Source organism: Stegodyphus dumicola, chromosome 2, assembly GCF_044657685.1.
Source record: "Stegodyphus dumicola isolate Sdum_Otavi_A_Nest chromosome 2, ASM4465768v1".
Classification (NCBI taxonomy): domain Eukaryota; kingdom Metazoa; phylum Arthropoda; class Arachnida; order Araneae; family Eresidae; genus Stegodyphus; species Stegodyphus dumicola.
In genome coordinates this window covers 83947985-84236342 of record NC_140769.1, presented here as the reverse complement: position 1 = coordinate 84236342, position 288358 = coordinate 83947985, and the positions used below count along the sequence as shown (strand labels likewise).

The following is a 288358-nucleotide window of genomic DNA, read 5'->3' as shown; positions in this document are numbered from 1 at the left end:
CATTTGTGTTTTTATGTTATCTTACAATTACTTCATTTTCATTCCTACGACTGAAACGCTGCTCTTTTATAGAGATGGATAGCAAATTTAAACAGTATTTGCTTGAGTTAGTGAAGAAAACTCTCGAATGAAAACGGCAGTATTCTGAGTATTTGAATAAAGATAAATCCATTCATTGATCAGTACATATTTCTTTTACCTTTACCATTCGTAATTTCGTAAATGCTTCTAGAATTCTTTTGAGAAGATTAGACGAAGTACTATATGTGAATTTCTTCATATTGAAAACGTTTCATGAAATCTTTCAACATATGTAGAAAGAAAGCAATTTTCAGTTACAAACTGATATAGTTCTAATTGGATATAGTACACTCAACATCCGACAGTCTGACATACAATGGATCGGAACAGTTGATAACACATTTTTTAGCGGCTTTCCAGTTGTAATATAGGAGGACTCATTAGCCCAGTGGTTGGGCTTCCTGAAGCTTGGTCTCTCCATCACGAGAGCAAACCCAGGCGAACTGTCTGACTGCACGGATGTATCTGGTTGTAAACAAAAGTTTTCCGCCAAAACATTCTTTTATAAAGCTAGGAAAAAAACATGAAAGGAATACCTTTAGTGAGAGTAGTAATCACCACCCAAATCTATGATGTTTTTGCCAACGTATTGATAGTTTTTCAAAGCCTTCAAATCAGAAACTTGGTGGCCCAGAGTCCAAAAGCAGATCAACCTCATTTCGGACGTCCTGTGGAGAATGGAAGATAGCACCAGAAAGATGTAGCTACAGGTGCGAAAAAAGCCAGAAATATGAAGGGGCTATGTTGGGTCTATATGGTGGATTTGGCAAAAGGTCCCCTTCGAGTCAGTACAAGTCCAGCCGGTGAATGCACACGCATGTGGTCTCGCATTATCTTGATGGAACATTCCTTTCTGCACCGGAACTTAGTTTGACGTTTTACCTTAATAGCAACGTCAACACGGACTAGCATCTCGCTGTACAACTTACTGTCGAGGGTTTTACCTCTTTCTGGATACTCTTTGTGGATAATACCACAACAATCTCACCAGATACAAAACATTGTCTTTTGTTAGTCAAATTGCGCTTTGCGACGCTGCCGATGGGCTCATCGGGAGCAGATCAACCCCCTTTTCGGCCTGTATTGTTGAAATAAATCCACTTTTTATCACAAGTGAGGATCTGATCCAGAGTGTTTTCCTTGTATTGATATTCGAGCGCATAGTGCAGGCCGGAACACGCCTGTCCTTATCTGCTTGAGTCAGCACATGCGGCCCCCAGAGATTGAATTTTTACGTCAAGTTTATGCGATATATAGTGCGACTACATGGGTGTATGTAACTACTACTGTTCCATAAAACTTGTTCCCTGGGACTACTGTGTAACTAACTTGTGTATGTAAATAGGAAAGAAATTATTTTAGAATATCCTTCAAGAAGATATTCTTGTTGTTAGGTAGAGCCGTCGTGTGCTTTGATACAATCAATGAAACTAAAATAAGCAGTTTCCTCTATTAGTGAAACAGCAGAGAGAAAAACACTCATTATACCTAAAATTATTGGCTAAACCGGAGGATAGAGAATAATCATAAAAATTTAATGTTAGCATTATAGCATCTTTCATTCTGTAAAAATGTTCTTATCACTATTTATTATAGTATTTATACATCATAAAACATTGTAAAGAACTGGGTAGAACTAGGTTAGGATCTACATAAATAGGAATCAAATATCTTACTACTGATGATGGCGCAATGTTTGTGGTTTCCTTTAATTGATTCAAACAAAAGCAGGGGAGAATATTTGTGTAACTACAATATAGGTATTTATCAGGACTTCAATAACTAGCTGAATTTAATTCAAGTTATATGATAATTTTTAAAAAAGTGATTTGAAACTACTAATTTAAAAAGAAACTTTGAAACAACTGATTTGAAACTACTAACACTATTTAAAAAGTGATTTGAAACGGTTTTCGAAGAAGTGTGGAAAGAAGTAAAGAGCGTAGAACTATCACAAATATAACTGATGATCTTCTGAAGTCAGACAAAGGCATCAGATTTTGTATAACTTTATCGTTTTTGCATTCACACCTAGATATCTGATTTAATTTCGGAGAAGAGAGTGATAAGGATGAAAAACGTTTTCCTCCGGACATTTCTGACATTAACGTAGGCCCGTAGAGTCACAGTATGGTTATTGATATCTTGAAATTATTTCCTAAAGCCACTTACAATGGAAAATCGATTATCGTTCACTTTTTTAACTGCCAGTTTCTATTACCTCGCAACCATTTTTTAGTTTTGTTTTCTGAAAGATTTAGATTTTAGTCGCACTATAGGGATTTCAATATCTCTGGTGCGAGTTCCATATGCATATATGTAATGAAGCAATAAATTTAGAAGTATAGCATAGAAAGTAGAATGTTAAATCCGTAATGAACTGCAATCCTGACAGCCGATATATTCATCTTTAACTGCCATTTGCTACCTCAATTCACTTTCCACCCTAATCGTGCCTATTCAATAGCATTTACATTATTGATACTGTTGCGATAATAAGAGAGCAGCGTCATAACGAGGCACCGTTAAGCGAGGCATCGTCTTAACGAGAACAGAGGTAGAAGCAAAATGCACAGTTACCCAGTATGGAAGCACACCAAGTAATAGGCTTCAGTTCTTGAAATTTTTTAGTTCAATTTCCGAATTAGCTATCCGAATTTCCATCAACGTTATGCAAGTCATATGATATGTCCTGATCTAAAAATAGCGCAGTTCAGAAATAGTTATTGCTGTTTTTAGAATAGAGAGAGGGGAAAATAATCTATAATAAAAATAAGTAATAAAGGGTCTATTGCTAATTTAAATTCTAATTTTTAATTTACATATTATCTTACATATATGTATCTTATACAAATTATATATTACACATAAGCCGCATTTACTTTAGAAGTATAATATTAAAAGTTATAAAAGAAAGGATTAATTATAAGCGATATATGTTATCGTCCTAAAAGCAAGCATTCAACAACGTGGCATTTTTAAACGTTCCAAGCAACCATTCATTATTTGAAAGATCAAAAGGGGAATAAGAGAGAATAAGTTATAAAGTACAGGGTGATTAAAATTAAAGTTGCGATCTCAAACCTCTCTAACTTTAAAACTACAGGTCAGAATAACTCGATATTTTACCAGAGCAATCCTGAGATAATGGAAGCTTCCTTGGCTGGAGAAATACCGTATATACTCCCACTTTTATAGAGCGACTGGGCATTAGGGGAACCAGTCTCCAAATCATGGTGGTGGAGAATCATCATCCACCACCTTTTTTAGTTCGGGCGCCATTATAGAGACATTAGGCCATTTCGAAGCAGGAAACATAAAAAACAAATGATCAATTCCATCGCAGGGACTCGAACCACGGACCTATCGAATATGCGCCGAGTGTGCTGACCATTACACCACGAAGGCATGCTAAGAAGGCAGGAGAAATACCTTATAAGCTTAATCTGGAAATTTCGAACTATATATTCGAACTATATATTCGAAGTCAGGTTAAAAATTTCGGTAATTGTCGGTTTAAATTGTTTTGATTTGAATGCCATGAAAAAATGTCTCAGTGTATTCTTCTGAACTGTAGAACACAGGTTACTTTTTGTATAACTGATTAGACATTGTAGAAATATAGTGTGCTTTGCTCACAATGCATTTAACTGTATGTTTAAACTAAATGATGTTTAGTCTCATTTTTTAATGATAAAATGTTAGTTTCCAAATAATGAGCTAACTTGCTAAAACAATATTTTTCTCTCGTCTGAACTGAGTTTCTGTGTTTACTTGGAATTCAAGAAATTTTCTTCTTTTTGAAGCTTCTTTTTTGATATATAAAGAAAACATCACCAAATTATAAGCTTCCATTTTGTAAGCTGAAACTTTATGCTCTCCTCGACTTGGCCGGTTTTTAAAGCAACCATAACGTTGCCGAAATGATCCATCTTCGTCAAAGGTGTAACTGCTGACTTTCGCAAATTCGATCCAGACAGAAATAACCTAGAATTAAATCACTTCTTCAAACAATCTTTTTTTTTTCTAAATCTTTGTACTTTAGCAATTAAAACCAAGAATCAATTCAAGTCAAAACCTGCGACATTTTTTACATGCATGGCAAATCTTGTTTATAAAACTCGCATGAAGTTTTGTTTGAAACCATGACATTTTATTTCAACTTAATGAAAGAAATACTGTATTATTAAGTTAAATTAGTCTAAATGTTATTCACAGGTAATGTAAATAAGAAAAAGAGACTAAAGGCAAATTGAACAAAATGCGCTTTTAGTTATTTTTCAATTAACAACATCCTCGTTTGAAATTAAATAAAGCTTCTTAACATTACAGTGAAATGTGTTGTGAAAAATGTTGTTAAAATAAAGAAAAATATTTTATCAGATTACAATTTCAAGCCCGTGTGTATATGCCTATTGCGTACGTAGCATAAGATAATAAACTATCAAAAGTTATTGCTTCAACTGAGAATTTCAAGTACATATTTGAAGTAAGTTCTAGATATACTGTCAGATTTACGTATTTTAATTTAGGCGACAGGGAAAAAAAATGTATTAGTGTGTTGTTTGCCGCACTCTAGCTCAAATGACTTTTTGTCTAATTGAGTAAGCTTTGTGGAGAAATATGAAGTAAAAAATCTGCTTCATTCGCAGTATGCTTTAACAGTACCTTAGGATTTTATGAGGTTTTATGGAATGCTTTTTAGCCTTTTCTTTCGAAGATAAAATGGTAGCTTATGAAATACTTTTAAGTTACTTTGCTAGAACTTTTTTTTTTTTCATCTGAGCTGAGCTTTTGTCTTTACTTGTACTTCAAGAAATTTCAGTGTCTTTCTAAGCTGATAACTAAAAATAAAACTTCACGAAATAATAAGCTGCCATTACATTAAGCGGAAACTTTGTGTTTTCTCCACGTCTGGAAGGTAGAGACCTGTTATTTAAGCAACTATAACGTGCCTAAGTGATCCATCTTCGTCAAAGGCGTAACTCGCCGGCTTTTATGAATTCGATCCAGACAGAAGTAACCTAGAATTTAATCACTCCTTCACATAAATTTTTTATTCCCATTCTCTAAATCCTTCCCCTTTTATAGCTCTGAATCTACTCAAGTTAAAATATGAGACATTTTAAAAGCATGGTAATTCTTATTTTTAAAACTAGTAATAAAGTTTTGTTTGAAACTACGACGTTTCCTTTCAACTTACCCTTTTTCCGTGGGCTACACAGAATAATATTTTATGCATTGGAGCCGTTTAGTTAAATACTTATTAAGGAACAGGAAAACAAATCGAGAGGGTTTGACATTTCCTTCTGCACATTAAGTGCTAATTTTTAATTCACCACAGTAGACCAAATACGAGACGTATGTATCCGAGGCCCTAGAAAAATGTTTGACTTATCTCACTTTTATGACAGTAACATCAGAACAAGCCTACGGATTTTATCGTAGCAAGGAGCACAAGATTGCGCTTGTTGTTGGCAAGACCCTTGACTACCATACAGGGGACAGTACGACTTTACTCAGTTCCGCCTCCAGTTTTGAAAGAGAGTACCCGGGGGGGGGCGTGTCTGAGAGTTTCCCACCCCTCCTCCCCTACCACCGAACCCTCGAGAAGACTTTCAGCTAGCTGAATATTTAAAATGGACCCATGATACAAAGCCACTATACATTTACAAGCACTGATGCCTTCCCGGAATTCAATTCCGGGCCGTTCTGTGAGGCCAACCAATTTCCCGATTCGGTGGCTATGAAATGTTATTCCATAGATAAATTAATTTAAACATTATTCATAGTTTAAAGGTAAGTTATTTATTTTATTTTACAAATGTCAAACATTAGCGCTTAAGCCATAAGTTCACAGGCTCTCCAGTAACATTTTAACAATGACCTCATACCGAGAAAGTGCAATACAATCATTTAAATGTTCCAAAATCATAGGCTGATTGGTGTGACACAAAATACCAGTTTGGGGAATCCACCACTCCAGTTCTGTAGAGGTGGTCTAGCAAACAGTCATGTCCGATCAGACGTCTGAATAGCTGTCTTTCTTGGAAAACTTGGAATGAAAGTTGTCTCGTCCACCAGAATCCTCCAAGTCTTATCCATAGCACGTTGAATCACATCCTGCTTAAGAATTTTCACAAGAGTCAGGTTAACAAACAATTTAATCGTACGAAATGAAATCGTTCGATTAATGTCTTGCATTATGAATGTTCCTTTTTTAGCCAAAGTATCAGCTTTTTCATTTCCCAAAATTTCACAGTGGACTGGAATCTATTAGACAGAAACTCTGTGTGACACTGCCTTAAGCAAAGGCCTACAGTCTAAGATTCTTTGGGAATTATTTTGATTATTCAGAAGAGCTTGAAGCGCACTTTTTGAATCTGACAATTTGACTGCCTTTAGAAAAGAGTGGCTACGAGTCGACAGTTGTTGAATAGCCACAGAAATAGCTCTGATTTCACCATCAAAAGGTAAGAGGCCCCATTGGTGAGTAGAAACTGAAAATTACCTATTCCAGCACCGCGCGTTTTTTCTAACATAGAGCCGTTAGTGTAGACATGAAACCACCCATTTGCATGTCTACACTGACGACTCTATGTTAGAAAGAGTGTAAAATGTAATGTTTAAATGTAAGTAAGTAAAAACACATTAGATAAAATGTTTTTTTTAATTATATTTTCCTGAACGCTATTTTTGTGTGAAAATAAAGATATTTAATTTAAAGTCAAACGTTTTATGAAACCAAAGCAAGTAGAAAATTTAACGTTTCAATCCGAAACATTCTTGCTTGAGAGTATTCTTGCTTGTTATTTGCAGAAAAGATTAATCTGAGAAAATCTGAACGTTGTTCCTAACCAGCGTGGTTTCAGAATTTTATCTTCCCAGGTAAAAAGCAATATTATCTAATGCGGATATTAGAAGGTATACTTAAAAATAATAAAATTTCGAAACATTTTGGAAAGTTAGAGCACTGGTATAATATTTTTCTCTTTAATTGTAGTTTCTATGCACTGATTCTACGCCACTTGCAAAGAGATGTAATGATTTTGTAATTTTGTTATAAATCTCAAAACACATTTTTAACACCTCTATTACAAGCTATCACTCTAGAATTTTACAAAATGTTCCCTGCTCTCTACAGACATCTACAAAATTTAATATTAAATAAGGTTTTATAACAAATATATATATATATATATATTGGTAATATATTTTTCATGTACTTTTAATTTTGTTAATTTCCAGATGATATAATATATAATAATATATTCAATACATTAAATAATAATAGTCGTCATAATTATGTCTAAAAATGTAAATGAAACAACTTCTTGATTTTCTGATGTTTCGTGATTCAGTAAATCTAGAGAATTTTATCGCGGAAAGCATAACAAATATCTTAATATAGTAGTTTGATTAGGATACAAACAAATTATTTCAAACGCAATACTTACCATTTCTTTAACAAATAAATGACGATATTATAAAAATATCATTACCCCCCCCATAATACCGTATTTCTACACTCATATTTTAGCGCAATGTTCTGAAAATTTTCACATAATTTTCTCATTTCTTTATTGTACATAGTTTTTTCTGTGGAGGCTAGTTTATTGGCAAATTGTTTTCTCTAGATTTTTTTATTTAGTGTATTCAATTTGTATTTGCAATTTTGTATTATAATTTTCACCCATTTTATTTTTCATTTCGTTTATTATTTGAAATTTGTGCAGATTCTTCGTTAAGCTACCCGAACGTCGAAGGTTTCCTGAAGAAATTTTCCAAACATATAATTTCACCTTACTTCTGTTATTTACATTGCAGCTCACTGCAGCCTTATCACAACTCATGTGTTCGATCTTTCGAAATTTGTGTCTTTTGCTAGCCTCTTTCTTCTTTCTTAATACGATTTCCGTCTTGGGAACTTCGGTCAAGACGTAATCATTTAAGGTGCCCCTGCTAATTTACGAGATAATTGAGCTGGAGAGCTTAAGTACATCAGATATCGTCTGTATGTCCTCAGATATTGTAATGTTAATATTACTATGTCTTCTTATTTGAATGTAGGTTTCTTTTACAGAAATAACATTGTGATGGTTGACAGGAGTTTATCCAAGACTATTTTTCATTTGTTATGAACTTACTGCACAGGCGTTTTTCGAAAATTAAATTACTCGCATAATTTTTAGCAGTGAGAATCAAAAATGGGTTTTGTGATTCGAATGGTTTAGTTCTTTTAATAATTAAACGTTTTTTACTCTGACTTAAGATCACACACAAGAGCAGAGAAATCTAAACCTGAAATGCTCTAAAATCGACGTACGATGCCAACTAACAGCAATTCGACGAAGAAAGTGTGTACGCTAATGGACAGATACACAAATAAATCTACTTCAACGGATTCGAGTACGAGCGAACAGTCTATTTTACAGCGTTTTATTTTTTCGTTCGTTTTCTTTATGGATACTATGAATACCCACCTATTTCGTTTTGAAAGTCTTTCATAAAGGCATCTTTCGTTAGTTATACAACCATCACGTACTCTGCCACAGCTATTTATATGGTTATTTAACTCATTAATCATTTTGATTTTTCAGTTTCAACCTTAATTACAGAACATACTGTTTATAAGGTAATAGCGTTCACTTTTCTGCATGTTTCAAGGTTGATCTCCTGAATATAAATTTTAAACCAGACTTTTCCTTTAATAAAATTATCGTGATATTAAAAAATTTGGTTAAGTTATTTTACAGAGTAATATAATAGCTGCAAAAGCCGCTATTACGTATTTAATAAATAGCTACTAGAGACATTAGGATTTTTTGGAACGAGTGATTGAAAAATAAGCAATGCCTTCGCCGGGAATCGAACCACGGACCACTGAAATACCGGCTCAGTGTGCTGACCATTACACCACGAAGTCACGCTAGGAAAGCGGGAGAAGTACCTTATAAGCTATTCACTATTTTTGCGTTCTACGGGTTCGTGGATTTGGAGTGATAGATGGCAACACTTGGTGAAGAATCAAAACACAATTTATTCGTCAGTATTTCGCAGGATAGTTCCTAAGATGCCTTACAGCCTTCGAAAAAGTACGACAAACACGCTGAAACAATCGGCAACACAGCCTTCAGGCTATCAGGGCGAAGACAGCTTCTCGGCAAAGCACTCAAGTGCAGCCCTTGACTCGGTCGATCATTCTCAAGTTAATCTCTGAACTCAAAGCACTACGACTGAAATGAACACACTCAAGATTACTCTTTACGATAAATTGCTACTCCGCGTACCGGTAAGAATTTATTCTAGAATGTTCTCGCTCCGTCTATGTAATAGCGCCGATTTTGTTGCCGAATGGGCGATTTCGCGCTAAATCCGGCAACCTTGCCTTTCCTTCGTATTTCCTGGCAACCCTACAGCCGCTTTGCGGGAAAGCTACCTTACCGCGGCTGGGCTTTTCGCAGCAATAGAACAATGTGTATACAGTTTACGTCATGTGTTGGGATACGTGATACTTCCGCCTTTGAATTCAGTTTTCCGCATGCGCGCGCATAACGAAGTGAACTGATAAGAAAAGATTACGTAAGTTTCCAAGCCGCGCTCGACGAGTTATGATGATGTAATCTACGCTATTTTTGTTAGTTTTGTTTAGAGCAGGGTTTCTTAAATTTTTTTCAGTTGCGACTCCCTTTGTCATTGAGATTTTTTTCGCGACCTTCTCCCAGGACCCCATAATATTTACAAAAATTTTGTTGGACCCCGTAAGTACTGCGCAAATCCGACACACGCGTGAGTGAAACTGTCAATTTTTTCTCTTGTATTGTAATATACTATTGCATTTTTAGATCATTAACTTTAAATTATAATTTTAAGACACAGAACAATGTGAAAATTTTAAATAAGCAATAGACGAAATGACAGTGTCACGCGCAAAGCAAAGAAAATGAACGTTTATACTTGTATTATAAAATATGCGTCGAAACGTTTTCGTTTTTTTCTTAGTCTGTATTGTCTTATCTTTATCTATTTTAGATACATTGTGTAAAAATATTTGGTAATTGTAAAATTATTATAATACGTTAAAGAAATATCAAAACTGCTAAAAGTTTTGGCGACCCCCTCGGGGGGGATCGCGACCCACAGTTTAAGAAACCTTGGTTTAGAGAATGGGTGTCTAGTTTTGATATTTGTTATAACGTTTAGTAAAACTTGTGCACAGATTAAATATAATTTGAAAAGCTGATCCTGTAGTCCTGATTGATGTTTCACGTTGTATGAATAATTTCAGGAATATTTTGCATAATCCGGACATAAACAACTGAAGGATCCCGATGATTCAGATGAGTGCTGTTTTTCTTACTTCCTATTTGAATGCTTTCATCACAGAGAGAGTATATTAATATTGTCTTGGGACACTATATCGTCATTACTCGCTGAAGGATCAGCGTATAAACCAACTATCGCTTTTGTAAAGTACCTTCAGACTGTATGAAAATCTAAGATATATATTTCAAACTTATGATAAGCAGAAGTTATTCGATTTTTTGTGAATATTGTGATATTAACGTATTGCATTTTAATTATAAATGTGCATCAACGTTGATAAAACTAATTTTTAATGAACATATTTTGCAATTTTTAGAATGAAAGAATTTTCTCATTTATTAACATAATGGTTTATTGAAGATTTCATTTGTCATTTAATATATTGCACAAGATTAAACAAGAGCTTATATTCTTAAGAATGTTATTATTGGGGACTTTCTAACGAAAACTGGCTCGTATTTACATTCAACTAGGGATAGAGAAACAGTCAGTTTTAAAAGAGTGCGAGAGTTCACATAATATTACGGAAAATGCACGTTGGAATTAATTTGAATAAAATGCAAACTGTCTCGTATTCATGCTGTACATTACGAAACGAACTTACCTGTTTTTTCGGATACAAATCCGGGTCTAACTACTATTATTTGTTTAACGAACGGTCCACTCGGCCATTGGCAAGTTTACATAAACAGAAACATATGTAGAAGGATTTAATTAAATCTTCACAAACAATCAAATCGATTTTTATAGAAATAATTGTTCCCGATAAAAGAAAACTTTAAATATTCTTAATTTGCGACCAATTTCATTGAGACTTCAAAGAAATGTATATATCGTAAACAATTGCATTTTTCTTTGAATAAGATAAGTCCCTTCCTTATCTTCCAGTCGCCACGTTTTATAAATAAATTATGTTACGTAATAAGAATCGGTAATAGGCGCATTTATCACCAAAGATGTCCAAACGCTTGATTAAAATAACAAAAGAGATATTTATGAGAATTTAGGAAGGGGAAATTTATGGCACGGAAAGTACGTCAGGGAAAAGTGCCAAATGCTTTTCTTTTTTGTTACGATGGAGACCGGACTGCTTTTGTGACAGATAAGGACAAACTAGGAATTTATACGTGATTACGCAGTTTGCCTGATTTTCCTAACAAGGCAACGAACAGCTTTAATTTCGCAACTTAAATATAAATTCTGTTCCTTAACTTTTGTGTTATGAAAAGTATTATTTCCTAGCAAATACTACTGAATTGTGAATGAAGTGATGTTGATATGCAATTACAAATTTCCAAGCACTTCATTAGTTCTCAAGGAAAGCCTAGTGCAAGTATGAAATTTCCAAATAAAATATACTAAGGTAAAGCCTTTGACCTAGGAAAGAAAAAGATTGGCAATTACGTAAATGTTTTATCAGAATAATGAGGAGGAATTTTTTACTATAAATTGATAATTTCATAGTAAAAATTATTAATTGCCCCTTTTTTCGCAGATTATTTTTCCCCAATGGAAAAAAAAGCAGGAAAGCTGGAAAAAATTGAAGTTACGTAAGCAATTTTGAAAGGGATTGATTCATTTCACGATCTGATGTACACAATGGCAACGTGTGCCCGGCCCTACAATTTCAGGAGGATCTATGAATTCTGTTAATATATACGAATTATAAAAAACTTCAGATATTTTATATTCAATTTTAGTTTTTAAAAATATCTAAAACATAACGTGGTGAGGACAGTGTATAATCGGAAAAACTTTTGTGCTGTCACTCTGCAAAAAGTAAGAAATTTACGTTTTAAATTTAATCAGAAATCTTGACGATATAAAAGAAGAAGTGTTGTCGCTCGCAATATATTTGTTTTTCGAATTTAATAAATAAACTCAACGATTTAAAAGAAATGTGTTGCCACTGCCCAAATTAAAACTTCATCATCTATGCGGCAGTGTTTTGTTCTTCACCCTGCCTGAGAATTTAATTTTCCTTCCAAATTCATTCTGTTATTAATTAAGCGATTTAAAAACAGTCATTCCATTTGTCACTCTGCAGCCTGTTACGTCGTTCTTTCATTGCCATCTCTCTGCACTGCAAAATCTCGAGTCCATTTGTTGCTCAGGGTTAACACTTTCCGGCTATAAATATGACCACTGTTAGTACGCATGACTCTTCCTCGTCTGTCGCTGTTTGAGTAAACCACGTCTCTCGCTTCGCTTTCCTTTTCTATTTTTAAAAATGTTAACTGCGTATATATAGAAAATCTGGGGCGCTGTTTCGTATTAGCAGAAAATATTGTCGCCAGTCTGTCTCGGACAGAGGAGAATATTTACAAGCAGCGGATGCACGATAGGTAAGCGGCCCTGAATCGTTTCTGAGAAACTGTTTCTTTTTTTATTTGTTTAATTTCTTTTAGATTTATTATGATATTTGAATAGAACATGTGGGAACAATTAAATAATTCTTCAAATGATATAATAATTTTTGTGCATTCTGAGTTATAAAATGAATGAGATGTAACGCTGTTATATGCATGGACCTTATAAGAAATAGACTAACCCAGTGGGCGGGGCGTGTCGGTCACACACATGTCGGGAAGAGAAAGTAAGGACGATTTAGTTTATCGTAACATTGAAACATATGGCGTTTGTATCACATAACTCTTTTTAATTATTAAATGTGATACGTTGTATAAATGATGAGATAATAAAAATCACAGTTTTTGCTAATAAGATTTTATATATCTCATGAAACTACTTTTTAGTGCATTTTGAGTATTTTTTTACTGTATTTTGAGCATAAGCGTAATTCTTGTCTAAACATCATTACTTTGATAAAACGGTAAAAGCTGTAAACAAAAAATTTATGAATTTACTTTTGCCTACAAATAAAGTAAAATGAAGTAAGATTGATAGTACCTGACGCTATGAAACAAATAAGGTAAAATTAAACAAGATTTGGTAATTTTTTTAAATTTTATGAACATTTTCAGGCAGTAGTAGCAAATATTTATCATTTCAAAGGTTTATAGAAACCAAGGATTGTTTTATTCATTTTTTCTGTTTTCAAAATTATTATGGTATTAAAAGATGAGAGTGTAATGAAAAATTAAAAAAAAATTCGCAGTAAATAAAAAAATCTTATGCGGAACTAGAAATAAATTAAAAAAAAATAATTACTATAAAATACAAGATATTATATGTCTAATCTTAAATTTTTATTAATGCGCCTAAAGTAACCTTGTAATTTTATATACCTGTAAATACTTTAAGCAGAATGACTATACATCCATAAATACATATGTATGAAAGTAAACAATTTAGGATATTTGTTGCATTGAAAAATTCGCTTACTTCACTTTTTATTTCAAATATTTGTAAAAACAAGATTATATCTATTTATCTATTAATGTAAATACACACACCTATATTTAGAGAGAGAGAGGAAGAGAAACAGATAATATGGTTTATTGACGCTTAAATAAAATTAATTTAGTAAATCTGCTTCGAATATTTTCTCTCGTTTTAGATTCATTGTAACATGCAACTGCATGATGCATTCTGATTTTTAAATATTGAAATATCGCTGCTTTAATTAATTTAATCAGGTGGTTTTTATCTGGCTCATCATCATAAATATGGTTTTGAAGAGAAGGAAATATATGTGTTCCTACGCTTTTTAAGACTTTTAGAGTCATGAAATTTATAGTTATTTTTTTTATTCAATTTAAACTCCTTTTCAGTCTGCCTAAAAATTATTTCTGCATTTTTGCAGATCATTCGGACGTCACTGGAACGAGAACTCAAACCTTTACATCCAGATTTATAATATTTGAAACCTAGCAAACCATCATATGGTTCTGTTGAAACTAAAGCTGAGAAACAGATATTACATTTTACTTTATAATCTAAGCTTTTAACAACAAAACCAGCTATATAAGATGTATACTTTTCGTTCTTAAATATTCTTATTTTTGATTAGTTATAATGCTAGGAATTAAAATTTACCTATAATTTAAAAAAGCAGCAAAAAATTATAAATTTTAAAGAAAAACTTTCAAAAATTCATTTTTAGGCATTTTAGTATTTAGCTATAGTTTAGTATTAGTTATAGTTTTAGTAATTGTAAGAGAAAATTACTTGGTTGAATTTTTCTGTTAGTTCAGATTTAAAATATTATTTTCTAAAAGAAGAAGTTACAAATTCGCTTACATCGTAGGAAAAGCTAAAAATATTGTTACGAATTTGGTATTTAAAAAGCTAATGTTAGTTCAATTATAAATTAAATGGTTTTATTTCTCGCGCAGTGCAGCGCGTGACGAATATTAAAAGAAAGCTAATCCGGAAAATTGAAAATACAAGAGCGCGTGCATTAAATAAATAAATATCTCTTTTTGATTTCGAGAAAGTACTGGAAAGTTCTAGCGCTTGATTTTAAAATCTTATAAAAGGAGGAAAACATCTCAGTTTGTTGTAGTTGCTTAGTTTGTTGTTGTTTAGAAAACTACTGTTGTTGATTGTAGCGAATTCGCGGATTAGCGTTCTTTAGCTGTTTTGAATTACGTTCTATTGGACATTTGAGTAGTTAAAAGAAAACTACTGTGAGATATTGTAATACTGCGTGATAATTTGAGAAAATTTAAGCATTTTTGTTGTAATAATAATAAATTTTTGTTCATTTTTTTATCGGACTTGTGCATTCATTTCATAACGAACCCGTACGCACGCAACAATTTTTGGTGTCAGAAGTGGGATTTGAATGCCAATAACAAGAGCGATGGAAGAGCAATTAAGGCAGTTAATATCAGCCTTTGCCTCATTTAAAGAAGAAATTAAAGAGGAAATGAAATTGGGCCAGGAATCCGTTAAGGACGAAATGAAAGCCGTTCAAGCTGGTCAAGAAGAAATGAAAAGAGAAATTACTTGCATAAAAGAAATAAAATTTGAAGCTATGGAGGGCAGAATTGACGCAGTTGAAAATAAAGTTGGACATATTGAAGAAAACGTTTCTTCCGTAAAAGAACATATAGAAGGGAGAGTTTCTGCTGTGGAGGAACGAATTGAAGGAAGCGTTTGTGCCGTCCAACACCAAATCGAACAACAAATTGATGAGAGAGTTTCTGCAGTTGCCAAAGAAATGGATACTTTAAAGAAATTCGTAGCGTCGGCAGGGAGCAGGAGTGATGATTTTAAATTCTTACCAATGCCTGCTCGTCCACCTCTGAAGCTATCCACATATGATGGGAAGACCTCCTGGAAGGTGTATAAGACACACGTTTCTATCGTTTCGGATGCGAATGGATGGGATTCCCAAACTAAGGCCTGTCATCTCGCCGCTTCTCTGAGAGCAGACGCAGCGGATATCCTGCAGACACTTCCAGAAAACCAAAGACTTGACTTCGAAGCTCTATCCGGCGCATTGGAGCTGCGCTTTGGCGAGAAATGTTTAAAGGACTACAGCAGGCTTCAATTAAAATCCCGTCAACAGAAGCCCAACGAATCACTCCAGGAACTCGCCACGGATGTTGAAAGGCTGTCCCACCTCGCATTTACGGAGTGCCCGAGAGAAACGAGGGAAATTCTGTCGCTGCAATATTTCATCGATGGCATCCGGGACCTGAAATACAGAAAGCTCTGCGAATGGCAGATGTAAAGGATGTAAAAAGCGCTCTGTTGTACGCCGTGAAATTGGAGGCAGCCCAGCAAGCAACTCTTAGGGATCGCTATCCAGTCAAAGCTGTGCGAGTCCACGACCCAGGGGACCAATTGATGGCTCGTTTAGATGATTTATCCAGACAAGTCGATGCTTTGATACGGAGTAGCAGTGAGAACAAAGTGGCTGTAAGATGTTGGAGATGTGGTTCTGAAGGTCACCTACGACGGCATTGCAGAACACCCCAGGGCAAGGATAATGAAACGGATGAGTCGACAAGACCAGTGAATGCTTTAAGACGGAATAGTGGTGAAACAAAACCGACCCTAAAGTGCTGGAATTGCGGTGTTGAAGGCCACCTACGAAGGAACAGCAGAACTCCCCAGAGCACGGAAAATAAGGCATACAATTTAAACAGACAATTAAATGCCACGGGAAGGAAAAGGACTGACAAGAAACCAAAGTGCTGGAACTGTGGAGCTGAAGGCCACGTACGAAAGAATTGCAGAACACCCCAGGGTACGAAAATTGAGACAATTTCTGAGCAACCACGCAGGAAACAAATTAATGACCATATCAAGGAACGGAGTTTGCCAGATAATGAAAAACCCTGTTTTAAAGCGCTTAAGATCTCTATAGTGAGTGGCAGCAATAACGGACTGTCCATCAATGGGAATATCGATGGAGTTCCTTGCAATATGATCATTGACACAGGAGCTAATGTTACCATCATTAGGAAAAATTTAGCTGAACAGTTTAAAGATAAACTTATTTGGACGCCATCCTGTGTTACCCTTCAGACTGCGCCTGGTGACAAGATCGACATAACTGGGAAGTTAAACGTAAACATCACGTTTGGAAGTGCCGCCTACCATCACACGGCATATGTGGCGGATATTACAGATCCATGCATACTCGGATTGGACTTTTTAAGGAAATACAATTTTTCCTTAAATTTCAAAAACAATAAGCTGCTTCCAGCATCTGATGGCATGACTATCCATCCTCAAAAGGGATCCTCGCCTGGAAATGCCGACGCCTTGTCCGAAAGATCGAGCTCGGGAAGCTGCCGAAATCATACCAGGGTCGAAAGGAAACTCAAGACTAATAGCTATTCTCCATCCCAGAAGCTCTTCGGTCGAGACCTTCGTCTGCCTTGTGATCTATTGTTTGGCCGCCCTCCGGATGCTCCTTCATCGTCTGAGGAATATATTCAAGATCTCCAGGCCCGGTTTGAAGTTATGCACAATTTTGCACGAGAGCGAGTCAACTTGGCGACGGAGAAGATGAAGACCCGATACGACACAAGAGCTACTGAACATCAATTCCACGAAGGATACAAGGTGTGGTTGTGGAATCCGACTCGACGGAAAGGACTTTGTCCAAAATTACAGTCACCTTGGCATCCCAAGGTACACAGTCCTAAACAGGCTGAACGACGTCGTGGTTCGGATTCGTAAGTCTTCGAACTCTAAACCTAAAGTCGTTCATTACGACAGGTTAGCTCATTACTATGGCCATAGTACATAATATAAATAATTGTAAATAGTATAAGACCATGGTCCATTTTGTTTTTAAATGTGTATTTGATTTGTATTTGATAGCATTTGATTTGTTTTATGTATTGCATTTATTGTTCATGTTGTTTATTATTGTAATGTAATGCTTATTAATGCATTTATGCCACAGTTGTAAGTTTAGCTTCCTGTCCAGGCATTGTACTGCCCGGGACGTGCAGTCCTTGGGAAGGGGGCAGTGTTACGAATTTGGTATTTAAAAAGCTAATGTTAGTTCAATTATAAATTAAATGGTTTTATTTCTCGCGCAGTGCAGCGCGTGACGAATATTAAAAAAAGCTAAGCCGGAAAATTGAAAATACAAGAGCGCGTGCATTAAATAAATAAATATCTCTTTTTGATTTCGAGAAAGTACTGGAAAATTCTAGCGCGTTATTTTAAAATCTTATAAAAGGAGGAAAACATCTCAGTTTGTTGTAGTTGCTTAGTTTGTTGTTGTTTAGAAAACTACTGTTGTTGATTGTAGCGAATTCGCGGATTAGCGTTCTTTAGCTGTTTTGAATTACGTTCTATTGGACATTTGAGTAGTTAAAAGAAAACTACTGTGAAATATTGTAATACTGCGTGATAATTTGAGAAAATTTAAGCATTTTTGTTGTAATAATAATAAATTTTTGTTCATTTTTTTATCGGACTTGTGCATTCATTTCATACCGAACCCGTACGCACGCTACAGTATATACAAGCCTGAAAGCATGCAACAGCTTTATAATTATTTAGAACGTTAATTATGCTTGAAAAACATGCTAAGTATTTAAAAAGCAATCTCAGTGTCAAAAATAAAAATATTTAAAAATTATTTTTTGTGAAATGAGGCACTACCACCAGCTTTTTCGTGACAATTGTACGCGCTGCAATAGCCAACCATTGCTAATTTCTGGAAGTCGTCCCTACTCCTCCGGATGTGATCAAGGTGACAGCCGGGAACGCGCCAGACAAGGGAGAAAACGCAATTGGGTTAGTCTATTTCTTATAAGGTCCATGGTTAAATGAGCCTAGCCAGAGTGCCGCTATGTATAAATAAACATAAAGAATTTTAAAGAGTGCATTTATTCTATTGTGGATTCATGCGCTATCGACGAGAAATATTTTCAATCAGGCTCTTTTAGTATCCCTAATGTGGTTCCAATTTAAAAAAATGTATTTCTCAAGAATATTTTCCTGTTCAAAATAAATATGGTATTATAACTATCAAGCCAGTTGCGATTTTCTTTCCAGTCATCTGCGCAACAGTTCTTCTCGACCATGAATCAAGTTTGAACTGGTTTCATCTTCTGCAAAAACCGCAACATCACTCATATGTGTGTATCAAGAAGAGTGTCTGTCTGTCTGTTTGTGCGAGTGTATGCTACAAATGTGCAATCTTATTCCGATCTTGGTGAAAGTTTGCTAAACTTGATCTTCAAGGCAAGAGGAAGGTCACTTTCTACGTAATATTTCGAAAGTCCGCCCCATGGTGTCCACACGAACGGCGTTTATACTAGAAGTATTAATTTAAGTCATACACACTAAGCAAAAAATTTATAATTGTTTTTCGACCAAAAAAATATGAATATTTCTATAGAGTTTCAGCTTTGAAATCACGTCATCCATCATCAGCTCACGTCGCCGTTGGTCTGGTTTGTATTGTAAGTTCTTATTGAAACTGCTAAATGGCGCGGTGTATTTTTTTTTCTTTAGAACAGTGCAGACTTTTCCAGAAATGTGTATAACATTTAAATGAGAATTTAACGCACGTTCTTTCTGTTTTTCACGATATTTCGAAAACGGTGAAGAAATCGGCCGGTGATTTCGCCGCTGTTGTTCCAGCAAATATCTTATTTTCACTTTAACTAGTGCCTAGTCGGTAATGTGCAGATCATCTAGGTTAGTTTTTCTCAACCGCCGGTTCGCAAAATATACAGCTATCTGTCCAAAATCCAAAGTGCCATCGGCCGACAACCGATATTACAACAGCACCTACATTACAATAACAATAGTTTACTAGTTTAGTATTTATTTATGTGGAAACATTGTGCCAATGGATCGAATTATTAAACTTACCGGTCCGCGAGAACGTACTGAAATATTTTACTAGTCCTTGGAGTAAATCCAGTTGAGAAACATTGATCTAGGTAATTTGTAGATTACCTAGGTAACTTGAGGAATGAAACAATTGCCGCACTTTAACCGATCACCCTAGTTAACCTGAAGCTTAGCTAGATAATCTGCAGAATAACTGATTTCCTCACATTAGCGGTAACATATATACATATTTTAGTAGCATATTTCTTCTGTATGCATACGAAGAGTAAAATTGAAATGGGAAACCCTCATTTTTAACGCATTGTTTTCATATGGCAACGATTTAAATTGCACACAAATAAGAAAATACATTAGAGTCCGATTATCTAATCAAAACGGCTCATGTCCTGACCGGATAATCGGGAAGGCCAGATGACGCAGAAAATAAAAAATAAGACATTTGAAACTGACAAAATACATTTTTTTCAAAACTTGCATACTAGCAACTTAACTATTAGTTTATACTTTATGTAACACAAAGAGCAATCTACAAAGAATTACATAGAACAATTAAGCCCAATGACAAAATGTAATAACTGGCTTTTATTTGCCCTCTGTTTGACGTTTTTTTGCAGCTAAATCTTACAATCTCTGCAGAAGTAAAACCTCCATTGATGAAGTTAATTTCAACTGCTCCATGTGCTTCATCGCTATCTTCAAGGTTTTCTTTGGTGGGAGAAATTCTGTCCCTATTTTCTGCCATCTTATGTCATCTTCATTCCTTCTATTTCTTTAGCGTTCAGCACCATATTGAACAATTTCTCCATCTGTCACTTTGTATTCCTTATCTTCAGAAAACCATTCAATCAAGTCCCGCACTAATGTTTCATCAAATCCAGGCACTTTTCTTTAACGTAGGCAAGATGTCTTACTGATTAGGCTTTCGAATTCAACTCTTTCTGGAAACTCTTTTTCCTGTTCTTCACCTTCACTTAACAAGACTTTCCGAGGATTTACAATAGTTATTGAACTGATATTTTCCCAGAACTGTGCTACTTAACAGGCCAGCCTTTAATTCAAAATTTGCAAACTCTCTATAGTAACTTCTCCTCGGTTTACAGAAATATTAAAGTTTACTATTCTTGCGATAATTTCTTTTCAAAGTTTCCAGAACCCTTTTCCTATGGGTTGACAGTCTGCCTAGACATTTAGATATAAAACCATGGCCTTTATTTTTCCGTCTTGAAGTTCTTCATTATGGTGAGAAATAACATTATCCAAAAGCAATAATGTTTTTATAGGCAAAAGTATTTATTTTCAAAAACTTATCAATCTGTCGCACAAATATTTTAATATACTATTTCTTAAAAATATTTGCACTTATCCAATAAGCACTTTTCTGGTTAAAATATTTGGCTGAGTGCCCTTTGCTGAGAGCTTTGGGATATTTTTGCTTTCCTGTTATAATAAATTTCATTTTAATATTTGGTGCAGCATCACTAAAAGCAACGATCTTTACTCGTTCTTACTTCACTTGTATCTAGGTGCTGAAGCTGCAGACTAAGTTGCGAGTGTTTTAGCAGTAGCATTTTATAATTTAGTCTCTTCTCACTGCATTTAAATATCTGATCCCAAACAAACTTTTCTTGTCCAACAACTTAAAAACTTATCTCTGAAGCTTTGCGCCTATCATTGTTTACTAAAGGTTTTTTTCCACAGTTAGTTGACGTATACAATTCCCTTTCTTCCACTTATTGAGCCACACTAGCTGTAAAGTTAAGGTTACCCTCATAGCATTCCTTTCAGAATTTAAAGCTTTTTCTTGTAAGAATGATCCATATATTGGGACGCCTTTATCTCTGTGTTTAGTAAAACAAAGCTTCGCGAACTTTTTCATATTCAAAATTTTTCATTAATGTTCTTTGTTCTTTAAGGTTAGCTATCACTCGTTCGGAGCATTACTTTTCTACCTCCTTTCGGTTCCTTTAACAGACTGCTGCGGCAGTTTTTCTTATGTTGTAATTCTGTGACACTTTTAGTAATGCTGACCTATTGTACAGTATTTTGAAATTTCAGTTTTTTGTTTGCAATGGAAATAGACACATTTTTTCCTTTCAGAAATTACGACAAAGCACTACAAAATTCATTACTTAAATACAAAGTAAAAATACTGTATTGTAAGTTGAATATTTTTACAGGAACAGAGAACAAACAAAACATCAACTTATTGGCAAATACAACTTAATACTGAAGTCAGTGAACTGAGCAGGTAACACTGCTAAATGCAGAGTAGTTACTCATGATAAAAAATCTAGGTCCACAATGAAGACCGAATGCTGCTTACTTATGTACGCTCAACAGTTTGCGATTTTTTACAGAATTTTATTTTCGGAAGGTCGGATTAACAGATTAGCGAAAGTCAGATGGCCGGGATTGTATTGTATTTATGTATCAAAAGTATTTTAACACATAGCATGCACTCTTTTTTCCGTACATGTGTTGAAATTTTACATAATTTATTAAATATGATAAGCTAAAAATTTGTTGCGTTATTATTAAGCAACATTTTCTTCGCAATTACGCTATCTACAATTCAACAACAAACTCACAAAAATTTTTACAGCAGCGTACGGTTAGAACTCCCAATGCAGCGCTTAGTGTTAAGAATTTTCTGTTCTTTTTGTTCCAGTCTTTTCTCTGTTCATCATATTGTTACGAATTTGGTATTTAAAAGCTAATGTTAGTTCAATTATAAATTAAATGGTTTTATTTCTCGCGCAATTCAGCGCGTGACGAATATTAAAAGAAAGCTAAGCCGGAAAATTGAAAATACAAGAGCGCGTGCATTAAATAAATAAATAATTATTATTTTTCATTTCGAGAAAGTACTGGAAAATTCTAGCGCGTGATTTTAAAATGTTATAAAAGGAGGAAAACATCTCAGTTTGTAGTTGTTACTTAGTTTGTTGTTGTTTAGAAAACTGCTCTTCTTTATTGTAGCGAATTCGCGAATTACCTTTCTTTAGCTGTTTTGAATTACGTTCTATTGGACATTTGAGTAGTTAAAAGATAACTACTGTAAGATATTGTAATACTGCATGATAATTTGAGAAAAATTTAAGCATTTTTGTTGTGATAATAATAAATTTTTGTTCATTTTTAATCGGACTTGTGTATTCATTTCGTAACGAACCCGTACGCACGCAACAATTTTTTGTGTCAGAAGTGGGATTTGAATGCCATTTATAAGAGCGATGGAAGAGCAGTTAAGACAGCTGATATCAGCCTTTGCTGCATTTAAAGAAGAAATGAAAGATGAGATGAAATCTGGTCAGGAAAAGATGGAAGCCGGTCAGGAAAAGATGGAAGCTGGTCAGAAAAAGTTCGAAGCTTGTCTATTAACGTTTAAAAACGAAATAAAAGTTGTTAAGGAATCTGTTAAAGAAGAAATAAAATCCGTACAAGTAAAGATTGAAGAAAGTCAATACGAAATGAAAAGAGAAATTGGCGGCAAAATAGAAACCAAATTCGATGCTATGGAAGGCAGAATAGATGTGGTTGAAAATAAAGTTGGGCATATTGAAGAAAAAGTTTCTTCCGTAAATGTTCAAACTGAAGAAAGAGTTTCTTTGGTGAAAGAAGAAATAGATGAAAGAGTTTCTTCTGTAAAAGAACATATAGAAGAGCGAGTTTCTGCCGTCGAGCAACAAATTGATGATAGGGTTTCAGCCGTTGCGAAAGAAGTCGATACTTTAATGAAATTCGTAGTGGATTCGTAGTGCAGGAGTGATGATTTTAAATTGTTACCGATGCCTGCTCGTCCACCTCTCAAGCTATCCACATATGATGGGAAGACATCTTGGCAAATGTATAAGACCCAATTTTCTATAGTTGCGGATGCGAATGGATGGGATTCCCAAGCTAAGGCCTGTCATCTCGCCGCTTCTCTGCGAGCAGACGCAGCGGATATACTGCAGACACTTCCCGAAAACCAGACTTGACTTCGAAGCTCTATCCGGCGCATTGGAGCTGCGCTTTGGCGAGAAATGTTTAAAAGACTACAGCAGGCTTCAATTAAAATCCCGTCAACAGAAGCCCACCGAATCACTCCAGGAACTTGCCACGGATGTTGAAAGGCTGTCCCACCTCGCATTTACGGAGTGCCCGAGAGAAACGAGGGAAATTCTGTCGCTGCAATATTTCATCGATGGCGTCCGGGACCCTGAAATACAGAAAGCACTGTGAATGGCGGATGTTAAAAATTTGAAAAACGCTTTAGTGTACGCCATGAAATTCGAGGCAGCCCAGCAAGCCACTCGTCGAGACCGCCACCCAGTCAGAGCTGCTCAAGTCCAAGAGCCAGGGGATCAAGTCACCGCTCGTCTAGACGATTTAACAAGACAACTGAACCCCTTGAGACGGAATATTGGTGAGAAGAAACCGACCGTTAAGTGCTGGAACTGCGGTGCTGAAGGTCACATACGACGAAACTGCAGAACACCCCAGGGTACGGATGTTAAGACTGCTCCTAACAAACAGCAGGGAAACTAATTAGTGGCCATCTCGCGGGGCTGAGGTTGCCAGATAATGAAAAGCCCCAGTTTAAAGCGCTTCAGATTTCTGCAGTGAGAGGTGGTAGTAATGGACTTTTCATAATAGGACATATTAATAGAGTTCTCTGCAATATGACGATAGATACAGGAGCGAACGTTACCATCTACCGAAAAGATTTGGCTGAACAACTGGGAAGCAAACTTATCTGGACGCCGCCCTGCGTTACCCTACAGACTGTGTCCGGTGAGAAGATCGACATCGATGGAAAAGTAAATGTTAACATCACGTTTGGAAGTTCCGCTTACCATCACACGACATATGTAGCAGAGATCACTGATTCTTGCATACTCGGATTGGACTTTCTAAGGAAATACAATTTTTCCTTGGACTTTAAAAATAACGAATTGCATTCTACATCTGAGGACATAGCGTTATTTGGAGTTAATGATGAAGAAGTTAAATCTGATCATAAAATCATAGCACAAGACAATATCACAATACCGGCAAGAACAGAAATTTTACTTCCTGGATCCATAGCCGAAAACAGAAATTTCCGCTACGGCATCATAGAATATCCCAATAACTGTAATAGCCCAAAAGGAGTACTAGTAGCCTCAACACTCGTCGACCTATCCAAAACGGTTATCCCGGTGAGAGTCGCCAATGTAACTGAGAAGGGGAGAATTATTAAGAAAGGTGAAGTGGTTGCAGCATGTACTCCAGTAACCAGCGTTGAAAGAAAGAGCAATATCCAAGAATCCGTGTCCTCAGAGAGCATTACATCGGAGTTATTGCAGAATACGCAATTGAACGATAAAGAGAGGAATGCTGCCGATCGCGTCATTAAAGATCTTCAAGTTGTTTTCTCCCGCTCGTCTTCTGACGTGGGTCGAACTAGTTTGACACAACATAGAATAAATACCGGCGATCATCCCCCGATCAACCAAGACGTCTACCGTTTGCTAAACAGGAAGAGGTGCGAACACTGTTAAAAGATATGGAAGAAGGCGATGTCATCGAGCCTTCAGTAAGTCCATGGGCATCTCCCATCGTCCTAGTCAGAAAGAAAGAGGGCTCAACGCAAGATTTTGCGTCGACTATCGCCGGTTGAATGAGGTTACGAAGAAAGACAGTTACCCTCTTCCTAGAATTGACGACATTCTAGACACTCTTTCTGGAAGCAAGTGGTTCTCAACACTTGATTTAAAGAGTGGGTATTGGCAGGTAGAAATACACCCTGAAGACCGAGAAAAGACGGCATTTACTACGGGACAAGGGCTTTGTCCGTTTACGGGACAAGGTGATGCCGTTTGGACTGTGTAATGCGCCGGCAACATTCGAACGTCTTATGGAGACTGTTTTGAAAGGCCTTTCCTACGAAGCCTGCCTGATATACCTGGACGACATCATCATCATCGGAAAGAGTTTTGAAGAACATTTAGAAAATCTTAGGAAGGTGCTTCAGGAACTGAAAGAAGCCAATCTGAAGCTGAGTCCCGCTAAATGCAAATTGTTCCGAAAGGAAGTGACTTACCTGGGATATATCATCTCTGCAGAAGGTGTGCGCATGGATCCTGAAAAGGTATCAGCGGTTAAATCCTGGAAACGTCCCGAAAATGTCCATCAGCTGAGAAGCTTCCTAGGGCTTTGCACCTACTATAGGAAGGACATTTCTTCCATCGCAAGACCCCTTCACAAGCTGACAGAGAGCAACCAAAAGTTCTTGTGGACCAAAGAATGCGACGATGCATTTAACAACTTAAAGGAGGCCTTTAACATCTGCTCCAATCCTGATGTATCCTCAGCACGACCGAGCATTTATTCTCGACACCGACGCGAGCAATGAAAGTGTCGGTGCTGTTTTGTCCCAAGAAGTAGACGGCCAAGAACGTGTAGTGGCGTACTGGAGCAAGTGCCTGTCTAAACCGGAGAGGAATTATTCTTTCACCAGGAAAGAGTTGATCGCCATAGTCAAAGCTGTAGAACAGTTTCAACACTATCTATACGGCAGAAAATTCTTGCTCCGCACCGATCATGCATCATTGACCTGGCTTTTAAATTTCAAGAATCCTGAGGGTCAAATAGCCAGGTGGATACAGAGACTCCAAGAATATGACATCCCTATCCGTCATCGTAAGGGATCATCACACGGAAACGCCGACGCCCTGTCTAGAAGACCTTGCCAAGAAAGCTGCCGATATTGTTCCAGGGAGGAAGCGAAATACGAGCTGCTGACTCCGGTCGCAAGACAAATTACAACATCAACATCGGCTGATCGAGAACCGTGGAGTGATGATGAAGTCAGGAAAGACCAGCTGGAAGACCGCGATATTAAACCCATAATTGATTTAATGGAGTCGCCAAACAGAAAACCTACCTGGCAGGACATTTCTATCTGTAGTCCTACAACCAAACAATATTGGGCACTCTGATATTCACTTCACTTTCGAAACGGCGTCTTATACCGGAAATTTGAATCGGATGATGGGAAGACGTTTCGATGGCAGCTAATACTTCCAAGATCCCGGATTCCTGATGTCCTTAAAGAACTACATAACAGCCCAACAGGAGGTCGCTTTGGAATAATGAAGACCTTGCAGAGAGTTCGTGAGCCCTTTTACTGAAATAATGCGAAGGATGACGTGCAAAAGTGGTGCCGATCTTGCGATGCCTGTGCAGGTCGGAAAGGACCGAAGAGACGCAGCCGAGGCAAACTGCAACGTTACAACGTAGGCGCGCGTTTTGAACGTATCGCCTTTGACATCCTGGGACCTCTGCCACGAACTGCTGATGGCAACAAATACATACTCGTTGTCATTTATTACTTCACCAAGTTGCCTGAAGCGTATTCTATTCCTGATCACGAGGCTGTCACAGTAGCTGAGGTGATGATACAGCACTGGATTTCCAGGTTCGGAGTGCCTCTTCAGTTACATTCAGATCAGGGAAGGAATTTTACCTCGGCAGTAATTAAAGAACTATGTAAACTACTCTGCATTGACAAAACCCAAACGACGCCATTACATCCCCAGTCGGACGGCATGGTAGAGAGGTTCAATCGAATCATCCTTAACCCACCGGGCGGCTCGAATTCAAATCTATTTACGTCTCGAAAACTGCAGTAAAAATTAACCATGTTTACAATTTTTTTTTCATTTAGAGTGAACCAAAATTGTCCTGAAAACGGCCTTTGTTAGATTTTCTTCCCCCCTCCTTGTAGGGCAATCAACAAGTCGTTTCACTTAAGTAATGGTTTCCTACTGTCCTTTGATTACCGCCTAAAGGCGATTAAGCAGATGGGCTGCTTTTGCCCTTACGGAGGAAAGAACACGTTTTGTGTCCATGCTTTGGTTAGACGAAAAAAGATATTTTTTTCTGGAAATCCAAATTTTTGATAAATAAGAAATAACATTGAAATGCATATTGCATTAATTTACAGGTTTTCTTGAAATTTTTTTGCTTTGTTTTATTGATTTAAGTTTGACGAAGCCTATTTCCCCTAATAATTAAAGTAATTTTCGAATTCGTATAGCCAGTTTGGCGCCTCTAGTGATTCACATGAGCCCGGCTTTGTTGCTTTTTAAGTATAAATGTTATTGATTTTTATTGCGTTTCGGTATTTTAATGTACGTTTATAGAATGTTAATTTGCTTTTATATGCATATTTCAGTAATATAATCTTACAACTAGTGAGACAGTGTAGTTTAACTAATTTTCTGCTTTTGATTCATGTTATCGAGCTTTAACGCTAAGAAAAAATTTATAAGAGGCTTAAAATACCCAATTCCTATTGAAAGCTATATGTAATTGACAATTAAATTACTATTAAAATAACAAACACATGCTCAGTGTCAGTCATTTCGACATAATGTTTGTAATTCATTTTACCACAAATTTATTTCGTTTATCTTGTTTCATATTTATAAAAGGGGAGTTTACCTTTATCGCATTTATTGGTTGATAGAAGTTATGAAATATTGAATATTTTGAAACAAATTTCAGTCATAATAACCTTATTAAAATTTTTCTACATATAGACAAAATGTCACAGATACCTCTCAGTTTCCGAATTAAATTACATGGTACTGAAATTCGGTGCATTTTCATATGATTATTTTTGACAGAAAAAGTTACCTTATGTTAATCAAAAAAAGAACATTGTTTTAATTCTTAATTAAATATAGCACTTGTATTAAATTGCTAAAATTAATTGTTAGGAAAATCTCGCTCTAAAAAATTAGACACTTTTATCTTTCAAAGTGGAATTTTTGTGGTTTTCTCTGTGCATAATGTGGACGCGAGTAAGTTTTTCTTAGAATGTCCTCCACGGAGGCATTCCTCCCTTTAGGCAGATAGCTCTCGCGTGCTTTGAAGGAAAAATAAAGCAAAACAAAACAAAAACTTCAAAATTAGTGTTTAACATTTTTTTTGGTTCAAATACGCAAATTACTTAGAGATCTCAATTCACATTATCAAATGTTATTATTTAAATAAATAAAAGCAAGCTGAGGATTTCCATTTAAATTGTTTGTTTTAAAATAAAAAATAAGAACAGTAAGTTTTGAATAAACCTTGTCAACATCAAGCAGGGACAGGAACATGCCAATGTAAAATTTAATATTAGGCCAAAATGAAACGCTTTGACGTAGATTTTGGATAAAACTTAATCAAATTCGCAGGTAGTCAGAGACAGGCCTTTCTTCAGTAGAGAGAAAAAAATGTTTCTGAAGTATTTGTGTATTTATTACATAAATGTTTTAATGCTTTCACAGCACTCATAATCGATAAAATTTATTTGATGAAAAGTAGGAAGTTTGATTTTAAAATTCCGATTTTTCAACCTTTTTCAGTGACATATGTGGCATCGAAAAACACGTCTGGCCAGGAGGCAGATTAATGGCTGAAAAATTCTTAGAATTTAAAGAGGCATCGAACAAGAAAATTCAGGGATGGCGAAATTCTAAGAATTTGGCACTTGACAACGGCAAAAGTTTTAGAATGTAGAGAGCTACAGAATTTAGGCAGGGCAAAATATTTTAAATTTATAGAACATCGGTCAGTAGAATTAAGATCCCACAGCGATTGCACTGAGAAACAAATCGACCTGCTTCTCGATTATGCGGATGGAGGCAGATTAACTTCCGAAAGCTCAGTGAAGCAAGAGCTATAAATAATGCAGCTATTTACGATTTCTGCTATAATAAACTGAAATTTAATATAATAATTTAACACTATATATCAGTTTACGAAAACATGATGATACTTTTGAGAAATTTTCTTTAATTCCCCAGTACACTAAAAAAAAGTACAATAGATTATATAATGATATTACTAACAAAATGATGCCGATGACGCATTTAATTTTTATCTTTTTATTAATCTAAATAAATATGTCATTGAGTTTTCCATAACTTATAGTTTTGCAAATTAAAAATGTTCAATAATATAATATGTGATTATGGTATTATTGGTATGGTACTATTCAAGGCAAAGCACACGAGGGTTATCTGCCTAAATGGAAGGATGCTTTCGTGGAGGACTTTCTAAGGGAAACTGGCTCGTATACACGTTACACATGGAGAAAACCACGAAAACGACCATGCAGCCAGCCCGTTCGTGGGATTCCAACCTCGGACCGAACTACCAGTGTTCAGCGTCTTTACCGCTCGGCCGCTGGTGGGTAATATGTGATTATGAAAGCTGTGTAAAAGAAGAAAAATTCTTGCACATTCGTCAGGCAGCATACGATGGGCACCTGCTTGAGGAAAAGGATGCGTTTGTAGATGACTTTTTCAGGGAAACTGGTTTGGTATATTCAACCTAAAATTCACCAAAATACCAAGCAACAAACGCATTCGCTGGAATTCAAACTTAGGCAGAACTACCAGTGTTCAGTTGCAAAAGAGAGTTAACGACATAAACAGGCAACATGTCTGAAATTAGTATTTATTGCATCCAACAGTGATATGATTTTCTGATATAATTTAATGGAATATCACTGTAAAAGAATGGGAATCTTTTTTTTTTTCCCTTTTGTAAGGAGATTTTTTTCCACTTTGTTTTCAACATTTGGTTGAAATGCAAATTAAACAAATTTTTACAAATGCAGAATATTGGATAGTTATTGATGATTTCGAGATTCAGTTTCTGAAATCCATTTCATGTACCATTTCCTTAAAAAGGTGATACTGAAACCAACTTTCGAGGAGTAAGATGATTACTAGAAAAGAGTTTCCGATTTCTTTCATTCTTTTATTCCCATTATAAATTTATCCCGTAGTTCTTAGAACATTCTTCCATCCGTGAGTGATGATTTGCTTTCCGAGAAAATTTTCTGAAAGGAATAAATTACTTAGTCTTCAAACCATGGGAAAATCTTGCCATCGCCGGTACTTAATTCCCTTCATTTATTGAGATAACCTGCTTTGTTATAAGTATGGTACTGGTTTTCTGATTTTTACTGAATTTGCATGCTCAAAGCTATCTAAATAAAGAAACGCTATTGTGAATATCAGGGTTTGAGTACATATATGAAAGGGTTATATATTTTTCAGAATTCTCCTATGAGCTGTTTATTCTTAGGGCAGAAAGAGGAAAAAGCTTGCAAGCTTGCATACATCGCCATTCCCGGAAACTAGACAGTACCGAAAACATTACTAGACAGTCCGGTTTACCAAACAATAGAGTTTATCTGATTCCTAGTTGTAAAAGCTGACAGTTATAAATTGTTATGTTCATGGCGACTTTCAAAACGCATCAAATTACTTCAAAAGTTCCGCTGCTATAAATTTTCAGACTGCAATTTTGTTCCTTTAAATTTTCGAAAATACCTATTTTTTAAGTATTTTTCGGTACTTATATTAATATTGATACAAATAATATAGAAAGCACCAAACGTAGCTATGATGTATTTCAATTTGTCCTTAGTATTTTCTCACATATAGTATTAACACTTTGTTTACACGTTTCTAATGTTTCACCATAGTAAGCCTTCTCTTTCCGAATGTATTCAGTTCCTTTTCGCTTTCGTTTTCTGCTTCTTCTTTTTTTTTTTAAATTTTATTTATTTATTTATTTAATGTTACCATATCCTGAGTTTTAATCTAGCTATTAGCTAGAGTAGCTACTAGGTAGCTTCATTATAGTACATTCATTATATTCATATAGCTACTAGCTAGCATTCATTATAGTACAAAAACTAATATAGCTTGTCAATATCAACACATTTTTATCTTCAATAAACTCCACGAATTCGATTGATGCTGTAAAAATTACAATTTAATACTTTAGCCAATTATTCTGATTATAGTGATTTAAATTCGATTTTAGGCAACATATGCATTCTTTCAGAAAACGCGATATATTGAGCACCGCTGTTACAAGTAAATACTGTACATTCAACCATTTCATAATATGTAAATGTAGCATAACTTCTTTTCGAGTGCTTGCACTGAGAATCTGCTTCAAGTAAACCTTAATGGAACTTTATTTCATGAAAATTTAGAAGTAATATAAAAGCCTCAGAATTATTTCCATTGCAAACATTTATGAATTATGCAGAAAAATATATAAGAAAAACATCAATGAGAAACTATTATCGAATATACATTTCATGACACTAGTAAAACATTTTTTCAGTACCGACGGTATTAAAAAGCTCAATATTGTGATAAGCTAAATAAAATAAAACGGTATTAAAAGTTTAATATTGTGATAAGTAAAAGTATACTAATCTATAACACTCATTTGATATTTTTGCCATTAGAACTATAATGTAATTCTAACCGTTAAAGTAACATTGTATTTGTATTAACTAGAATTATAATTGTAATTTCAATTAAATTTATCAGTACTCGTTGTTTCCTGCACCTTGAGGGAGACGCATTATTATTATTATTATTTATTTTTTTTTTCTATTATATAAAATACTGTCCTCAGAAAAAAATGTCTCTAGACATGATTCTGTCTCCAAAATTAATGGATGAGGTGAACAGAAATAATCTTGGAACAGCCTTTGGGCAAGTGCTGCGAGTATGCGAAATGTAAGACTGTAATTAAACTTCGACCATCCTGGAGACTGCACTTTCTTAGAATATTGCCATTCGACAAATTATAAGACCTTCCATTTATCTTTAAAGTTTAAGCTATCTGTTATTGACTGAGAAAAGCTGGTAATTCATTGTAGTTACTTTGTAGTTAAAACTACAACTAACGCAGTTATATTTGTAATTATGCCGCCCAGATGGTATAGTGGTTAGGGAAGCCTGACTGCGATACCGAAGGGCCTGGGTTCGAATCCCGGAGAAGGCATGGCTTTAACTGTTCGTCCTTCCATAGGAGGCGATAGTGGCCCACATATTAGATGCCTCCATAATAAAGTGACTGCAACTTCTGGCCTTGTATAGACTAATGGACTGTGTTGCACTGTAACTGTTCCCAATCTGCCATTGGGGAAAAACAATAATAATAATTGTAATACAATGATTGTTCGAATTACAATATAACTTCAAAAGCAATGAGATTTTTCGCTCAGCAGAGTAATAAGTCGTCTTTTGAATACTACTAGTTCAAATCGGGTGCCCATTTTGGCAAACAATCTAAATGTCTAGATAGCTCCGTGGATTTCCTTATGTGTAACATGAATACAAATCATTTTATTTTAGAAAGTTCTCTATGAGTACAGCATTTTTCTTAAACGTTTCGTTGCATTCAATTAAATAAAGATCTTTTCCTGCTTTTATTAACGGGTGATATGAACATGAGCCAGTTTCCCTTAGAAAGTCCTCCACAGAAGCATCTTTGCAGTCTTTACCGTAATCCAAATAATATGACAATCACAGGTGCATAAGAAAATTGTACTTTTATTTGTTCTTACATGAAACAATGATGGAAAATAGTTCATGCAAGTACTTTCACTTGTAACTGAATAATGCATTTTAACTATTTATGAAAAATGTGTGTTATGTTGAATAAAAGACCAATTCGTAATTTTTTTTTTTCCAGTGGCAGGTAGTAGCCATTTACAGACATTGATCACTACTAAGGCCGGTCATGTTATTAAGGAGGGAACTAATACGTGGGCCACCGTTGCCACCTATGAAGAGGACGAACAAAGTACATTCATGCCCTATCCGGGATTCGAACCCAGGCTCTTCGGTACGGCAACCAGAGTCACGAACCGCTTTACTGTCTGGGCGGTAATCCATAATAAATGGATTTAGTAAAATGTCTAATACACACAGCAATTAAGCATACTGATTGCTGATCAGAATCCTTTTTTACCAGCTAAAGCAATAGGTTGGATAAAATTATGAGACTTAGTTTAGTCCTTGATGATCTCCTTTCTGAAAAGAAAAGGATAAATGTAATTTTTATGATTTATTTCTTGTGTAATGTAAACAAGACAAGCGTCCCGTAACAAATCCTTTGCGAAAACATCCCTTTGCACTGGCATAAACTCTTTGCTTGCTTTCCCTTAATCATGTAATTTAAGTTCACATGTATATCGAAGATCATAAACATACATATTTGCTTACTAACGTTATGTGCATTTCGGTCTATATAAAATATTTCCTTTAAATAAACTCCTATTTATGCTGGTACCATAAACTACAATATATGTAAGATGATTCAGAAGACATGACAGAAAATATTAATATTTTTCTTATAGGTGATTATCCGGTTGTATTATTTAAAAACTCATTATCCAAAATGCAGAAACATTTCGAATATAATATTATTGACTGTAATTTTCAAATATTATCACGATTTCCTTAGCCTATGTCACTGAAATTATAAGATGCAGTTGTTTTTCTGATTAAATAGTTAATCATCTGCTGCGCAATTTTAATTAAGAGGTCATTACAATTGCATTGTAATTTTTATTAGATTATATAATTACAGTTATACTGTTTATTCAATTAGATTTCACAATTAAAATGCAATTCTAATTAAAATGCATTTGAGTAAATTGTATATGTAATTAAAAATTGTTACATTGTAATTACAAGATAATTGCATAATATTATTCCAATTACTATGTGTTTTCAATTGCATTCTGCAATTACATTTGCAATTAAGATCATGATTTTCCTGGGCTACGTAATTGCTTTTATCAGAAACAATTGCTATCCTAATTACATTATTATAATTACTTACTGGAGTTACAATGACAGTGTAATTGTAATTAGATTATATGATTGCAGTTGCATTGAATATGAAATTGGATTTCACAAATGTAGAGTAATTGTAATTTAAATGAAATTACGTAAATTGTAATTGTAATTAAAAAACAGCTACTTTTTAACTATAACTACTTAGTAATTGCATAATTTTATTACAATTGCATACTACACTTAGAATTACAATTATGATCATAATTTCACTATGTTAAGTAATTCTAATTATCAGAGACAATTACTTCCCTAATTACTTAGTTATAGTTACCTACTGCAATTGCAGTTAAAATTACGTTGTAATTAGCTAATATTACCGTAGTTGTGATTAGATGCAATAAAATTTGTAATTGTAATTAGATTATATAATTATAATGTTTGTGATTATCATTGCATTGTAATTGTAAGACTTAAGAATTAAAATGCAATTACATGCATTATTGTTGCATTTAAAAAGTACTTACTTTCTAATTGTAATTGCGAAGCTAATTACAATTGCAATATAATTGAAATCACATATTTCAAAATATTATTGCAGTTTCTTGCAATTTTAATTTAAATTCCAATTACATTTTGCCAAACTGCATCTAAAATTTGGAGAATAATTAGGCTGGAAAATGAAAATTCTCTTTACGAGCATAAACATTTAAGTTTACTATAGCTGGTATAAGCACAGAACAGCTGGAAGTTTTGAACGAGCTATTTATTCCGAGCTGTTATTGAAAACCTAACGATAAAACCCATTTGCCCCCTAGCGAATAGATAGTTTCCTCTCCTCAATTATCTCCCGCAGAGAAAAATTATCACCTGTCAGTTTACATTAAGAGCAGAGAGGGAAGGGCACTCTGAGACAGGCCGTATATATGCTGCTTTGCCGTTTCGTGCCAAAATTTAAGTTTACGTATATATGCTGCCTTGCCGCCATGAGGACCAAAATATTTGGACGCATATATGCTGCCTTGCCGCTATGAGAGCCATTATTTTCGAACGCATATATACGGCCTTGCCGCCTGGAGGGTTAATAACCTCTCATTAGTGGTTTCCAGAAACCAACAGGATTGGGACAAGAAATTACCACTGATTTTAATGGCTTACCGCAGTGCTGTCCTCGAGACTACCGGCTATTCCCCATCACAGATACTCTTCGGTCGTGACCTTCGTCTGCCTTATGATCTCTTGTTTGGTCGCCCTCCGGATGCTCCTTCATAGCCGGAAGAATATATTCAAGATCTCAAGGCCCGGTTTGAAGTGATGCACAACTTTGCACGAGAGCGAGTCAACTTGGCGACGGAGAAGATGAAGACCCGATACGACACAAGAGCTACTGAACATCAATTCCACGAAGGAGACAAAGTGTGGTTGTGGAATCCGACTCGACGGAAAGGACTTTGTCGGAAATTACAGTCACCTTGGGATGGCCCGTACACAGTCCTAAAAAGGCTGAATGACGTCGTGGTTCGGATTCGTAAGTCTTCGAAATCTAAACCTAAAGTCGTTCATTACGACAGGTTAGCTCATTACTATGGCCATAGTACGTAATGTAAATAATTGTAAATAGTTTAAGACCATGGTCCTTTTTGTTTTAAAGTGTGTATTTGATTTGATTTGTTTAAGTTAGTTATTGCATTCATTGTTCATGTTGTTTGATATTGTAATGTAATGTTTATGCCTCAGTTGCATTTATGCCTCAGTTGTAAGGTTGGCTTCCTGTCCAGGGATTAAACTGCCCGGGACGTGCAGTCCTTGGGAAGGGGGCAGTGTTACGAATTTGGTATTTAAAAAGCTAATGTTAGTTCAATTATAAATTAAATGGTTTTATTTCTCGCGCAGTGCAGCGCGTGACGAATATTAAAAGAAAGCTAAGCCGGAAAATTGAAAATACAAGAGCGCGTGCATTAAATAAATAAATAACTATTTTTCATTTCGAGAAAGTACTGGAAAATTCTAGCGCGTGATTTTAAAATGTTATAAAAGGAGGAAAACATCTCAGTTTGTAGTTGTTGCTTAGTTTGTTGTTGTTTAGAAAACTGCTCTTGTTGATTGTAGCGAATTCGCGAATTAGCTTTTTTTAGCTGTTTTGAATTACGTTCTATTGGACATTTGAGTAGTTAAAAGATAACTACTGTGAGATATTGTAATAATGCATGATAATTTGAGAAAAATTTAAGCATTTTTGTTGTGATAATAATAAATTTTTGTTCATTTTTAATCGGACTTGTGCATTCATTTCATAACGAAAAAATTTCATTTACAAAGCACGTTTCTTTGTCTTTTTATTCTTGACGTTTTGTATGCTTACTGTATGTATTAAATATTATCACGTTCTTGGTGCTTACGTCACATAAAATTCGATTCAACAGCAAAATCGTAAAATATTTAAAAAGAGCATATCTTTAGAATTTCCGATAGACAGTCTCGTGCGCTGGAGATAAATTTTTTTTTTTCGCACACTGTAGCCACTGGTAGCCCTTAAAATCGTTGAGTTAACTAATTAAAAATTCTTTAAAGTTTTAAAGTGTTAAATAGGTTATAGTCGAAATTCAAAATTCGAGCTTCTTTCTGTTGGAGGATTATGTTATTCAAAACTTGATGGCTCTATGTACCGTCGTTTGTTCATAATGCGAGAAACATGCGTATATTCATGAAGATGCATCTTTATATAATTCCTTTATAATATAGGGCGATAATATTTGGTAGCAACAATCTGAGAAGTTGTGTGCCGTTTATATTTATTCAGCTCAAAATGCCGTTTCAAAACAAATATCCCATTCGAGACTAAAGTCCCTTTTAGGGTAATAAATAAAAAATAAAATAAAATAAAAATCATAGTGGATATTGATTGGTTTATATTCTTTACAGTGGAGATAAAATATGAGAAAGGAATAATTTTTCTCCCTTGCAACGAATTTGCAAAACGAGAAAAAGATAGCTGTATATTACTTAAACGCTGGAACTGCGTTTGTTCTAAATTAATGTTAAATAGCAATCTAGAAACTCAAAATTTAATTAAAATATTTTGCTACATAAAATAAACATTTCTAATGTATAATCGTGCTTATATTGCTTCTGAATAGACAGTGTAATGACATAGTGCTTTCTCGGCGGAATATATATTTTTCGAATAGACATCAAGTGCAGCGAAACATCTTCAAAAGATGATACATCGTTTTATTTCTATTAAGACGTAATTTCTCTCTTGGTTTATGCTATTTTGATATTTTTAAAAAACCGTAGAAATTATGCTTTGGAATCCATCTGTTATTTAAAACGGAAGAATAGATGAGTTTATAAGCACGATTCTATTTTTATCCATCTTTCTAGTATACATGTGTAAGTAAACGTGGGTATTATATTCACATCCGCTTATTTTGTATAACAACTTTGCTATTCCTAAAAATAGCACTTATATTTACAGAGAAAAACAGTCTAAAAAGAACCCCTGTTACGTTTCAAAGCCTTCCCTACAAAATCTGAAGCTTTCAGTTTACATTTTATTCTTTCTTTCTAAAGATATGAGCAAAGCGTGGAATTTCATTTTACATCGATAAGACTGTTTGTTGATATTACACTTCAGCTTTTGGGAAAAAAGAACCAAAGATCGGATGTTTGCAAAGAATATTTTACGAAATCTCAGCTTTCTGGTATTTTAAGCTCGAATAAAGAAACAACTTACCTTCGAAAGATTTCGAAAGAGTCGAAAGATTTTGCATCTATTCTATGTTTGATATCAGTTTCTAAACTGTCAGTAAATGTTTATCTTATTAATGCTACCTAAAACTTTCGTTTCAAGCCACCCAGTCGGTATATTGGTCAGGGAAGCTGATTGCGATGCCAAAGGGCCTGGGTTCGTATCCCGGAGAAGACATGATTGTAACTGTCCGTCCCTTCATAGGACAGGCGATGGTGGCTCACCTGTTTGGTGCCTCCATAATAAAGAGACCACCCCATCTGGCCTTGTATAAATTAATGGACTGTGTTACATTTGTAACTGTTTACAATCTGCCATTGGGAAAAAAAAACTTTCGTTTCAAAGTGACCAGAATTAAATTATTTAAAATAAGAAACGGGGCAATTAGGGGGAAATAATCACTAAACTCTTGCCTATATTGTTTAATTTATTCGTTACCTCGTTTGATAAAAAAGGCTTTAGGATTTTTACAACTGCTAATAATTATTTAACGTATTGTTACGGATTTTGCATTTATTTAGCTATTTTTAGTAGAATTGTAATTAAAATTGTTTTATTTCCCCATGCAATGCAGCACGTGAAGAGTTTCAAGAGAAAGCTACGCCAAAACAGTAAAAATACAGGAGCACGCGCATTTAATAAAGAGATATCTCGTAATTTATATTTATATTGAATAAGTGCAATTGTAGGTTAGCTGTAACTATAATTCTTCTCTTTTGATTTCCAGAAACCTCGATAAAATAAAAATTACAAGAATTTCCCCGTGAATGATTAAAAAGCTTTAAAAAGTCGGAGAAAAACATTTCAGTCCAGTTGTTTAGATAACTGTTGTTCTTTACTGTAGCGAATTCTCGGTGAGATCGGGTTAGCTTTCTCTGCACTTTGAATTATGTTCTGTTTAACGTTTAATAGTTTTGTGATATTGCACGAATATCTGTGAGCAAAAATTTCAGCATTCTGTTTAATCTCTTGTGATAAGAATAAATTTTATTAACTTTTCATCAGACTTGGGCCTTCAATCTATTACGAACCCCGTACGCACGCAACAGTATTTTTTACGACGTATATTGCTATAGGGAAGAAGTTTTAGATTAGAGGAGTACGGAAAGAAGTAATTTATATGCAGCTCCCTAAAAGCTACACATTACATTTTACAAAAGGAAACTGTCTGTTTTACACTCATGTCCATAAATTAAGGATAATGCAAAATCAGGCAAAGGAAGAGTTAGAAGCAAAACAAATTTCACCTATTTGTAAAGCTTATTTATTAAACAAAAGGTAAAGAGCAAAAAAAATGCTATATGTTTGATATTATTAAAAAAATTAGCGATTTTTTCTCCCTGGAGCAAATGCCAAAAAAAAAAAAACTATTTACAAAAAACCAATATTACATGGTGGGTATGATTGTTAATACATTGTATGTCTCCCAGACGATGCAATACAGTCCGTACAACGCCTAGGCATGCTGAGTATCAAATTATAGATCTGATCTTGGTGGATATTACACCACTCAAAAAGCAATGCTCTCCGAAGTTCCGGTAGACATGTAGGAGGAGGTTGACGGGCTACAACTCGTCGGCCAAGCATATCCCACTCGTGCTCTACTGGATTCAAGTCCGGTGACAATGCTGGCCAGTCCATACGGGTGATATCCTCCGACTGAAGGCATTCGCTTACGATGTTTGCACGGTGAGGAGGGGCGTTGTTATCCATAAACACAAATTGTGCGCCCATGGCGCCCCGAAACAAACGTACATGTTGTTCCATAATGACGTGCCGATAGATTTGGCTTGTCATGGTTCCAATTTGAACATGTAGGTCAGGTTCTGGAACCCAGAATAATTCCACCCCAAACGAGCCTTCCTGCACCATCGTAACGGTGTCGTTCAATGATGTTTTCTTGGTGGTAACGGGGACAAGGAACTCTATATATGAAAGTCCGGCGAGAATCAGACTGAACGCTAAACCTGGACTCGTCGGAAAACATCACACAAACCCACTGTTGCGGTGTCCACAATGCATGCTCTCTACTCCAGGCTAACCGCAGGCGACAGTGAGTTGCAGTAAGTGAAACGCATCTGACAGGCCTACGAGCATATAGACCAATCTGCCCTAAACCTCTGTACACGGTCTGCCTTGAAACTGTCGCACCAGTGGCTGAAGAGAGCTGACGAGACAGGTCTGAGGCTGTGCTCCGCCTGTTTCTTTTGGCAGTAACTGCCAAATACCGGTCCTCATTCGGCGTTGTAACTCTGGGGCGACCTGTGCTGTAACGTCTACTCACATTACCATCATCTTGGAATCGTTGCCAAAGCCTGCAGATGACACTCTGGACGATTCCAAGTTCGTCTGATACTTCCAGTTGGGTACGCCCACATTCCAGACGGCCGATAATTGTACCACGTAAAAAATCATCCAAATGCGTCCTTTGTGTCATAACTATTCAAATATTGCACTGAAATGCTTATAAAGCGCCTGCGAACAATTTTACTTCTTTGCCTGTATTCCTTATATATCACTCTCTTACACTCTCGTCATTGTGACGTACCAGCGGTGTCATCTGGTTACTTCCTGAAATTTGCATATGATTCTTGAAGATGTGTGTAGTGATTTTACAGTTGATATATTTATTTTAGAGTTCGATTTCCGCGTGACTCCGAAGTATCCTTAATTTATGGACATGAGTGTAGATACTGTTGCATATCGATTTACGCAAACAAAATATTTATGATGCACGATTATAATTAAACATTTTAAAAGTTATATATAGTCTTGTGTTGTCATACGACTAGTCTAGATACGATAATATAAACGATCCACTAAACACGCCTTGTAACATGCATCACCTCGTAGCGAACTAAATCAAACGAGGATGACTATGTGGTTATGTAATTAAAATTCTCAGGAAGACGATTTTTGATTGCAATGTTACACTAATGCGAAGGACACTCATAATGAAATATCCTAATCTTAAGTTATAAATTAACACTTTTGTTTGACTGAAATTTCAAAAGGCTAATTTTCCTTCCCTTCGAAAATGCTTCTCTTGTTAATAGATGTACTTTTTAAACTGATTTACAGAATTTCGAAATTCCATTGTTAAATATTAGTCATGGAGACCTTCTTTCTGGTAATCGGTATGGTTTTACACCTCAAAAAAGTTCTGAAGACGCTCTTTTACGCTTGAATGAAATTGTTCAGAGAGGAAAAAAGAAAAACTTGCACACTATTTTGGTCTTTTTGGATATTAAGGGCGCCTTCGACTATGCGTGGTGGCCTTGTATTCTCGTTCTGCTAAAAAAAGTAGAACTTCCAATGAATATTTTTTTACTTGCTGCTGATTTTTTAAATGATCGGGCGGCCAAATTGCAATTGGGCTCGGCTTCTGCAATCCGTCACCTTGAAAATGGTTGCCCTCAAGGTTCTGTTTCAGGACCTACGTTTTCGAATATTACTATTAATGATCTCCTATTAAAACTGGAAAATCTTGCTTGTTGTGATACTATAGCCTTTGCAGATGATGTTTTGTTTTGCTTCCAGAGTAGGGACCTTTCTGCTACTTTTTTACAGGCACAAGAGACTTTAAATTTCGCCTCCAACTGGTCAAAATGTTTTAAATTAGATTTTAATCCTGATAAAACCAGGGTTATGATTATTGAAAAGCGAAACATCTGTTATGATGCATTTCAGTTATCTCTCGATGGCACCCCTTTGACTGTGGTAAAGCAAATGAAATATCTTGGGGTTTTTCTTGACTGTAAATTTTCTTGGAAACAACACTTAACTTATGTATCAGAGAAATGTGATAGATTACAGCGTGGATTAAGTCGTATTGCACGTAACACATACGGTATTAATTACAACGTTCATTCGCTCATCTATAAACAAGGAATTGCACCCTTCATTATGTATGGCTCTAGAGCCTGGGGTATATCGCTCAAGAAGAAGATAAATTATAGATATTTACGACGCGTTCAAAGACGGATACTTCTGCGGGTCATATGTGGATATCGTACCGAAAGCTATGAGTCTGTTTATGCAATTTCTGGCTTTCCTCCAATTGACATTGCCATTCTTCATTCTATTGCTTATAAGGAAAATATTTCTGCTTCTACTGTCTCTCAGCATGATTGTATTTTACCTCTATCTGATCTCCCTCATCCTTCAGAAAGAAATGCTATTAATTTTATTCAGTTTAGCAATAAAATTGTGGGTGATTCGCCTGTAACTTGCTATACTGATGGCAGCAAAATTGATGGCAAGATTGGTCTCGCATTTGTTGTCTTCAAAAATGGTCTTGAATTTGAGCACTTTCAATTTAGAATCAGAAATGAATAAACCGTTTTCATAGCTGAACTTTTGTGCATAAACTTCGCCGTCAAATGGATCTCTAAAAAAAATAGTGCTGTTTCAGACTATCTCATTTGTACTGATTCCCTTTCATCCTTGGAGATCTAAAAATGTATTTCTGTATCTAATAATATCATTATCGAGATTCAAAAAGAACTGAAGAATCTAAAGGATAAAAATATTTCGGTTTCATTTTCATTTGTTCGTGGTCATACAAGTGTTGTTGGGAACGAACGAGCCGATTTCCTTGCTAAGACTACGACTAAGCGGGAAACTGACACTTTTGTCAATATCCCTAATTCCTTCTATAAGAAGGTCATGTATGAAAGCATTGTGGAGTCGTGGAATCACGAATTCATTAATTCAAATAAAGGGAGTTTAACTAGGAGATATTTCCCTTCTATTAAAATGAGATTTTCGTGTCATCATTTCTTTACAAATTACAAATTAACCCAGTTTCTTACTGGACATGGGAATTTTAAAAGTTATTTGAACAGATTTAAGTTGAGTCCTGAGTCTGTCTGTGACTGTGGCTTCGGCGGCGAGGAGAATGTAGAACATGTGCTTCTTCTATGTCCTAAATATGAGAGCGAAAGAAAAGTCTTGAAACTGGGACTGGAAGATTTTAATATTAACTGGCCTCCAGAGTTTTACCAATTTATTTCCGAGAGAAGTGCTTTTAACATTTTTTGTCAATTCATTGTAAAACATCCTTGATTTTATTTCAATTTTCTCTTGTTTATTTTGTATTGTGTTTCATACTTACTTCTGTAAGCCCCATGTGATACTATGTGGTACATGGGGAACTTGTTGAGTGTCTTTAAAAAAAAAATATTAGTCTGTGGTTATTAAAAGAACATTTTATAATCTACGGCAAAATAAGGATTTGCTTAGCTTTCAGATAAGCTTTTAATCAGCTCAGAAGTTCTCAATTATTTTACCCTCCTCAGTACACAGAAGTGATTCTTTTTTAACATTTTATAAGGAAAAAAATCTACTTAATACATTTGTTGTCAGTTTAGGTACGAAACTCACCAAAATACACTCTAATTCAAATAAAGAGTTTTATAGTCGGTACCTTTCCTTCCAAAATTACATATCCTAGCAGATTCTTGTTGTATCGAAATTTCAGTATTTTTGTCTCCTTATATGCAATTTTTTAAACATTCGGAATCATCTGTATGAAGAATATGTTTTTTGTTCAGAGGTTCAATTTGCCCAGAAACTCTATTAATTTCGTTTTGGCTTTTTGCGTTGATTCACTACAAGCGTTGTTTCACTTTTCAAATTGTTGCCACGAAATATTATCGCCCTGTATTATATTAAAAAAATTGATAATGAAGAATGTATATTTCTCGCATTGTGATAAAACAACGGTACCTAGAGCCATCCAATTTTGAATAACGTAATCCTCCTGTGAATTTGGGCATCTGGAAGCCCAAATTTGAAATGTGCAATTTGTTTTATTATCGATTTCATATTTTGTAAAACTTTAACGAATTTTTGGTTAACAAACTCAACGATTTCAAAGCGAGCAATGGAACACTGTACGAAAAAGAAACATTTTAATCTCCAGCGCGCGAGATTGTGTATCGGAAATTCTAAAAATATGCTCATTTTAAAATCATATTGCGATATTGCTCTTGAACTGAATTTTATGGTTTATGTGCGAAGAACATGATATTTAATAAATAAAGATAACACACAAAATGTTTAAAAAAAGGTCCCTTTGGACATAATTTAAAATCTGAAACCTTTCAGATTTTTTCCCTCCACCGCGAGTGATACACGCATCTGATAAATTATCTTGAAAATATTTTGCAAATTCTTTATCTATGAACGGTGTTCGGTAGTTAGATCTTGCAAAAAACGAAATTAAGACAAGAAGGCTCTGATAAGTAGTTATTTGTTTCGCTCACATAACAAAAAGAAATTTACTTAAAAAAATAAAATCCAAACAAAAAAGGTAAATTTACTGCATTTACCACAGGACTTATTCAACTACATACACCTTAGAACATAATTCCGACTGACGTGAAGAAAAGGTGTTGACAAATACCACGTCACGCGCCACTGCGTGATCAACAGTATATGTGTTAACGTAAAAAATGTAAATTTAGAAATTTTAAATATTCTAATTTTTTTAAACACATGCCGGAAGGAAACCTTTACAATTTATTGTTTTCAAATCTCTGATTGCATGTAATGGCAAAATTAAAAATATGATTAGGAAAATATGAACTATATTTGCTGCAAGTCTCAGATGCAAATACAGTAGTTCAGTGAAATGCATGCACAGATTTGTCTTAAGTAATTAAGTCTTGCCTTTATCAAATAACTACAGAAAGTTCTTCGTGGCGTTAATTTATAATAGTAATTTTTTTCTACCATTTAACTTTGCCATTTTGAATAGCTTAATTTCTATGTTAAGTATCTGGGATAAGTTTTAATCTGTTAGGCCTACCGTAAAAATTCCGATTACAAATGTTACAGGTGTTAAATAAAAATCTGCGTATACATATCAACTAGTGGCTTCGTTTTAGTTTTATGCTGTTTTATAATTTATAATTTTTAAATACTTTTTAAAAATGTTTCGAAATTTAAATAATAAAATAAGCAGAATAACATAAGAAAGAGCACTTTTCTTTTAAGCTTTTTTTCTTTTTGTGAACTACTTTCTGAGGTGTGGTGTAGTGGCCGAAACCACTTGCAAACCCTGGGTTGTGACATCAGGTTGAAAACAAAACACAGCATAAAAATTTTATTGAACGCAAAAAAATGGCTACATACAATCTTACAAGAGAGAAACTATCTTTCTTTAAAAATCAAATTCTATATATCAATCGTGCGAGAGCCATACGTGGCTCTCGAGCCTGCGTTTTTAACATTGCCAGCAATTTAATATCATTTTAATAACAACTATTTTTTACAACTTAATATTATTTTAATAACAATTAAATAATTATGTTTAGTCCCGTGATTTCATCACGTATATTGCACTCTGAATTTGCAATTTGAAATCATTCGTCTCGTAGATTTATGCGACCTTATCACAACTCCTCCCCTCATAAAGAAATTTTTCTTGACTATGGAAGGAAAAATTCTGAATACTTTTCACTGCTTTCAAAACACAAGTGGTAACCATTTAAGTGATAATAGAGAAGCCAGTTACATTACACTGCACTTATTTCTAGATTACATAACCTCACAAATACAACAAAAATAAATTAAACTACTCCTAAATGTGTGCCTTATACAAAGCATATTCCTCAAATTTTACACAATGCTAATACTTAAGATAAAACATTTAATTCTAACCATTTTGAAAATGAAACACACTATGCAAACAAATTTAAATCTACAAAAATATAATTCCAAAACGCTACAAAAATCATTTTTCAAACAACAGTTTACAGAACAAAAAGGATTGGCTCCTCCATATACTTCACATGCTAAAGTTCCTGCTGTCCGTAGAACTGATCTCGAATAATCAATCACTGAGATAGGACACTCTTCAACATTTACAACTATATTTGGTTGAGGCCCCAATTTCTTTTTCCTGACTTTATGATTTGTCAGTTCATCCAAAGAAAACTCGCCAATGGCTGGTAATGTCTCCTTATACATTGCACGCCATATAGCATATGCATTTGATTCAGCATTATTATTGAACATCATTTTTACAGCAAGCTCATTTGGAAGGAATTTCTCAGAAGAAAACGTCTTGATAGAAGTGGGTTTTTCGAATATCGAATTCTGCAGATCTTGTGTTCCTTCAGTATGCGATATAATAAATTTTGTTTGGTGTTGAACATTATCATGAGTTTCTGTTGCTTGTGCTTCCGAGAATTCTGCTGGCGAAACATCCGCAAGGATAGCCCTTTCCTCTAAACTGATGTCTGGAATTTTAATGTTCTCCTCGGTATTACTGGTTAACTTCCTCTCTTCCCAATGCTCATCATTGATGGCCCTTTCACTTTCTATCTCTTTCCTTTCTTCCGATCTGGAGTCTAAGTCTTTTGCACTCGCTCTCTCTAAACTCATGCGCGCATGCGCCTGACTACGAGTCTCCACAGCATTCCAGAGAACCGGTCGTTCCCTAATTTCTCAATCAACTGTGCAGTTTTATTCCCTAACAAATAGTACTTTTTATCTAACTCTACCGGAGTAACCGCTGCCTTTGTGGTGACCACACCAAAATCACCTTCAATGGTGACTTTCGCCAAAGGTAAGCATTTACATTCTATGTCCAAAGGCTGTTTCACCCATACAGTTTCCCCTAATAAGTCAATAGTATTAATCCAAGTACTATTACACAGATCTATACCAGCTCCAGTATCTCTCAGATATTCTCTCTCTATCCCATTAATTACTGCTTTCTTGAAATACGGCTCAAAACATTTTCCTAAACTCTTCGTTCCTAGATTATTCACCAGATTAGCCTTATTCTTTTCCAGCGATGGACAGTTAGGTCGGATATGTCCGTCCTTTCCACATTGGTAACACCTTATTTTCCGCTGTTTCTCGAAACCTGCTTCATTGAGAACTTGCTTTTTTTTAGGAGCCTTCACTTTTCTATACTCCTCTGATTTAATTCTTTGATGACCACTACTTTTCTGATTATAACTACAGTTAGAATTTATATACCGCTCTCTATCTTTCTCAAATGGTTTCTTTAACCCCGCTCTCTGTTTTAACTTCCTCGTTTCTCTCCGCAAAGCCTCATACTTGTCGCCTTTCTCTGCTAAAATGGAAGCTGTTTTAAATTCTTCCCAATTGTCTAAGTAGTGCTCTCTTATTTCTAGAGGGACTCGCCGCTTAATTTGCTCAGTGAGCATAAGTTCCTTAAGACTTTCAAAATCTTGAACTTCTACTGAATCCAACCAATTCTCTAAATACACTCTTAATTCATTCACTAAATCCACCCATAACAATCCGTTTTTTCTAGAATGTTCTTCAAATTTTGTTTTTAGTGCCCAAGAACTAAGCTTGAATCTCTGCATGAGTAATTTCTTAACATGCTGATAATCATCCCCTTTATCCGCTGGTTCTTTCACTATTAACTGGGCTACATCGTAAGGTAATAAAGGAATTAATTGCGAGACCCAATCAATCTCATTAACTTTTTCTTTTTGAGCTTGTTTCTGAAATAGCATAAAGAATAATGAAATATCTATATTATTCGGTTCAAAGCGCGGTACTAGATCTTTCAAATTAACCTTTTTTTCTCTAGATTGTTCAACTTTCGAAACCGTGGAAGCTAGGCTATTAGTCTGAACCACATTCATCAGTTTTAACCTTTCCAATTCAAAAACTCGCTCCCACTCCCGTTCCCGTTCCGCTCTCTCTTGTTCACGTTCCCGCTCTGCTCTCTCTTGTTTGGCTATTTCTTCTGCTTTTCTCTGCTCAGCCGCAGCCCAAATTCTTGCCGCGTATTTTTTCGCAGCTTCTTCTTCATAGTCCTCGGCATTTAGTATAGCCTGCCTAATTTCTCTTACTCTATTTGCCTGAGACACATTTGTTTCAAACTCCTCCGCTAACTCCAATAGCAGAGCTTTAGTAAATTTCCTCATAAACTCACCCATTATGGAAAATTTAAAGAAAAATAACATACCCCGAAAAACAATAACACAAAAACAACAACAGGTCTATCTCTCCAAAACTGAATAATTCCCTAACAATTCTGAACACAAATTGCCTTACAACACTTAATGATAATACCTATGCCTACAAACAAAGCGTATATAAAAAAATGCTAATTAAGAGGTAACCTTTTCCTGCTCTATATCCAAAATAAGCCTAGTCTCGAATAACTGGCATAACTTCTCCAAAATCACAAAAATGGTACTCACCAATTTTGAAGACGCCTTCGAGTGACTCTCCTGGCACTACTTGGATATTTCTTCCGGGAAATTTCACTATTTTGCGGCACTAGATCACGCTTCCTCCGGCGTTCCCTTCTGACACACTGTCACTTGTCACTGAAGAGCCTTCACCACGCGAACTGCCCTTGCACGCAAAATTAGATCGTTATTGAAGAGCAGAAAGTCTTGACTGTTCACATAAAACTCAATGTTCACAGGCGAAAAAGTCCGTTCCTAAATTTACTCTCAGGAACAATCCCTAAAAGCTGCCACCAACTTTTAATATTTACTGATGTGGTGTAGTGGCCGAAACCACTATGCAAACCCTGGGTTGTGACATCAGGTTGAAAACAAAACACAGCATAAAAATTTTATTGAACGCAAAAAAATGGCTACATACAATCTTACAAGAGAGAAACTATCTTTCTTTAAAAATCAAATTCTATATATCAATCGTGCGAGAGCCATACGTGGCTCTCGAGCCTGCGTTTTTAACATTGCCAGCAATTTAATATCATTTTAATAACAACTATTTTTTACAACTTAATATTATTTTAATAACAATTAAATAATTATATTTTGTCCCGTGATTTCATCACGTATATTCCACTCTGAATTTGCTATTTGAAATCACTCGTCGTAGATTTATGCGACCTTATCACAGAAGAAAACTGATACCTTTCCATATTAAAACTTGGGGAAATTTTCCACTCAATGAACCCATTAATCAGGATTTGAACCCAGATTAAGCTATTAGTTTTCAGCAGTCAACCGCTGATCCGCAGTGAATGGCTCATTAATTTTTTGATGAGAGAGAGAGAGAAGACAAAGTATCAAATTCCTGCGACTAAAAAACCAATGTGATAATACAATCATGCAAATGTTTTGTATTTGTTGAATATGAGATATAATTTTTTTCATTACTTTGCAAAATGATTTAAAATAGAAGGTTTTGCGTTGAATAATTCTTTCAAATATCAAATTGTTTTAGAATTCTATAAAATTATTACTTATTCTTCTTCATTGCCCCATGGGATGTTAGTGGGTACTCTCTTCCTTGTAAAGTTTGTCAAGGGTAAATGGCACACTAAAGTGGCAAAATATGGAATTGTAATCACGATAGTAGCTGGTAAGTCCTAAAATGCCGCGTTCTTCCTTTTTTTTTTTTTTTTTTTTTGTAGTCGGTTTAGGCATCTACTTCATAGACTCCATTTTATCTGGATCTGGCGAGTATTTCCCAGAACCTATAATATGACCAAGGAATTTAACTTCCCTTTTCCCCAAATCACATTTTTCTAAATTTACAATAACACCTACTCTTAGTAAGGTTTTAAATAACTCTTTTTCGTGCTTTAAATGCTCCTTCCAGTCTTCGTAAAAAAATGCCAAATCGTCGATATATGAACGACAGTACTTTTTTTGTGGGCTTAAAACTTGGTCCATTACTTTTTGAAATGTGCTTCCTGCATTTTTCAATCCAAATGGTAATACGTTTCATTGCAAATGTCCCGAGTGCGTCACAAATGCTTGTCTTCTTCTCTCATCGAGGGATCTGTCAATATCCCTTCGTCAAGTCCAGCACGGTGATGTATTGCGCTTTTCCGATCTCGTAGAGGAGTTCCGTCGCGTGTTTCATTGTCTATACGTCTGGAACAGTAAATTTATTTAACAATCTAAACTCAACGCACAAACGTACATTCCAATTATTTTTTGCTACGCATGCAATAGAATGAGTCCAGTCGCTATCGCTAGACTCTATCAATTCAAGCTTGAGCAACTGATCAATTTGGCGATCAACTTCTTCTAACCGGGATTCTATATGGGTATAATTTTTTGGGAGGGCATCCGGGAATAATTCTGACAGAATGCCCATCAACTTTCGCACTACCAGGATTGCTACTAAAATCATCTGCGAACTTACATAATATGTTGCCGAGTTCGTGACACTGCTCTTCATACAGTTGTCCATGACAATTTTGAATATACCTTATAATATCTTCTTATGTCCTTTTATTTTTATTTTATTTATTCAACGCACAAACGTACATTCCAATTCTTTTTTGCTACGCATGCAATAGAATGAGTCCAGTCGCTATCGCTAGACTCTATCAATTCAAGCTTGAGCAACTGATCAATTTGGCGATCAACTTCTTCTAACCGGGATTCTATATGGGTATAATTTTTTGGGAGGGCATCCGGGAATAATTCTGACAGAATGCCCATCAACTTTCGCACTACCAGGATTGCTACTAAAATCATCTGCGAACTTACATAATATGTTGCCGAGTTCGTGACACTGCTCTTCATACAGTTGTCCATGACAATTTTGAATATACCTTATAATATCTTCTTATGTCCTTTTATTTTCGTCAGTGGGAGCAAAGTGTAGATTTTCAAATTTGATTATTTTTAAAAATAAAATATTGTTAATTTTGAAATTTTAGTCTGATGTTCGGAAAAAAAGTTTATAAATTACTCCCAAAGGGACTTATTTAACGTTGTGTTGCATTTGTTTATTACATATCATGTTCTTCGCACTTAAGCCCCATAAAATTCAATTAAACGGCAGTATCACAAAATATTTAAAAACATCATATCCTTTGAAGTTCCCATAGACAGTCTCGAGCTCTAAGGATAAGTACGTTTTTCTTTCGTACAGTGTTGCCAAATGCTCGTTCTGAAATCGTTGAATTTGTTAAAGCCCGAATTCTGATTTTCAAATTTGTTTTATTGCCCATGCAGATTCTTCATGATTTAATTTCTTTAAATAAAATACAGAGCGATAAGATTTGATGGCAACAATGTAAAATGTGATTGGCCACTCATAGTGAAACGCCACAAAATGTCGTTTTATGATTAATAATCCTTCTGGGCCCCTTTGGTCCCCTTTGGGCTAGTAAGATATAAATTCTTTTTGTTCAAAAGATATTTTATATGTATTTAATAGACACCCCATTCATATCCATACTACCTGAAATATAAAAATAAAGTTGGTATGAATATTGACAAAAACGTTCAGTTCTCTAGAAAATTATTCATAATTTCTAGATTTCCTTCAATTGTAACTACTTGTGGAAAAAAGAGCGAAAAGAATTGTGCCCTTAAGTAATCGGCATTGCGTAGGTTATGAAAAAGGAAGTGGTGGAATTTTTATCACCAACGGCCATCATTATTCTCCCAACACGAATCACTTGAGCTCCCTTTTACGGTTCGCCTCTGACAAGTTATGGTTCTATCTTCATCATTTATCTGCTTTTCTTTGTTTCTCGCATGTTCCTATAGATTTATTTTTCTGGTTGAGAAGAAGCTTATCTTGCTTTTGAGTAAGTGTTCTGTAACGTGAACGCTGAATTAGGTGACTTAATTACTGCGAAGCGAGCAGCTAATGCCTTGAAATCACGTTGTAAGTTTTTAATGATCCATATTTTGCATGTCTTGTAACGCTTGTAAAGTATGAGATATAAGTAGAGATGACAAGAATTTATAGAGCTATAATCTTTTACCACTTTTACGGCCTTCCGTATCGAATTTACGATCAAAAGAAGATTGTAATGTCTGAAACGTAAAGTTGATGACCGCCCACATGGAAAATAGGATTTTAAACATGCAAAGAAAGGTAACACCTGTGTCGGTGCGACTAAGCATACCTGAAAATCATTTTTGGGATGATTCAAAATATACAAAATCAAAAGAAAATAGTACATTTCAGAAATAATCTAAAGCGTTATCCAGCTAATCATAATGACTATTCGGTATTATGCTTCCAACAGGTGTAACTCTGCCAGCTAAATTTTACAGTTTTTGTTCGCATATCAATAATAATTTCGAAATAAATTGCTATGATTAATACCCTATTTAATGTATTGTTTTGAAGCTAATTATTTGAACTATGACATAAGAAAATGTTGACTTTGTAATGTTTCTTTTTATACAGATAATACATGTAACTAAAAAGCAGATAGTTAATTGTTACGGGATTATTTTACATGTGAATTGTTACACGCAAGGGCGGTCTACCTAATGGAAGGAATGGCTTTGAGGAAGAATTTGTAAATAGTGTTTGCTGGTATTTATGAAGGTTACACATGGAGATACATTACAACGATATCATGCTGGCAAAATTACAAAGATATCATGCAGGTAATTACGTTTACAAACAAGTAATATAAAAAATTAAGTCAATTCCTACTTAGGTCAACAAAAACTTTTTTTTTATTTTAGTTAGTTTTTATATTAACATTTTTTCGTTTCTAATTTATGAAGCTGATGGTGATATATAATTTCTCATTCTATCCGTCTCTTGTATTGCTTCATTATTGCAAGGAACCTTTCTAGTGAGTTTTGAGCGGTCTAGTTCTTCAATTAATATTCCTTCTAATGATTTCACATGACTGAAGGCGACGTTTGTTTGACCTGCTGCGAAGAGTTTTCGTCCAAGATATATATATTACTTCATAATGTACAGTGCTACCTTGCATCTCATGTACTGTTGTTGCCCATGATAGTATTAATGGTAGCATTCTTCGTTCAGCAGTACTATAGCTGTGTTTTAAGGGAAATTGCACTGATATTGGCTTGATTATGTGAACACCATTATTGCCAAATCCAATTATTATTATTACGTTAACACAGAAATATGGGAAGAATTGTCGCTACATAGTGGGACATTACATCCGCTTCATCCAACTCTATAAAACTACAATTCTTTAATTCCATACACTTTAAAAATATTTAAAACTCTATCTTACCACTGCCACTTATTTTTGTTAAATATTGCAAACTCATTTAACACAGTCGTGTACTATTATAACCATACATTAATATGCTTAATTCTACTCGCTTGTTAATAGCAATTACATTATGCTTTAAAATTTATTGTGCGTTTGTAATTACGCCACTAATTTGTCTACAACGACCTTATCTGATCAAGCATTTTTGCATTTCAAATCAACGTTAATCATTTGAATTACCGAGGTTTCTCTTGCGGTAGTTACGCAAAATTTGCATACTAGGTACATATTAAAATAATAGGTTAATGGGAAGAGTTTTGAATCCCACCAGTCACAGCCTTTTCCGTAGATCTAAAGGTACTAAGTTAATTTTGTAACCAAATAAAGATATTTATTTATATGCACACAATAACAAGAGGATATCCGGGCCTCGAATACTAAACAGCTTAATTTGAGTTCTCAGATTTTGAAAACAGTAGTTCTGTGATTAATCTGTCTTGCAGTTGAAATTTGAAAAGTCACAGTCATTAAGAGCTGTTAACTGTTTAGAAATTGCAATGTATCAAAACTGAAAACTGAGTTCTTCTAATTAGCATTTTATTATTTTACTCGACCAAGTCTATTTCAATATTTTTGCGATTTAAATGTTTCTCATCAATTTTTTGGCATGAAGAGCAAAATTAGCATGCAACAGGTGTTCCAAAATTACAAAATTATGTACAGTGTTTTATGTAGAGCAATGTCCTTTTAAAGACAAGCACAAAAATTCGGTTTGCAAGTTCTTTGGTTTTTAACTCATGGAGAACAATGGAAATTTTATTATTCATAAGCGATGCATAGAAGAGTCTCCAGATACATTTCATTAATTAAGACAATAGACTTAAAAGACGTGACATGTTGAAAGGTCTTGTCTGAAAAGTGGAAGATCGTCAAAATGACACTCATTTAACAAAATGTTGATGATGGTTTCAGATAACAAAGATGATTCAGTTAAAGGAAGTATTTTAAAAGTCCTTCCTAATAACATTTCAGGGCAGTAATTGTGGCTCTTTAGTTTCCCTAATTGGCTAAGCATCTTTAATTAAGTCTAGGGATTCAGACAATTACTACAATTAGTGATCGAAGTTTTAAAAACATTAAAATATCGCAAATCTTTATCGCAAAATGTCTAGTACTTTTTCTCTTTACTGACACACATATCTGCGTCTCGAAAGTTAAAATACACCTTATATTTTTCAATAAAGTAATATGGGGTACTAGTTTCACACGTATTCAAGGAAAGATATTGGCTTTTATTTGCACTCTTTACACAAATTCATAAAAATATTAATTAAATTACGCAATATGTTTACTGCAGAATTTTAACAAGAACATGTATCCAAATTACCGTCATTCATAGCAGTTTTGAGGGTTTGGGTCACGTCGGATTCTATGTCGATTACTGTTATTGGTAAATTTTTTCTTCCTAATGTGAATAGGTAGGTAGATAAATATATAGGATGCTAACATGCCATTAATGATTTGACATGCGCCTGTTTTATGTTGTATTTAATAATATACCTCAAAACTCATTCCTGTACCGCGAACGATCACTTTGTTAGTTAATGTATTATTTTTAAGCCACAGCTGTATATCACTCTTAAATGTCATCCTTCTGCTTTAATAATAATGAATTATTCGGGTATTTATCTCATCTGTTGAGAAATAATTATTCATTAACTTGATTCATATATAAAAGTTTTAATGAACTTCGTTTTAACTTTTCAGTAGTTTGATAACTATTCATTAGCTTGATTAATATATAAAAGTTTTAATGGTCTTTATTTTTTAATTCTGTAGTAATTTGAATATGCCTGCTTCATTCTGCCAAAATTATTAATTCCTAAAAATTTAATTAAAAAATGAACGTTATTTAAATTTTAGAGTAGAATTAAATTCTTATAAATTTCATGTTGCAAGTTCCTCAGAAACTTTTACTAAGCTTGTTGGTTTTCACCTTATTTTTATGAACGACAAGAAGTCATCCGCATAGAGTCAAACCGTTGAATGATTTCATCTAAAGTAAACATCTTAACGGATAGTCTTAACGAATAGTCTTCTACAGAGATTCATCGACTATCTCATTTCTAGTATGAAGTCATGTTGAGAGAGCTGTAAGACTGTTAAGAGGGGCCTTTTTTGTTCAATCTTGCAACCCCTTTTTTAGACTTTCCTTTTTTTAATGAACCTTACATAAGATAATGCATATGTATTATGACTATAGTATGGTGTTTTCTGTATTATGTCAACCTATGTCCATGTCAAATTTCATTAAAATCTGTCCTTAAGTTTTAGAGAAAATCGACCAAATGTGAAAATTCTATTATAATCGAACACTATTATATTTATTATTTTTACCTCGCACATTACCTTATGATGTAATTACATAATTTACTTCATCGACTGTCCCTGCGCGTGTCTAACGGCTTAGTTATTCATTACAATCAGCCCCTTTATTTGAAATAAAAAACTCAAAAGATACTATTCATTTTTAAATAAATCGCTGGAAAATTAAGGGATGTTTTAATTATTTGTAATAATAAATAATGTTTTAATTATTAACTGGAAAATTAAGGAAGTTTCATTGCACAGAAATAACAATAATTTATTTAACGAACGTTATTTAATGCAGACCCATCAGTTTCAGAAATTTATTGTCACTAAAACCTAAACATGAAATGCTGAAGTTTAAGGAAAAGTTAAGAATAAATATTTATTCTGTTAAATATGAATGCCAGAATTTAGATTTGATAACGCAGAAATTAAGATTTAGGAATTTAAATGTATCTTTGACCACACTTCCGGCACAGGTCACTTGCGAAATAGAATGTTTTATGAAAAATTCACACATTTAATTTGTTATAAAATAAATTCATGTTTAAAGGATAGTAATAATTAACGAGGAATATCATTGTGTTCTTTTGGATATTCATAATGTTAAATAAATTTGCTATAAATGAAATAAGAGTGTGATAAGTTACAGCTACATAGAAAGTTTCAAAGGAATGGCCTTACTGAACGGCGTTTAAACAGGCGATTGTCATCCTATGAATTGAAGTGCTTTAATTCACCTCCATGAAGTGAATTAAAGCACGTGGGTTTTATTCAACTGAAACCTTCGTTTTTTTTAACGGCCTTGTTCGTCCTAATCTACCACTAGACTTACTAAACCTTATCAGATCTGACTTACTGAATCTTACCACTAGAAGATTCAGTATTACCATTCTTATTTACCAGTTGCCGTTTCAATACACGTCTTCTTGACGTCTTCTATTTATTTAATTTATCAATTAATATATATATATGCATAGATTAGCCATATGCATTATGTAAAAATTAAAAAAAAACATAATGGCACAGATCTTGGATTGCAGGGAAATACATTTTCGTATTCCTAAAATCTGTAGATGTCTCTCAAGGTGAAATTTTGTCGCAGTCGCAGAATGTACCCCTACTACTCAAAGATTATTATTTTGGCAATGACATGTTTTGCAAGACCTAATTAATGTAATATTTGGTGATAGCTTGACGCTTTTATTACAAGAATCCTCCTCTGGTAATATTTCATATACCTGCAATGGGTTATTTATTACCATTTGGGATTAATAGCGTTTGATTGGATGTTGCGTGGAGAAAAAAATTCACCCCAGGCAACGTACGAGTTTTATTCTAATGCCGCTGAAATATTGCAATTAAATTGATAGCCAGACAGCAGCTTAGCTTCCACGAAAGCTGTCAGCTAATTAAATGGCCACTCGTCATTTTTTATGAATACCATGTAATGATGCTTAAACGTCTTTTAGACATTCAGTTCTGCTTTTCTTTACTATCCAAGACTTTTATAATTTCCAGTATGGGCTAATGAAGTGCTTAATTCTTGCTTGATCTGCATATTATAGTGAGAAATCTAATGATCATGAGTAATATCGGGTGCACGTTATTGGCGAAAATATAAGATGGGACCTCCTATAACTATCTATTGGCCATTTCTGGAATGATCTTTCATTGCCCTGTAACAGCTTATCCTAATAGTACGGGGAATAAACAAGTAACACATAGTATGTATTTAATTGAATAAATGCATAAACTCTGCATGTGGCTCTTATTGTTGTAGCTTGATGTTATGTGAAAGAGATTGATACAATTTTTGCCTTTCAATTTATTAAAGCTAAATTTAAACAAATACGTACATACTTTCCCCCTCCTCCTGATGTGTATGTTAGCGTAAAGTCGATTTTTTTAAATTCTGATTTATTTGAATTCTTTTCAATAACAAAGAAAAAATTATCAAACTGATGAAAACGGCTTGTAATTATAAAATTATTCCTAGTTAAGTTTGGTTTAAAGAGCAAAGATATTTAATTTCAGTATAAGTAAAAACTCTAAAGCACACAATGACAGTTCAAGGTAATGTTCGTGAAGAATATTTATAAATACATGTAATATATATACATGTACTAAATGTATATATATATATGTGTGTGTGTGTGTGTGTGTGTTACATATACTATGCATTTACTCTCATGCTTAAAAAATTTTACACAGTTATCCTGTAATCCATCGTTACAGTGGATTATTAACATAAACATTGCAGTTCTTTCTTCACTTAAAAACTATTGAAGTAAAAGAGATTAATTGCTACAATTTTGGAAATAACCAGTAACTAATATATACAATAGCATTTTTTACAGTAAATACAGAACACTGTTGGATAATTCACCTCAACGGTGCAATTTTTCATAACTACATTCAGTTTTTGAGATTCAATTTTTCAACATATAAAAGGAATTCCTATAGGTTCGAGCCTTTCAACACAAATTTGCAACCTTTTCACAAAGAATTTCATTCATAAAAAGTCTCTAAATCAATGTAATAAAATTACTTTGCCAATATTTTTAATGTTATTTATGATATAATTGTTATAAGTAAATTTTATAAAAATAGAAGCACACTATAATTACCCTTCTAGCTTGATTCTTAATAAAAATAATTCCACTCAGAGAAAAATTCACATATCTTTTATTACAATAAACTTTATAACAAAAGAAGAGTTTTTAATTGTAACACGATTAATTTAATTCACTGGGATTCTAATATTTCGAAAAAAAGTATTAAATAATACAGTTCATAAGCGACATTTTAGCATTTTATAATAAAAAATATTTGTAGAGAAGTTACATAAACTCAAACGAGTTTCACGTTCTTGTCCGTCTGAATGATTTAACAAGTTCTTCACCATGTTCTTGGTTACAATGCGCTCTTTCGCTTGCAATTGTTCGAAGTTTCTGACCATTTTTAATAACCTGTGAATTTTTCTGTATTTATCATGCAGCGTGGAACCATTGGAAGAAAATATCTCTCAGAAAAAGAAATGGTAAAAGTTTTACAAGAACTTTCCAATGAAAACTCTGTTCTCACGAAATATCTAATATAGAAATTTATTATATTTCAGAGGCTGAAATTTGGATTATTCAAACTAGAAGAAATTAATCTCATTCATCAAATTACGATTCTATTATTCCTTCAGAATGAAAGTGCTATAACATTTCACCATCTGGTTTTCGAGGAAGAATAAGGCATTCCTCCTTCATTTGCGTATTGTATGGATTCCAAAAAATAACAGTCTAACCAAAGGAAATTGTAGAGGTCAGGGATTTATTCTTGAACGAGTATTTAGTTGAAGACGAGAGAGTTGTCGTAGTATAAAATGATGTCCAAAACGTCAAACAAGCCATAGTCCAATAAGAACTCGAAGTCAAATTAAATGTTTTAAAAATAAAGAAATCTGTCAAAAGATGATGAAATAGTAAATGATGCTGCAGTCTGGAAAAACAAAATATTTTAGTATTTTCACTTAAGGTTTCCTCTTCAAAATATTTTCGGAGAATCAGGTGGGTCAACAACTTTTGCTTAGGAAAAAAAATTAATTGTTGTGAACACAAGCTAACGGATAGAGACTTTCCGCCATAGATTAATATTGAGACATATAACAGCAATGCACAGTTGCCAAGGCACCTCGAAAGTCCGAAAACCTTTCTTAAGCCAACGTTGGCAAGTATATGCCTTATTTAATGTCATTGATTTATCTGTGATAAATGCATAGATCATATATAAGGAGACAACTGGCTATGGAAACCTTAAACGTCATGATTTTGTCAAAGATTTTTTCGAACAGGTACAAAAAAATTACATTTCATCAAAGAAGAATCTTATTGTTCCCGTTAAAGCCTAAAAAATGTTCCTTCTGAAAATAAGGGTAAAAAATGTCAAAGAACAAATATAAGAAACATTAAACTCTAAAGCGAACCGCAGTAAATATGTGTGTAAGCCTTGCATAGGGAGAATTACTAAATTAATCATTTTTGTAAATTGAAAAGAGGAATGAAGTAACTATTTTATTTAATTTTCATTCTTTACATTGTAGCGTCGTACTCTCTTTGGTGACATAAACTCTGCTAGCTTCTACTAAGGAGCCTGGTGACTTCTACTAAGGAGACAGATGTAAAGAAAACCAACGCAGAAGAAGAGTAAAAATAACCCTTTATTATTTGTCAATCTCTGAACAGAAAAGACACGTACATCGTGCTTAAAATAACACCGACAACTTGCGGTTGAACTTAAGAATCGTTATACTATCAATTCAAAAGATAAAGAGAATTGCTGGATTAATAATTTAAGGCTAACTAGATTGCCTCAACAACCTACCCGGCGTTATATTTATTAAATATACAAAAAGACGTATCAGCAACTCCTAGTAAGAGCAAGGACAGACTCGTAACGTGCACGTTTAAATACTCACTTAACTTTTAAATTTACATCTTGGTGATGAAATGCGAAGGGAAAGTGAGCGTTCAGGAAAGATGAAAATCTTAAAATACTTTGTTAAGCAAAATAGGCGAAACCCTACAACATACTTGTATTTTATTTTTTAAAAAAAGAAACAATATGTTCTTCTACAAATATCTAGACTGAAAAAATTTAGTTATAGCGTATGAGATTAATATTCATGATTCATATCGGAAAAGCCAAACTATTTCCATACGATTCTTTAAAATAAAAAAAAAATCTGATGTGTACACCACATGATTTCTTTGTACGGAATATTAAATTATACTCATTTTTTCTTGCATTTTATTTAAACTTATTGGATTGAATTAAATCTACTACACTGATAGCTCATAAACCACAATAGAATAAATGCACTCTTTAAAATTCACTATATTTCTTTACCATACCACTTAACAGCGTTATATTTCGTTCATATTATAAATGTGAATGCACAAAATTTATATCACCTGAAGAATTATCTAATCGTTGCCACATGTTCTATTCAAATACTATAACAAATCTAGAATCATGTATAAAACAAATTAAGCAAACAAAACAAAAGAGAAAGATTTCACAGGGCGATTCAGTTTTTCTCATTCAGTTAATTCAGTTTTCACTGCGCGACAAGGCAAAAATACATAAAAATATATTAAAAATTGTGAAGTAAATCTTATTTCCTCGAAAAAATTCCAGAAAGGATTAAGCATGATTTAATATGCAATAATAAATGAAGGCATTATCTTTGTTGTTGCGATGCTTAGTCTCTCTAGATTGGCAACAAATCCGCTATCCTGCTGTTTCAAATATAAACAAACATCTCCGCCATGTTATTTAAAAATTAGGCTTAACCGCACTTAAAAATTTTTTAAATTGTTAATAATTCTACAAATAATGCTTGCAGATTACCTAAAGGCATAAAAACCTTAACCGCAAGATTAGAATAACATAATTCAATCATTTTTAAATAAAACAAATGTAGAATTTACAAACATATAAGAGTAAAGAAACTGAGATCACTGAGCCGGGTAACAGAGTGGATATATTATCAGGTTCAATGTTCCGTCTTACTTTCTTTGGGAACATGCAAGGACCTGACTCGGAACAGAGAGCTTACTAAAGCTATGTTCAATAACTGTGGGAAGTAGACAGGATACACAAGAAGGGTATACAAAACCCTTTATTTTTCTCTCTTTACAATAATTTCCGTACTTCGGAATACAAAGACCCACTACTTGTGGTCTAAACGTAAGAATATAAAAATATAACTAAACTCTTAACTTTGAAATAAAAAACGTGGAAGATTGGCCTTATATTAACAGGAAGCCGTATGTAGTACAGAGAACTGTTAACACTACAATACGTTTAAAATTATCAAGAGGATTAAACCTCTGGCCTGGAAGGCAACCAGCAACTGAGTAAAACTTCTAAGGTAAGCGGCCTGCTTCGACTAACTCCTTCCTCTCTCTCGCTTGGCAAAAAGCCACAACTTAAGAACTTGGCTTTCGCCAGACAAATTTTACATAAATTAGTTAACTCTTTTAATTCTGGCCGGAAGTAGAAAATAAGAAGTGAAAGTAAAGATTTAAAATAAAATAAACGTTAGTAAAACTTAAGATCCTTACATACTTCCCGCCAGAGTTAATTAGTTTGAAACTGAGGTCTAAAACGACCTTGTTGAAAACTTTTAGCTCTAGAATCTAACGCGAGGCCAATCTTTTACAAACATTTCTCACTAGAAACTAGAAATTTAAAAAAAAAGAAATTTGTTTTTACAATAGCAGCTCCAAGGACACGCAATTTTTCATCTGTACTGCATCTAAACAGGAGCTTTTATTCAAATCTGGTTCCTTCCAGAGATATGGAATCTAGTTCCAGAGATCTAGTTTAATGAAATGTTATACAATGAAATGGCAAGTAACATGCATATTTATATTTCTCTTAACATTCTTATTTCATTCATGACTATTTTAATTATCTCTCCCCGTGCTCTCTGACATGTGTTGTAAAAGAGCACCAAACACGAATGTGTTTATGTATACGTGTTCAACACTTCCTCCTACAATCAAAACACTAACATGTTAAAATTCAACATACCAAGACCTCGTAACACACCCTAACTTCAACTCTAAACCCTGAGGTACTATTCTGAAAGTGGCTAACTCTGAAGTGTAGCGTCAGAGAGCCTAACTACATTCATTCAACCTTTAATACATATTCACCAAGATTTGGTCTTTTTACAGTCACACGAATAAAAAAAAGAATTAACATTACTTTCACTTTTACCATATCACGGTATTTCTTAACATTTAAAATAACAGTTCACATTGTATATAAGAACATATTAACATGCCGTTAATTTTACGCATTTGAAAACATACATTAGTAGTACATTGTTAACTTCTATTCTTTTCAAAGCAAGTGCCAATTCTTCTACATTGAAATACTACATTTCAAAAAGTCTTTCAGACCAAAACTTCTTTCTTGCCAGAATGTTTTAAATAAAATTTATACAATAACTTTTACAATATTTAAGTCTTTACATATTCCTATTATACATCAACTTTTGTTTTACGCGCGAGTAATTGAAAAACATAATACCAAAATCGGTAACAACTCATTTCTCGGCCTTTTGGCGATAAAGGTAGACCTCGCATGAGGTAAAACTTCTTAAAATCTGCCACTTGCAGTAAGAATGAAAGATTAACTTAAGTTTGCAAAGTAACATAAAATTTTACTTATCTTTGTGATATTCGGACATTCTTTTCTGAGCCCAGTCGTGGAAGGTAGCGTAGATTATCGTTTGATTTATCCTCCTTCGTGTGCGGGCTCGCCCTTCAGTGCCTTCCTCTAGAAGCTTTCTTTTTCTCCAGTTCGGTCACCCTTGAATACCTTCTTTTTCGCCTCTGCCTGTGGTCTTGGCCGATTGATGGCAGCTGGTCTTGGCGGAACCGGGAAACTTCTTTCGCGTTCCTGCTTGGACCTCGTTGCTGGCCGTTCAAATTGTCCTTGTAACTTTTCATCCGCCGCTGGTGGCCCTTCCGCAGTTCGGCGACATTTGCTGCGGAGAGTCCTGTCGGATGAGTAGATCTTCCGTTTTAGAGCCGGGTTATAGTTGACGTCATTTCTCCTGGCTCTCTTTGCATACGTCGTCCTTCTCCCTTCTTCGTTCTGGGGGTGTTCATGAGCTCTCTTTTCTGGACGGTGGAACGGCTTCTTTTTCTTGTTACCTTCAATTTTCCCGCGGGGAAACTTTCTTTTCACTTGCTCCTGCCTCTTAATGGCTGGCCCTTGTACTTGTCGTCGTTCCACCTCTGGAGCATTTGCCTGCCGTGTCTGCCGTGCCGGATGATGCAAAAGATCTGTAAATATTTGCATTTTATTACGATCATAGTAGGGTTTGATTTGATCAATGTTTGCGGAGCAGGTTTCACCATTCCTGGCTTTTAACACTACTACAGCGTGAGTTATTTTTTCTATGACATATGGTCCTTCAAATCGTGGAAAAAATTTGGCAGTTTTATCTTCTGGTGCTGAAGAAAGTGAATGCTTAATTTTTAATACTTCATCCCCTACTTTATAAATTACTCCCCGTCGTTTCAAGTCATAATACAGCTTTTGTTTTCTCTGTGCTACTACAGTATTCTTTTTTGCTTCTTTAATTAGTTTTCTATATCACCCATTTTAAATTCTGGGGCTCTTTGTTGCACATAAAATAATTTATCTAACGGCGTTATAATCTTTCTGCCTAAAAATAACTCAGCTGGAGTTTTGCCCGTTGTATCATGTTTTGCGGTCCTAAGGGCGAAAGCAAATTCATTGACATAGTTATCCCAGCTTTTATGAAAATTTTTAACATAACTACGGATAATTTTCACTATATTTCTATTGACCCGTTCCGCTATATTTGATTGCGGCGGATACGGGACCATTTTTAAATGAGTATGCCCAGTTTTTGGCATATGTTTTCAAATACATTACTTACAAATTGAGGACCATTATCCGATATACCTTTTAGGGCCGCCCCGTATTTTAAAATATATTTATTTAAAATAGAATCAGTAACTAATTTCGCGGAGGCTCGTTTTAAGGGAACAATTTCGGTCCACTTACTAAAATGATCAACCATAACAAGGAGATAGCGACTTTTATTTAACTGACTTTTTGGGAAAGGGCCCAATAAATCGATGCGAATTATTTCATTTGGAAATTCGGATTTAATACTATTTAGAAACCCGGCCGGGCGGAAATTAATATAATTAACTGCTTGACATGTTGGGCAGGACTGGACATACGCCCTTGTTAACTTTTGCAGTTTAGGAAAATAGACTGCCTCGCGTACGCGTTGGATAGTTTTTCGAATACCAGCATGAGAAGCTAAAGGGCTGTCATGCAGCTCCTGCAGGATATTTAATCTAAGACTAGCTGGGATAGCAGGTCGAAATTCGTTGTTCGAATTCGTAGTTTTTGTATAGAATAATAGACCATCTATTAGTTCGTAATGGGCCGCCCTATTTCTTATCGCCACAATATCTTGGTGGCTAAAATTTTCAGGATCCTTTAAATACTCATAAATGCTTCCAAAGTCAGGATCCTTACCCAGTTCGGTTATTACAGTTTCTCGGGAATTTATTGTACATGCTGTGAGCATTGCCACCTTTACAGTATTACCTTCTTCATCTATTTTAATTCTGGATAGGGCATCTGCTACGATATTTTCCTTTCCGAGGGTATGCTTGATTACCAGATTATATTCTTGCAGCTTGAGTGCCCATCTTATTAACCTTGGGCATAAGTTTTTCCCTGAGTTCAATCTAGTTACCGCCGCATGATCAGAGTACACTGTTATTGGCGCCTTTCCAAAATAGACTCGGAACTTTTGCACTGCTAACAGAACTGCAAGTGCCTCTCTCTCGGTCGCGGAATAGTTTCTTTGTGTTTGATTTAAAGTTCGGCTAAAAAATGCCACGGGCTGCTGATTTTGCGAAAGTACCGCTCCTACCGCATAATCCGAAGCATCCGCTGAAATTTCTAAATTCTCATCCTTTTCAGGAAATTTCAACACAGGGGCTTGCGTTAATGCTTGTTTTAATTTTTCGAAAGCACTATTGGCTTCGGCCGTCCACGAGAATCTTGCCTTTTTCCTTTTTAATTTTAACAATGGTTCAGCAATAGCTGCAAAATCTTTTATAAAGGACCTATAATATAAACAAAGTCCTAGAAAAGAAGAGAGCTTCTTCGCCGTGTTTGGAGTCGGACACTTTTGTACAGCGATTATTTTTGATTCGTCTCTCTCGATTCCTTTCTGAGATATTTTGTAACCTAAATATTTTAATTCAGGGGCTGCAAATTTGCACTTTTCGACATTAACTTTTAGACCGGCCTCATTTAATAAAGAAACACCTGTCTTAAATCCTGTACATGTTGGTCGAGATTATCACTAGTAATAATGATATCGTCTAAATAGATAAATGTGGACTTTCCAAGAACAGGCCTTAACACAATGTCCATACATTGCTGAAATGTTGCCGGTGCCCCTGAAAGGGCAAACGGAATACGCAGAAATGCATAAGTGCCAGAGTTGGTTATAAAAGCAGTCTTAGGCACGTCCTCAGGCCTAACCCCTATTTGAAAATAACCAGTCGTTAAGTCTAAAGTCGTCATATATTTGGTGGAAGTTATGTTCCTTAGAATTTCTTCAATAATAGGTAACGGATATACCGGATATTTAGTTATGGAGTTTAATTTACGGTAGTCAATTGCGAATCTCCACCTTTTTGGATGTGTCAAAGGATAGTCATTATTTTTCTTACATAAAACAACTGGGCTAGCATAACTACTTGAGATGGGCGTTATGATCTTTTTACGAAGCATATCGGTGATATGCCATTCTATAATTTTTTCCTTATTCTTATCATACCGTTATGCTTTGTGGTGAACTGGCATTGAATCTCCGGTGTCAATACTATGGTTAGTAACCTGAGTAAATCCTGGACTATCACTAAATAACGAAGCAAATTCACTTACCACTTGTCGGATTCTTCGTTGCTCTTCATTAGGCAGGTGGTCAAGGTTTAACATCGGCGGTTCAGCCTTTTCTCCACGAACTGGTTTCATCGTCAGCTTAAGGGACGCTTCATTAAAATCCAGCGTTGCTTGTGCCTCTGAAAGAAAGTCTATTCCTAATATAATATGTGCTTGCAGATTCTTTACTATGAAAAACATAACCTTTACTTCTTCGTACTTGATACGGACATACAGCGGTAATTTACCTATACACTTACATCTTTCTCCTTGCGCAGCTAACACTGTCGTATTATCTGAATTATATATACGATATTTACGAAAATACTTCCTAAAAAAATTTTCTGCCACACAGGAACACTGCGCGCCTGTATCCAGGAGTGCGGTGGCTGGGATATTATTCACCAACACTTCAATCTTCGGAAGAGTCAAATTTTTCACCATTACTGTATTTAACTTGAAGGAAGAGGGGTTTTCGTGGCCTTCGGATTTCCGCTCCCTCCCGTCAGCAGAAATCCGTTTTAGTTTAAATTATTTTTCATTTCCGTGCTTTCCTTCTTTTTCTACTGGCCTTGAGACTTTTTTTCCTGGATTGCTATTGAACTGTCGACGTTCGCCGGCTGTTTTTGAATGTTCGGGTTTCCTTGCCCACTGATTCGCTTTGCTTCCGTAGCCGTGTGCTTGAGTTTGCTGTAGTCTTGGCGCACCAAATTAGTTTCGCTGTTGATATTGGCGTCTTCTTTCAATGTCCGCCGTTCTTCTACTTTCAAACTGGATTGCTAGCTCAAATAACTTTTCCAGTGTAGTCGGATTTCTTAATTCAATAAAGTCTTACACTTGGGGCAGTAACCTCGGCAAAATCACTTGAATTATCACAGGATCCGGACGGTTTCCATACAAGAGTTTGAAGACGTGAATTTTTCTTAAAATAAAGCTTGAGAGATTTTCGATTCTTTGCTGATATATACTGAAAAGTTCCGTTTCTAATTTCGCACGATCCCTTACAACAGGGAAAGCTTTTACTAGGGCAGTCTTGAAATTTTCGTAAGTATAGGTGGGACTTCCTGCTTGACCCAAGAGACTTCTGCCTATCCATTTGAACCAGTTAAGCGCTTGGCCCCTCAAAGCGCTGGTAGCTAAGGTAACTTTTTGAAATTCGTGCACGGGGTAAAGCATGAAGTGGTCATCCAATTTTTCCAAAAAACTGGTTACCGATGAGTTTCCATTAAATGTTGCTTCTGGTTTCATTGAAGCGCGCATGGTCTGGACGATGTAACCAAATCCTTCCAGGGCGGCAGCTGGCATTTCTGGATTCTGAGCCGCTTCTGCAGGCAGCACAGGTTCTTCTTGAAACTCGGCCATGGTTATTCTTCTTCGTTGGGCGCCACTATCAGGTTCAATGTTCCGTCTTACTTTCTTTGGGAACATGCTCTGACTTTGGGAACTGACTCGGAACAGAGAGCTTACTAAAGCTATGTTCAATAACTGTGGGAAGTAGACAGGATACACAAGAAGGGTATACAAAACCCTTTATTTTTCTCTCTTTACAATAATTTCCGTACTTCGGAATACAAAGACCCACTACTTGTGGTCTAAACGTAAGAATATAAAAATATAACTAAACTCTTAACTTTGAAATAATAAACGTGGAAGATTGGACTTATATTAACATGAAGCCGTATGTAGTACAGAGAACTGTTAACACTACAATACGTTTAAAAATTATCAAGAGGATTAAACCTCTGGCCTGGAAGGCAACCACCAACTGAGTAAAACTTCTAAGGTAAGCGGCCTGCTTCGACTAACTCCTTCCTCTCTCTCGCTTGGCAAAAAGCCACAACTTAAGTACTTGGCGTTCGCCAGACAAATTTTACATAAATAAGTTAACGCTTTTAATTCTGGCCGGAAGTAGAAAATAAGAAGTGATAGTAAAGATTTAAAATAAAATAAACGTTAGTAAAACTTAAGATCTTTACAATATATATAAATATATTTATATACGTTTGGTGCGGCCGATTGCAACCAAAATACGAGGTGCACATCTACATGTTATAGCAGTCCTATATACAAAATTTCAACGTTCTGAGGCCTACTTGTTTTTGACTTATGCGAGATACGTACGTACGTACATAGGTTCGTACAGATGGCACGAAAAATTTTCTTCAGAATTAATTTTAATGCAGTTTTATAATTTTTTGGGGGAAAGAGTCTTTTATTCTTTCCTTACGTACAGATATCACGCAAAAACATCGTTAAATTGCATTCGAAAGCGGTCAAAATGGATATTTTCGTTGAAATATGCTGCCTGAAGCTTTTCGCGAGTACAGTACTTCCTTTTTACTTCGTACAAGGAAGTAAAAAGGACTCTAAATATCACACGTTTGTCGTTATGTAACCCTGCGAGTTTTGATACCTGCGAGTTCCGTACAAGGACATCTTTTGAAGAATTTTAAGAAATTTAATAAACTAATTTATAACAGATTTCTTTTGTGATACTTTTATTATACTTTCAAGTAATACTTTTATCAAGTAATATTATTATCAAGTAATAATTTTATCAAGTAAAACTTTTATCAAGAAATACTATTATTAAGTAATACTTTTATTTAAAAAAAATTAAATCCTGTATTTTTTCCTTTGTGTAAGTTGAGGTTTGAATGACAGCACTCCGTAGTTAGTGATAAATTGAAAATGTCGTAATACCAGTGTTAAGCAATCAAATTATCACCGCCGTTTTCTACGGAATAGGTTCATGTGAGCAAGTAGTATGGTAATTAAGATTCTTGAGATTCTTATCGTTAGAGATGAGCATCTTGCTGAGATTATTAAGTCGGTAATATTAATATTGCTGGGTCTCATGCTTTTTGCCAAGATTTCCTCAGATTGTTCTTATGTTTGATGAAGTCTCGTGGTTCTTATGAAAGACTGATAAATTTGTATTTTTGTAATAACAGCGTTTGTAGCGTTGTCATATATTTGTAGTGATATATTTGATAGTACAGTCGATCTGCTCTGGGTTACTGAGTTACTGAACACTTGGGGAGGAGGAGGATCAAGAGCAAGTTGTGGAAAATGTTTCAGTCTATAAGAAAGAAAGGTGTATAAGAAAGTGTTTCTTGCAGATTGCGGAACTCCGAATGTGCGGAGCACCGGGATATAGTGTAAGAAATAAATCCACTATTACGGGTGAGATGAAAAGGTCTAGAATATCAAGGCGTTTTCTGAGGATATTTGGTCTGTAGGTGTTTCTGACTCCTACTGTAGGTACTTGGTCTGTTGGTGTTCAATGTGAGGAAAACTATTTGACTCCAGTGCATAGAGAGCGACAGGATAGATTTAGATAAACACATTCAGAACGTTTTTGTTGTGGTTTGTGCTTGTGCAGCCTTAGCTGGTGTTTTAAGTACTGAGGTATCCGGATAGGGTAAGAGAATTGTCTGAGATACACAACAGTAGGATTTCCTCAAAGGCATTGCGATATATTGCCAGCACTATAAAAAGAGTAACACTTTCAAAACCCTCGTTATTGTTACTTGAAGGTGTAGGATTTTATTTTAATTAACCAGTTATTATAATTTGAATCTTAGCTATAACTTCTTCTTTTCATAGGTCTCATTGCAAATTATTGAATGTGAATTTAAGATTGCAAATAAAATTAGTTGTTAGGAATTCACAATGCAAATACGTTATTGTGAATTTAAACTGAAGGTTTGAAAGTGTAGAGACATTAGGTTAATTGGAAGCACGAGAGATGAAAAAGGAGCAACGCCCTTGCTGGGAATCGAACCACGGACCTCTGGAATACGCGCCCAGCGTGCAGACCACTACATTAGGAAGGCATGCTAAGAAGGCGGGAGAAATACCTTATATACTCCCCCTTTTAAAGCGCAGCTGGGGTTTTTAGGGAAACTAATCGCCAAATTCTGGGTGTGGAGAATCATTATCCACCACCCCTTTTTAGTTCGGGTACCACTGTAGAGACATTAGGTTAATTGGAAGCAGAAGAGATGAAAAAGGAGCAACGCCCTCGCCGGGAATCGAACTACGGAACTCTGGAATACGCTCTCGGAGTGCAGACCACTACATACGAAGGCATGCTAAGAAGGCGGGATAAATACCTTATACCTCGTCAACAGGGCAGATTAATTTTTACATAAAGTTGTTGCCCAAACATATGATTATTATTCAATTAACATAAAAACTTTGGATCGTAGTAAAACTTATGTTGAGGCTTTATTCAGCTTTTTTTATTTCGGTTACGATATGAATATTATGCTTAAAGCCATACAGGTAATTTTGCACTTATTTTACAAAATAAATGAAAACACGATTTATTTTACAGAATTTTTCTTTAAATAATGATTACTTTTTCACTGGTCTAGAGGCGTTATTTTTAAGTGTACATGTATGGGTATGTGTGTATTTGAGGACTAGTATTTAATCGGATGCTTTTGTTGTGCTTATGTGAACAGAAAAGTAAATAGAATGCATAGTAAGTAAAATTATTTCAGATTCCCTTTTTACGATCGCTGTCTCAACTAAATGTTCATTACACATGATTTCAGGAAAAAAAAATGAAATGTTTTGTTTTAAACTAATCTGGTTATACTGAATTTAGTAAGTAACTGCAAGTAAAACTGTAAACAAATATCAAAATTTTCTCCGTTTTTGAAATATTAATGAAAAAAGAATTTGTTTTCGAAATATTATCTTCTTTACCTCCTCAATTTACATAATTTTTACAGTTTATAATAATTTATCTCTAAAACAAGCAGTACTTTAAAAAGAATTAATAAATATTTGTATTTTCATGAAAAATATGGTAGACGTGGGTTTTAGAGATTTGTTGTAAGTCTACAAAGATTGTACATGTTTATAATTATTTCCTAATTCAAATTCAGTGCATCAATAGAAAAGGCGTAGCCAGTGGGGGGGTGAAGAGGGAGATATGTGGGTTGTATTACTTTTGGTGGAGGCATTTTTCTTATGAAGGATTATTTTATAGGGTTTAGTTTTATGAATCGTAGAAGCAGGTGAAGAATAACGAGATTATGAATTGCCATATTAAATTAAATACAGAATAAAATGGGTTTTGCGTTAGATAAAATAGCCAAATTAATCACTTCTAGATTTCAACAGCTTTTGTTATCCCTTCTAGTCTTTTGAATGAAAAACACAATTATTAGCTACATTATGAACCCGATAGCATTGATAAGAATGATGAATTCTTCGTTTAGAGAGAAATATTTCAGTTATTTCTGTTAATGATAGGAAAACCCAAACAGGGACTTTGAAGACTGTCGGTCCATTTGTACTTTTGCGGCCGTTTTCTAAAGTACCAATCTCCAGAACAAAGTTGCAAATATTGTCATACTACTATGGACGTTTTTCAAAATTTCTGCAAGTGCTGCCAATTGTGAGAAAATGTTTCTTAAGAGTTGTAAGAAAAGGTTTTCTGAAACCAAATATCACTTAAGAATTATTTAAGACTTACAAAAGTAGTTTCTGCATTCAAGAAATTTTTCTGTAGTTTCTGCATAACAGCATCGAAATAACGCAGACATCTGGAATGTTGCAAAGTCAAGCAAAATAATAGTAATAATTTTTAAACGTTTAACTAAGGTTTTAAATAAAAAATATATACAGAGTTTTAATTTTTTTACCTGCAAGTCATTTTGATATTTTTCAGCTATTTGCTTGCGTATTAAGAGGAGCGGCAAATTCAGACATTCAGACATAAATTTATTGACCTTCGATTTGAAGTAACAAATTATCAACGCCGGCTTCAATAAATGAATATGTACTTTTGTGCAGGTAATTAAGACATTTTGTTTCTTAACACATCTGCAACTAATACGTCAAAATACATCTTTATTAGTGCAGGTGAAAAAGCAGACACTGGATGTATAGCCTTAGGTGAATCGCACTTTTAAGTTCTGACCTTGACCACTCAGACCGACCTTGACCAAAAGGCGGAGAAGGAAAATGAACAGAAGGCTCTGCAGTTAAACTCATTTCCATTAAGTAATATTTTCTAGTTTCTGTTTTTGGTTCAATTTTTGTTTTCAGACCGAAATAATTCATTTTATCTTATTTGTATTCCAATTCACTTATAAGATTATTTGTATTTGAAAGAAGCAGCATTTTTCTGAATGAATGCTATATGCATCATATTAAAACTAAGTTTTATAAATTTAAGTATAACGCTGGAAATTTAATATTTCGTTTGAATGTAGTTTTACAGAATTCTTATAAGACAAGACTTTTTTAATATCCAGCTGTGTATAACATAAGCTATGATCATCTGGTGAGATATTTTTATTTTTTATAACATTTATGTACAAAGAATAGCTCACTACGTGTCCTGCGGATATATGTATCATGTTTTAGCTAATGATTTTTCCATTTATATCAACGGAATGCCATGAAATTGCATTTATAATAATAACTTATGTCATTATTTCTTTATATAATACTAGAAGGTATTTTCTCTTCTCCTTTCCGCATGCCTTTGTGGTGTAATTGCAAGCAAACTCGGCGCGTGTTCGAGAGATCCACGGTTCGAATCCCGGCTAGGGCAATGCACATTTTTCACGTTTCCTTCTGCCGAATAACATAACGTCCTTACAAGTGGCGCCCGAAACAAAAGTTGGTGGTCGATAATTCGTATCTACCAGTATTTGTCGATTGGGTCCTCTCCTCTCCAGTTGACCTTTAAAAGGGGGAGTATTTAACGTATTTTATTTTTTATTTTCACATGCCTTGAAATGTAATGGTGTAATTGAAAGCTTGGTGTAATTGAAAGCACTCTCGACGCACATTCAAGAGGTCCCGGCAAGGAAATTGCACATTTTTTACATATCCTGCTTAAAAAAAAAGAAAAAAAACAAGACTCTACACTGCATTTATAATAGTTATATAATCAATTATTATAATAATAATAAAATTATTAAACTATTTTGTTTAAAATTTCCACTATTAATCTTTCTCTGAATATGACTTGTTATAGAGTAAAATAATTTTGGCCTAATGTAGTCTTATTTATGGGTCCATGTGTTCGGATCACATTTTTATATATTATTATCACATATTAAGTGCTTAATTGCTTTAGTGTTCTATAGTATTCGTACTTCTGTATAAATAGTAAAAATGTGTAAATAAGTTTCAGAGAAACGGATATGTTTGCTATTAAGATTTACTAGACCAAAGCGACAATGGTTTGTGGCTTGATTTGGACTACAGATAAATCTTGTCGCAGAAAGTGTTGTCTTTAATTAAATTTAATATTTTTAGCCCAGTTAGTGAACGTTTTGAGGTTTTAGAAGGCACATTTCCGACACTCCGTCTCCCCAAAATTTTCTGATAGTTAATTTAGCTTCCTTTTCCATTAGAGAAACTAAAACGCATAATTTGTGTCGTAATGCAAACTGAAATAAAGCATCTTTCGACGGTTAATCAAATGTCGTATTTGAACAAAGAAGCGTGTGATTTGCTGATCAGAAACATTTCCATATCATGCCGCAAGCACACTATTTTGGCACATTCGTAGACCTCTGACACCGCTGTTCACTCTCTCACGGTACAGAGGAGCGCAAAAGTACCTTCACAATTTTAAATTAAGAAAAGTGGATGAAAAGTTAAGCAAATTTAGAGCTCCTTTTAGCATATATTCCATCTTCGCGGTCTTCCTTAGGTCTTCTACTGATCCTATCTCTTCAGATTTGGAAATAAGTGGCAATAGCGTGGTTAGAAGGAGCATATCTGCCATTAAATTATCGCCGAAAGATTCTCTGAGTAGAAATAATGCTTTGAAAGTTGAAATAATTCATTTTCCAAATAAAAAAAAGTTACGATCTTTATCCTTCCCGCAGTCGTGTATCGCCCCATATCCAAACTTCCAAGTATTTATTTTAACCTAGAAAAACGAAACTCGATAAATATGAATTCCAGGAAGAATTACTGAAATTAAAATCGTGAAGGCACTTTTGCTCTACCCTGTAGTAGGTATTATACCTTCTTCGTTTTCAGATTATTTTCAGATTATCGAAACAATACTACAGCTAGTCTATGACAAAGAAAGAGGCATTTTGTCAATACTGTTATGAGTTTAGAAGGACCATTTAATTAGATATTTTTAATATAATTATAATTAAAACTGTTTTATTTCCCCGTACAATGCAGCTCATGACAAACTTTAAGAGAAAGCTACGCCGGTAAAGTAAAAATAAAAAAGCACGTGCATTTACCATTGAATAAAAGTTTATCTCGGCAATTTATATTTAATTTGAATAAATGTAATTGACCACTATGTTAACTGTAACCATAATTCTACTCTTTCTCCTATTCAGAAATTGTAGAATTGTCTAGACTCCACTTGATTAACTCCTGTGGGAGAACCTTAAGAATAGTAACTGCACAGAAGAAGGTTTAAAAGTACCTTTTATTAAATCTTTAAAATTTACAATGCGTCAACTCGACGCTAACAAACTACGGCCTGCTTGGGCGGTAAGTGAAATAAAAGTTCTAACTAAAGATTTGAAGATATGTACAAGTCGTCGAGCTAAACAACAGGGCTCAGAATAATTCCTGTTTCTTAAACTCCTGTCGAAAACTAGTGGCAGCAAGTAAATGCAATTAAGCCACGCGAACCAGCAATAACTCTGGGAGCAGACGCTTAAGCAACAGAGGTGACGGCAATAGCTTATCTCTTCCTCTTTCTTACTGAACCCCGGTTTTTAACCCCTTTCTTTAAGGTAGAATTTGCATTCCTTCACGAGTGCTACCATATTTAAATATTCTGGAATTGGCAATTAGAGGAATGAAGACTTATAGGGAAGAACAGCAAATTAAACAAAATTGGTTATTTAAAATAAATATAAATCCCTATAACTGTTTCGCGCCGCTGTTTTTAAAAAAATATATAAAAGCTGGAGAGAAACCTCTCAGCTCAGTTGTTTAGATAGTTGTTGTTGGTTGTAGCGAATTCGCGGTGAGATCGGATTAGCTTTCTCTGCTCTTTGGATTGCGTTCTACTCCACGTTTTAGTAGTTAAAGATATAGCTACCGAGTATATTACGTGATATTGTGATATTGCACGAATAAAAGTGCAGTGTTTTATTATGTTTCTCGTGATAAGGGATTGGATTGGGGTTATTCAATTATGGCAAATCACACGAGGGCTATCTGCCTAAAGGGAGGGGTGCGTTCATGGGGGACTTTACAAGAGAAACTGCCTCGTATACACGTTACACATGGGGAAAACCACGAAAAGGCCAATGCAGCCAGTCCGTTCGCGGGATTCGAATCTCGGACCGAACTACCAGTGTCGGCCGCTTTTCTCGTGATAAGAATAAATGTTATTAGCTTTGTATCTGACTTGTGCATTCAGTCTATTAAGAACCCGTACGCACTCGACAATGCTTCTAGAAAAGAGAAAAACACTGGCTGTATCCTATGTGCTCTAATGGATGTTAGTTCTGAGTTAACTAGGTAGTGATTTCTTATGTTTGAAATAGGACTTCCACACAAAAATGTTCTGCGTATTGCTTCGACGTATAGTATGAATATTTTGAAACTTATCCCAGACAGAAGTCACCCTCTACAGATGCCAAATAGCGATTACAAAAGACCGAAATGTGATGAGCATGAGTACACAGACATTAGGAATGAGTTATGCTGGATTATCGAGATACTCTCTGTTTCGCGATTGAATATGTGTTACAAAAGATATCTGTACGAATGATCTGAAATTAGCATACTACGTAATCTGGTAATGCCATAGAATTCAGTCGCACGCGATTAAATCAGTATAATCCCGTGATGCTAGGTGAATCGATTTTCAATACAGCAAGGTCAGGAATGAAGAAATAATGGCTCTGAAATGTGAAATTTTCTCAAAATTAATATCATGCTATTAGCTTATTTAAACACATACTTACTTTAACTTAATACCGGACTGAAGTCGATCAGGATATCAATATCAATTAAACATTAAAAAATTATATATTACACATATATAGGATAAATATTTTTAACTGAAACGGTGAACCGTCGTAGAATGCTAAAATGGAAATTCAAATTAGGAAATACTATGAGGAAAACAGTTACAAGGATAAAAGGTGAAGTTTGCGGGGCGGCATTAGGATAAATTGTAAAACATAGATGCTTAGGATATACATTAACAATTTTGATAATATTCGCGGATGAAGATTTGAAATAATGCTTTAAATAAAGAAAATTATGTCTGCGATATCCAAAGCAGTAATGCAAATAAACAGTGCAGTTTAAATAAGCTTTGTATTACATACTTTAAAATTCACACATTTATAAGCCTGTCAGATTTTTGTAATGAGATTTGCTAAAATTTGTTACATAAGATCAAGACTTCCAATTACTCGAGAATTTTGGAATATGAAAATACTACAGCAAACAAATTTAAAAAAAAATTTTTTTTCTTTGCCTGTCATACCTATTTTGAACTTGTTAAAGGGCCGTTATAAAGAACGGAATTGTACATAGCAATTTCTTAGACCATGGACAGTTCTTGAGGAGTAATTTCTATAGAATTAAGTTTCACTTCCTTTTGCGATCAGTTGGGGGTATTAGCACTTCTGCTAGAACTAGAAGATTCATTAGTCATACATTAGTCGCACCTTAAAAGAGAGCGCACTTGACTTTTAAGGTGATGTACTAACGTGGCAGTTCTGTACAAGCGGTATTTGATCACATCGTCCGTGCGGAAACATGGAATTTTATGGACAACAAGCGATACTTCAAAGTGATAGCATATAATAAACAGCCAATCAGCCTTATGATTTATTCATATGATTTTCATAAGTAGAGTCCATTTCTGCTCTGATGGCCGCTTCGAAAGTTTCTTGTGTATTATTAGTTTTTTTTTTCCTAGTTCTTTTTAGAACATTTATGTAAAATGAATTTCGCCTTTACTGAAACATCTAAAAGCAAACCTTGCGCGATCTATAACCACCACATTTACGTTAATGCAAAACTAAAGTAACGATGAGGAAATGTATTAAAAGCAAGCTAAAAGATACAAAGGATACTAAAACCTCAGCTTAAGTGCTAATTTGCGTTCTGGAGAGGCATACGGAAAGATGAATTTAAAGTAAAGATCAAATTCATAACAACTGGCTACTTTTAAGTAAGAATTTTACAGTACTTACAAACATTATTTATAAATGCATTTTTGTATGTCTTTATTAAGAAAATAATGCATTTGAAGGATTATATTATGATTATATATTATATTTGAAGGATTATATTATTATATGATATTTGCAGGATTTGAAGAAAATTATATCTGCAAGTTTCCTATCTTTAATTTTCTGTTTCTTGCGTGCTCGATTTCCCCGAAATTTCTGGTCAAAATTTCAAAAGCATTTGACCAACAGTATAAACCCAAATTGAGTTTGAAATGAGCAACTATTTTATGCCTGTCGCAAAAAAGAATTTGGAAATTATATTTAATTATGCTAAAAATATTCTATTTTTGAGTCAAGAAAAAAAAAAAAAAATGAATGGCGGGCACTAGCTATTTTTAAGCCATTTATATTGCAGTCGGCTCCCCTACCATTATACCGTCTGGGCGGCAGTTGACAATTAAAAAAATAGAAAATTACAGATTTTAAATTACGTCCAAAGAGGCGTTTTTTTAACTTTACCTTTATTTATTTATTATCATGCCGTTTGCACTTAAACCATAAAATTCAGTTCAACAGCAATGTCGCAAAATAATTTTAAACTGAGAATATCTTTAGAATTTCCCATACACAGACAAAATGCTGCAGATTAAAAGGGTTTTTTTCCCTTCCGTAGAGTGCTCCCATTGTTCGCTTTTAAATCGTTGAGTTTGTTAATTAAAAATTCGCTAAAGGTTTACAAAATATAAAACCGATAATAAAACAAATTTCAAATTTGGTTTTTCAGATGCCCATAGTCACAGTAGGATTACGTCATTCAAAACTGGATGGCTCTAGTTATCGTTATCACAATGCGAGAAATAGACACACATTTATGCAGATTTTTCATTATTTAATTTCTTCAAATATAATGCAGGACTCTAACATTTGGTGGCAACAGTTTGAAAAGTGAAACGGCCATTTATAGTGATTCAACGCAAAATTGCAAAACGAAAACAATAGTCCTTCAGGGACAAAGCCCCTTTGGACTAATAACAAAACGGTTGTTTTTTAAGAAAATATTTAAATTAATGTAAGTCATTTTAATTCTGCATTATTTTTCTGTTTTGTAGGAAACAAAAATCAGTTAAATACTAATTTGTTTACATACTATTATTCGAATCACATATCGAAATATTATGTATATGACAAAAAATATTTTCTTTAAAATACTTCGATATTTGGAAAATAAAATAAGAATAGCAAATACGTGAATAAGCATATTAAAATATTATACAAAATGCCGTGCTCATAAACCAGTTATAGGTATACTGAGTCGCCCAACCAGTCAGCAAAGCTGACTCTCGGACCGAAGGGTCCGAGTTCCAGCCATAGAGAAGGCATGGATATTTATAAATGTAGAGTGTCTGTGCGGCATGGGGCACTCTAAATATGGAGCGAGCCGAAAGTCCTCTGAAGAGGTTAGTGTTAGGAGAAGAGGAATGGGGGACTTTTCCCGAGATACTCTGAATCAAAATTGGGAGCGGAACTGAGCAAAGTCGTAGTGTCACCTGAATTATGCGCAGGGATTTTGCCAACGACAGGCACGATCTTGCACTCCTTGCCACTAAGAATTTCATGGGCTTGCTCTGATGTTACTGCCAGACAAGTAAGATAAGTCACAACACAGTAGGGTACTAAAGGTAAAAATGTGTTGCATTTTGTTGATATTCTGGCGTTTTAAAAGTACATGACCTATTAAGATATTTATTATTCTTTAAGCTTTAACACATATATTAGATAAACATTTTGTTAAAATCCGTGTTTGTGCAGTATAGTGGCTTCATATTTTGTAAAGCAAAATTATTACCTACTCAGCAATGAATGTTTTTTGTATGCAAATGTCCCTGCCTTTCTATTTGTGCGCAAGTGCCACTAAATCGAATTTAATCGGTTTCCATTTCTGAATCTCATAATGGCATCACAGTTAATGTTAAGCTAATCAAATACTTCCATCTATGAATAAAGGTATTTACAAAGCTTTGTCCATAACTATGTTTTCCATGTTACACCTTATACTTCCCAATAGGTGATCCACAGCACGTGAGATGTTTGTTTTAAGTATATTTATCATGCAAAATTTACTTCTGTAATACAGTGATGTACGAATTAGTCATAAGAATCAAAACTGTAGCCGAGTTGTTAAATAATATTGTTTTATGGTTTAAAATGCTTTATTTACAACAAGTGAATTTCTGGTAAAATTCTTTAGAAATGTCTTGACGTGCTGAGGAGAAAGAAATCAGAATTTTTAAATGATTAGACTGGACGATTCCCATACCATTGTTTGTTCTTAGAAATGTAAGGATTATGTTAATTTTATTAACAGTTAAACTTCCTTCATATCGCTTCTTAATTTCATCTTACCACTTCCGGCCAGAATGTAGTTTTAGAATCACTTTTAGATGCAAATCGAGGAAGAGCGGTATTTAATCCCGAAGTTCTACTGTCTTAGTCAGAGAGAACCAGAGATTCTGATTAGCACGCGTCCGCCTTTTTAGGCTGCTCTCTCTTAAGGTATTATTACGCTCGGCCGTACTTTAGGCTCTTGATAGCTTCGCAGTCAAATAGCGTTACGGGGCTAACTCCGTTAGAAGTTTGATAGCTTCGGGTATATCTCTTTAGTTAAGATTAGTTTAGTTTAATTCTTAGTTTCTTAAGTTCAAGCCCGAGTGTCGGCTTTATTGTACAACTCCAAGACCGAGTTCTGTTAAATCTTATTTGAATAATAAAGGGTCCAAATTTATTTATTGTCTCACTAACTCAAGCTCTTATTCGCTTACCAGTTGTTAAGATTCTTCACATTCAACTGTAACTTAAAGTAAACAGTACAGAATCTTTATAGAAAAAAGAGGATTACCTTTCCAAAAATATGCATCGAAACGTGTTACCATATACAGTGTCTCCCAAAAGTGTTCTCACATAATAAGAATTTGCAAAAAAGCGCTGTAACTCGTAAATGGATTAGGATATAAAACCCAGTACTTTTTCATATCATCTCCATGTGATTTGGATTAAAATCAAACTTTTTAAGTGTTAATAATGACTTATTTTCCTTTCCTAAAATTTAAAATGTAAGGAGGCATAGATAAAACACATCACAAAAATGATATCCTACACCGAAACATTTCCGTTAAATTTCATAAATAAAATTATTGTCTTCTTTTTTTATTTTTGCATTTTGGTGACGTTTAAACGATTGGTTGGCTTTAATTTGTGCTTGTTTACTTCGTTATATTTTGTTTAATGTTTAAAAATGGATCGTAATTGTAAGAAAACAACGGACAGCATTCGAAATTGATAATTTTTTATCAGAAAGATGGGAATTCGATTCGGGATATCGCTAAATTAGTAAATTTATCTAATTCTACGGTTCCGTATGTACTTTAAAGAAATGCTTTAAAATGCTTTAAAGAAGAAAATCGGATCCAAAATAAAGTAAGAAGAGGTTGTCCGGCCAAGAGGACTCGACGTGACTCAACCTTGTCAGTGATTTATGGTTAGAAAATCTGTGAAAAATCTATGTTTGAGTGTTGTAAAGATTTCTAGAGAATTTACTGAAAAATTTCTACTTCGATTTGACTTAAAGCGTTTTGACTAGTATTCAGATCAGCTAGATTACATGTGCGCTCTGCTCTAAGAAAGTTTCTTTGGAGGGGCAAAAAGTAGAAAGCTTAGGCTTTACTTCTCAAAATCAATGGTAAGCACGAAGCATATTAGAATCATATCTTATTTGCACAGGAAAGCATATTTAACATTTTGGGTTCCGATGGGCGTATAATTGTATGGAGAAAAATAATTGAAGAGCTTAATCCCAAGACCTTGATTGGAAAAATAAAACATTCTTGTGTGAAGGTGTATGTCAGTATCAGGAATAACAAATTTAGTATGTATTGATAGCACAATGAATCATGCTCTTTATTTACATAATTTAAAAGATAATTTAAAATTATCCGACCAAAATTTGAAGGCTGGAAACAACTTCAATTTTTATCAGGACAACGATCCTAAGCACACGGCCCTCAACGTTTGCCTTTGGGGTATGTATAATTGTTCACAATTCTGAATACACCACCTCAACCAGCAGATTTAAACTCAACAAGCACTAGAACCACGGATCTCTCAAATACGCTCCGAGCGTGCTGACCACTACACCACGAAGGCATTTTAAGAAGGCGCGAGAAATACCTTATAACTTGTCTGTTACTATATTATTATTGATTTTACAAAAAAGGAAGTTTTAATATGTTCATTAAATAATTAATGTAGTTTTGCTAAGATAAATTTATATATTATTAAAAATTTTCATTCTGAAATATTAATTTTTATTAATGATTAAGCAATATTTCTCTAAAAAAACTCGTAAGTATACGAATACTTTTTGAGCCGCTGTTCTATTTTACAGAAATAATTTCTTGATAATTGAAGAAGAATTTATTTAGTATATAATTCTTTCATTCTTTTCAAAGAGATCTTGTTTATTATAATTCATATTCATATTTTTCTAAATGCACATTTGAAGTATTTTACTTCTTGAAGAAGATGGATTTATCTCAGTCGCCCTTGAAATCGAGAGAGTTTAATATATAATATACTCTAGTTCAAAATTCATTTCTTACCTATTTTTATATATAATCTCCTATTCCTTTGAATTTTCAGTGGCCAGAATATTCGTTTACTATCATAAACTGAGAAATTAACTCCATATTTAATGCGTAAGTCTGCTTTGCAAAAAAAAATTACAATTTCCAAAATTATGGTGTTTGAAATTTTTTTCATCACTCACAATAAAATCTTTAAATTTCTTTCTAGGAGCCATTTTGTTAGCTTCTTGATTTCGATTCCGAAAAACAGGGAAAAGAATCAATATCATCTGGCTGTTTTATTCTACTTTAGATCCATTCTTAACAACAGACTTGATGTACACATTATAAGGTTATTATCCAAGCTCGGTCGATAGGACTGGATGCATGAGTGTTATTCGTATACTCATATGTAACGTGAATATGAATCAATTTCTCTTCGAAAGTTCTCATGAACGCATCCTTTTCCTTAGGCAGATAGCCTTTGTTTGCTTCAATGTCTTATCTTAACATATAAGTATGTTATGAGTGATGTTTTGTAGAGACATTAGGTAATTTTGGAAGCAGGTAAGGTGAAAAATTAGCAACGCATTTGCCGGGAATCGAACCGCGGACCTCTGGAATACCGGTCCAGACCACCACACTACGAAGGCACGCCAAGAAGGTGGGTGAAATACCTTATGTATAACCTTTCTTTTAAAGGGCGACTAGGGTTTTGGAGAGATCCAATCGCCAAATCCTGCGGGGAAGAAATCATTCTCCACCACTGTTTTAGTTCGGGCGCCGAGATATTAGGTATTTTTGGAAACAGGCAAGATGAAAAATTAGCAACGCCTTCGCCCGGAATCGGACCTCGGATCTCTGAAATACCGGCCCAGTGTGCAGACCATCACACCACGAAGGCACGCCAAGAAGGTGGGGGAAATACCTTATAGTGTGAATTAAAACATAAGTAAATAACCACGTGCTTCTTCAGTTTTCACAAAAGGATAAGCATTCCTTTTAATTGTATATTTCAGTCTTTGGAAAGTAAGAAATGCTTTTCCCCAACATTTGAAAACTGCCATTGTCACTTCTTTTAAAATTTAAAATAAATATATAAACTGGAAACTCTTTATTGTTTAAAAAAAAAAAAACTAATGCCGCTACGTGACACTGACAGTCGGAAGTTATTCCATTCCATTTGAAACCTCAGAAGAGGACATTAGAAACTTGATTCCCTATTTTGCTGTGTCTTGAAGCATACAGTAATTCTCCTGTCAAAAAATAACAGCAACACTGATCTATTTAAACCATTTATGTGCCTTCGCTGGCTGTCAGAACCTGAGTGATTATTTTGCGCACGACCGTCAACTAAACTGTCAACCATTCTCGAAATCAATAAACGATTTTATCTCTCATTTCGCTCAACAGACTAAAAGTCACGAGCAAAAGCTTTTTGTTTTTTGTTAAATGCCTTTTTGTTTGCTTATTTATTGGTTTTTAAAAGGTCATGAATGAGTCGCAAAATTTTTAATTTTTATTAACTGTTAGCGAAGAACTATCATTCATCTCTAGGCTAGACAGTTTAGATACTGAATTCTAATTAATTCAGCAAGTCTGCTTTTGAGCGATGTGTCCTTTTTAGGTATGGGTGCTGCGACGTTTTTTTTAAAGCGTGATTAATTTGACATTAAAATTTCTTGAGTATGTTAAACGAGTCGTAGAGAACGGCACCTATCAATTAAGCTTAAATTTCAAGATTTTATTAATTAAATACGCAAGCTGTTCCCACATTTTTAGACGATTTTCATTGTAATTACAGAAGTAATCGTACTTTACCTAAACTTTTTATGTTTTAAATGTTCTGTTTGATAACCCTTATTCTTCACTATCTTTATACACCGTAATTTCCAAAGCAATAATAAAAGCCTTTTGCAGGTGTATTCATCTTTTGTTGCTGACATCATATTACCGACAAATATTGGTGTTTGGAAATTCAAATTCATTTTTTAAGAGGTATAAAATATGCTATAAAAAGAAGGAGAAAAGGTAAAGTTATATACGGTATTGCCCCTACCTACGTGATATTTTTCCGTCAAACATCCATCTGGGAAAAAAAATTGGCTGAACTGTGAGGCTTAACTTTACAGGATATATTTAAACTAAATTATTGCAGGGGTTTTGATACCTGGTTAATATTTGTAAATTTTGAACATCGCATGTCTTACACGTAACCACCAGCCTATCATGTACAAAAAGATTATATATCTCCACCTTATACTTCACACTAATTGTCCCTAACAACAAAACGCTCGACTAATGCCACACCTCAGCCATTTACACCAAACTCTTTGCTACCACTGCGAGCAGCATATCTGAAGGTTCATTCGATTTACTTTATAGCTGTGAGCAGTAACATTATCATATATTCATGTTGGTACATAAATATTATGTATACCTAGAGGTAAAACAGTTACAACATAGTTGTTGCATATTATTATGTCACTTCAGTATAATTGTTTCCACATTTTTATTTGACGACATGATATGTAAAAAGTGAAGAGGTAGAATTATATACTGTATTGACCTAAATATATGATGAATTTTCCCGTTAAAAGGCTAGCTGAAAACCATATTCGGATTAAATGCGCAACATTACGAAATATATTAAGCTAGCTCTTAGTCCTTAATTTTCTTACTTAAAGAAAGCATATTTACCACACGTCTTTAGAAAATATTCAATTAATTATCTTTTTTATAGAACTGAAGTTAATTAATTTTTTTGTGTCCATATAAACCATCTGCATAAAGGGTAAATTAATGTGGAAAGATGAGAAAGGTAAGGGTTTTCAGTATTCGCAAATGATTTGCTGATGTCGTTAAACTTTGCTGGAGTTTGATGCGCATTTGAACATGGACTTTTTTTGGAAGGGATAAAATGATATTTGGTCTCTGTTTCTTTCTGAAGGGAGCAGCAGTATTTTGTACTGTTCAAATAAAACCTAAAGAGAATAGCATTAAGTTACTACCTTATGCCGAAACTGCACTTTTCATACAGAGGAATTTATTAAGATTTTCAAATTTTCGTAGAATGTTTTTCACATTGATCAGTTGAGCTAATCACTCTCTTAGATATTTATTTCCACAGGAATATTCTTTGGTTTGTCGGTCAGAGCTAAGGGAAACCAGATGCCGACGGTAAAAATTCCCGGAATAAAGCTTGGAACGAGCTCACAACTATAAATCAAATAATTTTTTATCAATTTAACTGTGTTTATCCTTTTAATTTTAATTAATTTTATTTAAAAATTTAAATTTCTATACGTTTATGCATTCTTAGTAAACTTTTATATACATAAAAGTATCCTCAAAAGCTGTTGGTGAAAGCAAAATTCTGTTCACATACCTAGAGTCAGCAGATACGAGCAGATGAAAAACTAAACTGCACTTATTTACTGTGGAATTATATCTTCATTAACCGTTCATGCTATTTATGAGAATTAGATCTAAGTCAGAAACGAAATGATATTCAGGAGACTTTGCAGAAATAGGTTGAAAAGGTATGTACGCAATACCTGTATCAGTCTTTAAGTTTCCAAGGAAAGCAGCGATACTTTTGTATCACTTATACCATTTATGCATATAAATGTATGTTTTGTATACCATTTATGCATATAAAGAGAGAATTTTCACCTTTTTAGAAAGATTTCGATTATGAATTAAAAGAAAAAAGAGCAAATGTTTCGTAATAAAATTTTCTGGCAAGCTTATTATTTGAAAAGAAAAATGTCGTCTGCTACTTTCAAATTTATTCTTCTTTCAAAATACCGCATGTAAATAAGCTTTAGATTGAGAAATATGCTTTCCGAAGAGAAATACTCCTCTTCCATTCTTAAAAAAGGTTCTGAAATGCTTGGATTAGAAATTCGAAGTGCAAAATAAGAAATATTATTAATCGGAGAGGAAGAAACCGTCAGTCATTACTTCTACATCGAAAGAAGACTGCAAATGAATGCCTGAAAAAGGTACGTACTGTTTCAAATGTTTCTAAAGTTAAATCGTTGATAACAAGAGACAATCCTCGGATGCAGAAATCAATTTCAAAGTCTTTCACTACATCTGTAGCAATAAAAAATAAAATAATTAATCAAGTTTACAGCTTAAGAAAGCTAAACAAATAATGTTCATCAAAATTTCCCGAGGCATGTGGCACAATACAGAACAGTTCATAGAACCCTGTATGAAAATTGTTTAGTAGGGAAATAAATGAAAGAGCACTTTATTCCTTAATGTAAAAAATTGTCTTTGCTATTGAAAACGAACAGGAAAAAATGACTTGAATCTAAGGAAAGTTTGAGTAAAAGATTTATGACTGTCGAATGATTTTCTTACAATGGGAAATTGAAAATAAGAAGAGTGGAAAAAAATTTAATATCAACTCATTGTACTATTAAAAGAAAGTTTTATGTCCGGTATTTACAGAAGAAATCCTCTTTCTTTATCCCAGTGACTTTGAAAGAGCGAAACTGCGTCAAAATAAAGAAACAAGTCATACAAAAGTATCACTGCTTTCCTTGGAAAATTAAAGACTGATACAGGTATTGCGTACATACCTTTTCAACCTATTTCTACAAAGTCTCCTGAATATCATTTTGTTTCTGACTTAGATCTAATTCTCATAAATAGCATGAACGGTTAATGAAGATATAATTCCACAGTAAATAAGTGCAGTTTAGTTTTTCATCTGCTCGTATCTGCTGACTCTAGGTATGTGAACAGAATTTTGCTTTCACCAACAGCTTTTGAGGATACTTTTATGTATATAAAAGTTTACTAAGAATGCATAAACGTATAGAAATTTAAATTTTAAATAAAATTAATTAAAATTAAAAGGATAAACACAGTTAAATTGATAAAAAATTATTTGATTTATAGTTGTGAGCTCGTTCCAAGCTTTATTCCGGGAATTTTTACCGTCGGCATCTGGTTTCCCTTAGCTCTGACCGACAAACCAAAGAATATTCCTGTGGAAATAAATATCTAAGAGAGTGATTAGCTCAACTGATCAATGTGAAAAACATTCCACGAAAATTTGAAAATCTTAATAAATTCCTCTGTATGAAAAGTGCAGTTTCGGCATAAGGTAGTAACTTAATGCTATTCTCTTTAGGTTTTATTTGAACAGTACAAAATACTGCTGCTCCCTTCAGAAAGAAACAGAGACCAAATATCATTTTATCCCTTCCAAAAAAAGTCCATGTTCAAATGGGCATCAAACTACAGCAAAGTTTAACGACATCAGCAAATCATTTGCGAATACTGAAAACCCTTACCTTTCTCATCTTTCCACATTAATTTACCATTTATGCAGATGGTTCATAAAAACAATCGATATAACAAAGCATATATTCCCTCAGAAATAAATTTTGTAATGCAAGGGATTGTATAACGAAAAAAAATCTTTTTAGAGGCCTCTAAATTGCAATCTTATTTTTGAATAAAGAATTCGTGCAGCAGTTTATTATAGTCGAAAAAGCAATAAGGTAGACTTTCAAGAGCATTTCTGGAAATCGAATATTATTTCAGGGCATTTTTGCGAATAGTAAAACTTTCTTTCATTCTTTAGCAGATATTGTTTAAGAATAAGGAATAATCCTTAGAAGTCATAAAGAGCTATGGCCATTTATTCCTTTAAATTTCATTTTTGCCAATCTAAAGGTAGTGAGCAGTGAGCATAGTGAGCATTTTCCTCAGATGTGAATCGAATATTAGAATCACTGGAGTTCCAATGGTCTTGTGGACTTCTGCTATGATATAAAAACATATTCCTTAGGCCAAGTACGGTAAAATGGGCCTACATCCAACCTTCAGATGATTCTCCGTCTCGATGCAATTACAAATTTCCGAATATTAGCAAAAAATTTTATATATACAGGGCAAAGAATTCTTGAATGATAGAAAAATTTAACTAACTGTATTTATTTGAAAACACTGTCAAGTTTATGGTTTTTATTTCGTGAAACAAACGACAAATAAAATTGTATCATCGGAATAATTCCGTTCAACTACTGAACTCCTGACTTGGAAATTTAGTGTAACTGTAAGTGGAAAAAGTGATAAGCTTTTATTTGACCCAATTATAAAAATGTAAGCAAAAGTATTTTCAATTACAAACTAATATTTGTCCGAACTGAACCAGAGCAAGAACTGCGTGTAAAGGTTATCCATAACTGATGCAATAAACTGAACAGAATATTTAAACTTTGAATAGATACAAATTGTTAAATATACAAACTGTTAAATATATAAAGTGAAATTTAATATACTAATCTACCATGCTAATAAGAATTTAACATATTAATCTCCCATATATTTCTAAATAGCATTACATGGTTTCTTGATTGGAAGATCACGAGTAACAGCTAAGTCTCTTTTCAAGCTGCTACAAATTTATAAATTCATGCTGCGCGCTTCGTGGGTTAATGTTAGACGTTAAAAGGAACATTCTACTCCCTTGAACTGTCATCTTGGTTCTAGTACATGGAAATGGAAAGCGTACTAGTTAGACTATTTTTAGAAGAATCAAGGCATATATTGTACATGTGGCTTTGATTGACGTTTCTTATTCCATGAAACACAGTAAACTCCTAATAATTATTAAAGCGTTGCAAGGTTTTTATGTTAATTAACCAATTTTTGTAATTTTGATCTTTACTATAACTTCTTTCCGTATTCCTTACCAGAACACAAATTAACTTTTAGAGTATATTATAAGGTATTTTCTTTCTCCTTTCTGCATGCTCTCGGGATGTAACGGTTCTCAAATACACTCAGCGTGTATTTGAGAGGTCTTCGAGTCTTGGCGAGAGTATTGCTCATTTTTCATGTCTCCTGCTTCAAAGTAACCTAATGACTCTACAGTGGCGCCTGAACTAAAAGGTGTTGGATGATGATTCTTCACCACCAGGATTTGGCGACTGGGACCCCTAGTTCTCAAGTCAGTCGCTTGAAAGAGGGGAATATATTGTCTCCCTCCTTTCTGCATGCCTACGTGCTGTAACGATTAGCACACTCGGCGAGTATTCTAAAGGTCCAGGTTCGAGCCCTGGGGAGGGCATTACTAATTTTTCACGTCTCTTTACGTCTCGTTCAAAATAACCTAATGTCCCTACAACATGAGTTGAGGATTTTGAATTTTAGGAAGAGAGAGTTTCTAGCACTGTTGCCGCGTTGTTAGAATTGATGGAGCTCCATCTAAAAAGGATTATTATGGCTTTTGCATTCTTTTGCAGATGATATTTTAAACTTACTCGTCGGTAAAGATTATTGAGTCAATTAGGTTATAGTTTATTTATTTTTCTATGTATTCGTAGACTATTGTATCAACGTTTAAATTTATTTAACTGTTATTTTTTTAATTTACATTGCCTCGAAAGTGGCTTGTCTGTAGCCCATTTAATTCTAAACATTTAACGCATGACAAACCTCGTATTACGTTAAATGTTCAGATTAAATAAAAGTTTATTTTAAAACCGTCTTCATTTTTAAGACGTAGTGATAACTCGCTAGTCTGACTGGAAAGGTCCGCAGGACTTAGTTCCAGATCAGTAGCAAACTTGCAGCGTGTGATTTTCAATAAATATTGATATATCTCCGGAACAGAGAAAAAGAGCTATTTTATTTGAATAACTTTTGCTGCTTTGTAAATGTTAAGTGATGCGTAAACAACTCTCCCTCCCCTAAACCGAAAATATTTTCTGAAATAAATTTAATGCTTCCAGAAATGTTATTTATTTATTTTTCCTTTTCGATGCTATTTGTATTTACATGATAATGGTATTAAAGAAGGAAGTAGTTTTGATACTTCAAGTCATATGAACTTAAGGTAAGTGATGCCACCGTTCTTGAAGATGAAACGGTATACGCTATTAATGTCCTCCTTCTTCCGTTTAGTTCCATGAATCATCTGATAAAAATAAATTCATCTTTAAAATTCTTTAGAAAATGCACTTGCGCTATTACACTTCAAAAACTTAAGAATAGAAGGAGATAAATACCTTATACTGTTTGGAAATCAGGATGTATTTGGAATAAAATAGTTCATTGGATTATATTTGGTTGAAAGCTGTGATAAAATCTTCAATCTTCTATTGCCTGAAAAATTAGAGGAATATATTATTCGAGAAGCATTGTAAAGCAAGTACATTTTCCAGTCATTTTTGAGCACTCTTTTAGTATTATAATTATAATATGTCTAATTTTTCTTAACATATTTCTACATAAAAAGTAAGAGTTTTTTTAACTTATCAATAGCTTGTAACAATCGGTATCAAATAGTTTTACAACAAATGATATTAATATTTACAATGATGGTATTTATTAAAATATAGAATGTTTGTAATATATAAATAAATTTGAGGGAACAATAGGATATATTAAAGTGATAAAAATTATGCGATTAATAAGAAATAAAAATTATTAAAACAAATTTTAAAAAATAAATAAAACTAAATAAAAAATAATTAAATAAACTCCATCACCTAGACTTGATTTAAGTTCTGGGATTAAACGAACTTTTGATGTTTAACGTCACTGAAATAAGTTTTAAGTGAAATTCATTGATGCATTCAATTAGTTTAAGTATTATAGTTTTTGTGCGTTTTAATTACATTATTCACATTAGTCTAGGTTCACGTCAGCTGAATCATATCAAAAGTAAACAACTTGTTAAGTATTTAATTATTTTATCTTACAAGTTGTTTTATGTTAAGAGTCTTTACTGTTCTCCCTTTCCTGCCTGAATGCTGATTCTAGTTCGCGCGTATTATTCAAGTATGGTAGAAAGATATAATATTTAAAGTGAGATTTTGGATTGCTTAGACATAGCTTATTCAGCCTGCTAAAGGCCACGTTACTAGTTCAAATTTTGTGTTGGCAGTCTGTCTTCGGCTTTGCTTTAGTCTTCCAACAGTGCTTCTGACGCCGTTGTAGGCTTGAGTCAACTTGCCCGTTAGTCGTTTCTGTATAGCCATTTGGCTTACTTAAGAATTAGTTGAAATTTGAAATTCCTTACTTCTGAGTTACGCCATAAATGACGGCTTGTTTTGTAAGAACAAGAAGTGGTTTCTGTGAAATTATTTGAGTTCTGGATAAAAGTGTCTTTTATATACTTTTTACGCTGTGTGTTTGATTAACAAGATAGAGCAATAATTCGCTTACGTTTGTTCAAGAGTCTTGACTTGGTGAATAATACGTAAGAGTTCGAGACTCAGCAAACGTGTATAAATGTTAACACTTTTAGCATGAAAACATAAAAGACACTCAGAATGATTTATTTTAAAATTTTATGTATTGTAGATGCATATTTCAGTACTTTGGCATATTTAATTAACCAGTCAATTAACCCAATGATAGGAAAATTGCCTCCTATAATTAATTGAAACGATTTGAGTCTTTCCTTTTAAAAAAAATACTAAATTGAGAATCAGCCTTGCTTTATTTTAAAAATGAACATCGCTTCTACATTTGCTTGCTTTGCAAAATCGTTGGACAGCTTGAGCTTTCCTTCGAACAAGTTGAAAAAAACTTAGCTTTAAAATGTAAAGCATACAAAATTTCAAAAAATAAAAAAAAAGCTTTGAGTTTGTTAATTAAAAATTCGTTAAAGTTTTGCAAAATATGAAATAGATAATAAAACAAATTCCAGATTACAAATGCGGGCTTCCAGATGCCCATAGTCGCTGAACACTGGTAGTTCGGTCTGAGGTTCGAATCCCGCGAACGGGCTGGCTGCATGGGTGTTTTCGTGGCTTTTTCCATGTGTAACGTGTATACGAGCCAGTTTCCCTTAAAATGTCCTCCACGAAGGCATCCCTCCCTTAAGGCAGATAGCCCTCGAGTGCTTTGCCGTATTCTAATAAACCAAACCAAAAAAACAGATGCCCATATGCGGGTGGAAACGTTCAATATTCAAAATTCGATGGCTCTTAGGTACCGTTGCTTTATCACAATGCGAGAAACATACATACGTTTATGCAGATTCTTCATTATTTAATTGCTTTAAATATAACACAGTGCTCTAATATTTGGTCGCAACAGTTTGAAAAGTGAATCAACGCAAAAAGTGAATGGATGCAAAATGTCAGAATGAAATTAATAGCCCTGCCGCGTTAACACTCATTTCGGCTAATAAAACTGTATCTTGTATACTTTTATTCGACTCACTTCTAGTTTATGTGTACTGTAGTACTAAAAATCTCTTTAAAGTGGCAGTTTAAAACTTTAAATCTAATATGGTATACAAGGTTTACTACAGCATTTAGTGCACGATTTCTTTCCATCATGACAATTTATTAGAGTGCACAATTCATTTATAGAAAAGGTTATGTTGCCACAGTTTGTATTCTGTCAATAAGTTATATTTTGCCTGTTGCAAAGCACCATTTTAAATGCAATTCATAATTTACAGATAACTAACTAGCAGTATTTAATAACTAACGGAAGGAAAATGTTTGCTTGCTATAAACGATATAAGAAAACTCAAAATATTAAATCATTATTCCCCAAAATGTGTAGAAGATGAAATTTGCTTTTTAATCATTCTATCAACACGGAACTAGATGTTACCTTTTAGATAGTGTTGAATTAGAAACTCAACTGTTTCAAGGTTAAACTTATTCAAATTTAAGTTTCTTTGATAGATAGATGACAAAACAACTCAAACAAAGCAAAATAATATTTTTATTTAAATTAATGAAATGCAGCTGAACAGTTAAAATAGAAATAAGTAGAGTAAAAAATTAAGAAAAAGTACATTTCTTAACAAAATCTGATGAAACAAAAAACGAAAATATTATTTATTCAATTAAGTACAGAAATTAACAGAGAAATTTTCCTTATTAAAATTCCTTTTCCTAAACTAATGTGATTCATAAGAGCTATTATGAATAAAGTTCCGCAATAATTTAGAATTCCAACCACAAAAATCAGCTTTATATTTGCATTATGTTTTTAAGTAGTCAATTTGGCAGAATATTATGTTTTATTCTTTTTTTTTCCAAGTTTTTCAAAAGCGTGTAAGGAAAATTCTGGCACATTTGAGATTCGAGTTTTTGGTTTTATATGAATTTTAATGTCTTAATTAAAAATTTAATTGAATCTTTTTTCGATTTTTGATCTCAAATGAACCAGGAGAACGAAACATGTTTTCAAAACATATTAATCGACTTTTCTGAAACTTTAATGCATTTTCTCCTGATAAATTTTTATAATTTGTATATTTTTATAATTTTGTATATTTTTCCTTTAGCATTTTTATTTTTCGAGTTTGTTCTACCATAAATTCTGATTTAAATTTTGAGTTATTTAGATATTGTGTTAAACATCTTTCATACGGTTACAATTATTAATATTTTAATATTGTTGAGAAATTGCCTTCCTTTGATTCCAATTGAATATTCACTTTACATGCTTTAAGTTATATATATGTGTAATAAAACTGCTCCATTATTGCGATAAGACTGCGTTATTATTGTAATAAGATAACTTGAAGAAAAGTAAGTTCCAACGTATTGACGATGGTTCTCGGCATTACAACTTGAAGACAACTTGATTGCGTAGTTAGAACGATGGATGCATAAACCAAAAAAAAAAAAAAAAAATGTGAGCATGGCCTAAATTCTACAAATAATTTAATTTTTGGATAATGCCTTGGATAATGCACATTATCACTGTGGGTGCGCTATGACACTCCCTCCCCTCAATTTTGTACAAATTACATCACAGAAGGGAAGGGCGAAGAGAGAGAGAGAGTTACGACGCAATTAAGCTTTTATACCGCATTCCAGTTTAGATCACATGGCAGTTTAATGTACAGGTGTTGGGTTCAGACTTCATCAATAAGTGCGCAATGCATATTACATGACGGAACTTTTTCGTTTAGTTAGAAAACGTATTGCTCTGTTATTTTTAGAATGAAGACAACAGTCAAAGGGCTATTAATTTATTATTTGAAAGCTAGAATTTTATATATATATCTATACATACATTCGTTCCTCATTTCGTTCCAATTTTTTTTTTTGCAGGCAAGTAAGTTAATTTTAATACCCTTCCTAAGTTTGACCATTACATATCTAATTAAGTACTTTTGCTTAACTTTAATTTAAAGGATTATGTCAACTTTGATCTTCTTATGATTTTGAATAACTTTTTTTTATGTTAAAAAAATGTATCACTTTTGTTTTACTTTTGAATCTGAGTTTGAAAATGAGAATGTCGAGGAATATCTCTTCTAAAGTAAGGATATCGTTTAGTTGTGTTCTTTATGAGCAACTTAAATATAAAAGATTATTTACTAATTTGATTTTGTTTATGAAAGTTCTTTTGGCTTAAATGGGCTGATGCCTTTCTATTGATTGAGTATTGTTCGTGACTTATGATTTGGCTCTAGCAGAAATATAATTTAATCCTTATTTAAAAGAAATACTCTCAGTTTAATTGTTGCCAATCGACAGCAGATTGGTTTGTAACCATTGACAAGTCAATTAATCTGCGATCAATGACAAGCTTCCATTGATCGCAGATTAATTGACTTGCTAAAAGCTACTTTTTCAATGCTAAAAAGTTTTACTTTTGATTTTGGTATTTTTGCAAAAGAGAATTTTTCTTTACGGATTTCTTTGTTTTTAAAGCAACAGAGGTCTAGGAAATGCATATTTAAAATACTAATTAAAATACTGACTAATTTTTTCTTATAATAATTCATGGTTTTAATGGTAATTGGAGATCGTATATAAAAAGTTTTCTAATTATATATATATATGTATATAATATATATATATATAAATGTGCCAGATCATAGTATTTAAAACATTACAAAAGTTTAATTGGGTAATACTCATTCTTGTTTCAATACATCATTAATTACATTGACCGTGCAATAAAATCTGAGTGCTTTAAATAAGTATGCAGGTTATTGAATTTTCTGAAAATGCAATTCAGCTAAGTCCAATAATTTAAGCTGAAGAAAAAATGTATTCAGTGCAATTCTATCTCAGAAGATAATCTGGATATAATTCTGTAGCTATTAGATATATAAATCGAATTTAAATTATAACTGTTAAACATTTATTGGAATAAAACGTTCAAAACGTGATTAATGTTTTGCGTATCAGTTTCTTACGAAGCTAATAATTTCTCAGTTTTCTTTTTAGAAAACTTCTTCCGTAATGGGAAAATAATTACTTCTTTCAAGTGCTTAGTTATGGAGAATTGTTAATCAGATAGTTAATACAATGTTAGTAAATACACATATATAAGATACTGCTATGTTTCGATAGATATGTGCAAAGATAACATATCAGAGCTCTAGACAAATAGAGCTATCAAAATGCATAAAATCTTATACATTCTTTTTTCAGATATGTCAACCGTATTATCTGTCTGAGGCAGTAACAGGAAACTGGAATTAAATATTCTTAACTATAGCTTAACTTAATGATAAGCAGCTATGAACAATCATTTGGAAAAAGTTTCATAGGTAGTTAAAATTAAAAGAAGAATATTATTAATGAAAGCTGAAAGGAAAATAAAACTAAATGTGACAAGGGCTTATCAAGGTATTTCTGATGAGTTAGTGTTCGTCGTCTCTCGGAATTATTAATCAGAAGCTTATTATTGTATTTGATACAACTAGAAACGTGTCTTGGGGCTCTGAATAAAGAGTGGTAAGCAAATATAAAAGTTCTATGGGCAATTATTTATCATTTAAAGAATAAAGTAAGCAGTTACAAAAGCTTTAGAACAAAATTTTATATCGCACAAAAATTGTAAAACAGATAAAAGAAGCTTAATGACTCAAAAGTGTATAAGAGTTTCCAGATCAAAATGCAAGACTCCATTAATATGCAATCAAAATTATATACAGCAGTAATTTATTCGTCTTTAAGTCAGTAGAATTTCAAATTAATTGCTTTTAAATGAATTGTTGGTTAGGAATACTTTAAACAAAATACAGCCTTTACTTAAAGTTGCTTTTCCAGGAGAGGAAAAAAAAAAAAAAAACTATTTATTTCTAAGGAACCTTAAAGTGTGTCTTTTCTTTAAGATATATATGTATTGTGAATGATTTTGCTGAAAATAAATTAATCAAAATAATTAATAAATCCCAAATTTGCTTTAACACAATAGGTGTACAGTAAGAATATACCATGTAGTTATAATTTTCATTATGGTAAATATTAAATAATAGTTTATTTGCTTCATTTTTTGTTTGTCTTGGCTCTTCACAATATTTTAAGACCTTTTTACTTCCGTGTACGAAGTAAAAAGGAAGTACTGTAATCGCGAAAAGTTTCAGGCAGCATATTTCAACGAAAATATCCATTTCGACCGCTATCGAATGCGATTTAACGATGTTTTTGCGTGATATCTGTACGTAAGGACAGAATAAAAGACTCGTTTCCTCCAAAAAAATTATAAAACTGCATTAAAATTAATTCTGTAGAGAATTTTTCGTGGCGTCTGTACGAACGTATGTACGTACTTACGTATCTCGCATACCTCAAAAACGAGTAGCCTGAGAACGTTGAAATTTTGTATATAGGACTGCTATAACATGTAGATGTGCACCTCGTATTTTTGTTGCAATCGGCCGCACCAAACGTATATAAATATATTTATATATATATCCACTTTGTTACCCGGCTCAGTGATCTCAGTTTCTTTACTCGTATATGTTTGTAAATTGTACATTTTTTGCTTTAAAAATGATTGAATTATGTTGTTTTTATCTTCCGGTTAAGGTTTTATGCCTTTAGTAAATCTGTATGCAATATGTTTAGAATTATCAACAATTTTAAAGTTGTTTAAGTGCCGCTCACCCTAATAATGTTTTTGATGGCGGCCATTGATTGTTTACGTTTGTAACAGCAGACTAGTGGATTTGTTGCCAATCTAGAGAACTTAGCTTCGCAACAACAAAGATAACGCCTTCATTTATTATTGCCAATTAAATCATGCTTAATCCTTTCTGGAATTTTTTTGAGGAAATAAGTGTTTAAGATTTACTTCCTAATTTTTAATATAGATATTTTGAGTTTTTATGTATTTTTGCCTTCTCGCGGAGTGAGAACTGAATTAATTGAATGAGAAATACTCAATCGTCTGTGAAAAACTGTTTCTTTTTTGTTTTGTTTGCTTAATTTCTTTTATACATCATTCTAGCTTTATTATAGTATTTGAATAAAACATGTGGCAACGAGTAGATAATTCTATTCTTTAAATGACATAAATTTTTTGCATTATGAGTTATAATATGAACGAAATATAATACTGTTAAGTGAATCTAGTGCCAGAGTGTCGCTATGGTAAACAAATACTAGAGTGAATTTTAAAGAATGTATTTATTCTGTTGTGGTTTATGCGCTGTCGGCGAAGTAGATTTAATTCAATCCAATAAGTTTAAATGAAATGCAAGAAAAAATGCATATAATTTAATATTCCGTACGAGGAAGTCATGTGGTGTACACATCAGATTTTTTTATTTAGCTGAGGTGTAAAAAACGAAAATTTTAAATGACCTCCTTCTTTGATACTTACCATACATTTGATGGATTTTTTTCATCAATTCATGACCATTGCTATTTATTTTCTCTTCCTCTCATCCATTTGCATGCAGCCAAGTGTTCATTTTTTGCTCAGAAATGATTATTTTTTGTTTATGTAATTTCTTGTACATTTGAAGCAACTATGTGAGCTGGCTATGTGTCTCCTTTACAACGAATGCAGTTTTGCATCCATCTCTCATGTGTTTGCATATTTAACATTGATACAACCCATATCACGTGATGCAGCGTAGATATCTGCATCGTCACTTAAATATTCAGAATAATGTAAACAACTACTAAATGGAAGACTACAGTTAATAGCTCCATTTGATGAACAAAATTTAAAAAGAAAGAAATATTTAAAAGAAAGTTTATATGATTAGTTTTGAAATTAATACTGGAAAAGGAAATGATTTTTAAATAAAACTTTATCTAATATTAATATGGAGCATTAGAAAAATGAGATGAAAATTAATTTTAAAACAAAAGGCATATTATAGGGATTTTTTCTAAACCTCCAAAACTAGTATAGTTATTTTGATTAATTTATTTTTGCATTTTTCTTAACATTCAGCTCGTAAAACAAGGGCGTTTTAAAAAGAAGAGGATTGTAAGTGAAAATGAAAACCAAATTTGATATATTTTGAGGAAAAAAATCTATTGAAAATATCTAATTCACCTAATGAAGAAGCTCTTGAAAAACTGTTGCAGACGTAAAGCCAGACTACAGTTAATGAGGTGATAATATTAACGATTAGCGATTTATTGATTGTTTCTTTTTTTCTGACATAAATGTTATATTCGTTAATGCAGAATTTTATCGGTTTCTTAGTTTGATGGATGACTGATTGTTAAATGAAAGGAGCAAGGAGCATTTCAATCCCTTTATAAGAAGTCTGAAACATGCTGCTTAAGGCTTGAAGAAGAGAATTTTATTAATTACAGAGAAAAAGTAATTTATTTTTGCGTTTTCGTAAAATATCCCGACTGTTTACGTAGTAGATAAGAGAAAAGAAATCTGATATAGTAGTATAACTATAGTAAATGTTTTTTAAGAGATTGTTTTTTATAGCGTTTTAAGAGGAAAGCTTTTTTAAAGCTTTATCATTGAGAAAAAAAGCATGAAATTAAATCGATTTCTCTTTCTATATTATCTTCGATTGAAAACGAAATCCACAGCAAAAAGTTTCAAATAAATTTGAGAATGAGAAGGTTTGGATGAGCGAATATTATACGGCTTTTAACTAAAGAATATAATTTTAAAGAAAGCGTAATCTTGTAAGAGAATAAATACAAACAGAAAAAGAAAGTTCCAATAAACTCTCATGTTGAAATTATATTTTTTGCGCGTTAATAGAATTAAAACAATGATTGACGTTTTATGATTTCAAAAAAGGACTCATTGACGATACACTAGATAATATACTAGACGAGATATAATAGATAAAACATTCGTGTAATTTCTTATTCTTATTGCTGCATCAAAAATTGAGAAAGTGTCACAAGAGTAACTAATCCAAAGTGCACAAAGCACTGATTAGAAAGTAAAATTAAGTCTTAAAATAGTCAAATAAATATCAATAAGTTTTACCAAAACAATTATCAGATAAAATACTTGAGTTTGTGTTCTGAAAATGGAACTTGATTTAGACAAACATGACAAGTTAACTCTTCAGTTTCAGGATAAGGGACACAAAATTCTGGACGACTTCTTCATGTTCTTTAATATATGGCAATTATAAGATATGAAAATTATTAAATTCTACATCAAAAATGCTAATATATACAACATGTTATCAGCCGAATAGGACATAAGATATAATAACTGCACGAATTTAATTGTTATATAGTTTCATGGATTTAGACATATATTATTATCGGTAATAAATAGTATTTTATGATATGCTTAAAGATAACATGCGTGTCATAAATAACAAAGACTTAAATGTAATAAAGGAAATGAATCACAGAAATTACAAGATTATGCCATTAAAATATGATTTCTTATGGTACGGTAGAGAAGTATTAAAAATTAGCTGCATAACACAGTTAGCAAAAACTGAATGTGCTTTCTGTGCTGAACAAGAAGCATTTCTAATAATGCTTAGTTACCATGTGTGATACTCATTTCAGCTACTTATTTTTGTCACAAATATTAAATAAGTTTAATAATATTAGATATGTTTATATTTATTTCTCTGATTTATTAGATGCTTTAGATGTATTTAGCAATATTAGAAGTTTAGCAATTATTTGTCTAAGAATAACGTACAGGAGCCTGCAAAGACTAGGACTGCATATAGGAGTATGAATTTTACAGTGGGATATATCTGTTATCTTGTTCGCTAAATGAATTTTTCAATGAAATATATCTACTAATAGCAATATGTATCACATTTTATATCAGGTCAGTATTTTGCCACCAAGACGGTCGTTTGTTATAATTATGATGTTTCTTTCCATTGCCATTGGGCGCGAGGGAAATCTTCTGTTCGTCTGTTCGAACTAACTTGCAAGATATCATACATTTAAAGACAAGCATTGTCTTCGTGTTCGTTGTCTGTAGATCTTCTGGAACTTTAATAAGACACATTTAGATCCAAGAAAATTTGTCTCAACCGCCATTTATCTTTTAGAACTTTATGAACTTTCGGCATGTTTAGAAGATGGACTTCTTTAATTTCTACTGAGAAACGTGTCTTGAGTTCCTCATATGTTGCTTCCTGCAAACAGTACTCTCCTGCATTCAAATGCTTCAAATAATAGTATTTTACAGCTTTATCACATAATTTACAGAGGGGTTTAAGGTGTTGAATGTGATACTCTCAAACCATTTTCCGGTACATGATTTTGTATTATATACTACTGAAGTGTTTTGCTTGCTCAAATTAGCACATATTCGTTCTCATTTCGGAAGTTCTTTAACATTTTTGAAATATTACATTGATTACAAATTCAAACCTTCTGTTTCTTTCAAAAAAGAAGTCAGTTTGTTCTTAAAAACTTTCCTTGAATGTTTTTATATAGCAAAATATTTCCTTAGTTAAGCTGAGATATACAACTTCTAAAAGCCAAAAAAAAAGAAAAAAAAAAAACTAACTATAAGTTTATGATGTATTTATATACCTCTGAGGTAAGTGTGTTTAAATGAGTAGAAAGAAGTGAAATCTCTTGTTTCTATGTGTGTGCGTGTAAAATATAAAATTATGAAGAAAACTGTTAACAAATTACTAATTAAATTAACCAAATTACTGACGTAACTCAAAATATCCCTTTAAATTTCTAATTTAAAAAATTAAAACCCTTAAAAGCCACTGAGGTTGTGTCGTTATACATTGTTAACACCTTCACATTCATATATATATATATACACATACATAAGTATATGTATAGATAAATAGGTATATATTCACACACACACACACACATATATATATATATAATGAGAGAGATATAGAGAGCGCAATATTTGTCCTCATACATCTAATTACATACACATGTATCTTTAGAGTTTTCGAAACAAATAAGACAATATTTTAAAAGAAAATTAATATAGGAAATAATGAGAGAAGTATTTTGGCTTTAAAATCCAGAGAGTATATCATTGTTACAGGCTTTTGGGGAACTTACTGGTTTCAAAACCACTCTCTTAGCTATTTAGAAGGTTATAGAAACAAATTATGCGTTGTGAAATGTAGCTCTTCCATAATATTAGTCTTAAAACTGTTACTAAAAATTAGAGATGCTATTTCAAATATACAGATTTTTAAAACTGTAAAATACCGTTTCTCATTCCTCATATAGAGAAAAAACAATTGTTTTGCATTCAACAAATAAATGTTTCATTTTACCAATCTTGTGAAAAAAATATTAAAATCATATGCATGCATAATGATTAAAATAATAATTTTATGTTAAAAAAGACAAATATGACTATTGAAAATAAAGTTAATCACGAAATTTTGCCATCTAAGATGCACATTAATTATTTTTCGAAAACATTTCAGACGCAACATTATTCTACTACTTTCTACAAAATTTCGATTTAGAATGCTTATTATTTAGAGTTTTGCTTACGTTAACAATAGCATTAATAATAGCTAAAATTTGGAATCTGAAAATTTCGGATATTTAAAATTTTGAATTATGCAGTTTTTTTAAAATTTGAGTTCAAAATTTCATATTCAAATTCCAGTTAAACGTCTAAAACAATTTTAAGTTCAACAGCTGCGAATAGCTTATTAAGTATAAGAATTAATCCTATTGCATGTATTATTCCGAAGTTACATGATTTAATTGAAAGTATAAATTTGCTTATTCCAGAATTGGAAATTAAATCAATTGAACTATACTTATTTTCAATATATTCAATTTATTTTAATTGAGATATACCGTTCCTAAATGCGTTCTCATTGACATGAATATACTTACAAATATTTGTATAAAGCACACATATATTTTTCCATTTTGAAGAGCGACTTGTATAAGAACGGAGCTGAGAAATTCTTAGTTAATTAAAAAAATAAATACATTGTATATTTGTTTATAAATTTAAATTCAAATAAATTTAAAATCAAATATATAGTTGCCTTTGTTTCATACTGATTTGAAATTTTTGATGCAGTGTCCCATTTTGGTTACGTTTAATGCGCTGCATTAAAGTCTGAAACCCGAAAAAAAAACCGAGCTGAAACCCGAGCTGTCTTAGTTATTATTTCATTGAACGAAACAGGTAAACGCGTATAGGCAGGGTTTATATAGCTTTTGGCCTGCATTCGAGAACATTCTGGAGCAAACCGGTAAGAATTCGTTTGTCAAATTTGCCGCCAAATGGGCGACTTGGCACCAAATCTGGCAACGCTAATTTTCTTTGCCGTTTTCTGGCAACCTTTAATCCACTTTGCGGGGAAGTTATCTTACCGCGGCTGGGCGTTTCGTAACAATATATTTCGGTCCTCGTTAAATGAGTAATTAATGAAGAAAATTGTTATTGTGGCCTGTCATGCCAACATTTATAGTAGAAACGTGAAACAGTATGTAACAGATTAATTCAGAAGATTGCACGTTTCTATCAAACAACTAGAATCTGCCTTTTAAAACATATTTTTCTTTTACAAAATACCATATTTCAAAGTTACATATAACCCTTAGGATAATAAATTAATTATTCTAATTTGAGTTTGCATACTTTCCGAAATCGAGAAAAATTTACGAAGTAGTTTCAGTATTAATAAAACGGAGAAAATTCAGTTTTTCCCGGATATTTTTCAAATGAAAGCACTAATTACATTTGAAAATCAAATGAATGCATCTTCATTTCCTCAGAAGCATATTATTTCCATTATAAGAACCAGCTTTCTCAGATCTGGAAATGCCATACTGTTCATCCCAACTGATAATAAGTGTAGTCGAATAATTTTTGAATGACTATGACAATTTAAATTTTTTTTTAACTTTAAAAGTGTTCCAAAATTCTCTAATAAGAGCGTATTAGAGAATTTCATGAAATTTTGAAGGGAATTTCGTAATTTCGAATAAATATTTCTAAAATTTTGCTTCAGCCAAGTTAAATAATTTACTTAATTTATCTACCGAATCAATTTGTTTACTATTCAAATTATGGCGAGTTAGAGGGTGCTTCTATATCATATACGGCTTAAACATCTTAAAATTAACATATTATATATTATATTTTTAATATATTAATATTTTAATATATTATATTTTAATATACATACATTTTTAATTTATAACAAAATGACTACTGTACTTACATTTGAACAAAAACTCATTGTTATTTCTGATAGTTGTGATTAATAGACGAATAACAAATTCCAGATAATAAAAAAAAGAGAATATTCCGAAAATTAATTGAAAAAGGGAATATTCCAAATTTTAAAAAGCTCAGCGAAAAAAAAAAAAAAAAGGCAAAACGAATATTTAACATTATACTTAACCTCCATGTAAAAGATAAATGAAGGCGGTAAATGAAGATGGGTCAAATGCCTCATATCTTTAAAATATGATCTACAGAAACGTCTGTAACAAACAATACCTCAATATAATTTTACTCGGCAATTTAAGAAGCAACAGAAAATGCGAGAAAATATCTGTAAAATGAAAAGATATCTAAGGAAAAAAGTAAAAAAAAAAAGAAAAGAAAAAATGTATGAAATAAAAATTTTAATATTCCATGTAAAATTCTGGTTGAAGATTGAATAATAATAATAATAAAACTGTAGCCTAGTAGAGAATCAGTAAAACAAATTCTTTGAAAATTCTATTCATCAAATTTTTATAATAAGCAAAATAATCATTCGCGCTAACGTAAGTCTCTTTCCTTTCCCCGTCGGTTAAAATGTGCTTTGCTTGTATGTCAAGTGGCTAAACATACAAACTTACAGCCTTACACGTCAAACCAATCGACAGAGATTTCAGAAATATTGAGTGCTGACAGTAAAACAGACACGAAAATTTTAGTGGCATACAGGTAGAAAGTGTAACACTGAGAACATTATTCTCCTTCTCTTTTAACCTATTCTAAACTCAAGGTTCAAATGGGTGAGTTGATATTTGACACCAATGTAAAGACAAGATGTTACACCAAGTGATACAAGTAATAGTAACACATTAGAATATATTATAATAGTGATAGTGCAGTAAAATACTAATAGGCAAAATAATGAAGTTAATAATACAATAAATAAATATAAATATTAAGTGTACAATGACGTGAGTGTGTATAATAACATAACATTAAGTTCCCGGAAATAATAATCAACCGGCAATTCGGTAGACATCATTTGCAGCTAGCACAACGTAAGACAGAACACAAGGCAACAAAGTTGCTCAGTGACATACTAAAATTTCCTTAGCAAACCTGTCTCTTGACAGCATTTCAAAAGTTGTCCAATAGTCGAATAATTATATTCTTGTAGCCAAGAAATGTTGACCTTAATAAGTTGATTCAGCTAATGACTCATATATGCATCAAGTGAATGACACGAAGTTGAAGTTCGCTAGAGGGAAAAAACGAGTAGGAAGGGGGAGACGTTGTCTCATGAGCCAGGCAACTATCAGAATAGTTAAAAGAAATCAGAGAGCACTCATTCTGGGAAAACCAGATATTAACTCAGACTAGGCAACGAAATTGTTATCTCTAAGATAATACGCTGCAAAAAGCGTTGATGTTAAATTCGTCTGGGAAGATTTCACAGTTTAAGGAGGTGGAGATATTGCCCCTGAGATAGTGTATGCCTTTAGTGAAGAATTTATCTTTCCATTTCTGCAATGAGTCAACCACATAATCAATTTTTATGTCAATACTTCTCCGTCTTCTAACAATATACTTCTCACGTCTTCTTACCATGCCTTCGTGGTGTAGTGGTCAGCACGTTCGACACGTATTCTAGAGGTCCGTGGATCGAGTCCCGGCGAGGGTATTGCTCATTTTTCACATCTCCTGCTTCGAAATAACCTAATGACTCTACAGTGGCGCTCGAAATGAAAAAAGTTGGTTGATGATGATTCTCCGCCACCAGGATTTTGCGATTGGATGCCCTAATCCCCAGTCATTCTTTAAAAGGGGGAGTAGGTAAAGTAGTCGAGTTTAGTTTCTCCCGCGTTCTTAGCACACCTTAGTGTAGTAGTCAGCACGCTCGGCGCGTATTCGAGAGATCCATGGTTCGCTTCCCGGCGAGGGCATTGCTCATTTTTCATCTCCCCTGCTTCAAAAATATCTAATCATTATACAAGAGCTTATTTTTAATATAAAAATGCGTCCCTAAGGATCTTGTTTTGCACAATCTGGAGCCTTTTCAAGTCATGGCAGGCTGGCAGGTGGCAGCCCAGTCTAAGCTGTTTTTGGTATTAAACTAATCAGAGAAGTCAAAGCTGATGAAGTGATTCGTATAACAAACACTATAATTTGCAAACTTTTCAATGCCTTGATTTTCCAAGTCTTAATTTAAAAAATAAGTTGTAAGAGCATTAATAAACACGAGATTTAATAATAGACAGAGAGTAAAAGTGATTGGATATGCCAATAAAAATTGAAATACGAAAAATAAAATTGTAAATTAAAAAAAAGTAAAGCAGAAAAAGAGAGTAATTCATTGCCAAACGTAAAAACCTGTATAAAACCTACATAATTCATTTCACCGTAAAAACTTACATAATTCATTTCCACAAAGAAAATATAAATCGATTGCTTTATATCAGGCATGAAACATAACATACATTGCTGATAATTAGACTTAAAATAAAACATGCATTTTAAATACGCGAAGAAGGAAATATCAATTTTATCACTTTCTACATAACGTAAAAATCTAATAATTAAATTTAATTAACATGAAATTATCGTGTAAATAATTCATTCATTGATGTAAAATTAAAATATATAACATGTAGTAATAAAATAACGAAATATTATTATTCACTACACGTACAAACCCTAATATTTTTTATATTCACATAATTCTGAAACAATAAAACACCTGTTTTTAGTTGAAAAATCAGAAAATACCTCAGCTGTATTCAAATCTTTCAGGATATAAGAAAACAGTAATCCCTTTAAAAAGGAAAATATATTTTAGCAGATTTAGTTTATGTTAACAAATGAGATAAAAAATATAACTTATAATTAACTTACTATGACAAACAACAGGTATCAATATGAAAAAAGTAACAAAGAAATTCAATCTGAATTTGTGATCCGAAATAATTTCGCATCATAAATTATCTTTGTTAAATTAAAAGATTTAATATAAAATAAAAAAAAATATAATAAATAATAAAAATCTCCAAGCAATTTCGGCGCGTATTATTTAGTACGTAAAAGGCTTATTTGTAACCAGCATTCCTTTTTTGAACACGTAGCTTTCATGTTCAATTTCATTGGCTATCGCCAAATAATTCTCCAGCATCACTGTATCTTGTCATGTTCAGTGATCATAACTCCTGGAGCAGGCGCTGTATACATGTACCTATCGCATTTGTGGTAATTTCCTTGTATAAACGGATTTGTGCAGACGCCACAGTCGTCGAGAGATACTTGTTTGGATATCTAGATTTTCGTGTAGACGTGTCTTTAGTAGCTCAGATCAATTTAAAAGCAAAATCACTCTATATGTGCGAAATGTCTTCAGACAATAAGTTTGCGAGAGAGGCTTTACTCCAGTGCCGAGCAACACTATCTTCTCATGTACACACTGGTCTTGTAAAGAAAGATGTACAAAAACAAAGATAGGGCAGAAATATTGCCATATAACAAATGCAGTTATTGAACAAAACGTTTTCGCCTAAAAATGTGTTTGCTGCTGAAGAAATCCATGCCAATCTGAGGTGGTGACCATTTCGCCGAGTTTCAAATAAAAAGTTCACAATAGCAAAGCATAATATAGAGCGAGAAAAGCTGCAATATGTAAAAATAAGTAATATATAAATACAATAGGAATGCAATACATCATAGTTCAAATATTTGCACTGCATAACGTTGAAGTCACACGGGCAAAATTAAAAATTCAACGAAATCAATGAGATGTATTGCTAGTCTAAAGCTGATTTTATTCACACGAGAGTACTACGGTGGCATAGAGATATGTCGCTTAGCTTATAAGATATTTCTCCCACCTTCTTGGCATGCCTTTGTGGTATGGTGGTCTGCACGCTCATCGCGTAATTGAGAGGTCCGTGGTTTGATTTCCGGCGAAGGCGTTGCATATTTTTCATCTTGACTGCTTCCAAAAAATACCTAATGTCTCTACAAGCTCACCTAACGTGAGCATTAATATTTGACATTTATTTAGAGCTGAGGTTAAACGCAAAATTTCAAAGCATTTAAATGCACAAATAATGTTAAATTCTTTAACTAGAGGGAAATGAAAGAGAGTTCTTATACTGAAGTTTCCCAAGTGATTAGTAAACATTGTTAAGTAATTTCTACATATAATAAAAGAAAGAGTCTGTGTGTTTCGTTCGTGCTGCGCGTAAGTTAATAGACCCAGGGCTACGAAATTTGGTGCATCTAGACAAGAGCCAGTACACCTCGAAGCGAGTTTTTCAAAATTCGAATCAGATTTTTTTTATATTTATCTTTTCGATTTTATCACATCATTTGAATAGTTTCATTCTCTTAGAAATGTGGTTTTGGCAACAGTTTTTCAGTCAATTGTATACTGGAAAATCAGCACTGTTGCCACTTGGAAAAATGAGGGTGATAATTCTGTGCAGTTTTTTAATTCAAAGTTTCTCTTGGATACTGGACGTTTGTTAAGAGAAAGCAACGGAAAGTTAGTTAATTTATTTATTAGAATAATTAATATTTGTATTAAGGGATCAGGGGCTTTGTCCCTCAAGGACAATTGTTTTTGTTTTGCAATTTTGCGTTGTTTCACTATAAATGTGCATTTCACTTTTCAAACTGTTGCCACCAAATTTTCACTTTCATTTCACTTTTCAAACTGTTGCCTGCATTATATTTGAAGAAATTAAATAACAAAATTTCTGCATAAATATATGTATATTTCTCGCATTGTGATAAAACAACGGTACATAAAGCCATCGAATTTTGACTGCCGTAATCCTACTGCGAATATGGGCATGTGGAACTCCAAATTTGAAGTTTGGAATTTGTTTTATTATCAATTTCATATTTTGTAAAACTTTAACGAATTTTTGATTAACAAACTCAAGGATTTCAAAACGAGCAATGGCAACTTTGCACAGAAAAACCATTTTTACCTCCAGCGCGCCAGACTCTGTATCGGAAATTTAAAGATATGCTCAATTTAAAACTATTTTGATATATTGCTCTTTATGGTTTTATGGATTTTTATGGTTTAAGTGCGAAAAACGTGATATTTAATAAATGAGGGTAACAGAGAAAATGTTAAAAAAATGCCCCTTTGGATGTAATTTAAAATCTGAAAACTTTCAGATTTGTTTTAAAATTATATATATATATATATATATTATTGTGCGCAGTTTTTAATTTAACGTTTGGTGTTCTCTTCGGGCATTTTCCCGGTACATTTAAAAGCCAGACGAAGGCTGGCAGCGTAGCTGCTAGTAATAAATAGAATAATACGGGCTATGTAAAGTTAATGATTTCAATTAATTATGTTAAACATGAAATTGTGATAAAATTATATTTTATCACATTTTAAGCAGATGCACTTTCTTCAGACTAATTAACGTGTTGCTAATGAAACTAATAATAAATAACGGGAATTAACGTAATTTAATTATATTTGCAAAACTATATTTTCGATAATTAAATGCTTCAGAAATTTATTTATATTAAGCTACTTTCTGCCGCTTATTATTATTTTAGTGTTTATTTCTGTGTTGTGTTCTTTTGCTACACTAACCAACATGCTATCCACTCTGAAACTGGCTCTTTCAAACCAGTCTAGACACTTTTGCGTAGAAATTAATGCTTTTTCTTACATTCATCAGTGACGAACAATCGACAACGAGCAAAAATATTTATTCACAAAAAACTAAAATTAGTAACATTAAAAAAAAAGAAAACATTAAATGATTGCTCAATTTTGAAACTTCTTCGAAAAAGACAAATTAATAACACGTAACCAGTTTCTGCCTTAAATAAGGAAAACTCATTATTTTCTCTAAAATTAATTTCAGGCTTAGGAAATGTAAAAATGCTATTCAAAAACTTAATAGAACCAAAGTAATGACTTCGAATATTTAATGAAATTTTGCGTAAGTTGTCAACAGAAACGAAGTGGAAAATAAATAATTAATATTTATTTCATCTGAGAAAGGAAATGAAAATCAATTACTTTTACAATGATTGCAAGCAAAGATGAAATAATGTGTTTAATGAATTTAACTGCGAAATTAGCACTCCAGTTTCTAAAGCCATTTAAAATTAACATTGACTTTATCGTAGTATATTTTCCTGAACTATATTTATAAGTTCTCGAAAATGCAAATCAGTTAGTGTGAGATATTGTAATATATCTAATTATTTATAATTTTTCTTGTAATCTGTTGCACACCGAGTCAAAAAAAATGCGGCAGTTTTATACCTCCCGTTCTACTGGATCGATTAATAAAATTCAACTTGCGCTTTTCAAGTCTCAAAAGTGCGACTTACAAGTAAAATATATGTTAGATTTTGAATGCAGCATCTCTCTAACATAGGTAATTTGACAGAAAATCGGCCTTTTTCTGAGCGGACATGTCGATTTTTTTCCGTATTTCGATCCTACACCTAAAATTACATCAAAGTGCTAAGTGCAGTAAAAATCACTTTAGTATTTTTTAAGAAGGCTAGATCTCAAAATTGTAGCTCCTCAGTGTTAATTGAATTTGGTATATATTTATTCGTGACTATTTTTTTCTGTTAAACATTACAACATTAAACAGTTCTACATCCCCAGAACGTTACATTACGCACTGCAACAATGGGATTCACTCTACACAAGGCTGCAAAGGCTACAGCTGGGGTCTTAATCCTCATATAATAAAACTTTTATTAAAATCAATAATATCCAAAATGTTAACATATGCAGCAATATTGGTATTGCCCATAAATACAAGGAAAATGAGAATCCTTCGCGTTATTCAAAAACATTTTGTGATTCAAATTACTAGAACTTTTCAGAGAACGTCTAACGTATCGCTTAATGCCCTACCAGAGACATTTCCTATAATAAACATCCAAAATAGGCTGACAAAAAAGCCTAATACTCGAATGCATTTGCAGAGAGATAATACAAACGGAAATTTTAAAAGAAAGCTATGCCATATAAGTACGAACGCAAGGCAAGTGCATTTAACATCTAGTAAATGTGTATCTCGGTAATTTGTCGAGATGACAAAGCTGACAAGATTTTGTCAAAGGTTTTGAGTTTCCGCAGCTAATAAAGGTTTTTGGCGCCTTATTTTGTCGCCAAAATTGACGATAAATCGCCAAAAATAGCCAAATCCATTTAGCGACATTTTGGTTCGGTGCTTGTATCACCATAACGTGTACTGAAATTGCATGAATGTAATTGACCACTATGCTAGCTGTAACCGTCAATTCCAATCTCGTATTGCTTTCCAACAAATACAAAAAGTGAAAGTAGTAGAAATATCTCGCTGCCGGTTCAAAACTATTTAAGACCGAAGAGCGAGCATCTGGTGTCACTTGTTCAGTTGCTTAGTTATTGTTGTGTATAACGTATTGCGTTGTGTGTAACGTTCTTAGTAGTTTGAAGAGTAACCACTGATTATACTATGTGATACTATGAACACTTGTACGAATATTTCTGTGGAAAATTCCTGAGTTCTGAAATATTTCTTTTGATAAAAATAAATTTTTATTCACCTATTATCGAACTTCTGCATTCAATATATTACCAACCCGTACACACACAACAAGTTTTGGTACCAGCGGTGGGATTGAATGCCTGTGACCAGAGCGAAGGGTGAGCAACTAACACAGTTGATGACAGCATTTGCTGCATTCCAAGAAAAGATGAAAGGCGCCGTCAATTGCTTTAAAGGAGAGATGAAAGCCGGTCAAGATCCGTTAAGAGGAGATGAAACTCATTCAATAAAAGATGAATCTGGTCAAGAATCCGTTAAAGCAGAGATGAAAGCGTTCAAAAGAAGATGGAAGCTGGTCAAAAAAGATTAAAGAAAGTCAAGAATAGTCGTAATAGAAAACGAATTTGAGGTCATGGAAAACAGAATAAACGCGGTTGAAAATAAAGTTGGACACATTAAGGAATAAGGGTGAGAAGAAATTGACTCTAAAGTGTCGAAAATGTAGTGCTGAAGGCCACGTATGAAGGAACTGTCGAACACCCCAAAAGTCAGACGATTTAGTCAGCGCCTTGATACGGAATAGGAGTGGCAAGAAAACATCCCTTAATATGCGGGAACTGCGGTGTTGAGGGCCACGTACGAAGGAATTGCAGGATATCTCAGGGCACGGAAAATAATACCTTCAACCAGCAACGACGCAGAAAACTAATTAATGGGCACAACGCGGAGCGAAATTTGAGTGATAAGCGCTTTATATTTCTGCAGTATGGTCATATACGGCCAATGTTACCATAATTAGGAAGGATTTAGCTCAAACGTTTAAATCATTTGTTATCATCCTGTATTACACTCCAGAATGCGTCTAATGATCAAAACGAAATAGATTGGAAGATAAAAGCTAACATCACGATTGAAAGTGCCGCCTACTATTACATGGCGTATGTGACAGATATTACAGCTCTTTGGACTTTCTAAGGAAATATAATTTTCCCTTGTATTTTAAAAATAACGAACTGCATTCAGCCTCTGAGGAAACAATTATCCATCATCATAAAGTATCCTCATCTGGAAGCGCCGATATTTTGTTTGGAAGATCCTTTTCAGAAAGCTGCCGATTTCGTACCAGGATCGAAAAGAAAATAAGCTGCTTAATCCGGTCGTCCGACAAGTTGCAACTTTAACATCAGCTGATCGAGACCTGTGGAGTGATGACGAAGTCAGGAAAGACCAGCTGGAAGACGGAGATATTAAACTTATAATTGACTTAATGGAATCTTCAAACAGAAAGTCTACCTGACTGGATATTTCGATCTGTGTTCCTAGAACAAAACAATATTGCGCTCTCAGGGAACGCTATATTCAGATACCGGAAATTCGAATCGGATAGTGGAAATGCTTTCTGGTGGCAGCTGATACTTCCAAGATCCCGGACGTCCTTGAAGAACTGCACAGCAGGTCTACGGGATATCTTTCAAGAGATTTTGCAGAGAGTTCGAGAACGCTTCTGTTGGAGTAACGCAAAGGATGGCGTGCAAAAGTGTTGCCAACCTAGCGATGCCTGTCGGAAAGGAACAGAGAAACGCTGCCGCAGGAAGCTACTGTTACAGAGTAGGAGCGAATTTTGAAAGTATCGCCTTTGGCATTCTGGGACCTCTGCCATGAATTGTTGATGGCAACAAATATATTCTGGTTATCATTGATTAATTCATCAAGTGGCCTGAAACCTATCCTGTTCCTGACCACCAGGCTGTCACAGTGGCAGAGGTAATGCAAGTTTACAAGTTCGGAGTGCCTCTTCGGTTACAGTGTGATAAAGGACGAAATTTTACATTGGCTGTAATTAAAGAAACCTGCAAGCTAATTGGCATTGACAAAAACCCAAATGACACCTTTACATCCCAGTCATAACAACATGGTAGAAAAGTTTAATCGAACCATCCTTTATTACCTCTCGTTGGTGGTTTCCAGAAACCAACAGGACTGGAGAAGAAAGCAACTTATATTTTATCGCCTTGTAGCAATGCTGTCCACTAGACAACCGGCTATTCCCTATTTTAGATGCTCTTCCGTCGTGTGTGATCTCTGGATTGGTCGCCCTCCGGATGCGCCTTTACCGCTCGAGGAGTATATCCAAGATATTTAGGAATGGGTTTACACGACAGCGAGTCAGCTCGGCAACGGAGAAAATAAAGACCCGATACGGCAGGAGAACTTACAGGACATCGGTTTCAAAGAAGTAGACAAGGATGGTTGTGAAATCTGTTTCGACGGAAAGGACTGAAATTCCTTTCCTAAATTACAGTCATCTTGGGATGGTCCTTATGTAGTCCTAAAGAGGCTGAAAGACGTCGTTGTTCGGATCCGTAAGTCTCCAAATTCTAAGCCTAAAATCGTTCATTACGACAGGTTAGCTCCTTATTATGGCCATAGTACTTAGTATATATATATATATATATTGTAAACAATATAAGACTATGGTCCATTTTGTTTCTAAATTAGTAAATTAGTGCACTCATTTATTGATTTAGTATTTAATTTGTTTTAAGTTACTTATTGCAATAATTGTTTATGTTGTTTTTAATTGTATTGTAATGTTTATTATTGCATAAACGCCTTACTTTTAAGTATGGCTTTCTGTCCAGGGATTGCTCTGGCCAGGGCGTGCAGTCCTTGGGAAAAGGGCAATGTTACGAATTTTGTACTGAGCTAGGAAATTTTAGTATAATTAGCAGTAAAATTGTTGTATTTTTTCTGTGTAATGTAGCGCGAGACAAATTTTTAGAGAAAGCTATGCCGGAAAAGTAAGAATATGGGGCAGGTGCATTTAAGATTGAGTAAATGTGTATCTCGGTAACTGGTCGAGATATAGCGAAGGTGACAAAGGTTTTTGGCGACTAATTTTTGCCAATGTAGGCGAGAAATAGCCAAAAGTCGGCCAATTTGGCGTCCATTTGGAAACATTTGTGTCCGGTCCCTTTACTATGGTAATATGTGTTGAAATTAAATAAATGTAATTGACCGTTATGTTAGCTGTGACCGTAATACCTCCCTCATATTCTTTTCCAGTAATTTCGAGAAGCTGAAATTGCTAGAAATATCTCGCGGCTGGTTGAAAACTATTTAACGCCGAAGAGAGAGTATCTGCTGTCAGTGTTTCAGTCTCTTAGTTATTGTTATTGCGAGTTGTTTAGTTTTACGTGCACTGAGATAAAAGATTTAGTTTTCTCTTTAGATTCGCTTTACGTTGCGTTCTATTTAATATTCTTAGTAGTTTAAAGTGTAACTACTGATTATACTTTGTGATCCTGTTAACACTTGTACGAAGATTTCTGTGGAAAATTCCAGAGTTTTGAAATATTTCTTTTGATAAAAATAAGTTTTTTGACCTATTATCGTTCTTCTGCATTCAATCTATTACTAATCCGTATGCACGCTACAATATTTTGATTTTAGAATGTTGTTAATTTGAATTTCGTTTGCATGAAATAAGTATACGAGGAATTTTTTTCTATTAAATAAGTAATTAAAAATATTTTATCTCTCTCCTTCTTTTAAACATATTGCACATCTATGGCAGTAGATATTTATTTCTATTAATGTCAATTTTTTTCGTCCATTCATCTGTTTCAAACTGCAGAGGCAAACGTTAACGTCAACTTCCAGATTTTAAACTGGAATGATACTGCAAGTCATACATTTTTAATTTCTTTTTTAGTCTTTAAAATAATTTAATTACTTGATACATATTTAATATTCTAATTCCCACAGATTATAAAAAAGATTAGATGTTTGGCTCTGCATGACTAAAACATCCAGCATTAAATGGTAATGGCAGTAAATGCACTTTAAATGTATTTATTTGGTTGCAGCATTAATGTTGTCTAACAAGCGGTAAATATTTATTTAATTATCTTTACCGTCAATGTCAGAAATGTATATTCTGCGCTTTATTTTTAAAATAAGACTAAAATAAATGTAATGCCTTTCTCCGTAAATTATACTAAACACATTTATTACTGTCACATCCGGAGTTGGCGAATTTAAAATCATGCATTATTCATGTTTGTGTCACCTAACATAATGCGGATGAATATCAGTCTTTTCTGTTCTTTATGTAAAATAGTGTCATCGGTGTCCAAGAATCAAATATGTTGATAATTAACGCCCATAGTTCTCAATAATGAAAAACGTTTGCAGAAATACATTAATTATTTTCAGTTTGATAAGTTTACCAAAGGAATACTCATATATTAATAAATGTTTTATCAGGGATTGGTTGACAGCTTATGAAAAAATACGCTAAAGATTGTAATTCGTACCTGGCAATTATATTATTTTTATTATGGCGATAACATTTTATTCAGTCTATACATGTCTTGAAACGAAGACCCCAGTTACCCGCCCTGTTTCTAAGTTTTATTGATAGGAAAAGAACTGTGCTCGAGAAAAAAAGGATTACGTAGAATACTAAGAAAATGTTATGATTGCAAAATGCAGATTTTCTCATTCAGTGTCACGCAGCATTAAAAGTTTTACATTTGCCTTTTTAAAGTTCTTATCAATAAATAATCTGAAATGTTATTCATGTTCTCAAATATTAAAAAATCTGATGTGTACACTACATGACTTCCTTGTACGGAATATTAAATTATACGTATTTTTTCTTGCATTTCATTTACACTTATTGGATTGAATTAAATCTACTTCTTCGACAGCGCATAAACCACAATAGACAAATGAATTCTATAAAATTCACTCTATTTGTTTACCATAGCGACACTCTGGCGATAGGTTCACTTAACAGTGTAATATTTCGTTCCTATTATAACTCAGAATGCTCAAAATTTATATCATTTGAAGAATTATCTAATCGTTCCCACATTTTCTATTCAAATATTATAATAAAGCTACAACGATGTATAAAAGAAATTAAGCAAACAAAACAAAAAAGAAACATTTTTCACAGACGATTCAATACTTCTCATTCAATTAATTCAGTTCTCACTTCGCGACAATGCAAAAATACATAAAAAGTCAAAATATCTGTATTAAAAATTACGAAGTAAATCTTAAAACACTTATTTCCTCGAAAAAATTCCAGAAAGGATTAAGCATAATTTAATTCGCAATAATAAATGAAGGCGTTATCTTCGTTATTGGGAAGCTAAGTTTCTCTAGATTGGCAACAAATCCACTATCCTGCTGTTTCAAATGTAAACAAGCAATGGCCGCCATCAAAAACATTATTAGGGTGTGCGGCACTTAAACAACTTTAAAATTGATGATAATTATAAACATATTGCATACAGATTTACTAAAGGCATAAAAACCTTAACCGGAAGATAAGAACAACATAATTCAATCATTTTTAAAGCAAACAATGTACAATTTACAAACATATAAGAGTAAAGAAACTGAGATCACTGAGCCGGGTAACAGAGTGGATATCCATATAAATATATTTATATACTTTGGTGCGGCCGATTGCAACCAAAATACGAGGTGTACATCTATATGTATTAGCATTCCTATATACAAAATTTCAACGTTCTCAGGCTACTCGTTTATGAGTTATGCGAGATACGAACGTATGTACGTATCGATGTACATATGCACGAACGTATGTACGTATGCGAGATACGAACGTATGTACAGACGCCTCGAAAAATTCTCTTCAGAATTTATTTTAAAGCAGTTTTATAATTTTTTGGAGGAAAACAGATTTTTATTCTGTCCTTACGTACAGATATCACGCAAAAACATCGTTAAATTTCATTCGATAGCGGTCAAAATGGATATTTTCGGTGAAATATGCTGCCTGAAACCTTTCGCGATTACAATACTTCCTTTTTACTTCGTACAAGGAAGTAAAAATGTTAAAATCTAATTATTTCCGTTGCTTAACTAACCGTAAATTGGTATTGAAATTATTCAGCAGATGCATCGTGATTGGACACAAAATGTGAAAAACTCGCAAGATTATCAAGATGGAGATTAAACTAGATAATTTAATATTTTTAGATATTTAATATTTATATATTAAAAAATTGTTATCCTACAGTGTTGCCATCGCTGGCTTTGAAATCCTTAAGTTTTCTAATCAAAAATTCTTTAATGTTTGACAAAATATAAAATAGAATTAAAATTAATAGAACTAATTCCAAATTTGGAATTTGATTCGGATAGATGCTCATATTCGAATGGAGGAATAGGTTATTCAAAATTTTATGTCTCTAAGTATCATTGTTTTTTTCACTGTGTGAGAAATATACATCCACTCATGCGGATTGTTCATTATTTAATTTACTTAATTATAAATCAGGTCCCTACTATTTGGTGGCAACAATTTGAAGAGTGAACCTACGCAGAAAGAGAAACTACGCATTAAAATGAAACGAAGCAAAATCGCGTTTTGAGACTAATAGCTCTTTTGGGCTAAAAAGGTCTTTGGAATTTCTAAGTAGCTACTAAATTTTTGCGACTTTCCCAAAATCATTAATTTTTCAAGTTAATGTACAGTTGCTGAAACTAATGTATTTTTAATCCGGAAGCTTCATTATTAACTTCATTCAGTGTTAAAATACTTTATTATTAACATTCATTATTAACTTCATAGTGTTAAAATTTTTTTAACTTTATCCAGTGTTAAAAATCCTATTATTCATTATTAACTTTATTGTGTTAAAAATCCTTCATGATTAACATTCATTATTAACTTCATTCAGCTTTAAAAATACTTCATTCTTAACATTCATTATTAACTTCATTCAGCTTTAAAAATACTTCATTCTTAACATTCATTATTAACTTCATTCAGTATTCATTCATCCTTCACTATTAATAGTTACAGAATTTTAAATGGTCATGATATCGGATTTCAAAATAATAAATAAATGAAAAAATAAAATAAGCGAACTGAATGAAATCTAAACTATTAAGTAGATCGCAAGTAGTCACGTCCTTGCATGTTTCCCTGCTTAAGCTGATAAGAACCGTCTTACATTCAAACGCGGCAATTTTGTTTCTGTATTTTTATTCTGCATTTGTATGAAATGCATACATTTTTTTTTTCAAATTATGGTGTTATTATTATATCAGGTTCAATGTTCCTTCTTACTTTCTTCGGGAACATGCAAGGACCTGACTCGGAACAGAGAGCTTACTAAAGCTATGTTCAATAACTGTGGGAAGTAGACAGGATACACAAGAAGGGTATACAAAACCCTTTATTTTTCTCTATTTACAATAACTTCCGTACTTCGGAATACAAAGACCCACTACTTGTGGTCTAAACGTAAAAATATAAAAATAAAACTAAACTCTAATTTAACTTTAAAATAATAAACGTGGAAGATTGGCCTTATATTAACAGGAAGCCGTATGTAGTACAGAGAACTGTGAACACTACAATACGTTTAAAGTTATCAAGAGAACATCGTTAAATTTCATTCGATAGCTGTCAAAATGGATATTTTCGGTGAAATATGCTGCCTGAAACCTTTCGCGATTACAATACTTCCTTTTTACTTCGTACAAGGAAGTAAAAATGTTAAAATCTAATTATTTCCGTTGCTTAACTAACCGTAAATTGGTATTGAAATTATTCAGCAGATGCATCGTGATTGGACACAAAATGTGAAAAACTCGCAAGATTATCAAGATGGAGATCAAACTAGATAATTTAATATTTTTAGATATTTAATATTTATATATTAAAAAATTGTTATCCTACAGTGTTGCCATCGCTGGCTTTCAAATCCTTAAGTTTTCTAATCAAAAATTCTTTAATGTTTGACAAAATATAAAATAGAATTAAAATTAATAAAACTAATTCCAAATTCTCTGGCCTGGAAGGCAACCAGCAACTGAGTAAAACTTCTAAGGTAAGCGGCCTGCTTCGACTAACTGCTTCCTCTCTCTCGCTTGGCAAAAAGCCACAACTTAAATACTTGGCGTTCGCCAGACAAACTTTGCATAAATACGTTAACGCTTATAATTCTGGCCGGAAGTAGAAAATAAGAAGTGACAGTAAAGATTTAAAATAAAATAAACGTTAGTAAAACTTAAGATCCTTACATACTTCCCGCCAGAGTTAATTAGTTTGAAACTGAGGTCTAAAACGACCTTGTTGAAAACATTTAGCTCTAGAATCTAACGCGAGGCCAATCTTTTACAAACATTTTTCGCTAGAAACTAGAAATTTAAAAGAAAGAAATTTGTTTTTACAATAGCAGCTCCCAGGACACGCAATTTTTTCATCTGTACTGCATCTGAACAGGAGCTTTTATTCAAATCTGGTTCCTTCCAGAGATCTAGAAGGAAAACTAGTTTAATGAAATGTTACACAATGAAATGGCAAGTAACATGTATAATTATATTTCTCTTAACATTCTTATTTCATTCATGACTATTTTAATTATCTCTCCCCGTGCTCTCTGACATGTGTTGTAAAAGAACACCAAACACGAATGTGTTTATGTATACGTGTTCAACACTGCCGCCTACAATCAAAACACTAAAGTGTTAAAATTCAACATAACAAGACCTCGTAACACACCCTATCTTCAACTCTAAACCCTGAGGTACTATTCTGAAAGTGGCTAACTCTGAAGTGTAGCGTCAGAGAGCCTAACTACATTCATTCAACATTTAAAACATATTCGCCATGATTTGGTCTTTTTACAGTCACACGAATAAAAAAAAGAATTAACATTACTTTCACTTTTACCATATCACGGTATTTCTTAACATTTGAAATAACAGTTCACATTGTGTATAAGAACATATTAACATGCCGTTAATTTTACGCATTTGAAAACATACATTAGTAGTACATTGTTAACTTCTACTCTTTTCAAAGCAAGTGCCAATTCTTTCTACATTGAAATACTACATTTCAAAAAGTCTTTCAGACTAAAACTTCTTTCTTGCCAGAAAGTTTTAAATAAAATTTATACAATAACTTTTACAATATTTAAGTCTTTACACATCGCTATTATACATCAACTTTAGTTTTACACGCGAGTAATTGAAAAACATAATACCAAAATCGGTAACAACTCATTTCTCGCCCTTTTGGCGATAAAGGTAGACCTCGCATGAGGTAAAACTTCTTGAAATCTGCCACTTGCAGTAAGAATGAAAGATTAACTTAAGTTTGCAAAGTAACATAAAATTTTACTTATCTTTGTGATATTCGGACATTCTTTTCTGATCCCAGTCCTGGAAAGTAGCGTAGATTCTTGTTTGATTTATCCTCCTTCGTGTGCGGGCTCGCCCTTCAGTGCCTTCCTCTAGAAGCTTTCTTTTTTTTTCAGTTCGGTCACCCTTGAATACCTTCTTTTTCGCCTCTGCCTGTGGTCTTGGCCGTTTGATGGCAGCTGGTCTTGGCGGAACCGGGAAACTTCTTTCGCGTTCCTGCTTGGACCTCGTTGCTGGCCGTTCAAATTTTCCTTGTAACTTTTCCTCCGCCGCTGGTGGCCCTTCCACAGTTCGGCGACATTTGCTGCGGAGAGTCCTGTCGGATGAGTAGATCTTCCGTTTTAGAGCCGGGTTATAGTTGCCGTCATTTCTCCTGGATCTCTTTGCATACGTCGTCCTTCTCCCTTCTTCATTCTGGAGGTGTTCGTGAGCTCTCTTTTCTGGACGGTGGAACGGCATCTTTTTCTTGCTACCTTCAATTTTCCCGCGGGGAAACTTTCTTTTCACTTGCTCCTGCCTCTTAATGGCTTGCCCTTGTACTTGTCGTTGTTCCACCTCTGGAGCTTGTGCCTGCGGTGTCTGCCGTGCCGGATCCTGCAAAAGATCTTTGAAAATTTGCATTTTATTACGATCATAGTAGGGTTTGATTTGATCAATGTTTGCGGAGCAGGTTTCACCATTTCTATCTTTTAACACTACTACAGCGTGAGTTATTTTTCTGTGACATATGGTCCTTCAAATCGTGGAAAAAATTTGGCAGTTTTATCTTCTGGTGCTGAAGAAAGTGAATGCTTAATTTTTAATACTTCATCCCCTACTTTATAAGTTACTCCCCGTCGTTTCAAGTCATAATACGGCTTTTGTTTTCTCTGTGCTACTTCAGTATTCTTTTCTGCTTCTTTAATAGTTTTTCTATATCACCCATTTTAAATTCTGGGGCTCTTTGTTGCACATAAAATAATTTATCTAACGGCGTTATAATCTTTCTGCCTAAAAATAACTCAGCAGGAGTTTTGCCCGTTGTATCATGTTTTGCGGTCCTAAGGGCGAAAGCAAATTCATTGACATAGTTATCCCAGCTTTTATGAAAATTTTTAACATAACTACGGATAATTTTCACTATATTTCTATTGACCCGTTCCGCTATATTTGATTGCGGCCGATACGGGACCATTTTTAAATGACGTATGCCCAGTTTTTGGCACATGTCTTCAAATACATTACTTACAAATTGAGGACCATTATCCGATATAACTTTTAGGGGCGCCCCGTATTTTAAAATATATTTATTTAAAATAGAATCAGTAACTAATTTCGCGGAGGCTCGTTTTAAGGGAACAATTTCGGTCAACTTACTAAAATGATCAACCATAACAAGGAGATAGCGACTTTTATTTAACTGACTTTTTGGGAGAGGGCCCAATAAATCGATGCCAATTATTTCATTTGGAAATTCGGATTTAATACTCTTTAGAAACCCGGCCGGGCGGAAATTAATATAATTAACTGCTTGACATGTTGGGCATGACTGGATATACGCCCTTGTTAACTTTTGCAGTTCAGGAAAATAGACTGCCTCGCGTACGCGTTGGATAGGTTTTCGAATACCAGCATGAGAAGTTAAAGGGCTGTCATGGAGCACCTGCAGGATATTTAATCTAAGACTAGCTGGGATAACAGGTCGAAATTCGTTGTTGGAATTCGTAGTTTTTGTATTAAATAATAGACCATCTATTAGTTCGTAATGGGCCGCCCTATTTCTTATCGCCACAATATCTTGGTGGCTAAAATTTTTAGGATCTTTTAAATACTCATAAATGCTTCCAAACTCAGGATCCTTACCCAGTTCGGTTATTACAGTTTCTCGGGAATTTATTGTACATGCTGTGAGCATTGCCACCTTTACGGTATTACCTTCTTCATCTATTTTAATTTCTGATAGGGCATCTGCTACGATATTTTCCTTTCCGGGTGTATGCTTGATTACCAGATTATATTCTTGTAGCTTGAGTGCCCATCTTATTAACCTTGGGGATAAGTTTTTCCCTGAGTACAATCTAGTTACCGCCGCATGATCAGAGTACACTGTTATTGGCGCCTTTCCAAAATAGACTCGAAACTTTTGCACTGCTAACAGAACTGCAAGTGCCTCTCTCTCGGTCGCGGAATAGTTTCTTTGTGTTTGATTTAAAGTTCGGCTAAAAAATGCCACGGGCTGTTGATTTTGCGAAAGTACCGCTCCTACCGCATAATCCGAAGCATCCGCTGAAATTTCTAAATTCTCATCCTTTTCAGGAAATTTCAACACAGGGGCTTGCGTTAATGCATGTTTTAATTTTTCGAAAGCACTATTGGCTTCGGCCGTCCACGAGAATCTTGCCTTTTTCCTTTTTAATTTTAACAATGGCTCAGCAATAGCTGCAAAATCTTTTATAAAGGACCTATAATATGAACAAAGTCCTAGAAAAGAAGAGAACTTCTTCGCCGTGTTTGGAGTCGGATACTTTTGTACAGCGATTATTTTTGATTCGTCTGTCTCGATTCCTTTCTGAGATATTTTGTAACCTAAATATTTTAATTCAGGGGCTGCAAATTTGCACTTTTCGACATTAACTTTTAGACCGGCCTCATTTAATAAAGAAAACACCTGTCTTAAATCCTGTACATGTTGGTCGAGATTATCACTAGTAATAATGATATCGTCTAAATAGATAAATGTGGACTTTCCAAGAACAGGCCTTAACACAATGTCCATACATCGCTGAAATGTTGCCGGTGCCCCTGAAAGGCCAAACGGCATACGCAGAAATGCATAAGTGCCAGACTTGGTTATAAAAGCAGTCTTAGGCACGTCCTCAGGCCTAATCCCTATTTGAAAATAACCAGTCGTTGAGTCTAAAGTCGTCATATATTTGGTGGATGTTATGTTCCTTAGAATTTCTTCAATAATAGGTAACGGATATACCAGATATTTAGTTATGGAGTTTAATTTACGGTAGTCAATTGCGAATCTCCACCTTCTTGGATGTGTCAATGGATAGTCATTATTTTTCTTACATAAAACCACCGGGCTAGCATAACTACTTGAGATGGGCGTTATGATCAACATTATTTTTCCTATATCGGTGATATGCCATTCTATAATTTTTTCCTTATTCTTATCATACCGGTATGTTTGTGGCGAACTGGCATTGAATCTCCGGTGTCAATACTATGGTTAGTAACCTGAGTAAATCCTGGAATATCACTAAATAACGAAGCAAATTCGCTTACCACTTGTCGGATTCTTCGTTGCTCGTCATTAGGCAGGTGGTCAAGATTTAACATCGGCGGTTCAGCCTTTTCTCCACGAACTCGTTTTATCGTGAGCTTAAGGGACGCTTCATTAAAATCCAGCGTTGCTTGTGCCTCTGAAAGAAAATCTATTCCTAAAATAATATGTGCTTGCAGATTCTTTACTATAAAAAACATAACCTTTACTTGTTCGTCCTTGATACGGACATACAGCGGTAATTTACCTATACACTTACATTTTTCTCCTTCCGCTGCTAACACTGTCGTATTATCCGAATTATATATGCGGTATTTCCGAAAATACTTCCTAAAAAAATCTTCTGCCACACAGGAACACTGCGCGCCTGTATCCAGGAGTGAGGTGGCTGGGATATTATTCACCAACACTTCAATCTTCGGAAGAGTCAAATTTTTCACCATTACTGTATTTAACTTGAAGGAAGAGGGGTTTTCGTGGCCTTCGGATTTCCGCACCCTCTCGTCAGCAGAAATCCGTTTTAGTTTAAATTATTTTTCATTTTCGTGCTTTCCTTCTTTTTCCACTGGCCTTGAGACTTTTTTCCTGGATTGCTATTGAACTGTCGACGTTCGCCGGCTGTTTTTGAATGCTCGGGTTTCCTTGCCCACTGATTCGCTTTGCTTCCGTAGCCGTGTGCTTGAGTTTGCTGTAGTCTTGGCGCACCAAATTGGTTTCGCTGTTGATATTGACGTCTTCTTTCAATGTCCGCCGTTCTTCTACTTTCAAACTGGATTGCTAGCTCAAATAACTTTTCCACTGTAGTCGTGTTTCTTAATTCAATAACGTCTTGCACTTGGGGCAGTAACCTCGGCAAAATCAGTTGAATTATCTCAGGATTCGGACGGTTTCCATACAAGAGTTTAAAGACGTGAATTTTTCTTAAAATAAAGCTTGAGAGATTTTCGATTCTTTGCTGATATATACTAAAAAGTTCCGTTTCTAATTTCACACGATCCCTTACAACAGGGAAGGCTTTTTCTAGGGCAGTCTTGAAATTCTCGTAAGTATAGGTGTGACTTCCTGCTTGACCCAAGAGACTTCTGCCTATCCATTTGAACCAGTTAAGCGCTTGGCCCCTCAAAGCGCTGGTAGCTAAGGTAACTTTTTGAAATTCGTGCACGGGGTAGAGCATGAAGTGGTCATCCAATTTTTCCAAAAAACTGGTTACCGGTGAGTTTCCATTAAATGTTGCTTCTGGTTTCATCGAAGCGCGCATGGTCTGGACGATGTAACCAAATCCTTCCAGGGCGGCAGCTGGCATTTCTGGATTCTGAGCCGCTTCTGCAGGCAGCACAGGTTCTTCTTGAAACTCGGCCATGGTTATTCTTCTTCGTTGGGCGCCACTATCAGGTTCAATGTTCCTTCTTACTTTCTTCGGGAACATGCAAGGACCTGACTCGGAACAGAGAGCTTACTAAAGCTATGTTCAATAACTGTGGGAAGTAGACAGGATACACAAGAAGGGTATACAAAACCCTTTATTTTTCTCTATAATAACTTCCGTACTTCGGAATACAAGACCCACTACTTGTGGTCTAAACGTAAAAATATAAAAATAAAACTAAACTCTAATTTAACTTTAAAATAATAAACGTGGAAGATTGGCCTTATATTAACAGGAAGCCGTATGTAGTACAGAGAACTGTGAACACTACAATACGTTTAAAGTTATCAAGAGGATTAAACCTCTGGCCTGGAAGGCAACCAGCAACTGAGTAAAACTTCTAAGGTAAGCGGCCTGCTTCGACTAACTGCTTCCTCTCTCTCGCTTGGCAAAAAGCCACAACTTAAATACTTGGCGTTCGCCAGACAAACTTTGCATAAGTACGTTAACGCTTATAATTCTGGCCGGAAGTAGAAAATAAGAAGTGATAATAAAGATTTAAAATAAAATCAATGTTAGTAAAACTTAAGATCCTTACAATTATATAAATGAAAGCTAAAGTATGACTTTCTGACAGAATGTTATGTTAACTAATATTATTTTAAAATTAGGTTAAAGAGTCACCTTTTGACATCCAAAAGCATGAAGCAGTGTGGGAAAGGATACTGGATGGTGAACACGGAAAGCATTAAACAAGAAAGAAAACGACAAGCTACAAAAACACAATAACAGCAACGCAGTGTTTGCGATGTAAGACAGTTGCAGAAGATTAACAAAATCCTTGTAGAGACAGGATTTTTTGAAGCAGGCAAGATGAAAAATTAACAATCGGCTTCGCCGGGAATCGAACCACAGACCTCTGGATACTGGCCCAGCGTGCAGAACCACTATACCACGAAGGCACGTTATGAAAGCGGGGAAGGTACCTTATAACCTTCAAATTAAAGTAGCATCAAATAAGGACTAAATCATTAACACTTAAAAAGATAAATGAAATAAAAAGTCACCCACTTGAGAATTTGAGTCCAATATGAACGTAAAAGGCGATCCAAACAAATAAAAGGCGAGTAGAGGCAAACGACCAAACTATAAAAAATCTCTCACAAATGCGAGTTGGTAACAAAATTAATCAAATGAAAGGAATTTTTACAATTCCTTTCATTTGATTACCATTTGTTGAAATAAGTTTGCACTTTAGCTCAGTTCTAAGCTTTAGCTCTAGTTTAGTTTTACATTTATGTGTTTCTCTTCCACTTGATGTAAGTTACATAAAATGCTTTTTATATGCTTTATCTTTCTATTAAATCGTTATAATACTTTTCATATTAGTATAACAAAATGTGCATTTTAAAATATTACGTACTTTATAGAGATATGTTATTACTTGCCACTGGCAGTAAGAAGACAAAGAAGACGTTTCCTATTCAAATAAGCAGCTTCGATACTCTGTTTTTATTGTCATTTGCAAACAATATATTATAATTTATATAACTGGTAGAAGTAATAAAACACTTTCCGCCGTCACTTTCCATTTAATTCAAGTACTGAATCTCGTTGTGATTTTTCGTTTCTAAATTATACCTTGTTCTGTGATTTTCCCCTAGAATTCGGGATTCGTTTTCGTAGCATTTGCATATGTTTTAAATTTTCTAACATTGAAAAAAGCACATATTAACTCAGCATATTTTTATATAATGCACTACGTTTTCTTCTGAATAGGTATATGAAAACTGTGGTAGTGTGAAACGAAATCAGAACGAGATACTTTTGTCGACTGATTGAACAGTTTATATAGAAACAAAGTTTCAAAAATAATAAAACAAATCAAATGCAAGTAAAGAATAGAAATAATTTTAAATAAGCAATGTTTCAATTTTGTCCAATTATGATTTACCCTACCGTTATTTTTAAAATATAACTATGGCAGGAAATGCATTTTGCGTCAATATGTCTAACAGCTTATTCGTTCAGGCTATGTTTAGAAAAATCCAATTAACTGTTAAAACTGATTGCAATTATATGTAAGATTAGATTAACGTAGGTTGTTCTAATATATCAAAGCATACCAGAACTATTTGCCTAAGAGAGAAGATGACTTTGTGGAAGCATCTTCAAGGTAAAATTGCTGATCACGATATATATATATGGAAAGCCGTGAAAACCGATTATGAAACCAGCTGGTTGGTCTATGGTCGAATCGTTACTCAGTACCAGCGATCTTAAACACTCGACCTCTCGTGGGGCCCAGTTGTATAATGTTTATGTTAACCAATCTAGCTATTTTATTAGTTTACCTGCACTTTCCTAACTTTTAAAGTATAGTTGCCCCATATGAAATCAGATTGAGCTGAATTTGCTCAATGCTGTTACTTGGCACCGGGTTTAGTGCAGGTTATTGTTGTAAAGGTTTAAGAAAGTGTGTCTAGTTTATGTTTGAGTAACAAAGACTTAATAACACAGGTTTAGTGCCGTGAATGTATAAAGAGATCGAGGTAAAGCGCCCACGTAAAGAACGTAAAACATAGAGTTTTATTTTATGTTATGAGAAATTTAGAGACTAATGTGTGATCTTGTTGTGGATCCACGGCATGGGTTGGCATTCATAGTCACACACGAGATAAATCCCCCCTTGTAAAGGAATACCGTATAGTTTTAAGTATTTTAAAGACCGTATCGTTTTATGGCACATGTAGGGAATGATAAACATCAAATACAATTTCCTGTAAATAATCTCCTAAGAAAATCTTGTGGTTTTGTCCCGGAAAGAGAAGAACTCCCTACAGACCGTAGATCTTGGCCTTTCACCATCGATTATAGAAAATTAAAATGTATAATGAAATATTCAGTTTACCCCTACTAAATATTGTGGAAATAATTCAAAAAATTATGTCCACGAAATAAATGACCAACTTGGATTTAACGTCTTGATATTTTCAGCCAGGAGTGAGACTCGGGGATATCCCAAAGGCAGCGTTCATCGTTAAATCGGATGTGTGTTCATGATTATCTGGAGGACCCTTTACGTTTTGGCGGGTGAGGGATAAAATTTATTGTTCCGTATTTAAGGGAAATTAAGTTTTTTTATTTGGATGGCATCATCGTAACTAGTAACACTGTTAAGAGCAGATTTAAGACAAAGAAATGTTTCTCCACTGTTACAAGAAGTAGGTCTAAAACGGAAAGCATTAAAATGTAAATATGCGGCTAAAGAATTTCATTATTTAGATTACAGAATATCACACAGGGGGATAGAAACAGATGAGCAAAAGTATTTCAATTAAAAATTAGCTACTACCGTCTACAAAGCAGATGTTAACGTCATGTTTTGGGATAAGTTCATATTATAGGAAATTCATTAAATAATTTGTGCAGATAATAGAACTATTGCAGTATATAAAAAGAAAAAGAGACGTCGAGTTTAATTTGCCGATGAAAGCGAACACAGCGTTTGAGAAGCTTAAGATTGCTTTGATTTAAACTCCGGAGCATGAAGGTCATTTTCTTGACTGGGAAGGTAAACTGGATAGATCAGCAAACATGTCTAATTTCCCAATAAGAGCAGTGTTTATGTAAAATGGTAAAGTGGTTGCACATTTTAGCTAAGTCCTGAATAAAAACGATGGGAATTATGCCATTGGAAGAGAAGCATTCAGAGTGATATTACACGTTTAGAAATTTAAGATATATTTCTTTAAGGAGTCGGTAACAGTGAATACCGACCATGACACAGTCATTCGATTATATTCAGGAAAGAATTTATCGCCAAAATTAATAAAGTGGGCACCGAAGTTGCGAGATATACGTTTTAAAAATAAAATACAAACCTAATAGAAACAAAAATTATATGGCTGATGTACTGTGTAGTATTCAACTGAATGACGACGGGAAGAAAAAATGATGTGCAATATTGAGTTCGAAAATTTTAGATTCAAGTGAGACGCTAATAAATGAGTTAAAAACAGATCCCGAGTTTAAAAATATTAGTGGTTACTAATGATCCCGGAAGATTTCGAGACCATCGATATTATAGTGATACGAAATAAAGCATATAACCGTGAAATACCTGATAATTTTTTTTACACAAAATCCACAGATGGGAATATCGAACTTAGACGGATAATACCAACATCACTAACATTAAGTGACTTCAGATCATCCTGAGTAAGAAAGGTAATGAAAAGGCTGAAGGAAAAAGTTTATTTTTTATCAAATGCAAAATGTTGTCCTTGAATATGTCAGCTTCTGTGATTCATGCCACTTAACTAATGATGTTATTTATGATCCGGCTAGATACTTAAATAGCATAAAAGCAAGGTTTTTCAATGAAATAGTCCTAATAGATTTATTAGGACCATATCCTAGACGTAATGATAAATAAAAATAAATGCTTTCTAATACTAGTAGATCACTTTCAAAACAAAGGGAAACAATTTACTTGAGGCAGACCTCTGTGAAAGCAGTTTCAGAATCATTAAAATGCAATTTCGGGTAATGGTCCATAAACCTTCGGTGAGATTTTTCAGGAAATTTGCAGGCTTCTGATCATACGCAGTTTCATTTGGATCCCTATAAACCACAATCCAATATACCAGAAAAGAAGGAATATAATCAAAATTTTTGAAGTTAACGTGACATTTACATCGTGTTAACATCGTGCCATTTACATCGGGATTACTGCATCAAAGAACTCGATTACGCATTAAAATCGGGCAATAGCCTTAGAATTATTTTTAGGCAGGAAGTTTGATAACACATCTGAATAAACTGTTTGTAATGAACAGAGAAAAAACGATTTACGGTAAAAGCTGTCTAAAAATTCGTAGATGAGGCAGTGAGCAATTTGGATAAACCCCCTGCGAAGTGAAAGTTTTATTATGATAAGAAAAAGCGTGAGAAGAAGTATAAGTTTGAGCATGAAGTGTTTAACATTAAATGAGAAAACAGACTCCGTGCGAAGCGAAGCTATATTATGATAGAAAAAGGCGTGAGAAAGAGTATAACGTTGGGCTAGAGTGTTTAAAATTAAAGATTCCTTATCTTCCTGTTGGAAAGTACTGTTCAGAATTTTTGGTCTTTATATTCTATAGTGCGAAAGAATTGTATTTTAGCTGAAAGGAAATAATGATCTTAAATACGCGCCAGTTGCTGATTACATAAAAATGTCTATGAGCCAGCAGAAATGCTTTCAACAGAGAAAGTTTTAGATACAGGTAGAGGCAGAAATGAAAGGGCACTAGAATATTGTACGTACAAGTATAGTTTCTCCACATCAACTGTGCAGCTGGTCCGATTTTGATGGAGAAAGCCCCGGCAGATGGGCCAGAGATTTTAACACCCTTCTAGTCCTATCATTACACCACTGGACAGGAATTTTGGCACGTCACTATTTTAAGTGCTCCCATCTTGGGGCCAGTGACGGCGGCTGCAAATTCTAATGCCTCCAGGCCCTTCAAGAATAAGCGAATTGGAAATTAGCCCAGATAAAACATGCAATGAGTCCATGTCTGTTGCCGGCCCTCCAAGAAAAACGACCGTAGAAGAAAAAAGCTTATCAGTACTGAGAAAGCACGAAATGACCAGGAGCCAGCAAGTAAGGGGAATCAGACAGCTGCTGCAATGATGAGAATATCTGAGGACAAGTACGGATGAGGTGCAAGTAGGCAAGATGCCAGATTTTCACTATTGCTTTTTATAGACATAGCCATATTGCATTAACAGTGCAAGTCGCAATAATTTGGTGGTTAGCACCTCCGGAATCGGTCCGGTGACTCCAAACCTTCCAAACTACTAGAGAGAAGGTTTTCTCAGTAATAGTTTGAGTGCCATTATGCCGCAAAAGCATCCATGCGTTATCCAAGATTCGAATTCGAACCCATCCGTATGGCAATCACCATCGCTAACACTATACCGATTACGGCGGCAGATTTAATGCGATCAGGGTAATTAAGTAAAGATTCAGAAGTCAGAGACGAAGGAAGTGCAGCGACTAGTGCCTGCACGGGTATGGAAAGAGGAGGCCGTACAGCCAAGTTAACAACGGAGCGAGGGAGGGGGAAGCTAACCAGCCTAGAACCTAGCAATAGCTGAAGAGAGTTCCTTTTGTTTTCTGAAATAATAGAGGAGCCGGATAACATGAAATACTAACGCCATCACAGAAATTGCGCGAGCAAAAGAACGAGGAAAAGGCCTCAGCAGGACGATCACGACTGTGAGACAAGACAGTTTCATGTAAGCTAGTTGAGTGGTTACGACCGAAAATCAAGGCCTCCCTTCTGCTGCGAGTGACGTCACTAGCGGTAGATCTATGGAAGAGAGTTTATAATTAAGCATAACAAACTTACTTTGTGGTACCGCATGCTTGTGCTTGTGGCATGAGATTTGTATTATATTCCATGCGTATTTATAGCAGATTGACAAGTCATTTATTTGGTGATTACCGATAATTTACTGAATAATGGCTTATACTTGTTGTGTACTCAACTGCACAACAAACTAGACTTCGAGACTAGAATAATCGACATTTGGATGATGAAAAGAAAAACTTTTATAAAAATGAATTTGGTTTCTCCAAGGCTTTGTCTTTACCTGACTCAAGTGTCTGGTTGCTCAAACTATTCGTCAAGTAAATCTTCTGCTTCAAAAGGAAGTCCTGATGAGATCAAAGACAGAATTGGTAGAGGTAAAAGTCTGTAGCATTCAATTATAGATCAATATTAAAATTTTATTTGTTAAAAGGAAGATCTTTTATTCATCACATATGATTTCTTCCTTATGTTGCATTTTGTTTGTCCGTATATAATGTATATAATGTTTGTCCGTAAGCAATATATATTGCGGATTATTCTGAAACACCTAAAATTTTTGAAAATAATTTTGCAGTATTTTTTAGTGTATAGATACTGTTCTTGATTGACCTAATTATGTCGTGATTTTGAAGTCAGTGTTCAGAGTTCAAAACCGCATAAATTGTATTACATTTATTAACACTAGTTGCTATTTATTATGTTGAAACCTGCAATGTTTCGAATTAATAATGTTTGAATGGAAATTAAAATCTTTAATTATAAAGCTGATACAATAAACTTTCTTATGAATCATATAACATTTGCTACGCTGTAGATCTGCTTATCAAGTACATGTAATGCAACAAAATGTGAATTATTTAAAAATTAGAGTAATTCATTGGAAAACAATTAATGTAAATGTCTTTGTAGAGAAAATAGGCATTTTTTAAAAGCATTAGAGATGAAAAATGAGCAATGCCTTCGCGGGGACTCGAACCACGGGCCTCTCGAATACGCGACGACCGTGCTGACTACTACACTACGAAGGCATGCTAAGATGGCGAGAGAAATACCTTATATACTTCCTCTTTTAAAGGGCGACTGGGGTTTTAGGGGACCCAATCGCCAAATCCTTGTGGCGATGAATCCTCATTCACCACCTTATAGTTCTGGCACCATTGTAGAGATGTTAGGTGTTTTTTGAAAGAAGGAGATTTGAAAAATGAGTAAGGCCTTCGCCGGGCCTTGAACCACGGCCCTCTCGAATACGCGCTGAACGTGCTGACCACTACACTACGAAGGCATGCTAAGAAGGCGGGAGAAACACCTTATATCTTAAGTTCTATAATGTTAAAAGAAACACTCTCAATACATATATTATTCATGTCGATATTGGGAGGAAGAGGGACTTGCACGTTCTTTCCTTTACTCGCTACTAGTGACGTCATGATCTTAATGCGAAGGGCTTGCTTTTTCGGCGGTGACAGTTGAAGAGGCCGACCTAAGATGAACCCATCACTAGAAGAATGTGTATTTAATTATGGCAAAGCACACTAGGGCTATCTGCCTGGGGGGAGGGATGCCTTCGTGGATGATTTTCTAAGGGAAGCTGGCTCGTATACACGTTACACATGGGGAAAACCACGAAAACACCCATGCAGCCAGCCCGTCGGCGGGATTGGAACCTCGGACCGAACTACCAGTGTTCAGCAATTTTACCGCTCGGCCGCTGGTGGGCCCACTAGAAGAATGACTCTGTACAGTATAATAATATGGTACAGCTACGAATGAGCGATAAGTGAGAAAATACTTATTTTCAATTCAAGTGAAACTTATTTTTTTATTACAGTTTGGTAGTCGTTATGTTTTAACCCAAATGAGAATTTTTGAATTTTGAACAGCAAGAAAAATGTTCCCTTTGAGAGTTTTAATTTAAAATGAAAAGTTTATTTCACGCTTTACTGTTAATACTTTTATCAGATTAATTTTATGCTTTATTGTGGGCACAAAATTGAGTTTTCTGTAGCATTAATTAGACTGTAACCATTTAGACTATTTTGAAGTAGCAAGAATTGGAAACAACGGCAAGATTTTGTACGAAAATTGGGCATTGCATACGTGAAAAATATCTATTATAATTTAAATTTAATAACAAAAAGTTTGTACAAAAAAATACGTGAAACATACGTGAATATTATATATTGTAATATAAGTGAATTTTATATATTGTAATATAATAATACAAAACATACGTGAAAATTATATATTGTAATGCAAGTTTAATAGCAGAGTTGATCAGATGAAACATATTAAAAATTTAGTGAAAAGTGCGATGATCTCCACACTTTGCTTTAATATTAATTGAAAAAATAGTAGATTAGAATTTGATATAGGATGTTTCTGAGGTGTAGTGTGTCGAGAGAACTAACCATTTACGAGTTTCAATAAACAGAGATGTGCGTGTTATCTAGTACAGACGCATGCTTATATCACACGGGAATTGACTTCTTATATAAGCTGGAGATTATAAAGAAATAACTTTGTATATTTAAATTTCTTAGTAAATGAAAATATGAAAATAAAAGTCATATATGCATATCATCTGATACTGCACGAAATGTATTGTAATAAATGCTAAACCTTTTTTTCCATCCAGGATTCCTGGAAGGAAGTTCTGAGCATTCAAAAAACAAGTATTTGGTATTTGTAATCCGCAGTTTTTCAGATTTGTAGCAAACAGAGTAGAAATCTTTGCTTCAGTTAGTTTAGAATTTGAACATCTGTTAAGATCATTAAGGACTCTCTTTTCGAATTAATTAATGACTAAGGGGCGACTGTAAGATTTTACGTTAATTAACACAGCTAGTTTAGTTTTCTGCATAGTTTACTTGCCTGTATTTTCTTTCACTTTCGTCAATTACTGTAACTTTCAAATTAGTTAAAGACAAGTAGTTAAAGTGTGAATATGGCTTGAGTTTTATAAAGGACCGTTTAGAATCATACTTTGAATATTGCTGGGCTACCCTTTACAGCTTGAAATTATTTTATTGGTTTTGGTAAGCCATGTTTACTTTATGAATGCTTCGAGCAGAGGCAAAACTTTACTTGGACCCGCTATTTTATATTTCAAATTAGAATTTAACTTGAACAATTGTCCAAGACTTCTAGCAAACTGAGTATTTTGTCTTATGTTGCATTTTTATATTTTGTGTATCTGTCAGATTGATGTGTTAATAAATAGGTTTATTTCGAATTTATTTCGAAATTTGATTTTTGAATTTTGAAATTTGATTTTGATTTTGAATTTTTGAATTTGATTTTGATTTTGAATTTTTGAATTAATCGATATTTTATCAAAAATTCAAATATCGATTTTGAATGTAATAGTGAAATTTAATTCAAACATCGATTTATCAATTTAATACAAACATCGCTTTTGAATTTATAACACATCGATTTTGATTTTGAATTTATAACACGTCGATTTTGATTTTTAATTTATAACACATCGATTTTGAATTTTTGAATTTGATTTTGAATTTTTTAACTTTGATTTTATTTCGAATCCTTGTTTTGAGTTGTCACTTCTGCAGTTTAAGATGGGGGAACTATAAGTCATTTAACATTTTTATGACCTTTTTCTGTTCTTTTGACACATAAAAATATTGATGAATATTAACTATCGACGACACGTTTACTGCATTTTTTCTTTATTCTAGATTTATTTACTTGTTTCTGTTAAACACTATGGCCCAAACACTTGTTTTTGTTAGAGAGTATACTCCCCAAATTAACTGCCTTACATTGGTAAAATAACTGGAATCTTGGAAAGGTTTGCTTTGTTTTATTTTATTAAGGGAAAGCATACTAGAGCTATCTTGCTAAGGGAAGGGAAGCTTTCGTGGAGGTTTTTCTAAGGAAAACTAGCTCCTATGCACGTTAAATATGGGGAAAACAACGAAAACGCCCATGCAGCCAAGCCGTTTTCCTGGAATCGAACCCAGTTGGGAAATACCAGTGTTCCGCAATTTTACCGCTCGGGCGTTGGTGGGTCCGGAGTATTGGGCAGAGGACAAGCTTTGAAGCATTAATGTAAATATGTATATGCACGCAATATGCATGGATTTCACAGAAATGAGCAAAAATGTGTGGCATATGCTTTAGTTAACGATTTGATGTATTGATTAGCAAAATAATTCAGGGAAGCCCAGGTGGGAATGTACTTAGTGAGAATGAAATTATTTTTGCAAGGAAAGATGAAATTAACATGATAGTTCTGGAGGTGTGAAGAATAAAATTGTTAGAAATCGCTTGTGAATATGAACTAATTTCCCACTGAACTTTTGGGTGAGACATGAGAATCATGCTCTTGAAATTAATACTATGAAATGAAATCAAATCTTAATTTATTTAAAAAAACAATAGGATATACAATATTCTTCTTCTTGTAATCATCATATGTTTTAAACACTTTGCACCATTTGTAAACTACTATTTTAGTCTATCAGGCAGATTTTGCATAGCTTTATAGATCTTGTTATTTATTATAGCTGCAAACATTTCTAGATAATATTAGTTACCTTGATTTCGCCGATGTTCGTATTTGAGTAATTGTAGGAAAGTCCCGATTTCCATTGAAAGTAATTTTCTAAGAAATTTAGAGAACATAGTGACCACTGATTGCAAGTTTCCTTTAAATAACACAACCGCTCAAGGTTTGGTTTGGCTAGTTACAGGTTTTAATGGTATGTTATGGTATGTTGTTTTATAGTATGTATGACCACATGGTATGTTACTCCATCTTGAGAAAAAAATTGCCTTTCCACAACTAATTCACGATGATGGATTAATAGTGTCTCGTAGCATTTGAGATGCGTGCTACTAAAAAAAAGAATTTAAACAAAGGAATGATGCAAAAGATAAATGCATTATACATCCTACTGATCTGTAAAATAAGTAAATATTTGAAATAGATTTCGTGTGGTTTTTAGTCTCAAAATTGCGGGAATCCTGTAGCCTGCCTTATATATAGAATAACGCTCTAAAACAGTGATTCTCAATCTTTTTTTTTTTTTTTTTTTTTTCTGTCGGGGCACATTTTTAACTATTTCAAAATTTGGCGGCACACAAAGAAAACGATATGTTTAAAAGTTGTTTACTTACCTATAATACATTGTGTAAAATAGTTTATGATAATAATTTTGAATGTAAAATAAATTAATATGAACTACAAAAATAGCAGTACTTTTATTAAGGGATTAATTACGCGTTAATAATAATACTTTTAATGAGAAATTTGAGCTTGATGTTTTTGATAATTTCATTTATATTTGGTCGTAAAAATGTCAATGCTACTGTCATATTGGTCTTCTACATTTAACATACTTGATCCTTTTTTTTTTCATTTTTATGTTGGTTAATACTGAAAATGCGAATTCACACAAATCAGATTTAGAAAACTGTAATAATATTTTTAAAGCATTTTTGGCCATCATGGGATAAACGCATCTATTGTTAATTTAAAATGAATGAATTGATTCTTCCGATATTTTTAAATTAGATCTCTATTATTAGAAAGCAAAATTAGTTCTTCCTTTTCGTTCAAAGTTAATTCAAATACAGAAGTATTCGGTACCAAAATCAGCTAGGATAACCAAATTGGTTTGCTTCTTAATGTCTTAGAAACATAATTTCGACAATTCTCATGTGTATCGTATACTAGGATTAAACCCATTATAATTTTTACTACATACATTTCTAAAATTTGACGGCACACAAAAGTGCCGCGGCACAGTGGTTGAGAGTCACTGCTCTAAGGAAATAGAAATACCCGAACACACACAAAAGATAAAACAGGAAGTTTTTCCACGCTTATCTGTTCGCTAAGTTGAAATTCAGATTACAAAACCCTCAAATATTAAGGAATTTGTGTATTAAAAAAATTGAAGGTGGAAAAATTCTTGAATGAACTTTTAAACAACTTGCGTTTAATGCTCCAAAATATTATTTATTAATGCTACACAAAATCATCATTTACTACGTACCTCATGGGCAACAATGGTAGAATAACAGCTTACAGGAGTATATCGTGGAGAGTAAAAGAATGCAGGAAGTCTAGTGAGCTATTTTATCGTGATGATATTATTATTATATTTTGTTAGTGTCTGCCTCACCGATTTTTGTAATACCTACAAACCCTTCCAAGTATTTTATTCTCTCCTTTTTTAAGCCACCAGGGGAGGAGATAATTCTTTATTTTTTATTTTCATCAGAAGATATATTAAGGGCATTGTAGCTTAAGGAAAACCGGTTCTAAACATTTATGTTTCCTTCTTTTTCTTCGGTTCGTTATTTGCAGCTATGTGGTAATTTTTTTATTCCACATTAGGTCTCTTATCATACTTTACTTCAAATGGAAGAAAACATTTCAGAGCTTGGATAGCCAATCATTTTGATTTACTCGTTGCCTTTTTTGTACTTCTTTTCAAATTGATACCATTTAAATATTTTTATTAGTAACTGAACGCGCCAAATATGGGGAGATTCAATTGCTGTGAATTAACGATTCTAGGCTTCTTTGCTACTTGTTATGAAATATAAGCGAAACAACTTCTCAGCTAATCATTTCAAATTGCAACATTTTTTTGGTCATTATCGACTGGAATTCCATTTAGAAATTAAAGAAACAAAATTTATGTAATTTTATTGCATAAATGCTGAGTTGTTTCGAAAGAAAACTAGATGGGAGCTTTTACAGCTAGCCATTTGGAAGTATTAATGGGTAATTTCAGCAAATGTTTATATAAATCAAAGCGATTGTACTTTAGCCATTAGTTACACAAACCGTTTTCAGTTTTTACTCTGTGATAATTACAGTAATCAAATCCCATGCAATTTGCAGTAAAACAAAATTATTTTAAGCATCTGCAACAGATTACTTGAAGTTAATGATGCGCATGTCTGGCGTCTTCAGAATAATCATAATCGATTATTTTCCAATGATTAGGTAGACTAAAGTTTATAGCATCATAGATTTGTTCAAATCCTCACAGAAATAACTTTTATTAGCTGTAAGAAATAGGAATTCCAGGGAAGGAAAAAAGAGAAAGGAAAACAATTATAAGTTATCATAAAAAGATCATTTGTTTTTCCCAAATACGCCAAATTTATCTTTATAGTTAAGGATCTCAAATGTGAATAATTTTAAATTTTAGAGTTTTAAAATTAAGCAAGATTCAATGCTTTTAAAAATTTTCAAAAGTCCGAATAATTTATTCACAATACTTACCATTACAGTAGTTAATAAATGGAAAATATGTTTGTTGGCTCTAGAAAATCTTGAGAGTTAAAAAATTAAAATCGTGCTGATACTGCATAATGAAATGATGATGGCTATAGGAAACGTATAATATTTAGTTTAACATGCGATTTTGAATCTGAATACATTTATATTTACATTTTCGGCATGGCGTATTCTGAACTTCTTTGGTTTGGTAGCATTTATCACATACAATACACAGCATTTATCACTACTAATACAAATATTTAACTCCTTTAATTATTCTCATATTACTTTTTAGAGTAACAAATGTCACCTAAAATGTCTCCTTGTGTTATTAAGCTATTTTTAAATTCAAGTTTGAAAATTTCAGATCTGAAAACTTCAGATTTAAAAAGTATCAACTTTCGTAGATGCTCATTATTTATTAAGGTACTTTTTACATAAAGTATCGTTAATTCATGTAATGTTATTGAGAAACGAAACATAAGTTTTTACATTTTCTCCAAATCAGCGAATTCACATTTAAGAATATCAGTTACAGGGACACTGTCTTTGTTCAAAAGTGTTCACGGGAAAAAAAAAAAAAAAAAAAAAAAAACAGTTGCAGCGTGCTAAATTTGCAACCGTTGTATTTGGCTGTAATATGGTTGCAATTGATTCAGTAGCTCAAATTGCACCCAAGACTCTTATGAAATTATTGGGCTATATTCTCATTTTGAGATAAAAACGTTTGAGCATGAAAATTTTAACCTTTCTTTAAGCCTTCTTTCATCAGAGACAGATATCTGCGGGCTCATCGCTTTCACTCAATTCAGGCTACAAAAATGACGTGGATTCTAATTTATGACATGAAGGAAACATTCCGTCAATGTTTCCAAAAGTGTAGAAGCAAATGTATGCGTTCTGATGCTAGTTGCTATATGAAAGAGTTAAATTTTTCCATTTCGAAGAGAATTTCTATAGATGCGTTTGTCGCGAAACTTTTGACCGCATGATTACTTTTCAGATTAAACGTAACTGCACATTTTTTCACAAATATATAATTTTTATTTGTTTTTAGAGCAACATTTTTACTTCAAATGGGATGACTAGCACTAGTTTAGTAATGTTCACTATTTATTTATAAGAATGATTTGACCGCATTAATATAAATATGTGTTTAATCGTAAACTATTTTACAGTATATATCCCTATTATAAAAATTAATTTAACAAAAATAAAATTTTAAAAAATTTGAAAGTTTTCTGATTTTATATTACGCCCAAAGGGGCTGTTTTACGTTTTGTATTATACCTTTATTTATTAAATATCATGTTCTTCGTACTGAAACTATAAAATTAAATTCAACAGCAATATCACAAAATAATTTAAATTGAGTATATCTTTAGTGTTAGTGAGACTGTATCGGATACGCAGTCTCGCGCTGGAAATAAAACTTTTTTTTTTTTTTTTTTTTCCCCAATACAGTGTTGCTGTTGCTCAGTTTGAAATCGTTGAGTTTCTTAATCAAAAACTCATAAATGCTTTACAAAATGTGAAATAGCTAATAAAACAAATTCCGAATTTGGGCTTCCAGATGGCCATATTTGGGTGGAGACGTATGTTTTTCAAAATTTCGTTGTTTTATCACAATGCGAAAACATACATACATTCATGTAGAATCTTCATGCAGAATCTAGGTTCCGTTGTTTTATCACAATGCGAAAACATACATACATTCATGCAGAATCTTCATTATTTATTTTCTTTAAATATAATGCCTGGCGATAATATTTGGTGATAACAATTTGAAAAGTGAAACGTTTTGCCATTTTCTGGCGTTTATAGTCAAACGCCAAATGACAAAACGAAATTAATAGCCCTTCTGGGCCTTTTGGGCTAAAAATGTATATTTTTCACTTTAAACGCCTCTCTTGTTACACATCTGAAAACAATAGAAAAGAAGCTGCGTTCTGTGTTAAGCATTCAATCGTAAACAGTAATTTTACTGCAGGTTTCATTCTAAAACGTGTTTCTGCCTTAATAATATTTATAAAGACATACAAAACCATTTTTAGACTTCTTCATTAAACGTGGTTTTCCCCATGTAACGTGTATACGAGCCAGTTTCCCTTTGAAAGTCCTCCACGAAGGTATCCCTCCCTTTAGGCAGATCGCCCTCGTGTGCTTTGCCATAATTGAATAATCCCAATTCCTTTTCATTAAAGTATTAAATAATTTGCGCAATTATACAAAACTGACACAGACGCTTAAGTTATTACGTAAATGTTATTGGCAATGACAATTAAAAATATTTCTTTATGCTAACATTTTGAAGAAAATAAAAAACAAGTACCAGTAAATAACTGAATACGCTGCTGCATTTCAACTCATGTGTTCATCAAAATCAATGAAGCAAATTATAGAAATATATTTTGATAACATTGTTCTGTATAATAAAAGGTATCTTGCCATTCCTACCCTAAGCAGATGACAAACACGTAAGATACTGGAAATCAATGCAAATAAAGTAGAGCAGGCCCAAATCCTTAATTCTTTTGATTCCAAAATAGAATTCATATTTTAAAAATTCCTGAAGTTCTCGAATTCTTTAAATAATAAGAAGAAAAGGAACTATAACTTTTGAAAAGGTTAAAGCGAAATCTGAAACTGCATATGGTTTTTAAAAATACACCTTTATTTATCAGAGATATAGAAATGAAGTTCGGTAAAGAAGGAACATAATTCAATTCCTTGAACTCTGAGCTTCATTTTCTCAAAATAGTTTCATAAGAAATATTTCAATAGCAATTCAAATTTAAACAGCTGTGACTACTTATTCAACTGGTAGAATCAAATGCGCTCTGCAGCGTTGTATATGTCCTAACGAGACGATTCGAGGATCAGTTTGAAGAATTTTCGAGAAAGCACACTAATTAACTGACACTAATTACAGCGCACTAATTAACTGAAAATTCCAGATTTCTCTTGATGGCATACTGAAATAATGTGACACTAACTGTTTATGGTGATGTAGATAGATATCCGTAAATTAGCAACTGTCGCCTTTTTACTGCCTTGTACGAAGTAAAAAGGAAGTATTGTAATAACGAAAAGTTTCAGGCAGCATATTTGAACGAAAATATCCATTTTGACCGCTATCGAATGCAATTTAACGATGTTTTTGCGTGATATCTGTACGTAAGGACAGAATAAAATACTCTTTTCCTTCAAAAAAATTATAAAACTGCTTTAAATTTAATTCTGAAGAGAATTTTTCGTGGCCTCTGTACGAACGTATGTACGTACGTGCGTACGTACGTATCTCGCATAACTCAAAAACGAGTAACCTCAGAACGTTGAAATTTTGTATATAGGACTGCTATAACATGTAGATGTGCACCTCGTATTTTGGTTGCAATCGGCAGCACTAAACGTATATAAATATATTTATATATATATCCACTCTGTTCCCCGGCTCAGTGATCTCAGTTTCTTTACTCTTATATGTTTGTAAATTGTACATTTTTTGCTTTACAAATGATTGAATTATGTTGTTTTTATCTTCCGGTTAAGGATTTTATGCCTTTAGTAAATCCCTGTGCAATATTTTTAGAATTATCAGCAATTTTAAAGTTGTTTAATTACCGCTAAGCCTGTTTTTAATGGCGGCCATTGATGTTTACATTTGAAACAGGAGACTAGTGGATTTGTTGCCAATCTAGAGAAACTTAGCTTCGCAACAACAAAGATAACGCATTAATTTATTATTGCCAATTAAATCGTGCTTAATTCTTTCTGGAATTTTTTCGAGGAAATACGTGTTTGAGATTTACTTCGTAATTTTCAATATATAGATATTTTGAGTTTTTATGTATTTTTGCCTTCTCGTGAAGTGAGAACTGAATTAATTCAATGAGAAATACTCAATCGTCTGTGAAAAACTGTTTCTTTTTTGTTTTGTTTGCTTAATTTCTTTTATACACCCTTTTAGCTTTATTATAGTATTTGAATAGAACATGTGGCAACGATTAGATAATTCTATTCTTTAAATGATATATATTTTGTGCATTATGAGTTATAATATGAACGAAATACATACGTTAACTGTTATATAATTATTGGATTATATAACAGTTAACCTATTTTCCGTTATATAATTTACAATTATATAAGTTAACTGTTATATAATTATTAATACTGTTAAGTGAATCTAGCGCCAGAGTTTCGCTATGGTAAAGAAATACTAGAGTGAATTTTAAAGAATGCATTTATTCTATTGTGGTTTATGCGCTGTCGGCGAAGTAAATTTAATTCAATCCAATAAGTTTAAATGAAATGCAAGAAAAAATGTGTATAACTTAATATTCCAATACAAGGAAGTCATGTGTACACATGAGTTTTTTTTGTAAGTATGCTTCCACTGGACGTCAACAAAATTAATCTTTCTAAATTTTTGTGTTAAAATATTTATAAAAATTTAGGTTATTATTCGAAAGATATGAAATAAAAAGATATGTCGAAGAATAATATTTCGAATCACAGTTTGTTCAATATTCACAGTATTCGTGGGTCCGAATGTGCAATTCATAGTTTGGGATAAGCTTGCGAATAGTATGAAAGATCACATATCAGTTAAAATATCAAAATCTTTAATAGAATTCAAAATCTCTGCAGAAGTATATTTTTTGCTGTCACCAGACAAGATTTTTATTTTTCTAAGTCGCGTTTTCCCGGTCTTTCAATCTTTTTAATGGATGCAGGACTTCCTGTGTGTATGAACGCTTATACGAGATTAATTTTGAATTATTCAAATCTAGTTGTATCTAAATGTATTGTGCAAGATGATATTTTAAAGAAATTGGATTATTGATGTTTCGCTGTATCTGTCTTTCGCTCTACATTATTAAAATTAGTTTTATGTAAAAGTATATAAATCTGTTGGAAGGAAAAACTGAAATGATTTAAATCATATTACTGCAGCTATTTTTTAACCTATGACACTATCATAAACTGCTTTACCATCGACGTTATTCCATTGGAAGTTTCGCTTAATGATTAATTTCACGTTTTGTGCTTAAAATGATACAATTTTTTTTTTCCTGAAGAACGTCTGCAGCTCCTTCTCCAGAAAAATATCAGTTTCAAACAATCAAGCTTAAAATTTAAATTAACGGAGATTTTATGGACAGAAATACATGTTTAACAACTAACAAATTCAATTTATTGGACTCAAACTTTTATGCTCATAAATTTTAAATTAACAGTAATTTGTCTATGCAGAAATGGTTGTTGTAATTTAAAAATGTAAGCTATTGCTTAGATTTTCAGTAGGGTTACTGAATTTGCAATTTTTGATGTCTCGTAAATATGAGAATCGCGACCGCATAAATAGCCATTTGTCATTTTTCGCCCGGCTATTAAACAAGTATTTGAATTTATCATCAAAAACAACGTATGTATTGTTTAATAAAGCTGCTTTCTAAGAAACTTAATGAATACCTCTTTATTAAAGTCATAATCGCATAATCGCTCGACGAGATGCAAATTTTAACGACCAAGTGTAGTGATCATTTGAACAAGTAAGTGTTGCCTAATGTAACACATAAAATTACGCATTGAAAATACAGATGCTTCGTGGATTATAAAACTGTAATAAATGTAATAAACATAAAGATATGCACATAACTAGGAATCGAAATATTCACTATGCGTTATAAGGTATTTCTCCAGCCTTCCTAGCGTACCTTCGTGGTGTACCGGCGAAGACGGCTGCTAATATTTCATCTGTCTTGCTTCTAAAAATACTAATGTCTCTATAGTGGCGCCCGAACTAAAAGGGTTGTGGATGATGACTGTCCACACCCAGGATTTTGCGATTGGGTCCCCTAAAAACTCCAGTCGCCCTTTAAAAGAGGAGTACATAAGGTATTTTTCCCGCCTTCCTAGCGTACCTTCGTGGTGTAGTGGTTCTGCACACTGCGCCGGTATTCCAGAGGTCCGTGGTTCGGTTCTCGGCGAACGTAGCTGCTAATTGTTCATCTCTCTGGCTTCCAAAAAATACTAATGTCTCTACAGCGTATATTTTTAAGAACATTTTGTGTTAGGGAAGTTTATTTCACAGACCCTTTCCTGAAAGACGACCATGTATAGATATCGACCACGTGATAGCAAGCCATTGTATTTATTTATTATTTCTAGGATAAGTACATATTAAATTTGAGAATACATAGTTTTTAAATATGTAGAGTCATTAGGTTTTCCTGAAGCAGGAAAAGTGAAAAATGTGTAGTTTCATCGCCAGCACTCGAACCATGGACCTCACGTGTTCATTAAACATAGGCGTTGGATTGTAAGGTCATAATCTGGAGGAACCATGGACCTTTCGAATACGCGTCGAGTATACTTCAAATTACAACAATTGCGGAAAAAAGGAAGAAAATATCTTATATACTCCCCTTTTAAAGGGCGACTGGGAATGAGGGGACCCAATCGCCACATCCTGGTGGTGACGAATTATCGTCCACCGTCTTTTAATTCGGGAGCCACTTGTAAAGTCACTGGGCGTTTTTAAAGACGAAGACGTTAAAAATGGGCAACGTCCTCTCCGGGACTCAAACCCTGGATGTCTCGAGTACGCGTCTAGTGTACTTCCAATTGCACCACGAAGGCATACAGAAATGAGGAGGAATACCTCATAAATATAGCATAGCTATTTAATTTATAAGTAAAATGACTTAAAAATCAAATAATGCACAACTAGAATAATATGATAACGTTGATAATATCTTCAGATGCATATTTTTAACGCGTCGTGGCCATGAACAGGTTCGAGCAAAATGACAGACATGGCGATTGAGGTTAACAATTGCCTAGAAAACAGTCAAGTCTAGGAAATACTTTTAACAGCTTATATATTGCCATAATCTAAATAAAACTCTAATGAAAATTAAGTAGTTGTTTGACATGTTGGCTTTATCATAGCATAGTGAAAAAATTATAGATACGCACGTGTTTAACGCAAGTGTTTTAAAGAAAATTGTTATGAATAGAAAGTAGATTAATGTGGGGAAAAATGTTTTTGAATCACCGAAGATCCTATGTTCTTGAGTTAAAACTTTAAAAAAAAGGCATTAATAATGTTCAGTAGAAATGAAGCCTTGCTCATTTCTACTGAACATTATTAACATAAAGGCCAAAAGTTTGATTTATTTCCAATTTGTTTTTACTTCAGAAGCCTTCAATCTTGGTTAAAATGTCGTTTTTCTTCTGTGGGTAACGAAACTGCGTTAAAAATAACTAGCAGACATGCAGAAAAAGCAAACTGCTCCTTTGTGACTTTGCGATGGTATAATTGTCGGTCATTAAAGGATATGTTTCATTCAAGGTAAACACATGTAATAGTTATTTTTGCTTCGGAAATATTTTTAATGAGAGACAAGGCAAGAATTCTCTTCTTTTTTCTTTTCTCTCAAAATGCATGAGAAGAGAAAATAGAGGTGAAAACAATATTTATTGAATTGTTCCTTGCAATGCATGTTACCAAAATGAATTCTTAAAGTTATTTCTTCTGTAATACATACATTAACTTTAGAAATCGTTTTAGACGGAATACAAGCATTGTTATACGTCAAGATATTCAATATATGAAGTACGTAATATACGACGTTATAAATACCTTTCACTAACATTAATAATGACGGCAATACTTATATTTTTATTAATTAACTGTATTTTAAAATACATGATTTAAATAATTTATGAATAGCGTCAATTAGTAATATTTAAGCCGTTAACGCCGAATGTGTATACGTAAAATCACGAGATAAATTTAAAATGAATGTATATCGCTTTTAAATCGCTCGATTAATCAAAATACACACTGTATTATTTTTAGACAAAAAGATTTTGGACCATGGGAATTAGCAATACTAATGAGAATTGATATTTTTCTAAGTGACATGAATGGTAATATATTACGCCTCGTGGATTGTCAACACGTTCCAAGCCCTCAGAATGATAATTACCTCGCTATCGAACTTCCAAACATGGAAAGATTAAAGAATATTTATTTCGTAAATTCAGTATCTTTCAGTAACATGTCATTCGATCAGATTATAATTAGTTATTATTTGCTTAATGGAGAAACTGTTTAGATAATAGCCATTTCTAGCAAAAATTATTCGATTGTATCTGTCGGCGGTACCTAGACGTTGAAGTTTATATTGGAGGTCGTGTTTCAATTTTAGCTCACCTTTTTATTTTGGCATCCTGCTTAAGTAAAACTTTTGGATTGATAGCCCTTGTTCCATGGAGTTGTGTTATGAGGGGGGAGGGCACGTGCTGGATCACGTAGAAGAAGATTAACAGGAAAGGAAAGGTTCATGCAATCGGTTCATATTCGTCCAAATATGTTGCTGAAAGGCCAAACTGAGCGGAATAATAATAATAATGCAGTCTTCGATAGTGAGCTACTGATTACTTATGCGTTATGCGAGAATGTTTTGGAATTAGAATCTCGGTCAAAACCCTGGTCTTCACATCCTGAATTGAAGGCAATGAATTAAGGGTATGGATGAAAACGGTGAAGTTAGCCCAGAGCTTCAATCTTAGCGAACAGATTGCTTTCATTTCTTTTCGAGGTTTTCCACATATGCAGCTTGAATGCAAGGTTCTTTTCCTTTTGAAAATCCTCCACGAAGATACCCCTTTCCTTACACGAATAGCCGTAATGTGCTTTGTCATAAAAAATAACCCAAACAAAGGAAAAAAAACCTGTGTGTCAGATTCATACCAGTACTTTAAGTAACAGGATATCATTGTTGATTCAAGCCTACCAGCGGTCGAGCGGTAAAGTCGCTGAACACTGGTAATTAGGTCCGAATCCCGCGAAAGGACTGGCTGCATGAGCGGTTTCGTGGTTTCCTCCATGCGTAACATGTATACGAGCCAGTTTCCCTTAGAAATTCTTCCACGAAGGCACCCCTTCCCTTACACAGATAGCTCTAGTGTGCTTTCTCATAATGGCCTTTTAGGGGACTGTTAAAATCTGAAACCTTTAATTTGTTTTTTCATTTGTTATAATCTCCTTTGAAGTTAATTCATTCAAAAGGTAAGAGGCTTAAAAGAGATAATAAAATATTTAATATGAAAGACTTTTTGTCTTGCATATGACATACGAAAGTCTTTATGAAAGACTTTTGTCTTGATTTTATTGTATTTAATATGAAAGACTATATGAAAGCTTTCTAGTCTTCTATATGAAAGACTTCTTGTCTTCCATGGCAAAAAGTATATTTTGGAATTCAAATTAAACGGATGTTTTAAAAGCACGCGTCATATATATATATTTTAACTTCTATTTTTGTAATATATAACAATTTATTGAAATTATTCATGATAATGTATGTGGTAGAACATTTATTTCTAAATAAAAACAAGTTATGATTCTGATAACATTTTGGTTGGTTTCGTTTATGAGATTATGACAAAGATTATAGGTCTATATGCTAAAGGGGAAGGATGCCTTCATGGAGGACTTTCTAAGTGAAAATGTCTCGTATACGCGTGACACATGGGGAAAACGACGAAAGCGTCCATGTAGCCAACCCATTCGCGATTCGAACCTCGGACCGAATAACCACTGTTCAGCGACTCGGCCGCTGGTGGGCGACAACGTCTTGGAATTAATTAAAAGTATTTTCGCAAACTTGTTATAAAATATGGGTTGTGATTTTAGAATGCTAGATATAGCGTATGTAAAGGAATTATCTTAAAGCACATCAAACTATGTTAATATCTTCTACTTTAAATAAATTAATAAGGAATCATTATGCTAAAAGAAATACTTTAATATTAAAGGACGCTTTACGAAAGAGTTAATACTGTTTCGTAAAATAATTATAAATTTTTAAACTAAAATATATCTATATTTATTATTAACTTCTTCGTAATTCTTTTACTAAGAAGTTTAACTACTTTTTCAGTAAGTTATGATTTCTTTCATTGCTTCCAAAACTAACTTTACAAAAGTATACATGTAAGTATATGAAATGCATAATAGGTTATAACATTCATATAAACTTAAGGTTGAATCAAACCGTTGTAGACATCTGTAAATTTTGATCTAGCATAGGAAGACATCCAAATAACCATTTTAAATCTAAGGTAGTTTCGAGATATGATCTATACCGTTTTCATTTCTGAAACGCAAGATAACTTTTCGCCTATATGAATCTTATTCCTTTCCGAAAAACATTAAATAAATCTGGGGTTCAGATTTCCATCGTATTTATCATTACTCGTATAAACCTCCGCGCGAAATACGCTTATTATCTTTCGGTTGTCTCATATTTGTGATATGCAACTGAATGAAACACTAACTTTATCGCAATTTAGTTTCATATAAAAAAGTAATTGTTGATAAATGTAGAAAATTTAAAATTTTCTAATTTATCATAACTGACAAAGTAAGGGGTATCATTGCTTCGAAAGATAAATCTAAAACGTAATTTTCTGTGAGAATATGATGACTGATTACATAAAATGGATGAAGATGAATGACAGCATTAAAAAAGAAATAGTTTTCTCTTTATTTATATGAATTTGAAAATTTTTACAGTCACTTAAAATTAATTGTGTTTAGGGTTTTATTTTAACAAGACTGAAAAGGAATATACAGTAAAAAATCTAGTTAACGTATAGTTAACATTTAGCATAAATGCATAGTTAATATGAAGTATAAAATAGCATATATTTTGGAAACAGAAGCTTTATACTGGTCAAATCATTAATTAAATATAAAAAGAGACAGTAAAGAGTTTAGAAAAATTGAGTATCATATTTCATAAAATAGAATGTTCAATTCTGATAATAAGTGGCATAAAGTTTTTCTCTTGAAAGTAGAAAAATTCCCTAAAACTAACAAAAATGATTTTGACAGCAAATGAAATATATTTTTTTCGAAATATATTATAATGTTATTAAAAATGGAATTGAAATAACTCAACAAAATAAAACATTTTAGCTGGAATACGAAACTTTTTCAACATTTAGAGTCTTTATTAAAATTTAACACTGCTAATTTTTGAGTTCGTAAAAATATGATGTTTTCCCCCCACTGCGAGGTTTCTATGTGTCATTTAGTGGGATGCTGCATAACTGAAAGCTCATCCTATTATTGTTCTAGATTTAATCTAAGAGTTTTTATAGTTAGAAGTTTGCAAATTTTAAACATGGCATTAATGTTCACAGTTATGTCTATGAGGACATAACTGGCTTTCAAATCTCTGTGTATCCCAAGTCAAAATCGAGATATTGAACAGAATTAGGTATACTGCCGATTTAAAATTACACGCATGGGATATTTATAAACAGCAGAAATGAAGTCAAACGGGTAGTGAAAAGCTAATATTTATGCCAAAGATTCAGAGCGAAGAAAGTTTACTTTAGTTGTAAACTATATCTTATTAGAATTAACATTCGAAGAAAACTAATTATTCTTTGAACTAATATTTTTTCAGAAACGAATATTAACTTTTAAGAAAATGTATTAAAATACAATACTCTTAAGTGTATTAATTTCATTTAAGCCAATATTTTCTTTCGTATAAAAATATGACAGAAAATATTAACGTAACAGTTTGACAAAATTCACAAGCCTGCAATCTATTACATTTTTTAAAAATTTAATATCGTTAAGAATCTTATATGATTTTTCACATTCTTCCTACGAAATTTCTTTCAGTTTTCAAAATTTCAATGAAACTCTCAGGACAATATATTTTGAAGAAACACTTTCTGTTTATGTTCAAACTATATCTTTCATGAGAAAAAATTATAATGATTTATAAAGGATATGAATATAAATCACGCTTGATACGTCCGGATTTTATTAAGTCGTATATTACCTTTTCAGCGTTTTTGTAAACCCGCAAAATAATAGTAATTTAAACGTGTGGGTAGGTGCGAAAGGCTAACCCCACTGTTATTGTTTCCTCGAAATCGTGTGGTTTCTTTGGCTAGAAACAGCAGTTACAAAATATCCGGAAGAAGAATGTTTGAAATGTATTGAAGAATAGGCAAGTAGCTGAGAAAGCAGACTAAATGAAGGCAGTAATATCATTTGAACCAAAACTTTATTTACCGTATTCTTCCTCATACCAGCTAGCAAGTAAGATGCCAAATACTTAAAACATTTTTTTTCCTAATATCTCATAAAATGATCGGGCAAAAGCGGTCTCATCGCGACGCTCAATCTCAGAAACCTTTTCTTCTTTTCGAATCGAAACCGAGCCCGAATTCCTCGCACAGATTGTCCAGATGAAAAGGCAGTTCCCGAACCTCAACTCCTCCCCAACACAGAAAGGTAGGCGAACTGAGCAACTGGGTGTGGACTCGCTAAGATTTACCGGTTCACTACTCGGTCACTACCTCGGGGTAGCTCACTCTCAGAAGGGGTTATACCGCCGATGCCTCGCGTTACTAGTTAGTTGCGGATTGGACACTCTACCTGCTGTTCACCATCCTGTTGCCAAAAAGGTACGAATTTTCGTACACTTCCTTATTATAGAGAATATCCATTGTGGTTTTCATAAGTGTGTGAAGAAATACCAAACTAATTATTGCACATGAGGTTGTATCCACGTTTTAAATTATCTAATTTGTAATCGACCCCTCCTTTCGTCTAGAGATTTAAGCCCTTATGTTATTTGAAAGCTAAATGCGAACTTAATTACGATAGTTATATTTTATATTACTTTTATTATTTAAGGTCGCGTGTTTCATAAGGTGCGCTTTGATGGTGTTTGATATGATAATTGAGTACTATCCCTAGTTCCTGAGAAAGCATTGGCCTAATATTATATTATTTAATTATTATCTCTTAAGTTATGGTTATTATCTTTCTTAATATTTTATTATCATATTCTATTACTATCCGATAAATTGCAAAATCGTATAAATTATTTATTTTTTAAGCAAAGAAAGACTTACAGAAGATTTGTGATTGGCAGAAAAGTAAACTGACATTCATATACAGTTTGAAAATTTTTAGCCTTTTTCTAAAATAACAAAAAAATTACAAGGAAGTTATTTTGCAAATGTAGTAATTGCCCGTACTGCCTACTGCATTATGCATTCCCAGAGCTTATTACGGAGATGTAATTACCATGATACAGATCTACTTTGTATTACATCCTTTCTGTTTCTACAATTTTTGTAATTCAAGTATCTTATTTTGAGTGTTACTTCTAATTGATAAGAGGTACGTAATCTACCTTTACCGATCTATACACATATTATATAAGAGACAGATGTAATATTAAATTAATTTCAGAATGTATATTAGAATATATTCCGAAATTTCATGGCAGGTTATATCAAATAAATTATACCCATCTCAATTTTATTTTCAGTTTTAAAATTTCTATCAATGTTTGATTTAAAATTATTAATTCCCGTTTTACTAAAATATTTATTAGCTTTTATTATTATGTTAGTATTATGTTTATTGTCATACATTACCTCAAAAAGTTTATATGTTTTTCCAAATAAGAAAATAAACATAAAATCAATTACTTTGTATTCGAAAACATAAAACAGTGTATGAACTGTAATTATAATGTCATAAAGCATTAGAAAGAAATATTTTAAATAACATCTTGAATATTTTTATGTTGTCGCGTATATTATACAGTGTGTTATACAGTGTGCTTTATTCGTTGATTATGTGCCCTTTATTACATTTTACGATGGAAAAGAAATGATTGGGAGATGATTTCACACGTAAACTAAACGCTTTCACTTAAACGATGGATTCTGAATACATTAATTGTATTGGTAAGAAGTAAATTTCAATAATAAATATGCGCATATAGTTAAAACATTGAAAAAAAAGTTCGTATGTTAATACTGCGTTGCATATTCATAATCACACGGATATTATCTACGTTTAAATTGGATCCGTTTCGTGGAAGAGCTGGAATTACTTGTTTACTGCATACAAATATCAATATGATTAATTAAACATGTTCATACCAATTAAACAGCAATTATAAGCATAAACGACTCTACAGAGGACAACGTTTCCGATTTACATTCACAGAAATCCATAGAATTTGAATTGACATTTAGTCAAACAAATTTTGCGTCTGTGTGTTCTTTGTAATAAATATGATGTAACTCCAAAATACACATTTGATTTCACAGGTCTTTTACTTACACATACTTTCTTGCCTTTTTGTATGAAGTAATACAAAGCGACTATTCTTAACGAGAAATTGAAACGCCGTACAGTAGCCAGTCATAAAATCCGTTAAGATACCTTTAAATCTCTGTATTTGAAAGAAATCCCCATAATGAAAAGTAATTCAGTATATCTTTCCATTTAATTATTGATGTTACAATGATCTATCATAAAATCTTTTTTGATTTTTAGCGTCATATTATTTTAGTTATGTTCCATTACGCTTCGTTTGAGGTCATTTGATTTCCACTCGCCTGGCTAACTGCCAGTTTTAATTTGTCTTTTTAATTTATGTATTAAGCAAGTGAATTACAATGATATACGTACAACGTAATATACATAACTTATTTTTACTATTTTAATGATACCTCTAACTTTATTGTATCTTTAATTAGTTTATATTTTCATATACTTAATTGATAACTTTACCAACATTTGCATCATCATTGCAATTTATGTGAAGATGTTTCTAACTCCATACACTATTATGCCCTTCGGTGCGCAATTATCGCGTGTGGGTCAGCTAACAATTAATGCATTTTTTTACATTAATGCCTGTTTTTCAGAAATGTTAATTTATAGATTTTATTATTTATTAATTCTATTAGATGCTAAATAACTGTGAACCTATTACATTAGATCATTAGCTTATTTATTACATAGGTTTTTACATTAGAGTAAAGGATCTATTACGTGAGAGGATGTGAATAGCTTACCGTTGTTTATTATTTTGTTTAGATGTATGAAAATTATGTTATCAGATGTGATTTTGCTTTCTAAAGCGAACATAATTCTATTCAAAGACAATCTCTCTTATTTTAACTAGTAGTAGTGTATAACAGTACGTTTGCGCTAATTACTTGTATTTAAAAGTAATTAGAAATTTTCTAATTTAAATACATAAATACTAGAAAATACTTTTTAGTACTCTCTTGCATTTATGCATTTAAACGAGAAAAATCTATTAAAAGAAGCAATAAACTTACGCATATCCTTTAATACAAGATATATAATATTAATTTGTAATGAGAATGAAGCACAGATATCACATGGAAATTGTAATTATTTTTACTAGCGTTTCTGTTTGGTCGTAGAGTAGCTTATCCGTATTATTAATATAATAAGCATTTGTGGCAAAGAAATATGATTTTCGCTATTTATTTTTCCAAAAATGTTATAGTTAAACATTTTAGATTATTATTTTAACTATTTTTAAATAATTGGGAAAATTATTACTATGTGTCTTGGTGCAGTGAAATTTGTAATTCAGTTAAGTATTGCAGAAAAAAGTACAAATCTAATGTTAATTTTTTGAGGGAATTGCTCTATTTTAAAAATGAACATCCTTAATTAATGTTATTAATCCTAATTAATGTTAATTAATATTAATTACTGTTAATTAATATTATCATCCTTAATTAATGTTATTTATTAAATTAAACTAAAGAAGTTTATTTTGTAAAGAGAAAAAATTATATTGCTTGATAACTGATTGGCTGAATAAATGTACCATAAGATTTTATCTTAACTATGCGACATATTTCAATACATTTTAAGGAATATCTAAGGATGATTGGAGAATTCAAACAATAAGAAAAGAATCAGCTTAATATTTGTAAATTTTGCAGAACTTGTTTCGAGGTTTAACTATAGAACCAGGTTCTTCAGCTGGCTAAGTGCAAATGAATGAGATAAGAACTGCACTTAGGCAGATGAGGAAGATAGTTCTGTATTTAAACCATCGAAACTAGTCCTGCAAAAATTTACAAATATTACACTAATTCTTGTGGTTTGACTTTTCCAATAATCATTATTCGGCGTGTTATTTTAATCTGAATGTCTAAGGATTTGTAATTGAATTAGATATGGAACGCTGTGACGGTTGAGCTCCCTGTACATTATGTGTGGTGCTTTTTATTCGGGAATATAGTAAATTTAACATTTTGTACTGATAGAAACGTGTTTCTATCTTATGAAAAATAAAAATTTCTATATATTTTCCAAATTAACGATATTTCAGAGGAACTATTCTCCATAAATAGTATCGCATTTTGATCAAAATTATTCTGCGTATATAATTCCGCCTTGGGAATGCAGAATAACGATTTTCAAAACATGTTTGTTTTGCTTCAAAAGAGATTTAATTATCAGAACTACAGCTTAGAAGTGTTCGGCGTTTATTGTCTTTACTTCATCTCAGTTTAAAAATACTGGAAAAATATTGCTAGAGCACATATTTTCCTACTCTAACTATCCTTATACAGGTCTAAGACTTTTACTTAAATGAAGAAAGAGCTAATTAATTTAACTACAAGTGATTTAACAAAAAGAAATTATTATCGCTAGAACTTCATTAGAATTTATGTAATAGTAAATGTATCGGTCATTTAACTTTCTATAAACTAAAACTTAGGTATTTAGATTTTGCTGTAAGTTTTGGATTTCAAATAATATAGTAACCTGCCCCGTTAACATGAATAAAAATTTGGTCCTTGAAGCGAAGTACATGATAGGACGTTTTATCGGCTAACGCGAATTTCGGTTGGCACGGATTACCAACTGCGTTTTAATTCGTTTTGCTATTAGATTTTTTCACTTAACACGAACTTTCAAAATTTGTCAACTTAAGCAGTATAAACGTTCACTTACCTCCCTCCCCCCAAAAGCAAAAATTCGTGTTCAGTCATTGGATCAAGGCATTATTACTCTTATGAAGAGGTCTTACCGCAAGCGACTTGTGACAGCTGGTATTCCCGCCGCTGAAAAAACGAAAACTCAAATATGGAATGTGCTTGATGAAATAAAAGTTATCGCCGCATCCTGGAAATCCATATCATAACACATACAGAGCTGCTTTATCGGAGCTGGAAACATAAAGGCAATAATCCTGTTTACGAGGTAGATGATGACAACGATTTCAGTTTACCTGGCGAATGGCATCTTCTACAAGACATTGCTAAATCTGATGTTAATTATGAGGAGTTTGGTAATGAAGATGACTTGATGCCGTGGGTTGTCCAGTAAATCTGATGTACAAGCAGTTGTGTCTGAGGCGTAAGAAATGTCATCAACAGAAAGTGAGAACAGTATCATTCTGCCCACGCGCCTAGAAATGTTACGCACTTTGAACACTTTAGAATATTTTGTTGGAATATCCATAGTGGCCGTTAGTTTTACGAGAGCCATGAGTCAGTTTGCGCATTTTCATTACCATCTGCAACAGCGCAACACACAGGAATTTTTCGCCAGAGAAAGATCTTGATAATAGGTTTTCAAGTTACACTGCAATAATTACTGTATTATTGTAGTGTTTTCTATGATGCCATACATATAGTACGTATATACCCATATACTGCTGTAAGATTCTGTACTGTGTACTTTTAAGTTACAGTTGAATTTGGAGAATCTTAAGTAAGCGAATGATCGCTTGAGTTCGTGATATAGAAAACAACAAGTAAGAAGGGTGAAATAACCCTTTATTATTCCAATAAAAGTTTAGCAGAATTCCGTCTTTGAGTTTTACAATGAAGCCGACACTCGGGCTTGAACTCAAAAACTAAGAAATTAACTTAACTAAACTAAAAAGGTATAGTCGAAGCTATCAAATTTCTAACGGAGTTGGCTCCTCAACGCTAATTCACTGCGAAGTTATCAAGGGCCTAAAATAATAATAGCTTAAGAAAGAGTAGCCTAACGGCTGACGCGTGCTAGCCAGAATCACTGGTTCTCTCTCACGAAGACAGTAGAACCTCGCGGTTAAATATTACTCCTCAAATTTGCATTCAAACGTGATTATAAAACTACATTCCGGCCGGAAGTTCTAAGTTGAAATTAAGAAGCGATAGGAAAGAAACTTTAACTCAAAATTTAACTGTTAGGAAAATTAATATAATCCTTACACTGTAAATGGTTAATGTGCAGAAAAAACTATTCCAAAGAAAAAATTTGGGTCCCCATATTTTTTTCCCCAGTTGACACAGATTTTTTTTTTCTCACGAACTCTTAATTTTTCGTCTATAAGGATTTGTGTTAATGAGGGTTTACTACATTTACAGTAGTTTCGATTAATTTCAAAAGAAAGTGCCCAATGAACTTCGGGCTTAAAGACACAGTCTGCCTTTTTCAGGTGTAAATTAAACCAAATTTCAAATGAAAAGTTAAATGGATTTCTAGAGGTTAATTCTGGCAAACAAGGTACTTATCTACCATATTTTCTTCGGAGGATGCCTTCATGAAAGTCTATAAATGAGTGAATTCTTTTTCTAGCAGTTTAATTCAGTGGTTTAAAACTCGCGGTCGTTAGAGCAGTTTAGCGGCCCCCGAATATTTTTTAATATGTATCTGCTAGAAATTTGGTGCTTATAATTTTAGGGACATAAAGGTATGGACTGCCCTTTCATGCTCTATTGAAGAAAATAGAACGAATAGGTTGGGGCTTCGTTATTGCATGCTTGTACGCCAAGCCACGTATCTAATGGATGGTAGAAGAATTTTGCACGTTGGTAAAGTCAGTAAATTTAGTTTGGTAGCTGGCAGTGTTTTAGTATTATGATGCTTCCGATTTGCCGGTTTAGGTTAAAAGTAAATTATCAAGTGGTTAATTCAACATTATTGGAATTATCTTACAAAACTATCAGTTTAAAATTTAATGCTTAGCTGGCGATGCTTTTGAATTGCAAAGTATAACAAAAAGAAACTTCTAGTAGGTACCAAAATAAATAGGAATTTTATTTTCAAATGTTTCTTCTTCTTATTATTGTTGTTATATAAATACGTTTTGAAAATAATTTAGTTAGTTAAATTTAAAATTTAGTATTTTGTTTTTGGTTTGCTAAAAATGTTTTTAAATTTGGCCAAATATTGATCTGGCCCGTCAGCTGCTTTCAGATCGTGCATGTGGTCCGCATACCCGATCTGAAAGACTGAGATTAGTGGATTAATTGCCCAAGACAAGATATAGAATGGGTATATCCTTAGGGGTAGGTGGCTTAATGGAGACTTTTTAAAGGACAACGTCTACAAATTTTACGCATATAAAAAGCCACGATAATTCCATGTAGTCAGCCCATTCTCCGGGATTAAATTTGTTCCTGAAAACGTTAAGTCATTCTTCCATTTTAAAGAAAGCATTCGTCGCCCAGACGGTATAGTTTAAACCGCAGAGCTGGCTTCCGCCATGGATATATCTGGGTATACCCATACGGAATTGAGTGCCAATAGAGATGCCAAAGAGGACCATCTGACGGTAACACAACTCCGTGGAGACGGCAAATTTAATGTTCTATTTCTAAAAAAAAGGGAGGGTTCACAAGATGGGCACAGTTACGGGGCCCTTGAAGAGTTGCTAACATTCTATTGTCATACTGCATAAATCAAGTAATAGGGGATTACAACTGAATATGGAAATATTTACACTGCTGTTGCATTACATATGGTTAAGAGATATAAGTGCGTAGATTTACATAGCGTTGCAAAGTTAATAATAGACATTCATATGATATTGGTGCGATTATATATATATATAAATTCAAACAATATATAGAGAAATGCTAGTGGTTACCATCTATAGGGTACAGACAGAACAGTGTAGGAGCTTTACCAGTATACATTAGTTGAGAGTTATATACTGTGGGCTGTAGTTCATGTGCTAGTGCACATCTTCATATGCAGGTGATGCATTACAATGTAATTACGAGTTGACAGTCAGAAGTAGGTAGCCTTGCGGTAGCTGATGTCTCTAATTAGTAAGGTTTGATGAGCCAATGTTGGCCACTGAGATATGATGTGCCCAACCAAATGTCTGCCGGTGTGTATACACTGGGCCCTAAGGGCTTTCAAGTGGATTACTATGGTCATTACTGCAAATTTGCACTCCTGTTGCTGGGCTGTGCCCTGTACATTATTACGCATTCATCTATTACAGTCTTGATCTTTAGCCCAGACAGTATAGTGGTTAGGGAAGCCTACTGCGGTACCGAAGGGCCTGGGTTCGAATCGCGGAGAAGACATGGATGTTTGTAAATGTATAGTGTCGGTGCGGCATGGCGGCACTCTAAATATGCGGCGAGCCGAAAGTCCTCTCGTGTAGATTGGTGTAAGTGGAGAGGAGTGGGAACCCCCGGATCCTCCCTTCCCGGGGGCTCTTCCTTAAAATTGGGGGGGGGGTGAAAAATAGAAGTCCAACCTCTCTTCGGAGTATGCTCTGGCAACCATTGTTCCATGTAATATGCACAAAATATTATAGTACATGCAATTTTTTACTTACTTATTTTTAGTTTTCATTATTTCATATACCGCCCGTGAAAAGGTTAATGTGAGCATTTGTACAATAATTTTTCTTTTAAAAATTAAATAGGTGTATGATGTTCACATCGATTAATTCCATGCGAGCATGTATCTATGTGAGCTTTTTTTCGTGTGAGCATATTTATAAGTGAGCATTTTTCCATGTGAGCCTTTTTCTCGTGAGCATTATTCCTATGGGCTTTTCTCCTGTAGGCTTTTTTCCTAGAACCGTTTAAATCGTATCTTCTACGCCTTGTATTTATTTTCTAGCACAGCTTTTCTTGAGCTATTTTAGCTTATTATTCAGAAAAGTAAATACTTTTTGATATATTTTCTAACACTGCAATGTTTGGTAGTTCAACGTTATAATATACGTTTTATTGTCGTATAAAACTGGTGTTTTAATTATTCAGATCGTTTAAAATGACTAGCAAACTTATATATAAATAATTCAATGCATACGTAATATACTAGATAACACTTAAATGTTGAAAATAATAAAATTAATTTTTCCTCGTTATTTTGCTAAACTTACTAGGATAATAAAAGATGTAATAATTTTTTAACATTTTACTTCATTTATATGTTACATGAAAACGTAAACTGAGATAGATACTCTATTTGGGCTCTGAGATAGATACGCTATTTGGGCTCATAAAAGTCAAGATTAAGATGCTAATTATTAACAATTTTAAAAGGACGAATTAGCTTTTGAATGATAAATTATTATATTTTCCGTTTTAGTTATGTGTCTTTATGCATTTGAAAGTCCGTATTTTATTTTCAGTTTAAATCTGTAGTGCACTTATCTGCATTAATTACCCTACAAAATTATACAGTACTTCAGAAGCAAATCATCGCCACCACACTAAAACCGCGAATCTCCGTAGTTTCCTATTTTCTCTTAAGTAACTTTTCTGAGGTAGTTTTGACATATAAATTTAATATGAAATAGACGGGCGCGTATTCTCTAAGTTTTTTTTTTCCAATGGCAGACTGTGAACAGTTACAGTGTAACACAGTCCATTAATCTATACAAGGCCAGACGTGGTGGTCTCTTCATTATGGAGTGGGCCACCATCGCCATGAAGGACGGACAGTTACAACAACTTCGGTATCGCAGTCTGACTTCCCTAACCACTATACTCTTTGGGCGGAGCATCCAAGTTGAATACCTGATAATTACGATTTAGGAGGAATTATGTATTTTTTCCCAAAACCAAGTGAGTTATCATCATTTAAACATTTTGTTCTCAAAACAAATAATTTTTCAATGTCTGATTATTCGAAATGCCAAAAAATCAAAAATCCTGATTAAAGTGTCGGAATCATATCCATTCTTCAGTAAACCTACAGGCTAATTATTTTTTACAATTACTTGTAAAATTACTAGTAAACTTACTTTTAAAATTTAATTGATTCCCTATATCGCAGTGTATTATTTCTTGCGAAATAATGCTTATGTGTGCAGTAAATTTAAATATTACATATGTATTTTCAAATAGTATAATGCAAAGCAATAAACAAAAATTGTATAAATCAATATATAATAATGTAAAATGAACATAATAAACGATAGTTATGAGAAATTCTCAGGAGTTCATACACAAAGGCTTTTGTCTTGTAACAGTAGGAAATTCCTTATTTATTCAAGCATTAAAAATGACAAAAAAATTTTATAATTAGCACAGGAACTTCAAATTCAAATACAGTTATCTGCATAAACTCATGCACTTAACTATTACCATAAGATACCTAGTAATCATTAAGTGTAATTTTAAATAGCTATTCGCCTAACTAAATAAACTATAAGGATTAAAAATAAGTATCCCCTCTACCTGTCCTTACTCATTAAACAAAAACACAAGCCAGTCAAAAAATACATCGTATAAGATAACGCCTGTTAACAAATGCAAATTATAGATATTATATTCTACTTCATTGTTGTTTGTTAAATTCGTCCCTTCAAGCAATTTTTATACCTATTAGCTTTTAAAAGTGCGGGTTACTTTATTTTTCGTGCATGCTCAAGATCATTAGCTTGATGCTTTGCAAAAGTGGAACACTTCTGAGACATTCTGCATTTGCTGTCTGCGATCTCCTGATTGGTAAAAAAAGGGTCAGCAAGCCCTAAAGCATGATACATGAGCTAATTGAAGTTGGATTCGATTAAATGGTTTGAAAATGTACTCTAAGAATAATAACTAAATTCCTAAACGGCAGGTACTTGCGAATTTTGCAGGATACTGTAAGGGAGATATAATAATATAAGGAGAATTTAGAGAATTTCATATGATTCATTGCTTTTTTGTGTTTTGTCGACAAAGTTCCTATTAAATGCCATAGAATAATACATACGTGTTCGAATTTGATTCGAAGTCATTTTATGTGATCATGTATATCATTTATCATATATTAAGGTTGATGATCCTGCGTTTTGTTTGCGGAAGAATTCGCTTCCTGAAAGAAGTGTTGGAGTGAATTTAGTCGATAATTTGCAGATAAGTGCCTTGTAAATACATACCTAGCAAAGAAAGAAAGCGATTAGCGTTACTTCATGTACTACATTATAAACTCTTACAATTACGGTAATTAGTGATTTTAATAACCTTTCTTAAGACGAAAATATAAATTTTTAAGTCACCTACTTTGCTTTACGTGTATTTGAAATATGGTTGGTGCGTTGTCTCTTTTTGAGATTAATTATAGTTTTTAAAACGTAATCATATAAATTTAAAAATGAATTTTAATGCTCTGTACTGGTTTGTAAAATAGGAATACATTTTCTGGTAGTGGTTTAGGTAACCATTTCGAAATGATAGCAATATCAACATACACGTATACGTTACGAGTGCAACAATTATATACATACCCAGTTATTTAAATCCATAGAGACATTAAAGAAAAAGCTGCAGACAAATCAAAAATAATCAGGTCGACTTTGAAGCAGTTCTTCTTACCCATATATTGGATTTGGAATGCTTTAAATATTTAAATTTATTAAGTAATGAAAGAAATAAGATTTTTTTTTTTTCGTTTTAGAAAACATTTTACCGACTTAAGCTATTCAGTGCTATTAGGGTAAAAAATTTGCGAAAGTCAGTATAACTTGTATCAGTAGTTATTTTACGGAAACTCATCGTGTACTGTTAATTTGAAAATTTTACATTTTTGTCCATTGAAAGTGTAACGCAGGACCTACGAACGATTAATAGCATGAAGACGTTATGGGATAGAAAAAAAGAGTGTGTTGAGGTATATTCCTATTCAGCAGAATTTATTATTGTATTTTCTCCGCCCTCCTAGCAGGCCTTCGTGGTGTAAAGGTTAGCGCACTCGGCGCGTATTCCAGGTTCGAGTCCTGGCGAAGGCATTGCTTATTTTTCATGTTTCCTGCTTCATATAACCTAATGTGTGTACAGTATAAACAACTGGAACTCAGTTGATGAAACAGGCAACTATATTTTCCAATAAAATATTTACAAATAATATGAATGTAACAGCCTGGTGCTGCATATTAGTATAAGTGCGAGTAGTGCCAAATACGAGCGATGCGACGTGAAAACGAAATACTTAATGTTGGTTGCTAATACAGGACATTAAAAATATCAATTGGAAAAGCACACTAACAGTGAGAGGGAACATGGTTTCAGTTGCTTCCATCAGTTTCGTGTGACTTATAAAATTACTTTTATTTTCCATCCATGACAGTAAAACCCGGAAGTAAATTTAATCCAGTCTGATTTACCATGATGTTCTTATACTTTTACAAAAATTTAATTCATTAGCAATAACGTCGCTATAAATAAATATGTTACTGCCAGGTATGTACACACTATTACGGCATGCATTCTGAAAAACAAGGGACTGAGTAGAAAAGGCTGCTGAATACTGATAGTACTGCCCGATTTCGAATCTTAGCGCGGAGACTAGCATCATAGGCATTTTCTCAATTTTCCCCATGTATTTCATGATTTTCCCCAACACGAGCTGACACGAACGCTAGTTAGTTTCCTTCAGAGTCAATACGATGTGAATAGGAGCTAGTTTCCTTCAGAATGTCATCTACAAACTCATGCTTCAACTCCCGCAGTTAGTCCGTTTTATGGTAATAATATTTCCTGTGGGAATCTTGGTTAGCCAATGTGAAGTCTTAAGTGTACAATTGCTTGAACTGGGCTTTCTAGTTACCTAGTGGTTAAGTCATCTGATCAGTGGTAGCTTGCTCTAGCTTCGATTCCTAGCAAATGGGCTTGAGAACTTCATCCGTTTCCCCCATGTATATACTGAGTAAGACAAGTTTTCTTAAAAATGCTTCTGCGAAGGTATCCTTTCTTAGCTTAATGGGCTGTCGTGTCTTTTCGTAATCATTTACCTGACCTTGAATTGTAAAAAGTAATTAAGACGAAGGGGACATCGAATTTAATATGATGAAGTTTGGATGGGTTAATTGGTGTCTATCAAAACATCAAATAAAAGTAAGAATGAAAACCAAAGGGAAGAATGGAGGGAAGGAAAAAAAAGGTGTGTAATTTGAATGAATTTTCTTACTTTTTCTGCGTTCTTCCTCCTAACGTGTTGTTACTAACTGCCTTTGATTCAATAAAATTACTTATTTTGAGACACAACCGCACGCTTGAAAGGTTGTTTGTCAAGAATGCTTGATTGATTCAATTCACCTATAACTATTAGTTGAAATTACTTGATTTATCAGATAATACTGCTCTGAAAGTCCCATTTGGCTCGAAGAAGGGCATTTCTTTGAATATGGAGTGTGCTTTTGAATACTGATAGCTGTGTCAAAAGGCTCGTATGATGCATTTTTTTGTTTCGGATAAACATTTTTCTATAGTTAATATTGCTGTGTTCTACGGGTTCGTGGATTTAGAGTAACTCATGACAACTTTTGATGAAGAATCAAAACACAATTTATTCGTCAGTATCAAACAGGACAGTTCCAAAGAGACGTTTAGATTCGTCGAAAAACTACGATAAACACTGTGAAACAATCATCAACACAGGCTTCAGGATGTAATATAGAAGATAGCTTCACGGCAAAGTACAGCTCTCAAATCGGTCGATTGCTCTCCAAACTGATCTCTAAACTCAAGACTCTACTCTTCACTACTCTCTCCGCGCGTATAAATAAATTTTAAAATGTTAAAAAATTAAAAACGCGAACGCCATTAATTTGCTTCTAAGTTCATGTACTTTTAGTACCATAATTTGTTTTTAGCAAATCAGAAAACAAGTTCTGTTTTTGAATACTAGAAACGTCTTAGTCTTTTTTTATTTTTCGTGTTATGAGGTACAATTTCAATGTTTGTTCACCTGTTTGTTACCTTTTCTCTTACATTATTCATGTGGTTTTAAAAATTTTCTATTTTCGCTGTATAAAGCGTATTTATTTAGTTAATGCTGTAGCAAAACTCATTGCTTATAAGAAATGAAGAAAAGTGAGGCAATTTAAAAAACTATATGCGCATTTTAATAATATTTAGTTACAATATCGACAATTTTTCTAGCCTTTGTACAAGTAGATTAATTTATAAAAGTACACTGACGTGTGTTGTCATTTTTACCTTGAGGAGAAGTTGACGAGTCAATAGAGAAAATTGGAAGTTCTACAATAGGAGACAGAATGCGCAGACAAAAATGATATGTGTAATCGCAGCACGGTATAGCTAATATAAAAGACCTGCACTGGAAATGAGTAAAGAATTACTAAAACATAAAGCAATAACGTTGTCTGAGTTTTTGATTACCTGAATTTATTTTCCTGTTTTCCAGTCTGTAATTTTAAACTATTAACTCATTCAGTTGTTTTATTTATTATTATTAGATATATAAATTTTTTCTTATAGTTATTTTATTTAACTCTCATTTGAAGGTTTCTATCACTTTCAGTATAAATTAATAATTATATATTTTGCAATATATAATTATTAATTTATTCATTTTAAGAATTGTCTTTTATGCTTTCAATTTATTTAATTTTAGACACATTGCATACTTTAGACTTTTTAAATTTTAGATTTTAATTATCAATTTAAAAGTTCAATATTTGTAAACTTATAATACTATATAAGTTGTGGCATTTTAAAAATAATTTTTATTTTATAATTTCAGTCTTAAATTCATTCACATTTTTTTCAATATATTGACTTAAGTATTATTGTACGCAATTTTATCCACGAGTTCTGCAACATGAATGCTATAGTTTTAAAATTCTTCGTTTATTAATTCGACATATTAAATTCCAAGACTTTTGCATAATTTTAACTACATGTAAATCAGCAAAAGAAAATGGCATGTTTGCATGCATAATTCTAGTTAAATCATCAAAATTCTTTAATATTTCTGTTTGTAGAAGACTGTTTTCAGTACAGAATTCTCAGGCAAAATAGAGTGAAATTTATGCTACATTTTAAATAAATTATATAAAATCCAATTGTAAGGGCATTAAGGGAGAGGTTGAAGTTATTCCTTGGCCATTAATAAACTTTAATAGGTAAGCAACCAAAACTTTGATAGGTAAACAGCCAGTTGCCGAGGCAAAAGTTGACTATTGGCATTCAAATAAAAAAAAATAATAAATGACTGTGTGTTTGAATTACATTTTAAATAAATTATAGAAACACCGTTTTTAAAACGACATAATAATAACGTTTCCTTATTTTAAAGTTATAACTCTTTCGCCATTGATTTCGACATGTAAACAACCAACTGCCGAAACAAAAATTGATTATTCAGATTCAATTATAAAAGAATAATAAATACGTATGTCTTTGAATTTCCATTAACTATATGTCAGTAACAATTGGACTGTGATAAACGACTTATTAAAGTGTTAATTAAGCGAGTTTTAAATGCATGATTTATTAACCTTTTGAGATCAAGTGTTCAGTTATTAAAAGATCTGTATAATATATATATCTATATCTGTATCTATGTTACAATTTTAAGTTTTGCTCATTTTATTTAATTCACGTATACTCTACTGATTTGATTGAAGCTTTTCTAATATATACGTAATTCCATCAGCTCATATGATTATATATTGGATTTAGAATATTGATTTATGATTTAATATAACGGCAAAACTCTAGTTTACAGTTGTACTTTCATGTTTCTTAACAAATGTGGTTGTAGTTGTATAGTTGTATACTTACAGTAGCATTGTTAACATGCATAAAATTAATGTGCTAGTCTATCGATGTGTTACATTCATCCGTTGGTATATCTATCATGAAAACGACCAAGTTAAATAAACGATAAGTTAAATTCTACCTATTAAATGCTTATAATTCTAGTATTCTTGGTTTGGCATCGTCAGACCAAGATGTTAGATTGCTACGAGTGATGCAATACAATGGTTATTTGATTAAGCCATCATACTAATTATATATACAGTTGTCTTCGATCTGTATAAAACGATGCTTCATGCTCGATTGAGTTGTTTAAAGCTGATATAATACTCTGGACAAAATACCGCCCAGTTCAGAGGCAAAATGCGAGCTTCCATCTGATGGTTAGATAAATATATTTTTACTCTATCTAGAACGTGTTAGAAAACGAATACGGAGGCGATGCATTTAACGTATCGATCCAAAACTCATCATACGTCATTGTCAGGATCTTACCTGCGATAAATGGACAGGAGTGTTTCTGAATTGTTTTTACGCCTGAGCCTTATGTCGAACATATCACTGAATACTTGGAATTGCCTTTCTCAGGTGTGTCCGGAGGCGTGTTTTAACACGACCCAACATAAGAGATTAGAACTCTTGGCGAAGAAGCCCTGGTTAACCCCATGAAAGTGTTGACAAGCTGGCACGGTTATTTGGTCTCTACATTAATCACAGAGAGACTTAGTGTACTTTTATGGGATGTCCTGACCGAATGACAGTAATCGTCTTGCAATGTACTCTAGACGTTTCTTCAGCAGATTTCATACTTCCGTGCGAACAAAAGCTTTTGAATGTAGTTACATGGCTAAAGCGATGATTATTGGCTATACTTATACCAATGTGCTTTAGGTATTCATCACTTTGAATAAATAATTTTTAATATATTTCTTTTATTTCGTACACCTATTAGGCTATTTATGCATACCAGTATGGAGTCCCAAATGCGTATAAGTATACGCAAACATATATATTAAGTTTAATTTCCTATAAATGTATTTTACAAAATATGCACCAACTTTAAATGTTACAAGTTTAGTGTTAGACAAAATAGAATTTGCAACCTTTTCTCGTATTTGAAAGCGCAGTATTGTTTCTTCAGTTCAGCTAATTTTCAGACGAATAAAAATTTTAGTATCATTAGTATTTAGTATTATTTATCAACTTTAAATGTTACAAGTTTAGTGTTAGATAAAATAGGATCTGCAACCTTTGCTCATATTTGAAAGCGCAGTATTGTTTCTTTAGTTCAGCTGATTTTCAGATGAATAAAAATTTATTTTAGTAAGTGTATATTTTATATCGTAGATTATGTAATTATAGTAAGAGTTAGGAATATGCAGAAAATGGAAATTCGCATTAATATAGGGTGAGACAAATAAGACCTACTAATGTTAAATACGGATAACTCTTGTAAGAATCATTTATTTTGATTAATTTTTTATATATTAAATATATTTTATGTAAATTATGTATGAAATATGACTTCAGACAAATGTCCACCATTTTTCTCGATACAGAGATTGGCTTTTTTTAACGTATTTTCATTACATCCCATAATATCTCTAGGTGAAGGCTCAGTATTTCGTCTCGAATATTCTGCTTCAGCCGTCTAATAGTCTCTGGTTTATTAACATACACTTTGTCTTTTAAATATCCCCATAAAAAAAGGAATCTGTTCCACCATTGGCCGCAAAAAGTCTTCAATCGTTGTTCTGTAAGAATCTCCGAAAATCGTTTTCGGCGTTCCATCCTCATTCTTGAAGAAATACGAGCCGATAACTCTATTGGCCATAACACCGAACAAAACAATACACTTGAATTAAAGTATTGCCGATATTGACGCTGCTTCATAACAATTGATCGTTGACAAGAATAGAAAAAATCGATAATTTTAACGCGTTGTTTTTGTACTGTACGGTTTCATAATAAATTTCCAAGAATTCAATCATAACCTAGAAAACGAAACAAATAAAAAAGTTATTTGTGTTTAACATTGGTAGGTCTTATTTGGCCCAACAACGTACTGATATGTTTTTTGGCGGTGGCCTTGTTTTGTTAGGCTAATTCACAGCAGTTTTGAAGATATGTTCCGCTTGAAAGTAAATATTATACTTATCATTAAGTAATGAAATATTCTGTACGTAAATAAGTATATTTCTCGCGTTGTGGAAAAAATGGCAGTACCTGGAACCACCAAATGTGGAACCCACGTTGTTATCCACCCAAACAATGTGCACCTTTCGGAATTTAAATTTCGAATTTGCGTGTTTTATTTAATTCTAATTTTATACAAATTCAATAATTTTTTTATTAACAAACTGAGCGATTTAAAAGCGAGTAGTGGCAACACTGCGCCAAATAAAACATTTTTATCTCCAGCACATCAGACTGTTACTATTCGGCGAAAGTAAAATTTGTATCTTACGCTTTTAATCAACAAACTTAAAGTATGTAAAAGTATTGCATGGAATAAATTACTTTTATCGTCTGTGCCAGCTTGATGATATTCGAAGAAACATATGATATTTATGTTTCAAATGTGTCTGTTACTGACCAATAAACCAAGCGATTTGAAAACAATAATTGCAGTTCTTAACAGTTTTGTTTTCTTTTTAATCTGTTTCATTTAAACAAAAATGCATTTGAATCATGAGCTGTTTAATTAGAAATATTAAATGCTTTTATGAAATCCTAATTTCTGGACTTTCTAAATCATTATATATTATTTCCTTTTCATAATTACTATGATAAACTGCTAGTATGTGTCAAGATATGAACTTGCAAAAGATATGCTGCAAAGCAATGCATTTCTAATACTCTAAATATTACATAGGAACACTGATTATGAAAAGGAACATTTTCTTTTTAGTCTCACTGTAATTTCATCTATCCCTAATCAGAAAGTTTAGAAGCCTGTTGCTTTAAATGGTACTGGAAGTAGTATTACCAAACCTATTTCAGTTAGCGTTCACGAAAAAATATTTGGTTAGAATGGTTTTGTTGTAACATTTATATTGAGACTATATAAAACTTATTTGATAAAATTTATGAAACAGTGAATACACACCAGTGCAACGTCATTAGTATGACAGCTGTAATTTTGATTTTTAATGTAGTAATAATATAAATCTTCAATACTAAATAATATATCAAACAGTTTTTATTAGAATATGTATTTCAAATATACTTTGTAAAATGTTTTTATATATTAAGAAATCATACAAAATGATTGCACTTAAAATTAAAATAATTTCGTGTAAATCAAATAAATAATATATATTCAGCTTGAATAGAATATCAAATAAAATTCACCATCTTTTAAAGTATTAAAAACGATGAATGAAAAACCCTTTTACGTGATGAAAATTTTAATCTACTTCATCAACAGCTTCTTGCTATATTAAAACCATTTTATCCCTTTCGATCAAGCGAAAAGTGATCAGAAATTAAATGGAAATGAAAGTTTTATTTCATATTTCTTTTAAGCATACATTCTAATAATCACGTATTTTTATGATGAGGCAAAATTTATTGTTCGCTAAACTGCATTCCATTAATGGATTTTACAAGCATAGACGGACTATCAATATGATCAGTATATTATTTAATCACTTGGCAAACTCTGGTTATTAGCTAAATCTCATTTTACTTATCTACATTAATCAATTTTTAAAGGACCCAATTAACAAAGTGCCATCGACAGTTAATTTGTTTGTGTTGTGCCTTTGAAAACGTACCCATTGATTAAAGCTTTCGAAGTAAATTGATTTTTATCACATTCCATAACATTTGAGACCTAAATGCATAAATGCATCTTTCAAACAAGATAGATATCTCTTCTCTTATTGATCTCGAGGTTTTGAACTTCTGTTGCGTTTCCCCTGGAGGATAATTTAGATCAAGGTTGCAGTTAAATACTACCTAATGTATTTCGTTATCAGCCAATGCTTTTTGTCTGAGAAGATGGATCTCATAGATATTTAATAATTACTTACAACTCCAATTAAATATCTGAGGCTTACTCACTGGACATTTTGACACTTGACCGATTTAATTACACGAAAACATTCTCACTCCATAATTTAGTACTTTTTTAAGGCAATGACTGAAGATAGAAGAATTTAAATTTTAACTGATGAATTCGAACAGATTAAAAAAGCAGATTACTATTGTATAAAAAAGCGGATTATTATTGTATAGCTCACGAAATTCATTGTGGCAAGGAGGCAAGATTTCGCTCTTCCCCCCCCCCCGAACGTTAAAAGGGAGCACCCTGGAGGGACAGCTCCGATGGTCTCCCACCCATCTTTCCCTACCACAACCGCTCTAGAGGAATTTTGGCTCGTCGGGAATTTAGAGTGCGCCCATCTCCCAGGCCTTGGGACAGGGCCCAGGAAATTAAAAATAAATGTAATGTTTTTTTAGAAAAGTCGAATCAGCAATGTTATCGTAAAGCATTTTGAACACTGCTTTTATTAATAAATATTTAATTTACGTCAGATAACTATGTTTTACTTTGCCTTGATCATACTTATCGCTTTTACTGTGGTAAAAATGAAAAAGGTACGCAAAAATCAAATATATAAAACCATCAGGTAAACAGATTGATAACGTTTTTAATTTTGATACTTTGTTATTAAAAATTCATATTTTTGAACTTTAAAACTGGTCGTGACATGAGCATCTTTTAAATTACAACAATTTAAATTAATTGCGTATTTATAGCAGTATAACAATATAATACAAATTTTTAATTTTTTAAAGCTGCTAAATTATATTATCTTTTAAAATTTTATGAAATACAAGGAAACATTCTTTCAGGCTTGTTTTTGAAATCAGTAATACCAAGTGACAATCACAAAATGATACGCGGTTAAAATGTCATCTGTATATAAAGTAAACTATTATGTGGGATATTATTTATTTATATAAATAAAGTAAATACATTATTATAGTATTTCAATGTTTATATGGAAGAAACACATGCCCAAGTCATTGACGACATCATACAAAAATCCAGCTTCGGCTTGTGTTAGTTTCACAAAAATAATCGCTGAATAGTTTTGCTTTTGAAAACGAGGGACTTCGTTACCACACTCACCCGATTATCCCTTGAACGATTGTTCATAAAAGAATGATCCTCACACACGAAATGAACTAATGGAGGAAGGTTTTACAAAGTGTGCAAATCTTGTGACAGAAAGGATCGATGGGTAAAATAATTTCATAGACAAGTTATTAAAAAATAATAGCTCTCCTTTTACAATCAATATTATCCATGGTATAATAAAATACAATTTTGGGGTAAATAACGCTAAATAACGCTTCTCAGTTTTGCGTCCTCTATCGGCGGCTTTTTTACAACGCCATCTATTGGCGGATTATAGAATGGTTATAAACAAATGCAGTAATGATATTAAAAATGATATTGAAGTAATTGTATACTTCAATATTTATCGAAATCTAATGCTAATTAGATGCCCTATAACTACGCTATGTGACTGAATTTTATTCTTTAAAATATGTTTCTGATGATTGATGATTAAATTATTCTACATTCTACTAAGTACTAATTATCTTCACCTAGAGTTCATATGAGTAGCAATCGTAGTGACATAAATGACAGCAATAATTACTTTTAGTCAACAATTTTAAGTGTTACTAGCATTTTGGTTTTGTAAAAAGGACATAATTAACTCATAAACTACTAGAATTATTGCATCGTAGATTTGAAATCTCTCTGAGATATGCGTTTTAAAAATTAACTAGTAGACAGACATTAGTGACTCACATTATTGTATATAAAATACCGCGTATTGGATTTTCGAATAGACTATTATAGATTCACTAAGTGAATTTGCTATCAAAGATGTAATAACACAGCAAGTACTATCAGTTATGTTTCAAGCCCACCAGCGGCCGAGCGGTAAAGACGCTGAACACTGGTAGTTCGGTCCGAGGTTCGAATCCCACGAACGGGCTGGCTGCATGGGCGTTTTAGTGGTTTTCCCCATGTGTAACGTGTATACGAGCCAGTTTCCCTTAGAAAGTCCTCCACGAAAGGCGTCCCTCCCCTCAGGCAGATAGCCCTAGCGTGCTTTGCCATAATTAAATACGCCCACCAGCGGCCGAGCGGTAAAGTCGCTGAACACTGGTAGTTCGGTCCGAGGTTCGAATCCCGCGAACGGGCTGGCTGCATGGGCGTTTTCGTGGTTTTCCCCATGTGTAACGTGTATACGAGCCAGTTCCCTTAGAAAGTCCTCCACGAAGGCATCCCTCCTCATAGGCAGATAGCCCTCGGGCTTTGCCATAATCACACACACACACACACAGTTATGTTTCAAAACGCTCACTTAATGAAAGCTGATAAAACAGTAGTAAACACTACCATACTTTAACTTAATTCCAGGTATCAGCTAAACAACTGCGATTTTTAGTTTCACGTTCGCAAATGTAAAGATTCGAAAGAAATTTCTCGAGTTTTCAAAATACCAGATAATCATTTTTAGTGAAAAAATTCCTCTACATCATTTAATTATCTGTAAAATTTAATTAGTAAAATGTTTATACAATCTAATTACTAGTTAAGGATAATGGAGCAAGAAATTGCCTAGATTGATAATTTTTGGTAGTAGAAAAAAAATTTTCTCCTGTGAATTTTATCTTTCAAACAGTATCTTTTTTTTCTTATTATATTTATATATTTGATTCAATTGAATTAAACTATCAAGACATATCTTATTATTCCTAGCATTACGTTTGAAAGAAAAAACTTTTATTTTTAATCTATTTACAAGTAGTTGGAATCACATAATGCGAACACCATCGGAATATTTTGAATATGATGTTTGGTTTAATTTCAGACTAATCAATTAGTTTGTAGTAATTTTTCCTAGAAACTTTTGATTTATGCCATAGAATTAAAATGCAACATTATGTGATACTACATATTTCCGCTTATCAGCAATAATATAAGAGGAGCTATTTCGATTAAGAGCATTTTTTGAAAATAATTATGGTGAACGTTTTCAACATTCAAAGATGTAAACCAACAGATAATTGTTGGTAATGATTATACCAACAGATAATGAGAATTAAAATATATATATATATATATATATATATTATAAAGCATTTATGTTTCTTATGAAATATACATACACCATTATGCAGCAACAAGTAAACTCTCTTATGCTATTTCATTTCGAAATTTGATTGCAGTAGAACATTTAATAATTTCTCATTTGTAACCAGGCTGTTTTAATAATAATAATTTAATTGGTTCGTGATTGGTTGACAGACATATTATGTTTGAAATAATATGTACAAAACTTACTTCAAAAGTTCTACTTTAAACGTTTTGCTGTCATTTAGAGGATTTAACGAATTTCTCAGCTAACTATTAAAAAAATATGGAATAATCACCTGAATAATACCTTTTCTTTTTGTCTTAAAAGGACAAAAAGTCCAAAGACGAAAGGGCAAGACAATTTTGTCTTTAAGTATCAAAATTGTATGACAGTTTCAAAGAATATATTGTATCCAACAATGTAGCTACATTTACAGTAGATACATTTTTGCATGTTGGAAATTTGAAATATTAAAAAAGAATATAATACTAGGTTTCACAATAAAACTAAGCAAAATCAGCTTCTAAAATGAATTACTAAGGAAAAATATATAAATGACACTGCAGAGTTTCTTCCAAAAAAAAAATTAATGTTAGATATCACAGCAAAATTAAGATAATTAAATTTTTAAACGAAATGGTGAAAAAAATTATATAAACTTTTAAAATAAAGAGATTAGAAATGGCGCAGCAGATCTCCCAACAAGTAATTTTAAACTCTATTCGGTAAATCGGAAAGAATAAATAAGATCAATAAAATGAAATCGTTACAAAAAGCAAAAATAATTTCGTTTTCCAATAAAACGTAGCATTTATAAAACAACAGAAGATTTCTATAGTAAGCCTAACATCTTTGCAAGTAATTAGATATATTTGGAAGGGGAAACAAATAAGAAATAAATACAACAAATGTTAAAAACATGCACACCGAAAAGAATAAAATAACGTGATGTGCAATGATATCAAATCTTCGAAACGATCTTTCCAAGAAAATTTCGAGAATTCGAAGAAACACTTACCCTTCTGCTTCAAGTCATATTAGAATATATTTAAAAGAACTCTAGCAAATCACATAATTATTATTGTTTTTTCTTTATTGCTTTAAAAGGGAGTAAAGAGCTCATTGTGTGAAAATTTCAAAATTTTGTATATAAACTGTTATGTGCTGAAATTTCAACACAGTTAACAAGAACTTGTAGGAAACATCGTGCAGCGTTAAAAAATGGTCAGAAAACAGTATATTGCGTTTAAAATTTTGATATAAACTTCATTTAGTAGAAGATCTGTTCTATGTTTACAACGCAAATACGAAAAAAAGTGTACTTAAGTCATTTTTTATTAGGAGAGGTTTATTTCACAGTTTACTTTGTTTGTGTATACTTAATACACCTCGTTTCTTTGTATAATATTCTCTAAAGAACGGCATATTGGAAAAGATATTAATTTTAGCGTTATTTTTCTTTATCTTCTCGTTTAAGGCATGGTTCAGAATATGTTAAACAGGTTAATTTGCTTAATTTTCCCCCTATTCAAAAGGCAATAAAGGTCTGTTCGAAATGTTCACATATAGTGAACGAGTTTTATTTTATGCTCCTAATGCTATGCACGTAATTTGATAAATAATGTGAGAAATTTTCAGACAATTCAATATGAACTTATAGCTAGGGTAAAGCTATAAACGTCTTTTTCTTATTAGGTAATTTTTTCACATCAATTTAGCAATGTGTTTTACCTTTCTTAAGTTAGAAAATATATCTTCTTCCTTTCCCAGAAGAATAATTTGGCATTTCATATTCATTATACAGATAAATAATCATAGTTATTGAATTTAGGATCTGAGTAAACGAATTCGAATCTGATACCGGAGGCAGAATTATGTCAATTGTTTAAAATTCCACCCTTACTTACTCCAGAAAAATAAAATTTTTAAGTGGCTTTTGCTGTTACAAAAATCTGTTTCTTGCGTGAATTAGCCAAAGATCAAACTAGTCATTAATGACCCCAAGATACTTACTTACCTGACAATTTAAAGGAAACCAACATTGGACGTCCATTAATCTTCCGTATATTAGTGTCTTCTTTTTGCTGCAAAACACGGCGAATTTTTCACGCAAATAGGTCTAACATCATGTGGTTCTAGCCTGAAGCTGTTCAATATAAGAGCTTCGAAAAGAAAGTGTAATTGTGCGCAAAATAAATACATGCGGTATAAATCACATTAATGGGATCCATTATAATGTGAATTAGATGGATATCAGCATGAATGGTTTCTAGTCATTTCAGTTCCAGAACTAAGAAATTGCTAGTCCAGAGTTTGAATTTTGAACACATTTCCGAGAAGCTATTTGAATGTCTGTCATTTTTTAATTCACTACTTAACTTCTTTCTTAATAAAAAGAAGTTATAATTCATGGAAGAAAAACGTGAGAATTTTAAATCAGAACTGGGGAAGATGAAACCTTACTCTGAAATTGGCGTTGTGGAAAACTGTGTAAAACTGGAAATTTTCAAGGACGCCAACTCTCCTGTTCTTCAAGAGGCATAACTATATTTTACTACGTATTGAATACGGTATTAGAAGGTTAGTCTCTCTCGAAATAAGTATGAATGCTGTGTTATATCAACATATTATAATAATATATGTATAATTTTACCTAATTAAAAAAAAATCGATCATCTTTCATAAAAGTGAGTTTTATACTGCTGATAACAAACAAAAACTGAAAAACTGTATTTATCCCAGATGGAAGATTATCTCTCATATCACTCATGCTTCATTTTCGATCGAAAACGTTGCTGCGTTCTACAAAATGGCTAACGTATAAATAAAAGAAAAGTACAGCGTAATAAAATAGTATCCTATACTTAAGTTTAATATAGAAAACATTCCATGAAAAAACGGTAACTACTCTTTAAATGTTACATATTACGGCATGTGTCGCAGAACTCTTAAATACCTATTTACATGTAATTTAGATCGAAGTTTCTCTGGATAATTGGAAAATCAATGTTACCAATAAGAATTTCAGTGTTAACACAGTGTTAACAATAATGATTTCAAGCATATTCATTCGTTCTCTTTTGACCACACATCAAACACATGTTTTATGCAATGAAGTCGAGAAAATTTTATTTCTTCGTATAGCTTGTTTTATTTCAGGACATAATATAACGTCAAAAAGACTAAACCTCTCTCCACATCAAAACTCTGAATCGATGTGCAACGATGGAAGCATCTTTTATTAATTACAGTTAATGCTGCAAGTCTTCATAATTATCAATCAGGTATATTACTACTTAAACGTATTTGAAATCAGTTCAATTATTATTTTATTAAAAATTAAAAATCAAAATATTCTGTATTAAGATACATAATATACGGCGACAGACACATCTTTAGATACTTAAACAGTATTGAAATATTTATAATTTTATTAGATGCATGTATTTTAAATTAAATATTTTTTATTTAAATTAATTAACTTTATTATCTAATATAAATTAAAAAGAATTATTTATTGTTAGTATATTACTCAATTGTTTAGCAATGCAAATGCAATTAAAAAATAAAAATTGCATACGGCGTAATATACTCCTATGGCAAATCGAGCGACGACCTTCTAGAAATCAGAAAATAGCTAAACTGTGCCAAAAAATAAATTAAATACCTTATGCTCCGCGTAATAGCCACTCTTGCTATTGATGTAGATGATAAAAATAGAGTAGATTAAAATAACATAACCTAATGCAATCGTACAAAAGGCGCTCCTGTAGTAAAAATAATACATTTTACATTTAAGATAAAATGAACATTTTATCCTCAGGAAAAAACTCTCTCTCAAAAAGCAAAATACTAAAATTAAAATAAATATTCAATAAAATTTTAAAAATTTCCAATAAAAGTAAATTTTTTATGAGCCAAGTTACGTTAATCGAAAACTTAAATGTAATCTAATTTCTTCTTAAGCTAGATCTAAAACAAAGTTTAAGCAATTTAGTACGGAGTTTTGTTTTACATTCTTTAAGAAAATCGCTAATGAAAAAAGAACTGTAATTGAAATTACTCTAGATATTGTCAGATTAAAATTTCTTGACATTATATAAACTGATTAGCATCTTTATAGAAAAAAAGGTAATACTGATAAACATTAATTGATGATATAAATGAAGAAAAAGAAGTTTGAAAATAGTACAAAATTATTTCTTTTTAATGTTCATACAATAAATTTTGCCAAATAATGTAGTGACATGTTGTTCGTATTAAATGTGATCTTTTGAATTAAATGAATAAATTTTCATGACAAGTGTTATATAGAAGTTCGGCACCAAGGTTAAATAGCTTTACTTCAAGGTACCATTGTTAAATAAGAAACTACTATGAAGCTTACTTCACGGCACCAATGTTATATCTGAAATTCCTATATGTTAAATGTTAAATATGAACCTACTTGCCGTGAAAGGTTTCTACTTCCTCTTAGAGAGGAAACTAAACTCTTAAGAATTTTTGCTAATTACCCAAACTTTTAGTGATCGTATAGTGAAACGGTAAAGCATTTTTGCGTTGTGAAAAAAATGCATCCCAGGACCGCGCCGTGAGAGGATCGAAAACATAAGAAAAACATATACAAGATATATAGGAAAAACATATTAAATATATAAAGAAAACATACTGTAATAGGTTTCCAGATTAAATATCAGTTTATTCAATTACATCACAATAAAAAAAATCTTAACCTCATCTGAGAGTCTAAGGAGAAGTCATCAATTTGTCATTTACCCTTTTTTTTTCATTTAAATTCATATAAAAAAACTTAAGGTTTGTCTGGTAATTTAAAAGGGGAAACGGAAACAATTTAAGGCCTGAGAATTAATTAAAGAGTCGACGCTGTTTTTACATTCCAAGAAAAATTATTGAAAACCCACTCAAAGTTCAAACACAAAAAAAAAAATAACACTTAACTTGGTTGGACATCTTGAAGTGGAGGACTCGTATCTTAATAAGCGTTGACGTCGGCCGGGCTCATCTTTACACTGGTTCTCATAATGTCGACGTTATTTTACCACTGTAGAACAGAAACAGGAGCACTGCTGCCCAGGACGGCTATCCGCTTGGTCTTGAAAGTCTAAAGTCAACACGCAGGTAACTGGTTTTCATAGTGACGAAACTAATTTTACCTCTGTAAAACAGAAACAGGAGCGCTGCTGCCCAGGACGGCTATCCGCTTGGTCCTGAAAGTCCTAAGTCAACACGCAGGTAACTCGTTCAAATTTCGCCTCTTTACCAGAACGCGGCAAGGGAGCGTGTTTGCAGCTTCCGGCCAGCAACGTTTTTTCTAGGCAATTACGGCTCGCCTGTTCTTACTCATCCCAAGAGCAAGCTTCACGAGTAACGTCCAAAAGTCCAGCCAGCCCGTAAGTGAGAGAATCCAACTCGAATTTCCTTCGTCTCCTTCACAAACGCGGGCTCCCACTATGGCTTCACTTATCGCCCCCTTAATTTTGGCAAAATTTGCGTTTTCAACTCCAGAATGCGGAAATAAGGGTGATCGCGCATGGGCGCCCTTCTTCACTTAGCCAACAACCGGACCCTCAATCGCCAAAAACCTGAATGACTTACATTGAAAGACAAGTAGCAACCTTTGACCTTTTTGTCACGTACTTCCTCTCTTAAGGTCAACTACACAATGAAAAATCCTTCTAGAACATTCTAAAGGACAAAGCGCGAAATCATGACTTGGCAAAAATTGCTTCCCTTTCCCTGCTTCTTTCACAATGAATCGAAGCTTGTACAAAATTTGCAAATAAAAGAAAATAAATAATATTTTTTTAAACTAAATAATTTTCCCAGAAGCATCTGTTTTTCCCCAAAATTAAAGCCTTAAAATAAATAATTCATAATCAAATAAAAATTAAGATTTCCATAAATCAGAAAATCATTTACATAGTTTTTATAACGCTATCAGACAAATTCTCTACACAACACAAGTTTCTTAGCTGTAGTTACATATGTATTATTATTAGTCCGAAAGGTGTTAGCCCAGAAGGGCTATTAATTTTGTTTTGGCATTTTGCGTTGGTTCACTATAAATGTCGGTTTACTTTTTCAAAGTGTTGCCACCACATATTACCGCCCTGTGTTATATTTAAAGAAATTAAATAACGAAAATTCTGCATAAATGTATGTATGTTTCTATCATTGTGATAAAACAAATGTACCTAGAACCAACAAAATTTGAGTAACGTTATCTTCCACCGAATATGGGCATCTGGAAGCCCTAACTTGGAATTTGAAATTTGCTTTACTATCGATATCATATATGTTTTTTAAAAAAAAAAATTATTAACAAAATCAACGACTTCAAAGCGAGCAATGACAACACTACGGGGGAAAAATCACTTTTATCTCCAGTACGCGAGACTGTGTATCGGAAATTCTAAAGATATGCTCATTTAAAAGTTATTTTACGATATTGCCGTTAAATTGAATTTTATGGTTTAAGAGCAAAGCAATTGATATTTCTTAAATAAAGGTAACACATAAAACTTTTAAATAAAAGTACCTTTGGGCTTAATATAAAATCTGAAAACTTTAGGATTTTTTAGATTTTTTTCTATACTAGTCCCCCGCTTTTATTTAAATTATTGTAAAAACTTCTTAAAATATAGGACATTGTATTTTCCCTTTATGTAGGATTCAAATGAATTTAAAAATTTCGAAAGCATGTAAATATAACAATAACCTGCACATAGAACAATAACCCGCAGGTAGATATAACAATAACCTGCACGTAAATATGACAATAAGGCATAAATATGAAAGGCTTGTAAATTAACAATAAGCTTAAACCTGAATGAATGTCTAAACACGCAATCTGGTTAACGGGAATTACGGATAAAGTTTAGTTTACTGAAATCGTACTGTATATATGGCTGTCTTTAAGTTATACACTTAAGATATATTTGAAAATTATCCTACGCATATGATGCTGACAATTGATTTAAAGAGCGCATTTATGAGAACAAAATATATCGTTTTGTGTGGAGACGAATAAGATAATTCGTCACGAAAATTTTCAAATATTATCAACTTTCCAATAAATAATACATTTTAAAAAAAATTTCAATGCTAGAAAATAAGATCAAAATTTTACAACAGAACTGAACTCTGTAAGCATATAACATAAAAAGTCAATATCTCATTAATTTGACCTCTAGCGCTCTAATACATCTCCACCTCAGAAGCTCTCTACGCAACGCGGGGTGCCTTCCGATGAGGGTCCTGTCCATTTCTTCATTTAAGCTGATAAATGCAAAGAATAATGACTATTTTACTACGAACAGTTTTAGTGAATCTTATATGAATTAAATTTTAGGTAAGTGTTTTAATCATTAGACTAAATAAGTAATACAGAGAAAAGCCATAAGTAACTGACTTAATGTTAGCGATTAAAAGTTCCCAGATAACTTGTCTTGAACCATCCACATTAAACTAGTCTATTTCTATAAAAAGTAGGACTTCCTGAATTATACCCGTTTACCCATGAGGATTATAATTCATAAAGGAGTGAGATATGTTCAGATGAAGTGTTTTCCCAAGATATTTTCTATCAGAATTGGAATGGCATATGATAGTTATATGTCAATTAATGCAATATTTGCGTTCTGCTGATCTAAGAATCATGGTAGATTGCTTCAAGAAACAAATATCGCTCTTTCATCTCACATCTTTGAAACAAAACATTTAGTTTCTTAGGCGCTGAAGGAAAAGAAAGAAAAGTTGCCAAACAGTAGCTTTATATTAATTCCGAAGTGTTATCAAGACATAGGTTGTAGAGACATTAAGATTTTTTCGGAAGCAGGTAAGATGAAAAATGAGCAATCATCTTCGCCGGGAATCGAACCACGGTCCTTTGAAATACCGGCTAAGTGTGCTGACCACTACACGACGAAGGCACGCTAGGAAAGCGGGAGAAATACTTTATATACTTCCCCTTATAAAGGGCTACTGGGGTATTTAGGGGACACAATCGCCAAATCCTGGATGAGGGCAATCATCATCCAACACCCTTTTTTAGTTCGGCCACCACTGTAGAGACATTAGAAATTTTTTGGAAGCAGGAAAGATGAAAAATGAGCAGTCGCCTTCGCCGGGAACCGAACCACGGACCTCTGAAATACCGGCTCAGTGTGCTGACTACTACACCACGAAGGCACACTAGGAAGGCGGGAGAAGTACCTTATAAGGAAATATTAACGCGATGAAAACTTTATATCGTTGATAAATATCCAAAAATTTTGTAAGATCAAATTTCATCGAAATGAATACTTAGTATTCTCACATTTTTATTTCTCTCTTTTAGAATTCACTTGGAAACTTATTTAGAACATTTAACAGAATATGCATTCCAAATTTCAAGACAAAACGGTCAACATAAGAAAATATATTATTTTAGTTTATATCACTCTACCATATTACTTATTATTAGTTTATTACATGACTACTCGTAAATTTTACTAAATTTTTAAAATTTTTACTGCTTATTTTGGAGAAATTTAGGATTCAATTATTCTGAAAACTGTTTGACACTAGACGTAACAAATTTTTTAAATAAACATTAATAATCCATATGTACTTACTAAACACACCGAATAAAAGAAACAAAAAGAGAAATGTATCCGTACGAGATGCTAGTTTTGACAATAGTTTGGTTTCACAGAAGAGCATAAAGATGTAAAATAGGTGGGTAATTCTAAGTTTGAATGGGGAATAAGAGAAGGATTTTCTAAGACAGCATTTTAGAAAATCTGTCTTGGATACGTTTCTAAATGATGTGGAAGTGCCCAGAAAATATATGGTTGTCGCCCATGCGCACGGAAAACAGAGGTCAGCTTACCTCGTTTACTATTTAAATTATATTTGCTGGTATATAAACAATCGCGCAAAGCAGATTTTAGAAAGTAACTTTATGAGGACATTTCCTTGTACGTGCTGTAATCCTGTAACTGTTAGCACATCCAAATGCAAAAACTGTGTTTCGAATCTTGGCGAGGACATTATATAGTTTTTAGTTTTCCTGCTCCAAAAGAAATTAATAATATCTATTCTTTCTCTTTGCTTTAAATTTGGATGAATAGATGTTTTGAGTTAAAAGTAACTTTCGACAAGAAAAATTCACTGTTATTGGGTTAGCATAATTACTCCTTCGAATTGGAAAAGAAAACCATTTTACATATGTTAACATCTTTTACGTGTGTAAAGGCTGACCTATAGAAAATTGCCTTGCTTGACATTTCAGACAAACTTCAATTATGCAGTTATTGTAACTATGATTTTTGTAACCAATTGCACATGTGTAAAATTGAAACCATATACTGCTCGTGAGATTTTTCCTGTAGCCGCGGATAAAATTAACAAAACTTATTATTGTAATATTACTATTAAATTTTGCTTTCTGATGTATGCATATTTCATACTTTCAGTTCTGATAAAGTGATATTTTTAACTATTCAGTGCCTGCGCGTTCATGTTCTGATGGCATAAATTTGAGGTACGACGTTCGTAAGTTGCAGTTTTGGTAACTTGTATTTAACTGCTAAATAATTACAAAGTTAATTTTAAATAACGTACCTACTATGTATATAGAAAGGAAAATAAGTTAATATAAATAGGACGCTTCAAATGCAACCCACATACAGTTCGGAATAAAAGATATGTCAAAAACAAAAGTCATAGTACAGTGGCAAACTGCATAAAAAAGGGCAAATGCTAGAATCAAAATTAAAAAAAAAAAAAAAAAAAAAAAAAAAAAAATCCTTCCCTGCGTCGTCTACTATAGGATGGCTTTTAAATGTATAATTATTTATTTTAATTTATTAAAGGCACATGTTGCTTTCTTTTAGTGCACAACTTGATTAGCTTTTAAATTGATTTTTACATAGCATTTATTCATTTATGTATATTTAATGTGATATTCCAGAAATTCGCAGTCGTGGTACGTTGATTATACTTAGTGGAGAGCTGACTATAGAATATGAAACCAGTCAGTTTTTTAACCAAGGCCTATGGTTGTACACTGCTCAAAAAAAAAAATGGGACAGCCCTATATCTCCCGATCTACTGGGCCGATTGACAAAATTCAAACTACGTTCTTCATGTATCGAAAGCGCGACTTAGGATATATATTAGATTTATATATAGCACTATTCTAACATAGGTATTTTGACACAAAATCGGACTTTTTCTCAAATAACATACCAATTTTTTTTTCCATATTTCGATTCTACGACTCAAATTACGCCTAAATGTGAAATTTTGTAAAATTTGGAGCAAAATTTACGGAAAAATTCACAAATTTATGTTGGCACTATTTTGTCAGTTTGCGCCCAGAATAGTTCACTTGGCGAACTTCTTAATATATGGCAACCTAGTTTCCTTTCCCGTGAGAGGAAAAAAAGTCACCATCGTTCCTTTTTTCCAAATAATATTCTTTATATTGTATTTTTCATTATAACTTATTATTTTAAGTAATTTTTTCTTTTTCGAATTTCATTTTAATTGTTTAAGTTGCATGGTTTTTTTTTTTTTTTCAAATAACTGTTTTAAAAATTTCTATTTACCTATTCGAACTGCGTAAATAAAGGTGCAGCGTTTATTTTTTTTCAAATAGTTTTCTTTATATATATTTTTTGTCATAGTTATTATTTTAGGTAATTTTTAAATTCTTATACTTTTATTTTAATTGTTTGTGTTGCATTGTCTCTTCAGATAATTGTTTTAAAATTTTCTATCTATTCCTTCGAACTGAGCATTTTAAATAAATTTTCCAGAATTTGATTTTATTTATTTGAATTGCGTTTCTTTCGGAGGAATACTTTGTAACCCAGATTACGATGCGTTTGAAAACTGCATACCTTAAAAGAGCAAATACAGTAAAGCATACTTAACACGCCTTTCAATGTTCCGTTCAGAAAAGATATATATAAATAAGAGAGATGTATAACCGACATTTTAACTTAGGATGACTTGCATACACTGCTTTAACAGTTTAAACAGTTTTATCATTGTGCCCATTGCTTTACACAATTTTATTCTACATTTGGTTTCTTAAATGTTATTCATATTTTAGTCAAATATTTTATTTTTGAAATCGTAAGAATCAAATATTATAAGATTAAAAAGTTTTAAATTAAAAAAAAAATACAAATACTAAATTTTACCCAAAAAATTATTTTTCTTCTCTTTTTCTTCAGGCATTCTACTTTATTCGTGCTCTTTTTCTTTAGGCATTCCGCAAGTATATTAAAAAACATCCAACTTTTCGAAATATCTTGATATTTCTGACAATCATTTTAAATAAAGTTATCGCCTTCCATTTCATAAAGGCCCACAAACGGCCGAGCGGTAAAGTCGCTGAACACTGGTAGTTCACTCCGGGGTTCGAATCCCGGTAAACGGGCTGGTTGCATGAGTGTTTTCGTGGATTTTCTCATGTTTACCGTGTATGCCAGCTGGTTTTCCTTTGAAAGTTCTTCACAAAGGCATCCTTCCTTTTAGGCAGATAACCCTGCTTTGACGTAACTTAATAATCCAATTCAATCCATTTCATCAATATTTGGTCAGAGCCTTTATCAGTCTTTAGAGGCTAAACATTTTGAAAGTATGAGATGAAAGAAAAGACTGGTTTCATCAAGAGGTTTTGGTTTATTTAATTATGACAAATCACACTAGGGCTATCTGCCTAAGGGGATGGATGCCTTCGTGGAGGACTTTCTAAGGAAAACTGGCTCGCATACACATTACACATGGGGAAAACCACGAAAACGCCCATGTAGCCAGCCCGTTCGCGGAATTTGAACGTCGGACCGAACTACCAGAGTTCAGCGACTTTACCGCTCGGCTGCTGTTACATCAGGAGAAAAAAAAACCTCTTTAGGTGACATTCACATACAATACTGGATAAACTCCTGAATCTTCAAATCATTCGACTGAGAAAATCATGGGATTCTCCATTTATGGTACGATATGATGTTCTATAACGTAATTTAAATTTATACAACCATATAGTCTAAAACCAGTCGCTCTTCACTTTAATCTGCAATGATATCGTTTTTGTCTTTTCTGATAACACAAGCTCAATTGATGGTATTTGCTGGTGTACACGCCCAAGTGTTTTCTCTTTGAACGCCTAAATTCTTTGAAGTAACCTGAAAGTATATTCAAAAGCGTCCAACTTTTTGAAACATCTTGGTATGTCTAAGAGCCAAATTTTCCCTGCAAATTTTTGCTTGCTTTTCGCTCTAATTTTCTTCTTTCCTTCTACAGTTATTTTAAGTGCTCACACAAGAAAATTAAGATTTTTCGATTGCTAGATTTTCATAAATTTTGCATTCTTGTCAATTTTTTAAAATATCAATTACATCAACTGTGTTTCAGCTGAAGACAGCTTTTCATTTTCTAGACATTTTAACTATAAACAAAGTATAGAGCAAAGTCCAAAGGATAAATATTTTAATTAAAATATTTTTTGCTAAATGACAAAGAAATAAAACAGTCCAGCAGTGTTTATTCTTCACCACCGAGTAACCCGATTCTTATATCGGCTGAAACAATCTAAATCATATTAAAGATCATGTTTTTTTATACAATCTATAACGCGAGGGAAAAATTAGCTTCTTAAAACATTTTTTCTAAGAAGATTAATATAAAAGATTATATTTATCTATATATTTTTAAAGCTGGGACTTGAAGCAAACTGTCAAATTTTTAAAGTTTAATTTACATGGTGGTTATATTTAAAGTTCCAATTTGAAATGGTCATAAAAGGAAAACTACCGGACCAAATGTTATCAAACTTGGGAATCGTGTAAAGGAGGTTATGGGAATTTATTTTCCGCGAAAAAAAAAAAGGGTTCAAAAACTCATCACCAGGGGAAAAATGGTGCTGTACACAATACTGTTAAATGAAATAAGATACGAAAACATCTGTTTAAAATGTGTTTAATATTTTCCGAATCGTGTTACAAAGCATGTTCAATGTAGCGTCCATCATTTTCCGAAAGTAAGTTAATCCTGTTACTGCATTCTCGACAGCAGCTCTTAGCATATCAGGATGTATTGTGTGTATTTAATTAAGGCAAAGCACACTAGGGCTATCTGCCTAAGGGGAGGGATGCCTTTCGTGGAGGACTTTCTAAGGGAAACTGGCTCGTATATACGTTACACATGGGGAAAACCACGAAAACAGCATATCAGGAGGAATGTTACGGAAATGTCAGTGTATCACATTTTTCATTTCTGCCAAATTGTTTAGATTATCACCATAAACAGTGCTTTTGAGATAACCCCATAGCCAAGAGTCACAGAGGTTGAGGTCTGGTGGGAAGAGGGGAAGTGTTGGCCTATAAGACTTTCATTCGTGAAATATTGCCTAAGTAATTGTGCGACACACGTGAGGTGGGGCCCAGCCCTGCATAAAAATCGTAGTATATAAAAGGCCACGTTACTGCAGTTCATGTATCACGAAACATTTTAACATTGACTCTAAGCGAACTGTAATCACAGTGGTCTAGCTGTCGACTGCTCTTCACAGAAAAATGGTTCAGTTATGAAACTAGCTGTCATTCCACACCAAACAGTGCGGAATGACTGCTATGCAATCGAATGCAGTAGGAAAATGCAATGGAATTAGGTAGATAACATGAGGGATTTCTTTGCCCCAGATCGATTAAAAGCGTTTTGATTCAGTATCTTCATGTTTTAGGTCTGAATTCAGACTTCAAAAATTACAAATTAGCGATCTGGAAGAAAATGATTTCCAGATTGTACGCACTTGTGCGAGTGATTTGCGATCTCACATTTTCTAATCGCTAATTCGTGGTTTTCACGGACGAATTTCTCACTTACACGGATGGCGCACTCGACTTTTATCGAATTTAACGCCTTTAAATGGTAATTTGCCTACTTCAAAGTTTCTTAAGGGTATACAACATATTAAACCCGTGTAACAAAAGGTTAAGTTATATTCCGACCCATATTTCGTTTAACAATATTGCATACAGCGCCATTTTGCCCTGGTGGTGAGGTTTCCAACTTTCTTTTTTTCGCTGAAAATAAATTCCCATGACATCCTTTACACGGTTACATAGTTTGATAACATTTGATCCAGTAGTTTTCCTTTTATGACCGTTTCAAAGTGAAATTTTAATTATAACCACCCTGTATATTATTAAATTTTAATTTGAAGCTATGCGTTATATGTATACCATGCGTAAGATTTTCGCTTTTATGGAAAAAATAAAGAATCGAAGCAAATATACTTAGGATATTAGACCAAAACTAAAAAAAATTCCCCTCCCTCCGAAAATAAAATATTGAAACTTCGACCATGAATTTATTGAATTATCGAAATATTCAATTTGGCTTATCTTCTAAGTCCTAGTTCCGACAACAATTCCGTCAAAAATTCCGAATTACTGAAGCTGAAGTAAAAGGTTTAGTATATATTCACTGTGTAATAAAAATAGATTATAGAATTTACGCTGATGCAACTATTTGTCTGAATGCACAACATGTAATGGAAGAGAAGGCTTGTAGAGATCTGTTTTTGACATGCCTCTAAAAGTAGATGTCATATTCCTTTTGTCTCTTCAATGTCAAAAAATTTTCCTTTGAGAGGCCTTTAAGTTTGAGAAGGAAAAAATCATAAGAAGACAAATTTGAAGATCATGCAGGACAATTGAGTACACATACTTATTTTCGGAGCACAAGCGGTTCTCCGATTGGTTATTGAATAATGAAAAGATGCATTGTCATGCAATACAAAACATTTGGAATAGGTTTTCTGACTGAAAACGTAAGATTAAAAGTCATCTGCTTAATACACAGCCATTTACAAGTCAACTACTCGGGCAATTGCAGAATCGTTTTGATCCTAAGCTTGTCATACAAACGTAATATCACTGGATTTAAACACTTCTTTAATCTTCCGAGAACGTTCCTTCTTTAACTCATATTCCAAGAATATTAAGTGAATACAATTATTGCAAAAGAAATTGAATATTCATTTGCACTACGGCTTGGTAGTTTACTAACAAGTTAACAAAAATTCTGGTTTTTGTGTCTAAGAATACAACAATATTTTAAATGTTTACAAATAAAATATTAAATTGGAGATTTAATTGGAGCCTCACCAGTTGCCTAGCATTTGAAGATTGTTAAATACTAATTGTTTGTTGCGAAGTCTAACCCAGGCTGCCGTGTATCAATTAAATATAATTGATAGTTGGTTTTCGTAGTTTTCTAGGTTCTCTTTACAAAGGTTCTCTATGAAAGCATCTTAATCAAATAGCTCCCATGTTCTTTCTATGTTCAAATAACCAACTAACCTAGTTTAAGCGCGATTTCCAAGGGAAGTTACTAGCAAAGCCCTCGCTCCCTATTTGAACTTCGCTAATTTTTCATGCTCGATCAGATAGCCTGGCTCAGTAAAAGTAGGCGGCCAGTGCAACTCTGATTAAAAATCTAGTTATAACCACGTGCAGTGCTGAAAAGGACCACGTGTTTCTGTGACTCCTTCTCCTTTATTTTCTTCTTTCTAGGTATTTCTTTCTCCTGATGAGGAGGGACCTTTAGCTGCCCTCGAAATCGATTGAGTGTTTCATTATACCTACGCTAAATACAAGGTTGTTTTTACGATTTTGAAAACCTGAATACTCATTAAAAATCATGTAGCTTGCCAATCAGGAGTAACATGAAAGATACGGCGCCAATAATTGAATTGCTGTTACGGTACGCTGTTTCTAAACTTAGATGGTCATTCCTTAATTAAATAGCCCACCAGCGGCCGAGCGGTAAATACGCTGATCATTGGTAGTTCGGTCCGAGGTTCGAATCCCGCGAACGGGCTGGCCGCATCGGCGTTTTCCCCATGTATAACGTGTATATGAGCCAGTTTATTTTAGAACGTCCTCCACGAAGGCATCCCTCCCTTTAGGCAGATAGCCCTCGTGTGCTTTGCCATAATTAAATAATCCAATCCAATCCTTAATTAAATATAATTGATTTGTAACTTCTACTTGAACTGACGGTAAGAATTGAAGTGCAAATAAATAATATCTTGTGCAATCTTGATTTGTATTTAAAATATTTGCATAGAAAAATATTTGAATTCAGACAGAAAGTTTTTTGAAATATTTGCAATTACTTTATAAGAAGGATTTATTAATAACCGTAATAATTACTTATTATATTACTGATGATTAGGATTCAGTTCTTGACAATTACATTCTAAATTAGAATTTTAAGGATATAATGAAAATACGCTACGCAAAAAAATACATTTGAGAATAAAAATGAGTTGCTTTTTTATGTTTTAAAATTTCTTAAATTCATTTAATAAACATCGTATCCTCGTTGTTAATTGAATCCTGAATGTTGGGTGGCGTTTATAGAATTATTCTTACTTGTCCACAGAATCTGCTGACTTATCCAGCCATTAAGTAGCTGCAGATCATTTCTACATAACCATTGAACTTTCATTAATTCAGTCTCTAGAAGGCTGTATGTTTATATCATAATTTGACTTTTATAAAAATGATTATTCTAAATATTATGTTTCTATAAAAATATACTGTGCTTTAAAAATGTGGATGATAGTATCAGCCGCTCTTTCAGCCACTTCAAAAGCAACAGTTTGTTTAGAAATAAATTATGCAGTTAATGTCATAAAATTCAAATAAATATCAAACGAAAATTCTCAGTTTTAGACAATTCGATTTAAACGAAGTAAAGTAGCAGATGATAAAACGCCGAAGGTAAAAATTTACTCTTATTTTTTTTTAAAAAAGGAAGATAGAGAGAAATTAAAAAAAAAATAGTTAAAAATTTGAATAATATCATCTATAATTTAAAAAAATAGCTTTTCATATAGTATTAATAAATATTTATTACGATTCATTGAGGGAAAAAATGTTATATAATTAATTCTTCGTAAAATCTTACTTGAAATTTAAGGTTAAAAATAGCTGTGGCAATTCACTGTAACAAAAATCCATAGACCACATTTGGCGTTATTATCGCTCAAAAAAAAAAAAAAGATGCCAAATTTCAAAACTCGAAAATATGTGAATTCGTGTATATCTTAGAAAATTTTGAATAAAAAAGTCTAATTTTTTGCAGATATGCTTAAAAATACACCTACTTTAAGATGATGGTAAAAATTTTTTTTCGAAAAATTTATAAAAATTATTTAAAAATAGAAATTTAAAAAATAAAACACAAAAAATGGATAAATTTTATTTGGAATGAACCTAAATTTCGAAATGTGAGAGAAAAATCAAAAATGTTTAATAAAAAAAGAGATATTAATAAATATTCGCCAAATTCAATTAACATTGAGGAGCTAAAATTTTGAGAGCTAATATTTTAAAAACTACTCGTACGATTTTTACAAAACTTGGTATTCTGGCATAATTTGAGACGTAGAATCGAAATATGGAAAAAAATTGGTATGCTATTTCAGAAAAAGTCCGATTTTGTGTCAAAATACCTATGTTAGAATAGTGCTATATATAAATCTAATATATATCCTAAGTCGCGCTTTCGAGACATGAAAAACGCAATTTGAATTTTGTCAATCGGCCCAGTAGAACGGGAGATATAGCACTGTCCCATTTTTTTTTAGCAGTGTACATGGCGCTGGCGTAAAGAATAATGATTCCGTAATAGCTGCTGTCGTATTTATAAGCCGGAAAGTTTTTGCTTTAATCTTGAGACTGAGTTAAAGATTCCATGGTGAAGAGAAATTTCAAGAAAAGAATGACGTAACATGCCGTAGTGTGACGTAAAATGGTACAAAGTGCATCCTTGAAGCGGGGATGTGTTCAAATAAAAATTATGAATTTAAATGTATATTTCCCATTGGTTCAAATTGAGTTTAATAATTTAGTTTCATATTTTATATTATGTATATATATATAATAGGACGGAATCGCATGGTATTCCACTAGGTCTCACGCTATCCTTTTCCAAATTATATTTAGCTCCATGATCTGAGTTTAAGTTTGAAGCTACTTAAAAAAACAATAAGCGATGAAGCCAACGGGCAAACCTGATTCATAGCTAAATAATATTTAAATATTTGGCATATTATGTTGCACTGTCAATAAAAGGTAATGATGTAATTACGTACAGAATGACTAAAATCATCAGATGTTGTAACAGACACTTTGGAAAAATACCAAATCAGTTATTTTTAATGCAAGGTGTTCAGAAACTAAGTTATAAGAGCAGCTACACATTCAAACAATTAAGGGAATATAGTTCTAATCCCTTCTTAATTCCGAAAAGTAGCGTGTTCCTCGTTATGCAACGCCACGTCGTTCCATGCCACCATTCCCCAAACATGGTTCATTTCAAATTAGTTGGTGTGCTTATTCCATATTAGATCTGTGAATAGTTTAACAAAAGTTCAATATCGACAATATACTATAACAAAAGTACAATATCGGATGTGCTATATTGGAATACTAGTTTGAACGCACTTGTCACTAAAAAATACTCTTTTATTTTAACACTTCAAAATTTAAACCTTTCAAGCTTAAAATACAATACAAACTGATGACAACATTGAACACATGCACATGAATAAGAGGTTCAAGGAAGTAAAACTTCAGAGTTGCTATTGGCAGTTATTAATGATGGTGCGGCGAACCAAGCCATTTACTTCAAGGAGGAAAAATAGATCCAGAACACAATTAAAATGTGACGTATTGAATACTAACAGGAAATAGCTTTAAAGAAAAGAAATAATAACAAGGGAAAATTTAAGATTTGCTTTAGGTGTTAAAATCTAAGATTATTAAAACATACATACATTTATAAATGCTTGGTCAACAATAGGAATAAATTTTGTTGAAGTATAACTATAGGCCGCAAAAAAGCACTTTACTGGTCGTGTGCGGTTTGAGGATGTAAAGCTGGTGTTGGTCATAGTAAAAACAGTAAGAACATAGTAATAACAGTAAAATATCTAGCATATGCTATTTATTTCTTGGAATCTAATGTTATACGCGCGTTCTGTTATATTGCTATCACTTTAAGCCATGCCATTGATGTGCTGGAATTATATTAATAAATATTTGGGAATAATCAATGTTTTACTGTCACTAGGATCATGCGACTGACCTAATTGAGAATGGTTTCTAATCATTTCTAATAATCAATGTTTTACCGGGTCCACCAGCGGCCGAGCGGTAAAGTCGCTGAACAGTGGTAGTTCGGTACGAGGTTCGAATCCCGCTAACAGGATGGCTGCATGGGCGTTTTCGTGGTTTTCCTCTTGTGCAACGTGTATACGAGCCAGTTTCCCTTAGAAAGTCCTCCACGAAGGCATACCTCCCTTAGGCAGATAGCCCTAGTATGTGCTTTGCCAAAATTAAATAACACAAACCAATGTTTTACCGCTTTCAGAGACATGCTACTGATGTAGTTACTTAAGGGGGCTTATACACCTTAAATTCCTTATGATCTTCCTATATGAGACTTTTGCAAGAATTGGGATATTTTGTTTATTTTAAAAGCAATTACTTCCAACCTTTTTCAGCTGACAACATAATATAGCTGCTTTGGAAACTAGTAACCAGAAAGTTTGTGTTGCCGCAAAGAGTTTGTGATTTAATCCGCTTTGTGACAAAATTTTTCGTCATGTTTTCACCTTGCGCGCATGATATTTTAAAAATGGCTAATGGTACATACTTGAAATTTGATGGAATTCTTTATATGGGCACTATTTTCTAACTGAATCAAAAATCTGATGAATATTTTAATATTAAAAAATTTTATGGTCGAAAACAATACAGATTTTTTTAATAAAATACATTTTATAAACTCAACTCCAAATAAAATAAAAATTTAACATGAAATTCTTAGAATATTTGGTTCACAGTAGTTTCCAAATGTTATAAAAGCTATGTATTAAATATGGAATTAAATTATGCAACAGAATGTCTTTAACTGTGCGCGCAAGGTGGAAACATGAAGAAAAGTTTTGTCACAAAGAGGATTAAATTATAAAAATATTTGTGGCAACACGAACTTTCTAATCACTATTTCAGAAAGCAGCTATATTATGTAGTCAGCTGTAAAAAGTTGGAAGTAATTGCTTTTAAAATAAATAAGTAATTCCAATTCTTGCAAGAGTCACATATTCGATGATCTTACGGGTTTTAAGGTGTATGAGTCCCCTTAATAACATTATCTAATTGTCTGTAAAACTCAATAACATACCGGTTTTAGAAACATGACATTCACGCAAGTGGTAATATTATCTAAACATTCGGAATATAGTATTACGTTTCATTTATGTTGGACTAAATACACTGAAATTTTGTGATTCAGTAATTAAGAAACTGATATTGAATATTGTTCGGATGACTTCGATAATGCGAAAGAGGCAGCTGAGTCTATTTTAAATTTCAAGCTTTATTTCATGCGAAGTGTTGTAACCTAACCAGTTTCTTATCTGACGAAATTAAACGATAAACGTTAAGTCACTTGAGAGGTTTTAGTTTGATAAATAACATAATGACCTCTAACAAAATCAAATTCATCATCATTGTATTCTTTGATGACTGCTAAAAAAGGCGAACTTTTAACATTTCAAGTATTATTAGCGCAAGTTTTTTATTTTGGCAGATTTCATCAGTGTGTCAGGCATAATAAGCACTTTAAGTTTTGTGTTCTTTATAATTTTATTTCAAAATTTGTTGCCTTCAAGACATGGGAGAGGGATTGTTAAGGATGGTGAAGGAAAAAAATTAAAACCATCCATAATATCAACAAGCTGATAATTCTATTTCTGTAGCTATAATAATTCTTTTTGTGAACAGTTGGAATCATTTTCTTTAAACAATAAATTGTATTCTAATGAAGATACATTTATTTAGGAATTCCCATTCCTTTACTGGTTTTTTAGTGATTAAATATTGCTATGCAAAGAACTGCGCATTAGCTCCGATTTAAATCCAGAACCATACCTTCACGTTGTCAAGATACTCTTACCCAGAAAATTGCAAAGCCTCTGACTAAGAACCTTTTATTCTTTTGAATAATTTTTAACCATGCATATATATAATAATGTTCAGCTCAATTTGTCTTAGGCTAAAAATTAATCAAACCTTCTAGACTGCCAAGTAAATTCTTATTTGTCAGTATAAGAATTGTCAATACTCAATTGTCAGTATAAGAATTGTCAATACTCAATTGTCAGTATAAGAATTGTCAGTATAAGAATTTGAAGAAGAGAAAGAAAGTCTAAGAAATCTATACCTTTCCAGAGTCAGAAAAACATAAATCATAGGTTTCAGTGGCAGATTAAACAATTCTTGTGAGAAAGCAAAGAGAAACCGTGGAACTGTGGAGCAAAATAAGAACAACTAAAGATTTTTGCTATAGACTTCACTTTAAAGTACAGATTAATTTACGAAATCAATTTCATTTCTTGCGATATTGACACACACCAACGATTTAAAAGCCAAATGTTTATGAGTCAAAAGTTTAAGTTTAGATCCCAGCCTGGTTCTTCTATTCCAGCATTATTAAAGGAGTTTTCAAGTGAAGGAAACTCACCAACTGGTAGCAACAGCTGTTATGACGAATACTTGCAGAGAAGCTTTACTACGCTCAGTTGATGCCTCTCTTTCAAGGATTCTTGATCCTATTCAAAACACCTCTTTGACATATTTTGATAGCGCAGATGAGACAGTAGAAATAGAACAGAATTAAATTAAACCTTCTATAATGATATCTGGAAGATGAAATAATAATTTTGTTGCTTCACTTTTTTTTAACTTCAAAATTTGAATGGGTTCGCACTTCACACTCCATTACTTTATTTGTGATGGGATAGAATCTGACCAGTTGCAAGAAAAATAAACGAAGACATCTGGCTCCTGAAAAAATACTTTTGAGGCTTCTTTACGATGGCGTAAAATGGAATATTCTGGTCTAAATATCGATTTAATGTATGCAAAATTTCATAAATCATATGTTTCACCAGAAAATGAACCACAGTTCCACGGTTTCTCTTTGCTTTCTCACAAGAATTGTTTAATCTGCCACTGAAACCTATGATTTATGTTTTTCTGACTCTGGAAAGGTATAGATTTCTTAGACTTTCTTTCTCTTCTTCAAATTCCAAAACCTCTGTGTCCATCATATCCGTAGCATTTTTTTTTTTACATCGAAGATAATCTAGGGCCTCCTTGTATCTTGAGAAAACATGCTGTCTTTTTTCATTGGTGATACTCAATAATATCATTACGAATTACTGCTATGGTTTCATAGTGTGACCTTCTAAACTTCTTGCGACATCTCAAAAGGGAGGTTGTTACATATGGTAGTAGTATGCGGCTGGTGTTTCAGTTCAATACATTCCGTAATAAATGTTATGATGCATGACTTCTAAATGTTTTTATTAAATTATATTGTTGAATTTCCGTACTAACACTTAGAAGTCCTTTACGTCTGCACATGAATAGATGAATATATTTTCCATCGCAGCTGTCTCCTGGGGTCGTCTGCTAGCATCTTATACTAACTTCCCCTGCTAATGTATTACAGTAGCGATGTTATAGTAAAGTCTGCAAGTATCCACGAAAGAGGACCACACAGCGCATAAACATTACATGAAAAAATTAAGTTCTTCAGTATCTCTGTATGTTTTCGTTTTCGTTACAAAAGGGTGGGGGTCCACAGTTCTGCGCGACCTAGAGTAAAGTCTGTACTGGGCGTTGTGGAACCTGTACCTGTACAGCACTGAGGGCTGCGGAAGAGTAGAAATACAGTCGTAAAAACTTGTCTTTTGAAATAATAGCAATCAGTTTAACTACATAACTTGGAATTAACTGCAATGAGAAATCAACACACTGCTTTCATGCGGCACGTCATTATCTGATTCAATTCCATCATCATTCCTACATTCAAAAATTGCTTTCTTGATACTTAGGCAAGAGCATCAACTCATTTAGGGGCCTCTAGAATACGGCGTTAGAATTCCGAATTTTAACCACATGTACAAATCCATCAGGTTCTGGAAATACCGCCACTATTCGTCCCAATGGCCATGCAGCCTGAGAAGTTTCACCTTTTAACAGAATGATGTCACCAACTTCGACTATTACCAATAATGTGTTAAGAAGCAGGAGGAATCGTAAGTCGCTGAATTGAAAAAGTGGCTAAACCGCCATTGACTTTTTCTGAATAAGCCGATCCCTTATCCATTTTGCTCTACACTGCAAGGTATGTATGCACTGCAAGGCATTAACTGCGCCATCTCTTCCAGAATTCCTGCTTTATTTTTTACAGCAGATTCTACTTGGAACGAATGTCTTGAAGATTAGTAGAGCTATATATAGAAACACCTGTGGTAATTTCTGCTACAAGTAAATGAGAAGGAATTAAGGCATCTAAACTTCATATAGATGAAATAATATGAATTAGATGCCTAGAACTTAAAATGTCCTCTGTTTCTGCAACCAAAGTAAACACGCCTTCAGACATAAATATAGTCTCCCTTGTAATTGTTCTGCGATGAAACTTTATAGATTTAATTCTGCAGTCCCCTATACCACTAATATGTGAAGAAGAAAGAGGAATCGTAAGCCGCTAAATTGAAAAAGTGGCTAAAATGCCATTGACGTCTTCTGAATTTTGTAATTTTTTAACGATATTTCCACCTCAAGCAATTTCCTCTTCCTTCTACAAAATTAGTTTCATTATGTCCGAAAATAAGTTGCCGTGCACGTCGACTGGCAGCAAACCTCTTCAATGAAGCAATAACAGAATCGGTAGTTAAATCTGATATACCTTTTAGGAGAATAAATTATGCTTCCATGCAAACAAATAACGCAACATAAATCATAAACATCATGACCTTTACTAAATTTAAAAGTTATTGGTCCCATATAGTCAATAGCGTAGATGAAAAAAGGTCTTCTAATTCTACTGTACTAGATTCTGGAAAGTGAGACATTACTAGAGTAGAAGTATTTGTTTTCTGTAGATCTTGCATGTAAGTATGTAATGTGATATCGTTTAACGTTTCTTTAAGTCTACTAGAAGATGGAATAATTAATAAATACTTAACAGTATAATTTAACTTAGAATGCTGAATGCCACCTCCCACCCGTAAAGAAAGCATATTCAAAGAAAGGTCTGCCTCCAATGCACTAATTTCCAGAGGTCTGTTGGATATTATATGTTCTGTTGGATTATATGTTTAATATATCATCCCTAAAATATATTGCTGTATTCATGATAGTAAATTCCATAATGCCTCTTTTTATTCCGTTAAAGGTGGAATTTCGCTCAAAGCCTTACAAGTTCGCAAACGAATTTTTACTTTGAAAGTTTGATAAATCTTTTGCAATAGCACATAATTCGAACATTTTTTGATAAGGAAGATATGCTAAAAGAGTACTAAAATGTTATTTTCCAAACCAGCATGAAATTAAAATTCTGTATTAATCTCTTCCTCAATCAACTCTTCAAACAGGTAGGGCCCTGGTTCCATAGTGGATTTATTATGAGCTATTCTGGAAAAACACTTCTAGGAACAAGATCTGCTGCATTAAATTCTGAAGGAACGTAATTCTAATGAAACCTCGGCAAAATCTCCAAGATTTCGGATGATTTGTTAACGATGAAAGTTTCCCACCTGAGAAGCGATGATGATAACCATGCTAGCACAATCATACAATCGGTCCATGCAAAGATTTCAAGTTTTCAGTTGCTCAAAATACTGTTGAAAGAACTGACAAGCTTTGAAAGCAAATGAGCTGCAGTCAGCTCTAATACAGGAACATATAAGGGCTTTAATACAGACGGAGTTTCGTCTCCTCAGCATTATCCGGTTTTTTTTTTTTTTTTTTTTACATAAAATTTAAAGCCATCTGTTTAATTAATGTTGCAATGCACGGGAATTCCTTTTTAAGTATTTTTTTTCTATCCATGTCAAAAAAGTATTTCTCCTTTTTTTTCTGTAATGACATCTTTTATATATGATGTTGATTTTTCACTAACGTTTGATCCAGAAGATACCGATTTTCTTACAGTAGCAATTTTTGTTAGTGGTTTTCATCGAGGCATCATTGAAACCAAATTCCCTAGTCACAGTATGTTCAACCTTGTTTTGAAGACAATTTAAAATTTTTATTTTAACCTATGACGAAACTGGCTTTCATTTATGTTACGTAAATTTGGTATTACCTTTTACATTTTTAAGTCAATCTATACGGCGAAGTACAAAGAAAACACGCCACACCACATAGATCACGCTAAACGTCCAGAATATCCAACGAACTCCACACAGCTAACTAAAATATACTGCGTAGTTTCTAGCGACTTTCGATCCTCCCGTTGACCGCTCTGCGCATGCCAATAGTAAATACATGCAATAACTGTAAAAATTACAAAAATGAATAGTATTACCATTACGTATTGTTTAAATAATATTCGAATCTTTCTTCGGGGGGGGGAGTATATTTTTTTTCACAATGCTTTCTCGAAACCGTATAAACAGAGAATCTACTCTAATTCGGTGTTGTAGTTGTGGTTTCCTTATTTATGAAAGTATTCGCTAGATAGTAATATTATATTATGGCATAGTTTTAAAATTCGGCTTTCCTCGAAGGAATGAATAAATTGTTAAAACAAAATTATCATATTTAACTGCATAATTAGTTAGCTTGAGATTTCGAGTAGAGAATATTTTTTTACTATAGTGAGAGCTAAAAACCTTTCTTTCAATTTAATATTTACTTATTTATGTATTTATTAAAAAATTTCATTTCGTTGTTTGATTAAATTAAAACATATTTCTGATATTTCACTTCAAAAAAAAAACTTTCAGTGACCTCTACCTTCTCACATCAATGAAAATAGTTAACACGAATAACATAAAATAGAGTACAATTTTAACACATATTTTTTAATAAATTTGAGTATGAAGCGTGCACTAAGGCTTGCATTATAATGATAATAACGGATGACTGCTATTATTGTTTAATGTAGCCTAGTGCTTGCGATTTAATACTTTCATTTGGAATGGTAAGAACTGGTCACTCATTTAAGCATATCAGAACCAAAGATGCTACCAGAATGCACCACAGGGATCGACCTAGTTACACTCGCCAAATTGGGGACTACTCTATTCTAGTTTTGATTCCAGTTTCGATGGTAAACGCCAAAGAGAGAAATCTGAATGTCTGCCATCCTTACTCTTCTACCAAACCTTTTGAGAAGATTTTCGCCTTTACAGTATCTTAAACGCACACCTAACACAAATCGTAATACATTTACAAACAATTATGCCATCTCCGATATTCGAACTTAGGCTAAAGGCAATAACAGCCGGCTCCTCATGTGTCACGCCAACAGTCCTGCTTGGGTATCTGACACTGCTCAGTCTGTTAATATTCTGTTTACTTAAGATTTCGCTTTACCTTAAAGCTACTGATTAGTTTTAATTTAATCTCAAACCAATTGGAATATTTATTCTAAAGAAGGAAATATGGAAAAATGCCAGTTCCTTACTTGCACATTTAAATTCTGACTTTAGTAAATGATTTATAAACAATTATATCTCTCGCTTTATGGTAGACCGATTGTAAAAATGTACTTAATTGATTTCTAAATGAACATAGCAGGAATTTCCAAAACATAGATTCGATAAATTTTATTAAAAAATATGTGATTGATATCATTAAATTATTTCAAACCACAGTTTCACTTATTCTCTTTTATACCTCTATGTTGCAATTGATTGGATTGGATTGTGACAGAAACACGTGGGAGTTATATGCTTAGGTGGAAGGATGATTTCGTGAAGGATATTCTAAGGAAAACTAGCTCATATGCATATTACACATTAAAAAAATACAAAAACTTGCATGCACACAGTCTCTTTAATGAAAATTGAACCGGATTCGAGGTACCAGTATTCAGCTATTTCATCGCTCGACCGTTTGCAGGTTCTTGATTCTTATAGGGAACGATTATAGCCTAAATAATGCATTCGTAAATTTGCTTCTTTCACCTTTTGTTATTTGTATTTCATTTAGTATAAATGTATTATATTATTTTGAAACAGGTGGTAAAACCATTCTCAACGAAAATTTCTTTCAGTAACAAGAATTTTCTTAACTTTCGTTGTCAGCATAATTTAACTAGCATCAATAAATGCAGACTTACCCATCAGTCCCCAAAATGGTTTTCAATATTTCCAGAAACAAGGTGATGATTTCTGGGGCTACTGACCGTATAGTGTTTGCTTACGAAAGAATTTGTGTTCAGTATATTATCACATTTAAATTTTAAAACCTAGTGTTCTGGTGCACTTCACATAGATAATGTTCTGCAACATCTGCTTAATTGCTGCTAAATGTACACGATGTTCCCAGAAACAAAATGCTATTACAAAATCTCTGTTTTATCCTATCTCCCTTTGCGACTAAGGTAATCAAATAACATAATGATGAATTTGAGTTCAAACACTGAAGATATTTAAGAGAAACCTGAATTGAATCCTGATGTATGTTTCAATTTTAACACCTATTATTATTGTGTTTCCGTATACACAAAACAAGTGCTCAGTTACTACCAATAATAATAATAACAATCCCAAAAGGTTAGACTATTTCCTGTAATAACTTACCGCATTGGAAAATCCCTTGGAACTCCTGCAATTAGATAACTCTCAAAGCTGTAGGAGAGAATAGGCAGAAGTTTTCTTGGGAATTGTAAAATTTATCTTTTCACATCTCAAGGCCAACCACTTTCTTATACTAGTAGTAAACGAGCTGAAAAATGAAGTGGTAAGATTAAAATCTACGCACGTTTATTAAAAAAGCAGATAGAGCGCGAAAAGTTTTCATATCTGATCAAATATTTATTCTTCCTATGCGATGAAGAATGCGGCTAATTAAGTATTAATCGTATTGAAATTAGTACGACATACATGTTATTGTTTTGGATGTACTTTGAAAGCTCGATAACTATTTCTTAATTAAGAAACTACGTTGAAAAACCATTCAGAAATTTAACTTTTCATCCAGGTAAATACATAAATTTTGAATTTTCTGAACATTTTAACTGTAGTTTATATAATATAACAGTTACAGTTACGGAGTATTCATTTTAAATGTAATACAAATAATATTTTATGTTGATACAGTGCTTCTTTGTTTGGCGCGTAAATACAGTAATTAATTTTAATGCCATTTATGTGGATATAAGATACATAAACACGGATATAGGCCACATGTGCCTAATTAACACCTTTCTTTTATGTCTACATCTTTCAAAAAGCTTTGTTCTTGAGTGCATTTCTTACTTTCGTACATCTCACAATCAGACATTTAACTAGAAGTAAACTGGAAAGTAAGGCGGTTATGTTCCCTAATATTGTTTATATCCGATAGTTGATTCAAATATCTTTAAGGAAGGAAGGATATTTTTCCTAGATATGAGATAACGCATATTCATTGCTGTGCAGTAAATGAGGTATGTTTTTTATTATTAGTTCTTTATTATTAGTTGATATTATTAGGTATATATTTGGAGTGGAAAACATCAAAAATCAAATGTGATTCGTCGAGGTTTTATTCAAGAATCTTCCAATCACAAGCTGAATACTACTGCCTTGCATTATAACAGCAGGCAGAGCTACGCTAGTAGGTCGCATGCGTATTTATGTAATTCTTATCTCATTCAAAGAGCGACTGGAAAGATATAAGTTAAAGACGGCGAAATCCAAGTTGGGATGAGTTTTGTCCACTGTATTTTCAATGTGAGAGCCACAGATAAGATATTCAGGCTTTATCAAATAGAGTAATGATAACATCTACTGTGTTCTAACTGGAATCCGAACCACGGATCTATCAACTGCTAGGTGCGCTAACTACGTGTACTACAGGGACAAGTAAATGGAGCGCAATAATTCCTTACAATAATGTATCATCTATTTCTGCGCTTGTTTAATAGATATCTAACTATTTGTCGAATTTAAAAAATAATGGAAGTTACTCACAGAATGGTTATATTAATCAAATTTGTATTATATATATATATATATATATATCTGTGTGTAAGATATATGGGGACATATTTGATTCAAATAATTCAATTTTCTCGGTGCTTTTGTGGAACGAACTGGTGCGAACAGCTTTGCTCAGAAGCATAATTTCCTTATGAAATGAAAATTTTCAGTTTTTCTTTCATAAGCCATGCAGTTAGAATTTTGAGTTCTTCGAAAATGATTATATTCTAAATTCCATGTCGTTACCTAATATTTAAAATTAAGTAATAAGGACATTTTGAAGATAAACAAATGTAATATAAATCTGATTTTAGGAATATAATCTGATTTTATTTGCATATCAAGAGCATAAATACTTGATAAAAAATTAATTATTTTATGTTGAAAATAATGCCCCAAACATTTAACGGATAGTATGGTCCTTGGTTTACTTTAAAGCGGAAATGAATCAATCGAATTTGTAAAGTCTAATTTATAACTAGCTTCTGCTGAGCAAAATTGAGCGCGTCCCGTTTCTCAGAAAAAAGTCTAAACCCAAAATCATTTGAATAAGAAATATTGAGAAATACTAATAACTTCAAAAAAAGGGTTATAAAATTTTTGAAAAGTTAGTTAAAATCAAAAATACAAAGGAAATGTTTTTGAAACATGCTAACAGTTCTGTTATACAAGTAATATGTTTTAGGAATAATAACACTGAAAATGATCACAATTTGCTACTTATTTTGTTATTCCAGTTTATTAGTTTTATTGCATAATTATTCAGAATGGTGCAATATAATCATAAATTTGCAGTAGAAATGTTTACATGTCTGCTTTATATTTATTTCCCTCCTTTGTGAAATAAATTAGCTATGCATTTCACATATTTTGTGTCTTAGTTTACACATTTTTATTTTGTAATTTTGTTCTTACTGCTTTATATTTTTACATCTGTTCAGTTTCCTTAGTAATATCAAGTATTTCTTTATTGAGAAAATGTATTTTCAGCTCTGCCATTTAAATTGCACTATTTTGAAACTTTCCCTCAAAGATTTAGCCTCTGTTGACCCATAACTTTATCATATTTTAATACTTAGCTTCTATTAATCAGTTAATGTAAATTATACAATTTTGTTATGGAAATTCAATATGCAACATTTTTTAATTAAAACTCAATTTTATACAAAAATTTCAAACTTTGTGAAAACATTTGTTTCAAATTCTTTAGAATTTCAGTAAAAACAACAACACTAAAAATTCAAGAAGATGTCAACATACGCCCTTTTAAAATTTGTAAATATTCGCCATTCTCTTGTTTGCAAAAGCAGTAGTCTAATATGTGTCAAATGTGCCAAAGTCTGAGTATTATATTTAAAAAGAAGAAAATTTTATCATTCTTCTTTCACGTAAATTAAATGTTAATTTAGTTTCAAATTAAAACTCAAAAAGCCATGAATGTGGTTTCTGCTCTCAATAAAAATAAATTCCACAAGCATTTTGCCTAGAGACGCAAATAAAATGTGATGTGGATAAAAAGATCTAGATTCTCCGATAAAAGTATATTTATTTTAAACTTGTTTATTACCTATTTCTAGCCGCCAAAAATTCTCTGAAGTTTTTTACTAGCTAAAAAATAAAGTTAATTTGGAGTTGATGGGGACATAATATCGTAATTTAATGAAATACATTGAATAAAATTAAAGTCAAATTTAAGAGATAAGGTATTTTATACTAAAAGAAAATTAAAATCGTGTATGAAACATTATAGAATTTAATGTTTAAACAGTTTACTCTGGGGAAGGAAAATATAATTTCGGAAATTAATTCGATCCTAAAAAATATACAAAAATACGATAACATATTTAACTGATCAATTCTTTAATGATTAATTCTTTAACAATTAACTTTTCCTTGAAATAAACACGCATATATTTATTTCAATTTTAAAGAGGGAATATAATAATTAATCGATCAAATAATCTGTTGAAAATACTGTCAGGTTTTGGCTGCACAAAAGTTTCATAATCTGGTGGTTTATAATCTATTCATAAATTGCTGTTGGAATGAGTTTATATTTTATGTGTAAATGTAATTAATTTTTTTTAACTAATGAAACATTAGTGAAATTTTAAAAGGGAATTTTATTTGATCTACACCCGCTATATTCGGATCGTTTTAAATAGTTCTAGAATTTTTAATGCACTTATTTTTCATTTAACGGATCTATATGGAACATAGCAGTTAATAAAAATATGTAAAGTAAATTTAGGTTATCTTTAATTTAAGGTTAATGCACTTCACATGCAGGCTGATCCATGCACTTTAGTAGTAGTTTACTTAAGCTTTATATTTAGTAAATTTGTGTCATTGTTTCAGAAATAAGCTGATCCATTTATTTTTTTCGATGCGCCGAACCTCTGAAGAAGATGCACCGGGAGACGTCAATTTTCCCTTTATCTCATTTAATTTTTATTTTTTGTATTTAAGCGCATGTTCTTTTTGGAATTTCAAATCTGGACGCGTTTTCGTAGTCTTAACATGTATTTATATATTTTATAGAAAGATTTATTTACTAGCAACTCTATTACAAGATGAATACATGTATCGAATTTCAATTTTCGTTTTAATTATGATAGAAATATATATAATAAAAACTATGTAAATCGACTATATAATTTAGTTTATTAATAGCTTCATAATTTTTCATTTTTAATTTAGGTATTTCTTTTCTCTACTCTAAAAGTAAAGACTACCAAAAATAAAGAATTTCTAGAATCCGCCATTTCTAGATTAATATATGTGCCACAAAGCTTGCGTAACGCTGATGAAGTAGTTATTTCGGAACCTAAATTCTTGAGAACTGAAACCTTTGTAAACCAAAACCTTCCTCTCTAGTAATAATTTCCTCGAAACTGCGTCACCTTTGGAAACTAATTCCGCATTATATCATATTTACCTTCTGTATTGCCTGTAAGTTTTAGCCAATCAGATAAACGAAAAACATTACTATAAATGCCATCCAATATTTAACTTGGTTGGGACGCATATTTAGTGTAATATCTAACTTATCAGGGCCATTTTTATCAAATCCAATTCAATTTTAGATTCCAAGATTTGTAAGATAATGATGTAAGCCTGACAGATTTAGTATAGTTTTTATTTTAGAAGAAACATTTTCATTGGAAAATTTCTTAAAACATGTAACAACTCAATTTGAATTCTCCTGTAAGTTTTTATAGACTACAGTATTAGCGTCATAAGCATATCAGATCATTACAAAAGTACTACTAATGGTTGAGAACTTAAAAATTTAAATAAAATCCTAAAACAACTGGAGAATAAATAACGTTCCTGGAAAGTATATTTCATAATTGAAAGGAACAAATTGCTGGACATTAAAATTGCTACACCATCAAGGACGCACACTATTACCTTGACACTTGTATGAAAGGAAGGATATGTTGGGATGCACAACATATGAACATTTCACAGCATGCACACATTTAGGGCAACAATAGTAACTTTAAGTGTAAGAAGGTCGAAGGAAAGACAGATATTCATTCGGAAATTTTCACTCGTTGTTTTTGAATTGGAGTTCTGTTTCATGCTTCATATATAAACGAAACACTCATAACAATATGATTCAGAATTCGATTGTTTAAGAATCACAGCCTGTGTAAGAATCATAGCCATCGTGTAAGAATCGTAGCATGTAACAATCATAGCCTGATTATAGTAAGCTGTTGTTCGCGTTGGTCGAGATCCAGCGAGTAATTTGATTTTGGTAAGATAAGTAATGGGTAATCATGGGTTTACACAGAGCAACGTGCAGGATCTCAGCGATCTCCACTAACTAATGCTAGAGACGATAGGCATCTTATCTGTACGTTAGAACCATAAAACAAAATCAGGTATCCATCACATTTCTCAAACTGAGTAAGGAAATTCGATGTGTTATTCAGCACCACGTATTTGCATGAATAAAGTCGAAATCATCGCAGTAAAACATCTTCCAAAACACTGCAGATTATCAGCTAGTTAGCAACAACTGTATTGTCCACTGTACGTCCACTCTACGGTCAACAACTCACACGGGCACCTCAATGAATCATCATCTCAGACGCATCCTAGTTTTGCTAATGTCATCATGATCTTCGTTATCCGTATATGGACGTATGAAGGGGAAGGAATATTGGAAGCTTCTATTTTTCGTTAACGCCAGGTTTGATAGTATGGCGTGCCAATCGATACGTATCCCATTTCCCTAGCCACTAGCGGCTGAATGATAAAGTTGCTGAAAACTGGTAGTTTGGTTCGGGGTTCGAAACCCGGCGAACGGACTCACTGCATGGGCATTTTCGTAGTTTTCCGCATGTGTAATATTCGTACGAGTCTCAACTTCCTTCAGAAAATCCTCCATAAAATCATTCCTTTCTTTAGGCAGATAGCCATCGAAAGCTTTGCATTAATTAAATAATCCAAACATCTCTAGTCCGTGTATTGTTACTTTGACCATCAACCACTACATTATTCATGTCTTGATGCCTATGGCTGTCTCATATTTTCGAGGTATCTATCGTCCTAATTTTCAAAAGGCAGTGTGACCGGCTTCCATTCTAGGCAAAATTCCAAGTATCTCTCACCAATTTAAACGTCTCTTCAATGATTACAGAGAGACAGGCATGAGAATAACCGGAAGCCAACGTGACAGATGAAATCTGTCATAGGACGGAAGCCGCATAGACTGCAGTACCTTTAACTGGCATCCAAAGTCTGTTTGTATACATTTACAGTCATATAATAGCTGATATCACATATATTGCACTGATTTGTGTACGTTTTGTGTCTGAAAATCACTTGAAATTTTAATCATTTTATCCGTCCATTATAATGGTATATAATGTTATGATAATCTAAAATAATTATGATTATTTCAAGGGCTGGCAATTTTAATGATCCGAAGAATAGGTACACTGGGCCACAAAACGTAACACATTGTTATTACAGATTTTAAATATTAAATTATATGGTTCTAATGTTATGTAATATTCTAATCAAAGCCCAAAGTGGGTCATTTATTCTCAAATTGTTCTCAAGCGCCGTGATTCGTATAGTGGTTAGCAATGCTGGCTGCCGCATTGTTTGGCATGGGTTCAAATTTGGGATGACTCTAAGATGTCTAGTGTATATTGTATATTGTCTTTCCTGTATGAAGATACTTAAAATACACGGAGAGTCGAAAACCGTTTCAAAAGGTTTTGTGGTAGGAAAAGAGGAGCGTGTGACCATGGAATTCTCCTTCAAAATTGGAATAGAGCTAGATAAAATCATACTTCAACTACGAGGTGCCCAAGGTTTATGTCAACGACGGATGCAATCTTCAGCTCTTTGCAACAAGAAAATTATTGCACTTATCTTGATGTTTCTTGCAGAGAAGTGAGATAAATCACAGCAAAGATAAAAAATCAGAGAATTACCCCGTACACTAAATCGATTTTTAATTCAATGAGGCAATATATATTGTGCCCTCTAACCCTGTTGTTGTAACCCTATTAGAGCTATTATGAAATGGTGTTTTTCTTCTAAAGAATGTGAAAACAATCAGAGGTAAGCAGCTCTGTAATTAAACTTACAGAGAAATTGTCTGTTTTGATGAAAATTACTGTAAGCATGGTCTTACAAGCTGACATTAGCTTCGTCAGCTTGCGACGAAGAAATTAATTATAATTCAATCCAAATTGTAATTCCTTGCGTTTAACCTTTATAAAAATACATCACGAAAAATCATTTTCCATAGGCTTCAACATCTATGAAATGATGTTTTTCTTCTAAAGAATGTGAAAACAATCAGAGGTAAGCAGCTCTGTAATTAAACTTACAGAGAAATTGTCTGTTTTGATGAAAATTACTGTAAGCATGGTCTTACAAGCTGACATTAGCTTCGTCAGCTTGCGACGAAGAAATTAATTATAATTCAATCCAAATTGTAATTCCTTGCGTTTAACCTTTATAAAAATACATCACGAAAAATCATTTTCCATAGGCTTCAACATCTATGAAATGGTGTTTTTCTTCTAAAGAATGTGAAAACAATCAGAGGTAAGCAGCTCTGTAATTAAACCTACAGAGAAATTGTCTGTTTTGATGAAAATTACTGTAAGCATGGTCTTACAAGCTGACATTAGCTTCGTCAGCTTGCGACGAAGAAATTAATTATAATTCAATCCAAATTGTAATTCCTTGCGTTTAACCTTTATAAAAATACATCACGAAAAATCATTTTCCATAGGCTTCAACATCCTGACACGTTAGTCTAAACGGTAATTTTTCGTTTTCATCATAGTTTGAAGTAATATTATTGACCACAAAAAGCAAAACGTTTTTGTAATTTATTTCTCTAAATGTGTTCTAAATGTGGCATAGTGTTCTGGTAAAATTTTTCCAGTATTGCAGTTTTCTTCTAAAGTACAATTAACGGTTTAAGTTTTGCAACATTTGTTTATCATTTATTGTACTTCGCATTACAATGTGTTTCAAATAAAATTACTTGCAAATCGAATTTCAGTACAACAGTGCTTTTTTAGTGTATAGATAACACGGATGTACTAACATATCCCAATGTAGCATACATAAGTGCAGTGTCACCACAAGAGGTGTTCGAACTGGCCTTCTCCTGCCTACACCCTTTAGGTGAGAGCTTTTGGTCTGATACCGTCTTTTTAACAAGTTTGCATATAGGTAAACTGCCTTAGTTGGAGATGTAAAGAAACATTTAGCGTTCTTATATCTGCGTTTTGCTTCATCGTGTGAAGGTTTTGTTTCCTATTATTTCCTACCTTCTTATGTTTAAATAGTTTCGTATATAAACAGTAACTTGACAAAGATTACAAATTTTATTCATGTTACATTTACTTTAAGAAGTAATAAAATTAATATTTTTGCATTAATTTCAAATTGAATTTCTGCATAATATACGTAAAGTAACTACTTCCGCATATTTTACTTTCAATATATTTCAATGCAAATTGAGCATATTTTTTAAAATTTCAATATAAGCATATTTTTTTTTAATTTCAAGATGAGCACATTCATTTCGAAAACAAAGTTCTAAAATTTTCTTAGTTTACCAATGTTTAACTGAACTGTATTCTAACTAACACGAGGTGTGAAATCCTGAAATTATATTTTTACATGCATAAGTACCTATGAATGCTATTACAATATTTAAATCTAAAGATAATTAATTCTATAAATGTTCCTTCTGTCAGTTATGGACAAAATTTTTCTTCACTTGCTAATTCGACTATACACAGGAGAAGGATATAGACTAGTGGCAGTTAAGTTATCGTATATTTTAGAAAGCGTTGAATTATTCATAATTTCTTTAATGGAGTTAGATTATACTGATGAAAATCTATAATTGAGCTAAATAAGATGAGGTGACTGAGGGTATTTATTGGAGAGTGAACATTTGCGGAGAATATAATTAATAACCTTATAAAGATTCAAAAGATTTATTGGCTGTATGAAAATTTATGCTTACTGTTTTATAACCATTAAGATTATTTTTCTCCTTGGTATGTTACTCCAAAAAATTATGCTATGCAAATTTTTAATACTACCATAAGGTTTTTCTGTTTTATTGCTGTCTCTTCATATTAACATAAAAGTTAATTATTAATCCAAAAAGTGTGCTATGAAGGGGACTTTTAGATGCAATTTTCGTTCTTCAGTTTCTTTTTAATAAATAAAATTACTTTAATAATTCAAGATAATATTGATGCTAGTGCATTTGTGTTCATAGCACTTTTGTTTATTATTCAGGAAACAAAAAACCTTTTAAAATGAGGAACATTTCCGAAAGGAAGTCTAAATTTCAGTATTTTCAAATGAAAGACAAACTGTGATTATTTTAGCATTTCTATTAAATTTAAACTTCTATTAATTTATTTTTTATCTATGTTTACTACCGAACTGTTATCCAAACGTTGCCAGTTTTTTCACGTTTCAAAAATGGGTATAAAATTAGCCTGTTAAGAAAATGACGTCAGATCTTTAAAAGCGTGAACATTATAAAAACATTTCTGATGTGTACACCACATGACTTCCGTGTACGGAATATTAACCTATTCGCAATTTTCCTGAATTTAATTTAAACATATTTAATTAACGAATTTTTAATTAAATCTACATCGTGAATAGTGCATAAACCACAATAGATTAAATTTGAAATCCTTTAGTTTATTGATCAGAAATTCGTTAAAGTTTTATAAAATATGAAATCGATAATAAAACGAATTCCAAAATTCAATTTATAATTCAGAGTACACAAAAATTATATCATCTGAAGAATTACCACAAGTTATATTCAAATACTTTAATAAATCTAAAACAATTAAAATAAATTAAACAATAATGTAATATTTTAACATTTTGTGTGTAACTTTTATTTATTAAATATCATGTTCTTCGCACTAACCATAAAATTTAGTTCAAAAGCAATTATCGCAAAATAATTTTAAATTGATCATATCTTTAGGATTTCCGATACACAGTCTCACGCACTGGAGATAAAAATGCTTTTTTCTGTACAATGTTGCCATTACTCGCTTTGAAATCCTCAAGTATATTAATCAGAAATTCCTTAAAGTTTTACAAAATATGAAATCGATAATATAACAAATTCCAAATTTCAAATTTGGGCTTCCAGATGCCCATATTCGCAGTAGGATTACGTTATTCAAAATTTAATGGCTCTAGGTACCGTTGTTTTATCGCAATGCGAGAAACATACATATATTTATGCAGGTTCTTTTATTATAATAAATATTTAATTTCTTCAAATATAATACAGGGTGACAATATTTGGGGGTAACGGTTTGAAAAGTGATACAGCTTTTTAAAGATTTCAACGCAAAATGCCCAAACAAAAACTATAATCCCTCAGAGATCCTTTGGACTAAAAAGAAACAGTTTTTGGCAGCACAAAAATTTGAAGGATATAAAAACACCTTAAACACCAAGTACAGTTAAAACAATTAAAATTACAGTTTCTACGCGAAAACAAGCTAATAACTTAAATGATAATTCTGGAATGAATTAAGCATAATTTAATTTTCAATAATAAAAAAAGACGTTACTTTGGTGTTGCAAAGCTTAATTTCTCTAGATTGGCAAATCATCCACTATTCTGCTAAGTTTCAAATGTAAACAAACGTGGTTGCCAAGCTAATCAAAAATTAGGTTTAGCCGCACTTAAAAACTTTTAAATTGTTTATAATTCCAGAATTATTGCATGCAGCTTAACTAAAGGCATAAAATTCTTAACCAGAACAACATAATACAATTTTGTACGTTAATTAAGCAAAAATTGGTTTCATCAAAGAAATGCCTGCTATGTAAATATATTTTAGACAACACATACGTTTGATAATTATAAACATGACAAGCATTTTATGCAATAACTAACAACTATGCAGATTACTAACTAATAACTATGACAACTATGCAGATTACTAACTAACAACTATGACAACTATGCAGAATATTCAAAAATTATTAAATAATGAAATGGACTGCTTTATCCAATAGTATTTTTAATTTATTTGCTTTCGTTTTCAGACAGTTTGGAACAACTTCATGCATGCTCCTACTAGTAGTACTTCGTCATGGGTCTTAACAGAACAGCAGACTTTTTATGTATTACGTCTACTGGCCTGCTAAGTCCCACGACGCAGGACTTGAATCTTCATCAAAAATATTCCAGTAACGCCTCAAAAGTAAGTCCAGTTTGAAACATTTTATAATCATCACATTAAAATTCCTTTGGGTGAAAGAATAGCATCTCCAAGTTTTAACAGGCTCTTAGAACTAGTTTAACTGGTAAATATTTTTACTGCTTGTAATCTGTGTTACATTAAAGGTAATTTATTTCTATGCTGATTCTTGAAACAAGTTTCTAAATGGCTTCTCGCAAATGGTAAATATTAAAATATGTTTTAGAGCGCAATTAGGCTTTCATATTAGAATTTCTATTATTTTTCATTTTATGAATTAAAAAATTTCATGAATTTCGGAATGACTTTCAATATCAAACAATACTTTGTCCCTTTATTTAAAGTGCTTTTTCAAAACCTCGTATGCAATATAATATTTTAACCAACCGGTGGTCCACAGACCGCTGGTGGTCCGTGAAAACGTTTTGATCGTCCGCAGAAAAATTGAGACATTATTTATATTTTTATGAAAATTCAGTTTAAAAAAATGGTAACAAAGCCCATTATGGAATATGGAGTATAAATTTTTTTGAAATTTTAGCTACTCCTTTTAGCGAAATTCCTTCTGAATTTAACGAACGCAATCTACCCCTCTTGTGCGCCCTTTTATCGCTGTAATGGGTACTTACGCGATATTTATAGACGATAACGCCCGCCCGCATAGAGCTCGACGGATAAAAGGTCTCAGTATGACGTCTAACACGCTCCAATAGGCGGTGTCTGCCGAAAACATCGCGGACGAAAACGTCGTGGAGGAAACAACGCAAGGAGAAAACGTCGTGGTACAAAACACATGGACCTTATAAGAAATAGACTAACCCAAATGGGTTTTCTCCCTCGTCTGAGGCGTTCCTGGCTGTCACCTTGATCGCATCCGAAGGAGTAGGGACGACTTGCAGAAATTTAACAGTGGTTGCCTATTGGCAGCGTGTATAATTGTCAAAAAAAAAAAAAAAAAAAAAAAAAAAAAAAAAGCTGGTTGTAGCGCCTCATTTCAAAAATTAGAATTTCTCCATATTTTTATTTTTGAAATTGACATTGATTTTTAAAACTGTAGCGTATTTATCAAGCATAATTAACGTTCCAAATAATTATAAAGCTATTGCACGCTTTCAGGGCTGGATATTGTTTTAGCTTTTCCTATGCTGTAAGGAAATTTGGAACTACTTCTTTTAGAAAATAATATTTTAAATCTGAACTAGTAGAAAATTTCAAACAAGCAATTTTCTCTTGCAATTTTTATGCTTATTATTGGTGTAAATAAGTAAAAAAATACTAAATCATTTAAAAAATTTTTGAAAGTTTTGTTTAAAATTCTAAATTGTGCTGCTTTTTTAAAATTATAGATGAATATTATAGCACAATTTCTGTAAAGGAATTTTATTTCAATTATATTTCATAATACATCACAGTGATAAACAATTTTGACTCCTTAATAATTTTTATACATTTAATTCTAATATTAAAATTTTATTTAACCGTAATAATTAATTTTGCTTGTATTTTATAGTGATTAATTTTAAATTTATTTTTAGTTCTGCATAAGATGTCTTTTTTTATTTACATTTAATTTAACTTATTAGCCCAAAGGGGCGGTAGCCTAGAAAGGCTGATAATTTCAAAGCGGCATTTTGCGCTGTTTTACTATAAATGTCCGTGTCTCCTTGCAAATTGTTTTTACCAAATATTATCGCCCTATATTATATTTAAAGAAATTAAATAATGAAGAATCTGTATGAATACATGTATGCTTCTCGCACTGTGACAAGAACGACAATATCTAGAGCCATCAAATTCTGAATAATGTAATCCTCTACCCGAACATGGGCATCTGGACGGCTGAATTCCGAATTTGTTTTAATATATTTCATATTTTGTAAAACTTTAACGAATTTTTAATTAGCAAACTCAACGAGTTCAGAGAGAGCTCTGTACTGAAAATAACAGTTTTATCTCCAGTGCGGAAATTCTATAGATATGCTGTTTTCAAATGTATGTGTTTTACGGGCGAAGAACATGATATTCAATAAATACAGGTAACACACAAAATGTTGAAAAAAGGTTCCTTTTGGGCGTAATATAAAATCTGAGTGCTTCTAGATTTTATTTTACCTTTTTCTCCCCTTCATTAGACTTAGAAAATTTTATGCTCCGAATTTTATAAATTACTAAAATAATTATTCCACTTTAATGTTAATAAGTTGATGATGATATAATTAAATAAATGATTGTTTTGTAATGCTATTATAGTTTTGAAAATCACTGCCTGAAAATGGTCATTAAATTAAAGAAAAAATTATCAGATCTTGTTTAATTTTACCTTATTTATTTCAAAGCATCACGTACTATCAATCTTACTTATTTTTACGTTATTTGTACGGAAAATTAAGTTCATAAATTTTGTGCCTAGAGTTTTTACCGTTTTACCAAAGTAAAGATGTTTGTACAAGAATTACGCGTGAAAAAATGCGCGAAATGCAGTAAAAAGTGCTTTAATGAGATATATTAAATCCCATTTCAAGAAAACTGTGGCTTTCATAACCTCATTACTATACAACGTATCACATTTAATAATTAAAAAGAGTTATGTGATACAAACGCCATAGGTTTCAATGTTAAACTAAACCAGATCGTTCCTACTCTTTCTTCCCGACACTATGATGTCGGTGACGCGCGCCCCGCCTACCAGGTTAGTCTATTCCTCATAAGGTCCATGACAAAACATCGTGAGAGTAAACATCGCAAAGAGAAAACATTACAGTTCCAAAACATCGTGGTCAAAAATAAAGCGGTTCAAAAACTTCGCAGTTTAAAAACATCGTCGTCAAATGTATTGTCGTAAAATATAAGGTACCGACAAATCATCGCATGACGATAACATCGCACGCATGCGTTTTCAGGTTTTGAAAGATGTAAATGCACGTTCGTATAAAGACCATAGAGCTCAAGAAGGAAAGAGGGATTCTTTTACTTTTATATTTCATATATTTGAACGAACTAAAATTTTTGCTGAAAAAATACGAAGACGGAAACTGAACTTAAAATGAGTAGAAAATTAACGCAACTTTAAAAGCTTAATAGAATTTTAAATTTATATAGTTAATTAACAAAATATGATTAATAAATTAAGCTTTCTTTATAAAGTTTAACTGACGATTTTTCATCAAATATACAGTCTAAAAATGCTTAGAAAAAGGAAGATAAATAACTGCATAAGTTTACCTCTATAAAAATTGCTTAGTTAATGATCAAATTATTTTCTTTCACGTTTGTTAATCTGATATTGATTCAATGAAAATTACATACTGTTTTGTTTCCGTTTATTGTTAAAATGTCGTTAACATTTTCATGTATAGCGTGCAATAAATTTTTGGATGTCGATTTGTTCGTTATGACGAAATTCGGTTACATAATATGTTACTATGCGATTTGAAAAACCTATGTATGCGATGTTATCGTCATGCCATGATTTGTACGTACTTTATTTTTTATCACGATATTTTTGACGACGATGTTTTCATTCTGCGAAGTTTTTGAACTGCTTTATTTTTGACCACGATGTTTTAGAATTGCGATCTTTTCTCGCGCGATGTTTTGTACCCCGACGTTTTATCCTTGCGTTGCTTTCTGCACGACGTTTCCGTCCTCAATGTTTTTGCCGCGATGTTTTCGGCTGTAACCTCAATAGGCTATATTACTACAGGAATTGGCGCTACTGCTATTGTCAGCTTGCCACGCCGTTGTCAGTTGGAGGGTATCATGCCTGTTATTAGTGTGATGTTTTAACTCCATATTTTTCCGACCCAGTAGGTCTTACGCGATGTGCTGGTCTTTCGCGTTGTTTTTGTGTCTTTCATTTATTTTCTGCATGCAGTCTAGTAATGACACATCAACCTCTTAGATCAATTTTATGCATATCCCTTGAATAGTTTTTGCTAGAAATAGTTTTGCCTTGAATAGTTTTTCGAGCAGGAGCGTAATAAGCACGTGTTTTAAATTACCAGTTTACCTTTCGCTGCATTCTGCGATCGCAAATCTTTGAAAGTATGTCACCAGCCTTCAGCAAAAAAATTTTAAGTCACTAAATGAAACTGCTCTGCTATGGTTGTTTCAAGCTTAGCTATATTTTTCCTTTCGGAAAAAAAGCTGTACTCAAAAAAAGAACTTGACGAACTAGAGCTGCACATTCTTTTTGTGTCGCGATAAGTTATAAAGTACTTTTATGACAGTTAGCGTCATCTCGAAAGTACACATAAATCCTGGAAGCAAAGTAAATTACATTTTAGGCTTTCTTTGGACGTGCTTCCTTCCATAAGGGGAATAAACAATAGAAGACACAGCAGATGTTCTGAGTCACACAGACGAGAATAAACAAGATGTTGTTTCATTCTACTTTTCAATTTAGTCCAGTTTATACGGTAAATAATATATTTTTATACGAAATTTATTTTAATTTCCTTCGCTTCGTTTCAAAAGTTTATTTTAGTTTAATAGAACGGAGAAGACGAAATTAAAAAAATTTTTGCTTTATAGAAATTTATATTCTTTATTAGCTTTTTTTTAACTTAATGTGAAGTTAAGGCCTTTTAAACATACATGTATAAGGTAAATGATTATGTTTTTTTCTAGTAATTTTTCGTTACTTTTTATATAAGTTGTGTAATTATGTTCTAAAATGCAGCATTGAATACATCTGTACATAATAATTTCTGCTTTATTTCCCCATTCTTAATTTCAATTTATGAGCTATTTCAAAAAGGGAATAATAGCATCTAGGAAAACTTTAAGATAATAACAAAAACAATCCGGTGATGAATGTCAACATGAAGATGCTTATAAAGTAGTACTAAACTTTAAACACGGAAAAAACCATAAATCAAATTAAGTTAATAAATTTTATTGTTTCTTTATTACATCTTTATTATATTTAAAGGTATTTAAAGGATATATAATCAAAGTAAGAAAACTGAGATACCCATCCTGGATTGTCTAGTGATTAGCGAAGCTGAGTAATACCTCGAAATCAAAGATGTGATATCTGTTGGAAATTGTTATACTATTTAGTTTTAAAATAAAAAGTAAAAGTTTTTAAAATTGGCATAAATAGTACAAATTCTAAAAATGTAACGGTCACTGTGTTTTGTAATTATTCTAATAGTTTCAATTATCGTCTATTTTATAGCTTGAATTCTCATAAAAAAATAGAGCTTGGTTTTTCTTGCCTCTAATAGCATTGGGTTCCCTTTTAATTTATAAAAACATATTTGACTGCCGCGTAAAGTTTGGCTGTATGCGTTTTATTCCATTTTGGCTGATGTGAAATCGCAGTCAAATCACACTCTGCAGATGAAACAAGGCCAAACCCACACAAGCATAAGTTAAGAACACCATGCATCCAGACTGTCAAACGCATCACAAACGTAAGACAGTTCAGATATCTTGGTTTTATAGTACTAGATGATCGTCTGAACTAGCACTCTCATATGCGGCACATTAGAAAAACTCCTCTGACAACAGTATGCTCAGAAGAGAATAACGGAAGCTTTCTGGGAATTATCTTCGCGAAAGCTCAAGATGCGGTATTAAACGATAGCCGAATATGTTTATGCATCATTAAAAGAACAAATATTTACAGTTTATTGCTTAATATTTAAACAAACTGAGATTAAGTTGTAGTAATTGGCGGCTGAAGAAATATATTTATTCTGAAAATAAATATGTTCTAAGAATGGAAATATCATGCATAAGCGGGTTTTTATTTGCCTATACCCTGCATTCTCTTTCGGACATTTTATGAATTTTTGCTTATCTACATGTAATATTTTTCGTGTTTTTTTTTTTTTTTTTTGTTCCGGATATTTTGGCAAATGCAATAAATTTATTTCAAATGTAGTTAGTTATCTTAAAACGTTTATCTCTTTAGATAATTGTGTTGCCAGTGTTACAGATAAAAAATGCATTCAGAAGAAATAATTTAATTATTGCCAAAAATCTTAAAAAAAAGTGGATAAAGAACTGAAAAGCATACTCAGCAAAATTTCTTTTAAAAACACAAATGATTTCATATAAACAGGACTGGGGATCGGATAGCACGTAATTATTAAAGACAGGTTAAAAAAGAAGACTCATTAAACCAAAAACATTTCATTACAAAATAGGTTTATGTGATTATGGCAAGACCTAGCCTAAAACCTTTAGGCCTATTTGCCTAAAGCACGCCTTCACGGAGAACTTTCTAAGGTAATCTGGGTGGTTATACGCGTTACATACGGAGAAAGCCACCGAAACACGCATGCCGCCATTCCGTTCGAAGGATTCGATTCTCGGACCGAATTACCAGTGTTGAGCTACTATACCGCTCGGCCGCTGGGGTCATTACAAATCTGAAACAAAAGTTAGAAGATGTAAACAATTACAAAAATATATCATGCATTGAGAATCATAATGTAATTTTGTCATATTCGTCTATGATAGTACATTTCTTGGAAAAATAAAGATGAGCTCATGCAGAAAATTGTATAAAAATATGCGATACAAAAGATATATATTGTGATGATGTTAAATGAAATTATGCTGGAAATTATGACGCGATCACCTTAAAACCTGTAGATTAGATGGTAGTTGCCGTCAGTAGTCCAGAAATAAACAATAAATATTTCATAAAATTCATTAGTTTATTCTGTTCTTAAAAGGTAATTTGAAGAAATGGTTTTATTAATTTTAAAACCCGGGTTGAACTTAATTTTAGGACAGGCAAGGACAAGCAAAATTATTATGCAAGGACAAGCAAAACTGTTGTGAAAATTAACAACATTATGCTATTTATAATAATAACTTATAAATGTCTTTAAAATTAATGACTGTAAAAACCTAAATGATTGCTACTTATGTGAATATGCCAACTAAGTGATTTATTTCATTATGTACGCCACTGTAAAGATAAGCTTGGCAAAAACAAGGGTTAATCTTCACATTATAGTTCTCGTATTATTATCGATAATCCTAATACACGAATATCTCACTCCCAGGTCCTTAAAGCATATGGCTCAGTTATTCTAGAATGCAGTTTTAGCGGTAGGGTTCGATAATGTAAGAAAACCAACCTGAAATTTAAAGTTCTTTACTCCTTTTTAATTTTACTAATATGTATTTAGCTTTGATTTCACAGAATTTTCGGCACTCTCCTGTTATTGGGACCAGTTTGAGAAATGTATGTATGCATGGTTGTATGTACTCTTGTATGCATGCATATATGTACTTACGTATGTATGCGTGTGTAAACGCGCACACACATACGCACGTACATACATGCACACGTGCGTACCTACATATATTTTTTGATCTGGTCCCGATAACAGAAAAGTACTGAATTTTCATGACAGGAAATTGTAGTTATTCTTGTAAATACGGAAACTGTTAGACCTTAGCAGTTTCTTAAAATCACTGGCATTATATGTACGAATCTTGCTTTTTTAAGAAGATTTAAATCATGAAAGAGAATGAGCGTTCTTCAACATTTCAGTAAACAAAATTCATTTAATGAATTAAATTCACGAAGCATTTGCAAAGCTCGTTATTTAATTGTAAGCTGTTTGCTAATAAAATTTCGATAACTTTATTACACTGTGCATTTTTGATGAAATAGAGATATAAATCTTAGAAGAAGCAAGGATGAAGCATGTGAAGAAACATGACAATAGCTGCTGCAAAACAGGGGTTTCCAAAAGGCATTCACATGTTAATTGAAGAATGAAATGCCCTTGGAAACCCCAAAGATGCACAGCCTTTGCAACTATGCCTCAGAGGATTGCACAAGTCAAGAAAGACGAGAGACCCAGGTAAGTTTCCAAGTGTCTATGAATATGAAACTGTAATAAGAACTCATATTTGATTGGTGACTTAAATGCTATGTAAGATGAAAAGGTTGCTTGAACGGTATAAAAATATGGTTTTCACTCATTTTCTTGTATGATAATATCTTCTAATAGTTACAATTTATGCTAAAAGTTTTCTAGTTTTATTTTTAAAAGTTAGCATTTATATACTGCCAAATATTCTTTTTACATTTTTTTTAATGTTAGATATTTCATATATTTTAAAAATAATTTTACAATGTTTTTTTAAGTTCCAGTATAAATAACTACTTAAATCATTTGAGGAATTAAAGATATACTATTGTTTTCTTCATTTATCACGACGGCATATTTTAAAAAGTTAAGACACAGCGTATTTTGCATCATATGTTGGTTATTTGATTGAGTACATATTTCCTTTTATTCGATATATAGCAAGTATTTTCAGCAAGTATTGTTTGTGTAAGAAGAGTATATTTTTCCCCAAGTTCGAGAATGTTAGCCATACCAAACAAAATCAGAAAAATGATTAACACAAAATCGTTTAACTGTAGTAAACCAAAATTACATTAAGGAGAATAAGATTAGCTGAGACGATGATCACACAAACTAAGAAATCGAAACCAAGTTAACCAAAGTGACGTTAACCGGAAAGATAAAAATTAACATGACGGAAATTGGAACGGCGTTAAGCGAGACATTTCAAAGCGAAACGGCGTTGATTTGAACGACGTGAAGCAGATCGACGGTGCAGATGTATTAAAAGCTGCAATCTATCTGGAAAAAATAAACAAAAGTTTAGAAATTTCAAAATTAAGAATATTAACGTGCAGTATTCTGGATTTAAAATAGATATTTCCGTGCCATTTGTATTTATGTACGTACGTATGTATCTCACTATAAATCAAAGCGATTAACCGTAGAACGTTAAACTTTTATATATGGGACTGCTATAACATCTAACTGTTAGCATCTCTCTTTTTTTTTTTTTGACAATCAGCAGTGTGTGTGTGTGTGTAAGATATAATAAAATACGATGGCTACACTAAGAAATAATTGGCAACATTAAAACTGACTATTCTAAATTTGATGTCCTCCCCCTAAGTTCATCTTTTCTCCCAGGTTCGAGATATTTCCAAAATCGTATGATCGTTACATAACGCTGCTTGCAAAGAGAAACCTAGCATTAGCCAATCGCAACTTAGCTGTACATATGTACCTACCTAGTATAAGTACTGCTTCGAAAGCAATTACGATATTATTTTTCTTAACTTCTCCTGCCCTGCAAATCCTCTGCGCTGATATACTTAATTCTTTATTTAAGATGACGTAGTATGGTGTTAATCCAGGTACATAAAGATTATTGTTCCTAACCATGATTTCGAACTATCTTGTCTACAAGAACGATTGGATGTGCAATGTGCATCATCATGGAATAAAATTATGGTTCCAAGCGGCCACGTTTGTCTTCGGATGTCATCTTTCTAAGTACACAGTTAAGCCTTTCCAACGTAAATCCGTTGTAACTTTTTTTAAGTCAAAGTATCACATATATATATATATATAAATGTAGATTATATATATATATATATATATATAGAATGAGAGAGGAGAGAGAGATACACTATAAATGTGCAAGATAAAATAAAATGCGATGGCTGCTTTAAGGAGCGATTGACGACTTCAAAATTAAGTATTCTGAATTTTGTGTTCTGCTCCGCTAAGTTCATCTGTTCTCCCAAATTCGAGATGTTTCCATATTGCATTACAACCTAAAATCAGCTAATCACAGATTAGCTCAACTTATGCATCATAAGTTAGTATAAATACTCTTAGCAAGTAACTACGTCATTCCTTTGAGATTATATCCCCTTCTAAAGGCAAGTTTACACCTTAGTCCTATTCGACCTATTCTTACATACGCCTCTCCTACCTAGGCAAGCGCCAGCGAAAGTGACATCTACACTCATGTCCATAAATTAAGGATAATACAAAATCAGGCAAAGGAAGAGTTAGAAGCAAAACAAATTTGACTTATTTGTAAAGCTTATTTATTAAACAAAAGGTAAAGAGCAAAAAAGGATGCTATATGTTTGATATTATTAAACAAATTAGCGATTTTTCTCCCTGGAGCAAATTACAAAAAAGAAACCATTTACAAAAAAACACTATTACATGGTTGGTATGATTGTTAATACATTGTATGTCTCCCAGACGATCCAATACAGTCCGTACAACGCCTAATGCTGAGTATCAAATTATCGATCTGATCTTGGGGGATATTACACCACTCAAAAAGCAATGCTCTCCGAAGTTCCGGTAGACATGTAGGAGGAGGTTGACGGGCTGCATGTCCCACACGTGCTCTACTGGATTCAAGTCCGGTGAGAATGCTGGCCAGTCCATACGGGTGATATCCTCCGATTGAAGGCACTCGCTTACGATGTTTGTACGGTGAGAACAGGCGTTGTCATCCATAAACACAAATTTTGCGGCCATGGCGCCCCGAAACAATCGTACATGTTGTTCCAAAATGACGTCCAGATAGATTTGGCTTGTCATGGTTCCAATTTGAACATGTAGGTCAGTTCTGGAACCCAGAATAATTCCACCCCAAACGAGCACTCCTGCACCATCGTAACTGTGCGTTCAATGATGTTTTCTTGGTGGTAACTGGTACCAGGAGCTCTCTGTATGAAAGTCAGGCGAGAATCAGACTGCAAGCTAAACCTGGACTCGGCGGAAAACATCACACAAACCCACTGTTGCGGTGTCCACAATGCATGCTCTCTACTCCAGGCTAACCGCAGGCGACAGTGAGTTGCAGTAAGTGAAACGCATCTGACAGGCCTACGAGCATATAGACCAATCTGCCCTAAGCCTCTGTACACGGTCTGCCTTGAAACTGTCGTACCAGTGGCTGAAGAGAGCTGACGAGACAGGTCTGAGGCTGTGCTCCGCCTGTTTCTTTTGGCAGTAACTGCCAAATACCGGTCCTCATTCGGCGTTGTAACTGTGGGGCGACCTGTGCTGTAACGTCTACTCACATTACCATCATCTTGGATTTGCTAAAGCCTGGAGATGACACTCTGGGCAATTCCAAGTTCGTCTGATAGTTCCAGTTGGGTACGCCCATATTCCAGACGGCCGATAATTCTACCACGTAAAAAATCATCCAAATGCGTCCTTTGTGTCATAACTATTCGGTTATTGCACTGAAATGCTTATAAAGCGCCTGCGAACAATTTTACTTCTTTGCCTGTATTCCTTATATATCACTCTCTTACACTCTCGTCATTGTGACGTACCATCGGTGTCATCTGGTTACTTCCTGAAATTTGCATATGATTTTTGAAGATGTGTGTAGTGATTTTACAGGTGATATATTTATTTTAGAGTTCGATTTCCGCGTGGACATGAGTGTAAAAAAATTGAAAACAAGATTCTCAGGATAATCACTGGAGCTCCACACTACGTTGGAAACAAAAATCTGCATGCTGACCTGAAAGTGGAACTTATTTCTGATTTTTTTGCGTAGAATAGATGCTAAATTTTATGATAAAGCTACGCAGGATACGTCCGCCGGCTTTGCAGATATTTTCACTTACGAAATACGTGAAGAATACAGGAATAAAGACCATTTGCAGCTTTTCTTTTAGATAGCGCAGATACGCAGGTACAAGATCAACATGTTTAACCTTCGTATTAATTTTATGGCAAATTTTGGACTTAAAAACTTTCAGTAGCTCAGCAGGAGTCACAGGATTGCTGCCACACCCCTGATAGGACAATGCTAGTCTGTCATCGCATCCTCACCTGCCAGTGGGATTTCAGACACAATGCATCTCAATGTTTTCTTATTTTTACTGTATTTTATTTTAAGGTACACGCCTTTACGGTGGACCAGTTTGATGAGCCCTTACGTGTGAGGCCTCTCGTGGAATTCTGTGATAAGCTCTGGTAAGAGCGGAAGAAATTCCCGCTGTAAACCAGAATATGCAACCAAAGCATCAAAGTACGTAATTCTTTTTCTTCCATGCCAACAACTCTATGCTCCCATGCCCTACTTTGTTCTTACTGTAAGATAACGCAAAGTGTATATAAAAATTATTGTAATTGCTTATGATCTAGAAGTATCTTATCTACTAAGAAATGATTTGATACGTGCGAAAATAAAAGATGGGTGATTCGTAAAAATCCAGTTTGTTATTGTCGTCTGTATGCCTCTCCACTCAACTCTGTCTACAGTCACAAGTTAAAAGCATCGGATTCCTTCTACACAATTAAAATACTACATATGTATTTACATACCAACCCTCTTGTAGAGAGACATTGGGATTTTTTCTTTTGGAGGCAGGAGATGTGAGAAATGAGCAACGCCTTCGCCGGGAATCGAACCGCGGACCTCTGTATTACGCGCCCAGCGTGCAGACCATCACACCACGAAGGCATGCGAAGAAGGCGGGGAAAATACCTTATACCCATACTAAGCTTACAATTCCTTACCTGGCCTTTATTTTCGCAATCGTTGGTCATAGTCATATACGTACTTCTAGTTACAGAAATGTTTTGTATGAAGAAAATATTCATATATTGGCTATGCCAATTACAAAATTTAATTTTGGACAAATAATGAAATCTAACGTTTAATAACTCTACAGTTGTTTGTACTTATATCTGGGTAAGTTTTGTGCTCGTTATCAAAATATAAAATTATAAGAAGTTTGACTCTTGTACGACAAAAATTAACCGTGATATTTGATTTCACATTTTTTAAATTTTGGTGTCATTTTGAACTTGGTTTAAGGAATTGGTTAATTAAATTAGAATAATTCCAGGTAATAAGCCATCCGCGATATAACACCTCTTTCTTAATAAACACTGCAGGAAGAGGAGACCACCTTCGTTTATCCTTCAGATCTTATCATAAATTGCACATTACGTTTATCGAATAGGAGTTTTCTTAAAATAGACTTTTAAATTTTATCTATTACAGAAAGGTTTTTTAATCGTAATATAAGTAGAAAAATATTGTATACGCAGTCATTTTCGTAAGTTTGGATATATACATCAATAAAACAGATTCTGCATTCAGAATTTATTCAGGTTTTTATTTTTTATGTTTATAGACTTTTCGTTTCGCATATCGTTTTCTAAAATTGTAAAGAAATGTTTCTCGAGACGAAACAACAAAATGTAATATTTTTCTTCTTGATATCGGGCATGATTTATTCTGATTTTTTGTGCAGAGCGAGACGAGATCCATTTGCATTTCGCTTTTGCTACTTCCGTTCTTTGTACCTCACAAGGCATCACAAATAAGCATTGCGAATTTTAATCTTCCATCCGGCTTGATTTGTTAAATAGAAGTTTCATGTATTACACGCGAGATTTTAGAGTGCTTCGAGATCAACAGACCATGGAACACGACGAACAACGCTTTAACACGGCTCAAAGCATCTTAAAGATTACTGAATTTCAATTTTAGACGGAAAGGAAAATTTTTCTAAAGAATATATAAAACTAAGAGCAGATACACGTATATATATATATATATAAAAATTTGATCTTGTTTTTGAACAGCAGAACACGAAAGTATCTGATAAAAAGAATTTCATTCGTCTGAAGGAAATTGAAAAAAAATTAAATAATTAAGAATCACAAAATGGGTGTACATTATGAGGAAATTTTACTCGCTTGAGAGACAACGCAAAATTCGAATGTTCCATAATTTAAACCAATGAAATTCTCACTTCTTCTTGATGAAATCTAATGGTAAGAAGAACTGGAAATAACTTATATAAAAATGAGCTTAACTAATCGGGAATGAGATTTTATGTCTATTTTGTACTATATTTTATAATTTTGAATTCTCGATTTTTGTTCATAAGTTTTTTTAAGACTATAAGAATTATCTTCGATAATACTGAAAAACACATAAAGCGGTTAAATTACCAAAAACTTATTCAAGGAAAGAATTATTACTCAGTAAGTAATTCACGATACCATAATAAATAAATTATTATCTTTAGTTGTGATATATGTTACAATGATATGGAATTTTGATGACAGATATCGATGATATAAAAACGTAGTTGCAGTCGTTGTCGATTTTAGTATTCCTTTTCATCCACGTTGCCAAACATTTTAAAGACAATACATAATGTGGCGTAGTAATCGAGCCTGTTCTTGAAGAACTGCATATGTATAGTTTAAAATATGTTTGAAGAAGACAGCACCAGACAACAGCATGTTATCAGTAGCAAGGGTGGGAAAGCAAAACGCAACGTGTCTACGATGAAAGTTTGGTAAGCGTGATTTTAGTTATGGTTCTCAAATTTTCCTACTGGCTGTTAAACGTTTCAATTCCGAAATATGGAATCATTTAATACGTTATTGGCTGGAACTTTTATATAAAAACCTGCATCATGAGCGTCATGTGAGACAGCAAAATTGCAAATAAATGACTGAATTTCCTTTGGATATGGATTAATTGGAAAATGATACAACTTAGAGATATTTATTATAAGTAGGTACATTTTTAATATGGAAAGGGGATATACCCTATTTAAAATAGGGTTAAGGGATTGCTACAAGTTGGAATTTCGTTTCACAGAATTTTTAGTTTTCATACGTGCATATATATATAAATATATGTGAGAATAGGAAAAAAGATTAAATTAGCAGCGAGAATTAATTCCCTTTTGTATTCTAAAAATAGTAACTTTTATTTGCACTGCGTTATTTCAAGAAAAATCTATATCATATGACTCTTACATAATTTTGATGATGTAAATGGAAATAAACCGCCAATAGTAATTTTACAGCAATATTAACCATCCAATCAAAATGCATTGAGAACTAAAACTAAGTCTGAATTAAGATTTCACTCTGAACATAACACATTTGCTTTCACCGCTTTGGCTGAGCTGGAGTGCTGTCTGTTTGCTCCTTCTTTTTACTGCAAATCTATCAAAAATGTAAGCTTTTTGGAATAGGCACAATAAATGTGCCAGTTTGTTTGTAGCTACAACATGTTTACTGAAATAAAAGCTAAATTAAATATACCTTGACTGTCAAATTTCTTATTCCTTGTGGATCGGCGTTTCAGCATTCTACGGCATCAAAATTCTCGCTGTTCATTGTGGATACGACCACCTGCCTTCTACTACAGAATCTATTGCACACACACACACACACACACACACACACACACATATATATATATATATATATACATATATACAGAGCTCAAAGTAAAAAAAGAAGCAAAATTGGACTTTCAGAACTAAAATCTAAAGTTAACACAGCTAAGGATAATTAAATTTATTGAATAATAAGATTACCATCCTGGAAAATGGAGAGTAAAAGTCTACTGCAATGAAAAGTTTATTGCAAGAAAATGAACATTTTTTTCAGTGAAACATATGACAGTAAAATGGTACATTAATTATGCCTGATTCCATAAAAAAAGGCTGACGTTTTAATGGGCATGAGCCTATTAAGGGGTATAAACTTTATACAATGATAAATATAATAATCATAATTATTCAATCATCATAATATAATAATCATAATAATTGATGATAGCATCGAAAAAGGCTAATGCTTTCTGAAAATTCAGCATATTTTTTTATGAAATCAGCAATAATTAATGTACTATTTTACAATCGCATCTTAACTGACAAAAATCGTCATTATATTACAATATTTTTCGTTACAATTTTTTTCGTTACAATAAACTTTTACTCCAAATTTTTCCTGGATAATAATCTTACCATTTGCACTTGGCATCTATATCATTAGTTGAACTCGAGTTTGATTCTAGGAGAAGGCAAGGATGTAAATGTATAGCATATGTGCAGCATAGCGGTACGCTGAATACACAGGTAACCAAAGGTCTTGTCGAGTGGTTTGGTGGTAGAGAAAGAGAGTGGGAGACTCTCCAGACTCGTTCCATGAGGTGATCTTCGTCAAAAGTGAGAGGTAGCTAAGCAAAGTCGTACTATTACCTATATGGCACTCAAAGCCCATGCCAACGACAGACGCAATCTTTCGCTCCTTACGATTAAAATTCGTGGATTTACTTTGATTAGGTTAAACAAGTGAGATAAATTTTAAAGGCAACTTTTTCTCTAGTCGTCTAGTCGTGTTCAATATAGACTTATTGCTTTTAATAATTGAAATTTAAAACTACTTTCCTTATACGCTTTGAATGCGTTCCAAGGAGCCATATTTTAAACTTACCCGAATTTTTATCCTGCTTATGTATGCTGAAACGTTTACGTACTTCTTTCTGCATAAAAGTATAAAATATATACGTAATCATATGCTGTAGTCTTAGATAAAACTAAGATATACATCATCGTGCAGCAAAGTAGTAGTAGTCATTGTAACCTAAGATATGTATAATAGTGTAGATATATCGTATAGATTGATATAATAGTGTAAATATATATAATAGTGTACAGCTATATAATAGTGTATACGTACATACATATATACATACAATTATATGTAACATAATGGAATATATATATCGTGTAGATATATCATATAGATATTTATAATCGATAATAATAACTATTGCATAAGTTTATTATCTGCTGACAAATAGCATATAAGGTATATCTCCCACCATCTTGGCGAGCCTTCGTGGTGTAGTGGTTAGCACACTGAGCCGGTATTTCAGATGTTCGTGGTTCGATTCCCGGCGAAGGGCTCGCTAATTTTTCATCTTGCCTGCTGAAAAAAAAAATCCTTACTGTCTCTACAAGCTTATGAAAATTAGTCTGAAACTGTTGTGCTTGTATTATTATTAGTCTTACCAATTTAAATGTAAAGAAAGAAATAAAAATTGGTCCCATGGGTGAAAGTGAAGCCTTAGATGATGATTTTAGTTACCAATATGGGTCATTATACTATGACCAGATAATTATATGTAAGAAACATTGTGTCTTAGATGTAATAATCCTAATTAAGGGTAATAATCCAATGACAAAACATTAATTGGAGTATTAGCTGCGTGTGTGTCATGTACTTGTCCAGCCTTTAGTAATATTAACACATCTAATCTGATAAGGCAGTCGGGAAGTTCCTTTTCATAATTGCGCAAGGTAAGCCCAGCCATCGTAATTTATTTGAAGCCTCGGAATAAAAAAATACAACCATCCATACTCGAAATCAAATCTCGCGTATCCATGCATTCCTGTAGGTTGAATAGTAATTACGTGCTCTTAGTTTTTGCACCCATGTGTGGAATCAGATTTGATTTTATGACCCGATTAGACAAGGAAGGGGTTTTCTGTGGGCGCGCGATACCGGCAGAAACCAATTTAGGTCCATTAAGAAAGCAAGATCGATTAGGAAAATGAGACCTTTTGAATTCTTCTTTTTTAAGCTCACGCGGAAGGGGCGGGGTTTCGAAGAGTATTGGGTAAGTATTTGACCCTCATATTGTGTAACGTAAGAGAGATTGATGAGAACTGACCTCGTTGATCTCAATTTATTTCAAAGCGAAGATTTGTTTTTCATGATTATTGAATGCTATATCAGTTCAAATACTTGAAAAAGTAGACTTGGTTGTTGATCTTAATAAAAACAATATATACATAGACATGGAAAAACAGATAAATGTATATACATACAAACAGAACGGAAAACATGAAATAGAAACGTACATATAGGAAAAAAGAGAAGGGAAAGAGGATATATTTTGTTACACTTCAGGGAAATGGATTCGCGTACATAAATAAATTTTAAATTTTGTGTCACAATTTGTCTGCTTAAATATATTTATTCGCATTGTGTTCTGCTGAGAAAATATATACTGTCTATTATTTTCAGGTTTATATTATGTTCAGCTTGGAAAATATATTGTCTATTATTTTCGGGTTCATCATATACTTAACAAAACTTTTCGTGTAATTTTATAGAGAAATTTATTACTTTATGTTTATAATCGGTTTATTACAAGTGTGAATTACTCTTTTTCTTGTTCACAGAATATATATGGAGGCGTCATTTCTACCCATTGTTAACAGCGTTTTTGTTTCAGTAAATGAATCATCTATATTATTAAATTACGAAAAATCTGTATATATATATGTATCCTCGGATTGCCGAAGAAACGGCGGCAATCATCACAGCCACCAGATTTTGACGTATTTAGTGTTTTACCCGAACACGTGCATTTCGAAGCCCAAATTTTGAATTTCGAGTTTGTTACTTCTGACAACTTATATACATTGGTAAGAGAAATAATGCTTTCGGTCCAAAAATTGGATGCTGAGTTTTCATTGAATAAGCATGAACAGGGGCCCCACATAAGTTTTTTTATTATTTTTTAAATGATCTCTGTCTATGTGTGCGACGAATTTTTCGTCGCTGATAAAAACGTCATCAGTGACGAATTTTTCGTCACTGATGACGTTTTTATCAAACTTTGAAGAATTTTCCCTTTTTGCGTTTAAGCTTTCTACATTCATACAAAGTTTTGATTAGATTTTGCCTAAGATAGGAAAAACGGAAGTGGTATTTACGTGAAGCTCATAACAGTCTTTAATGGGAAACCGGAAGTGGTACTTTATTTGAAGCTCATAACAGTTTTTAATGAAAAACCATATTAAAATATAATCCAAAATTGTTCAGTCTTACAGTTTAAGACTTTTATGTCAGTGGGAACAACATATGTAAAATACAGTATTATCTTCGAAAATGATAAAAATCTACCTAGCCAATGGAAGGTTAACAAATTAATATCTTTGAAAATTCGAAAACACAGCACATAAGGGAATAGAGAGAAAGAGGAACAACGGTAACAAGAGCTATTAAATTCTGAATAACGTAGCCCTCCACCCAAATATGAGCACCTGGAAACCTGAATTTGGAATTTGCTTTATTTTCTATTTCATATTTTGTAAAACGTTAACGAATTTTTGATTAAATTATTCAACGATTTAAAAGCGTGCAACGACAAAACTGTAGAGAATAACAAAATTTTATCTCCAGAGAACGATGCTGTCTATCGGAAATTCTAAAGATATGCTGTATTTAAATATTTTCAGCACAAACTGATGTTAGATCTCGGAATGTGTATGTGTCTGTAAATGGAAAAATAAAGTCTTTTTGGGCGTAATATAAAATCTGAAAACTTCCAGATTTTTTTCTACTGCTTTTATGCATAGTACATTTATATATAACTCGTTTATGGTGCTTGTGGCTACGGTCAAAACTTTGCCGTTGACTTGTTTAGCTATTTTCTGATAGACTATCCAGTTCGAATTTTGCAGACACTCTCATTGTGGATGACAATACAGTGTGATGTAGTGATTGTTTTTCAGAATTAGATTTGCAATTTTTTTAATTTAAGGATTAATTACCATTTAAATTATTTTCAATGAAATCGCAATTGCCATTTTTAATTGTTTCTTCTTCTTAAGTTTATATATATATATATATATTTCCAGAATTTCATTTTAAAAATTCATTTTCTCGATTTTTAATAAAAGAATCATTAAACTTGTAGGGTTTAAATTTATTTTAACTAACATTTATTTCAAGTTTAAACTATCTTTCCTGTCAAGCCTTACTTTCCCCTGGAACTGCCAATGCCAGAGTATGTAAATTTTAGTAGAACGCCCAAGGATTCAAATTATCAGCGGAAGTATTCTGAGTTAAATAGAAAGGAAACGAGTTCGAGGTGTGCTGTTCTTACTTCACGAGCGCGGAGGTAGTTAGCCAGAAATTGAAGAACCCCGCGTTTCGGCCTGTGTGCTTGTCTTGGAGAATTGTTATTCGTTCAACGTGATATTCAAAGTTTGCTGAATTAGCAGCGGTATTGTAAAACGCGGTGAGGTCAGTTACTTTAGAGAGCCTCGTAGTTAGAGTCTTGTTATTATTTCTTTTCAGGTTCTTATTTTTATTTTACCGCCGGGTCGGCGTAGTTTGTGAGCGTCAAGAGCACGCAATTGTAACTTCTTAAGTTGAATAAAAAGTGACTTAAACCCTTAGCGAAACTCTGCTATTTTCCAGTTTCAACAGTCACCTCTTGGTTGCGTGCAAGTTGGAGGCGCGCAACTCTACATTCGCGCCCGAACACTTATCAGACTGAAATGGCCGAAAATCGGATGGAAGCCGCGGAACAACACCAAGAAATGGCAAGCCAATTGGAAGGATTTGGATACCTGGTCCAAATTTTGAGAGCGTCAATCAAGCCAAACGTCAATTTCGACGGAAAAAATTCGGTGGCCATATTTCTAGAAGGCCTAGAAAATCACTTTCAGCTCTACCCTGTGCCTGAAAGACAAAAAGTTGCCATCGCCACCTCCGCACTAAGAGGACAGGCCGCGCTATGGTGGAAGAATATAGGCAAATTTTTATTAGGGGAATTTGGAAGCCAGACATAGACATTTGAAAATTTCAAAAAATCGTTAGTAAAGGCCTTCCCCATAGTGAAATATCGAGCAAGGCTGGAAGCCGAACTATATAGTTTCTATCAACGGGATATAGAAGAGTTGACGGACTTTATTTTGCGAAAAATTAAGCTGACGGATATGCTGTATGGGAAGAAACCCGACGCGGAGATTATTGCAATAATCTTACCAAGATTGTTACCTGCTGTTCAAGACTACTTCGAAATTAGAAACCCAAGCACATTGCAGGAGCTCTTCGAATTGGCTGTGAAGTTTCAAAATCGCAGAATAGCGGAAAAAGCTAGAGGGGCATCGTATTCTCAAAGTACCCGAAGGAAATCTTCAAATGAGCAAACCAGAAATGCAAACCACTCTTATGGGGGAAAGAGCTATCAAGCTAACTCATCGAACCTCGAAGGTCAAGGCTCGAAACGAAAATTCGAAAACAAACATCCGCGTACTCCGAAGGCAGAACTTGAAAGGAAACCTTTAAACGAGTAGAGGGGCCTGTGAAAGCTAAGGGTCCAGACCCCGGAAGTTTTAAAAAAACCCTCAAAAAGACATTTAAATACGGTCATCGTAAAAAACTCACATCTACCAATTATACAAGTCCTGGTTGGCGATGTACCAGTAGAAGCGCTCTTCGATACAGGAGCAGAAGGAAACTTTATGAGCGAAACATTCTTCAAAAAGAATTTTTATAGGGTACGATTATTTAAAACCAAAAATACGGATATTATAGCGGCACAAGGAAAAACCTGTCACTGCATCGGGAAATTATCATTAAACATACAGGTAAAAGAGGAAAGCCTCAAAGTATTAATTTTTGTACTGAAGAATCTCCAAAATCTTCTTATTTTAGGTATGGACTTTTTAAGGGCCGCGAGGGCCAAGCTGAATTTTCAAGACAGTTCCGTGGTGCTGGAGATGGACCAGAGGGTGGTGGAACCTGTGGAGAAACCGCAAGTTGACCTTAGCCATCTGAATGACCATGAAAGTCAAGCCATCCAGCAAGTGGTGAGTAATTTTTCTAACTTGTTTTCAGAAAAGCCTGGTAGTTGCCAAATAGTTACCCATCAGATACAATTAAATGCCGGAAAACCTTGTAGGACTAAACCTTATCGTTATGACAAACAAAAAGACGTAATCATCGAAGAACATATTCAGGAGATCTTAAAGAATAAAATAATAACGCCCATAAATAGTGAGTACGCGAGTCCAGTCGTACTATGTAGGAAAAAGAACGAGTTTCCTCCTTCGGATAAAAGGGCTTGGAGGTTCGCTATCGATTACAGTAAACTAAATAGTATTACTAAATTCCCAGTTTACCCTTTGCCGGTTATAGAGGAAATTATCAGAAAGATCAAATCTACAAGATACATGTCTACTTTGGACTTAACGTCTGGCTACTATCAAATAGCTATGAGACCCGAAGACATACATAAAACCGCGTTTATAACAAAATCGGGCACTTATGCATTTTTACGCATGCCCTTTGGGTTGTGTGGGGCCCCATCAACATTCCAGAAAGCTATGGACATTGTTCTAAAGCCTGTCCTAGGAAAATCAACTTTAAACTATGTAGATGATATAATTATAACGAGTAGTATGTTGGAACAACACATTAAAGATCTAGAAGAAGTTTTAAATTATTAAAAGAGGCCGGTCTTACAATTAACGCCTCAAAATGGAAGTTCGCAACTAAAGAACTTAAATATCTCGGTTATAAAATTTCGCAAAAGGGTATAGAAACGCAAGATTCAAAAATAAAAGCATTCAAGAATTTTCCACCGCCCAACACCGCCAAGAAACTTTCTTCTTTCCTTGGGTTATGTTCTTACTATCGGTCTTTCATAACAGATTTCGCTAATATTGTTGAACCACTCTTAGTAATCAAAAGAAAGAGAAGTAAATTTACGTGGACAGCGGAAGCAAATACCGCTTTCGAAAGATTAAAAGAAGCGCTCATCAATGCCCCTGTCTTGAAATTCCCGGAGGGGGACGAAAACCTGGAAATTGCAGCAGATGCGTCGGACTATGCGGTGGGTGCGGTTCTTATGCAAAATAGCCATCCTCTGGCATTTTTTAGTAAAACGTTGAATCAGACACAAAGGAATTATACAGCTACAGAGAGACAAACATTAGCTGTATTAATGGCTTTACACAAATTTCGAGTTTATTTCGGCAAAGCGCCAGTAACAGTCTTTTCGGATCATGCGGCTGTTGGTAGATTTTACTCGGGGGAAAACCTAACGCCCAGGTTAATAAGATGGGCTTTAAAACTCCAAGAATATAATCTCAGAATAAAATATAAACCGGGTAAGGGAAACAATGTAGCTGACGCACTTTCTCGCATAAAACTGGACGATGAAGGCAATGAACTTAAATGCGCTGTGTTGACTTCAAAAATTTTAGATTCTAGAGATACAATTATTGCTGAATTGAAAGCTGATCCTGAATTTGGAAATATCTATGCATATTTGAAAGACCTCGAAAGCTTTGAGCACACAAATATCGATGCGATAAGAAATAGAGCAGAAAATTATGAAATAATAGATAATTTATTATTTTATACAAAAACAACAAACGAAAATCTTGAGTACAAACCAGTCATCCCAGCCTCGCTTCGATTAAGCATTTTGAAGGAATTACACGACGCGAAAACAGCGGGTCATTTAGGGGTCAGAAAGACTTTAAAAAGGGTACGCGAGGCGGTATATTTCCCGCAATTATACAAAATAGTAACTGCGTATGTCCAGGTCCTGCAATCAATGTCAGTTAATAAATGATATTAATTACAGCCCGGCCGGGTACTTAAATAGCATTCGCGCCACATTTCCGAATGAAATTTTAGGCATAGATCTTCTTGGTCCCTTCACCCAGAGCGAGTTAAATAAAAATCGTTTTCTTTTAGTAATAGTAGATCATTTTTCAAAATGGACAGAAATTGTTCCACTTAAACGCGCGTCAGCCAGAACAGTCGCAGATGCATTCTTACACAGATACATTTTAAAATACGGTGCACCGATAAAAGTCATTAGCGATAACGGAAAACAATTCATTAGTCAAATATTTGAAAACATATGCACTGGACTTGGCATACGCCATATCAAAATGGTTCCGTATAGACCACAGGCAAACATAGCAGATAGAGTGAATAAAAATATAGTAAAAATAATTCGCAGTTACGTTAGCACACATCACAAGCGCTGGGATGGCTACATAAATGAATTAGCTTATGCTTTAAGAACGGCAAATCACGATACTACGGGGAAAACCCCAGCAGAATTATTTTTAGGCAAAAAGTTAATTACGCCTTTAGATAAATTATTCTTTGTGCAACAAAGAGAGCAAGAGTTTATACAGAAAGATGTGCAAAAACTTATTGATCAGGCGCTTAAAAGCTCGGATACGGCAAGAAATAAGCAAAAAGTGTATTACGATAGAAAACGCCGTGAAGCAGATTTTAAAGTTGGGGATAAAGTATTGAAGCGGAAATTTTCTTTATCAAGTGCCCCAGACAATTTTACGCAAAGTTAGCTCGAAAATTTGAAGGCCCCTATGTAATTGAGGAAATCAAAGGAGTCGTATTGTACCTTAAGAACGAGAAAGGGGAAATCTGTAAAGCAAGTCCCGACCAGGTGAAAAAATACTATAATCCAAATGATTTTGAAATCCTTAAACGTTTCTTGCAGGACTGAAGTCTAAAAGAAGTAGAAGGTCCAGAAATAATAACAGTTCCACCAGCCAAGAAGCAGAGAACTGAAGAGAGACCTAGCCCTTCTACAACCCAGACGACGGTACCAAAAAGAAAAAGTGAAAACTTTCAAACTCCAGCATTAAGAAAAACAAGAATGCAGATCCACTGCGTAAAGAAACCTTGGTAAAGAGGAAAACACCACCTACAACGTATCGCAGTAGAAATTATACATCAAGGAGAACGCTCCCAGGGCCAGAGAGTCAGGTGCAAGCAAGGCCGCCGATCCGGAAACTGAAAAGGCAGCAGGAGGAACGAAAATACCAGGAACAACAGAAGAAATTCAAGAAGGACTCCAGACCGGAGGACGTCAAGACCAGCCGTCCAATGGAAAAACGAAAACGACAACAACCCGACGATTACTCCGCCAAGAGGCCAGCATGCAGAGGACGCAAAAGAAAAACTAATGTGGACGACACTCGGAGGTCAGTAAGGAGAAGATTGACGTCCATGAAACCTATAACATGGGAACAGTTTTGCCAGAAAAGAATGACGGAGTTTCAAGCATCGAAAACTCAAAGATAAGTTAAAATCTTCTATAAAATTTTTTTTCTTATGTTCCGAAATGTTATGCATAAGTACGAAGTTCTATGTTTTGACGAAAGTCAATATGTCTCGGTTGAGACTTAGTTTTGTTTTACTTTATTTAGCTAGGGCAAAAGTATTATTTTCTTTAAGTATAAATCTAAGAACAAGCATTTTCTCTTGGTCGAAAGACTAATTCTGTTATGTTAAAGCCAAAATTTGGCCGAAGATAAAAATAACTTCGTATTCTTGTATTAATAAGAATTTTAGTTTCAGTGCCGCCAGCTTGGCGAAGAATGAGTAAAGTAAAAATTTATTTTCTCTTATTCATTTTATGGTAAATTGTAAAAATCATATGTATTAAAATTTTGTAAATATACGTAAATACTTGAATGTCATGTAAAAGTAGAATGTAGTTTAGAAGCATAACATTTTAGATGCTAAAAGTAAAAATGCTCAAAAGCAATGAATTCAAAATTTAAGTATTAAACTGTAGATAAAATCATGCTTTAGAGCGAAAGCCTGCATGTCTAAAGATGAATGAGGGGGAAGTTAGAATGAATGTGTTTTGTAGCGTTCTCCACCTACACTTGAATTTTTAAGAATGTTAAAGTAGCTCATCGAATGGTAGAATCGAGTGGTCATCGAGTAAGGTGTGTCTATTTGGTCGTTGAATTCTAACAAATCATGGTGGTTAGGGGAAGTGTTGTAAGACTAAAACACGAATATTCCTGTTTGACACCACACATGGTGGAGAGCCAGGGTAAAGTTAAATTAATGCTTGAAAAAATTGAATGAATGTGAATTAAGCAATAACTAAGGAAAACGAATCGTTTAAAAATAAAAATTTATTCAGTGTCAAGAAAGTGTAAATTATAATGTATTTAGAAAGGTACTGATACTTATTCCTTCCAGATCCTGGAAGGAAAAGAACAAGATTGATTGATGAAGTCCAGGAAAAGTTGCTGTAAGAAGAGAGATTTATAAGTATCGACAGAAATTTAGTATACAATTTGTTACATAAGAATTTTTTTTTTTTGTGTGTGTGTAAACGAGGCTCTTGAGAGTTAGTTCAGAATTATAGAAACTTACAACAGGTCGTTTGTAGGACCTGCTTCCAAGTTTTCCAAATTCTGGCAGCGGCAAATGTAGGGTTTATATTTATTTTAACTAACATTTATTTTAAGTTTAAACTATCTTTCCTGTCAAGCCTTACTTTCCCCTGGAACTGCCAATGCCAGAGTATGTAAATTTTAGTAGAACGCGCAAGGATTCAAATTATCAGCGGAAGTATTCTGAGTTAAATAGAAAGGAAACGAGTTCGAGGTGTGCTGTTCTTACTTCACGAGCGCGGAGGTAGTTAGCCAGAAATTGAAGAACCCCGCGTTTCGGCGTGTGTGCTTGCCTCGGAGAATTGTTATTCGTTCAACGTGATATTCAAAGTTTGCTGAATTAGCAGCGATATTGTAAAACGCGGTGAGGTCAGTTACTTTAGAGAGCCTCGTAGTTAGAGTCTTCTTATTATTTCTTTTCAGGTTCTTATTTTTATTTTACCGCCGGGTCGACGTAGTTTGTGAGCGTCAAGAGCACGCAATTGTAACTTCTTAAGTTGAATAAAAAGGGACTTAAACCCTTAGCAAGACTCTGTCTATTTTCCAGTTTCAACAGTCCCCTCTTGGTTGCGTGCAAGTTGGAGGCGCGCAACTCTACAAACTATATTATTAATTTGGTTAGTTAACTATTTGGCATTTAATGTTATATCCCTTTAAGGAACTTTAAAATTCTGACATCCGAAAATATATCATATTAAATGGGTACAACAGATTAAGTAATTCTCTTTGCAGATCATGTACAATTTTATATCACAAATGATAAAAACGTAGGGCAAACGTTTTTGTATGTATAACGGTAATGGCTTATAATTTTCTCAATGAAGTTAAATAAATAGATAGCGCTACTGAGGCGAAATCTCTGTTAAATACATCAATAAGTTAAAAATCTCTTTGAGATGTAATTTTCCATTGATTTTGGCACATCAGAATCGAATTCATAATTTTCAAACTAATTTATTGAGTTGCAATGAGATATTATACCATAAGAAATGGATTCCAAAATTAACTTAAACTCTTAGCCTTATTTGAGAGATACTCTCAACGTAAAGAGATTCTGTAGATTTGCTTTTTGACGTAGTTGAGTGAGAGCGCAAAAACGGAATGAAAAGGCATTCGCCATTAACCTGAGGATTGAACCCGGGGAGACTGTGTAATATTCAAGCATGCCGATTCTAAACAACCGGCTTTGCTCTTCCACAGTGAAGTGCAGCTCATAAGATTTGTTTTTACATTGATAAATTATCTTGTTTTCCCTTAAAATGCAAGTAAAATTAAATAGTAATGAAAGACTGATTTTTAAAGTCATATGTTTTTCATGCAGAGAAATATATACTATTATTATATATTTAGTATGACGCAAATAAAATAGAAATCTCTTTCTCTTTCTTCTGGAAACTGTAAAAAAAGAACTGAATAAAACTAAATGCGCTTAAAAATTTGAGGCTTAGGTTTTGCGTATTTATTTAGATTAAACCTCTCCAAATTTAATTGAACTTAGTTTTGTAAATTATTTTTCTATTTGGAAAGTAAATTAATCTTAAGCAAAACGTAATTACTTAGAGAAGCTTAAATTCTGCACGACCTTTCATCGCTTTCTCTGAAGCGTGACCTCTATCCATTGTGTTATTTATTACACTTTAGAAACGTCTAGCCAGTTAACGCTTTAAAATACGGCGGACATTTGAGCAGAATGAAATATGTAGAATATAATTGTTAATTCGATGCGTGCAATCGATGAAGGTTTCATACTTCTCCTTTATCTATGAAAACCTTATTTTCAGATGATTACTTTAGTTAATAAAGGTTTCAGTAACAAGAAGAAAGTAATGAGTAATAGAAGACATAAATATTGAAACTCATTGTTTGAGTCAAACAAATTTCTTTAGAAATTAATTATCGATTCATCGAAATTTCTTTCAGTGTTAATGGATGAAGAGAAATAAAAAATAAAAATTCAGCTTGACTTTTTATTATCTTGCTATCAAAATAATTACTAGGGAATAGGCCAGAAAAATGCAATTTAGAGATTTTTAAAATTTCATTACGTAGTTCGCCAATAGGCGCGACTCGGAAAGAAAGAGATGCCCCGTGGAGAACATTTTAAGGAAACCTGGTCTGTGTCCATGTTATCCATACAGAAAACTACGAAAACGCCCATGCAGCCAGCCCGTTTGTCTTAATTCAAAACCCGGACCGAACGACCAGTGTTCAGTGACATTATCGCGCGGCCGCTAGTGGGGCAGTTTAGAGATTTCTGATAGAAAAAATATATATACTCCATCAAACGAATTTTTGCGCTATTTAATGCAATTCTGCGTTTGCATTTGTGAATGTATTACCATTGAAGAATATATATTCCTTTTATTATACGTATAGTTATGCAGATATGTAATATAAAACAAAACGTTTGGCAAGTACTATGTTTTTATTGCTGTTCTCTTTCATTTTGCTTATTATTGACATTTAAGGACATTTCCTCTTTTGCTGATTATTGCACGTCGAAAGAGGTGTATTACAAATTTCTTTCTAAAATGAGAAGAATAAGGTAGTTTGTAGAATATTCTAGTTTATAAAAGTGGTCTCCACTTAAAAGAAAGTTTGAGAAACGCTGTAGTGGCAAATAGCTCATTAGCACTATTTAATTAATTGACCCACATGCCTCTCAGCAATCGCCTTTCAAATGCGAAAGAATGTAAGAAATGATCGCATTCTTCCATGTGTGTTCCTGTAGAATAGGCACTTCAATTCCATTTTTGTCCCTCTTCCAAACTGTGAGTCATAACCATGGCAAAAACTGCTGCGGAATGAAAGGTTGAATCCTCTAACTAAATGCTTCCCAACGTTTTTAATGCAGCGGACCGTTCAACATTTGATAATTTTACAGCGGCCCGAAGAGGCGGGGATGTTGATTGTTTATATTTTAGATTGTTTTAATACTTTTTATTTAATTGTGTTTAAACATGCCTTCAAAATAAAATACAGTGATACCAAAAATGAATATAAAGTGATTTAACATTTTTAAGTAACTAGAACCCTAAATCATTGAGGATACTGAGCTTGTTTCTTTCCAACGAGGCGGTTCCATCTGGGCGTAATAGGAAACAATGACATCCGTAGTGTGTTGCTTATATCCAGTTATTCGGGTACTTTCTTTTGGTCGCTGTCAACGCAAAAAACCCCGCTTCACATAGATAGGTTGTCGAAAATAGCTACAGGAATTTAAGTGCTGCGTTGGAAAATTCAGGGTATTCTGCCATGTCTTTAATCCAGAACGCCGGCAGAGTTGTCTCGAACGTAGTTTTAAAGCCACCGTCATTTGCAATCTTCAGCAGTTGATCTTCTTATTGCACAGACATGCTACTTTCGCCTGATTTGTTGACAAATGGGTCGTGGATCCATTCCTTATCAGTTCTTGGGTCTTTATCGTTGGGAAGTAGCGCTCGAACTCATTTAAAAGTAAGATCGTGCACCAACTGGGAGGATGAATGTTCAGGCTCAGTCTCACTTAAAATCCACCACTAATGTCTGAAAACATGTCCAAAATGCTTCTGTTCACTCTCCGTCCCCACAACTCCAGTTTGCCTAAGTGCAGCTACTTTGTCTGCCAATTTGAAAACAGTTATCTTTTTTTCTCTGAAGGCACAGATAGAGTTCATTGAGCAGGCTGAATACGTTTCACAGGTAAGCCACCTTTGCGACCCATACCTTGTCACTGAAATGTGTTGCCAGCGGTGACATCTTTTCTGAGAGAAATCTTTGCAATGGCTCTCGTAATTCAAATACTCTGATTATCGATTTTTCTCTAGATAACCACCTTAGTTCCGTGTATAAAAAAAGGCATCTGTACTCTGCGTCCAACTCCTCACAAAGCTGCTGAAACAGGCGCGAGTTAGGGGCGTGTGCTTTGATGTGGTTAATATCATTAACGACGTCAATCAATACGCTGTTAAACTCCGGTGAAATTTTTCGGCTTGCCAACATTTCCCTGTGAATGCGACAATGCGTAGACTCACTCTGAGGTGCAACCTTCTTAATCCTAGTAGTTAAACCAGACAGTAGTCCAGGCATGATAGCAGCTCCTCCTGTGCATATGCCTACACAAATTGACTATTTTAGTTGTCCTGTTATATAACAATCCAGTGACTTGAACAGTTATGCTCCTGTAGTGTGGGTTGGCAAACATAGTGCACATCTCAAATCTTCATGCCCATCCTCCTGGTATAGATCCTAACAAATCCTCATGCACATTCTCTTGATCTATATATGATTATAGATCAGTACGTAAACAAGTACTATTGCCTTGTTATCGATATCTGTAGATTCGTCAAACTGTATTGCGAACCACGGTGATTATTTCTCTCCAAGAATTGTGTCTCGGTACTCCGGCTGTTTCTTCAATGCGCCTAGGCACCGTGCTAGCCAGCAAAGGCACATGTGCTATCGTTTCCACTGTAGCCTCTCCTAGAAGTTCACGCATGTGGTCCTTAGTGGAGGGCAAGATCAATTCTTCACCGATAGTGAAAGAGCGTGTCTATACGCAGAGATAAGAGGTCGTATGTATTTTGCTCCCACATTTTGCTTCACGGTGAACGGAATATTCAGCCTTACAAGAGATTTTTTTGTATCTGCAGTTACAACAAAGCACTAGGACTTCAGTAGTGTAAGTTTCATCATTATTCAGTGATTATTTAATTAATTTTCTAAGTATTACAGTTCCGGCTTGTGTTCCTGACCGTTGTTACTTTAACACAGTAACGCGGTTACCCGACCCTCCTTCCTTCTACTGATAAGAAAAAGGAACTTTAGCATTCTACCCTCCTCTCAGTCTCGGACACAGGCAGCGCAGGGGTGCGCTTGTAATCGAATACTACTCTAAATCCACCCCTTCCAAACAAGAAGGAAAAGATTGTCAACCGCCATCTTTGGCCACATAAGAGTAGTAATCATCTTACGACTGTCAGTGTATTTGATTTTTTTTTATTAGTACTACACATCATTCGTGCCAAGTGCGTATTTGCATTCAGCTCAAGCAGTATTTTCCTCTATTAGTACTACAGTGAAATTCTTCATCAAGTTCATATCTGTGAAAGTGTGTGCATTGCTGAATGCAATTTCTCATCCAAGTTCATATCTGTGAAAGTGTGTGCATTGCTTATTTTGAAAGAGATTTTAACGCTTACGAAGTATTTACCTCTTACATACCCCAGTCCGAACTAGTGCTATAGCACATACTCAATATATGTAAAGAAGATTTTTGGAATTTCACCAAACATCTCCTTATTCATTATTAATACCGGAAGTTTGTGCATCGTGTTCTCGCAGTACGGTACATACTTTATCGGCAGTGTATGCGATTTGATTGTACATCTCCTCATTCAAGTTTAGTGCTACGAAGAGCTCCAGTATTAATCATATTATTCAGTGCTTTGATATAGTGCGTGTGAATATTATTCAGTACTTACTTAGTGCAGTGAAAAGTGCGTGTATTGTGCTCAAGTATTCATCTTTTCTTCAAGCGCGTAATTTTTATTCAGTGCTTACCGTGAGTGTGTGCATACGCTATTGCTCTTTCTTTTTCTTTTTCTTTTTTTTTTTTTTTTTTTTTTTTTTAATCTTTTCTTTCATAGTGCTACAGCGCAAACTCAATATTTATGCAAGATAATTTATTTGTGAGATATCTTCATTCATCTCCTAATCAAATTTTCAGTGCTGTGAAAGTATAGTGTTTTTGCAGTTATCTCATCTTATAGTGCAATAGTGCATACTTTACTGTCAGTTTATGTGATTTGATTGCGCATCTTCTCCTTCGAGTTTAGTCCTAGAAAGTGTGTGCATCGTGTTCTAATAGTCATATCATTATTATTCAGTGCTGTGTAATAGTGTGCGTGATTATCAGTCTGTGCTTACTTAGAACTGTTTAGTATATAAGGTTAAAGTGTGTGCGTCACATTTTATATAAAACAAATATATATATTTTCCTCTTTTAGTGCTACAGCCCATACTCAATATACAAGAAAGTCTATTAGCTTATGAGGTTTCATTATACATCACCTCATCCTCTTTAGTGCCGTGAAAGTGCACACATTGTGTTCTCGCAACTATCTAATCTATTATTGCTACGGTAAATGCTTAGTACTCTAGCCCAAGTGCATGCGATCTGATCGTGCATCTTCTCATTCAAGTTTAGCGTCGTGAAGTGTGTTCATTGTGTTCCGCTACCTTTCCTTACAGTGCTATCGCGTAAACTGAGTATTCCTGGAATATTGCATGTGCACGTGTATCGATCATTCATCTCATCATTCGTTTTTTATGCTCTGAAAGCATCTTCATTGTGTTCTCTTACTTACTATGCCTTCGGATACTCCCTCATCACCAGCCGGCACGGAGCATAATATTCAACATTCTCCCCCTTCTGTTAAAGGGGCTGCTAGCACATCGACACCTAACTCCAGGTTGGAAGCAATTAACCACATCTGTAACCAACTCCAGTTATTCATCTTACAAGCAAAGGAATCTCGCAGACTAAACGCTTCTGAAAGAAAGCAATTTACATCTTTTGTGAACACCGTTCGCATAACGTTAACGGAACAAGAGGTTTATCTCGCCCAGCTACAGGGACAAGTCTTGGCTCTGCAACAACAGCAACTCGCATACAGTTTACAGCCATCTCACGAGAATCCTCAACATTCCGAGTCTTATCAAGCAGTGGAATCCTCAGCCCCAAAAGAACAGTCCACAAAAGAATATTCCTTCACTGAGGTGACACGAAAGAAGCGGAAAACTTCTCCACCTTCAAGATCTTCTCCAGTTCTATCGGAGCACGTTCTATTATTAAGGTTAAAGAACTCCACACGGACACCCGAAGGGATTAAAGCTCAACTTTCGGCAGATTTGAAACCCTCCCAGCTAGGGATCACTTTTGTGCAGATTCGGCAGACAAGGTCCAGAGAGCTTCTCATCCGGTGTCGAGAAAAAGCTCACCTGCTACGCCTGAAACAGGCAATCGAGGACAGGCCAGCACTACTAGAGACACTTGAATTTCGGGAGCCCAAGCCAAGAAGGGAAAGTGTAATTATTTTTGGAGTACCTGAGAATCTAGGAAAAGAAGATCTAACAGCAGCACTTGTAGACCAACTGCCCAATTTCAATCCCAGTGCTTTTCAAATACGAGCAAGCCGTTCCGGGCAAAGCGGAAGGAAAAACTGGGTGATAGACATAGACCCTAAGTCAGCAGAACACCTAATTAAGCTAGGCCGTCTTTTAGTGGGTTTTGATTCCTGTCCTCTCCGTCCGTACATTAGGATCATACGCTGTTACAACTGCCAGGAGTTCGGTCACTATAGCAGGAACTGTAAAAACGCTCCAGTTTGCGCGAAGTGTGGTAACAGCCACCCGACGCAGGAGTGTAGCTCGGAAAAAGTGAGTTGCACTAATTGCTGCAGTAGTAATTCTGAAAAGGGGACCTCTTTCAGCACAGATCACCCAGCTACTTCAAGTTCCTGCCCAGTGTATGGAGCCCATTTCGAGAGTCTGAGAAGGACCACTGCAAAGAACTAAACCAAGATGACACTAAACAAACATATAGCAGGTCTTCGATTTTTACAGTGTAACTTGCAGAAGTGCTATGCAGCAACCATAAATACGCTGCAAGTAATGACACATACTGCTGCCAATGTCGGAATCTTCCAAGAGCCATACGTTCACAACGGAGTGATTCCTGGTGTTCCAACACACAGCAGAACGTTTCTCTCAAAGAATCAGCTAGCTGCGATTATTTACAGTGGCCCTCTCTCCCCTCTCCTAATGAAAATCACAGAGCATACAGTCTCCATCAGACTAGACACTAGTAATTGCAGCATTGATATTATTGCTGTGTATCTACCCCCGAGCGAAGATATTACCTCTCTATTAGAGGAACTTAATTCTAACCTTCTAACTGGGGCATCACACTGTATCATAGCAGGAGACTTTAACGCCACCAGTCAACTATGGGGTGCTGACTCGGAGAACCGAAGGGGAATTGCGGTACTCGAATTCTTGGACAGTAAGCATTTCATTGTCATCAACGCTCAGGACTCACCGCCTACCTTTGAAACATCTAGAGCTCGAGGGTGGACAGATCTAACAATATCAACTCCCAATACAACTCCGTACATACAAGATTGGACAGTGAGTGACCTGCCGTCACTCAGTGATCACAAAATTATTACTTACAGGCTGGATACTCCTATAGACTACATAATAAAGAAAAGATTCAAAACGGCATTTGGAGGACATTCCGTTTTACGGGAACACATTCGAGCGCACGTAGAGAAATTTATCAAAGATTTCAACAACTGCCAGGACAGAAACTCCTTAGATAATCTCTACGACTTACTAGTTACAAAAATAGTGCAAGCCGCCCACAAAGCATATCGTTTGAAATCTGTAAAGGCAAAACACTCGATATCCTGGTGGTCACCTGAGCTTAACACAGAGAGGAGCAGAGTTCGAGCACTTCGCAGAAAAGCACAATCCACGGTAGATCCATATCTACGGCAACTCAAAATGATAACATACAATAAAGCCAGAGCTTTATATAAAAGAAAAATTAAAGAGGCCAAGTTAATCTCATGGAGAACTTACTGTAGTAATGTCACAAAAGCCTTTGGACCTACTCAAAAGATAACATGTAACAAGGTGTTTCGTCCTACGACCCTTTCGCCTATGGTGAATAGCACTGCCTCATCCAACATCGAAGTAATCAGTGAGATCATAAATGCAGTTTTTCCTGATGATGATGAAGAGGATTTCTTAGAGGAGCAAGAGGAAGCGAGAAAAACCTACAGTATGAAATTTCGCCAAGTTACCAGAAGAGACGAACTCCCTCCTACGCAAATGGAAGTGGATAACATCATACGTACTCTGGCACCCAAAAAAGCTCCAGGTCCGGATGGAATTGATAATATCATCATTAGAGAGATACACCGGGAATTCCCAAAACTATTCCTTGCGGTCATTTCAGCTTGCTGGAAACATCAGTACTTTCCTAAAAATATGAAGTTGGCAGAAGTGGCGTTTTTCCTAAAATCAGGCAAAACTCCGGCAGAACCTACATCTTACAGGCCAGTCTGTCTACTGCCAGCGCTCGGTAAGGTATTGGAAAGAGTAATTCTTTACAGATTGGACTTCTTCCTGCAAAGGAACAACGCCCTGCATCCCAACCAATATGGATTCCGAATGGGCAACTCAACTGAACATGCCATAAAAGACTTAATGGCCACTATCAAACAGAACAAGGATAACAATTTGCACTCACTGGCAATAGCCATTGACATCAAGGGAGCCTTTGACTCCCTTTGGTGGCCAGACGTAATAAATTTGCTGCACAACATGTCGTGCCCAACAGCCATTATTACCATCCTTCGCTCGTACCTTCAAGATCGAAGTGTACAAGTAACATCAGACAGCGGCATTTATGTCAAAAATGTCTTTAGAGGATGCCCACAGGGGTCATGCCTTGGACCAACACTGTGGAATATAGTAGCAAACTCGGCATTTCGTCAGTTTGAGAGCGTAGAATACGCTCGAATCATAGCCTATGCGGACGATTTTATGCTAGTTGTGGCAGGAAGGAGTAACCTCGAAATGAGATCTCAATACTGTCTTGATCTGTTCTCCCAATGGGCCAGAGCACATAAGCTTCAGATTTCGGCAGAGAAAACTAAAGCTTTGCTCATAGGACGCAGCAGGCAGCTAAGACGCAACCCAAGCATTAAACTCCATGGGATACCGGTAAAATGTTTCCCCCAATTGAAATATCTTGGGCTATTACTCGACAACAGACTTTCTTGGATGCCACATGTCAGGAATCTTAAGACTCGAATTAGCATCCTAAGCAACAACATGAGACGCATGACTTCACATAAATGGGGTATCTCATCTAAGCTACTAAAAATTTGGCATAGAACCATTACAGAAAGAGTAATAACTTATGGAGCAGCAATCTGGGGTGGTGAACTTACCTCTCATATGAAAAGATCCCTGCTCTCTATTCAGAGACAGCAGCTACTTCAAGTATGCAGGGCCTACCGTACCACGTCAACACTAGCCCTACAACAACTAGCAGGAATTCCTCCCTTAGATTTGATAGTAGAAAGGGAGGCAGCTATCGTAAGGGTTACCAGGCTGGGTCAAACTTCAACACTCGGGGGTCATAGTTATCACCACTCGGACTACGAGGAGCGAAACAACTGCAATAACTTTCATCCAGCAGCTTTTAATCTCTCTGACGGTATCAGTATAAACGACCAACCAATTCAGAGGTACAGTAATAACCTTTTCACAGATGGCTCCAAAACTGAGAACGCACGGGCAGCGCCTTCTGTAGACTAGAAAATGGAGTTGTAACATTCGAGTGGAAAAGGAAATTAGGCTTGAATAACTCGGTATACCAAGCAGAGCTTCTAGCTATCAGTGCTGCAATTAGATATGCGAACACATGTCAACAGGAGAAATTCTCCATACTCAGTGATTCGGCATCAAGTCTGACGGCTATCGCAAGTCAAAACAGCCGGAGTCCATTGGTATACAGAATTCAGAAACAGCTTCTGACAATGCCTATTTCGCAAAGACCCACTTTAAAATGGGTTCCCGCTCACACAGGGATTCAAGGCAATGAAGCTGCTGACCTACTGGCCAAGCAGGCAGCCAACTGTACGGATATATTAGAAAGACCAACTAAACTTCCTTGGTCTCATATTAAGCGAACAACTTTGACAAGTCTTCTACAAAATTGGCAAAGTAGATGGACAGAGGCAGAGGTAGGACGAAGGACATTTCGCTTACTGCCAAAAGTTAACATGGAAATAAAGACCCACTGTGCTAGCCTAACACAGTTCTTGACAGGTCATGGACCATTCCCAGTATACCTGAACAGATTCAGATTTAGGGATACTCCTTTCTGCGAATGCGGAGAGGAAGGCGACACGGACCATTATTACTTCCATTGTGTACATACAAGAACCTGGCACTTGAAGAAACCAGCGGACTGTGCCTGGGCAATGTGGACGACTAACACACTCAAAAACAGAATAGCCCTTGATAAAATAGAGAAAATCTCAGAACACTGCCTAAGCAGAAACAACCGTGGATAATATTATAATGTTTCAAAAGTTCAGAACTTAAAGCAGATAACCAGAATAACGCTTAGTGCCTTGCAGTTAACAATATGTAAAAACTATTATTAGTTTACAATATTCAACCTTGTTACTCTGGAGTCTTTCCCGCCGTGATGGTATATAATTCCGTTTGGTTCATGTCCGTGGTCGGAAGCCATCATAGCGGTGCACTCACTCACTCACTCACTCTTCACCGATAGTAAATGGTATTTTAGCCTTAGCAATACAGTTTAACTATCAAATAGGATGCTCGCAGTGCATTCTCCTTTATTGATGTGGTGCCCGTCATAAATTTCTTCTGTCTTTCGTGTTTCCGTTTTTTTCCTTCGAAATACTCCAGGGGTTCGTCTTTTAATTCAGGGTGTTTCGCGTTCAAGTGGCGGAACAGTTTTGAAGGTTTCAGTGCCTCATTAGAGAGCTGGTCTCTGCATTCTACGCAGAGCGTTTTTTGTGTGTAGGAACTACTTGTCTCGATAAATCCATACTTCAAGTAGAAATCATGGTATTTCCGGTTAAAGTTGCATGTTTCTTTGATATGGAAGGCTCTTTTTCTGTCTCTTTCCTCGGCTTTTCTTTTTTCCAAGCAGACTTTCTAAAGACGTCTGTTTCATACTCATTTTGCTAATTTGTGGATTAAAGTTAAGCAAATACAATATATACGTACACACATTATAATAAACAGAATATACACCAAGCACTGTTAACCATTAGAAAATACTAGTGAACAGAGAGTAGAGTGATACACACCTCTTCTTTACCAAAGCTACAACGCCGCTGCCTCTCAGCACCCAACGTCACCTAAAATCGCCCCGATATCTCGATATTTTGCACATGCGCCGTATCGTCCAATGAAAGTCGCACATACCCGAGGGAAATACACCACAGTAAAATAAATGGGAATAATTTAATGTTCCTTGAGTGGACCGGACCATTTGATCCGCGGTGCGATGATTGGGGACCACTGCTCTAACTTAATAATAGAATAATAATTAATAGAATTTCCTATTTTCTTCTGTGCCGTATTGGCGACACACGTTACGGTCGTAAATAATAAAAGAGTCGCTGTTACCTTGAAATGCCTACTGAGCAGACTATAGTAATGTAACTGGCTTACCTATACCATTAGTAAATTGGTGGATCCATTATTCAAATCTCAAAGAAGGCAAGTTGTTTCTAACCTTTTTCCTTCTTCTTTATCTGTTTGAAATATACAATAGTCTTTACAAGTCCTAAAATAGTATTTAATTATTTTTGTGTTGTTCTTTATAATATGTGTCTCATGTGGTAAGTATTCGCATTCTGCTGCTTGCCCTGGCCTGTTCAAAGTTAGTTCAGCTTATTCCAGTAGCATGGTATTTTAAATGCATCGATTGTGTCTGGATATTGCATAATGTTACCTCAATTACGATTTTTTGAAAATAAAAATCTCATTTATAGTTTTTTATACAACAGGTAAAAAAAGACAGAAATTACATATCTTTCATATACTGTGCATTTAAGTGATAAAACAAAGTTATAAAGCATTTTCTATCTCCTTTCCGCATGCCTTCGTGATGTAAGGGATAGCACATTCAAGCGCGTATTCGAGAGGTTCAGGTTCGAGTTCCGATGAGGGCATTAGTCATTTTTCACGACTCCAGCATCAAAATAACCTAATGACTCTACAAACTGTCTGTTAATTTTCCTTTACTAAGTGACAACGTTTATGTTATTAATGGAGTCTTAACGTCTCCCAACCAAATGTAAGTAAACAGAACAATCGTTTCGAGTCCTCGGCTTCAAAATTTGTTAATTGACAGCATTAGTAATTACCATAACTACCATGAGTTGATACACACATAAAGGAACGAATTTCTATTAATCATATTTAATTTTATTTTAATCTCGAAAAAAATCAGACGTTCAGTCTATAATCCCGTTTTCAAATACATAACAAGCCTAGACGAGATACGTCAGAGCTGGTTTTTCTTATTTGAATTGCGACTAATTTGAAGATATCTCTTGTCATATACATTTGTAAATTGTAAAACTACTTTTCTGTCTTTGAAATTTTATATATTAACATGTATTTTATATGTAAGGCATAGTATCATTAAAACGATTTACACTCTTATTCATAATCATAGCACTGATGATTAATCATATAGACTGATTAAGCATATTGAGTAATAGGTATTTGCACTTATCATGCAATGAGGGCAATTAAGTTATTAAAATATCATATATTTCGAAACTAGAACAGAATATATTACCTTTTCAAAACCAAATAGCTTGTTGCACACATTAATAACACGCTTGAATTTTGATTTTGTTTATCATGAATGGAGAACTGTTAGTTAAAACTAATTTCAGAAATATATTAAACATTATCATTTTCTCATTTATGATCTGCATTACAATGAGTTTATTAAATTTAAATTTAAAAAATCTTAAAACACTGCTTACTAGTAGACTATAGTAAGTAGGCTTAACTTATGGAGGTCACATATTTTACTATCATTAATCGTTAGCAAAGCTAATTTGCATAATTAAATCTGCATCATAAATGCTTAATGACAGATACTGATAGTTGTCTGTATGAATTACTGATCTCTATCTGGTTCTAAATTAGATACTTATCTGCAGTTTCATTTGTGTAATTTAAAAGTATTATCTAGTCTAGAAATTTGGCCTTTAGGCGTAATTTTTATAAAGCATACATAAAAGAATTATTTGTTAGAAAATATTTCTGTGTCTAATTACCTGTTATTTTGTGTTATTTCAATATTTTATCTATTAAAAACATATTTCGTAAACTGAATCGTGCCATTCAGAATTAGATATGATACATTCGCATTCAAGATACGATACTAGAAACTTTCACTCTCAACCTGAAAATCTCTCAATAAGAATTTGATTGAAAATCGATAATTCTGGAAATTTTTATTTAGATACTTCCCTTATATATTCTGTTAAATTACAATTTTAGGACAGTGATTGTTTAATTATTGTAACGATTTTCTTTTAAAAAATAATTTCTAACTATTAGATAGCTTTTTATATATTCCTCACTAGCATCAGAGAATGTTATGTCTTAGAAGAAAGCATGTACGGATCGGACATATGAAATGTACTCATGATAATTACGACATTTATTAAATACTTTCGCTTTTCCCTATGCTAGTTTGGTTATTGTTCACTGAAGTGTTTCTGATCTTCCCATTTCTGAAAACGTTTTGTGGTTTCACATTACGTGCCTTGGTTCTTTACCTGCTAAAATAAACCATATGTCAGATCTCCATTTCGGACATTGCAAAATATTCCTAAATACTATACGCATTTTGGTACCATGTATGGTATGACAATTAAATAATGAAATAAAATTTTTAAAACAAATTGTAAACAAAAGACGAGAATCAAACTTGCTTTACATTCAAGATAAATGTTTTTTTTTTTCATCGATATACCAAGCAGCATGATCTAAGAAAGCCTGGGACCACTTGTAACATGTCTTTCTCACAGCAGTGCCTGAAGACTCAACATTTTAAATGTCTCCAAACTCAGAGAGGCAGTTTTGGACTGTAGCAAATAGTCACGAGAGAAAACATTTGATGAGAAGAATGGATGGTAAGCACACACGTTTGCGTTTCGACCAAACAAATCCTAGGCAATTATTACTCATTGAGCCAGTGAGGTATCTTGAAGAAGGCAACGACCACATCCTGAATACTTAGATCTGACTCAGAATCCTCTTGAATAGGCAGACAGAAATACTTAAATTAAGCTGTGCAATATGTTCCATGGAACAAATTCATGATGAATAATTCCTTCATTTTCGTAGAATCATACCAACATTATCTTGGCATCTGACTGTTGAAGACCCTTTCTTCATCTGATGATGGCGACTTCCGTTGAAGAGATGGGCATTGAGCTGTGGGATGATAGTTAGAATATTTTACATCTCAGCAGCAACCAGGTTTTATGGAATTTTAATTCCTTTGAAGGGTATTTTTGTATATCGAACATGATCCTGCTAAATCAACAGACCAAAAAATGTGCGATAAATTGGGAAGCGAATTGTTTCTTTCTCTAATGTTCTTTTAAATTTGAATTGTTTTTTTCATTACCAACAAGCTTATTCCCTATCATCTCGCAATTAAACAACGATATTCCAGCAACCATTTTCTGAATATGTTAATCAGCTCTTTCTTATAAACAGAATTCCGTGTAGGCTAGTTTCATCTTCATTTCTGTCTGCGCCATTTTAGATCATGCATTTGTCAAAGTCTGTGATCGGGATGACAAGTTTTTCTTCACACTTATCTTGCTAATTCAACCGCTTTAGCAACTCATCTGCTAAATTTAAAAGTTTAATATTCACTTTTACCTGACTTAACAATGTTGTCTCACTAATCATATTTTACATCATAATGAGTGAGTTGCATTGGATTATTGCTAAATTGTAAATGAAAGTTGATCATTTGGATGAGATTTTTATCTTGGCCGTAATACAATGAATGCCATTTGTAAGAACAGTTTGTGCTTTAAATTTAACTTTTATATGACAGATGAAAAGATCTAAGGAATGTTCTGAGGTTGAAAGGAAAATGCACCGTCCTCACAAATATGTTAAAACATTAATGTTGGATAAACACTCTACTTTAAAAAAAAATCTAACTTACAGAAAGTTGCAGTCGAAGAGCAGCAACTGTTGACCCCACACTAAAGCACTGGAGCCCTCACTTGCTATCAACTGTCAACTAGCTATCCAGTATAAACTGTAACATAACATAAAGGAATTACAGAATGAAGTATGAACATTCAAGGAGTTTTGGTCTGTTATCAATATAAATTACGTAACACAGTCATTCTTTAGTTATAAAAAACTCGTAATATGTGTAATTTATTTTAAATATGTACCTTGTGGTGATATCCCAGTTATAACTAGTTCAATAACAAAATAATCTTTTTCATTTCCTTAACGGGCTGTGAATATGATTGATAAGGACACATATTTGCATTCGTAACTAATATATCAAAAAATGAATATGCGGATTTCGACATCACAAATCAAATAAATGACCTTTATGAGAGATTTTGGACGGGACCTATGGTTAAATTTATTTATGCAAATTGCTTTATCATATCAGCGATATATACGTGACTTATGACTAAATATGTATTATTACGCATTTCAAGAAAGCCTTACTGAGAAAATGAATGTTTTGAGCACACTTCTGAGTTTACGTTTTGAGAACTTTACTAACTCGGAAATAGTAATATTTTAAATAAAATATGCTAATAAAGAACATGAAGCATTTCGCATTACCTTTAAGAAATTAGATGAGTTTCTATACAGATAGAATAGTTGCAGTTTTAACGAAATTTCTCTGTCTCAGAAAATGATCCATTTATGAAAAGATAAATTATTTCGAATCAAAAGTATTTCACGAAAATTAAAATCCATACTGACTGTGTTAGAAAGAGTGCTGATAAAAGTTTTCGGAAGTAGTTTGAAATTATTTCTATCGTGAATTCAATTTCACGGAAGGAAATCATCATTGTTTCCATTATATAATTTTAACTTATTAGTTTTTAAATATTCTCTGCTTTTATCTATTGGAGCATTGGTCATGATTTCATCATTTCAACTATTCTATAGTTCGTGGGTTTCGTGCTCGATAAAAGCTAAATGGGTGCCATTTTTGCAAAATGTATTGTAATGTATTTTTGCAAAATGTAACTTGCGATATCTGCTTTATTAACTAACAATTCAAAGATGTGTATATATAAATACCGTGCGTACAGTATTTTGCATATCTCTTGGGAAGGAGGCTAAATCTTTTGATACTCGTTGGATTATATCTTACTCAAAACCATTACGTGTCTTATAATAAGACCAGTACAAACACTTTGAGTTCTTTTACTGGTTTTAGTACTCCTCAATCTTAACAGCCTAGAAGACATTTCACTTATTTCAAATATATAGATTGTAAACATATTTAATTTAATGATATGTGAAATATCTCACACGAAACATTTTACCAAGAAATCTTGCAAAGAAAATTGACTTCAGAGGTGAAAGATATTATTATTTATATTTTATTTCAAAAACAACTTTCTTTAAGTTGTTGCGAAAGTCAATCTGTAACTCCTGTTGCGGGTTCCAACTACTTAGGACAATTACAATGTCAATAAGGTGTTACCTATGTTCTGTGAAGTAAATTATCACCACTAGACTATTTAACCACCAAACAAACAGACGCTTTATAAGGTATTTCTACCGCCTTCCTAGCGTGACTTCATGGTGTAGTGTTCATCACACTGAGATGGTATTCAGAGGTTTGTGATTCGATTCCCGGCGAAGGCGGTTGCTAATTTTTCATCTTTCTGCCTTCCAAAAATCCTAATATCTGTACAACATAATATAAAATTCTTTACGTTTCTTCTACCTCACCACTTGTTATTGATTAAATTGAAATATACAAAGATAAAATTACTGATTTCAACAAAGAACTTTCTTTCAAAAATGGATTTTAATTCAATATTTTTATCAGACTTGACTACAGACTACAAGATTGCCTAAACAGAATTTCAAACATTCATCAAAACATGGTCTAACCTCAATCTACGGTATTCACAGTCAGACCCACATTGGCGGCGGACCATACCAAGGATTACCAAGGATTTAACTGTAATCGGCAAGGAAGCTGACAGTCGACCAGAATCTCACACTGTTACTTATAAAATTCAAAACCTAATAGTAAAGTTGCTTGCCACTCAAATCTACATAATTTTTGGAATGACCGAAACTCGTGCCAAAAGGAAGAATGGAAAGAATTAAATTAAACATTCCCATTGGTAAAATTTAAACATAAATCTAGTTCGTTAAAGAGTACGTACATTATCTATATATCTGTATAAACAATGTAAATTTATGTATAAAAAAATTATGTATGTACGCAAAAAAATGTAAACTTTTAACCATAGTCTTTATACAAACCAATTTGTTTAAATGTAAAAAATAGTTTCACAGGTTTTTGAAAAGCAAATGTGGAGAACAGTAAATCATTGTATCTCATAAACATTAAAACTACAAAATCCATTGAGGAAAAAATTGCATAGTTCTGTTGAAATATATTAATAATTATTTAGAACTACGTTTAGTTAATATCATTTGCAAATACGTAAAACCCAAATATTGATTCAAGTGTACGTAAAATTATCTCTGTCTCAGCAATGCCACAAGTATCTGACGTTCGCATCTGCATATTTTCTGGTGTCGTTTGTGCTTCATATAAACTTTCCGTTTGAAATAACTACATAATATAAAATCTAGAGATGCTAATCGGAAGATCTAGCTGAAACTCCGTTAGAGGCTAATACATTTTGTAACTAAGCGTTCGCTATTTGTGCATGCATAATAAGCAGAAACTATATCGCTCTGGAACTACATGTTCTTCTTTCCTTTTAGTAATACATTTTCCAACACTTGTAGAATTTTTATGTTTATTTCTGAAACTGGTTTGTGCAGTTTAAATATAATGCTATAGTTTTATATCATGGAGATTCAGGATCTATTAATTATTGAATGCAGACGCAATCTGCCTTGAAAAATGAAGACAAATAAAGGACTAATTTCTATGCAGAATATTAATCATTTCGTTGAAAGGAATCGTTGTTGTATATCAGGTCAAATGAATTTATAGCGATTTTTATCTAGATAATTAAGCAAACTATCTATAAATTTAAAACAAGTAAAATTTTGGTAGTTAAATTTTAACAATCGACTACTCCCAGACTGAATTACGTATATCTTGTCAGAAGTATAATTTTGCTTTCACCTTTTTCAAATGCTTTTCTTTCTATTCTAACCTAAGTACTAACAGTACGTACATTGTGCACATATTTCTAAATCCCACGCACATAGACATCTCTAAATTTATAGAAAATATTCTATAAGCAAAAAATGTAGTTAAGCCATTATATTGGCAATTGATATATCATCATTACAAGCATATTTCAAGAAAGGTTAATAAGGTATATATTGAAGAATTCATTTGAGTATTTACTGTAATTTGTGTAGTTACTGTAGTTTACGTACTTACTGTAGTTTGAGTCGTGGAATACTGTTATTAGTATTTTGACTACTGATTCTTTATACTGTTGTGATGAATGTAGAATCTGTTATGATCTGTAATAGAGGATTAAAATTTTTAATAAGGAAACAAAACGAATAAATGTGTTAATTAACATTTCTAATTTGTAGCATGATTCCTAAACGTTTGTTAGTATACCTTATAACACATATGCAAAGTAGGTATTAAAATAAATATATCATTTATTCTGAAAAGATTAGTCACTGGATATTAAAAAAGTACAAAAAGCAGTCGAAAATTCAATATCAAGCCCTTAAAAGTCAAAAACTGACTGCTTACAGTTCTTTTACGCATACTCTTCATTTAACGCATAATCTACCGGCAAATGCTTTTATTTTTACTCTTCTTATTTGCTCATTAGTACTCATTTTTACTCTTCTTATTTAATTAAGTATCAACTTCTGCCAGCAATTTTAACTAGTGAAGATTCATTCTTCTTGCTAAAAACGCCTCAGTTAATTGTGAGGTTAACTATTTATAGCACATAGCTTGACACTATCTTAATTAAGCGCTATGCCTTCATAGAGGACGTTCTAAGGACAACTGGACCATGTTAAGCATAGCAAAACTAGGAAATTTCCCATGGAGCCAACCCTTTTGTCTTCCCTCTGCCCGGGTCTGACTACTAATGTTGAACAATAGTACTCACATGTCCACTAGTAAAACAGTCTAACAAAGTGAGCATAAAATTTAAGTGTACAACTAAAATGAGTTAAAACAAACTACTATTTTACCAAAAAGTTGCATTTACATAATTCTGAATTTAGATCCAAACTGGATTTTCTCTGAAATTTAAAATTATCAGAATTCTTTTTAATTCGTTCTTTTCTAAATTTTAATTCACATGTTTCCGAGAAGTTCAAGTTTCTGCAAAAAGTATTTTGTGTTGATTAATTATTAGCCCTAAGAAGAGTAAAGCCCAGGAGAAATATTAGTCTCGAAACAGCATTTTGCGTCGGTTCACTATAAACGGCGTATCACTTTTTAAATTGTTGTTATCAAATATTATCGCCCTGTGTTTAAAGAAATTAAATAATGATGAATATGCATGAATGCATGCATTTTTATCACACTGTTAAAAAACAACGGTACCTACAAATATTAAATTCTAAATAACGTAATCCTCCACCCGAACATGGGCGCCCGGGAGCCCAAATTTTGAATTTTGAATTTCGAATTTGTTTTGTTAGCTATTTCATATTTTGCAAACCTGTAAGTAATTTTTAATTAACAGACTCAACAATTTGAAAGCCAGCAATGACAACGCTGTACGAAAAAACATATGTCCACCACTTGAGACTGTCTATTGAAAAATCTAAAGATACGCTGTTTTTAAATAGTTTGTAATATTGCTGTTGAATTACATTTTATAGGGCTCAAGTGCGAAGCTCATGATGTTTAATAAATAAAAATAACACACAAAACGTTTAGAGAAACGCTCATTTGGGAGTAATATAAAATCTGAAAGCTTTCAGATTTTTCTATCTTTTTATGTTATTTTGTTTTTATTGTTACTTTTATTTTTTTCAGTTTCAATCAGGATGCAAATTAATTAATGCATTTATGTACAGAATTCTTAACAGAGAGACACTTCTTAAGAGATTAAGTGCAGTGTTTTGCTACGAGTTCGAGAGACAAGTAATGGCGCTATCGCTGACCCGTCTCATTACTATTTCCCCAAGTGTCTAAATTAGTACTTGAATTGACTTGAGCTTTGGTAACCGTAATTGCACGCGTAAGCTAGGAACATGAGCAAAAGCGCGTAGAGAAGCTTTGTTCTGTAAATTCTATATCTTCTTTATTAAATTTAATTTTGTTTCTGTTATTCCCTCAAGCTGAGGAGTTTCTTTTCTACTACTACACAAGTTGCGTAACTATTAGACTGATGAACTAATAAAAAAGTTTATTTTAAACTTTCGAAAAACTAATTGATGAACCGGCAAAATTAAAAAATAAAAATTCTTAAACTATTTTTGCTAATGTTTGAAACATTTCCGAAGATGAAAGTTGGAGTTACTTTACGTAGAGGTTAAAACGAGACGGTATATTTCCTGACTTTCTTTCCTAAACCATACATTAATTTTAAAAGCAGTTTCGTTCCACATGTTTATAACAAAGAACAATTTATATAAATGTTTGAAAGCATGATGTTAAACTATAAAACCAAATATACTTTTTGTAGAAGCATTAAACGACACACCATGAAAAGTATGGTATTCTTAGTTTTCAGATTTACATTTAAAATTTCTGTATATCTTATTATAAAATCCATGATTCATTTTTAGTTCAGAGGAGCAATTTTTCCTGAAAAACTATTAATTTCGTTTTGGCATTTTGCGTTGAAAATTGTAAACGGTGAATCACTTTTCAAATTGTTCCAACCAAACATTATCGTCCTGTATTATAGTTAAATAAATTAAATACTGAAGAATCTGCATGAATGTATGTATATCTCTCGCATTGTGATAAAACAATGGTACATAGAGCCATCAAAATTTGAATAACATAATCTTCCATTATATTTGCATGTGGAAGTCCTAATTTGGGTTTGAAACTTTATTGATTATCGATTTCATATTTTGTAATACTTCAAGGAAATTTTTATTAAGAAACTAAACGATTTCAAAGCGAGCAATGGCAACACTATACTGAAAAAAAAAAGTTATCTCCAGCACACAAGACTCCATATCGAGAATTCTAAAGATATTCTCATTTTAAAATTATTTTGCGATATTGCTGTTGTACTGAATTTTATGGTTTGAGTACGTAGAACATGATATTTAGTAAACAAAGTTCACATAGAAAACGTTAAAAAAGCGCTCCTATGGACGTAATTTAAAGGTAGAGTACGAAATGCGCGAAATTTTATCGAAGATCCCCTCCCCCCTCTTATCTAAAGACGAACTGCGCGACTTCCTCCTGTTCCCTCTTTCTAAGAACTTGAATTTCCAAGAAGATTGGGTGCTACATAAGTCATTTATCGCCATTAATGATTCATTTTATTGAGACTGCGAGCCTCTATTTTCTTTTATCAATTTTGTAAAAAATTGTACATACAAAACAAATATTAATTTAAAGTCTGGCGTCTGCTAAAGTAAAAATGAGTTTCTTTTACACTCATTTTAAAAGGTTAGTGACTAACACAAAACTGATGCATAATCAATCTATTAAATATCGGATTTGTAGCGCACCTTAAACAAGTTTCTTGTCTAGATAAATATTAACAAATCTTCTTTGATAGCAGAATGGTTTTTTAACTTTCAAATTCACCATTTGAGGCAAACAGTTCTCTTTATTAAATCTAAAAATTGGATTTCTTAAGTTGTTCTAAATTCACACTAATATTACTGCAATATATTGCCGTATTAAGCGTTCCATATTTAGTCATTGAAGTTATTTTAAGGTTATTTAACTTTCTTACAAAGTCCATATTTTAATATTAGAAAAGTTTAAATAGTTATTCTGTTTTCCAGTTACTCTACCTGATGTAATTTGGCATACATTTAATTTCTAATACATATTTAATTAACAAATTGATAATTATGAGCGTCTGCAGAATTTTCTTAATTAACAAAAAAAATCGAACTCCCTTATATTCATGTCTTTTGATTTTCAATTCCCTTTTTATCCATTCCGTTTTCACATATTGTTGCACTGTATTCAAGTTTTCATGTACGAGATGTAGAATGTATATAATTTGTATTGTATTTATGCCAATTTATATCTAAATGATAATTTTTACAAATTCTTGCATCATAACTCTAGTTAACAGAAGAAATTTCCAACACCTTCAGCATACGGCTTATTTTCTAACCTATTTTCAGGGTGAATTATTTGTAAAATTAATTATTTGAAATTATTTGTTAACAAAGATGGTCGCTAAATCACGCTAATCATATTTCTAGCTGTTGTAATTTATAATGCAACACGTTTATGTGATTCATAATAGAATTCATTTCTAATTTTTTTCAGCAGTATTGAAATTAATAGCAGATATCGATAATTTTATACGTTTAGATTACAAGGATTTAAATTGTCATTGCCTTCTTCACTAATGCTTTTATGCTATGTTCCTAATATTTTATAATAGCATACAGATAAGTTTGACTCATTCACCAAACATGTAAATCTCCAATTCAGACCACTTTTGTTCTTACATGTACAGTATCTTCTATTTTCTTTAATATATCGTTCAGCCTAATTTCAAAAGATCTTATGATCAAGTGGAAAAGTCACTAAACATTGGTAGTTCGACACGAGTTTCTAATTCCAGAGATCCCCCAGCTCTTTCTTTTTTTGTACTTATTTTACTGTATAAAAATGATACGTAAAAATTTCAGTTCATGAAGCAAAAATATTTTTTAATTTATTCTTTAAAATTATTGCAAAAATTTTCACCTTTACCTTAGCATATCATTTTACAAATCCCTCTAATAAGAAAACATAAGGAAAGAAATTAACTCGGATTCGATGATTGATATCTCGATCCAAATTATATGCAATTTTTTCCAAAAGCATAGAATTTATATGGATATCTATAAATTAAGGATTATTTCTCCATCTAATTTTCTTAACATGTTTAATTTTTTCCCACACTGTAGCGCTTAACTTTATGAGTTTTCTATAATCATTCAATTTCTGTAGCGATGTTAACTTTGCATACCTTCTGACAAGTAGTTATTTTAACCACTGTATATTAGTTCCTGTGGACTATCAGTATATTATTCACTTGTTTCACAAGTGCAGATACTTATTTTATACGGAAATCTGCGTAAAATAGCAATTAAACTTCAGTTATGCGGAGCTCCTGATCGATTGCTTGTTTTAGGTTGAATGAAATTAAGCTTAATGTTGCTGTTAATTAGTTTGTTATTAATATAATTATACGTTTTTGATTAATTATATGTTCAGATATTTCCAAGTATATTACACAAACTTTTGCATCCCAATTTTTTATTTTTAGTTATTAAAAAATGTTTTTATTTATTGAGAGGCCTGATTGATTATATTAATTTGCAGTACTTTTTATCTAATTCTTTTCTTCTAAATAAATTTTAGAAAAAAACTTCTAGTATAATAATTTTAATTTATTTACAATTTATGCGTCAGAGTTCCAAACGCATAATAACGTTGTTATAATACATTTCATGCTAAACTTTTTTTTTAATTTAACTATTTATTTCTGCGAATATCTGTATGATTACTTTAATAACAAAAATATTTCTAGCACACTTTAACACACTTTGATACTTGATAATCTTTTGCACGCCAGTGAACTATATTAAATCTTCCAGTCTAGTTCAGACATCTTGACTATTATTGATGTAATTTATAAAAAAAATATAACTAGTATGATTTACAATTATTTGATTCAGGATATTATTGTAATACTCTTTCCTCTAATATTGCAATTAATGAAAGATGTTTGTAATGATTATATGCCATGTTTAGCAATAACTTTTATTTTCTTTGTTAGCTCTCGCATTTATTACTGTTATTCAAGTAATTATCCTGCTTGTTAGATATTCTTTACGTGTTATTGTGATATGTCATTCTATTTCTTTATTTTTATTTTTCGCTTGGCTAAAATTGGCTTCGAGAAGTAAAATTGTAACCCTGTAGGCAACGGGGGGGGAAGAAATTTTGATTCGCGCAGTTGGACTATACCTAGACGAGGGGGGATTTCATTCGCGCAGTTGGAGTACATCCAATTTAAAATCTGAAACCTTCCGGAATTTTTAATTGGTTATAAAATCAAATTTAAATCTTTGCATTTCGAGATTCGAGTTATAATTATAAAATAAAAATCGTACAGAAAGAGTAAAAAGAGGAAATTCGATATTGGTTTGATTTGCTATCCGTTATTCAAATGAAAATGTGAGTGTTATAAAATCAGTAGGTATGCCCTGTATATATTATCAGTAGTACGTAAGTTAATATGATAAACTAAAAATATGATAAACTAAAAGAATGATTAGCCGTCGAAATAAAAAAAATATTCTTAAATTATGTTTGCTCATATTTTAAATATTTTTTGTGCTTATTAAATCCAAATATACCATTTTTAATTCCTACGTGTGTGTTTCTGAAAACTATATCTGTCTTTGGTGGAATGCCTAATATTTATTTAAAACGCATGAATATAATCAAATATTTATACATTAAATAAAACATAATTGTTTAGTTTTACAATATTGTTTCGCAGTATATTTTTTGCATTTAAGCTCAAGTGCTTGTAGCTGTCAAGTTTTATTCCTTCTCTTAAAACGTACTGAAATATGCACGGTTCCCATTATTTGCAAGGCATTTTACATTCAACTCAGTGCGATTGTTTAAAATGTTAAGAAATCCTGTAGAGCCCTTTTTATTTTTCCCAAAAGGAAACTTAAAACGTTTATCGACGCATTCTTAAGGAACTGAAACGTTGATAACCTTATTGCTGCATGCATGTGCAATCACAACACTGTAATTCAATAATAATAAAAAAATAGAAACTACAGCTAGAATGCATTAATTTCTTGCATTCCACTTTACTCCAGGTGCGACTGATGAGGGCCAGTCCCCCACACGTCAGATTGGGCACCAACTTAATTTTTTTGGAGCGAGAAATGAGAAAATTCGAAGTCCCTTCATTGAGAATCAAATAATTGCTATCCGAATGTCTAACACATTCGAGAGGAATTTTTAATATCCTACAATCCACTCAACCAGCAATTAGATAAACAATTAATCATTGTCATTATAACACAATAGTTTTAAATGAGCAGTAATAGAGTCATTAACTACTTTGATCAAATCTATATATTTTAGAGAATGACAAATTAAAGTTTGGGGAAAAAAGAAGACAGAAATTTATATTTTTCAAAAGCTGAGCTTAGGCACGATTTTAAGGATCAATGGCAAACTAGAGTGAAATATTGAAATTATTATAAACATTGAAATTAGTGCACCATAATCTCTATTCCGTTTTGCATCACTTAAATCAAACTTTATTGTTAACAATAAAACAAAATAATGTTGTCAGTCCCAATAAATTGAGTATTTTAATTTAAACTATTTGGTAATTTTTGATTTTATAACAGACTAGCGGAATTTAGAAATATAATAGAATTAAATATTCCGGAAATTTAATTAAATAAATTTCAGGATGTGTTATCGCTCTCATTTTGAAATTAAGTTTTTAAACCGTTTATCTGAGGCAACTTACTTTATTTCGTAAAATAATAGCAATCTTTATTAGATTCATCTTAATTTAATAAATCTGTTTATCTGAAGCAATTTACATCATTTTGTAAAATAATCTTCATTCGATAAATCTTAATTTAATAAATTAATAACTTTGCTCTTTTTTAAGAATTAATAAAATGCACTTAGTTTCATAATCATCATAATGAAAGTTTCAAATTCTGAAATTATCTCAAACAACTGATTTTTCATAAATTTCCTTTACAGGTAGAATGCAAATGTATAAACGCAAAAGTTATTTATGCTTAAGATTTACAAGGCAAAGATGATTTTTGTCTACTGCAATTAAAACCGTCATTGGATTCACAATGTTTTGAAATTCTTGAAGAATAAAGATAGCAAAATACAGCTTATATTTTGTGCACTCAGTAACACAGGAACATCGCTGAAATTATTCTTGGTGATGATATGAGGGATGATACGATCATATATCCATTAATAATACGATGCAGAATTTAAACACTAATAACATATTTATTGAACTGCAACTAAAATAATATAAGCGATAGATATATTAGTGTTAATATAAGCATGTACAGAAGCTTAAAAAATTAATAGAACAAGAGGATAATGGGATATAATAGTATCACGTGATTAACATAGTTGACGTGGTCGACGCCCGTGTGTTTGGCATTTGTAGGGTTACCAGAAGTGAGTTAGAAAAACATTTTATTCATTTCTTTTCAAATGCTTGATTAATTTACAACAATTCATTCATTGAAAGCTATAATTATACTCACTCATCATTCATACTCAAGACAGTCTATAAAAGTAATAATAATAAAAATAATATTACGAAGATTAACACGATTTATTGTTTGAAAGCGATCCGCCTGAATAAAACACCTTAAAAATTTATGAAATTTTCTGACATTAAAAATAAAATCTATTCAATACGATATTAATAATTACTTTCTGAAAATTAAACAGGAACATTTTAACATTATTAACAACATTTTTACTATCATAGTTTTAAAATTAGCTTTTAGAATAGTCTAATAAAGTTGATCATATTAAAATATGAATGATTTCATATTCATACCTCTAGCGCAAATTAACACAAGCAAAATGCTGACTGAATGCTTTTAAATAATGAAACGCTAATTGCATTGTTAAAGCTGTGGTGAGCAAGCAATAATTATTACCATATGGTAGTTCAGTTGCTCTAAAATAGTATTTCTGAATTATAATTCCTCCGTAAATTCTAATTACCTGTGATTGTAATTGCAGAAAATCTATAAATATAATGTTCCGCTTCAAATAGATGAATGCACGAGCTAAAGAATATTTATTCTCAGATATAATTACACGTATGACAGTAAAAATAATTGTTACCGAATTGGCGTCGCGGTTCTTAAAATAACAGCTGCAGTAAAAGATAAAGATCAATTTTATGTCTTTGACTTTGGCAGGCATTTATTAAACTGCCTTTCGTTGCATAAATGGTACTTAAATGGATAATTTATTTGATGAATTTAACTCTTATTTATGAGATACTATTCCGAGAATGATTTACTTGCAAATACCGAGTTTTATTTCCGAGTTCAATACTTATTTTATTTATCAATTACCGCAATCGTATTTTGATATCTGTTATTTAGAAGACTGCCTGTTTCTGAGTGCTAGAATTTATCTTAATTTCCCTTCTTTTCAATAAGTATTATAATGATTCGTAACTTCTTAACCGTAACTTCTTTACAGGTACCTTAAATAATAAGAAATGCTTTTACGTCTTCTCGCTATTAACAATTAAAAATTTGTGTTACAAGCACAGAGACATTAATTAGGAATAAAATACCAATTTATAAAAACAGTCACTTCCAAGCATTTATGAACCAAGAAATTTTCAAGTCCTTTCTTTTTTCTCTTTAACGAATAAGGAAACAATCACAATAGTTTTTGTTTTAATTAAACCTATCCGTACGCCTTCCGATAGAAATTTAAAAAATTATTTGAAATCTGCTTTATGCCTTACAGGCACTTACTATATGCACTGCAGCAGATTCAAAATCTAAAATGAGCAGGGAAAAATAATGCATAGTTTTAATTTTTATGTTTTTATATCAGAAAATGGATAAAAAAGCAAAATTTGTGCATATGCAGAACATAAATCAGATTTGAATTAATGTATTTTTATGACAAGCGGACAAAAATAAGTGTTGGTAAATTATCAAGGGATTATTCTGACCTACTTTAAAGAACAGACCATTTTCATGATACAGCCCAATTAGTTAAGGGTTCTTTCTGACTTTTTTTTATTTCAGAAATTTCATAAACTTCTATTAAACGTTTCGGAGGAAAAAAGATGGAAATGCATTTTTTTTTCAAAAGTTGATTTTAAGCACACAGTATTAATTGATTTTGTTAGACAAAACAACTTTAAGATAAAAAGAAGTTTTGCTGTTAATTTCTTAAATTAAAAATTTTTGAAGAATAAAATATCATTCTTCTATAATTTTCAATACTTTTTCAATACTTTGAAAGATTCCTCGGCCATCTTAACACTTGATTTGATTTTAAAAGATTCTAGATTTAAAAAAAAATTAAACTATTACTCAGTTATTTTTGTTAAATTATATTCAATTAATACTCAAGATATTTAATTACTTTCTTATTGCACTAAATCTTCTAAGTAAATGTAAAAAACATTTATAAATGTAGATGCATATTTAAAAACCACCCATAAATTTATTTTGCATCAAGAGCATATTTTAGTATATGTTAAGAACTTTTTTCATTAAACAGAGGTCAAGGATTTGGAAACTTCAGGAGACCTTGTGAATTTTTTAAGTTTTGGACTTCAGAAAATTTACGATTCCTCCCGGCTTTAATACTTAGGAAACGAATCAATTTATTCAGACATTGTAATCATAAATAATATATCTGCGCTACAATGTTTCCTATATGGTATCATCACATTATACTGGTAGAGAGTATTGCTAGAACAACTTATCTTCACGGCAAGCCATTGATGATATTCGAGAAAACATGTGACTTTATCTTAAAGCAGGGGCTGAGATAAATGTATTACCACCTCCTAAGAAAGATAAATGTGGCATGAGACTCGAATCTCCGTTAGGAATTTTCGCCTGAATAGTAAATTGATTATCTCTCTTAATGGGGTAACGACGTATATTACGGATGCCACGTGTTTGTCAGCTCTCTTGTCTTCCGGGGTGTCGAACCTGTCGCCATCAATAAACCTTGCAGGTATTCACGGTTCCGGTTTGAAGGTCTGCTTCCTGTTGTTGACGCTTTCTAGTCTCCTACATATAGCTTTGGGCTTTTGATACATTTAGAAAAATGTTTTATTTGTTTCGTCTTCTCCAATCAGCATGACTCATATGGCAGCAATGTCTTCGGTCTAATGGTTTGCATGGTAATTAAAGCTGTAATATGAATAATGTCGAGAGATAATTATGAATATAAATGACAGCAGTTGACAAAATTTGTTAACATAGAGTATTTTCTAGAATAAGCGATTGACATCGTCATTCAAATCAAGAAACTTAATTTGCTAGTAGGAAAACAAGTTAATTCGTCGTCGGAAAATAATATTTGATAGCCTAATTAAAATGACAGTAAATAATAATTTCGCGTCATTCGGACAAAAATGATAACAGGGGATATATATCTATATAAATAGAGAATAACTGTTTACGAAAGACATACATGCAATTATTAAGCTGGGATACCAATTATTGGTCTGTTTTTCTTGAACGATTTTAACAGAGTCGATAACCTTCTTAGAAAAAACACCGACTAAAACACAATTTCGAATGCATAATAGAAATGAAATGTTTACATCTTAGTCAACAATTAAATCTGATTGAATACGCTTATTTATCGATCTCAATGTAAGCTAAAACACTTGTAGAGAGAGTAAGTTTTATTTATTTATTTATTTATTTTTTAGAAAAAATGCAGGAAAGATGAAAAATGAGCAAACGCTTTCTCCGGGAATCGAACCACGGACCTCTGGAATAGCGGCCCAGCGTGGAGAACCACTACACCAGGAAGCCACGCTAGGAACGCGGGAGCAATACCTTTTAAAGGGCGACTGGGTTTTTTAGGGTCCCAATCGCCAAATCCTGGGTGTGGAGAATCATCATCCACCACCCATTGCAAACATTAAGTATTTTTTGGAAGTGGGCAAGATGAAAAATGAGTAAACGCCTTCGCCGAGAATCGAACCACGGACCTCTGAAATACCGACCCAGCTTGCAGAACCACTACACCACGAAGGCTCGCTAGGAAGGCGGGAGAAATACCTTATGCACTGATAAATAAAATAAATTAAGAATTTGTTTAAAATATCTTTTTTATTATTACTTCTTCTGATTACATCATTTTTTATTCCTACTATAGTGATAGTACGAGAGGAAGTGCAACGTTTACAATTTGTTATAAAAAATGCAAAATTTCTATTTCGGAACAGAAAAGACATTCAGTTAAGTAGCATTTTGAAATCATAAATGGAAATGCTAGAAAGCAGCATGGTAAGCCTCTGTTCATAGTAATTAACAGTAGAGAAAAAGAAAATATCGAATTGTTACATTTACTTATTGCATCTAATTTCCTTTTTTTAAAGAGTCAAGGGGAAAGCAGAATAAAACAATTTAATCGAAATGTAAACAGAAACTAAATACGACTGCATAACTCGAAGTCCAACTAAAACTATTTATACGAAAAAAAAATGTGTGCGCACTGTGAGAAGTTATTATACTAATATCTATACTATTAAAAATCTATGAACGTCTGTCTGTTTGTTTGTTTGTAAAATCATCTACTCCGAAAGAGCTAGGAGGCTCCGAAAGGGGTAGTTTCGAGAGAGGTACCCTCAGATACCAGATACTCGTGGGAAGCCATTTTGACCATTCCCATCTTTCTACGATTTTAATCAGTGGAAATATTATTTAAAAACTCTGAAAACGGTAATTTGAAAATAAAAATTTATTTACAAATTGGTTGTTGCGTGTTGCACTGTATATTTATTTTTGATTGTTGCGGGTTGTTGCGAGATAGTAATTAAAACCTCAAAATGCTAATTTGGCAACAAAAAAGTATTTATGAATTAGTTGTTTGCTTGAAATGCCCTCTCATTTGGAGGGCTTGCGCGCTAGTTATATTAATATAAAGCTATTCTGTTGTCTGCATTGCTTAATACCAAAGCTAGAAATGAAATTTGACTTTAATCATGGAAGCAGCAGAAATGTTTTTATATTACTCTAGTCGCCTACAGTAGTTATAAAAAAAGGAAAGAAAATGCATAAAGACGAGTACATTTACTGTACTTTCAGTAGGTTCCGTGAATATAATTCCATGAAATTATTTGATAATTTTAATAATAAACCAAAAATATTGTTAATATTTTTTTAAATGATTTCATCCGCTGTTCATGTCCAAAGATTCCAGACAGAGACGTAACATACTTATATAATGAGGTGCTGTGAATATTGGGATTCATTGTATTCTTTCTTTAATATTCTTACGAAGTGTACAGGCGCGGTGAGATAGCTTCCCCGCAAAGCAGGTTTAGGGTTGCCATAAATGGCAAGGGAAGGCAGAGTTGCCTCATTTGGCGAGAAATTGCCCATTTGTCGCCAAATATCGCCAATTCATGTCCAAAGATTCCAGACAGAGACGTAACAGGCTTATATAATGAGGTGCTGTGAATATTGCAACTCATTGTATTATTTCTTTAATATGACAACTATTTTTTACTTATGCTCCAAAAAGACCAGAAATAAAGATAAATGTTATAGTACAATTTATTTTTCAGCGCAAAAATCATCTTGTTTAACAATTAAATACCGAATATGAAGTATTACCAGATTATTTCTTTCATTCATATCTTCCCAACTGTTTGACAAGATATCCTGTTTTTATGTATATACTGCAAGTAATGATATTAGCTGAAATGCCATTTAATTTATCATTATAATTTTTTTATTGAAAAATATGGTGGCAAGGAACACAAGGGTTGTTCTGTAGCAATCATCAAATATAATACTTCCTCTTTCTACTTATACAACAAAGCAAGGTGAATCTTTTTAAAGAACAAAAAAAAAAAAAAAGAAAAAAAATCATGAAAGAAGTTTGAAATGATATTATCAGAAGATGTAGGGACAGTTAAAACGGGCTAAACCCAATGAATACGATTTATTACGGCTATGTACGATTTACCAGTGTAATTCCAAATAGGCGAGTACAGCTAGGTCCAGCTAGGCACCTGAAGTCTTTAAATTACGCTATAATACCTAAAGAAGGATTTGCTCAGTTAAAAATCTGAAAGGCTGTGTAGAAGTGAAAAAAATGATTAGCTACTAATTGCGTGTCAAATCCTTAATAACTTTAAAAAATAGTCTATAAAAACTAATAATTAGATACATAACGAACTAAATGCATTTAAATCAATCACGTATATAAGTTATAAGGTATTTCTCCCGCCTTTCTAGCATGTCTTCGTGGTGTGGTGGTCTGCGTGGTGTGGTGGACATGTATTCCAGAGGTCCATGGTTCGATTCCAGGCGAAGGCGGTGCTCATTTTTCATCTTGCCTGCTTCCAAAAATATCTAATGCCTCTACACTGGGGCCTGAACTAAAAGGGTGGTGGATGATGATTCTCCACATCCAGGATTTGGCGATTTGGTCCCTTAAAATCACCAGTCGCTCTTTAAAAAGGGGAGTGTATAAGGTATTCTTCCCGCCTTCCTAGCATGCCTTCGTGGCGTGTCGATCTGCAACCTGGGCGCGTATTCCAGAGGTTCGCGGTTCGATTCCCAGCGAAGACGTTGCTCATTTTTCATCTTGCCTGTCTTCATCTTGCCAAAAATACTTAACGTCTCTACAAAGTTTAAAAAGTGTTACTGAGATCTGTGGCGTTTGCTTTTCAATCTCTTAGTTTGTCAGTGAATAAAAGAAGAAGAATTTAATTAAAAGTTGAATATTTACGTGTTGCGAAAGGCAGCACACAGGCGGGTGGGATATTAAAGTATGTTATTTCTGGCCGTGACAATATATTGCATTTAAGTAGTTGAGTTTGTGGATTAACTTTAAAAGATTAATACCTTTTCACGTTTCCAAATTGCCGCACACTCTGCGATTCAAAATCAGTGTGTTGCTAGTAATTACAAAAAGATTTTTTATCCCTGTCTTTCGAGCAGTGAGAAGACAGACAGACGCAGCAGACAAACATAGATACCTGACCCAGGTCCGACTTGCGGACTCATACGGAGTTTGAATATCCTATGGTCCAGAGGACCTCGTCCTCGCGGGCGCAACCCCCTCAGTCCCCGCCCGGCTTTATACAGAGCATTCGGCAGAACAAATCGTAGATATGAATAAAACTTAGTCATTTTACCTCGGGGCACCACTCCATCGGCTAAACGTACGTCGTCAAGTGCGCTCTGACCACTCTATCAGTCCTCGTCACGAGAACTGAATGGGGTCAAACCCCCGGGGACTTGGTCGACGATCTCCAATCTAGCTCCACCACAACCGAAGGTTCAGACACGACAGTACCAGTACGGTCACTGCCAGGCCTGAACCGACCTAAGTACAATAGTCGGGTTGTAGTCCTGTGAAATCAAATTATATACCCCCATGGTTGAGACTGCCTAGGTACAGATACTTACCAGTACTTCCCAGGAATTCTCCTGAGTCAACACCCAGGGTGGCAGCGAGAAGACAATATTTTTAATCCCAAATTCCTTAAATTCGCATAAAATATGAAATAACTAAATAAAAAATTCGAAATAAAAAATTCAAAATTGGGTTTCGATATGCCCGTATTAAGACGCATTCTTATTCTTCATTATTTTGTAAGGAAGTTGCTATTAATTTTCGCTAACGAGTTATTATACTATGTTTGGGATCTTTTACTGTTACTTCTCCTTTCGCTTTCGTTACCAGAATGTAAATGAGGTATAAAGAGGTAGTATATAGGTTTTTAGATTGGTTAGACAGAGCGTGTTCTGCTTGCTGAAGACCACGTTACTAATTTACTAATTTACTACGGCATTAGTTCTTGCAAATAATGTTTTTCATGCCGGTGTATGTAAAAGGGCTTCGTCCGCGTTAAGTACATCTGCGTAGCTTTTTAAATAATGTCCAGTTAGTTTAAAATTTGGAATTCTTGTTTTGATTTATAGCCATAACTGCTGACTTAGTTTGCAAGCACAAGGTGTGTCTTCTGTTTTACATTTTAGAATTTAATGAAAGGGTCTTTTACACCCTTCGTTCATATTTATAATAGTTTCTGCCTTAGCGAAAAGTCGCTACTCAGTTAAAGAGTACTTTTGCACTCCTGGGCAAATACTAAAACATGATTCAAATAGTGACACATTACACACACGCAGATTTACCTTACAGTATATAGTACTTTATCCAATTACCTATAAAAACCTTGCAAGTACATTATATAAATATGTTACACCAGTACATTACGTAGTTACTAATATTTAATACAATTGCAAGTATATTACAACTAGTACATATACGGATAAATGACAGAAGTTAACAACACAAATTTAACGAATACAGTTATAATATTTATTACCCACTTATTGATTAAATTCTCATACATTACTAGATAATTGCATTTTACAATATCTATTACATATTATAATCGCTATTACAGTATACAATTACTATGCATAATATTTTATTAGCGTATAACTTAAGTAGATACGATTCTGATTACATAATAATATTTTGTTCAGTTACCTTTTTTTTGGCATATTAAACATTGAAACATTACACAAATACAGATTCCCATCCTACAAAATCCAGTACATTATAAATTTATTACAGTATATTATATAATTATATAATTGCTAATACTTAAACAGTTATTGGAACTTATAACGCAACCTCAGACTAATGCAAAAAAAAACTATTAATAATTACCTATGCAATTGCTATAATGTTACAAGACCCTTACAAATGCCAATACTAACGTGTAATTTCCAAAATATAATTACCAATATATAATACAATTACTGCTATATCACAAGGCACGCTCAGTTGTGCAAATACATTATACAGCGTATTGTGCCAGAGCACAGTACACATGTACTGACATAGACGTGGAGCATTATAATTTTCTATAATCTTCGTACAGTTACAAATGGGCTATCCCTCATATCCATCTACAGTATTTCCTTATTGAACTGATTATGCTATTATAGCTTGCCTAAAAGACCCATAGATTAGCTGTGACTCCAAGTCGGGAAACTTTTACTATCGAAGCTTCTCGCTTTCTGACGGAGAGTTCAAGTCAAGAGGAGGCGTTCCCGTTATCACTAATATTATGCTATTAGTCAAAGCAATAATTCTTTGTTTCACGTGTTTTAGGTGCGGTAACCGCGATAGCTTGGAATCGATGATCACCTCTATGTATTTTAGATCTTTAACGCATTTAATAGTAGTCCCTCCAAGTCTAAGGCACGGGCTCCTTTACGTAGCGGCCTTTTCCTTCCAATGAACAAGGCATTTGTTTAATTTTCAGAAATTTGAAGCTTGTGCTTCTTTGCCCATTCTGCAAAGATGTTAATGTTCTCTTGGGTTCTCCCTTCCAAGTCACTTTGCCCTGATACAATGAAAAGAAAGTCATACGCATATGTCAGTAAGTAAACTTCTTCTTTGCCGCCGAGTTGGAATACGAAATCGGCAACAAGATTCCATTATGTCGGGCCCAGACATGATCCTTCTAGGCAGCCTCTGTTAAGGGGTTTTATAGCCTTTCCTCCAACTAAGGTGATCGGTTACAGCCGAAAACATCGCGGAGAAAACAACGCAAGGCGAAAACGTCGTGCTACAAAACATCGTGGGAGAAAACATCGCAAAGAGAAAATATCGCAATTATAAAACATCGTGGTACAAAACATCGTCGTCGAAAATAAAACGCTTCAAAAACTTCGCAGTTTAAAAACATCGTCGTCGAAAATATCGTGGTAAAAAATAAAGTATCCACAAGTCATCGCATGACGATAACATCGCAGACATGCTTTTTTCATACATGCTTTTCGCAAACATGCTTTAAGAACTATAAATGGATATTCCCATTATGATTTGTGAGCGCAAGATGGAAAGAAGGATAATTTTTACTTTCACATTTTTTTTATTAACTACTAAATTTTTGCTGAAAAAGTAAAAGTAAGAAGGAAACTTAATCATAGCAAATTAAATGCAACTTTTAGCAATTAATAGAATTTTAAACCCACATAGTTAACTAACAAAGGCCATTAATAAATCATTTTTTATAAAGTTTTTACTGGTAAGTTTTCAGGAAAAGTATAAGTTGCATTAATTTGGTATGCTTAAGTTTCCTTCTTACTTTTTCAGCAAAATGTTATTAGTTAATAAAAAAGTGAAAGTAAAAATTATCCTTCTTTCCATCTTGCGCTCACAAATCATTATGGGAATATACATTTACAGTTATTAAAGCATGTTTGCGAGAAGCATGTATGAAAAAAGCATGTCTGCGATGTTATCGTCATGCGATGATTTGTAGATACTTTATTTTTTACCACGATATTTTCGACGACGATGTTTTTAAACTGCGAAGTTTTTGAAGCGCTTTATTTTCGACGACGATGTTTTGTACCACGATGTTTTAGAACTGCGATATTTTCTCTTTGCGATGTTTTCTCCCACGATGTTTTGTTGCACGACGTTTTCGTCTTGCGTTGTTTTCTCCGCGACGTTTCCGTCCGCGATGTTTTTGCCGCGATGTTATCGGCGGACACCAAGGTGACCTGTACATATCTATCCTCCAAGTAACTTCTTATAACATCCATTAAGGTGTAACGTTGCGCGCCTCCAACTTGCACGCAACCAAGAGGTGACTGTGGAAACTGGATAAAACACCGAGTCTTGTGAAGGGTTTAAGTCCCTTTTTATTATTATTATTATTATAAATTACAATTGCGTGCTCTTGACGCTTACAGACGGCGCCAACTCGGCGGTCAAATAAAAATAATAACCTGAAAAGAACTTAAAGACAAGACTCTAACTACGAGGCTCTCTAAAATAACTAACTCACCGCGTTTTACAATATCGCTGCTAATTCAGCAGACTTGAAGCTCACTTGAACGATTAACACTACTTCCCGCCAAGCACATAGGCCGAAACGCGGGGTTCTTCAATTTCTCGCTAACTACCTCCGCGCTCGTGAAGTAAGAATATCACACTCCGAACTCGTTTCCTCTCTATTTAAATCATAATACTTCCGCTGATAATTTGAATCCTTGGGCGTTCTACTAAAATTTACATATTCTGGCATTGGCAGTTCCAGGGGAAAGTAAGACTTGACAGGAAAGATAGTTTAAACTTAAAATAATTGTTAGTTAAAATAAATATAAAGCCTACATTTGCCTCTGCCAGAATTTGGAAAACTTGGAAGCAGGTCCTACAAACGACCTGTTGTAAGTTTCTATAATTCTGAACTAACTCTCAAGAGCCTCGTTTACACACACACACAAAAAAAATCTTATGTAACAAATTGTATACTAAATTTCTGTCGATACTTATAAATCTCTCTTCTTACAGCAACTTTTCCTGGACTTCATCAATCAATCTTGTTCTTTTCCTTCCAGCATCTGGAAGGAATAAGTATCAGTATCTTTCTAAATACATTATAATTTACACTTTCTTGACACAATAAATTTTTGTTTTTAAACGATTCGTTTTTCTTAGTTATTGCTTACTTCACATTCATTCAATTTTTCAAGCATTAATTTAACTTTACCCTGGCTCTCCACCGTGTGTGGTGTCAAACGGGAATATTCGTGTTTTAGTCTTACAACACTTCCCCTAACCACCATGATTTGTTAGAATTCAACGACCAAATAGACACACCTTACTCGACATTCTACAACTCAATGAGCTACTTTAATATTCTTAAAAATTCAAGTGTAGGTGGAGAACCCTACAAAACACATTCATTCTAACTTCCCCCTCATTCATCTTTAAACATGCAGGCTTTCGCTCTAAAGCATGATTTTATCTACAGTTTAATACTTAAATTTGAATTCATTGCTTTTGAGCTATTACTTTTAGCATCTAAAATTTTATGCTTCTAGACTAAATTCTACTTTTACATAACTTTCAAGCATTTACGTATATTTACAAAATTCTAATACATATGATTTTTACAATTTACCATAAAATGAATAAGAGTAAAATAAAATTTTACTTTACTCATTCTTCGCCAAGCTGGAGGCACTGAAACTAAAGTTGTTATTAATACAAGAATACGAAGTTATTTTTATCTTCGGTTAAATTTTGGCTTTAACATAACAGAATTAGTCTTTCGACCAACAGAAAATGCTTGTTTTTAGCTTTTACACTTAAAGAAAATAATAGTTTTGCCTTAGCTAAATAAAGTAAAACAAAACTAAGTCTCAACCGAGACATATTGACTTCGTCAAAACATAGAACTTCGTACTCATGCATAACATTTCGGAACAAAAGAGAAAAAAAATTATAGAAGGTTTTAACTTATCTTTGAGTTTTCGATGCTTGAAACTCCGTCATTCGTTTTTGGTAGAATTGGTCCCAAGTTAGAGGTTTCATGGATGTTAATCTTCTCCTTACTGCCCTCCGAGTGTCGTCCACCTGACCTTTTCTTTTGCGTCCTCTACATGCTGGCCTCTTGGCGGAGTAATCGTCTGGTTGTTGGCATTTCCTTTTTTCCCTGGGACGGCTGGTCTTGACGTCCTCCGGTCTGGAGTCCTTCTTGAATTTCTTCTGTTCCTCGTATTTTTGTGCCTCCTGTTGGCGTTTCAGTTTCCGGAACGGCGGCCTTGCTGGCACCTGACTCTGTGGCCGTGTGCGCGTTCTCCTTGATGTATAATTTTTCCTGCAATCCTTTGTAGGTGGTGTTTTTCTCTTTACCACGGTTTCTTTACCCGGTGCATCTGTATTTTTGTTTTTCTTAAACGCTGGAGTTTGAAAATTATTTTTTCTTTTTGATACCGACGTCGGGGTTGTAGAAGTGCTAGGTCTCTCTTCAGTTCTCTGTTTCTTGGGTGGTGGAATAGTTGTTGTAGTCTCTGGACCTTCTACTTCGTTTAGACTTGAGTCCTGCAAGAAACTTTTAAGGATTTCAAAATCATTTGGATTATAGTATTTTTTCACCTGGTCGGGACTTGCTTTACAGATTTCCCCTCTCTCGTTCTTAAGATATAAGACTACTCCTTTGATTTCCTGAATTACATAGGGGCCTTCAAACTTTGGAGCTAGCTTTGCCATAAAATTGTCTGGGGCACTTGATAAAGAAAATTTCCGCTTCAATACTTTATCCCCAACTTTAAAATCTGCTTCACGGCGTTTTCTATCGTAATATAGTTTCTGCCTATTTCTTGCCGTATCCGAGCTTTTAAGCGCCTGATCAATCAACTTTTGCACATCTTTTTGTTTAAACTCCTGCTCTCTTTGTTGCACAAAGAATAATTTATCTAAAGGCGTAATTAATTTTCGGCCTAAGAATAATTCTGCTGGAGTTTTTCCCGTAGTATCATGATGTGCCGTTCTTAAAGCATAAGCTAATTCATTTATGTAGCCATCCCAGCGCTTGTGATGTGTGCTCACGTAACTGCGAATTATTTTTACTATGTTTTTATTAACTCTTTCTGCTATGTTAGCCTGTGGTCTATACGGAACCATTTTGATATGGCGTATGCCAAGTCCATTGCATATGTTTTCAAATATTTGACTAATGAATTGTTTTCCGTTATCGCTAATGACTTTTATTGGTGCACCGTATTTTAAAATATATCTGTGTAAGAATGCATCTGCGACTGTTTTGGCTGACGCGCGTTTAAGTGGAACAATTTCTGTCCATTTTGAAAAATGATCTACTATTACTAAAAGAAAACGATTTTTATTTAACTCGCTCTGGGGGAAGGGACCAAGGAGATCTATGCCTAAAATTTCATTCGGAAATGTAGCGCGAATGCTATTTAAGTAACCGGCCGGGCTGTAATTAATATCATTTATTAACTGACATTGATTGCAGGACCTGACATACGCCGTTACTATTTTGTATAATTGCGGAAAATATAACGCCTCGCGTACCCTTTTTAAAGTCTTTCTGAACCCTAGGTAGCCCGCTGTTTTTGCTTCGTGCAACTCCTTCAAAATGCTTAATCGAAGCGAGGCTGGGATGACTGGTTTATACTCAAGATTTTCGTTTGTTGTTTTCGTATAAAATAATAAATTATCTATTATTTCATAGTTTTTTGCTCTATTTCTTATCGCATCGATATCTGTGTGCTCAAAGCTTTCGGGATCTTTCAAATAAGCATAGATATTTCCAAATTCAGGATCAGCTTTCAGTTCAGTAATAACCGTATCTCTAGAATCTAAAATTTTTGAAGTCAACACAGCGCATTTAAGTTCATTTCCTTCATCGTCCAGTTTTATACGAGAAAGTGCGTCAGCTACATTGTTTTCCTTACCCGAATTAAGTTTATATTTTATTGTGATATTATATTCTTGGAGTTTTAAAGCCCATCTTATTAACCTGGGCGTTAGGTTTTTCCCCGAGTAAAAGTCTACCAACAGCCGCATGATCCGAAAAGACTGTTACTGGCGATTTGCCGAAATAAACTCGAAATTTGTGTACAGCCATTAATACGGCTAATGTTTCTCTTTCTGTAGCTGTATAATTCCTTTGTGTCTGATTCAACGTTTTATTAAAAAATGCCAGCGGATGGTTATTTTGCATAAGAATCGCAACCACCGCATAGTCTGACGCATCTGCTGCAATTTCCAGGTTTTCGTCCCCCTCCGGGAATTTTAAAACAGGGGCATTAATAAGCGCTTCTTTTAATCTTTCAAAAGCTGTGTTAGCTTCCGCTGTCCACGTAAATTTAGCCCTTTTTCTTTTGATTACTAAGAGTGGTTCAACAATATTAGCGAAATCTTTTATGAAAGACCGATAGTAAGAACATAACCCAAGGAAGGAAGAAAGTTTCTTGGCGGTGTTGGGCGGTGGGAAATTCTTAATAGCTTTTATTTTTGAATCTTGCGTTTTTATACCCTTTTGCGAAATTTTATAACCGAGATATTTAAGTTCTTTAGTTGCGAACTTGCATTTTGAGGCGTTAATTGTAAGACCGGCCTCTTTTAATAATTTAAAAACTTGTTCGAGGTCATTAATGTGTTGTTCCAACGTACTACTCGTTATAATTATATCATCTAGATAAATTAAAGTTGATTTTCCTAGGACAGGCTTTAGAACAATGTCCATAGCTCTCTGGAATGTTGATGGGGCCCCACACAACCCAAAAGGCATGCGTAAAAATGCATAAGTGCCCGATTTTGTTATAAACGCGGTTTTATGTATATCTTCGGGTCTCATAGCTATTTGATAGTAGCCAGACGTTAAGTCCAAAGTAGACATATATCTTGTCGATTTGATCTGTCTAATCATCTCGTCTATAACCGGCAAAGGGTAAACTGGAAATTTGGTAATACTATTTAGTTTTCTGTAATCAATAGCAAACCTCCAAGCCCTTTTATCCGAAGGAGGAAACTCGTTCTTTTTCCTACATAGTACGACTGGACTCGCGTACTCAATATTTATGGGCGTTATTATTTTATTCTTTAACATCTCCTGAATATGTTCTTCGATGATTATGTCTTTTTGTTTGTCATAACGGTATGGTTTAGTCCTACAAGGTTTTTCGGCATTTAATTGAATCTTGTGCGTCACTATTTGGCAGTTTCCTGGTTTTTCTGAAAACAAATGAGAAAAATTACTCACCACTTGCTGTATTGCTTTCCTTTCATGGTCATTCAGATGGCTAAGGTCCACTTGAGGTGTCTCCACAGGTTCCACCACCCTCTGGTCCATCTCCAACACTACGGAACTATCTTGAAAATTTAAGTTGGCCCTCGCGGCCCTTAAAAACTCCATACCTAAAATAAGAGAATGTTGCAGATCTGTCACCACAAAAATTAATACTTTGAGACTTTCCTCTTTTACCTGTAAGTTTAATGATAATTTCCCGATGCAGTGACATGTTTTTCCTTGCGCCGCTATAATTTCCGTATTTTTGGTTTTAAATAGTCGTACCCTATAAAAATGCTTTTGGAAGAAGTTTTCACTCATAAAATTTCCTTCTGCTCCTGTATCGATGAGGGCTTTTACTGGTACATCGCCAACCAGGACTTGTATAATTGGTAGCTGTGAGTTTTTTACGATGACCGTATTTAAATGTCTATTTGAGGTTTTTTTTAAAACTTCCGGGGTCTGGACCCTCCCTTTCACAGGCCCCTCTACTCGTTTAACGCTTTCCTTTCAATCTGTGTCTTCTGGGTACGCGGATGCTTTTTTTCAAATTTTCTTTTTGGGCCTTGACCTTCGAGTTTCGATGCGTTAGCTTGATAGTTCTTTCCCCCATAAGAGCGATTTCCATTTCCGGTTTCCTCCTTTGAAGATTTCCTTCGGGTACTTTGAGAATATGTTTCCCCTCTCGCTTTTTCCGCTATTCTGCGATTTTGAAACTTCACCGCCAATTCGAAGAGTTCCTGCAATGTGCTTGGGTTTCTAATTTCAAAGTAGTCTTGAACAGCGGGTAACAATCTTGGTAAAATTATTTCAATAATCTCCGCAACGGGTTTCTTTCCATACAGCATATCCGTTAGCTTGATTTTTCGTAGAATAAAGTCCGCCAATTCTGCTGTATCCCGTTGATAAAAACTATATAGCTCGGCTTCCAGCCGTGCGCGATCTTTCACTATGGAGAAGGCCTTTACTAACGATTTTTTGAAATTTTCAAATGTATACGTCTGGCTTCCAAATTCCCCTAATAAAAATTTGCCTATGGTTTTCTACCATAACGCGGCCTGTCCTCTTAGTGCTGATGTGGCGATGGCAGCTTTTTGTGTTTCGGGAACAGGGTAGAGCTGAAAGTGGTTTTCTAGACCTTCTAGAAATACCGCCACCAAATTTTTTCCGTCGAAATGGACGTTTGGCTTGATTGATGCTCTCAAAGTCTGGACCAGGTATCCAAATCCTTCTAACTGGCTTGTCATTTCTTGGTGTTGTCCAGCGGCTTCCATCCAATTTTCGGCCATTTCAGTTCGATAATTGTTCGGGCGCCAATGTAACGTTGCGCGCCTCCAACTTGCACGCAACCAAGAGGTGACTGTGGAAACTGGATAAAACACCGAGTCTTGTGAAGGGTTTAAGTCCCTTTTTATTATTATTATTATTATAAATTACAATTGCGTGCTCTTGACGCTTACAGACGGCGCCAACTCGGCGGTCAAATAAAAATAATAACCTGAAAAGAACTTAAAGACAAGACTCTAACTACGAGGCTCTCTAAAATAACTAACTCACCGCGTTTTACAATATCGCTGCTAATTCAGCAGACTTGAAGCTCACTTGAACGATTAACACTACTTCCCGCCAAGCACATAGGCCGAAACGCGGGGTTCTTCAATTTCTCGCTAACTACCTCCGCGCTCGTGAAGTAAGAATATCACACTCCGAACTCGTTTCCTCTCTATTTAAATCATAATACTTCCGCTGATAATTTGAATCCTTGCCCGTTCTATTAAAATTTACATATTCTGTCATTGGCAGTTCCAGGGGAAAGTAAGACTTGACAGGAAAGATAGTTTAAACTTAAAATAATTGTTAGTTAAAATAAATATAAACCCTACAAAGGTGCGTCGACAGTCAGTTAGTTCAAGGCTGCGGATAATGTCATTCTACCAGAGTAATTCTACCAGAGAGAATCAAAAGCACCTTTAACATTTAGTGCAACTTTTGTCGTATGTCTTCTGTTAGATGAAATATACTTTTAATAAGGGCTGCAATGCGTGTTCTGTAAAAAGAAAACCGCTTTGAAGCCATATTGTTGAATATGAATGCCCTGGATCTTATTAAGGTGAAACTGGAGGCAGGCCAAGATGATCCTTTCTAAGAGTTTACCAAATGATGAAAGAAGGCAAGCTGGTCGATATGAGAATGGGGGACGTTGGATTTACAAACAAAGCTACCTTTGCTACCTTTGAATCGCGGGGAAAGCGACGAATTCTCCAACAAGCTATGACAGCTGCCATAGCGTCTTTACCGCTCGGCTGAGGGGCCTTTAACAGGAGGAAGATATAAATTATTTTCTTCCTACTTTATGCGTTCCTTCGTAGCATAACTGGTAGAACTCCCGCCGCGTTTTCAGGAGTTTCGGAGTTCGAATACCGGTGACAGCAGTATGGATTTCTCCAGTTCCTGACATCTAAAAATTCTAAGAGACTTAAAAGATCATGTGAAAAGATAATTATATTCTCCCCTAACTCCGAAACGAAATGTCCTGCATAAAAACATGATTGTGTATATACATATATGTAATGAAACTGCGGTTTGATGACACGACATGAATGATTTGATTATGAATGTGGCAAAAACTTGCGTTAAAATCTTCGGTGAAACAGAATTTTTCCCATGATTTACTGTGAATATACAATAAAAAAAAAACCTGTGTAGATTTCTTAATTATAACTGGCAGAAGAATATAATAAAAGCGCAAACTTGGAAGCACTTATATGTAGATGAGTAAAAATGTAATGATAGCACACATTTGGAACCATTGGTATAAGAACACTGAGATTCAGATGCATAGAAATGCTGATTGCGAAGATACTTGATGCCTAGAGCATCTATTTATTTTTGAAGAAGAAGCAGTCGAGCCGGATCCATATTTATTTAAATTCTCATTTGTGGCCACAATTCACTTGACACTCCAATCGTGCCTATTTTCAGAATAATTTAATACTGTTGCGATAGAAGCAAGCATAGCAGCACATAGATGATTGCAGTAAAGCGTCTAGCCAAGAGAAAAGCACAAGCATAAGTGACGCATCAGTTCAGAGGAAAACGGGGGAGTCAAAAGTTTCAGTTTTAAGGTTTGGTTTGCAATTACTTTGATTGGACAAGAGGCATCGGCATCAAGCGTTACGTAAGATCGCATGATGAATTTGAATGACGCAGTTAAGACTTATGGCGCTATTTCTAAGACAGAGAGATGAAGTCATTAAATTTAATAAAACTAAAAGAGATTATCGCCAATTAAAATTAGAAGGTTTCTCATATTTTTTATCTTACACATAGACATATATATATATATATATATGTATATGTATATGATAGAAAGTTAGGGTTTTTTAGATTAAAATATTAATAATCAGGTATTATTCGCAGATGGGAAAGAAGAAGAAACAAATGCCTCTGTTGTACAAGTTAATCTAGTATTTCGAGGCACCCGAGTGAAATACGTCAAAACAGGCAACCATAACAACGTAATTAGCAATAAACTAAACATTTTTTATGCAGTCCAGTTCTGTGCTTTACAGCCTACAGCTTACCAGTTTCACTTATTAATGCTTTTAAATATAACGTTTAAATATCATGTTTTCTAACAACACATGTTTTAGATATTGACTCAATATCTTATTCATCTCACACTCAGCTACGAAGAGCAATCAATTGTAGTATATTTCTTTCAAGTGTGGTTGAATCCAAATAGTATCCAAAGGAATCATTTTTCACAGTAATCGAAGTGTTTTCTTTAAGCAAACTTCACCACAAGGCGCAATTTTGGACACGAATTCTCTTGAGTTTCATCAAGGCTGCAATGAAATGACTTACGATGTAACGAATAGTTTCTCATATGAAATGAAATAGAAAAAATAAAATAAAAGGTAGTTAATTAAAGGGTAATAAGTATAATAAATGAACATCTCCGATTTCTCATCTAAGCCAAATTTCAGACTGCTTTAAGTACGTTTAATGCTGTTAGTATATTTATCCATGAAAAGCTAAATGTTACAGAAATATTTTCCTCAAAAAGAATAAAATACATTTAAAACTTGTTAAAATTTAATCAAATGCAATAGAACTACTCTGATTATGTGTACTTCTAGTGCATTAAATTTAATTAAAAATAAAATCATAGACCGATCTACTGAAAATGGTAGATTCTAAATCTAAATTATCGAGGAGAAACTTTAGCGAATTGAGTGTTATCATTTTTACTTGCGTAATTTCAATATTATCGTTTTTATTGTCCCTCGAAATTCTGTCAATGTTCTGATACAGTTCCTTTATAGAAATCTCACAATTTTTAGTCACATATGATCAAGTTATTGCAACAGTTTTTTTTTAGAAAAACTAAGAATATAAAATTTAAAAAATGAAAATACTTTTTCTTTAAATTCTGTATTGTATATATTTCTTTTAAATGGGCATAATTGTGAATTAGTATATAATTCAACTACTTTGGGTAAAAGATTATTTACGCACAAAGACACATCTAAATCGCAGTATTAGCGAAGATCCATTTATATGACAAAATATTGGTTGCAAGTTTCTTGCATCAAAAGAAGCCAAAATACTTTTCCATAATGACGTAATGCTGTAACAGTTTCAATGATTATATTTAAATTCATATAGTATTATACTAACTAAAATTTGCCAAACATGTATAATTACAGTATAAAAATGATTTGATATATTTCATGTCTACCAAATATATGTAAAAATTTTAAACGCATTAATCTAATTCTATAAAATATTAATGTCGTATAAGGTATTTCTCCCGCCTTCTTCATATGCCTTCGAGGTGTAATGGTCAGCACTCTCGGAGCGTCTTCGAGAGATCCGAGATTTGAGTCCCCCGAGGGCATTGCTCCTTTTTATGATGAAATGAAAGGAAATGTATTAACAAGATAATTTGCCTTATGAATACGACAAAGTACTAGGAGATGCACAAAAAATTCTTCACTAATTAGTTCCTTAAAATGATGTTTAATGTAATTCGATGTAATTAGATATACTAATGTAAATATATAGTTTATATGAAATACAATGTACAATATCCGATGTACAATGAATGTTTGTATGATATATGTCCGAAGTAATTGTGCTATATTAATCTGCCATAATCCAACTTTTGTTAATAGTTTAATTTCATTGTAATAATTGTATACTATGTCTTTGTAATTGTATATTCAATATGTAAGTCTATAATTAATGTAAAGTTTCTATGTAAATTCCTTGTTAGGCTGGCATCCGAAGCCGGCCAACCGAACGCCCAGCGGTACAGTAGTGCGGCGGAGCAATACCTGTCAAGAGCCGTTCCCACTGGGGTTTATCTGAGCTAACGAAAACAACTAACGTAGTCGACCCATCTCCAAAACCAGTTTTTCCCCATAGGGCAGCAAGTTGAAAAATCTGAAGTGCAGGCACAGCGGAGCTAATCGACATATGGGACTGACTCCGTTAGCTCAGATAAACCCCAGTGGGAATGGACCTTTAAAAGTCACTGACGAAGTTCTGGTGCTCCATCCACTTTTCTCTGTCCCTGCTCCTTTTTACCTGTCCCCTGCTTCGAAACAACCTAATGTCTCTACAAGTGGCGCCTGAACTAAAATCGGTGGTGGATGATGATTCTCCACCACCAGGATTTGGCGACTGGGTTCCCTAATCTCCAATCACCCTTTAAAGGTGGAGTATGTAAGGTATGTCTCCCGCCTTCTTAGCATGCCTTCATGGTGTAATGGTCAGCACACTCGGCGCGTATTTGAGAGGTCCAAGGTTTGAGTTCCGGCTAGGGTATTGCTTATTTTTCACGTATCTTGCTTCGAAATAACCTAATGTATTTACATTCTTTCAAATCTATATTTATATAACAAAGATTGAGGTTTAAAATACGATTTTTTCTTTGAATACTATGTTTGCTCCTTACAGCGAATGTTTTTTGAAAAATTTTTTTTTTTTAAATCTTGTATATAAAAAATTATATCTCTTCTTATGCGCAGGAAAATCATGTAGTAAAAGTTACCAAACGTTTATTATTATATTATCAAAAAAGGATATATCTTAATTATTTATAATATTTTGCTTTACTTTTACAGCTTTCAAACATATGGTTTGACTCCGGTTATTATGACTGCTGTGCCGAAAGGCCGGGGTTTGAATCCCGGAGAGGGCATGGATGTTGTTAATGCATAGTTTCTTTGCGATGTGGGATCACTTTAAATATAAGGCGAGCGGAAAGTTTTCTCCTCTCCTGTGGTGGGAGATACTTAAATCGAACCCCCCCGGACTCTTCTCCCCCAAAACTGGAGAAATGGACAAACCAGACTGTCGCTTATACGGTGGCCAAGGTTCTTGCGGACGACAGACGCCTTTCCAGAGTAAAGCTTGAGGACTTGTTTTCATTATGTCAGACAAGCATGTCTTAATGAACTTTGAAAGGATTTTGCTAAAAATTTGAATGCTTCTGATATAATTTTTCGCCATTTTTTTATAATGTTAATTTCTGTTGATGTTTAAAATAAAATTTTTATTTTTGAATTGTATATTCTACTTGTTCCCAAGTATGTTTGAACATGATTTATTCTTAAATAATAAATTTCGTTCCTTGACAGATATGTTCAATAGGTTTCGAATCTGACCATTGTTGTGTAGCAAATTTAATATAATTAAGTGAATCATACAAATCAAAATATTAATTTGTAAATATTCAAAATTTTAGCTACACAACAAGTTTGGATATATTCATTTATTTGGATTATTAATTCTAGTGCAATATATTTGGGTTATTTGGTTTTACGCGAACAGCGTCTTCAATCTTGTACACTCAGACAATAGATATAGGTGAATTTTAATGTAATAAACTCAATTTTTCAAGATAAAAATTAAGTCAAACTCTTAGTATTTAATATCAATAGTTGCAGAAAAATTAGCTCTTTAATTTGATATAACTTTTGTTTTCCTAACTACATTTTAGTTATGAGCTTTAATTAATAGATCTTTTCCGTTGTCATTGTGATTTCTATTCTGGGGGAAGAAATCTCCCTTTTTCCGGTAAAATGGTCGTTTTTCGAGTTTTCAGTGCACTTTCTTGGGACTGCGTACAGGGTTATTGAAATCCCACGTTTCTCCCCTTCGCGAGGCGTGGCTGGTTGACGACTGCTTGGCGACTTGGAATTTCGTTGGGGTTTCAAAGTGGTTGTTTTGGCGAGATTGTTAGCATGAAGGAATGCTGAGGTTGCAACTGGTTTCATTTTTGGCGGAGCGTGACCATTGCCAAGTTGGTATTCCCGCGCGTTCCCTTTTAACGGGCGGTTTTGAGGTACGAGGTCAGTTTTTTTGGACTTTTGACTTGCCATCGGAGGCTGTACTCGCCGGCAGCTGATTTTTCGGAAAGATGCATTTTTCAACAGTTGGATCTACGGGCTTCTTGCCCATGAGTTTTCAACGAGGGCCATAGTTTTCTGCATCATGTTTTCGATCAAATTATTTTCTCATCAGTTTTTTTCTTGTGTTTGAATCTTTAACGTTTAAGTTACTCAAAAAATATATAAAAATGCAAAGAAAAGTGATTCCTGGAATTTGTGCCGTTAGAAAGAACAATTTCAGTTTCTCCTCAACAAGTTGAGGCTTCATTTGTCTCGATGTTTTACTACTACGCCGCTATGAATTAATCTATACTATGCAAGAAGATTTGCCGCTTCTCCGGGGCCTACAAAGCCGATGCGAAATTAATCCAGTACAATAGAATGCTTCATTTGGCGTGAGTCTACTCCTCGTGCGTCTACGCCCTGTGAGGATGGGTTTCGTCGATTCCTCTAACCCGATTTCCTTCTGTCACCTCAGAATTCTTCTCTTTGCTGAACGACTAGTAACATCAATATTGGATTCTAAATCAACTAGCATAAGGACTTGTAACATCAATAGCGCATCCTAAATCAACTAGAGACTTCTTAGCTTCATTGATAGTTCATCTCCATATGAATTTTTCTCCTCTTCCACCTCGCTTGCCAGTCGTCCTTCTTAGCATCAATGATAATTCTTCACAATATGAAGGTTTTCACCTCCTATATATCCCTGCCAGCCGTGATTCAACAGATAAGTTTTTTTTTTTTCTTTTATTTGTTAGTCTGATGTTAAAGAAACTCTGCAGTTAATAGTGATAGAATTAACTTGTTTGAATTAAAATTTTGTAGTTGAGAAAATTAACCTAATTCTAATGAAATAATTTTTGTTTGTCGATAAAGTAAATTATTAGATTGGCTAAGGAAATATATCCTTAATTAAATTATTTAATTGAAACAGTGAATGTAACTTAGTTAGATTGGTTAAGGAAATATATTCTTCATTAAATTATTTATTTGAACCAGTGAATTTCTTTTATAGTTAAGATTGTTTTGTAAGGTGTCATTATTTGAGCTCTTTGCTCCTATTTGGGACTAAATTGTTTGTAGGATGTAATAGCCTGAATTCAATTAATATTTTACCCGGTTAAATTATTTCTTTTTTTTTTTTTTTTTTGAAAACAGAAAATTACAATGTGCAATAACCTATGTGTGCAATAATGGTAATGATTATTCTGTGTGAAATGTTTCTTTTTTTTTTTTTTTTTTTGGAAAGTGTAAATTGTTAGTTATTTTTTT

At 33.5% G+C, this 288358-nt stretch overlaps 1 long non-coding RNA gene across 1 annotated transcript; it reads right to left on the bottom strand.

Moving 5' to 3' along the window:
* Positions 1-89428: 89428 nt before the first annotated feature.
* On the bottom strand, positions 89429-253248 carry LOC146998500 (uncharacterized). Its single transcript, XR_015039317.1, has 4 exons — positions 253157-253248; positions 200536-200680; positions 89702-89798; positions 89429-89610 (listed from the first exon to the last, which is right to left on the bottom strand). It is a non-coding gene; the product is annotated as an uncharacterized LOC146998500 (long non-coding RNA).
* Between the last annotated feature and the right edge of the window lie 35110 nt (positions 253249-288358).